Below are 271,088 nucleotides of genomic sequence, written 5' to 3' on the forward strand. Positions count from 1 at the left end.
TGCTCCTTTTGGTAATTATGGATTCAATATGATGTAGAAAAATGATCAAAATGGGTGCATTGACATTATGAAATATTTATGAAATGTAGAGTGTGTGGCCTCCACTTCTGTATGACATACTGATATTTTTCAAACCTACACTCTAGGTTCCCATTGTTTCGCATTTCTTTCTTCCTCCTCTAATACACAAGCCATTTTTGGACAAATGTGGGTCTTAGCCTTTCTCTATGTGGTCTTTGCATATAAAAACAGTTGAGAGTCATCTTGTGAAATCTGTTGTTTCCACCAAAGAGCATTTAAGTATAGGCATGGTAGTTGAGATCATGTGACTTCAATTGACTTGACCTGATGTGATCGCCAATGTGAATTGGCCTTAACATCAGAAGTTAGCCTATTTAAAAAAAAAGAATTTGTGTTATTTAAGAAGTCTTTTATTAAAATGACATGTTTCACATCCTTATGAAATGCCATATTCATGATCTATGTATAAGTATTAATCTGATCTAATCATGTTATAGTAGTGGTTTTTGTACTCTTTGTTTTCTTAGTCTTGATTGATTTATTTTTTTGCTTTCTTTTTCGTTTGAAATTGCAGATGTTTCCTGACAACTTGGATGTTTTTCCATTGATTGTTTTTGCATAAGCGAGGTAACATATCTGAAACCGAAAAATTATTGAGTATTTACAGTAACAGAACAGAGCTGACACCTGCACTGTGTATTAATAAAAACATAAGTTCATGAAACAATTTTCGTTAAATAATATTTTAAGTGAAAAACTCAGCTCCAATGAAGCAGAAAAATACAGTTGTTCATGAGTTTGTTAATTATATATTGGAAGGTTTGGGATGTATTGCTCCTGGTCAGATATAGGAGCGGTCATTAAGGCCCAAATCTCATCAGTCACAATAAGAAACAAATAAATTAACAATGAATAAACTAAACATTCTCTATTTATTGCTTATAAATCTTGTTTGATTTGTTTCTATGTATATATTTTCGCTAGCAAATAAATGACAATGTTTTGAAATGCTGTTTCTTTCTCAGCACTCTGCCACACAAAAACGATCTAGAACACACCTTATGAAATTTGCCTTGCCGACTAATAAATTTTGTTTTTGTTACTTCTGTTGATACTGAAATGTTATTTCTGATTTCGAAACCTCCATGCAAATTCGGGCTTTGTCCTATACTTATACCATTCGATACCTAGTGGTTGGCCAGAGACCGAAATCCGAGGATTTAACGACGTCTGCTGGAAAAATGTGAGTAAAAGACGGTTCTCGAGCTATGTGTTGTATTTCGACCATGATTTTTTGACAACGTGCGCAAATGCTCGTGAAATTTCAAAGAAATTGTGCATGATTCATGAACTAATATCTGAAGTGAACAAATTCTCTTTCTTGAAAAACTTCCACGAGTACCGAATGAACGCAAGTATCGCTAGGTGTCACGGAAATCGTGGATATTACGAGTCAATTCAAGAACATGGATGAAACCGTGTCGGACGTAGCGATCATTTCCAAGATCCTCGGAAGCCTGCCGACGACGTCCCACGCCCTAATCACGGCCTGGCAAAGTGTCTCCAGCGATTAGCAAACGATTCTGAAACTCCAAGAGCGCCTCATTTCCGAAGAAAAAAACTGAACGGCATGGAGGAGGCGTCCAACGTCCTGGCACAAAGAAAGAGCACACGAGGGCGAAGAAGAAGAATCCTAATCAGGCGAATTCATGAGGAAAATCTGCTTGGTGGACCTGCAGGAAGGAAGGTCATCTGTTGAGAAGCTGTCGTTCTAAGAAGAAGAAAAACAGCGAACAAAAGTAAGGTAATTTAGTGAATGCATTTACTATTACCAATATAGAGTCGCCTGAAGGAGTTAATTACGAGAGTATGTTGATTGCTGATATACGCGATGTCTGGACTACTGACAGCGGGGCGTCACGGCACATTACTTTACGGCGAGAATGGTTCAGCGAAATTCACGAATGTCAGAACGTTGAAATTTCACTTGGAGATACGCTAAATGCGAAACGAAGGGCGTCAGATCACTTAAAAGAAATATCTAAAGGGGTTTGGGAAGACGAACGTATTGCTGACATGCACTATGGCCTGAAAATAAGGAAAAATTTGTTTTCTGTCGGTGTTTTTATGACAAAAGGTTTTGATATAAGCTCCATATATACGTTTTTAAACACTTTTCATTATGGGTGTATCGTTGCTGAAGCAATAAAGCAAGAAGTCGAGATTCGCCGTTTATCGTATCAGATTCCTGATGTGACGTGAATGTTTTGACCATGAATTACCTCAAAATCTGTCACGAAAAATGTGTTCATGTAATTGTCAAATTGATAGCCAATTTGATCAAAACAGATCTTGTCAGGGAAATATGTATGTTCGATGCGATGTTATTCTTCTGTAAAGCAAGTCTATATGGGAAGTCTCATTGTTTACCATTCAACAAGAAAAACGTTGTGACAAATTCGAAAATCAGCGACTTACAGTGACTTATGCTGAGCAATGCAGGTCGTATCACTCGGTGGTACGAAGTATTTTGTAATATTCATGGACGACGCATCTGGTTTTCGTCATGTTTATTCCTCGTTTCAAGGAATTCGAGAAGATGATGTCGAACAGGTTGTGTAAAACTATGGAGACCCTGTGGATTGATTGAAGGGCGGAATGTTTGGACAAGAACGTAAAGTGCTATCTCTGGGATAGCACTCGAGGCAACGGCACCGTATAGGCCTACACCTCAACAAAACGGGAATGCAGAACGCGACAACAGGTCCACTGCTGAGTCTGCTAAGTCCATGCTTACTGTGGCGCATGTTCCGAAAATTCTATAAGTGGAGGCAGTTAACGTCGCTGTTTACATACTGAATCGGACTACAATCAAAAAGAGAAGAAACAGGACAACCATGCGAATTAAGAACAGGCAGAAAACCCGAAACCTCACACATGACGACTTTCGGAGCAGAAGTGTTTGTCCACGTTCTTAAATTTTTCCGGAAAATATTGGATCTGAAGGCCAAGAAAATGATTATGGTCGGATATCAGAGAGAATCTTGCAGTTACAGTCTTTTTGGTACAGAAAACAAGAAAATCTTCGAATATCACGACATGAATTTCAATGAGACAAGCCAGACCATCCGACAATTTGCGCCATTTTTTCCTCTTTTTGAAGGCGAAGATGGAGGACATGATGTCGAGCCACCAACTGAAGATGAAAGAAAAGTACAATTAGAGGTGGATCGAAATTACACAGCCACATGAAGATCGGCAGCAGTCTTACAGATTATGTGGCAAGAACTAGATTCAACCCCCAACCAGATATGATGAGAATTATGTAGACTGTCTTGAACCAAACACTTTTGAAGAGGCCATCTTGGGTCCAGGTAGAGAAAAATGGAAATGAGTAATTGATGAAGAACTCTAACGGCATCAAGCGAATGAAACTTAGGTCATAGTGCCGAAAAAGGCCCAGCTAACAACAGATTGAAAGCGGGTTTTCAAAATCAAAACATCGTAAACAAAAAATTGCCCCCTGTACAAAGCTCGACTTTTCGCTCGAGGCTTTACTCAATGCTTTAGACTGGACTACAACGAAACTTTCTCGTCAGTAGTGAGACACGATTACCTGCGCACTTAATTTGCCTTTTCGGCCGAAGAAGATCTTGAAACGTTGCAGTGCGATGTAAAAATAGCGTTTTATATGGAAAACTAAATGATGAAATTCACATACCGGTGTTGCAACGTGTGATGCTGGATGAGAATAAACAGGCAGAATACGGCGCTGCGGTCGGCGAAGCCTACATAAGCCCACAAGTGTATGGCACAGTTGTTAGATCAGTCACTGCTGCTACAATGGCAGGTTATCAAGATTTAAGATGTTATAGACGGTGCACGGGCGATGGGACACAGCATCTCCGAAGTAGCGATGAAGTGGGATTTTCCCGTACGACCATTCCACGAGCGTACTGTGACTATCAGGAACCCGGTAAAACATCGATTTTCCGACATCGTTGTGGCCGGAAAAGGATCCTGCAAGAATAGGACAAATGACGACTGAAGAGAATTGTTCAACGTGACCGAAGTGCAGCCCTTCCGCAGATTTAATTTCAAAGCTGGGCCATCAACAAGTGTCAGCCTGCGAATCATTCAACGAAACGTCATCGATATGGGCTTTCAGATCTGAAGGCCCGTTCGTGTACCCTTTATGACTGCACAACACAAAGCTTTACGCCTCACCTGGGCCTGTCAACACCGGCAATGGACTGTTGATGACTGGAAACATGTTGCCTGGTCGGACAAGTCTCGTTTAAAATTGTATCTAGTGGATGGACCTGCACGGGTATGGAGACAAACTCATGAATCCATGGACCCTGCATGTCAGCAAGCTGGTGGAGGCTCTGTAATGGTGTTGGGCGTGTGCAGCTGGAGCGATATGGGACCCCGGATATGTCTACATACGACTCTGACAGCTAACACAAACAAAACCAACCTGTCTGATCGTCTGGATCCATTCATGTTCATTGCGCACTCCGACATACTTGGGCAATTTTAGCAGGACAGGCGACACTTCACACGCCAGAATTGCCACGGAGTGGCTCCAGGAACACTCTTCAGAGTTTCAACACTTTCACTGCTACCAAACTCCCAAGAACAAACATTATTGACCATATCTGAGATGCTGTGCTACACGCTGTTCAGAAGAGATCTGAACCACCTCCTACTCTTACGGATTTATGGACAGCCCTGCAAGATTAATGGTGTCAATTCCCTCCAGTACTGCTTCCGACATCAGTGGAGTCCATGCCACGTCGTGTCGCGGCAGTCCTGCGTGCTCGCGGGGGACCTACACGATATTACGCAGGTGTGCCAGTTTCTTTGGCTCTTCAGTGTATTTTACCTGGGGAAGTTGGAAATACGATTTAGTCTTCTTTGCTTCGTCTCTAAACGGTGGGCTGTTGACTGGAAAAAACAAAGAATACCACAATGTCAGTGTAGAAGAAATGGTTAAAACGTTTATAATAACAGCTTCTGAATTTAAAGTATTTTGCGCAATGGAAATTGAGAGAAATAGAGATGAAAAAACGTTGTTTGTGCACCAAACAATGTATGCAGAGTGAATCCTGAAACTTTTTGACTTGGAAAATTCGAATCCTGTACCTGTCCGAGCGGATCCAAATATGAAATTGAACTCAGCAGATGAAATTGCGTCAGTTGTAGCGAAATTTGCATTCGGAGAAGCAGTTGGTTCATTTTTATTTCTCGCGACTGTTAATCGACCATATCTGGCTTTCCCAGTAAATGCAGTCAACACATACACCGTCAAAAAAAAGTTTGTACATCCTATTAGGTTTTTCGAGTTCATTCAAGATTTCTCGTTGCAACAGTGCATGTGGAATGCATCAAACAATTACGTTTACAGATCAGCAGCACAATTGGCTCTAAAGTATCAGGTATCGACCTGTGCTGCAACACCCATATAAGTATATGGCATAGCCTCCCCAGGCAGCAATGCAGGTGCTGACTCTGGCATCCAATCGATCATACAGGTGGCGAATATCGTCCTGGAATACGTTATGCCACACCTGCTCTACCTGTCCATGTAGTTTTTTAAGGGTTGTTGTTTTACGAGTTGAATGAGTCACTTCTCGTCCCATCATACCCCATATGTGCTTGATTCAAGACAGGTCTGGAGATTGTGCTGGCCAGGGAAGTTGCTGCACGTCTTGCAGAACACTTTGGGTTTCACATGTCGTGTGTGAGCGAGCGTTATCCTGTTGGAACAACATATCACCTTCCTGTTGCAAGAATGGCAAAAGAATTGGTCTTACAACATTCTGCACATACTGACCACTGCTTACCGTCCCCTCCAGAAATACCGCAGGCTACAAGAGTCCTAGATTATTGCACCCCGGACAACAAGGTCTGTGATGGGGTTAGTGTGTCTTGGACGAATCCACTCTACAAGACAGTGATCACCAGGTCTATGTCATATATGCAAACGATCATGACTTGCATGCAAGCGATCGTCTGACGGCACCAGTCGAAATATGCAGGTCGATGCTTTGGCGTGAGTGGAAGAGGGGCTAGAAGTGTGTGTGCCCGTAGTCCCATTGCTAATAACCGGCTTTGCAGCAGTTGGTTTTGACATGTCTGGGCTTATTAGCATTCTTACCTGTGCTGTGGTAGCTTACGATCCGCCACTGCTGCCCATACAATACGACGACCCTGTCGGGTGCCTGTGCTGCGTGGACGTCCAGAACCTTGTCTGTGGGTCTGAGAATGTCCATGGGACCGCTGATACCAGCATCCTTGCACAACTGACGCAATTCTTCCAAAGAACCATTCTGCAAGTCGGAACGTCACAATTTGACCTCTTTCAAACTCGCTCAGTTGACTGAAGGAAGCCACAAGTGCATCTCTGTGACATGCTTTCCTGGCTCCTTCACACGTTTGCACCTCACTGAGTCTTCTGCCTGTGAGCATTCCCTATCAAGGTGCACGCAAAGATGGCGCTCTGGTAGCTATAACACTACACTATCTGAGTGCAGATAATGTTGAAACCATTATCAGTACATCTACTATCCCCAAGGTGCCATGAGTAATAGGGCAAGTGGGAAGGGGGGGGGGGCATCAATCCACACCGCAGGTTGCTTACATCTTGGGACAGCATACATTCAGGGGTAAACCTATTGCCCTCATTTGATTGACAGGTGATTAACCTATTCCAGAATGAGATTTTCACTCTGCAGTGGAATCTGCGCTGATATGAAGCTTCCTAGCAATTAAAACTGTGTGCTGGACTGAGACTCGAACTCAGGGCCTTTGCCTTTCGTGGGCAAGTGCTCTATCAACTGAGCTACCCAAGCATGACTTGCGACCTGTCCTCGAAGTTTCATTCCCGCCAGTACCTTGTCTCCTACCTTCCAAACTTCACAGAAGCTCTTCTGCGAACATCTCATTCTGGAAACATCCCCCAGGCTGTGAATAAGCCATGTCTCTGCAATATCCTTCCTTCCAGGAGTGCTAGTTATGCAAGGTCCGCAAAAGAGATTCTATGAAGTTTGGAAGGTAGGAAACTAGGTACTGGCAGAACTGAAGCTGTGAGGATGAGTCTCGAGTAATGCTTGGATAGCTCAGTCGGTAGAGCAATTGCCTGCAAAAGGCAAGATCCTGAGTTCGAGTCTCTGTCCGGTCCACAGTTTTAATTGTTTTGCCAAGACGATTAAGCCCCCCGGGATAACCCGTCCTTTTAATTGACAAGTCCTTAACCTATTGTTCCCTCACCCCTCCCCTTCCTCCTTCTCCACCATCCCTCAGGGAGCTCCAATCACCAATATGAGCACACTTCCAATATCAATCTCATTGACTAATTAATTAAATCGATCAATTAATTAAATCCTTCCTCTGAGAAACCCCACAGCTCTCCTCTCCCCTCCCCTCCCCTCGCAGAAATTGGTAGGAAAAAGACTCAGTTGATTAGTCATTTGGGGGTGGAACCGATTGCAGTGTTTGTTTAAACAATTTAGACAGTGTGCAGAGTATTGTTTATTTAAACAATTATACAATTCGAGGCAGCTTATGGAATATAGTTTATTTATTTAGTTAAAGAATTTGTCAGGAAATCGACTGCAATGTATGGAATATTGTTTAAGGAATTTAGAAAATTCAGAAAATGTGTGGAATATTGTTTATGTAAACAATTTACGCGAAACAATTACGTATCTAAAAGTTCGTGACATGCTTCGAAACCCACCGTCACTTTCTGCAGACTCACCAATTCCTAGAATCTCAGTGGCAAACTATTTTGTACGGGTCGAGAAACATACAGCAGTTAAACCCTGCAAAAGTGGTCTACAGATCATGAACGGAATGAAGCGCCGTATAGTAGCCGCCGTTTGGGGTCTCTCAGGTGTGTCTCTATCGGTAGAGCACTGCAACGAAGGACAAAACCGACCAATCTCCTAATTACAGATCATGTTACAAAATACCATGGACCACATACAGGCCTCCTTTGATCTCGCGGCCCCCAAACAAAGCATCAATTGGCGGCACTCTGTTGAATTCAAGACTCTCTTCTTATCTCTGTCGTTCTCAAGAGGCAACTCCCTGATTGTCTGTGTGAATCAGCACCCCTAAACATGCAGACAGAGGTTTACGTCTATTCTGAGAATATAGTGTTCCTATTGGCTAATGTTGGCGACAAAAGGAGAGCTGATACGATTCCGATATCAACAATAGAGTGAAATAAGGCATTCAGTACCCTTTCAAATTAATTGTTTAATAATATACAGCAGCTAAATAGATCGCTTAAAACACTCACCACCACCTAACGATAATCCTTCTTCATAATAAACGTTTGAGTATCACAAAAAATCATCGCGCTAATCAAGAAATGAAATTTACGTCACAAATCGATCGTAGTGCCAAATATATCTGAGACCACAAACGACCTCCTCCACCACAACATTCGACGAAACATATGTGATGAAAGAAAAAGCCTATTGACCACACAAACTACTGTCTACAGCATAGCCCATGACTGGGAGAGAGATCCACACCTGAACGACTGCATGCACACAATACAACTATCGGAAATTGATCAATCGGGAATTTGATGTCGGTAGTAGGTTTTTAAAAGTACTTTAGGATTCCTAAATTGTTGCTCTGCACTACATTGGGAAGGAGGGAAGAAGGTGAGTGATACAATATCGCTGCAAGACAGAGCCCAGTGCGATGTATTGAGAAGTACTATACACGACCCACTTAAACCACGATCCAGTCCAGGGCAGTAAGCTATCATGGCAAGCGTCAGATATCTTCATCACTCGGAAATCTGATGTCGCGACTGGGTTTTTTCAAGCACAATAGAATTCCTAAACTGGTTCTCTCTGCTGCATTTGGAAGGAGGGAGGAATGTTTTATTGCATGATACGAGGCGTGTTTTTTAAGGAAGTACCGTTTTGCCACACTACGGCCACAGCGCTGTGGTCGGCGTTCTGCACATGCGCACTGGGTACCTACATCTGTTGTCTATGCACTGACGCCATTACAGTCTGATTCTTCTTCGTTTACGCTCTGTACTGAGTGTTTAAGATGCCTCCGATAATCGTGAGTCCCGCCGACTGTGAAGTACGGGTTGTCATATGATTTCTTAGCGCTAAAGGCCTAAAAGCCATCGATATTCATCGTGAGATCTGTGCAGTTTACGGAGAAAACATTATGAGTGATGGAATGCTAAGAAAGTGGGTGGTCGCACAAATGTGCATGATTAACAATTGTGTGGGCGTCCTTTGGTTGTTAATGAAAGTTTGGTGCAGGAAGTCGACAATAAGGTGAGAGAAAACTGACGCTTTACGATTTCCTCCTTGCGGGATGACTTTCCTAACGTTTCCCGTAGAGTTTTGTATAGCATTGTGACCGAGCACTTGAATTATCGAAAATTGTGGGCACATTGTGTACCGGAAATGTTGAGGGATGTGCACAAAACCAAATGTTTAGACAGTGCATTGACTTTCCTTGAGTGGTACCACAATGACTGTGATGATTTCTTAAGCCAAATTGTTACGGGCGATGAAACATAGGTGGCCTACGTCACACCAGAGTCAAAGCAACAGTCCATGGAATGGCGGCATTCAGATTCACCCAGAACAGTTGTAAGAGGTCCGAGCAGATGTAATTTCGATGTATTGCTCATGCGCTGCCTGCTATATGCAAGGTCTCTGACCAGAGAGCAGTGTTGACTGCAGTAGGAACTGTGTAGCTGTAGCAGTAAGTTGTTGCTAGTCTGGAGTCTGCTCTGATCTGGTATGGTGTATCGTGTTGGCTGGCCCGGTGGCGGTGCAGCGATGCCGGAGCCTGAGTATTATTGTATAAGGTAAAAAGCAGCCTCGAGCATATGTAGTAATGTTATCTCAAGTCGCATGTAAATGTTTTAAAACTCTCGTAATAATAATCTTCCTCATAAAAAGTAACTTTTAACAACCATTCATTTCAATTTAAAGAATTTACTAATTTCTCCCATCCATTATCATCCCGATTATTGCAATAGAAAAATCAGTTGCTCCCTTTCATAAATGACAGATCGGTCAGCCAGCACTGCACAGAGCTGTGCCGGAAAAATTTATTGTAAGAGCAGATATATCCGGCGACGTCATTGAGGTAAGAATTTTTCCTTTTTTTTATTCAGAATGATCTTTCAGGGCCATGATGCAGCGCTGCTGTCGTCCAAAATTTACCATGTTAAATTCACAGTGAATTATTGAAAAGTCGTAAGTGAGCGACAATTTAATTGAGAGATCAGTTACATAGTTTTATTACCAGGTTACTGAATTTATTTTTTTATTGGGCTGTTCCACTGAATGTGAACGACATAATTATAATTTTTTACTGTTGAGAGATTTAGGAATTTTTCTGTTTTGAGGTTACGCTAAATGTGAATGAATTTTGAGCTTAGATTAAATCAGAAAGAATTTTGTGGGTATATTAAATGTAAACGAATTTTGTGTGGAGGTTAATGTGAAAAGAATTTTGTAGGGAGGTTATAAAGGTAAATGAATTTTGTGGGGAGGTTACACTGTGAAAGAATTTTGTTTTGAGGTTACACTAAACCAGAATCATTATCCATAATATTTATTTTATTTTGTGAGGAGGTTACACTTGGCGGCAACCGGCCAGGATCGTATTTCTTTGTGAATCTCTGAGAAGTAGTCATATATCTGCTCTTATTTACTTAAATGTAGTTTGCATCTGGCACAACGCATTTACTAATTTGTCACTTTTTCTTTCACAGATCATCGGCAATTTATCTTTGTTGTAATTGTGTTTGTTCCATTTCGCTTTGTCTTTGTTTGATTTTGTGCTTAATTTTGATTTGTGAAAAATGCCGTGAAAAACTGTTAACAGTACATCGCAATGTGCAATGAGTGAAATAGCCGACTCAAATAATTTGACCGATAATAATTGCGACACACAATGTAATAGTGATAATCGTCTAATTACAGATAATCAGTGCCTACCGATCACTAGTAATGATTTTGATCCTAATGATGAACAAACAAATTCAATTATCTCCATAGTAAATGTAACAATTGATGACGTGGCACATTTCCGATACAATGAACGCAGCCCAAATTGACACACCCGGTTAGCAAAATTTGAATTGTGCACAGATAAATTTTTCTCACGAAGATGAACAATGCATTCAAAATACGTTAGATTTATTTGATTCCGAGGTAGTTACTAATAGTGCACATCCGATTGGTAAACCTTTTCAAGAATCACAGAATGGCCAAATGGTTATACAAAACGTGACACATACAGACACACCACCACACAGCTCAGAGAAAAGAGTCGCTAATTTTGGCTTGGATCAAGTTATGGCATTATTGCTACAAATTAATGAAAATAACGAAAATCTCAAACAACAGCTTAATGAAAAACTAGACAGCAATCCCAAACAACAGAATGAAAGACAAGACAACAACTTCAAACAACTTAATGAAAATCTTAAACAATTGAATGAAAAATACGACAACCTTAATGAATCGAACAAACAACTTAGTGAATGGATTACAGCCGTTGCCGTGAAATATCATGATACTAAAGAACAATTACATGAGGAAATTAAGGCTTGTGCTAGGAGCAGTAGTGAAGAAATTAGATCTGTGGCTCAAGAATTAAGTAATACACATGCAGCCTCAGCTAAATTACTTAGAGATGAAATTAGTGCAGTCGCTAAACAATGCTCTGAAAACGCAACACAGTTAGGCGACGAGTTTAAATTAATGTCAGCAGAACATTCACGCACGCTGGATGCAAAAGTAGACGCAAAATTTGACCAACAGAACAGCCAAATTGACGAACGTTTTAATCACCACCTACACAACAGTGAAACGCGTTACAGTAAATTTATACAGGAACAGAATAAAGTAAAGTAACAAGTCATGGAAACAATTACTGCACAGAGACAGGAAGATAAGCGTAAATTATTTACGAAAGCAAAAACATACATAGACAACAATATTGCTACAGTATCGGACGAAATCAAACAGTTGAACACCGAATTGCATGATGAAATCTCCGATCTTAAAACAAAAACACACACACACACACACATTAGAGTTTCAGACAATGACCAACAGACTTGAAAAGTTGGAACTAATACGGGATCCGGATGCCATCAAAGCAGACGTTAAAAAATTGAACAAAAACACACGTAAATTACAAAAACAAATTAATGCCTGTGATACTAAAAACGATGATCAGGTAAAAGTACTGACTGAAAAATATGATGAATTGGCCAGTCGTATTGACGTTGTCGAAAGTAATAATGACACCAAATCAGTCGATACTTCACCAGTTTCGTTTAATTAAACACCCGAATTTAAAAATTTACAGCAGACAGTCAGTGAGATAGGTTCGTCCAATAATACATTACGTAGAAAATTGTCATCTTTACAGCACGAAGTGACGGAGATGAAAAATATTTCAGCCTTTAACACATCACAGCATACGCCACTCTCCGAACATTTCTCAGACTCACACAGCCAGTATAATTTAGGTAATTTACAGAGAGTACGTGACTTAGATTCCGAACAGTCACAGACAAACAGACTAGGATACAATCATGAACCTGTTCAGACATTGAGAGACGAAAATTTTGATTACAAGCACTTTCTATCCGTGAGAAAATTTAAGATATTTAAAAATGACAGAACACAGATTCACCCTTTGGATTGGATACCACAATTTAGCTTTGCTTTTCCACCAACTTGGCCCGTAACACACAAACTTGAATTTATTTGCAGTTTTTTGGAAGGCGAACCGGCAACTCGTATGAGACCGATCGCGAGACAATGCTATTCGGTAGAAGAATTTCAGAATGCTTTTCTGTCAGCGTATTGGTCGAAGACGTCACAGCATGGAATCAGGGATCAATTAATTAGTTTACCGAATTATGAGAACTCAAATTTTTCCACTGTCACGCAATTTTTTGAACACATGGTCCAACAAAACCAGTACTTAACTGAGCCATACAGTGAATCTGCACTTATCCAATTATGTATTTCTAAATTACCAGGCCGGCCGCGGTGGTCTCGCGGTTCTGGCGCTGCAGTCCGGAACCGCGGGGCTGCTACGGTCGCAGGTTCCAATCCTGCCTCGGGCATGGGTGTGTGTGATGTCCTTAGTTTAGTTAGGTTTAAGTAGTTCTAAGTTCTAGGGGACTTATGACCTAAGATGTTGGGTCCCATAGTGCTCAGAGCCATTTGAACCATTTTTTAAATTACCACGATCGTTAAGAGTATCACTTTTAACAGGTCAGCAGAAAGAAAATATTTCGGAATTTAGAGATCTGTTACAGCTTTTGGAAGTTCAGCAATCAGACTATTCTTTCATAAACAAAAATTTTTCACATCATAACCAAGGCCAACAAACATATAGTAATTACGACCAGCCACGCTATTTCAATAGCAAAGGTAATAGACGCTCCAGGAATGACGACCACCAGAACTTCAACAACAGACAAAATTTTAATTATCAGTATCGTCAAAATTACCAGCAACAGGAACCACATTTTGGTAACAATAGAGGTTTTTCCCAACAACAGCAACAAAACCAATTGGTTAGCATACCTAACCAACAATGTGATGTGCAAGGTCAACCACGCTTTAATTTTTCGCCGCCGACACGGATAGCGTCGGCTCCGCTAAATAGTAACGCACAGCAACAAGGAAATCAGTACGTACAGAAAACACACCATTTTAACTCATATCGCAATGCACCGTATAGAAATGACTATCATGACAGATGTAAATGTAATGAGCACAATTTTCAGCGTACGTTTAATAACAGTCGGTCTTACCAGCAGCAAAATCATCCGCAACAACAGATTATCATGAATGAATCAGACAGTCGGTATCATCCCGAACCTAATGCGTCAGGACGAAATAACAGAACAGTACAAATAGTCGAAATGCCACAGCATCCTCCGGCAAATGATAGTACGTCAGATAGAATTTGACTAGATACAGTACAGGTTGCATCTTGTTCACGAAAATGTTATTACTTTTGACGACATTCGAACACTCTTTTGCAGGAAAAACCAGTTATTCAAAAAACCATTTCACACCCTGTCATTGAAGTAAAGATTGGATCATCCAAATTTTCAGCAGTAATCGATTCTGGATCACCTATGTCAGTTATAAATGAGGAAACTTTCAACGAATGTAACAAGGAGAATACCTATCCTACGTTACCATTAGGCAAAACTAAAGTAAAAGGAGCAGTATCTGGTAAAGGAGTAGATGTAAAGTTACAGACACATTTATCGTTTTGTATTGCAGGTCATACGTTTCACTCAAATCTTTGGATTGTTCCCTTATTGACAACAGACGTTATTTTAGGTACGAATATTTTGGTACAATACGACGCAGTTATTGACTTTCAAAATTCCTATTTAATGTTAAAGGATGAAAATGTACAACTGGCATTAGAATTTCAGCACTCTTTATCTGCAGAAGAACAAACAATTAATCGGACAGAGGTCATTTCTGCATCACATAACATAGAGTGTCATTCCACATTGTTCACAGATACGTATGTACACAACTATAATACTCCAGACGAAGCCGACTATGACGTTATACAGATGATTTCTGATAAAGTTAAACAGAGCAATGCAAATACAGACGACGAGCGTACTCAACTACACAAAATTCTTTCACAGCAAGCTCCAGTTTTTGACAACGTCCCTGGTACTATGTGCAATTTTATGTATGAATTTCAAGTTAAACAGCACGATACATTCAAAGCCAAACATTATCCCATTCCGTATATTCACAGAGAACAAGTTAAGAATGAATTGCAAGCTATGCTTGACCAAGGAATTATTGAACCGGCAGTTAGTCCGTACATAAGCCCGCTCCATATTGTTAAGAAAAAGGATGGTTCACTTCACCTCGTACTTGATTCGCGTCACATCAATGACATTATTATTAATGAAACAGATCGGCCACAGACACCAGAAGAACTTCTACAGAAATTTCATGGTACTGCTATTTATTCCACATTAGATTTGAAATCGGGATTTTGGCAAATTCAGCTCCATCCGAACTGCAGAAAGTACACGGCTTTTCTCTGTTTTGGTGACTGTTATCAATTTTGTAAATTACCATTCGGTTTAACTATTTCTTCAGCAGCATTTATTCGCGGTTTGAATACTATACTTCCGACAGAATTAAAAGACAGAATCACAACGTATGTAGACGACACTCTTATTGCAGAAGCTAACTGGTCTGAACACAATTTGATTCTTGAACAACTGTTACGAACTTTTCGTGCACAAGGACTCACAGTTAATCTCAGTAAATCGCACTTTGGCAAAACTTCTATAAAATTTCTTGGTTCAAAATGGCTCTGAGCACTATGGGACTCAACTGCTGAGGTCATTAGTCCCCTAGAACTTAGAACTAGTTAAACCTAACTAACCTAAGGACATCACAAACATCTATGCCCGAGGCAGGATTCGAACCTGCGACCGTAGCGGTCTTGCGGTTCCAGACTGCAGCGCCTTTAACCGCACGGCCACTTCGGCCGGCTAAAATTTCTTGGACATGTAATTTCAGCAGAAGGCGGAAAAACTTCAAGCTTTACGTGACATTACTGTTCCTACGACGAAGAAACAACTACGCAGCTTTTTGGGTTTAATTAACTTTTTTCGTAAATTTATTCATTACTCTGCTTTAGACACCCCTAGATTATGTCAATTGACGGGTAAAAACACCATTTGGTCCTGGGATAGCCAAGCGCAGTCTGAATTTGTCAATCTGAAACAAGCTTTGTTGAATGCACCACTTTTATCACATCCAGATCTTACTAGAAATTTTTCCATTGCCACCGACAGTTTTAACACCGCTTTAGGCGTACACATTTTTCAGGAAATTGAAGAAGACGGTATTACAGTAATTAAAAACATCGCCTTTGCGAGTCGCATTCTGTCACCTGCTGAACGCAATTATTCTGTTACAGAACTTGAAACACTATGTGTTGTATGGGCCTTTACGAGATTTAGGCATTTTCTTAAAGGAAGACACACTACCGTTTACACAGATCATAGAGCTATACAGTTTTTACTTTCCGTAAAATTTACACATGACAGGTTAAGCAGATGGAAACTTTATTTACAGGAATTTAATTTTACAATTGTTCACATTCCCGGTACACAAAATATTGTAGCAGACGCACTATCCCGTTCTCTCAGCAACAATCAGCAAGACATCGCAACCAACTTCCGCAAAGCAAATTTCAGCGTCATGTATATTCAACAAGTTGCATTTGAAAATTTCATTTCGTCGTCATTACGAGACACACAGCACAATAGCAGAGTAAAGACACGTATGGAAAGAAATTAAACACCTTTGGCAAGATAGGAATAATGTTACCATTAGAAACCATTACACTGTATGCAATAATATTCTGTTTCGCCGCTCTCACCCTGCCAGCAACAATTGGTTACTATGTATTCCTGACGAGCTTGTTAACAAATTAATTTGGTATACTCATATAAGTTACGCACATTATGGAGCCAGAAAATGTTTTCTTGTACTGAGACAGAACTGTTATTTTGCCAACGTGGAGAAACGTATTCGACGAGTTTTAGCGTCATGTAAAATCTGCCAGAAAGCTAAGTCAGACACGACTTCACATATTCCTCCGTTACATCCCATTGTACCTGTTAAATTGAGACACATGGCCGCTGTAGACATTTTTGGTCCGATTCCCAGATCTAATAGAGGTTTTTGCTACATCTTTGTCGCTGTGGAACTCACTTCAAAATTTGTTACCTTCACTCCGTTACGCAAAGCTACTGCTAAATCTGTTTCGAAAGCATTTGTAAAACATTTTCTATTTCATGTAGGGCATGTATTGAAAGTAATTTCCGACAATGGACCACAGTTTCGATCTGCTATATGGACACATATGTTACGAGCAAGAAACATTTCTCCGATCTATGTATCCAAGTATCACGCTTCTTCGAACCCTTGTGAACGACTAATGAAAGAAATTGGTAAACTGTGTAGAATATACTGCTATAAAAAACATATTGGTTGGGATACACACATACTGTCATTCCAGAATGTAATTAACTCCATATCAAATGAATCTACTAAGTTATCTCCGACTGTTATACTGAAAAATGTTGAACCACCTAACAAAATTAAAGAATTAGTATCCTTTCCTGCATCTCGTCGACTACGACACCATGAAATAATTGACATTGCGCTGAACAACGTTAAACGTGCCGCAGAGCGCCGGAGAAGACAGCAAAAACAGGTTTGTACACGCCGTGACTTTCACATTGGACAGAAGATATTAGTACGCACACATTATTTATCCAACAGAGGAAAGAGTTGATGCAGTAAATTTGAGCTTCTATATGCAGGTCCATACAGAATTCGCAACATTCCTCAACCCAATGTAGTACATGTCGAAACTTTGAGAACCAGAAAAAGCAAGGGCAATCACCATGTCTCCAATATTAAACCCTTTATTGAATGAACATGCTTTATGATTTGTCACATTGTAATGCCATTTACAGATATTTATATGAACACTTACTTATGATTATCATATTTTTTCTTGGCAAGTGCCCGGCAAGGTAAGGTTAGCAGGTAGCTTTTCTTGTCGTTATATCTCAGACCGTGCACATTTCCCATTTTTCGTGTATGTATGATTGTTTTCCTGTTTTGTTTGTATGCGCTACGAAATCTTTAAGATATAACAAAGACCAGTTGATTTTAACATTTTTCCTTATGATATCTCAATATCTTGACTATTCTACACTCTTGGCTACTGCATTATGAGACTGTGTGTACATTTTTGCACCTGAACACTCTCTATGTTTTTGACATAATACGTTTTCTGTCAAGCTATGCTGTATGCTTAATTATATCACTAGAAACAAGTTTTTATTTAATGGGTATATGATTTAAATGCAAGATATTAATCCTTATTCATCATTTTCAGAAAGCAATAATGTGTAAAAGAAATAAATTAAACAAACCACAGTGGATTACTATGAAATGGGAATTTCACCTTCGGAATGAACGAAAGAAAATGGAATACCTTGTGATGAAGAGTAAATGGATCAGAATTAACAAGCATTAACAAGAATATACTATACACATCGTATGATAGCAGTCTTAACTAATTATTTTTCTTTCAGAATACGAGGCAATTGATGCAGGCTGTCAGACAGAACTACACATCTTAGTTTTAGTGATGAAATATGCTAGAAATAAGAAACTCTATACTATGAATAGTTGTATGAAGTAAATGATAATATGAATAATGAATAATGAAGTGTCTTTTTGCAGATGATAATGAATGATGATGAACAGTTATATGAAGAATATGCTAATATGAATAATGAGGTTTTTCTGTGCAGCTGATGATAATGATAAAGTTATGGTAATATGAATAATGAAGTTTTTCTTTGAAGATGAGGATAATGATGAAATTTTTATATTTACTGTTAGTAGTTATTTAAGTATTTGTTGCAGTTCGTTTTGACAGTATGTCTTATATCGCATGGTATAATGACTGAATGTTTTGGAAAGGACAGCTAGAGTACATACATTATGAGTACACGATTCATTACCTGTTAATTCGAAGTTCACTACTTTTCAGCATAATATGCATTTCTTCTTTCAGCTTAATAATCCATTTTGTATTTTTTCCAGGCGAAGCTATTCATGAAATTAATGTGCTATAAGCAGTTAGTTATTAAACCTGTTCTAGTACTTGCATTTTTATTACCCATTTGTGTGTGTCATTCATGAATGTGATCACATATACTCTACTTGTTTCATAACCTTGCTACATACTGTCAAAACGAACTGCAACAAATACTTAAATAACTACTAATGACGTTACTAATCCTTATTTGCAGCAATAAGTCAAAAACAAATATTTTCATGCTCCAGCAATTATTTATCGATCCCAATGCAATGCATTACTGGCACAAAAAAATGTATCACCAGTCCCAAATAATGCTACTAGTTTAAGAGATATTTATAGTACTAAATATAATGCAGATTTGTCAGATGTATTGAATCCATTATATCTATGCATTATTGGAACACAGATCTTGAGTAATAGTTATAGTGTGTTACATTTTAAATACGTCCTATGTCACTTGAATGATGAGTTCCGAGTGATACTGAATGATGTTTTGTAATAATGCATAAATGCTATGCCAATAATTTCTGTAAATAATATTTTTGTTATACTTTATAAATGCTATGCCAATAATTAACTCTCATTTTGAAAGATGACTTCTGAATAATACTGAATAATGTTTTATAAAACTATATGAATACTTTGTAACTGGCCAATGAATGCCACTGTTTCTTATATTTTAAATTTGTCTTATGTCACTTACATGCTATTATATATGAATAACAGTAGCTTGATGCTACACTCATTAACTCTTGTCTTCAATGAAGACTTCTGAACAATGCATAAAAATGGTTTGTAACTGGCCAATGAGTGCCAATGATTACTATAACTAGATGAATTATGTTAATGCTATGCCATTAATTAACTCCTGTTTTGAATGATGACTTCTGAACAATGCATAAAAATGGTTTGTAACTGGCCAATGAGTGCCAATGATTACTATAATTACACTCCTGGAAATGGAAAAAATAACACATTGACACCGGTGTCTCAGACCCACCATACTTGCTCCGGACACTGCGAGAGGGCTGTACAAGCAATGATCACACGCACGGCACAGCGGACACACCAGGAACCGCGGTGTTGGCCGTCGAATGGCGCTAGCTGCGCAGCATTTGTGCACCGCCGCCGTCAGTGTCAGCCAGTTTGCCGTGGCATACGGAGCTCCATCGCAGTCTTTAACACTGGTAGCATGCCGCGACAGCGTCGACGTGAACCGTATGTGCAGTTGACGGACTTTGAGCGAGGGCGTATAGTGGGCATGCGGGAGGCCGGGTGGACGTACCGCCGAATTGCTCAACACGTGGGGCGTGAGGTCTCCACAGTACATCGATGTTGTCGCCAGTGGTCGGCGGAAGGTGCACGTGCCCGTCGACCTGGGACCGGACCGCAGCGACGCATGGATGCACGCCAAGACCGTAGGATCCTACGCAGTGCCGTAGGGGACCGCACCGCCACTTCCCAGCAAATTAGGGACACTGTTGCTCCTGGGGTATCGGCGAGGACCATTCGCAACCGTCTCCATGAAGCTGGGCTACGGTCCCGCACACCGTTAGGCCGTCTTCCGCTCACGCCCCAACATCGTGCAGCCCGCCTCCAGTGGTGTCGCGACAGGCGTGAATGGAGGGACGAATGGAGACGTGTCGTCTTCAGCGATGAGAGTCGCTTCTGCCTTGGTGCCAATGATGGTCGTATGCGTGTTTGGCGCCGTGCAGGTGAGCGCCACAATCACGACTGCATACGACCGAGGCACACAGGGCCAACACCCGGCATCATGATGTGGGGAGCGATCTCCTACACTGGCCGTACACCACTGGTGATCGTCGAGGGGACACTGAATAGTGCACGGTACATCCAAACCGTCATCGAACCCATCGTTCTACCATTCCTAGACCGGCAAGGGAACTTGCTGTTCCAACAGGACAATGCACGTCCGCATGTATCCCGTGCCACCCAACGTGCTCTAGAAGGTGTAAGTCAACTACCCTGGCCAGCAAGATCTCCGGATCTGTCCCCCATTGAGCATGTTTGGGACTGGATGAAGCGTCGTCTCACGCGGTCTGCACGTCCAGCACGAACGCTGGTCCAACTGAGGCGCCAGGTGGAAATGGCATGGCAAGCCGTTCCACAGGACTACATCCAGCATCTCTACGATCGTCTCCATGGGAGAATAGCAGCCTGCATTGCTGTGAAAGGTGGATATACACTGTACTAGTGCCGACATTGTGCATGCTCTGTTGCCTGTGTCTATGTGCCTGTGGTTCTGTCAGTGTGATCATGTGATGTATCTGACCCCAGGAATGTGTCAATAAAGTTTCCCCTTCCTGGGACAATGAATTCACGGTGTTCTTATTTCAATTTCCAGGAGTGTAGATGAATTATGTAAATGGTATGCCATTAATTAATTCTTGCTTTGAATGATCACTTCTGAATAATGCATAAAAATGGTTTGTAACTGGCCAGTGAGTGCCAATATTTAGTGTAATCAGATGACTTATGAATAATATTCTATAATACTCAATACATAGTACAGAAATGTTTAGTAACTAGGCAATGTGTGCCAACAATTACTCAAATCGGTTGATAGACTAGTGTAATTCTCAATGATGATTAGCATAAGACTTAATGTCCTTCGCCTTCTGCCCTAATTACCAGAAATTACTGCAATATCCGTTTGTCCTGTCTATCCTCATGATCATTGAGCATTATATTTGGTTTTTGCACTAATTCTACGTTGGTGTACCTTAAAAGAGTGTGGTGTTGACACATCATGCTGTCCACCACATTGAACGATGGAGATGTTATTATGGTCCCAATGTTTGGTGTACCTATTGTACTACCAAAATGATAACATTGAATATTAATACGACATTTCAGTGTCTTGGCTACACTGATTCGTACTTCAGGGAAGAAAACTTCAGATTGTCTCACTTGCTGTTGTGCTTCTGTAGAAACATATGGACTTTCAGTGCAGCTACATGCAATCTACTGTTCTACAACCATGATGCAATCCTTCCCTTTCCTTTCCTAGTTCTTGTAAAATGGTAGAGACATACAGTGCGTGTGCACTTTATGTCATTTATTAATATGTTTTGTACTCATTGCGTATCCTAGTTCTTGTAAAATGGTAGACATATACAGTGCGTGCGCACTTTATGTCATTTGTTAATATGTTTTGTACTCATTGCGTATCCTAGTTCCTGTAAAATGGTAAAAAATATATACAGTGCGTGTGCACTTTATGTCATTTGTTACTATGTTTTGTACTCATTGCGTATACATTTTGTCGTTTCTTGATATGTTCTGTACTCAGTGCATGTGCACTCTATTTCATTTCATGTTCTGCACTTATATATATGTATATACTCTGCGTCTGTAAACGTAGTTAATTAAGTAGATTTTAGAAAAATTTGTTGCTCATGGCAAGTCCAATTGACTCACCATTGTTGCCAAATTTTTGCCCCTCCAGTGGAGGTTCGAGCAGATGTAATTTCGATGTATTGCTCATGCACTGCCTGCTATATGCAAGGTCTCTGACCAGAGAGCAGTGTTGACTGCAGTAGGAACTGTGTAGTTGCTAGTCTGGAGTCTGCTCTGATCTGGTATGGTGTATCGTGCTGGCTGGCCCGGTCGCGGTGCAGCGATGCTGGAGCCTGAGTATTATTGTATAAGGTAAAAAGCAGCCTCGCGCATATGTAGTAATGTTATCTCAAGTCGCATGTAAATGTTTTAAAACTCTCGTAATAATAATCTTCCTCATAAAAAGTAACTTTTAACAACCATTCATTTCAGTTTAAAGAATGTGCTAATTTCTCCCATCCATGATCATCCCGATTATTGCAATAGAAAAATCAGTTGCTCCCTTTCATAAATGACAGATAGGTCGGCCAGCACTGCACAGAGCTGTGCCGGAAAAATTTATTGTAAGAGCAGATATATCCGGCGACTTCATTGAGGTAAGAATTTTTCCTTTTTTTTATTCAGAATGATCTTTCAGGGCCATGATGCAGCACTGCTGTCGTCCAAAATTTACCAGGTTAAATTCACAGTGAATTATTGAAAAGTCGTAAGTGAGCGACAATTTAATTGAGAGGTTAGTTACATAGTTTTATTACCAGGTTACTGAATTTATTTTTTTATTGGGCTGTTACACTGGATGTGAACGACATAATTATAATTTTTTACTGTTGAGAGATTTAGGAATTTTTCTGTTTGGGGTTACGCTAAATGTGAATGAATTTTGAGCTTGGATTAAATCGGAAAGAATTTTGTGGGTATATTAAATGTAAACGAATTTTGTGTGGAGGTTAATGTGAAAAGAATTTTGTAGGGAGGTTATAAAGGTAAATGAATTTTGTGGGGAGGTTACACTGTGAAATAATTTTGTTTTGAGGTTACACTAAACCAGAATCATTATCCACAATATTTATTTTATTTTGTGGGGAGGTTACACAGTGAAGTTTAAGCAAACAATTTCAGCCTGGAAAATCATGTGCACAGTGTTTTGGGACAGAAAATGAATATTACTTGTGGAGTTTTTATCTCGTAATGAGACAATCAATACAGCAGCTTACTGTAAGACATCGCACAATCTGCGCTGTTCACTTTAGAACAAAAGATATGTCAAGTTGAGCAAGGTCATCGTTTTGCTGCAAGACAATACCAATCCGCATGTGGCGAATCAGACCAAAGATCTCATCACATCTTTTCGATGGGAAACTCTAGATCATCCTCTGTACAGCCCCGATCATGCTTCCAGTGGCTACCATCTGTTCCTGCAATTGAAGAAACACCTGGGCGGTCATCGTCTTCAAGACGATTGCGAAGTGAAGACAGTGGTGGTCAGACGGCAGACTTCTATGAGGAGGGTATTCAAAAACTTGTACAACGTTATGACAAGTGCCTCAATATTGACGGAAATTATGTAGAAAAGTAGATTAAGGTACAGGGTTTCATGTAAAAATAAAATTATTGAGATATCTTAGCATGTCTTTTTTTAATTTCAAAACGACACTTACTTAAAAAAACACGCCTCATAGAATAGAGACAACTGCAAATACCACTGCAATACAGAGTCCACTGCAGTGTATTGAGAAGCATTATACATACCATAACACACTTAAACCACGATCCACTCCATAGTAATAATATGTCTTGGCTAGATGTCGGAGACAGGTGAAAACACTCGTACATCTCGCACACTCACTTCCCAGAAGGCCACGTGCAATGCGCCCTTCCCTGTAGTACACCACAAGCACCGACGTAAAGAAGTCAACGAAAATTTCCGCCACAGCCGCAGCTGCAGTTCTGGACGCGCGTGCAGAGAGCGCCACTCCCGGCCATGGAGGGCAACAGGGGACGATTGGAGTGGTAGGGGATTCCGATGTTATCAATACATCCAGCGCAAACTTCCATCGTTTTGAATCTTCTCTCACGCGTGACACATACACATCTGTTTCTGTCCCATTCTCATTAGTCACTTCGCGAGCCCTGGCTTCTGCGGGCCAGATCAGACAGGCAGGCGCATTCTTTGTACACGTAAAAGGCAGAGATAATCCGTTACTTCCTGTTGCCGACTTCCAGTAACGGCCCTTGCAGGCAGCCGTGGTGCAAAATAAAACAAGCAGCTGCTTCGACGCATACAGTAGCTCTAAACAATTCCGCCCCGTCATAGACCCACCACTTTAAAAAAATCTTCTTTGCTCAATACTAGGCAACGATGCTGTTGGACCATACACCTCGAATTACTCATGCGAAATGTAGATTCCTCCCGTTTAAACGAGTTATTTTCGAAGACAGAAGAAATCGGACAATACACGCGTCTTTACGTCGCTAAGTATCGTTACTCGTTGTGAAAATCCTGTACAGAACTATGGCATAGGGCGTATTTCCTCTAAGTATTCCTTCATCAAGTAGAGAAATATCTTTCCTTAGCTATCACATCCTGCAACACAGGACTAGAATATGAAACACATTTTTGGCTCTTGATGGAGTGCTAAGATCTACCACTGTCACAAGACGCCTCCTCACTTCCGACCTCTCTCTTAAATGGTTCAAAAGGCTCTGAGCACTATGGGACTTAACTGCTGTGCCCATCAGTCCCCTAGAACTTAGAACTACTTAAGCCTAACTAACCTAAGGACATCACACACATCCATGCGCGGGACTGGATTCGAACCTGCGACCGTAGCGGTCGCGTGGTTCCAGACTATAGCGCCTAGAGCCGCTCGGCCACTCTGGCCAGCTCTCTCTTAAGGTAACAAAATGTCTCACCACATACGAGATCTCTTAAGGCAGCAGCACAGAGAAGCCGTAAATGTAAGTTTACTACGAATCACTCTATAGGTGGTAGATTGAAATATCGCTAAAAGATATCGCTGCGACGAAAAAAACACCAGTGAAGAATCATATCCATGGTGCCTTAGCCATCGCCTACACCCGCCAAGCGGCATGTCACTGATATCAAATTGATCATAAGAGTCAATTTGCCTGACGAGTAAGCTTGCTTTTTCAGTAGTTAAAGTACACTCACCAGGTAGTTCAAATTTGAATCCCAGGAGAGAAGACGCTGTTCTTTCTGAGGCAGACCATGGTGAACTGACATTTGAAGCTGACCACAGAAGGATTCTACTGCCGGCAATATACACTCCTGGAAATTGAAATAAGAACGCAGTGAATTCATTGTCCCAGGAAGGGGAAACTTTATTGACACATTCCTGGGGTCAGATACATCACATGATCACACTGACAGAACCACAGGCACATAGACACAGGCAACAGAGCATGCACAATGTCGGCACTAGTACAGTGTATATCCACCTTTCACAGCAATGCAGGCTGCTGTTCTCCCATGGAGACGATCGTAGAGATGCTGGATGTAGTCCTGTGGAACGGCTTGCCATGCCATTTCCACCTGGCGCCTCAGTTGGACCAGCGTTCGTGCTGGACGTGCAGACCGCGTGAGACGACGCTTCATCCAGTCCCAAACATGCTCAATGGGGGACAGATCCGGAGATCTTGCTGGCCAGGGTAGTTGACTTACACCTTCTAGAGCACGTTGGGTGGCACGGGATACATGCGGACGTGCATTGTCCTGTTGGAACAGCAAGTTCCCTTGCCGGTCTAGGAATGGTAGAACGATGGGTTCGATGACGGTTTGGATGTACCGTGCACTATTCAGTGTCCCCTCGACGATCACCAGTGGTGTACGGCCAGTGTAGGAGATCGCTCCCCACATCATGATGCCAGGTGTTGGCCCTGTGTGCCTCGGTCGTATGCAGTCCTGATTGTGGCGCTCACCTGCACGGCGCCAAACACGCATACGACCATCATTGGCACCAAGGCAGAAGCGACTCTCACCGCTGAAGACGACACGTCTCCATTCGTCCCTCCATTCACGCCTGTCGCGACACCACTGGAGGCGGGCTGCACGATGTTGGGGCGTGAGCGTAAGACGGCCTAACGGTGTGCGGGACCGTAGCCCAGCTTCATGGAGACGGTTGCGAATGGTCCTCGCCGATACCCCAGGAGCAACAGTGTCCCTAATTTGCTGGGAAGTGGCGGTGCGGTCCCCTACGGCACTGCATAGGATCCTACGGTCTTGGCGTGCATCCGTGCGTCGCTGCGGTTCGGTCCCAGGTAGACGGGCACGTGCACCTTCCGCCGACCACTGGCGACAACATCGATGTACTGTGGAGACCTCACGCCCCACGTGTTGAGCAATTCGGCGGTACGTCCACCCGGCCTCCCGCATGCCCACTATACGCCCTCGCTCAAAGTCTGTCAACTGCACATACGGTTCATGTCGACGCTGTCGCGGCATGCTACCAGTGTTAAAGACTGGGATGGAGCTCCATATGCCACGGCAAACTGGCTGACACTGATGGCGGCGGTGCACAAATGTTGCGCAGCTAGCGCCATTCGACGGCCAACACCGCGGTTCCTGGTGTGTCCGCTGTGCCGTGCGTGTGATCATTGCTTGTACAGCCCTCTCGCAGTGTCCGGAGCAAGTATGGTGGGTCTGACACACCGGTGTCAATGTGTTCTTTTTTCCATTTCCAGGAGTGTATATTATGCGTAAGGACCACACTGTTTAAAATAGGATCACAACAACTATGTAACGGTCACCCACTTCAAAACCAGGCTTGGTTCCACAGGCACACACAAGAGTCGCTGACAGTGTAACGCTTGCTGGTAGAAATGTTGTCACCTATTTGAAATAAAGTCTCTCCATTGACACCTTAATGTAAAGCTCCTGTCTCTATAGCATTCGAAAAAAAATTCTGGATGAAATAGTTCATGTTGACAAAGTTATTTCTAATAATGGCCCAAAATTTCATTTTAATATGTGGCTAAAACCTTTGAGATGTAGAAGCCTTAGACCAATATTTACATCACGTTTTATGACGGTCTTGTAACCCACAGAACGCATTATGAAAGAATTAGGTAAATTTTGCAGATTGTATTGCTATCGTCAACACAGAAACTGAGATTCACACCTTTCTGATATTCAAAATATCAAACGATTCTACAACTTTACCTCCACTCCTCATATTAAAGAATAAACCATCGCCAGATTGTATAAGTTAACAGTGTTAAATGAAAGGAGAAATACCATCGGTGCTCACTCCCCTGTTCTAAAGATTATGACTCTAAATGTGCAGTGCCTCAAGAACAAGTATTGTGAACTTGAAATAGGAATAAATAACACCCAACCTGATGTCTTGTGTATTACTGAACATTGGTGCAAGGACCATGAAATTAGTAGTATTCATATTAATCCATTTAAACTGGCAAATCACTATAGTAGGAAAATTGCAAAAGGTGGTGGAGTCGGTATTTACCTTAGACAAGAGTTAGAATTTAAAAAGAGATATGAAGCAGAGAACTTAAGTATTGAAAAGTTTTTTGAAGCAGGTGCTGTCCAGCTATATGGCCTAATGAAAAAAGTCATAGTCATAACAGTGTATAGGTCACCATGTGGAAACATAGAAGTCTTTTTTGATAAATTAGAATTGTTGCTAAATACTTTTCACAAAAAAGAAACTGTGATTATTCTTTGCGGTGATTTCAATATTAATCTTCTAGTTGAAAGTCAACAAAAAGGCAATTTTTGGACATATGAAAAAGTTTCAACATGTCACCACACATAAACAATTCAACTAGAATAACAAACACCTCCAATAGCCTCATAGATAACATTTCCTCAAATATGTCAGCAACTGACATAGAGGTACCAAACATAGATTTAGGATTGTCTGAGCACAATGCTCTCACCACTGAAATTCCTTAAAGGTGCAAATAATATTTTACAAAAGAAACTTCTTTGTGGACAGCTGTCATCAATTCATAAGTATCTTAGAAAATGAAAATTGGTTAGATGTTATGAAACAAACAAGTACAGATGAGGCATATAGTGTATTTGCATCGATTTATATGATGAACTTTGAGATGTGTTTTCCAAAGAAACTGACCAGAATCAAGTCTACTATACACATAAAGTCAAGTTCTTGGATGACTCTTGGCATTGGTTGGTTGTTTCGAGGAAGGAGACCAGACAGCGAGGTCATCGATCTCATCGGATTAGGGAAGGACGGGGATGGAAGTCGGCCGTGCCCTTTGTAAGGAACCATCCCGGCATTTGCCTGGAGCGATTTAGGGAAATCACGGAAAACCTAAATCAGGATGGCCGGACGCGGGATTGAACCGTCGTCCTCCCGAATGCGAGTCCAGTGTCTAACCACTGCGCCACCTCGCTCGGTGCCTCTTGGCATTAAGAAATTATGTGAAAACATGAAAAAAAAACTGAATTCAGAGTTGAGGGAGTGTACAGATACTTATTTTATAGAATATGTAAAGAGGTACAGGAAAATATACTGCAGAGTAATTGCAAATGCAAAGTTACTAAGGAACGGTATGGAAATAAAACAGTCCAGAAATAAAACTAAAATATCATGGAAAATTGTGAGGAAAGAAACTGGGGTACCTATCAAAGACAAGGAAATTAGTCTAAAAGATGAGGAGAATAAAATTATAGATAAATACGCCATACTAATTATATAAATAATTACTTTTTAAATGTACCCAAAGCATTAAGCAGGAATTTTGAGGAGCAGATTAAGATGGAAGCACCCAAGGCAGCCAGCAGTATGATGGCAGTTCCAACAAACGAAAAGGAAGTTTTAAAAGTGATTAAAAGTCTCAAGTCCAAGATGTCAGCTGGAGTAGATGAGGTGCCAATAATACTAGTAAAGAAAACAGCTAATCAAATAGCGAAACCATTGTTGCACTTAGCAAACTTGTCAATGGCTGAGGGCATGTTTCCACAGAAACTGAAAATTTCTTAAGTCTTTCCCCTGTTGAAAAAGGATGATAACTTAAAATAGAAAACTACAGACCTGTCTCACTTCTCCTAACTTTCTCTAAGGTTTTAGAGAAACTAATGAAATATAGAGTCACACATTATCTTAATATCCACAATCTGATAAACAGTAATCACCATGGATTTCAAGCTGGGAGAAGTACCAAAACAGCTGTACTGGAATACACAAAAGAAATAATCACTAAATTGGAAGAGGGAAAGAGTGTAGTTGGGATAAATCTAGATTTATCAAAAGCCTTTGACACTGTTGACCACAGCATACTTCTGGAAAAGCTTGAAGCTATAGGTATCAGAGGACCGGTAAAAAAAGTGGTTTGAGTCTTATCTGGAAAAGAGGATGCAGGTGGCTGAAATTACAGCACCAAATATTAATCAAAAAATTAAACTAAGATCAGATCCAAGGGACATCACAAGAGGAGTACCCCAAGGAAGTGTATTAGGCCCCTTGCTGTTCCTCCTTTACGTTAATGATATTCAGGTGTCAGAGAGAAAAGCTAGACTCATGTTATTTGCTGATGATACTAGTTTCATAGTTAGTGATATGAAGCAGTCATTGCACAGTACTGTGGACCATGTCCTACAAGATATACAAAAATGGTTTAGTGCTAACAAGCTAGGACTGAATGCAAAATAAATAATTATGTGCAATATGGAAAAATAAGTGAACATGACGACCTAAATCCCACCATGGAGGGCAAACAACTTGAAAGAGTACAGTGTGCAAAATTGCTGGGTATGCACATTGATGAGGAGATTAACTGGAAGGACCATGTGGCGAGCTTAGTGCTAAAACTAAATTCAGCATATTTTGTACTTAGAATAATTTCAAGAGTTTGTAGTAATGACTGCACCAGATTAGTATATTTTGGCTGTTTTCAGTCCACTGCATCCTATGGGATAATATTCTGAGGAAAAACAAATTGTCATCTAAAGGAGATTTTCAAATTACAAAAAAACGTACTATTCAGATAATGACCCAGAGTTCACCTCAGACACATTGTAGGCCCCTTTTTAACGCAGTGAAAATTTTTACAATTCCATCATTATAGATTCTGAAATGTCTGTTGGTTATCAAAAGAAATCAGGACAAAATGAAAACCAATACAGACCACCATAATTATGATACATGGCAATGTAAAAATCTCCACATACAAGCTGTAACAAGGACCTGAAGTCAGAAACATGTATGTAATCAAGGCATCAAACTTTTTAATGCATTACCAAAACATATCAAAGAGCTGGAAAATGAGGATAAATTTAAAACTGTTATAAAGAATCACATGCTTGACAAATGTTATTACAGTGTCCGTGAATTTCTATGCTCAGCTGTTTTAGAATATAAAGAACCAGATGCTTGACAAATGTTATTACAGCACAAGTGAATATCTCTGCACAACTGTGTAAGGATATATGTTTAAGTTAATGTGACAAATGAAATTACATTAGTGACTATGTCTGTCAAGCACATAAGAAATTATGTTATAAAAACACTTATTGTATTAAACGTAAGACAGATTCATATGAATTCAGCACAGATACAAATTTTGTAAAGATATTATATAGTTGTTAAAATGTAACCTGACAAATCCTATATGACAAATGTGATCATTGGGATGATAATAAATAAATAAATAAATAACGCAGTTAGTAGCCTTCCTAACACAACGGGGTTTAAGACACTGTGAAATAATTAATTTAGCATTGGAAAACATCAAGAAAGCCGCAGAGAAAAGGAAGAAGCAACAGAATCCACGAACGAACATCAAGGGTTTACAGGTAAGTCAGAAACTGTTACTTAAATCACATCGCTTATCTCATAAAAGAAAGTCTTTAAGGGCGAGTTTTCCTTGGTGTAAGAAGGGCCTTTTCACATACGGCGATTCACACATGTAAGTTCTGTGGAACTTGAAACTATACGAACACATAAATCACAAGGTCTTCATCAATGTATCAGACATCAAAGTGTTCAAAGAATAGTACCCTAGGGGGTTTACTGTACTTTTGTAAACATTTGCAGTGGCGAGCATAGGTGCTCCAGCTGTTTCAGTGCATTTTCTACTTTAGCTTTCAGCACTGTTTCATACTTGTGGCGTCTCTAATGCGAAGAAATACTTCTTTGACTATGCTCTTTGGTTTTCCCTTCTTGTCTTTGTGTTCTAGCGCTATGTTCGACAGCCATCTTTCTGTATTCGCTCTATTGATGAAATAAATGTCGTTTTGATACTAGAAGTGTGTTATCACGGATCAACGCCACATAAAACACACATTGGCGATCTCGACTTCAACGATGTGCGTTCGGGAATTATTTTGTGATTATTTTCATCAGTAACGGACTCCATGTGCCGGCCCACATTGTCGTGAGAACAATGGATCTACCAGTGTCCTTTTACTGCAAGAGCATCACACCCTAGCAATTGTGCTTGCGTTTTTAATAGTGTTCCTAATGTACAGTTGGTTAAAAGTGAATAATTTACTGGCCCCTTTGCCGGCCCAAAATAGCCACTGTCAAATGCTACTAGCCAGCAAGGCCTGCTCCCCAGACCGTGCACGTTGCTCACCGACATTGTGGTTGATAATCGTGTCAAGGATGTTGTGTTTCACCTTCCAATTAAACAGTTGCCTTCTGGTGGGTTTGATCTGCAGACGCAGTTCGAGAACTGTACTCCGAATGCTCATATGCGTGGGATCGCACATTCTTAGTAGCCTGATGTTGTGGCATCCCCCCCCTCCCCCCCCTCTGCAGGCCGCCTCGGCGACACGGTTTGCATGGGTTGTATCAGCTGCACCAGTTGCTGTGACCATTGCTCTGTCGTCGCATCAAAATCGCTTTCCGCCCGCTCTCATAACGGCATTGGCCGTTTCTTCTGGGCTGGTCCACTCCTCTTCATGTTTTGCTTGCAGCCACCCCTACACAGACCTCAGACGACACATCGCCCATCGCTACTGCACTCCTGGAGTTGGGGGCTCCCTCAACCACCAACACGGATCTTCGCCTGCCTGTGCTATATCAACATGACTTACCTGGCAGATTTCTTCAGCTGCCTGCATTGGTTCGCCCTGGTGGACCATCTACTGCATATCCATGGGATCTCAGACAACAACGCACATTTCATCTGCTTGGTGAGCCACCTTCACGACCATCCTGACCTTATCAGTGATCTACTGTTCTCGCTGCCCACTTCAACCAACTATGTTGTGGCAAAAAATTTGCTTATCGAACACCTTTCTCGCCCGCCACCACCCCCCACATCGCTTGTGATGAGCACCTCGATGACAGCACACCTTCGTAGATCTGGCGGCGCCTTTGTACTTTGATTGATGACCAAGCACTACCCGATGCTATGCTGTTGACTTTGTGGATGGTCAAACTACCGACAGACCTACAGCTTCACCTGCTATCGCACATCGTCAACCCTCTCGAGGTCCGCCTACACATAGCCTACACACCGCTTGTCACGGACAACATCGCCTTCACCTTCAGTTGGCACCTCTGTTTCGCTGGTTCCACGCACTGTCGGTAGAGGCCAACATGTGCTCCTCAGCAGCTCAGTAACCTGCCAGGAGTTGCCTCCTGGTGGTCTACAGGAAGTACTACGTGCACCCTCCTGACAGCAGCTGACCTCGCAGTAGCAGCAGCCTGAGCGTTATCGAACTACGAAGCTGCCAGCTGCACCCCCTGAATGCCCCGCAACACCTCATCTCCAAACTTACCCACTTTGCTGGTACCATCTAACCTATGGTTTTACCGTTCTGTGCTCGAATGAGTGCAGCACGTCTCCACTCCCCGCGTCCTTGGCCATGCTTTCCACATCTTCTCTGCTCGAAGGTAGTACGGCTCACCTCTCTGATTTATCGAACGTCCACAAGCAGATCAATGGACCATGCACTCATAACACAGACTTATGCTTCCGCATTGCTACCGCCTCTGCTGAATTGGCTCATGCATGGATTACCTCATGCTGCCTCTCTGCAGAGCCGCTCCTGTCAACGCAGTCTCCCTCTCCTACTGTGTCTTCGCTCTGCGTCGCTCCTGCTGCCAGTTCCATGTGGATGCAGTTGGACCTGCAGGACACTCCCACCCCTTCGCATTGTGTGGCTGTTACACCACGCCCACCGTCGCCATCTCCCGCTGAGGCTGGATGCTCATGTTCCCACATCGTGGTATTGCTCACTTTCTGTGGCTAATGTGCTGCATGTACAGCCATCACCTACTGCCGACACTTCATACACACCATCCTGGCACATCAAGGTCAGTCGACTGCCACCACTCATAGCCACCCCTTCGCCCCACCATGCATGCTCCCTTCGTGGGTCTCGGCAATCAGCAATGGCACCTGCCACTGAATCCACGCCATGGACGGCCTGTCCATACATCACAAAGCTCGACATCTTAATGCTTTGAAATTTTTACGAGCGATATAATTCAGGATTTACTGGCTTTGAATATCGGACAGCAACTGGTCCTCTCCCATCCATGTGGTGCCCAAGAAAGATGTGCAGTGACTAAAGGTCCCTTAATGCTAGGACTATTATAGACAACTATCTGATTCCTCATATCCAGAGTTTCATGCAGTTACTGCATGGCTCGAAGTTCTTTTCTGTCTTGGACTGTTCGAAAGCATATCACCAAATTACAATGAACCCACTGGCCATTCCGAAAACGGCTTGCTGCACGATTGCCAATCGTGGTCGCTCACATGCGTTCCTTGTCAATGGAGCAAGGTGAGCAGACATGGGCTACTGCCTTTAGGACAGTTCGCCATCCCCAGAGGACACCTGTGCCACATGAACATCGACGTGGTCAGTCCTCTTCCCCCATCCGAGGGATACAAATACATCCTTTCCATGATCAATCACGTCACCTGCTGGGTTGAGGTGGTACCCCTGGTGAACATTACGCTGAGACAATCGCTCACGCGTTCATTTCGGCTTGGGTGGCTAGCTTTGGTTGCCTCTGTCATTCACCATGGACCAGGGCCAACAATTCGAGTAGTCGCTTTTCACTCGCCTGTGTGAATTGTGCAGCGTGGCGAAATTTCGCACGACTACATCCACAGGCCAATGGACCAGTGGAACAATGGCACAGAACGCTAAAAGCTGCACTCATTATGCCACTGTAGGCTTTGGTCTGAGGCTCTGCCATGGGTATTGCTGGGAATCTGTTCCGTGCACTAGGAGGATCTCAATGCTCCATTGGTGGAGGTCCTGTGTGATGAACTGCTCGTCCTGACTGCTGAATTCGTCGAGGACACTTCTCCGATGGATGCTACCGACCTGCCGGCCCTCGTCAAACGAGTGCGTGCTCACGTGGCCCACCTTCGCCCACCTCTACCTCGCGCTCACACCACGCTACAGGTGTTTGTTCATAAGGAATTGAACTCATGCGATTTTGTCATGTTAAGAGATGACTCTGTTCACACGCCTCTGCAACCTCTGTACTCCAGCCAGCACCTCGTGTTACCCCGTGGGGTCAATACATTCTGTGCAACGGCCGCCTGAGTACAGTTTCGGTACAACATTTAAAGCCTGTGTGCTCCCTCCCGGAGCCACTTCTCGCCACTCCCTGCCGACCTGCCTCCGACAACTCCTCCCCACGCGCCGCCGCGGCTCCCTTCCACTCGCCACTGCATGCGCAGCTGTCTTACGTGTTGGACCCTCACGACGGCGCGCCCAAGCCACACACTTTACGTGCCAGACTCAGCCTCCGACTGCCATCCTGGCACGAAGAATTTTTTGTGGACGTCTTCTAGCTCCGCCCCACCGTGATCCGCACTGCCTGCCGAGGGGGAGGGGTTCTGTGGCGTCTCTGACGTGAAGCGACAATTCTTTGACTATGCTCTTTGGTCTTGTCTTCTTGACTTTGTGTTCTAGCACTATGTTCGACAGCCGTCTTTCTGCATTCGCTCTGTTGACGAGATAAATGTCGTTTCGATCCTAAAAGTGTGTTATTACGGTTCAACGCCACGTAAAACCCACATGCTCTTCAACTAAATTGTGTATCTGTTAATGTATCTCTTACTGTCAATCTTCTTAATACGGAATTTTAAAGAATATGATGATCTATGGTTTGTGTTGTGTGATTAAAAAGTGTAGCATGACAAGCTGATAAGGCAGTGGAAACAGACAATTGTTTTTTACACCTATATTTGCCCTATGACAGTATGGAGTGATAAGCCATCTGTGAACAGTTTGTATTCACCTGGTATTATTCATAATTTACTGCTGACGTATCTGATTAAAATGAAATACTCTTATCTTGTTTCATGAGTTTTGAATTTTTCTTTTGAGATTTTGGTATAGCAGAGTAGACTTGGTTTTGAGGTTCTAAGATACTCATTTTTTTCTTCAGGAAGATAGTTTGGACATGTAATGAAGTTTCTTGTGTCTTATGATAACTTGCGATGTACATTTTGCTTTATCTTTACCAAACAGAAACTGTGCAATTTTTGAGGAAAGTGCATAAGATGACTGTGTAGGTACATATTTTGTGAAGTAGGACATGAATTGCAGAGGTATAACTGCTGAAATTATTTTGTGTAAGGGACTATGTATAAGTGGTTCTGAATCGAGAAAGGTATTTCTGACAGGCAGTAGTTTAACTAGGGACATTTCTGAGTGATGCTTGTTCTGGTATATATGAAGGATTTTTTTAAGAGGCTAATTTCAGAGCTGTATGCATACACATAATGAATCTAACATGAGGGTTATGATGTTATTATGGAGCAACTGTTGTATATCATTCTGCCATTATGGTATATTATATGAAATGGATTATGATTTGTAGAATATTTTGCTGAAAGTTAATGAAATATGTTATTCTCAGGAAGACAGTTATGCATTTTGACAACCTTTTCTTTTCAGTGTGTAGCATTTTTATGCCTTGATACAAGTTGATCTTCTACGTTTTGATGTATGTTGTAAATAATTGTGTAAAATAAATTCCTTCAGTATTTCAGCGTCTTTCTATTTAAACAATTTTGTTTCAGACTTTCTCTTATGGTTCTGCAACAGCAGTGAGGCTGTGCTATTCAATTGCATTAAGTTAACGATAGTAAGATGAAGATTTTTTCTTGTCATTAAGCAATACTAAAGCTCAAGAGAAGCTATTTACTTCATTTTCGGTTAATAAACCGTTTCTTTCAGCTACTACTGACAGTTTGATGATAAATCTTTTTCGTGTTGCGTCTTAGAGTAAGCTATGTAATTATTAGTTGCTTATATTACTTTTTAATATCATATTTATTTTGCTGTTGTGACTAACTACATATGGCCATACAATTCCGACTCCACACACAGACAAGTTGACATTTGATATCTGACAGTACTGACCTTGTGTTGCTACCTGCTATTTTCTATTCAGTGATCATCATATAAAGCTTTGTACGATTTTTTAAGAAAGAAAATAACTTGTTGTAATAAAAAGGAAGTACTTGTAATAGTCCAGACCCATTAAATGATTGAATGTGTAATAAATTATAAGAACTAAACTGAATATGCAGCTACAAGAAATGAAATTCTTTACTAACTTACATTGACTAGAGCTCAAGTGTATATGCTGTTTAAGAAGAAATTGTACGTATACTCACATATACAGGGTGATTCAAAAAGAATACCACAACTTAAAAAATGTGTATTTAATGAAAGAAACGTAATATAACCTTCTGTTATACATCATTACAAAGAGTATTCAAAAAGGTTTTTTTTCACTCAAAAACAAGTTCAGAGATGTTCAATATGGCCCCCTCCAGACACACGAGCAATATGAACCCGATACTCCAACTCGTTCCACACTCTCTGTAGCATATCAGGCATAACAGTTTGGATAGCTGCTGTTATTTCTCGTTTCAAATGATCAATGGTGGCTGGGAGAGGTGGCTGAAACACCATATCCTTAACATACCCCCATAAGAAAAAATCGCAGGGGGTAAGATCAGGGCTTCTTGGAGGTCAGTGATGAAGTGCTCTGTCACGGGCTGCCTGGCGGCCGATCCATCGCCTCGGGTAGTTGACGTTCAGGTAGTTACGGACAGATAAGTGCCAATGTGGTGGCGCTCCATCCTGCTTTAATATGAATTGTTGTGCTTCTTGTTCGAGCTGAGGGAACAGCCAATTCTCTAACATCTCCAGATACTGTAGTCCAGTTACAGTAGCACCTTCGAAGAAAAAGGGACCAAAAACTTTATTGGCTGAAATGGCGAACAAATGTACAACTAAATGAAACTTTATAGCTCCCTTAATTCGCCGACAGATAGTGCTTAGCTCTGCCTTTTGTCGTTGCAGAGTTTTAAATTCCTAAAGTTGTGGTATTCTTTTTGAATCACCCTGCATTTTTTTTCTTAAATACCTTCCACAGAAATTGGATTCTATGAACTTCATATTTTGATTGTGTACCTGTAATTTTACTGTGTATGTAAATGAATCTCCGAGCAATGCTAATTTTCTATTGTATGATAATTAAATGACTTGTAACTACTATGTACGTATGAACTCTGGGATCTACAATTAACTGTAACCTTTTTTAGAAATGTCAAAATTAATGTCTTTGGACAAATCTGTAAGTCATTCAGTAATGTTACATATCACATATTTTGTATGTTCTGTATCAAGACATGTACTTTGTTGTATGCTCTGTACTGTGTCGTCATAGAACAAGTTTGTCACTATGTGATTGGCCTAAACTTCATATTTACAACTGTACTTCAACGAACTTGCCACAGTTACATCTACATCTACATACATACTCCGCAATCCGCCATATGGTGCGTGGCGGAGGGTACCTTGTACCACAACTAGCATCTTCTCTCCCTGTTCCACCCCCAAATAGAACGAGGGAAAAATGACTGCCTATATGCCTCTGTACGAGCCCTAATCTCTCTTATCTTATCTTTGTGGTCTTTCCGTGAAAGACAGTTTTCGGATAATGTGTTCAAAAATAATTCACATGATGGCTAGTCTGTACCACCTGTAATGAATCCATAGACATCCCAGTCTATACTAGGAAGGTTGAAGTCGTCTCCAACTAATATAGCATGATATAGGTACTTCTGTGATACGGAATGCAGACTCCCTTTGAATGATTCTAGAACTGTCATGGTGGAACCTGGTGGCCGGTTATAACACCCCACAGTTAACTTTATTTCCCCTAGCCCTGTTAAACGTGTCCAGATAACTTCACAATCACACTCTACTTCGACCTCAGTAGACACAATATTTTTGTCCACTGCAATGAAAACACCACCTCCTACGGTGTCTAATCTGTCTTTCCGATACACGTTCCAACCTTCACTAAATATTTGAGAACTTCCTGTCTCAGGGTTCAGCCAGGTCTCAGTCCCGAGAATAATTTGCGCGCCACACGCTTCCTGGAGGGCAGTAAATTCAGGAACTTTATTCCGAACACTCTGAAAATTTACTGCTAATATCATGATGGCTGCAGTGTCTTTACACTGAGCGCGTCATGATTTCCCTGTCTGCACGTCGACTGATAAGTGTTCATCAGGACACCTCGCACTACTGTCTAGCCTAAAAAAACCCCATGTGCACGCCACAAGTACTCTGCTACCCGAGTAGCCACTTAGTTTATGTAGTGCACCCCTGACCTATCTAGGAGCGTCCTACAATTCCCCACCCAATAGTGCAAGACTAGAAATCTGCAGCCAAGACCATCACAGAGTCGACAAAGCATCTGGTTGAGACCCTCCACTTGTCTTCAAACCGAAGGACCCTGATCGACTCTGGGAACGATGCTGCAAATAAGAGATCTCGGCTTGCACCCTGTGTGCGAGACCAGCGGTCTTCACCAAATCCGCCAGCTGCCTGTATGAACTGAGGATTGCCTCAGAACCCAAGCGACAGGCATCATTGGTGCCAACATGAGCAACTACTTGCAGACCATTGCACCCCGTACGCTCGATAGCCACATGCAAAGCCTCCTCCACATCTTGGATGAGGCCCCCCCCCCCCCCCCCGGCAGACAAACCGAGTGCACGTTGGAATTTTTGCCAGCCCTGTACGCTATTTCCCTAAGGGGCTCCATCACCTGCCTGACGTTGGAGCTCCCAGTAACCAGCAAGCCTTTGCCCCCGTCTGCCTGCTCGGGCCTTGCTGAAGGAGTGGCCACCTGCCCACTGACAAGACGAGCGGGCAAGGCCAGCCGTCCAGCCTCCACATTGACCCTCCGCCTCAAGCGACGCGAACGAGTTGCAGTCCGCCACTCACCCTGAGGTGAGGGCAGCCCCAACGTGCCGGGCTCACTAGAAGGTGCCTCGGCAGCTGAGTCAGCAGATGCATCAAGCAACACCTAGGATGTCTCAGCGACGCGCCAGATCCTCCGCTGTCGCTGCACCCCGAGGCAGCAGCCTGAAGGCGGCTGATCGTGGCCAACAGCATGCTCAGCTGCTCACGAACTGCGGCTAGTTCCTCCTGCCCGTGCACACAGCATGCACACACCCTATCCATCCTACTGCTAATATCTGGATGTATAGAGTTGCGACAAATAAAACAGCAATATGTGACTGCACAGTTGCGTCACCAGCGCCAGATTGAGCTGCGGTATATGAACAATTACTTAGGAACCAAGCAATCAAATGAGCATGATTACGCCACTATATAGATATTACAATGCGATTCTACCCCTGTCTTAGTACAAATGACAACCGCCTACGGGATGTTACATTCTACCATTATTAAAATTTGATACTACCCCTTTCTAATTCGAAAATACGCAAAGATCCGAAAAATTTCACCACGCAAGCACACAAACACACAAAGTAATTTGAATTAAACCTGCGGAACTAATACGAAAAACTGAATATACGACTAGATTCTGCTACTGCTGCTTGCACATGTGTCTCTGCAAGTACAGATGAAACTGCATTGGCCTCTGTCTGCTGCTAACTGAATCTACGAAATAAACAGAAAGCACTGGGTGTCCAAAACAAACAACTGATAACGACTCCGCGAATTTATACTTTACAGCTATCAATAAGCAATATTACACCTCTCAAATACGAGAATAAGCAAGGATTTTATGTAATTAAATATGCAAGCGCACAAACACTCGAAAAGAAATTAAGAATCAAACTACATAACAAATATGAAAGCTAAATATGCGACTCACTACTGCACTGCTGCTGCACCAAAGCTGCACTGATACTTCACCAGAGGCTGTTCAAGACTCACGGGTAATTATCTGTGGCCTTACACATTTGAGTCATTTACTGAGCACTGAACTCATGTGCCTATTCACATAACGTTGCCTTTTACATTCAAGTGCATATAACTTGCTATTATTCATTTAATCACTTTTATTTGTTTCTCTTACTGTGTCATATATGAGACTTTTGATCTACTAGCGCAATTATGAGAACCTGTTTTCTGAAATGGATAAAACATGAATGCTTTTCTGATCATTATGAATTCTTTGGCACTCAGCAAGGTATACTTGTGCCTTTACTATTACTACTGATTCTGTGCTGTGTCTTTATCTGGATGCGAAAAGGAGTAACACACTCAAACATTTTTAGTTTGGTTGTCAGGGGACATATGGTATTTAGTAAGTCCCTGAGTATGCTTACACCTCAAACTTGTGTGTTGTCAAAAGAAAATATTACCATTTTTGTCATGGTTGTCTGAGTACATAATGGAGGTAATGAGTCTCTGAGTCTGCTTGCACTTCAAACTTGTGTGTTGACACATTAATATATTTATATTTGGTGTGATTCTTGGTGGACATAGTGTGAGTTGTCCCTGAGTCAACTGCGCCTAAAACATTTGTTCCTTTACATCGTTTTCGGCTTCCAGATGATTTTTACTCCGTTAAAGAACTGTAAATAACATTTTGTTATCTTGTCAAATGGACTACCGCCAATGTCAGGCAGATTTGAGTGCTCACCAGCACAATGATATTTGTATATATATTTTCTCTCTTTTTTTCACTATTAGACATTTTTTACAGACATGGTGATCTATAAATAACATTTTCCAGAATGAGATTTTCACTCTGCAGCGGAGTGTGCGCTGATATGAGACTTCCTGGCAGATTAAAACTGTGTGCCCGACCGAGACTCGAACTCGGGACCTTTGCCTTAATAAATAACATTTTGTTTTCTTGTCAAACCAATACTATCAGTGTCAGCTAGAGGTGAGTGCTTACATAAACAAGATGATACATGCACATTAGTTTTTCTTGATTTCATTGTACAGCTTATCAGTTTCCTATTACGTATGTAACTTACATTATTTTATACTTATGTGTATGATTTCTACCACTTTTGTGAAACATCTGATGCTTTTTTCTCAATTTTGTTACGTAAGAATTTTGCACTTGCTCCTTGCCAACACATTAGGGAGGAATCACCCCACAAAATTCTCTGAATCTGAGATATTATTATTGTGAGTAAAATGAGTGAGCAGTTGTCAAATGGAGTTGCAAGTGGTCTGACACAGCGTGTGGGAGAGGGAAGCATCGCAACATGATAGGTCACAGCCTGCCGTGATCATGCTAGTAGCGCCTGAGGAGACTTCGGTATTAATTGAGGATTTTCGGTGATTTGCCTTTTCACTGCATATGCTTGTTGGTTGCTTGCACACTTGAGGAATTTTATCAGATTTGTGTATGCAAGCATTGAGAGTAATATTCGTATCTTTCTTGTGGTCAGCAATGTGTTTATCAAGTATAGACACTTTGGAATAATTAAAAGTCTATGTAAAGTTTGTCAGTGCTTAAATCATCAATTTCCTGAATATAGTAAATTAAAGGTTTTTATTGGTTTCTCCTGTTGCATACAGGAGCACTGCAGAATACTTGTTAGGAGACATTAGGGAATATTTTAAAACTCACAGGAAAATAGTTGAGAACTGATTTCTTTGTAATTCAGAGGATTTACAAAATCGTTTCCTCTTTCTAAAATGTTTTAAAAGTGTAGATAATCCTAACTAACTATTTTTGTATTATTCAATGTATCTGAGTTAAATAAAAACGGTCTATTCCTTTATGTCTACTTCTTTAACTACATCCTGTTTGCCAACAATGAAATTGTCAAATATAACTTCAGAATTATCTTCACTTTCATCCAGTGGTATAATTTCATCCTTATTTTCAGTAAAAGTTGATATTTTTATTATTTTTATTTTCAGTTATTTGCATTTTTTTTATAAATGCTGGGTATTTCGGTAGCTCTAAGATTTTTGAACAACATAGATGTGACTGATTTTATTCCAGTTCAATTACCCTGGAGCTAGAAAATCAATGTCAATCATTAATGCAGTTTTTTAACAACCACTTGGTACTACGATTGCACATTGAATAGAATTCTATTCTCTGGAGATCATATTTTTTGTTCCCTGTCAGTTTACTATTAATTAAATAAATTTTTGTTAATATTAAATGAGTCCCTACTTCAGTTGAGTGGTAATTCATGTGATCTCAAAAAAAACTAGCTATACCTGTAAAAGAAAGTTATAACAGTGTTGCAGTAGTTGGTTTTCATATTTTTTTTTAACTCCAAATGTTAGAACAAAAAATAATAAATTATATTGTGGTGGAGAAAAGATAGTAATTCTTGTTGGACAATACAGTTTGAAAAGCTTGGAAAATTTTATTCATTCAGAAAGCCAATTATTCACATTAAAGCAGATGGAATTTTAAATAGAATTATTATTGATAGTTATATTGAATTATATGTGAATATGAAAGATAGCATTGGAAGTGTCTTTAGGTTTAGTAAGCAAATTATTGAAACTGATAAAAAAACAGTTGCTAACAATTTTACAAAAATTATTCTATAAAAATTAATTAGTATAAATTTTAATCGAACTGATGGAATGTTTATGAAACATAAAGATCATTTTCACAGAGAAACTAATATCATTGCTTCATTCAAGCCTAATGATGAATTTATTGGACCACTAATTTATGAATCATATTATTCCATGTATATTCCAATCTTCGATACCGTACAGGAATTAGAAATAACTGTAACTGATGACAATGATAATTTGATTGACTTCAATGGGACTACTGCAACTGTTATTTTAGAAATGGCTAAATAAATTTTTATCTTTAATAAATAATGAACCAAATAGACAATTATCAGTTTCACTCTTTCCATGTGAATGAGAAGACTAAAAAGGAAACTTCCTGGCAGATTAAAACTGTGTGCCCGACCGAGACTCAAACTCGGGACCTTTGCCTTTCGCGGGCAAGTGCTCTACCATCTGAGCTACCGAAGCACGACTCACGCCCGGTCCTCACAGCTTTACTTGTGCCAGCATCTCATCTCCTACCTTCCAAACTTTACAGAAGCTCTCCTGCCAACCTTGCAGAATGGAAGTTTCATATCAGCTCACACTCCGCTGCAGTGTGAAAATCTCATTCTGGAGACTAAAAATTATCAAAATCTTCCCAACAAGACCACAGAGATTAATGTATGGACTGGAGATGGTTGGGGTCATCCTAATCATGCTCAACTGTACATGAGCTTTAGTATTATTGGAGCCAATAGTACTGATTACCCAACATACGATGGAAAAATACAATAAAAAATTAATTGAAATCTATATGGCAAAACTGTTTGAGGCTATCACCATAAAGAAAGGATACAATATTTTGTCTAGAATGGGACATCCTTTTATTTCTTCATCTATTCTTATGTGATTCACTTCATCACTAGGCAATGAATTAACCATGGGTGGTTGTATCCTCAGTAATGGGAAAATAAAAAGTAAGACAGATGAACTTTATCCTTCAGAAATATTTGGTGCAGTTTCCAAAGATTAAAAATAAATAATATGAACAATGTGAATATTTGGCTTTTCTGAATGGATAAAATTTTTCAAGCTTACCAAGCTATATTGTCCAAAAGGAATTTGTATCATTTCTCCATCACAAGATAATTTATCATGTTTTGTTGTAACAATTGGAGTCAATTTTTTTCATTAAAACCAACGTGTGCAACACTGCTGTAACTTACTCATATAGGAATAGCCAATATTTTTTTTAGATCACACGAATTACCACTCAGCTAAAGTAGGCTACTCACTTCTACATGGTCTTAGAGTTCTGAAGATGCGATTTTTCGATGGGGTGACCATAATCATGCATGTGTTGAAGATGTGACCACGCTTCCTAAGGAAGGCAAAATTGTTGTAGAATCGATATAAATTCGAGTTCCTGTGGCTAGGTGTGAACCACAATACTCACCCAAGCTAGAGCAAGACATACTAAAAAATTCAGACTCCCATATATGTCTTCAAGTCACAAACTATAGAGATAGCTGGATTGAATGGAAAGAGAAATTTTGAACTAGATATCACCAATTGTTATAATTCTGCAGAATTTTATATGTCTTACTTCTTTTTTGTTGTTTTCCAGACAAAAAGGAAGAATAATCAGATGAATGAATCTTTCTTATTCGATCACATAAAATTACAGAATATCTGTTTAAAGAATGGGAGAAGCGAATTGTTTTCCTCAAGAAATGTGGAATCTAGATCCACAAAATAATTATCTGGAAGTATATGATACTTTTCTAAATTTTAAGAGAGTCAAACAATTTAATTTTAATGTCAATGTAAGTCCCTTCAATTTTATTGAAAATTATCCTATCTTTCTCATTAATATGTCTAGGAGAATGAATTTGTTAACTACTCAGAAAACACCAGAGAAACTGTGTGCCACATTCTATGACGAAATTGAGAGTGGTGCTCTTAGCTATACACTCATGAATGGCAAGAAACATTTAACATAAGATACTCAGTATAGAATTACAAGTGAGCATTTTAAACTTAATAAGATTTTACTCCATAAAAATGGAGGTTCTACTGAAAGAGTACAATAGCGTAAGCAATTCTAATTTTTTTGAAAAGATTAGTGAGTTAGAAGTGAATAATTTATATTACTTTACAAGATTAGATAATTAAATATGGTGAAAAGATATGTATGGGTCTTGATAATAAATTTAAATTTATTTTGTCAAACAGATGTAATAAATTAATTAGTAGTTGGGATTATCAATTTTTTGAAGATGGAAATATTAAAAAATGAGATATGAGGGAATGAAGAAACTTAAAAGAAATAATAATGACTTTTATGATCTATGATTTTTTGTTTAATTAAACTCGGCGACAAGCACCACCTGGTCCCTTATTAGATATTTAAGCTATCCATTTTTAATATTTTTGTTCAATAATTAATCTTTGTTATACCAACACATGTAATAAGTAGACAAATTTATCCTAGTGCATTGACCAGGCCCACTTACTACTCCACCACCCTTTCTCTCTGGACCAATCAAAAACATACTCCCCCTACTTCCCTCTCCCCCCCCCCCCCCAACTGTTATGCCTTTAAAACTAGCGTCAGCGACTCCTTTAGCAGCCAGGTAGCTCACCCAGGTGGAATGAAGACACTGGAAAAAATAAAGCCTGCATGTATAAGCAACATTTCTATACATCTCATACACTAACCATGGCAAATTCCAGGCATGGTATGTAATTTCTAAAGGTCTATTACGAAGATACACGCTCGACAACTAGCACACTGTAGTATTTGCTATGAAAACTTATCTGTGCATTAACAATGAGTATCCGTAAATCATGATCAGGACTAGGGCAACAGACTTATCCTCCAAATACATGTGAACCATGCCTGGTACATTTGGGAATAAAATTAATGACAAAATACAATCCTTAGGACCCTGTCGGCGGTGGACTAGATATGCCAGACATGTAACTATCGCAATATTACAGCGTGATGTCACTCTACGACTCATAAATAGTTGCGAAAATAATCAGAAGTATATAGGACATCGCCACATGCAAATAAGACTGAGCAATGGCCACAATGCAGCAAACAATAAACTCTTCCTACATACAAAGTGTATACTTACAGAGATCACAACAGTATAAAAGAGACTTTAGGGACTGAGTGCAGTATACTAGCAAACCAAATCTCCAAAACATCTAATATATTAACACCTTGTGGAATCAAAAAATGAGAACTATGTACACATAATGATAGCTGCATGTACCTGATAACACTGCAATAAACGTCATATTTGTGATGAGACTAGTCTGTGAATGTTTCACATACAACGTGAAATGCTATATCTACGTGTAGTAATCGCTCCTGGACATCTGATGATGGATAAATTCCGATATGCATCATGTGAGACATAGTCATTCCTTGGCTGATGTTTGACTTTAACATTGTGACCTGGTCAGCCTGAATGCAGAACTACAGATTATTATAAAAAATGTTAACCTGCTTCCTGCATGACTTTGCATCACATTTATGTTATTGAAATTAAAACATTCTCAAAAATCGTGGAATTCGTGGGACTGATATTTTTCCAGTATTAATAACAAGCAAAAAGGGTCGAGATTCTGGATTCCCAGAATAGATAAACTGTCTATGCACAACACTAAAATTGTACAAAGCCCTCAGAGCGCTAGTCCTACACACACCTGGCAAATTTTTTACAATTTACAACATTCAGAATAAATAACACTACTCACACATGCAGAACTAATGGGAGTATGAAAAATTTGTCTTATCTCTCTAGAATGCACCATCATTCCATTAGTAAGGGAAATGTGTTGTCACTAGTTCTCTTATACTGCTAATTACATCTCCTACCGACCTATTATCCCCATCTGTGTAATGATTTGACTTTTTTTGCTGATGCCATGTCTCTCCCTCCCTTTGTGTAAATAACAAAATCCATACAATTACTCCCAAAGAGTCTGCAATGATCTCTCTCTCTCTCTCTCCCTCTCTCTCTCTTTCTCAACCTTTAGCACATATCTCATTTAGTTTGGAGACATGATGTAGTGATTCTAATCGATCATTCACCCCCATATTTTTCTAGGAAAGCACCCAAGACATTTCTCCAGAAACTCTGATGTAATGATTAAGTCACATTCGGACTACACTCTAAGAATAAAAGCATGTATCTTGGGTGACCATATTTTATCCAGACATTTTACCGAATTTTTGACATTTACCAAATTTTTCGATTTTTTTCATTTTTTCCATATGTAAGTGATAAGCATAAATATGCTCCTATTGCTTACATGACCGGATGGGTTGCTATTTTTTTCATCCCATTCAACTTTGTATACAGAGTCCTAACCCAGTCACAGTATATGCTTATGCCTCCAAATGGCAACACCAAGTGTCAAAACCAAAGCTAAAATACACACACACACAGGGATTGCTGTTGAAGTTAGTGTGTTGACATAGTTGTGCTGTAAACAAACATAGTTCAGTTACACTATTTCACAGATTGGCTTCTAGTGGGGACCCCCAACTCCCTCCATCTTCTGATGTCACATGTGTGGTTGGAGGTGGAAAGCTGGATCTAGCCCAGACAATATTCCCTGCTATACCACATGCTGGAGCCAGTTTTAGCAGTATCCAACACCTAACGCAGCTCCACCACTGATGGTGCCTCCAAATATGCCTCTGGCGTCACTGGAGGGAGGGCCCAGGGGCCCTTGCTGGAAGCCAATCCGAGAAACAATGTAACTGTGCTATTCACGTTTACAGCAGAATAATTTACAGCAGAATAACATTCCGCCTCCACCAGCAATCCAGGAAAATGTGTGTGTGTGTTTTTAGCGTTGGTTTTGGCACGTAGTGTTTGCAACCAGCTACCCTGGCTGGTTGTGACTCTGCATCAGAACTGTATTATATCAAAAAATAGCAAGCCACATCTGGTTATACAATCAATAAGAGCATGTTTATACTTGTACATTTACTTATGGAATATGGAAAAACGGATAAACATCGAGAAAAGTTGAAAATGTCAAAAATTCCGTAAAAAATACAATATGGTCACACAGGATATCTGCATTTATCTTAGAGTGTGGTCAGAATGTGACATATACACTAGATCAAAGTGTCTGGGGAGATGTCTTAGATGCTTTCCTAGGAAGGTATGAGGTTAAGTGATCAATTAGAATCACTCCGCAATCTGCCTCTATCGCATAACTTTTTGAAAAGTGAATGAAATAAATTATTATCTTAAGGCCCGTCCACACGCAACGATCTGTCTGTGCAAATGTCTGCGCACATCACATCTGCACAGACAGATCGTTGCGTGTGGACAGAAGATTTGCACGAACCTGACGTGTGTGCAAACCTGGAAGTTGGAGTTGGAGCTTTGAGCGAAACCTCTCAAATCTGTGGGTTCAAACCACATCTGCGCAGACAAGTTGGAGCGTGTGGACAGGAGATCGCCGCAAATCTGGCGCGAAACAGCTGTTTGCTCAGTCTTGTGTTTGTATTTGTGCGCACAGGGCATTAAAATGGCTGATACTCGTCAGTGTTCTCGAGAGTTTGTCAGTGAATTCATTGAAATATATAGAAACCACCCATGTTTGTGGAAGATTAAAAGTAAAGAATATAGTGACCGAGACAAAAAGACAGCAGCATACAATGCTCTAATTGAAAAATTGCGGGCAGTTGATGCCTCGACAAACAGAGAAACGGTAATTTAAAAAAAAATTCGTCTCGAATTGGCGAAATTATTTGCGGATGGCTGTCGAAACTTATAATTATCTCTTAAAGCTTGTAACCCCTCATATTATGAGAAAAAATACTTGTATGAGAAGGGCAATTTCTCCTTCCACTGTCTACACCATTTTGACCACTTTCTCTGTTTCCTGTGGTTGGTCTGAATATTTTTTGCAACACAAGTTGCGAACACAGACCACAACAGAACTTCCTCCATTTCTATATTTCAAAATAACTGAATTAAATTTTTGACGTTTACAGGGAGCGTAGTTGCTTGCCACTGATATTTCTTTTCTACACTGACAGATGGCAGGCGAGTAGTAGATTGGGGTTTGTGTCGTGTGAACACACCACATTTGCAGCGATCTTTTGCATGTACAGACATCTGCGCCAATGTCTGCGCAGACAGATCGTTGCATGTGGACCGGGCTTTAAATTTGGAATGAAACATGACATTAAAAATTTTCCTTCATGTTTGTTAAAAGCTACAACTAATTTTTCTCAGGGCACTATCGCCAGAAATATCATATGTATTTCAAGGTGAAGTCATCTGTCTTACTCATGATGGGCTAAAAAATCTTTCTTTAATGTTACGCGATAAGCGAATTAAACACAGTGCTAATTAATTCCATTTTTGTGAGGCTTGATGCTCCAGTATAGATGCCTGTATGCAATGCCAATGTATACATTTATAGAAAATATTTTTTAATAAAACTATACCTCTGGCCTAAAAACTGAATTGGAAAATATTACAAGACGCCATTTTGTATTTATTGAGATTAATCACTTCAATAATTTCAGAATTAAATGACTATTAAAGATGTTTTTATGATTTTATCATTAATGGTGTCGCACTTACACAAAATTGCCAGGGCAACATGTAATTATTACTTAACTAAATCATGCATAGGGAAGGTACTTTCTTGCTAATAAAAAAACACACTTTGCAGTAATTATTTGGATGTATATTTAACAGAAATTATAATAACACTACAGATTATTGTCTTAATTACAGACTGTGATTTACGTGCATTCATCCGCTAGGACATCAGAACCAAGAAGACACAGAAGACAATGAAACAAAAAATGCGCTTTCCTTTTATACCACGAGACAAAGATTACAATTGATACGGTTCTAAGAGCACATATAGCGCTTCTTTATTGTTGAATATCAATAAGTTAATTTTGTGTTCCTTCTTTTTATGGAGGCTATGCTATACCTCCTAATTGATTTAGATCTGGGCTAAAAGTTGAAAGAGAGCGCTCATCATAGACCCCTTGGAAAAATATATGTATTTTGTTGTTATTTATACAGAGGAAGTGATAAGCAAGGCATCAAAGATATACTCAGAAAAAACTAAGTAATTGTACAGATCGAGTAATCAGTTGAGAGATACAGGATGAATAGTGATGCCACATATACCAATTACATAAAATAAAATGACTTCTGCATGGTAGGAGACTGCCAGGGAAACAGCAGTGTAATTGTATACAACTATAAAATAGTTGGAATAAACTGTTTAACGTGGATGACCTTTTGTAGAGTAATGGTATATTTATACAATAAATGTAAAAGTCAAATTAAAAGCACAGGCATGAACAAAGTTATTATTAATCATCATAAAGATTTTAGAAAGTGTCCAGACACGTGACTGTGAGGACCTTTTATGTCCTCCTTGGCTACAGAACGTGGTATTACCAGTCTGGAAGTTACAATATACAACTACAGAATGGGTCGTGCATTTGACCCAGAGCAATTCTGTGTTAAGTGTTTTTGAACTTTAGTTCCCTTGTTCAAACTCAGTGCCAAACGAGTTAACCTCAATATTATTCAAGTATATGCACCAGCTGCAGATGCAGATGAACAAGAAGTGAACTCTTTCTATCGCCAAGTCAAAGAAGTGTTTGCCCTTACAAAACATCATAAAATTAATATAATAATGGGAGATTTTAACGCCAAGCTGGGAAATGGCCGATATGAGGACCTCATAGGTCCTTTTGATTTAGGAAAACGAAACGAGAGCGGTGACTGTCTGCTACAATTGTGCCAAGAAGAAAATATGAAAGTCACTAATACATGGTTCAAATTACGACCATGACACCTTTATACATGGAAATCTCCAACTGACAACAAATACAACGTAGTCCATAACCAGATGGACTATATTTTAATTAATAAGCGTTTTGGAACTTCAGTTACAAGAGAATCCACTTCTCCTGAAGCAGATGTTCCAGCTTCTCTAAAAACAAAACTTGTAAAACACAAAAAAACCAACTCAACAAAGAAATTAGCTTATGAAAAACTCAAACACCTTGAATTAAGCAGTGAAGTTGCAAGGACATCAACAATAAAATAGTGACAATGGAACCTCTGTTTGACCAAGAAAATAGTTGCAGAGTATGGGAAGAGATGAAAAAATTATACTAGCCACTGCTCGAGAAAAAATACGATATAAAACAAGAGATCGAAAACAAAATGGATGAATGCTGAAATTCTTTCATTGATGGGTGAATGGCGAAGGTATAAAGCCCAGTTAGATCAGCCTAAGTACAATAATAACCAGAAACTCATCAGATCAAAGATCAGAGCAGCAAAAAATGAATGGCTACAACATTAAAGTGAAGAAATTGAAAGCTTGCAAGCTTCACATGACGATTTTAACTTATACAAAATGTTAAAAGAAACTGCTGGGAAATATATAAGAAAAAACATCTCCTTATTAACCAACAAAAAAAAAAATAGTTCTAGATACCATTGAGAGGAACGAGATATGGGAAGACTACATAAAGAACCTCTTTTCAGATGATAGACCAAATGTTGAGATTTCTACAAACAACCATTTAACAGGACCTCCAATCATGAAATAAGAAATCGAGAAAGCCATCAAAAACTCAAAAACCAATAAAGCCACACAGCCTGATGAAATTCCATTCGAACTTGTTAAACTCCTTAATGAAGAAGGTATCAAAGTCTTACACAAACTATTTAACAAAATTTACGACACTGGTCATTACCCAGCCAAATGGCTATTATCATCTTTCATTCCTTTACCAAAAAAAGTGAAATGCGAGAAGATGTGAAGATCACAGACTCATTAGTCTTATGAGCCATTCTCTGAAAATATTTCTGAGAACCATCCATCAAAGGCTATACGAAAAATGTGAGAATTTCATTAGTGAGACACAGTTTGGATTCAGGAAAAGTTTAGGTACAAGAGGAGCAATAGTTGCACTACAAGGTATAGTACAAAACTGCTATGATCGGGGTAAAAATGTAGGACTCTGTTTTATTGACTACAAAAAGGGATTCGATAGTGTACAACGTCATAAACTCATGGAAATTCTCAAAAGAATTGATATAGATGAGAAAGATATCCGCTGTATAGAGAATTTATATTGGAATCAGACACCACAAGATAAATTTGAAAACGAGGTCACAGATTTGGTCAATATATGCAGAGGAGTCCGACCAGGATGCATACTGTCACCCCTGTTATTTAACTTATACTCTGAGAATATTTTTCAGGAGGCACTTGATGATGTAGAAAAACGCATTAACGTTAACAGAGTGTATATCAACAATGTTTGTTATGCTGATGACATGATATTGATAGCTGATAAGTTAGATGACCTTCAACAACTCGTCAACATAGTAGGAGATTACAGCAGTACTCTGATTATTAACATCAAAAAGACTAATTTTATGATTCTCACATGAGAGTGTGACTCATTTAAAGATGCAAATCTATGATTTCAAGGGTCTGTAATACAAAAAGTCAACAAGTTTAAATACCTCAGAACCTCACTTTGTGAAGACTGGCGAAGAGACTTGGAAATAAAATATCACATAGAGAACACCCGAAACACCTTCATAAAATTTAAGAATATTCTTACAAGGATGGACCTAGACCTAGACCTTAGAGTCCGATTTGTAAAATGCTACATCTGGTCCGTGCTTCTATATGATTCTGAAGGATGGACACTAAATATGACAACAATGAAGTTAGAGGCCGTTGAAATGTGGATTTACCGCAGAATGCTTAAATTACTGTGGACTGCAAGAGTAACCAACGCCAAAGTACTGGAACGAATGAACAAGCAGCCAGAAACGTTGACAGCGTTTAAAAGAAGAAAAACAGCATATCTAGGAATATAGTATGGAACACCAAATATATGCTTCTGCAGTTAATTTTAGAAGGGAGGATTGAAGGAGAAAGAAGATAAGGGCAAAGAGGAACATCCTGGTTGGACAATAGAAAGCAGTGGACAGGACTGCAAAGTGTAGACCAGCTATTACGTACTGTGGTTCACAGAAGAAAGATGCAACATGTGCTCGCCAACATCCATTAATGGAGAAGAACAGGAGAAGAAGAAGAAATCTAACAAACAGTATCTACAATGGGTTCCACAATACTCTGTGCCAATCACATCCATGTGGTGTCAGCTAATGGATAACTTGCCAAACAGCAGCTGTGTGATGTTTAAGAATGTTCTGTAGTTTATCTACTGCAAGTAATAAGAATACTCGAAAATTGACTGGTGTTCATATAAACTGGCCTGAGATTCAGGACCCAGAAAAGCTTATTAATTACATTCAGTTTGCACACAGTTTTACTTATCTATTTGTATACTAAGTGGCGATTCTTAACACTGACTCCAAGAATGAACAACGTTAGTATTACACAGAAGTGTTGTATCAGAGCAGGAGAAACATATTTCTCTCAGTCCAGGACATTGTTTGCTACAGTACCATCAAATAAGAATTATCACCGAATTAGGACTGGTACCCACAAACAGTGTTATCCCACAAGTCCTAAGCAAAAGAGTAAACTATCATACAGATTTATGCCATTCCCCATTACAGAAATTATGCCTATTAGTGCAGTATTTTGCAGGAAGGACATTAGGCATCTACTAGAATTCGAGAGCGCTGGTGGTTTCATCACACTGACCTTAACTGCAGATCTTTGTGATAGGTCACAGCTGCTGTCACAGCTGACTCACCAGGGTACTAGCAATCCAGTGCCACCCACTGAGTGTGGTAGGCCATGTACATTACTGCTGAATCGCCTGGGGATGACAGCTCTATCTGCCATCCTGTGAGCTCCTCCTCCCATAGACCACATATTGAAAAAATATTTGTAAAAATGGTTGCTTATAAACCAGACATCTTTTTTCCAAGCACGAGGGATGACTGATTGTCAGACACGTTACAGTTGGGGGATCTGGTACACACTGTAGAGTCAAGACACATTGTTATTTATGGTTACTTAACCCATCAATAGGGTCTCCTTTCCCAGAGGTTTATTGATAGTGTGTAAAGAATATGAAAAAAAATCTAGTGAGAGTAATTGTGATAATGCAAAAGAGTGGCCTGAGTGCCTTGCTGGTGGTGATATAAATGTCTAAAGGAGTCAATGTGTCGAGCAGGCGTGTACCAGATGGTTGAAAGTGTAGCAGACTCCTTTTCCAGCCTATATGACCGAAAGTGCATTGATCTTTACTAAGATGTTTTTTCTGCTACCGGTACGAATATCGTCATCCTGTGTTTATTACACACATACAAAGAAGATAGACTAGAGAGAGAAGTTACAGATATTGAGACGGGCTGATGTGAGATCTGAAACACTACATTCCAGGAAATTAAAGTAGATATGAACGGCGCGTGAAGCGTCACACATGTCCTGGCAATCAAGCCCAATAATCGGTTTTAAAATTTCTATATAAGGGCGATGTTCTTGAGGACAATATCATGGAAATGGAAGAGGATGTAGATGAAGATGAAATAGGAGATATGATACTGCGTGAAGAGTTTGACAGAGCACTGAGAGACCTAAGTCGAAACAAGGCCCCGGGAGTAGACAACATTCCATTAGAACTATTGACATCCTTGGGAGAGCCAGGCCTAACAAAACTATCTAGTGAGCAGGATGTATGAGACAGGAGAAATACCCTCAGACTTCAAGAAGAATATAATAATTCCAATCCCAAAGAAAGCAGGTGTTGACAGATGTGAAAATTACCGAACTATCAGTTTAATAAGTCACAGCCGCAAAATACTAACACGAATTCCTTACAGATGAATGGAAAAACTGGTAGAAGCCGACCTCGGCGAAGATCAGTTTGGATTCCATAGAAATGTTGGAACACGTGAGGCAATACTGACCCTACGACTTATCTTAGAAAATAGATTAAGGAAAGTCAAATCTACGTTTCTAGCATTTGTAGACTTAGAGAAAGCTTTTGACAATGTTGACTGGAATACTCTCTTTTAATTTCTGAAGGTGGTAGGGGTAAAATACAAGGAGCAAAATGCTATTTACAATTTTTACAGAAACCAGATGGCAGTTATAAGAGTCGAGGGACATGAAAGGGAAACAGTGGTTGGGAAGGGAGTGAGACAGGGTTGTACCTATCCCCAATGTTATTCAATCTGTATATCGAGCAAGCAGTAAAGGAAACAAAAGAAAAATTCGGAGTAGGAATTAAAATCCATGGAGAAGAAATAAAAACTTTGAAGTTCGCCGATGACATTGTAATTCTGTCAGAGACAGCAAAGGACTTGGAAGAGCAGTTGAACGGAATGGACAGTGTCTTGAAAGGAGGATATAAGATGAACATCGACAGAAGCAAAACAGGGATAATGGAATGTAGTCGAATTAAATCGGGCGATGCTGAGGGAATTATATTAGGAAATGAGACGCCTAAAGTAGTAATTGAGTTTTGCTATTTGGGGAGCAAATTAAATGATGATTGTCAAAGTAGAGAGGATATAATATGTAGACTCTCAATCGCAAGGAAAGCGTTCTGAAGAAGAGAAATTTGTTAACATCTGGTATAGATTTAAGTGTCATGAAGTCGTTTCTGAAAGTATTTGTATGGAGTGTAGCCATGTATGGAAGTGAAACGTGGGTGATAAATAGTGTAGACAAGAAGAGAATAGAAGCTTTCGAAATGTGGTGCTACAGAAGAATGCTGAAGATTAGATGGGTAGATCACATAATTAATGAGAAGGTACTGAATAGAATTGGAGAGAACAGAAATTTGTGGTACAATTTGAGTAGATGAAGGGTTGGTAGGGCATATTCTGAGGCATCAAGGGATCACCAATTTAGTATTTGAGGGCAGCGTGGAGGGTAAAAATCGTAGAGGGAGACCAAGAGATCAATACACTAAGCAGATTCAGAAGGATGTAGGTTGCAGTAGGTACTGGGAGATGAAGAAGCTTGCACAGGATAGAGTAGCATGGAGAGCTGCATCAAACCAGTCTCTGGACTGAGGACCACAACATCAACATGGCACTATTAACAGGAGCATGCAATCATGATGTATCCTCCTAACATTTTTTAGAACTCACACACAGGCATACACAAACAACCACACATATTCCTTATGGTACCATGTGTCGCTCACAAAACCTGAGCTAGAAAGAGAAATGCACATATCTGTACAAGTTGTAATTTCTCATATGTTATGTGAAATGTATGCTGGCTCCAAGTATCACTCCTAAGTAGTGCTTTTGCGAAAAGGTAGTAGTGAGATTCGAGTTCACGTAATATAAGTATGTTGATTGAAGCTGTTGGTGCCATGTCCACAAATTCATCATTGGTCTTTTTGGAGGAAAAAGGTCTTCTAGTAAGTTGTGTGTGACAGCGATAACTAAGGGTGGCTGGCATGAAATGATCATAGCTCGTTTTCCCTTCTTTGTAGAAAACAGAGTGTGTGTCTGTCTTGCGATACATTAATCGTAATTTAACACTATGTATGTTATCATTTTTCTTGGTGAGCCCCATCATGACGGCGAACATGACTCAAGTTACTGCATATTTGTCTCAGAACATTTTTTCCCACTACAACCGATTTAATAAAATCTCGCTGTGCAGGTAGACTCTGCTTTCTTTTCTCTCTAATTTATGCTTCGTGTCATCAACGACACTATCGTAGATGGGGTGTTGTCGGAGCTCTGACGATACGTGAGAGATGGATTTGTGGTAGGACCTTAATGTCCAACACCTGGTGGTATTATTGCAACCTGTACAAGTATGGATTTTTTTTTGCAAGGAAATATTTTCTTAAATAACATTATATGGCTAAATCCTTATTACAGAAGTGTAATAAAAACGTTATCAGAATGATTTTACTGCGACAGTCTCCGCTGCCTGCTTCGAATTCGACAGGTGACTTGCTGGTAGCTTTATCAAGCCGGCCTTTGGATATAATCGGCGCCATCTCTAGTCTGTGAGCGATTCTCGACTACTGCTTCTTTTCAATGGTCGCTGGAGCATCTGTCTTACGAGGCTGCACGAGTTATCTGACGTAAGCTGTTGGAAACAAATTCTGGACCATAACTGCTAGCCACACACCCTCAGAGATCCCTTCCATTTATAAAATTTGTGTAGACCATAACATGTGGCTAGTTGGAGCCAAGGAGATGGCTCTTTCCTGTGACTGGTCAGTATTACACGTCTGACTTTTACAGGAGTCGTGGTCCTGTGGGAGTAGCGACACATATCGTCTCACCACAAATATGATAATGACTATATTGTTATAAGATATGTGAAACTCGCTTTTACATCTGTCAATATGTGTGTGTTGTTCACATTTTTGAATCCACAGGATCTTAGGACTGTGACATTGTAAGTAGGAAGAGTTTATTTTTTCTGCACTGTAGCCATTGCTTAATCTCGTTTTTGTGTGGTGAGGTCGTGTGTACTTCAGATTATTTCTGCATCTATTTATGTGTCTTATAGTGAAGTCGTATAGTAATATTGTGGGAGTTACATGTGTGGCTGAGCTATCCCATCGCCGGCGTGGTCTTAGGATTGTATTTGATCGTTAATTTTTTCTAGATATTCCTGGTGTGGTTCATTTGTAGGGTATACGTCTGATCCAACAGTCCTGCTCACATTTGAAAGATACTCATTACTAATACACAGACTAGTTTTCATGGCAATTACAGCAGTGTGCTAGCTGTTCAGAGTGTGTCTTTGGAGTACTATGGGTCAGTTGAAATTACGTACCACACTCCCATTTTCATGTAATTAATATATGAGACTTACAGCAATGTCGCTTACTCTTGCAGGGTTTATTTTGTTACGAGTCTTCAATCTATTTGGGTATGCTAACTGGCTGAAGAAGGAGCCACCCAAACTAGTTTTAAAAGCATAACGTTTTGGGGGGGGGGGGGAGGAGGGGTGTATGTTCATGATTGGTCCAGAAAGAAGAGGTGTGAGGACAGATGCACTTGGCACTTAAACTAGCAGCAGTTATCTGCAAAGGCCTCATTGAGCTACGAAATGTTTTGCTGTGGTGGATTGTTCTCTTCCTGAATGATTAAGCCTCATTTTCGGCAGCTACTAGGTCGGAAGTGATTACACAAACATTGTGAAAATGACTCTACCACTCCAGTGGAGGTGGTCTGGCGTATTTCTAGGGAGACATGTGAATCTTTTCCCTTGGCAACCGGGTGCCTGCGATCACATGAGAAGTTCCGTACTTTACTAGCACAATCCACTGAATAAAGGGGGGGGGGGGGGGAGAGAGCGGTGTTTTTTTGTACCAGTCTTTGATACTTCCATCTACGTATTGAGATCTGTTTGGCGTTATTAATGAGAGTTGGAGATCCCTCAGTCAGAACAGATATAACAGCAATGTCACCCAACATGCCGGAGAGCATGATACCACTATTTGATCGAACTTTACTGGGTAGTGTGTTTGCAAGCATTGTCGTTCTCAGCTACACTCCATCACATAAGAGTCTGAGGGTGGGGCTGACTGCAGGTAACTTGATTTGCGCCAGTGTTGTTTCAGATATTGTACGTGTCTCTAGAGGTGTATTTTTCAGTGCTGTGCGACACACACAGTATCTTGAGTTGGAGACACTAGAATTTTACAACAATGTCACACAATCTAGTAAGGCTGTATGATGTTTCTCACATAACATCTTTGGTTGGAAATCGGTAGTGCTTATAGAATTTTCTATTGCATCACTATTTCTACCAATGTGTTCGTTTCCGACACAAACTGTGATGTCACGCACTAGTAATGGAGTGGTGGCTTAGCAATGATACATAAATTGGGACAATGCTGAGAGCATTGTGATGCGACGTTCTGATAAGACGTGTAAATACATATCTGCCTGTGTGTCATATCTGCTAGTTCCTGGAAACATCAATATAACAAACAGACCTCATGTGACATAATTTGTTAGTGACAAACAGTTTCAGCCTATCCCTAAAGCACTCAGCTCTAGAGTGTCACAATTACAATATATGAAGTTGAGGATGTGTGCCTCAGTATCAGTACTACCTAATCCGGGCACATACTGCATTGTGACTGCCTGAAAGCATCAATAAGTCATGTGAAATCGGGAACAGCCTTACATTATTGGACAAAATACGTAAAATTGTGTAAAATCGAGAAAATATGTAAAACTGGAGGAAATAAGGAATAATAAGAGTAATTACTTAGGTGCAGTCTCTGCTGATGCCACATAACACTAAAGTCATCAACAACTTCATGGGACTTAACGTAATTTGTTGTAAACAAATAGCTTACAACCTCTCTCTATGCTCTAGAATGCCATCAGTAATAAAAATACGTAAAACTGAGAATATTTACATATCTGCTTGGGTGTGGTCTCTGCTCATGTTACATAATATTGATATTAACAAATAGATCTAGAGTGATGTGACTTCACGTAATTTGTTATTAACATGTAGACACAACCTCTCCATATGCTACACAGCTTCAGAGTAACCTCAGTTATAAAATAGGAAAAAAGGCGAAAATGTGTGAAAAGTACATTAAATTTGGAATAATGAGTGTACTTACATATCTCCCTGCTTATGGTCAGATCTTAAGATGTGTAGGCACAGCCTCTCCGCATGCTGCCCACCTCCATAATAACCCCTCAAACTCATGTGTCCCAGTTATAACAGTGGTTTCCTGGGGCAGAGGGAGTGGGGCACCAAGGTCCCCAAGTGGGTGATCGGACACTGGATACCCTTCTTATCTTATAAGAGATCTCCTCAGGAATGTTCCCAAACTCTCTTTACTATCCTACTGTCATGTGGTTAGCGTTCAACCTTCGTAATCGATAGATCGCTGAAACGAATCCCATTCATTTTTTCTTTAATTTATATTTTTTTCAACACTAGTCATTATTTCGTACATATTGCATTTAAAAAGTAATGTGAGGTGAAGACACTTGTATGTGTATGAACTTTTACTGAATTTTCAGTGTTATTTGGTTGTTTGAAATTTTTATTATCACAACAAATATTAAATATATGACTATCGACAAGTAACCACCAAGCACATACAGTTTTCCAGAAAATGTATGCCTGTCATGATTTCCAAAATCCCTTGTACTTGCAGTTAGGTAGGTACCAAGAACAACTTTTCACCTGGATGATTCGATCTGCAGACACAGCTTTCAAGTATGAGGGCAGGCTTGGAAAGCCTAAGTCAAACATTGATCACTAAAGGTATAAATAACTTTATTCATTAATACTATGAGCTACAATATGCCAGCTTATGTTGGTAATGTACGTTTAATCGTTGGATGTGTTTTCTACATTAAAAATTGCAGAATGATATTTTCATACACACATGGGAAACGTAAATTAAAGTGGCATCTACTACACTGAATAACTGCAATTTTCCTGCATGCACAAGGAATCTTCAGATTCTCTAAGGAAAAACAAAGCTTGTTGACATTTTGAAAAATTTCTCTTTCTTCTGACAATTTATATGCAAACTATGCATAATGCAACATTTTCGAGAATATCAGTAACGAAAATTGGCGATGTAGAACTGAATGAATATTTGTAGCATCTTCAGAGTACCAACTTTTTGTTCGTTATCAATCAAATATGAACAAGTTTGGAGGTGCTTGATAAAGGCTTTTATTTGCCTATAGAAACAAAAGTCCTGTAATATGTGTTGTAATAATAAAAATTAGTAAAAAGCTAAATGACATTGGAAATTCAATAGAAGTTGATGCAAATACACGTGTCTTTTCATGACATTACCTTTCAAATGTAAAACATATAAAACAATATGGCTAGTGTTGAAAAAACATATATTAAGAAAAAGATGAATGGCACTCAATTCAACAGTTGCACAGCTTGAACACTAACCATATGACTGCCACCAGCTTGTGCCAAGGGTCACAATGCACCATTACATTATTCACATGTAAAACTTCTTTTAAGTTTTTCTTGAAATCACCTAAGTACCACGCCTAACTACTTGCACACTATGTCGCCCTAATGGACTATTGAAAGTGTACCATATTTGAAGTAAATCTGTGATCCTAACATCACAGCTCCCCATTGTAAGATTTATTCAGTCTTAAGGAGAAATCTAGGTTACTATCACATGTAGAGTCATCTCTGTGTACATCACATATTTGTGACAATGACTCAGCAGCTTTGGTTTGTTTTTGGAATAAGGCATTCTCTTAGCATGCAGTGGCAATACAATTGATGTTGTAAATCACTCAAAAATTTGGCCTATATGATCCATTCTCATATTCAATATTCCTTTGATAATTCTGGTTGCATTCTTTTGCAACAGGGATACTGTTTGTGTGCATTATAGTTTACACAGAGATTAATACAAAGAAGAATATGTTAACAAAAGAAAGTACGACATGTAAGCCACTGCTTTTCCCTTACAGTGATTCCTAATTCATGACGGATGAAACAACTTTTGATAGCTTCTTATATGCTTGTTGAGTGTGTGCCTACCATATCAATTTGAGATGTAGGTGTATGACTAGCCATCTGACTGAGCATACTCATTAAATCTTTTCTATGTTTGTGAGGAAAATTTAAAAAGCATCAGCTTCAATGTTACTTAAAATATGTATGTCATGTGAAAAAAACAATTGAGAATACTTATTATGCTTACTTTCTTTTCCACCTTAAATATAGGGTCATATTTTAGGGTAATTTGGCAGTAGCAAAGCGAATTTTCGGAGTACATAAAAAGGCCATTAGACTCATAAAGGATGTAAACCTACAAACTCCTGTAACACCTGTTTAAGGGTAATTCACACAGTCCATCACGTCATATCACGTCACGTCCTCTCAAAACATTCTACAGTGGATTTGAAATAGCATACACACTGGCCATCCCGCACAGTCACGTCATGTCATGGCACTGTCAAGGTTTTTCAAGAAGAAAATGTTATCGGTTGACATCATCCATCCATTGTTAATCGCGTGACCCCCAAGCACATTTCCACTAAACACATGGCTATGTACGAATCTCCATATTCGTTTTGTCGTGGTGTTTGTGACTGATATCACTTTGTTGTTTGTTATTTTTGTTATTTGTCACACAGTTTTTCGTTTCATTTTATTTCGTTATTTATTTTGTTAAAATTTAAAATTTTTAATAAATGACGAAAGATTAGTTGTAGCTGTGAGGCAGTAGCTTGAATTGTGTGACATGAGTGTACAAAATCACTTGCCATCTACTATATTCATAAATTGGATTTTTATACATAGTTTTTAATATTTTACAATTAAATGGAGTGCAATACAGCTGCAGCTTGAAGTGAAAAAAGTGCTGTGGGTAGAATCAGATTGATTTTTAAGTGGAATTTATTTGTATGTTGTCAGTTTTACAAGGATATTGAATGAAACCTTCAGACACCGCAAAATGCTTTTTTGTGGCTTATGCAATCAAGTAATGTATTAGAGTTGTTTGTTTAAATATGCATTTGTGACAGTCTTATTTATTGTTAAGTAGCTCTGGTTTGTGTGTGAAACAGTTTTGTAAGCATCAGTCAACAATATTTATGTGGTTTCACTAGGTAACCCCAGCACAAAAAAACACTTGAACTAGAGTCAAAGATAAGATGTAAAGAAAACCTATAAATATTGAAGGGAAAGGTATTGAGGGCGATTTGACTACTGCACGTAAATTTTCAGTGGACTGGCAACTAAAACAAACCAGTTTTGCACAGGCTGCTCATAACACTGCGTTCCTTTTAGTAATTCCTGCTGCAATTTGATGTAACATATCAAAATTTCCTTTCTGTACCACGTAATGACATTTTTGAGACCCACAATCTTTTTTATGTTGTTTTGTACTTCTGTCTTCCATCTCTAATATGCAAGGTATCCCCACAAGCTGCAAACCATTTGAGTCCAATAAAGGTCATTTTCGTACAAATGTGGACTCCAGCATCCACGTATATAATCTACTGCGTTATATATGTGCACCTCACACATTAAAACAGTTGAAAATCATCTTGCAAAGATCACAATTCCTATGCGAGTTACGATCATGTGACTTGAATCGACTTGACGTTCCATGACGCAACGGACAGTGTGAATACACCTTGAGGTGACGGTGCCATCACGTGACGATGCCGTGAGGGCAAGTGTGAATTTTTGCAAATTTAGGTAGTCTACCTTTACTGCGTATTAACATTATGGAGGCTGTCATATTTTAAAACTAATGTAATGGGCAAGGAGCAGCAGACTATTTAAACAGTGTCAATCATCGGCATAACAATGATGTTGTTGTTGTTGTTATCTTCAACACTACTCTATCCTGTGCAAGTCTCTTCATCTCCGAATAACTACTGAAAACTACATCATCTTGAACCTGCTTACTGTATTCATCTCTTTAAAAAGCTTAAACTACATAAAAAAGAAGAAAATTCCAACACCAAATATAAAATAACAGAAACAAAAGGGAAAAAAATAACAAAGAAAGCAAGTGCAATGAGAATAAGCAAGTGATATGGGAGTAGCCAAGCATAGCACACATCTTAACATCTACTTTCAGAATGGTAGAATCATGGAGATAAAAAAAGAAGGGAGTTGTCTTTATGTCACAAACTTGGAGTCAATTCCGCCATCCTGACTAACTCAAAACATAAGGTCCATCACATTCATACCTTCATAGTTCACTGTGGCGACACTTCTCTGTGACGTCACTCTGTGGCCATGCCTAGTTTCGACCATGTTGGGTGCATTGATTGTGTGGAGAGGTAGTTGTTTCATCAAATATGCCAGCTTACGTTGTTTACATGTGTGTTAATCTATCTGACAATAATCTAAAGTTTAAAGGAATCACATTTCATCCATAAGTGGAGAATTTCAAACAATATTTACTTTTGTATACATGAATTATTGTTTCGCTGTTTACTTTTATTGTAGTGGTTTTATTTCTGTCATTTTACTTAACATTTGCCTTACTTTGCTCAGTGTTCATACTTTCTCTTCTTTCCTGTGGTTTTCATTGCCAAATTGCAAAAGCTCCAATATCAGAGCCACACTGTATCAATGGTTTCAATACATGGCTATGTAACCACGCTGATTGTTTGGGCAGCTTCTCAACCCCTAAATTCCGTTCGTCAATAATTATTATTCATTGTTCACCTTTCATCCTCCTTTAAAAAAGACTCTGGCTAGAACAGCGGGAGACAAAGATCATGTGTGCATGAGTTTTGTGAGTATGGTTCAAATGGCTCTGAGCACTATGGGACTTAAAATCTGTGGTCATCAGTCCCCTAGAACTTAGAACTACTTAAAACTAACTAACCTAAGGACATCACACACATCCATAGCCGAGGCAGGATTCGAACCTGCGACCGTAGCGGCCGCGCGGTTCCAGTCTGAAGCGCCTAGAACTGCTCGGCCACACTGGCTGGCTTTTGTGAGTATGATTGTATAAATATGTTTGTGTGCTGTGCTTCCTCTCTCAAGAAGGCTTCGGCTGAAAATTTATGTGAACCTCTTTTCGTTGTGCCTATCTTGTGCTCAGTGTGTGAGAGCAATCGAGCCATTTCACAGTACAGTTATTACCTCATGAAGTTTGTTGTAAATAGTCCACTGCACTTTGTAATGGATGCCCTTTTCTAACATTGTCATTTTTTATAGAAATAACTCATACCATTTACACCATCGATTCTTTTATAGGTGAACATTATCTCAGCTGTTTAACTAAAAGAATTACATATGATTTTGTATACATTGTATTTTATTTCAGGCTAAAATATATAAAAAGAAATTAATTTGGTAGTACTACTATGTACTCTAATTTTAAAAATATTTGAAATAACAAAAATATATGGAATACTTAAAATTCCTATTATTAATTGCACAAGAATAGTTAAAAAATTTGTTTCTAGACTCATTTACAAAATAATGATATATTTTAGCGAAGATTCTTCTTTTGTCAAGAAAATGTGAAAACTCCTTTGCTTTGTAAACTCTTTGGAATATTGTGAGCTCCGCAGACTGTAGGGAATAGTGGGCATGCCTCTGCTGGAGACAGACATAATTATATGATCGTCAATAATAATGTAATTTGGAATATTAAGTGGAAAATGTAAAAACAGTTTGATATTTAATAATGCAACAAAGAATAAAATTCAAAAAATACACAGGCAAATCTTCATCAGTTATTTAGTCATCAGGAACCCACAACGGTAAATCAAAAATTCAATCGCAAGAATGTACACCTTGCAAGACTTTGAGACAACAAAAAGAGAAAATGAAGATAAGTAAAAAGTTTTCCTTTTATGTATCTTACACCTCTCGAACCTTTCGAAAATAATGAAGAGATTTAATGGTTATGTGTGGGAGGGTAAGATTACAACTTCTCAACTGGAAAAATGATGTATATAATTACAATACCAGAAGAAAAAAAATGATAATCATTATGTCACATTAAAGTTGTCTGTAGCACAAACAAGGGTTCACAAAGCTACAGCCAGAGGATTCGATCAGTTTTTCTTTTATATGAAATGCCTGACACACTGCAAAGTAAAATTTGAACCTACCTGAAAACGTTTCTGTTTGATAACTATCTATTAGTATTATATATTACTGTTATGTGCAAGTAGTGATGGGCAGGAATTACTGACGAACATCTGTCTGTTTTTAATTAAAAAACATAAAAACAATAAGTGATCGGCAAGGAGGCATATTTACAAAAAAATTGATGCCAATATATAATGACTTGTTTCATATCATATCATTATGATTTACATGCAAAGGATACATGCAATATGACACTAAATAACTAACTATTCGTATATCTCAAAGCATAATGCAGACTTACATACTTTGGAAACCTCAAACTTAAATTCAAAAGTAAAATGAAGCAGATGATAAAAGTAGATGTACATTCCAATTGTGCTATATTTGGTTATTCCTGAAAAATTGGCAGAGTTACTGGCGAGAAATATTCTGAGAAAAGAAGGAAATAAACTATTCTTGGAAAGGTAGGACTACATCTTACTGAAACGTTGCTCACATTTTAAGGAGTCTTAAGAGTTTGCGACCATTCGTTTAATCACATATATAACATTCCACACTGCTGGAGGATAAAAAGTTATATCTTTCTTCACCTAGTAAGTTGCTATTGTTGGCCACACACTGAATGACGCCTCATAGGAAAGATTTCAATGTGAGAAATTGGTAAAAACAGTGAGATGAATACACTGACAGTCTAATAAAACAAGAACTCTATTCTGGAAGAAGGTATACCGCTGTGCAGTTCTGTTTCTTTGACATTTCAATAACCACTTTGTTGACATGCGCAAGATACAATAGCAAACCTTGCTTCTTTCCCCAGTGCACACGTTTATGGGCTAGCAAAGAACACGAAGTTAAGTTTTTTTTTTGCAAATGTGAACACTAAAAATGTTGTGTATACGAGCTAAAAACTGAAAATGTACGAAGAAGAACCAGGATTGATACCAGTAAGAAAACAAGCATTGGTTTTGGAGTTCCACTTTCATTTGCTATCGATACAAATACAGTAAAGGTGGAATTAAATGGATTATGAAAGAATGCCTTTCACACTTCCTTCCGTTTCTGGTTATTCGAAATATAGAAGCAAAAATCAAGTTACGGTAATGAGGCCAAATGTGTCGTATTACTAGAGCAAAGACGCAATCGAGGACAGAAAAACTTTCGAAATTGCCTTCCTTGCACTATGTTGTTTATGTAAGCATTGTAATGTTAGTATGTAAAACAGCTGTTGCGACCACATGATAGAAATAATGAACAAGGAGCAATGGTAAATAGTAGTCTGCTAATGTTGTGGGCTATTTAATATGGCGGCAGGCCCCGTCCACTCTGACTTCAAAACAACTTACAGCGTAAGTCTCTAGTGCCACCTCCCTTCTTTTTTTATCTCCATAAGTAGAACACGGGCAATAAGGTGTCTTTGACGATGGGTGGATCTGATCACTTCACGTCAATTTCTGGTCCGAAACGTCAGCTCAGCCAGGGGCTTTACTGGCGCCGCGAGACTATCTTGCGCCGTCTCCTCTTACTTTTATCGCCATGCTCTACAGTCGGAGATCACTGTCTACAGTTGATTGTAAGACATCGCCGACTCGACCTAATTACAGAAATGAACGCTGTTCAGGAATCAGTTATATGTAGTGCACAACTGATCGAGGTTCAATATTGATGTAAATTAGCACTAAACACGCTTGGCGGCACTGCCAAAATCAGCAGGCAACACAATCATTGCCCTTCGACCCCAGATATGAACTATACATATACGGATACACAAATATTTATAAGAACTATCCAGGGTGCAGGTTGCGGAGATGGAGGAAAATAACCATACGAGAGCGTGCTCTTCAAACTTCTCCGCAGCTGAAAAAGATTTATTGCTGGAAATTGTTTCGGGTCAGTATCAGAATACAACAGAGAGCAAGAAACTTGATAGGGTTACTACAATCAATAAAGTAAAGGCGCGGAATGACGTTGCTGTTGACTTTAATGCGCGGAGCATAGGACCAAATCGGAACTGGAAAAGCTTGAAAATGTGTTACGAGAATATAAAGAAAAGGACCAAGAAAACGTTCGCACTTTACAATGTAGAGTATTTTACGGTAACTACACCTAGTCTTTACTTAATTAAGTGCGCTATGTAAATGTCAAAACTTTTCAAGGCTTCTGAACACTATGGGACTTAATTACCGAGGTCATCAGTCCCCTAGAACTTAGAACTACTTAAACCTAACAAACCTAAGGACAGCACACACATCCATGCCCGAGGGAGAATTCGAACCTGCAACCGTAGCGGTCGCGCGGTTCCAGACTGTAGCGCCTAGAACCGCCCGGTCACTTCGGCCGGCCAAAACTTTCCAAGGTCGAAATGCCTTAAACTGGAAGCGAACGGAAACTGGTTGCATTCCTGAAGCCACAATTTATTTCAACCACACTGACGATGCGGATATTAATTCCGAAGTTACATGCGGTGGTACGTATGTATGTATGTAAGTACATGCTCTGCTTAATTTTTTCAGACGAATTTTCTTTGTTAAATGTCATTTATAATCGATGAGTGCTTGTTCATTTCTTGTTCTGATACAGATTTAAATAACAGTGCAGATTGCAGTGCATTTGCATCGTCAGCAAATGTCAAGACGGCTGTAACTTCAGATGAAAATGTTGTTCACCTCGTTGATGACAGTGAGAATGAAGATGGAGAGAATGTTTACGTGGATGCGGTAAGAACAATAGTGAAAGTTGAATGTGTTAGTAGTACATATCCTGATCTGAACTAAAATTACTTTATAATTACAGACAGGGGGACAACACTCCGTCCAGGATTCTAGTGTGAAACATGCAGTGTCAGATTCGTTTTACAAAGTTAAAACAACAGAAAATGTGTTCGACAAAAAAGACCAGTTTTACAAAAGAAGATTGGAGTGCCTTGAGAAAGAACATAAAATAAAAGTACACTGTATTCTCGCGGAACATGAAATAAAAATGGTAACACTGAAATTGGATAGAGAAATTAGAGAACTAGAACTAAAAGAAATGAAAAGAAAAGTCAACCTTTGAGACTGACACTTTGTAATTTTATTGAGACTTTTTAATCTGTTTTTGTATAAATACATTTTAGATAAATGCTGCCCTTATTATAATAATAATACTTGTCAAACAATGCTGTACAATCGCAATAAAGTCATGAGATGTTCAATTGACTCTTTTATTAGAACATGTTAAGCGTTTCAGGATTACACTCATCTTCAGACATCCGTTACAAAAAAGTACAAAACATAAGTGAACAGCACACTCAACACGTCTCAGGGTTACAGAAAATGAGATCTGGTCATATGAGTTACATACAACAAACTTCAACTCCTTCCTAACCAACCAGGCATACAGCCTTGCCAATTCAAAGAAAGTGTAGAATAACATATGACTGCGGCACAAGCAGTCTTGAAGCAGAGCATATACTGATGCTAAACAAGTCAACTAGCAGCGAAGCGCCCTTGGTATGGGGCGCTGCATGGTCATGTTACAGCCAAGTGATACTCATGGGCCATGATTGCCCAAATAGAAGCCTTCAAACAACAACTTACACCCCTCTACCACATGGAAAAAGTTTAAAGGTGAGAGGAAAAGCATTTCCTGTATATCTGCCCTCTTTATATTGTGATTCGTGTTATCTTCATTTTTTGTAGATGCTTGAATTCCTTCATAGATTTTCCCCTAACAAACAAGGTGTAATATGTTTTGGACTACTTTTCTTCGATGCACTGACGGAATAACCGAAGCGTCCAATACCGTCTGTCAGCTTTGACCTATGACGGCATCAGCATGGCGGACACTGCTATTTCGGCCATAAGCAGAATGGCAACCACAACATCACCAGTATGGTTGCCATAAAATCACACACTTAAGACGCAAGGAGACGAAAAAAAATTCATCATACGAAATATAACACAACTAATTCAATGGAGCACATAGAATTAACTGGACAACAGCTTGCTTTAGGGTATTTTGGTTTGGGATGAACTAAATAAACGACATCTGTGATGGATGATATATGAAGAATAAGTGACAGTCGTAATAGGAAATTGGCATCCAAACAAACATTACTCAAGAATGCTGTAAGTTGCAAAATTACATGTAATCCATAAAATTGGTATCGTAAATTTAATGTGATCAATATACCTAAAAGAACCCCCCCACGAACTAAGGACCTTGCCGTTGGTGGGGAGGCTTGGGGGCCTCAGCGATACAGATGGCCGTACCGTAGGTGCAACCACAACGGAGGGGTATCTGTTGAGAGGCCAGACAAACGTGTGGTTCCTGAAGAGGGGCAGCAGCCTTTTCAGTAGTTGCAGGGGCAACAGTCTGGATGATTGGGGGGAAGAAATGAAAGAGGAAGGTGTCTGGTATAATTTTGCACAGAGCATAACTTAATCATAGTGGACACTTGGTTCAAGAATCATAAAAGAAGGTTATACACATGGAAGAATCAGGGAAATACTAGAAGGTATCAGATAGATTATATAATGGTAAGACAGAGATTTAGGAACCAGGTATTAAATTGTAAGACATTTCCAGGGGCAGATGTGGACTCTGACCACAATCTATTGGTTATGAGCTGTAGATTAAAACTGAAGAAACTGCAAAAAGGTGGGAATTTAGGGAGATGAGACCTGGACAAACTGAATAAACCAGAGGTTGTACAGAGTTTCAGGGAGGGCATAAGGGAACAATTGACAGAAATGGGGGGAAAAATACAGTAGAAGAAGAATGGGTAGCTCTGAGGGATGAAGTAGTGAAGGCAGCAGAGGATCAAGTAGGTAAAAAGATGAGGGCTAGTAGAAATCCTTGGGTAGCAGAAGAAATATCGAATTTAATTGATGAAAGGAGAAAATATAAAAATGCAGTAAATGAAGCAGGCAAAAAGGAATACAAATGTCTCAAAAATGAGATCAGCAGGAAGTGCAAAATGGCTAAGCAGGGATGGCTAGAGGACAAACGTAAGGATGTTGAGGCTTATCTCACTAGGGGTAAGATAGATACTGCCTACAGGAAAATTAAAGAGACCTTTGAAAAAAAGAGAACCACTTGTGTGAATATCAAGAGCTCAGATGGAAACCCAGTTCTAAGCAAAGAAGGGAAAGCAGAAAGGTGGAAGGAGTATATAGAGGGTCTATACGAGAGCGATGTACTTGAGGATAATATTCTGGAAATGGAAGAGAATGTAGATGAAGATGAAATAGGAGATACAATACTGTGTGAAGAGTTTGACAGAGCACTGAAAGACCTGAGTCGAAACAAGGCCCCGGGAGTAGACAACATTTCATTAGAACTACTGACGGCCTTGGGAGAACCAGTCATGACAAAACTCTACCATCTGAGGAGCAAGATGTATGAGACAGGTGAAATACCCTCAGACTTCAAGATGAATATAATAATTCCAATCCCAAAGAAAGCAGGTGTTGACAGATGTAAAAATTACCGAACAATCAGTTTAAACAAGCCACAGCTGCAAAATACTAACGCGAATTCTTTACAGACAAATGGAAAAACTAGTAGAAGCCAACCTTGGGGAAGATCAGTTTGGATTCCGTAGAAATATTGGAACACGTGAGGCAATACTGACCCTACGACTTATCTTAGAAGAAAGATTAAGGAAAGGCAAACCTACGTTCCTAGCATTTGTAGACTTAGAGAAAGCTTTTGACAATGTTGACTGGAATACTCTCTTTCAAATTCTAAAGGTGGCAGGAGTAAAATACAGGGAGCGAAAGGCTATTTACAATTTGTACAGAAACCAGATGGGAGTTATAAGAGACGAAGGACATGAAAAGGAAGCAGTGGCTGGGAAGGTAGTGAGACAGGGTTGTAGCTTCTCCCCGATGTTATTCAATCTGTATATTGAGCAAGCAGTAAAGGAAACAAAAGAAAAATTTGGAGTAGGTATTAAAATCCATGGAGAAGAAATAAAAACCTTGAGGTTTGCCGATGACATTGTAATTCTGTCAGAGACAGCAAAGGACTTGGAAGAGCAGTTGAACGGAATGGACAGTGTCTTGAAAGGTGGATATAAGATTAACATCAACCTAAGCAAAATGAGGATAATGGAATGTAGTCGAATTAAGTTGGGTGATGATGAGGGAATTAGATTAGGAAATGAGACACTTAAAGTAATAAAGGAGTTTTGCTATTTGGGGAGCAAAATAACTGATGATGGTCGAAGTAGAGAGGATATAAAATGTACACTGGCAATGGCAAGGAAAGCGTTTCTGAAGAAGAGAAATTTGTTAACATCGAGTATAGATTTAAGTGTCATGAAGTCGTTTCTGAAAGTATTTGTATGGAGTGTAGCCATGTATGGAAGTGGATAAGAAGAGAATAGAAGCTTTCGAAATGTGCTGCTACAGAAGAATGCTTAAGATTAGGTGGGTAGATCACATAACTAATGAGGAGGTGTTGAATAGGATTGGGGAGAAGAGAAGTTTGTGGCACAACTTGACTAGAAGAAGGTATCGGTTGATAGGACGTGTTCTGAGGCATAAAGAGATCACCAAATTAGTATTGGAGGGCAGCGTGGAGGGTAAAAATTGTAGAGGGAGACCAAGAGATGAATACACTAAGCAGATTCAGAAGGATGTAGGTTGCAGTAAGTACTGGGAGATGAAAGAAGCTTGCACAGGATAGAGTAGCATGGAGAGCTGCATCAAACCAGTCTCAGGACTGAAGACCACAACAACAACAACAAGCTAAAAGAAATGCTACAAAATCACAACTTGGTATCGAAAATGTCACTTGATCTCAGTGGCTAGAATGAAATGCACAACACAAAAAACCCTTAGTGCACTACTATCAAAAACCCTTACTTTACCAAAACAGCCAGAACAAAATCCATAATACCCATAAAGCAAACCTCACTGATCCAACAATTATTAAAATTTAACTTGACTGATGTAGTTAGAACACTCTTCAGCAAGCTTAATTATTATTAACAGCAACTAACAACAACATAAATACTCACAAAAAACCATTATCAATTTGCATATGCAAATAAAACCGTCAAAGCTTACTGCAACCAAAATCAGCTGACACAGAAACCGACATGCACACACACACCCACAAAACATCATAAGTAAATAAAACATAATCACTGAATGGCTGGTCCTAGACGTGTTAAACCATAAATCCAGGTGAATAGCTTACCCAACATTTTCATGGAGGCAACACACACAAACCTCGTAAGTGAATAAAACAGTATTACAAATGGCCTGTCTAGACTTCTGAAACCAGGAATTCAGGCAAACCATTTACCCAACATTGTTGAGGGGGCAACAACTCCCCTTCCCCCCTCCCCCCTCCCCCCCCCCCCCACACACACACAAACATCATATGTGAATAAAACTGTATCACAAATCCCTTGTCTAGACATCTCAAACCAAGAATCCAAGTGAATGGATTATCAAATATTAGCGAGGAGTCAACAACACATATATTCATCCACGAATCTTCACGTCTTTAGCCAACAACTAGTGTCACAACAATAACTCACAAACAATGTTCTAAATGCACAATCCCAACATGAAGAATACAAATATCCTGATATACAATGCCTAGCCCCAATTGTGCACTAACAACACTTGAAAGGTAATCTGAAAAATCAACATTTAGCACTAGTGTGTGCCACAATATGCTACAAAATGTACACTTCAAACATGATCCATTTCAAATACGCCAACAACTGTGACATAAAATGCAACAAAGTTATGTCATGGGTCAAAGCTGGTGACTGGTACAGCATGTTTCAGTTGACCTGCACTTACAATTCTGTTGCTGTACAGTATTTTTGTCCTAGTGAAACCTCATATTAAATAGTTTATTATTAAATTCAAAGAAGTACCTGCCCTTTTGCATAACATCCAAGGAAATAATTTGAACTTATTGTCATCCTCAGTAGACACATCGAAATAATCAAGTATCAATGAGGTCAATAGTATACATCGCAGCACGTAAGGCTCTTGCACACACAATACTGTCCACCATAGTGGCTCAGTCACTAGGAAAACAAGTGGCATATTCAGGCTTTATGATGTAAAGATGCAGTATTGTCTTGGCAAGTAATGTAGAGAATACATTGTTCTGCGGCTGATAATTAATAGCTGTCCAGCATCACCCATCAAATGATGTGACCGACATGACTAACCATTACTCACTCTGATGTCACATCTGGCTTTCAGCTAGTTGCCGAGCACAGTGCAGACATATATATTATAGAACGTTGAGTCTGGATTGAAGCTCCTTTGGTGTGGATGAAAGTTTCAGTAGTTCACATATTTTCAAGGTATTTTTATTCAACACCAAAGAAACTATCAGTGCAGAGACCAGCAGAAGTATACATTTGAGCTCGATCAACACAGTTGGTTTGAACATCACAGTTATTTGTCTTATGGTCTTATTGGAAGTGGTGCACCCTTGCTGTCATCTGAACTTTGACTTGACTTAAACTCGGGTGGTAAAGGATAGCAGCTCACTGATAGATAACTTCTTTATAGACCAAGATAAGTTTAACCAGATAAATGCCCAGCCTGTTGAGAATGGTCTTTCCGATCATGGTGCACAGCTAGTTACAATATATGACATAGCTCCATTCAGCAATACTAAACAGTCCTCCAAAGTAGTACGTTCACTCAACAATTTAACAATTGCAAATTTCAGTTAAAGCCTACAGCAGTTAGACTGGGATGAGGTGTACCGTGAACCTGATGCCAATTTAAAATATACTCGTAAGAAACCTTGTAACAAACCATGGCTTACTAAGGGTATAAAAATATCTTGTAACCGGAAAAGGGAAATGTATCTGACAGCAAGAAAGAGTAGTGACCCAGAAACTATCAAAAATTATAAAAACTACTGTGTTATATTAAGAAAAGTTATTAAAAAATCCAGGAGTATGTGTATCATGTCTGAAATCAGCAACTCTGATAATAAAATTAAAACAATTTGGAATATTATTAAAAGAGAAACAGGTCAACCAAGAGCAGAGGAAGACAGTATTACCATCAAATTGAATGAAAACTTTACGAACAAAAAGTCAGAAGTTGAAAATATTTTTAGTAATCATTTTCTAAATGTTGTGGATATAGTAGGATCCAGGTGTTCATTAGAAGATGCTAGGCTGTTAATGGAAGAGGCCACACCTATGCAATTTGATACAATTGAAATCTCACCCACTTCTCCCTCTGAAATTAGGAAAAATAATAAACTTGCTTAAATACAAAAACTCACATGGAATTAATGGCATTTCCAGCAAAATACTAAAAGCTTGTTCTCAACAGATAAGTAAGATTCTCAGCCACCTGTGTAATAGCTCTCTGGAACAGGGCATTTTCCCTGATAGACTGAAATATGCTATTGTTATACCTTTGCATAAAAAGGGGGATAGATCTGATGTCAACAATTACCGTCCAATCTCCCTTCTAACAGCTTTATCCAAAATTTTTGAGAAAGTAATGTATTCAAGAGTAGCTTCACATATCTGTAAAAATGAAGTACTAACAAAATGTCAGTTTGGTTTCCAGAAAGGTTTTTCAACAGAAAATGCCATATATGCTTTCACCAGTCAGATTTTGAATGATCTGAATAACCGAACACCACCCATTGGGATTTTTTGTGATCTCTCAAAGGCTTTTGATTGTGTAAATCATGAAATTCTGCTAGAAAAGCTCAAGTATTGTGGCATGAGTGGGACAGTGCACAAATGGTTTAATTCGTACCTAACTGGAAGAGTGCAGAAAGTTGAAATAAGTAGTTCTCGTAACATGCAAAGATCAGCACATTCCTCAAACTGGGGGACTATCAAGAATGGGGTTCCACAAGGGTCAGTCTTGGGTCCTTTGTTGTTCTTATTATATATTAATGACTTGCCATTCTATATTCATGAAGAGGCAAAGTTAGTTCTCTTCGCCGATGATACAAGTATAGTAATCACACCTGAGAAACAAGAATTAACTGATGAAATTGTCAATACTGTCTTTCAGAAAATTACTAAGTGGTTCCTTGTAAACGGACTCTCTCTGAATTTTGATAAGACACAGTACATACAGTTCCATACAGTGAATGGTATGACGCCATTAATAAATATAGACCTTAATCAGAAGCATATAGCTAAGGTAGAATATTCCAAATTTTTAGGTATGTCCATTGATGAGAGATTAAATTGGAAGAAACACATTGATGATCTGCTGAAACGTTTGAGTTCAGCTACTTATGCAATAAGGGTCATTGCAAATTTTGGTGATAAACATCTTAGTAAATTAGCTTACTACGCCTATTTTCACTCATTGCTTTCATATGGCATAATATTTTGGGGTAATTCATCACTGAGGAATAACGTATTTATTGCACAAAAGCGTGTAATCAGAATAATAGCTGGAGTCCACCCAAGATCTTCCTGCAGACATTTATTTAAGGATCTAGGGATATTCACAGTAGCTTCTCAGTATATATACTCTCTTATGAAATTTGTTATTAACAACCAAACCCAATTCAAAAGTAATAGCAGTGTGCATAACTACAATACTAGGAGAAAGGACGATCTTCACTATTCAAGATTAAATCTAACTTTGGCACAGAAAGGGGTGAATTATACTGGCACTAAAGTTTTTGGTCACTTACCAAATAGTATCAAAAGTCTGACAGATAACCAACAAGTATTTAAGAAGAAATTAAAAGAATTTCTGAATGACAACTCCTTCTACTCCATAGAGGAATTTTTAGATATAAACTAAGAAAAAAAAAGAAAAAAAAACAAAAATATTAAAAAAATAAAAAAAATAAAAATAAAATAAAAAAATAAAAATAAAAAATAAAGAAAAACAAAAAACACAAAAAAATAAAGTTGTTATATTAACTTAAGTATGTTGTTAAATTAACCTAATTATGTCATGCATTGGAAAATTCGACTCGTTCCACATCATTACGAAATATCGTATTCATGATCCATGGAACTAGTATTAATCTAATCTAATCTAATCTAATCTAATCAGCCAGTTTTAGGAGGATATACATTTTATCATGATCTCCAAATTATGGTGCAACTGGTGTTTATCAGATTAACAATCATTGTCAGAGGTGAAAAGTGTGCCAAAATAAAATCCTTTGGATGCTCTGGATTCTTTCTGTGGCAGCCCAGTAACCAGATGCAATGTGAGTTACTTTTGTAGAGTTTGGAAATATATGAAGGATGAGTGGACAGGAGGTCACCACCTGAGGAGGAGATGGGTTTGAGAGAGATGTTTTGGGGTGGGGCTAGTGATTTTAGTATATGTTGGAAGTTATGCTGGACATCTTTGGTGGGATTATTATGAAAGAGCTTATGGGCAGAAAAGTCAGACAGCTGATGGAGACATTTTCAGTTAAACACAGAGTGGTCATTCCATTACCAAATGGCTCACACTCCCAGCAGTTTTGCACAAGAGAATGGTGTCCCATACAGTAGCATTTCAGATGCCATTATCTTTGCCGTTGCTGTAAACAGCATTACTAACATAGTGAAGAATCCAGTGAGGAATAAGTTTGTTAATGAGTATATTATTTACTGATCCTCCTCCTGTCTTGTGTCTACAACTCATCAATTACAGTTGACTTTTAGAGCTGAAGAAACTGACACAATAGATAGTTTTCATTTTTCAACTAATAGAACAGTACATATTCATTTGCTGAAACTTTTTATGAATCAGAATTACATTTTAATAACATGATTACCCACTTTCATCAGTCAGTCAGGTTCATCTTTTGCTCAAATGCCCACATGGCTACCACACTTGTGAAACTTTAGAGTAAGAGCATCTAAAGCTTCAGACATTTTAAGTGTTTCAGTGGAAAGGTATGGAGTGCACACAGATCCTGTCCATAAATAATTTTATTAAGCATTTGTCGCATCCCATCTAGACTCTGGATGTACTTCTACTATTTATGGTTCAGCCCAACCTACATAATTAAAGATATTGGATGCATTACACTTTGCAGGCATACAGATGGCAACTGGGTCTACAGAATAACCTATAACCTACATCTATACCACCTTCCACACCCCCCCCCCCCCCCCCAAAAAAAAAAAAAAATAATAATTGACATTAGTTGCAAACAGCAACTTGACTATGACAAAAGTTATGTGAGAGCACTGTAATCACACAGTGGTTTATACAGACAGCCCAAAGTAAGGGAATTTAGTTGGCTGTTGCAACATTTTCCCAGATAATGTCTTAAGGATGCTCCTACCAAGGGAATTCAGTGTCTTCATCACAGAGCTAGACTTCTCTCATCTGCTCCAGATCCCAGAGCAAGAGCATCCAGGATACCACCTTTTTTTCCCCACCTCCAGAATCAGGGTAAAGAGGTGTCATTCCATTGTGTACTGGGCATGTAAGAATTCATGGCAATGAATGCCGCACAGGCTGTGATGCAAATTAATCCCCAAGTTGTTATGAAAGAGACTAGCGTTAATTCTGTTTAACTAAGAGGACATGTGCTTGGTCATATGTGATGACACGCACAAATCATATTTTCTTTCTTTTGCTTTACATTAGTCATATTCCATGGATCCAATGGCGAGTGGTCCCTCGAGTGTGGTAAGATGTCAGCGATGTAAATTTTATTTTATTTAAGAGCATGACTAGTGTATTACAATGCTAATGTTAACTATAAAATGATGAAAAGTGTCAAATTTTAGAGTTTCTCTGAATGTTGCCTTAAATGGAATAGAAAAGTTGTTCAACAGGATGTTCTGTAATTCAGTTTCAAACTCCAGCACATTATCTACATGATGTTACTTGAGCTCTGGCAGGCTGTTGAATACATATGCACCCATGTATCTGACTCCCTTGTGTGTATTGCCAAGTCCTTCAAGTCAAGTTTTAGTTCTAGTGTTATATTCAGGCCTTTTATTTTCTTTTTCTCAAGAAAAGAGAAATATAAGTAATGACAAAGGACACACTATCTGTAACGCTAAGGGCTGATTGTATAAATCAGTCAATCTTAGATTAGCACAAAAAATGATCAAGCTGAACTTGGAAATCTGTTTTGTATAAACATTAATCTTGGATCATTTCACCATAAACAAGGATCAGCTTTGAGTGGCAAAATTTTGTAGATCAAGTCAAGTTCAACTGCAGTCATCAGTTCACACCCTAATTATACTACAAAACAGCAATTTTGTTTTGTGGAGATAGCATATACAAGATGGAACTAATTTAATAATTAAGAAGAGCATGACACTAAAAATGGTAAGTACATATGTGAGTACACACCACTCCCACCCTGCTGAAGTTTGAAATAAGCTTTTAGTTTATAAGGTTAGATTAAGGAAATTATTGTCTAAGTAAGTAGTGAGTTTAGATAATAATTGCCCTCATAAGAACTCTTGGAAGAGATCCTTAATTAATATGAAAAATGTTTAAAAACTTTCATAATTACTGTGTAGTACAGTACGAAAGGGAAATCTGGACTATTTGCAGTGAACAGTTAAATACATGGAACTCCACAGAAGTCAGTAATGACTGTATATCTCTTATAAATATGCTCCTTAGGCTTGAATACTAGAAACTGCACAATTTATATTAAATTCTGTGTAAGTCACTGTTTACAGGAGGGTGATAATATTACCAAACACCTATAGTGAGAGTAAACTGCTATGACAACTGTAGTGTGTTGATGAACCAATACAGCTTGCAAATACAAAATCAGTTGGCCAAGTAACATTTAAAAGTATTTGACTGTGAAGCCAAGGATCTGAGTTTCCGTTCACAGAGCATCCAAAGGATTTTATTTTGGCACACTTTTCACCTCTGACAATGATCTCCAACTCATAGCCCATAATCTAACATATCATGTAATGAATTTAAAATATGTCTTTTATTGCCTTTACACCATCTCTACTCCGAATCCTTGACTGTCACTGTTGATTGTCACCTTCCCATACTTCAATATCCCTCATGGCCACAGCCTTGTTGCTGTCCTAACATCCTGCCAGTTCCATGCTTATCACCTGTCTCCTGACACTCATGAATGACCGTACCTTTACCCATAACTGCTTCTCCTTCAACAAGAAGACATACAAATAAATTTTTAGTATGGCCATGGACCCATGCTTGGCTCCTTCACATGCCTAGCTGCTTATGGGCCATTTAGAGGAAACCTGCTACCACTTACCAAAAACCTTTTTTTGTTCAGGTTCATTGATGATAACTTCATGATTTGAATCCTTCTCCCCTGTTGTTTTCACTTGAGCCTCTTCAGCTCAACATGCATTTTTTTTTTTCATTTCTATTTTATTGTTTTGGTTGATCTCCACCTTTTGTGGCTGAGTAAACACATCTTTAATGTAAACTCCACCAACTTGTAACCGAAACCCCAGCCCTTTCATCTTAAAAATTTTCTTCCATACAGTCTGGCCAACCATGAATTTCACTTCTGCAGTTATGAGCAGTTGCTTGTTCCACATGCTGATGATCTTGATCTTACTGAGACCTTTTCAGTCAGTCACTATGCTCCAAAACCAGTCCCCAAAACAGATTTTCTATACTACATCCACACATACCTCTAATTCTTCAACCATCCCCCATCTTCCACAAATCAGCTACAAAGGTGTATCCAGCTTGTTACCCTATGTTATGCCAGATTAATACAGTTTATCCACGTCATCTGTCAGAATATTGGTTTCATTTCATAAAGGTCTGATACAATGAACATTCTTCACACCTCTCCCAAAGTGATATTCCACTATCTACACATTCCAAGAAATATCCTGGTGCATTTTTATGTCATACTTACCCCAGCTTCTTGCCTAAGTGTCAGATCTTTGTGAAAGGCCTGGATGCAGGACCTATCATATGCACCCATCCATTCCCATCACAGGCATGCTTTATGCTATCAGAGGCAGTCTTCTAAGCAGCCGTGCCTTATGTCAACTCTGCCATAACTTTTGAATAGCCTTTTACTTAATAACAAAACAACCATTACATATTAAAAAATAGCTTGAGACAATCATGTAACTGGTCAGCCTTATTTTTTTAATGAGGAAGTGTATTGTAATTGTAAAACTGACTCATCCAATACCATAGCAAGAGGTCACAATTTTGAATCATGGAACAACCAAATTACTAAACTAAACCAGAAGGCTCAAAAATGTATACAAGATGGTATATTAGTGCATAACATAGACAATTTTATTTCTAGCTCTCCCTGTAGAGGCACATTTGATGAAACAGTAAAGCTGTCATTAAACAGGAGGTTCATTTCAATGCCACAGTGCTGGCCTGGTCATATTGGAGGAGGCAAGCTCTTGTCTTCCTCTAAACTTTGAATTGACTTAGTCAGCCAGTTACAGAACAGTTTAATGTCGACTCTGCATTACAGTCCAGCTTGACATTTTTCACATTGACAAACTGTGGTATCATCCAAAGATCACTAAACCACACCAAGTTAATAATGCATGTTGGTACCACAGACATTAGATAGGGCTTGCTGCAATTTGCAACAACGAATGGGAGAGGCTAAAGAAGACACACACTCTCTGTTAGACAGCAGTGCCCTGTCAGTATGGAAGTGCTCCATCTCAGTTTGTAACCTCTGCTGAAACAGTTGATATCCTCGAGTAGGACTAAAGAGATATTCAAGTCTCAGGGGGAAATGTATTTTTTGTAAATGTTGAACATTATACTGCAAGAAAAAAGTTTGTTAATTAATGCATCAAGTGATGCTTCAATAGTAAAAGACAATTGTAAATTATCAAGCAATCCTGTGGCAAAGGATTGTATCAAGTTAAGCAAACATTTTACTCATTTGTGTAATAAAGTGAACTAGTATTTCATATGTTGTAATTCCAATAAGCCATCTTCCCGAGCAATCAAAGACCCCACAATTATGGGCATATGATTGTAGTTTTGTCTGAACATAACACAAACATTTCAAGAAGTGAAAGGAATGATAAATGACAGAAAAGAAATCCTATGACTGACCAGGACTGAACTGAAGACCTTTGCATCTGCTTCCTGGCATTTAACCACAGCCACAAATTATTAAGGAAGGTTGGAGATGAAAAATGGAGACTAAGAATATGAAAAACTAACAGATAACTGCCAGCCAAGTCATGACAGATTACGAGATATGATTTGGACATTTTGTGACATTTCCTGTTAAATTGTGATATACTAATTTACTGAAAAGGATATTGTGATTTATATGGTCAAATACCTTCGATAGATCATAGTATATGCCAATAGCCTTTTATATGTTGTTTAATGAATTAAGTACATTTTCACAGTACATGTAAATCAACATCAGAACACTTGAGAAATCCAAATTGTGAATTTGACAATATACTCTTTGAGGTCAGAAAGTTAAGAACTTGCTTTTATATTACCTTTTCTAAAATTTTCAAGATTGGTGGCGAAAGTGAAATTAGTTTGATGGTATTTTATTGTAACCTTTATTTTAAAGGCATCATACGTTCATAGAAGGAGTCATACCTTAGAAACAGAAAACACCAAGTCTCATTAAAAAGTGATACCAATGGAACAAAACTAATTTTGGAATGGGGGAAATAATAAGTACCTTGTCCAGCAGCCTCTATACTGGTCAGTTACTGTTCTTGACCTACATAAATGACTTATCAAGGACACTGTAAGACTCTTCAAAAACTGTGATGTTTGCTAATAACACAAATATACTGCTGAAGGGGCCAAACATGTCCATACTAAACATGGCCAGGAGGATAATGGAACAGATTTTCAACTGGTTCACAACAAAAAGCTTGCCTTACAAAAATTCATATCATGCAATTCCAGATAAATAAAAATGACCTAAAGGTCCAGAAATATAGATAAATGGGTACACATTAAATGAAACTTGATGTGTGAAATTCTACATGTATATACATAGCTTCCCAACTGCTGTACAGTGCATGGTGGGTGGGTGCTTTGTACAAGTGGTGGTCATTCCAATTCTTGTATTACTCACAAGAAGAGCAAGGGAAATATGATTGCCTGTCTGTATGAGTCCTAATCTCCCTTATTTTGTCATTATGTTCATTACACAAAATGTGGGCTGGATGCAGTATAATCATTTTGCAGTATGTCACAATTGATGGTCTTCTAAACTTTTCCAATAGCATTTCCCAAAGAGCTCATCTTTGGCCCTCCAAAAATTCTGACCTAAGCTCTCACAGCATTTCTCTAATACTTCCACACTGATCAAAGAAACTGGTAATGAAGATAGCGAAACTGAGTCAGTGTCTTCCTTTAATCTGAATTAGGGGAGGGGGGGATTCCATACATTTAGACAGTACTCAAGAATGAACATACAAGTGATTTTCATACACATTGCTTGATAGAGAGCACTATATTTTCCAAAACTCTCAGTAGGGCACTATTGGGCATTCGCCTTCAGAATAGCTGACCTTATGTGCTCATTCTGTTTCATGTCATTATTCGTAGCTATTTAATCAATACAACTAAGTCAAGAAGGAGACTATTAATACTCTATTTGAACATTAATGTTTTTTCCTAACAATCCACATTACCTCACATTTACTCAATTTAAAGCAAGCTGCTATTTACTGCACCAAATAGAAATCTTATCCAAGTTATCCTGAATCACCCTACATACACTCAATAATGTTACTTTCACATACACAACATCATTACCAGCAAACAGTCTCACACTGCTGGCCACTCTATCCAACAGATCATTGATATACATGGAGAATAGTAGTGCCTGTGACCTTCCTCAAGTTAGCTCTGTTTCCAATGAACACACGCCATCCAATACAGTGTGACATAACAAGGTGGGATAGCTCTGCTTGTTACAATTCTACTTCTTAAATAAATACTTTCTTTTTTGCATTATACACATAATACATACACCTATTTTTAAAGAATAAAGAGACGACTTACTGAAAGGCAGAAGTGCTGCATTGTTGACAGATACACAAACAAAAGCTACAGAGCTTTGCTTTGCTAGTGTTTGGAATGAAATTCCTTTCTCAAGCTGTAGGACAAACACATACACATACACATACACGTACACTCACTCACATGCACACGCCTGGCTCGCTACATTGAGCTCATTCGACTGCCAGCTCTTTCCTGGCCCACAGTGAGTGTACTGGGATGAGGTGGGGATGCATTGTGGGGTTGGGTGAGGGATGGAGAGAGGTGAGAGTCAGGGAGGGGGTTGGGGGGAAGCAGCTTGTGGGAGAGTGGATGGGGAGCTGTCCGTGAGCTAGCTAGGGATGCAAGTAGAAAGGGCAAAGGGCAGGTGGCAGATGGCTGAACATGCAATTTCACAGGTTAGGGCATGAGATGGCAACACACAACTAGCTAACACTTGTTAGGTGGGAGTTATGGGAAAGAGATAGTGTATACATCCACACACACACACACACACACACACACACACACACACACACACACACACACACACACACACACACTAATGGGTGAGTCATGGGTGGACAATGAGTTATCTTAGGTTTAAGTTTAGGCCAGGGAAGTTATGGGAGCAAAGGATGTGCTGTAAGGATAGTTTCCATCTATGCATCTCAGAAAAGCTGGTGATGCTAGGGGGAGGGAATCCAGATGACATGGGTTGTGAAGCAGTCATTGAAATCTTACAAGTTGTGCTATGCTGCATATTGTTCCACTGGGAGGTCCACCTTGTTTTCGCCAACAGTTTGACGGTGGCCATTGGTGGTTGCAGCAGAGCTGGTATATTACAGGACTGCTTTCACAAGTGGCCTGGCCTCTAATTGGGTAGGAAAAGCCTGTGATGAGACTGGAGTAGGTGGTTCTGAGTGAGTGGATTGCTCAGGTCCTGCATCTGGGTCTTCCACAGGGGTATGATCCTTGTGGCAGGAGATTGGGGGTAGGAGTGGCACAGAGATGGACTAGGATGTCATGGAGGTTGGGTGGGCAGCAGAACACCAATTTGGAAGGGGATGGAAGTATCTTGGGTAGGATGTCCCTCATTTCAGAGCATGATGATAGACAATCAAAGCCATGACAAAGGACATGATTCAGTTGTTCCAGTCCCAGGCGGTATTGGGTGACAAGGGGGGTGCTTCTTTGTGGTTGGTTCTTGGGATGGATGTGAGGGTCAGATGTGTGTTTGAATATGGCACGGGAGATCTGTTAGTGTATTAGGTCTGGGGGCTATTGCCTCAGTACAGTGGAAACTCTTCTTTGCCACCAACTCCTCCAATCAAGGCCAGTCCAATCCTAACATTGAAACCTGCCTACCCCAATTAATACCACCATCCAACTGTGACCCACCCACACTTCCACCTAGTCATCCCCTGGTGACCTTCCAGGTATTCCTATTTTTCAACCTGGCCGCACTATCCTTCTCCAGGTCCTCCCTAAGAACAACAAACTTTCAGCAGAAGAAAGGACTGCCCTGCACAACCTAAAAAAGGATCCCGACTTGATCATCCTCCTAGCAGACAAAAGTTGCACCACTGTCATGAACTGTAGTGACAACCTGGCAGAGAGCCTCTGCCAGCTGGCCGACACCTCAACCTACAAGCTCTGCCAAAGTGATCCCATCCCAGGTGTCCAACATAACCTCCAATCCCTGCTAAAATCCTTAGGCCCTTCCCAGAACCTCTCCCCTGAGTTTATCTCCCTGCTCACCCCTCCAACAGCCCGCACACCCACCTTCTACAAGCTCCCCAAAATCCACAAACTTAACACTCCTGGGCACCCCATTGTGGATGGTTACAGTGCCCCCACTGAAAGAATCTTAGCTCTGGTTGACCAACATCTGCAACCAATTGTCCAAGACCTAGCCTCCCCCATTAAAGATACCAACCACTTCCTGCACTGACTCTCCACCATCCAAACACCCTTACCTCCTGTGTCCATACTCATCACTGTAGATGCAAATGCCTTATACACCAATGTACTTCATGTCCATGGCCTTGCTGTGATTGAACACTACTGCTCCCAATGCCCTACAGATTCCAAAATGACCACTTCATTCCTTCTACACCTAGCCAATTACATCCTAACCCATAACGACTTCATCTTTGAAGGGAAGGTATACAAATTCATGGCACAGGACTCTCCTATGCAAACCTCTTTATGGGCCAACTAGAGGAAACATTCTTAGCTTCCCAAAACCCCAATCCGCTGGTCTGATTTAGGTTCATTGATGACATCTTTGTAATCTGGATCCAAGGCCAGGACACCTTATCATCATTCCTTCACAATCAACACCCTCTCTCCCATCCACTTCACCTAGTCCACCTCCACCCATTGTGCTACCTCCCTAGATGTCAATCTCCTCCTCTCAGATGGCTCCATGCACACCTCCGTCTACATGAAACCCACCAATCACCAACATTACATGCATTTTGACAGCTGCCACCCCTTCCACACCAAAAAGTCTCTCCCACACAGCCTGGCCACAATGGCAGATGAATCTACACTGATGAGAACTCCCTCAACCAGTATACTGAAGACCTCACACAGGCCTTTGCAGACAGGCAATACCCCTCAGACCTAATACACAGACAGATCTCCAATGCCATATCCCCCCCCCCCCCCCCCCCACACACACACTCACTTGATCCTCACATCCATCCCAAGAACCAGCAACAAAGTAGCGCCCCCCCCCCCCCCCCCCCCTTGTCACCCAATACCAACCAGGACTGGAATGACTAAACCATGTTCTTCGTCAGGGCTTTGATTATCTATTATCATGTTCTGAAATGAGGGACATCCTACCCAAGATACTTCCATCCCCTCCCAAAGTGAAGTTCTGCCACCCAACCAATCACAGCAACTTCGTAGTCCATCCCTATGTCATTCCCACCCCCAACCCCCGTTCCCTGCCACACGAGAAGACCCAGGTGCAAGACCTGCCCTATTCACCCACCCATCACCTCCTACTCCATATTCCAGTACCGTCACAGGCTTATCCTAACCCCCTCCCCTCCCCACCTCCCCCCCCCAAAAATCAGAATCTGGGCCACCTGTGAAAGCAGCCACATTATATACCAGCTCTGCTGCAATCACTGCACAGCATTTTACATTGGTATGATGACTGACCAGTTTCAACTAGATTGAATAGCCACTGTCAAACTGTTGCCAAAAACAAGGTGGACCACTCAGTGGCACAACATGCAAAATTTCAGTGGTATAACCCTGGCCTAAACCTAAGATAACTTACTGTCCCTCAAGCCCCCAGCCAATAATGTGTTGATGTGTGTATGTGTACACCATCCTTTTCCCATTTCCCCCACCCCCAGCCCTAATCCGAGAAACTGTGTGCTCAGCTGTCTGCCACCTGCCCCCTCTATGTGCATCCCTAGCTAGCCCACAGATGGATCCCCACTCTCCCATGAGCTGCTAGATCCATCCCCCACCCTGCGCTCCCAACTCATTCCAATACACTCATTGTGGGCAAGGAAAGAGCTGGCAGTTGAATGTAGGGAGACAGGAGAGGGTGTGTGTTTGTTTGTGTGTGTGTGTGTGTGTGTGTGTGTGTGTGTGTGTGTGCGTGTGTGTGTGCTTGTGTGTTTGTGTGCATGTTTCTCCTACAGCTTGGGAAAGGTATTTCATTCCAAAAGCTAGCAAAGCAAAGCTCTGTACCTTTTGTTCGTGTATCTGTCAACGATGCAGTGTTTCTACCGTTCAGTGAATCATCTCTTTACTCCTAAATAATTTATTATGCTCAACCAGAACTTTCTGTGTATTGTAATACATGTACCACATTTACATAAAATGACTAGATTCTTATCCATGCAATATTTCATCAAAATTTGTTATTCACAGTGTAATTTACTATGGGCTGATGACAATAGTGTATTTAATTCACACAGAAATATTATATTTAAAGAAATGTTCATAATTTGTGTCACAATTCAGTTATGCTAAAAATGGATTCTGTCAGATTAAAACTATATGCTGGAGCAGGATTTGAACCTGGGACCTTTGCCTTTCCTCTACCACTGAGCACCTGAAATGACTCGAGACTCATCTCCCCAGCTTTACTTCCACCAATACCTTATCTCCTGGAAGGTACAAGATAGGGTACTGGTGGAAGTAAAACTCTGAGTACAGATCGTGAGTCTGTGTTCATCTCCTGGAAAGTAGGTGGAATTAAGCTGAAAGAATGGGTCATGAGTTGTGCTCATGTGTCCGAGTCTGGAACACAGTTTTAATTTGCCATTAGTTTTGCATCAGCGAACAGTCCACTGCAGAGTGAAAATTCATTCTGGAAACAATCTCACAGGCTGTGGCTAAGCTATGTCTCCACACTATCCTTTCTTCTAGAAGTGCTAGCCCTGGAAATACCATAGTACAACTTCTGAAGCATATGAGATGAGGTACTGGTGGAAGTAAATTTGTGAGGACAGGTTATGAGTTCTACTCAGGTAGCTCAGTTGGTACAGCACTTGCCCATGAAAGGTGAAGGTCCCAGATTTGAGTGACAGACTGGCACACGGTTTTAATTTGCCAGTAAGTATCAGGCTACACCCTGCTGCAGAGAGACTATTAATTGTGGATGCTAAAAACTGTTTGTTTGACATTTGACCTAGATTATTTTAAAGCCTTCATTCTCCACTTTTCAACAAATGTTTTACTTTTTCCAAAAACTTTATAAAAAAAGTTATTTGTATTTAAAGATTTCATGTTGTAGAATGTTCCAATTTCAAAATGTAATTCTTTCTAAAATCCAGTGTTACAGTTCAGTAGACCTGATTTTTCTGTTTATGAAAATGTATACTTTCAACAAAATAACATGTTAATTTGTTTGTTATTCAAATTAGAAAATTTCACTATCTGGAAAAGTCTTTGAAAATTTTGGAATCCCCACCCTCATTAAAACTTCTATCTCCTCAAGTACTGACTATTATTTTATTATTTTTTAGTTATGGAGCCTTTATAAAAAAAAATCAAGATAACTCCACTGCTCAATTTGTTTCTGTGTATTTTTTACTTTTGCTGTCTTTTTATGTTAGTAACCAAAATGTATTTACCTTAATATTTTATTATTTCATATTTTATGTAATACCTTCTGTCAGTGAGAGCTCAGTTTGTATACAATCAGTAAGTACTAAGTCAGTTAGTTGGAGTTGTGTAAAGTAATAAGTTAGTCTGCCACAAGTGGACTTCGTGAAATTTAGTTAATTGGTGTAGCTTACTGATCTATGTCAAATATTAAGGCTCCTGTATGACAAAAGCTGATCACGAATATTGAACTTTCTGTCAGTAAATATGAAGAGGTCAAAAATCAATTTCTACAGTATCTACATCTACATCTACACTCTACAAACCACTGTGAGGTGCATGGCAGAGGCTATGTCCCATTGAACCAGTTATTAGGGTTTCTTCTTGTTCCATTCACATATGAAGCATGGGAAGAATGTTAGTCTGAATGCCTCTGTGCATGCAGCAATTATTCTAATCTTATCTTCAAGAAATATGTTGTACTGTGTACATTATCAACAAATGCGCACTCAGTTCAGTTATCACAAGAGGACAATTCAAGAAGGAATTCTCATGTTAATAACACTTCAAATGTACTGGATTCTATTACTCAAAATTTCTTTAGCTCATTCACATCTTTGGGAACACATTTCATATGCTGGACCTTCATTAACAATGTACAAAGTCAAGTGCTTTCTGGAAATCTAGTAATATAAAATCTATCTGTTGGCCTTCAACCATGCTGATTTATAGAAAGACAAGCTTGTCTCTCTGTAAGAAACTCATTACATTCATATTTATAGTACACTCAAGGATCCTGCAGCAGACTGATATGAAGGACACCCTTTTATAATTTTGTTTTTGTTATAGATGGGAGTAACCTGAACTTTTTTCCAGTCAGTTTTGACAGTTCACTGTGTGAGAGGTTCATAAGAGCTTTGAGCTAAGAAAAGGGACAGTGTAACAGAGTCCTCTCAGTAAAACCAGATTGGAATTCCATCAGGACCTGATGGATTATTTGCTTTCAACTGGTCCAGTTGTTTTTCAACAGGGATGCTTATTTCTCTGTCATTCATTTGAGAGTTTGTGCAGCAGTCAAACAATGACACCTTTGTATGATCTTCTTATGTGAATCTAACCATATTATGAAAAAGATAGTTGTTACTCACCATATAGTGGAAATGCTGAGTCGCAGATAGGCACAATAAGAAGACTGTCAGAAAGTGAGCTTTTGGCCAACAAGGCCTTTGTCAAAAATAGACAACATACACATACACACTCATGTAAACACAACTCACACACACACACACACACACACACACACACACACACACACATCTGACCACAGATGGAGGGGGGACAGTAAAATGCTACTAATGGGAGCTTGCAGGGATGAGGTGTGGAGACGGTAGGGCAGCTATGTATAGTCAGGAGATTAGATGGAGGTCTGGTAAGAGGGGGGGGGGGGGGGGGGGTAGTGGAGAAAGACTGGGTGTGTGCATTGGTGGAATAGAGGGCTGAGTAGTACTGGAATGGGAACAGGGAAGGGACTAGATGGGGAAGGACAATGAGCAACAAAGGTTGAGGCCAGGAGGGTTGCAAGAACATAAGATATATTGCAGGGAGAGTTCCCACCTGTGCAGTTCAGAAAAGCTGACATTGGTGGGAAGGATCCAGACACACAGGCTGTGAAGCAGTCATTGAAATGAAGAATATCATGTTTGTCAGTGTGCTCAGCAACAGGATAGTCCAGTCATTTCTTGGCCACAGTTTGTCGATGGCCATTAATGAAGATAGACAGCTTGTTACTTGTCATGCCTATGTAGAATGCAGCACAGTAGTTGCAGCTTAGCTTGTAGATCACATGATTGGTTTCACAGGTAACCCTGGCTGTTGGAATACCATAGAGGGAGGAGTGGGAAGGATAGTGGGGTAGGACATTTCTCACTTCAAGGCACAGTAAGAGGTAGTTGAAACCCTGGTGGAGACAGTAATTCAGTTGTTCCAGACCTGGGCTGTACTGAGTCACAAGGGAAATGCTCCTCTGTGGCCAGTCAGTAGGACTTTGGGAGGTGGTGGTTGACTGGAAAGGAAAGGCACAGGAGAACTGTTTTGTACAGGATTGGGAGGGTAATTACAGTCTGTAAGGCCTCAATGAGACCCTCAGTATATTTTGAGAGGTACCTCTTGTCACAACAGATGTGACAGCCATGGGTGACTAGGCTGTATGGAAGGGACTTCTTGGTATGGGATAGGTGGCAGCTGTCGAAGTGGAGGTATTGCTGATAGTTGGTAAGTCTGATATGGACACAGATACTGATGAAGCCATCTTTTATGTAGAGGTCAACATCAAGGATGGTGGCTCATTGAGTTGAGCAGAACCAGATGAAGTGAATGGGGGAGAAGGTATTGAGGTTCTGGAGGAAAGTGGATAGGATGTCCTCACCCTCATTCCAGATAACAAAGATGTCATCAGTGAATCTTAACCATGTGAGGGGTATGAGATTCTGGATTTTAGGAAGGATTCCTCTACATGGCACTGGATGGTGCCATGTGGGTGCCCATAACCCACATTTGTTTGTAGGTAATCCGTTCAAAAGATAAGTAATTGTGGGTGAGGATATAGTTGGTCATGGCGACTAGGAAGGTGGCTGTTGGTTTGGAATCCATCTGGTGTTGGGAAAGGTGGTTTTCAATAGAAGTAAGGCCATGGGCATTAGGGATGTTAGTGTCAATAGTGACAAGCAGGGCACCAAAGGAACAGGAACTGTGGACAGTCGGTGGAGGAAAGTGTTGGTATCTTTTATAAAGGAAGGTAGGTTGAGCCTAATAGGCTGAAGAGCTGGCCTATGACACCAGAGATTCTATCTGTCGGGGCACAGTAACTGACCACAATAGGATGTCTGGGTGGTTGGGTTTATGGACTTCAGGAAGCATGTAGAAGGTAGGAGTGTGGGGAGTGGTAGGGGTGAGGAGAGAAATGGGCTCTGGGGAGAGGTTCTGAGATGGGCCTAATGGTTTAAGGAGAGACTGGAGGTCCTGCTGGATTTATGTAATGGGGTCACTGTAGTAGGGTTTGTAGATGGAAGAATCTGAGAGCTAGCAGAGTCCCTTCTTCCAGGTAATCCTTGTGGTTCAAAACAACAGTGGTGGAGCCTTTGCCAGAAGGTAAGATTATAAGGTGAGAATCAGGTTTTAGGTGGTGGGCTACAGTTATTTCTGTGGATGTAAGGTTAGTTTACACAATGAGGTTTTTGGGGAGTGATGGTTACACAAGGTTCAAGGTTAAGAAATTATGGAAAGTTAACAGGGGGTGATTTGAGGGCAGCAAGGGTGGATTACGGTTGGATGAAGGAGTGAACTGAGTCAGGCAGGATTCGACATTGGTCTTTGGTTGAGTGTGATTGGTACGATTGGTGGTGAAAAAGTGTTTCCACTGTACCGACTGGGAGAAGCAGAGAAAATTTTTAATAAGTCCTGCATGATTGAGATTCAATCATGTAAGACTTTTTAAAAGACCACCTCTCCTTCTCCCAGTTCCTAAATCTAAGAATTTAAAATAATCTTTGTCATTTAATGATTTATCATCAATCATTGTTTCTTATTTTGTGGTTGGCTGGCTAGTGACACCATGGCAGTAAACAGTAATGTTGCGTCACTACTCATTTTCCATAGTGACACCAAGTGGCACCGCTACATAACATCCTACCCCCCCCCCCCCCCCCCCCCCCCACCACCCCAGCTGCAATCTACGGGAGCAGGGGGGGGGGGGGGGGGTGGATGAAGGTTGTTCTTTGTGCAGTGGAGCTGCCACTAGGAAGGGTGGTGGATCGATGCCCTTGAACACTGCTGCCAAAGGCCAGGTCACGCTAAGGCTTGATGGCAGTTACATGAGCCGCCACTGGACAAGAAGGTCTATTGGGAGTGTAAAAGGAAGTGCCTGCTAACCAAGTTGGTGGAGACAAAGTTGACTTTGATATCACTGTAGGAGGACATGGTTGGCACAGCTTGTCCAAGACTGTAGTGAGTGCGGCCTTGCAATCGCGCCACCAGCCAAGTGGCCCTGTAAGTTGCCAGGAAACTACAGAATGCCAGGTACAGCATACCAGGTTCAGGTTTGGACATTATTTCCTTGTGGAGCTGTGTCTTGAAAGTGCAGGCATTGTGTCAACTTCACTGTTGGAGGCCAAGTGAAAGGCCACAGTGCGAAGCTGTTGATCCCAATGTATGGGCACAAAACTGCTCAGACCTGGGACATGTGGAAAATACAAGGGAAGTGAGGAAAGGATTCAGTCACACAGGGTCATAAACAGGCCAGTGAAGTCTAGGTGGAAATTCCCCCACAGCTTTGCAGTGGTGATTCAGGAAGAGAAACCCCTGGGGAGTTGCAACTTGGTGGACAGAACAGGCAGAATATAAGAGGAAAAGGTTTGCAGTATTGGGCTAGAATAGGTTTTTCTCACCAAATGTTTCACCTGGGACATGCACCAATAGGTGGTGTGCAGGAGAGACAGTATTCATGACTGAAGAGAGGGAGGAATCAGGCTGCAGCAATGGTCTTCATCCGAGTCCCACAATAGAACCCTTTGGTTTAGGTTCTAAAGTTCCTGCTTTTCTTAACATTTAAAATTTAGTGAAAAATTCTAATTATATGATGCATTTTTCTCAACAAGTAAAGGAGAAGTTTTGCTAATCAGAGAAGTTTTAGTGCAGGAAACATTACTTTTATAATTGATGCATATCTTGAAGAAGTCAAGGGTGATGTTCATTGTTTTTCATGTTTGTTCACTGGAGATTTCCTGGTTTCATTGCTTTTTTGATAACACTAAATTATTAAGCAAGTCTTGTATGATAACTTTTTAAAATAAACAATAGAGATATATTGATAATGTTGTTCATTTATTCATTCCAACTAAAACTACTTCACACTTGAACTCGCATTAACAACTAACTGTGTTAGCCTAATACTAGCCCTTACATAAAAATGTAACAGTTTGTGCAATTTATAGTGTTTTTATAATTTATATTTTGTGTAGTTTACAATGCAAAATTTATATTTGTGGGTGACTGGATCAGCACAAGCTGACAAACATCACCAATAAAATTTTATTATCTTTGGGTGTTGAATTAATGTTGTGACAAACTTCTGGGGGAGGTGGTGCACATCATAAGGACTGAGAATTGCATAGCAAACCATGGCAAGAAACAACATGAGTAATAGTAGCAGAGGTCAAAGACTGGAAAGGAAACAACAGAGTGATTCATTTGAAACATTTATTGGATATAAAGAGTACACATGGTGAATGATATGAATACAGCTCTAATTTTACAAAATATGCTCAAAGCTTGCACCTTCAGATACCTTGCATGCCTGACACCAACAGCAACACATGCTTAACACACTGGGCATTTCTTTGATTGTAGCACTGTGCAGGTGATTCTTTCCATGAGGTCCGTTCCAGACACCTCAATGTTATGATAGACGAGGGATTTCATGGCACCCCACAGAAATATAAGGGAGAACAGGGGTCAGAGAATTGCTCCATTACACCAAATCCCTTGATGCAGGAATGACCTGTTCACATGCCAACTAACAGACAGTCCAAAATGAGCAGGCACCCATCACGTTGGAACCACAAGCTGCACCTCACATTTGCTGGAACATCTTCAAGTAAGCTGGGAACAACCTTTTCCAGAAAGCTCTGATAAGTGTACGGCACCACTTAGTGGCATATGACAAGTTTTGTGGCCATGGAAAGCTTGCTATAGCATAATATGTTATAAAAAGAAAGAAAGCTTTTGATAGAATTACAATGTTGGTTAGGTAAACCAAAGTCTGCTAACTGCTTTACCCATGACAGAAACTATGAGGTCATTCCATTTCATGCCATATCACATCATAATCCCTAATAAGAATCATTATACAACATAGTCTGCAAATCATCCTGTGTTTCAGCTCATACTTTCAGTGTAAAACATAGGTTAAGCAACGAATTAGCCAGTAAATTATAGAATATTTACGTTCATAGTTTTTGGCTGATGAAGAATGGATAGAATGAGAGAAAGAGATAATTTTAACAGGTTGGCAGAAGAGAAGGAGATGCATCATTTGAAAAATGAAAGTAGCGAAGAATGATACATAGCAATAGATCCTTAACCTCTAATCACTAAAAGTATACTCTCTGTACAGTGTAGTTATGAAATAGTTAAATTCATTTACCAGCACAGTTATTAGATCATAGAATTGTCATCTACAATGACACTAACACAGTCCATTTGAAACTAGCATTGCCAGGAGATGGATAAAGTCTTAGAAGTAACTGCAATGGTGCACTCTGGCCCACTGGGGTATTTATGAGAGAAAACACACCAATACTATGGGGGATGCATTGGTCGCTACTACCAGTGGTAGACTAGTGATGTATTTCATCAAGCATGGTGCCTGCTGAACTTGTTGACAGCAGGTAACCATTTGAAACATATTCTGTGATTATATGGTTCAGTGGATAAGAGAGTTCAGCTAGGTTTGCCATGAAGCAGCTGCAGTTGTTGACGTTACACAGAAACAACTGCAGGTCTTTTACATTTGTGGGTAGTTGGATAGTATCATTTACTACAATATTATCTTCAGTTAGTTCAAGTCCATGGGTTAAGAGTTTGAACCCATATTGTGAAGGATGTTTGCATGAAAGAACAATTGCACAGGTTGCATCTGAGTCTTTTTGCTGTTGAGTCTCTGGAACAAGAATTCTATGTTGTGGAAGTGGTCCTGTGGGTCAAAAGTGTAACCAAAGTATGATCATGGTATGCAGCGCAGTTTGGGAGTACCACATAGTAATTGATGCACAAAATCCTGGAATGTGGCAGTGGCTGATGAGATTCCACAATATAACAGATTATAATTCTAAAAGCCATATGGTATATTGGGCACCAAGTAAGCTGATGATGCTGTGTTCAAGAGAATTCGCCTTGTGTATTTCTCGTATTTTAAAATCACCACAAAGTCTCTAAATGTTGTTGGACTTGAGTACTGTTACCAGTGGAGTGGCCAGTTGACTTTGGAGAATAGGAATTAACACATCTTCATGAGTAAGACTGTCCAGTTCTGTGCTGAAGGTGTCCGTTAAAGCCTGGAACACTGGACAAGCTTTGAAGAAGCATGGGGTAGCCGTCACCCTAAGAGCAACATTAGCTTTAAAACCAGTTGCCTTCTGTAACCCAGGTAGAAAATACGAGGGCGGTTCAGAAAGTAACCTCCGATTGGTCACAGTGTGGGTTGTGGGGGGAGTAGCGACGCCATCTGTGCGTTCACGCACTCAACAGGTCAGTCGGCATCAAGCCGTGGTCGAGTGAACGTTGTACCTGCGCTAGTTTAGTTTTTGTGGCAGTTTGAAATGTGTGCTGCAATAGAAAACCCCGCCAAATGTGAAGTGCGTGCTGTCATAAGGTTTTTTACAGCCAAAGGATATTCTGCAGCAGCTATTCATCATGAGCTTTGTGCCGTGTACAGACCAAGAGTTATGAGTGAAGGAGTTGTCCATGAATGGGTACGTTTATTTAAAAGTGGACGAGAAAACGTTCATTGGTGACTGACGAACTCGTTCAGACAGTTGATGCAAAAGTTCATGAAAATCGACGTTTCTCAATGTCGGAGTTGTCTACTGGTTTTCCACAGATTTCTAAGACTCTCTTGTACGAGATAGTGACAGCAAGATTGGGTTACCATAAGTTCTGTGCACGATGGGTGCCCAAAATTCTTACCGACCACCACAAAACTCAAAGAATGGCCTCTGCATTAGACTTTCTGTCACGTTATGAGGACGAAGGAGAACCATTGTTAAACAGAATCGTGACCGGTGACGAAACCTGGATTAAGTACGTGAACCCTGAGACAAAAGAACAATCAAAGATGTGGGCACATTCAAATTCGTCTACCAAACCAAGAAAAGCCTTGCAAGATTTTTCTGCCAGAAAACTGATGGCAACGGTGTTTTGGGATGCCAAAGGGGTGTTGTTGGTTGAATTCATGGAACATGGTACGACCATTAATCAAGACGTGTACTGTGAAACAATAAAAAAGTTACGACGGGCTATACAGAACAAACGCCGTGGTATGCTGACTTCCGGTATCGTTTTTTTTGCACGATAACGCCCGTCCTCACTCTGCTCGCAGAACAACGGCCCTTCTTGAGTCCTTCAAGTGGGACGTTATCAACCATCCACCTTACAGCCCAGACCTGGCGCCTAGTGATTATCACCTCTTCATGCATTTGAAGAAATGGCTCGGGTCACAGCGGTTTGATGACGACGAAGAGCTCAAAGATGCGGTCACAGGCTGGCTCCAGGCACAAGCGGGTGATTTTTATGCAGAAGAAATTTCAAAGCTTGTGAAGAGATATGATAAGTGCCTCAAACGCTATGGAGACTATGTAGAAAATTAGTGCAAAGATGTAGTTGTAAGATGTATATATTAAAATATTTTTATTTAACTTGGTGTATTTTTTTAAATCAACCGGAGGTTACTTTCTGAACGGCCCTCGTATATCTATCACAAAGAGGCTTTATGATGGTACAAGGTTCTTCAGATTGCGTGGTGTGTACTGTTTCTTGAACCATAAGCCCAAAACCATGGAAAGAGCCTACCCCAAACACTTTGTCCGCCTTGATGTGAGATAACATAACAAAATGCATTGGATGAAAGACTTCATTTTGAGTGAGTAAAATGAAGATTTTTTTGTTGCAGGGAATCATGATGGCATCCATAGGCTCAAAGGTGGCAACCCATAACCTAAGTAAATGGTTTTGTTTATAAAAGACACAGTGTCATTGAGTAGCTTCACTGTATGTTTACCAATTAATGTATCTTAGTACATTTTCTGGGGTGCAGTCTGAGAAGTCTGCACTTTTGTACATTTATTACTGACTTGGTTCACTTCTACAGATTGGGGCATGTTTGCGAAACATGCGTCTTGTAAATGTACATTTTTGCACACCTGTGGCATGTTGCTTGCTGATGGAGGCAGACACTACATGCTTAGTGGAGGAAGCAGCCTCTACAGCTGGGCAATGGTGCTGCCACTGACATGGCCCATCGCCACCTATGTGGTTGTTTATGGACTCATTTGGGCTGTGGAGAATGTTGGTGCACCACCAGAGGTGGTTGAAATTCCACATGAGCACGTGTCAATACATTTACTTCCTAATGATATTTGTGACAAATATCAGAATATTTGGACTACAGAATGTAAATTCTGATTTTTAACTTTTCAGGTATATAAACAGCTGATATATTTCTCTGAAATCACAATTTCTTAGCCTGGTAATCTGGCTTCAGCTGCCAGAGACTATGGTCATGTGTGTGAGCTGCATTTGTGTGTGTGTGTGTTTAATGCCCACAGTCATTAATGTGATTAGATTGGTAGAAGTCATAATTTTATGTTATTATGCTTTACCGTAGTAGTCAGCAGTGGTTGCTTGTGCAGTTAACATATAATTTGACTTATTCCATATTCCTGAAGGCTCTCTTTCATTTTGTGATTTATGGAACAATGTGATAATGCATGAATGAGTTTGGAATTCAGAATGTGATTTTGCATTGTGATGTGAATAATTTTAAGAAACTGCTAGAAGACATGAAGCAAGAAATGGGGAAATTCTGCAAATTCTGATGAAAATTTAAAACATTTTTTTATTAGCTGCTAACTCCAAAGGTTATATGACAATCTGAATCCTGGACATGAATATTCTAGCTAATAGCATAAAAAAAGGCATTGTTAGCAGGTCTGCGTTCTTACAGCATTCTGACAAATGCTATTCTTTACTCATTAACGGTCAGAGCAGTTTGTTGGTGTATCACATATGCTGACTAGGGATGGTGTACATTTGCTCTGTTAGTATTCTTTTGTTTTCTGCATGACAGCAGTAAGCATTGTCATTGTCTTTTACAGAATGACTCTGTAAGTTTTGGTAGCTAAATACACAGTTGCATTGAAAGAGTCAGTCAGTGATCAATTTCATAGTGTACAGTCAGAGAACTTGGGACATCTACTTAATGAGAGCAGTGACAGTTTTGTAGTAGTTTGAATTTAATCAAGATTTACTGGTTCAATGGTGTGAATGGTATTGAGGAGCACAAAGAACTGTGATTTATCATGCAGAGACACAGTTACTGAGATGACTTGAGATTTCATTGAGGCATTTGTATGTAACAGAAATAGACTTTTTACATTTTTTAGTAATTTTTATATTTCTAGTAATTTAACATGGTATTTTCCTCTGAATTTAAGGAAGATGAGGCATTATTAAGTACAAAATAATAAGCAAGCAACTGTAGATAAAAAGCAGCAGTAACAAATAAATGAGAGCTATTTAGTGTAACTGAGAACAGTGCAGATCTTCCCAAAGTATCAGTTTTCCTACTATTTTGCTATTTTAATTTTAAATATAACATAATTATTGGTTTATGAATATTTCTTCCATTCAGTAGTGAAATTCATGAGTAGCTGTATACAGCAACTAAATACTTGTGTTCTTCACATATAAGTATTTTTCTTCTTCTGACTATCTTCGTTTGCTTCAGTTATTGTATTAGATTCATTAAATAGCATGTTTTGTATGACTTACTTATAATTATGACCACATAGTGAAGTTATTGTACAGGAATTCATAATTCCTTATTTGACATACCTAATACATATTGTAAGGTCAGTACTCGCTGTTAACAACACATCTGATTTTTACTTTATACTTTAAAACTGAATGTATGTAATTTGAATTTTCCTGTGAAATACCAATATCTATGTTAAAGCCCCTCTGCATAATTGCTAATAACAATAAAAATTATATCAGATCAAACAAAGTATACATAACCACAAATATTACTCATCAATTTTGTGATAGTTGACTATGATAGGGTCTATGACACATAAAGGATATATGGATACTTAAATGACAAATAATGAAGTTTGATAAAAAATGTTTTACAACCAAATGGCCAATACTTGTGATAGATAATATTAAATACTTTCACTGTCTGTGCTAAAAACTTCATTCATTATGGATAGCAGGGTCGCTTCAGTGAAATGGAAGTTAAATAGGGTATGAATGACAATGCTCAAGTCTCCATTATCATAGCATTAAATATAATTTCCAAAATTCAGGTACATACAAGTGCTGTAAGAATGTAAATCAGGCATTTTCTCATAAATACTAAAAAGAACTAACTACTTTCGATAATATTTTTTTTATCCTAATATCTGTACTATGTGTTGACAGACTTGTTAGGTAGATATTATGTACTTGTTTAAATACTATCTTGCATGTATATTGTAAATACTTCAAACTACTGAATTATATAGGTTTTTCATTTAAAGCAACACTTATTCATATCTGTATTACAAGTTAATTGATGTAGTACAATGTACTGTAGGAAAAATGTACTACAATAGGGAAAGCATTTTATTGTAAATAGAAAATATATGTCATCTAATGTCTCTAGCATTACTTGGTTAATTCATATTGTGTACAATATGAAAGAAATACTTTATTCCAAATACTTAACTCTCTCATAAAAGTGTACTTCTGTATGTGTTTTCCATCTTTTCTACTTTCTTTCTACAAAGCATGATACATGTTGACATTTTTATATCTTGCTAATACTCAGTTTCAGGCGAACACACCCATATTTGTTAACCTAAGTGTATCTCACAGCTTATCACTCTGCTGATATGATTTACTTTGACAAGCAACTTACCAGGAATTACAAAAAACCAAGATTACAGCATTCCTGTGTATGCCTGTGGTCACTAGTTTTCTGTGTGTACTTGCATGGGCAGCTGTTGTGAACACGTGTTTTTTGTTATTTTGAGTAACATTGACTTGTGCTGTAATATTGGATATCACTTATAGAAGGTGAGTTTCATTATTGTCTGGAACATTATAGGAGAAGAGGTTATTTTGCTTATAGTAATTTAAATTTTATAAAGCAATTATTAATCATTTGGGAACATACCACAATCTGTATCTATCTACAATGAGGTAGGCCTGTATCTGCATACAGAAAGTCATTTATTTTAAGAGATTATTTGAACTGACTATATCATATGCCTGTAAAAATGTTTATAAATTGTATAGATGCATCCATAAATTGGAATAAGAAACATTTCATAAAATTGTGCGTGTTTACTATTACAGATACCACCAATATACAAATTCGCTTCCACAAATGAGAATTATATGGTAATTGATTAACTTATTTTTATTTGGCACCATCTGATTGTGTTATGTAGGCTACAGACTGTCTACATAGGACAAGCTAATTCAGTCAAGTGTCTTTAAATATTTAGCTTACATATTACACAATATAAAACTGGGAAATATGACAGGAGTATTGCACAAATTCTTCTCTTGATTTATATTTATGTCTAAACATGCATACATTACATATGGTTCATTATAAAATTCTTTTTCCTTTAAATAATCCTTAAGAAGTTTCTGGAATTTGTTTTCATTCATACTGTCCTGTACACTTTTAAGAAGATGCTTCACCAGTCGTATACCTACTATCATGGGTGTTTTTGAAATCCCTGTCTGCGTGGTTCACTTCTCAGCTGACCTGTTTTTCTTCTACCATATGTATGAGCATCTTCATTTTTTATAGTTATCTATTGTCTTTGAATATTGAAATTATTGTTCTGTATGTATACATGGATGGCAATGCCAGTATTTTTATATTATGGAAGGCACTTCAGCATGATACTTTTTTTTATCCAGGGTGGTCCTGATGGCCTTTTTTAAAGTGTAAAAGTAATTTTTGTATAATTGCTTTTGGAGTTTCCCAAAACTGTAATTCTGTACTATGGTTTACAAAGGGCTCAGTACACTGCACATAAAAGTTGTTTGTTGGCATCATAAAAACCATGGTTTCCTTTATGAAATGTTTATTTTATAATAACAAATGGTGGTGCTAGCACTGGCACTATTTGGAAAAGATTATCAACTCATAAAGCTCTATTCATTTTAAATAACATGCTAATCAATGCATCTCACATGTAAACTGGTTTTTACGTAACTGTGTGCACTTGCTGACATAACTTAATAAATTGGTTTGGTCTGCATTTTATAAATCATGTTAAAATACATATTATGAAGTGGAACGCTTCATTTGAAGAACAAGTATGACATGTTTACAATGTGTATCTGATTATTTGCTGACCATATACAGGTATGTAACTGATTAGATATTGAATTCTGTTCTGCTTAATAGCCTATCAGTGGCCTGTAAGAAATTATGCTTCAAAATATGACTGCTGTTGTCATACACTTTTTTCCCTAATGAAGCTGTATCGTTGAGCACTTCCTGACTTCACAGCAAATGTTAAGTATAACAGATGACACTGAAGACATTTTTACTTGTAGTTCAGTATAGCTGAATATTAGTGTTAGGTAAAAACTATCATGTATCACAGATAACAATTTCATCATAGTACAAATGTATTGTTGTTAATGTTCCTAACTATATTTGCCTACCTTGTGTTCATTTGTTCATTCTTTCATGCATTAATTATGTCCCTCACATCACATCATGAAAATGAATATTCAGGGATGTGGCAAAAGTCAGAGTATACAGGGTGTCCATAAAATACCTTTACAACTTCAAAATTTTATTACAATGGCACTTGTTGAAATATTTTAACAACATTTCTTTTATTGTAATCAGTGGTTATATAAGTTTTTTGACAGTGTTTAATAGACCTCTATATGGGCACCTTTAGTTCCACGAAGCACATCAAGACGGCACTCTATTTCTTGCCATGTTCGCTGTAGCACAGCATCATCAATGGTAGCAATGGCATGACAAACCCTTTGCTTCAAGTCAACAATGTCCCATATCTGCATTTGATACATGATATCTTTTACATACCCCCATAAAAAATGTCAAAGGGAGTGATATCTGGTGAACATGATGGCCAAGAAATTGGCCCATCCCTCTCAATCCATCCGCCTGAAAATGTTTCATTGAGGAACTGATGAACATGCAGTCCCCAATGTGATGGTGCACCATCTTGCTGGAAAATGACATTTGGTTGTAAGTCAATCAATTGTGGTGTTACATTTTCTGTCAGAAGGTCAAGGTAAACATCTGCAGTAATAATTAACTCGTTGAAGAAATATGGTCCAATTATTTGGTTGTACATCATTCCACACCACACATTCACTTTTGGACTATCCTGGTGAAGCTCCTTAGTTACATGGAGGTGTTATGATCCACAGATTCTCACATTGTGTCTGTTTAATGTCCCAGAAACATGAAAAGTTGCCTCATCACTGAAACAAACTCACCTGAGGAATGCTTCATTCCCCGAAAGGCATACCAGCATGCTGAGTGCAAACTCTGTTCATTTTGGCTTGTCATTTGGCTCAAGTGTCTGTAACAGTTGCACTTTGTAAGTTTCCAACCATAAGTTCTTGTGGAGGACCTTATGCACAGTTGAACGTGGTAGTTGCAACTGTCTGGCAGCAGTGCAGATGGACTTCATAGGTGAACAAGTGAAGATGTTTAAAACACAATCGATGTTTTCCTTAAATGGTCTTGGTCACCTGCTCCTCCCTTTATCCAAAACTGTCCCTGTTTCCACAATTTTTTTATGTCATGCATAGATTGAAGGGTGTGATGGTGGATCTCTTCCATACTTCGTTCTGGAGGTTGAGTCTGAACATCCGATTTTGTCTCAGTAAATCAGGACACACATTGTGCCTTCTCTTGAGGAGTTTCCATTTTATACATATTCAGCTCATTCCATCTACAGATATTTGAAACACAAAATTTTAGTATATATACAAACTTTAATAAACAGTGATTACAATTAAAGAAATTTTGTTAAAATATTTCAACAAATACTGTTGTAATAAAATTTTGAAGTTGTAAAGGGACTTTATGGACACCCTGTATATTAACAAAGAAATGTAAGAATACCACTATCCCATTAAGGTAGCAGAATATTATAGTTACAGATAGCAGAAAATTGATAGACATATACAAATCTGCCTAGAAAACCCACAACTTCTATACCCTTTTTGGGCAATGAGTTCCTTCATATAATGAAAAGCTCCTCCAAAATACGTCACTAAAGAAGTAAACAAAAAATAAATGAAAGTGAGGAAAAGCAACCACTTCCCTGTAACTGATTATTTGTAGAACATTTAACACCCCAGTGATGTTACTAGCTTTTGAGCTACTACACTTCTTCTACTTTAACTATACACTCCCTTGCACACAATCACACAAACATACAAAACTGCCAACCCGTGGCAACATTTTTGGGTGTTGTACTGTATATCACTGACTGCAAGCAATTACTCTGCATGCTGTGCAACCCAATATGTTCATTCCTCTTGCAGCAAACATAATACATGGTTCAACAGCTGTGTCAGGCCCACAATGAACTGTGGCAAAACACATGTTCAAATGATTGGCCACCAGATGTAATGAGTATTCCTTAAAAAGACAGCAAGCATTGTCATGCCAGTCAGGAGCTGCAACAGAAATAATGATGCAATGTAATTGATTATTAAATTGACACAGTGGCTGCAAATGCTGTACCAACTAATACAACATCTGAATAAAAATGCAGCAGAATTACTTTGGAAAACACTAAATGCACCATCAACAGACATTAATTTCCAACATGCATCCCCCAAGAAGATTACAAAATTCATTAGGCCACTAAAAAGTGGATACCATGGTGTTTCTAGCAGAGTAACTGTTCTAACCTGAAAGCAGCTGCTGCCACCTCAGTTCTATGAGGGCTAGTCATAATTTTAATTATCATCTCTGAAAAATAAAGCTGTAATCAAGGAATCTGGTGATGACATTAGTCCTTCTCTCCTTATTCAGCCTTTGGTGTGACGCACTTTCCCAATAATGGATAACTTGGCAGATCACTTGGTTGCAGAAGTCTGCATTTTGATTGTTCAGAAAATGTTCCATCTTGAAAATCGTCTAACTTTATCCCGAAAGTGTCACCCATGCAATGGTTTCTTTGTCCAAGTAATGATAAAGAAGTCATTTGGTGGCATACCAGAGAATACAGGTTGTGAGCCAAAATTTGATAGCTGAAAGAAGCAGCATGTGTGATTGTTCTGTGAAGATTGAGGTGGGTCAATGTCTGAAGGAAGAATATCACCTTGGACGGCTTTCTGTAATGCTGTGTCTTGACAACCTTCAGCAACCTCTTCAGAACATTTTGCTAGTAAGCATTTATTACTGTTTGCCCCTTATAAGCATAAACTGTTTGCAGCACACCATGAGAGTCCCAAAAAACACTCAGCATCACATTATCTGATGATCATTGGTTCTTCGCCTTTCCTCATAGAACATTATCCTTTCGTTGATTATTCAATCTTTTTCTCATGGTCACCTCCCCTTAGGCAGTCCCCTCCCAGAGATCCGAGTTGGAGACTATTCTGGAATCTTTTGCCAATGGAGACATCATCATGCCACTTTCTCATTTACAGGCCACATGTCCTGTGGATACACATTATGTGTCTTTAATGCTGTGGTTTCCATTGCCTTCTGCATCGTTATGCTGTTGATCATTGACCATTCTTCCACTTTTTGGGACAATTTCCCACCCCAAGGGCAAGAGATTGCCCTGAGCCTATGCCTGCTACTCCGCCCTCTTTGACAAGGCCACTGACAGACTGAGAATGACTTATTATGCTGGAAGTCTTCGGCCACCAAATGCTGATTATTAATCAAAATTTAAGTAGTGGCAGGCTTCAAACCTGGGACTGCCTACATTTTGATTATGGATCAAAGATGCTACCCCTAGACTATGGGCGCTTAAGTTTGAAAACTTATCCATGACCAATTTTCACTTTTTGTTGTTGTTGCTTGGCTTGTGATACTCTGGTCCTTGAGTGTCATCTAGCCACTGCGTCATAGAAAGTTGTATAGAAAATGAGTTACAACATGATACGGTACTTCATCAATGGGCTGCACCACTTTGTTTTGGATCCTCTAACAGCATTCTATGATAGTTTGTGGATTTCAGTGTGTACCAGGACTGCAGACATGTATCTACAAATAAACAAAAAACATAATTATTTAATTGTATTTTTCTGAGTTGATAATTAAAACAACATAACAACTCCTTGTACTAGATAGTTGCTGTTTATCTGCTATTGGTAGCTCAATATTTATTTACTTATAATTATACAGGGTGATTCAAAAAGAATACCACAACTTTAAAAATGTGTATTTAATGAAAGAAACATAATATAACCTTCTGTTTTACAACATTACAAAGAGTATTTAAAAAGGTTTTTTTTCACTCAAAAACAAGTTCAGAGATGTTCAATATGGCCCCCTCCAGACACTCGAGCAATATCAACCCGATACTCCAACTCGTTCTACACTCTCTGTAGCATATCAGGCATAACAGTTTGGATAGCTGCTGTTATTTCTCGTTTCAAATCATCAATGGTGGCTGGGAGAGGTGGCCGAAACACCATATCCTTAACATACCCCATAAGAAAAAATTGCAGGGGGTAAGATCAGGGCTTCTTGGAGGCCAGTGATGAAGTGCTCTGTCACGGGCTGCCTGGTGGCTGATCCATCGCCTCGTGTAGTTGACGTTCAGGTTTCATAACTAACCTTCTTCGTAGGACTCTCCATACAGTTGATTGTGGAATTTGCAGCTCTCTGCTAGCTCTGCGAGTCGATTTTCCTGGGCTGCGAACAAATGCTTGCTGGATGCGTGCTACATTTTCATCACTCATTCTCGGCCATCCAGAACTTTTCCCTTTGCACAAACACCCATTCTCTGTAAACTGTTTATACCAACGTTTAATACACCACCTATCAGGAGGTTTAACACCATACTTCGTTCGAAATGCACGCTGAACAACTGTCGTCGATACACTTCTGCCGTACTCAATAACACAAAAAGCTTTCTGTTGAGCGGTCGCCATCTTAGCATCAACTGACGCTGACGCCTAGTCAACAGCGCTTCAAGCGAACAAATGTACAACTAAATGAAACTTTATAGTTCCTTTAATTCGACGACAGATAGTGCTTAGCTCTGCCTTTTGTCGTTGCAGAGTTTTAAATTCCAAAAGTTACGGTATTCTTTTTGAATCACCCTGTATATTTTAAATAAAATATTTATATCTAAAAACAAAGATGATGTGACTTACCAAACGAAAGCACTGGCAGGTCGATAGACACACAAACAAACACAAACATACACACAAAATTCAAGCTTTCGCAACAAACTGTTGCCTCATCAGGAAAGAGGGAAGGGGAGGGAAAGACGAAAGGATGTGGGTTTTAAGGGAGAGCGTAAGGAGTCATTCCAATCCCTGGAGCGGAAAGACTTACCTTAGGGGGAAAAAAGGACGGGTATACACTCGCACACACACACATATCCATCCACACATATACAGACACAAGCAGACATATTTAAAGACAAAGAGTTTGGGCAGAGATGTCAGTCGAGGTGGAAGTGCAGAGGCAAAGATGTTGTTGAAAGACAGGTGAGGTATGAGTGGCGGCAATTTGAAATTAGCGGAGATTGAGGCCTGGTGGGTAACGGGAAGAGAGTATATATTGAAGAGCAAGTTCCCATCTCCAGAGTTTGGATAGGTTGGTGTTGGTGGGAAGTATCCAGATAACCCAGACGGTGTAACACTGTGCCAAGACGTGCTGGCCGTGCATCAAGGCATGTTTAGCCACAGGGTGATCCTCATTACCAACAAACACTGTCTGCCTGTGTCCATACATGCGAATGGACAGTTTGTTGCTGGTCATTCCCACATAGAATGTGTCACAGTGTAGGCAGGTCAGTTGGTAAATCACGTGGGTGCTTTCACACGTGGCTCTGCCTTTGATCGTGTACACCTTCCGGCTTACAGGTCTGGAGTAGGTGGTGGTGGGAGGGTGCATGGGACAGGTTTTACACCGGGGGCAGTTACAAGGATAGGAGCCAGAGGGTAGGGAAGGTGGTTTGGGGATTTCATAGGGATGAACTAACAGGTTATGAAGGTTAGGTGGATGGCGGAAAGACACTCTTGGTGGAGTGGGGAGGATTTCATGAAGGATGGATCTCATTTCAGGGCAGGATTTGAGGAAGTCATATCTCTGCTGGAGAGCCACATTCAGAGTCTGGTCCAGTCCCGGAAAGTATCCTGTCACAAGTGGGGCACTTTTGTGGTTCTTCTGTGGGAGGTTCTGGGTTTGAGGGGATGAGGAAGTGGCTCTGGTTATTTGCTTCTGTACCAGGTCGGGAGGGTAGTTATGGGATGCGAAAGCTGTTGTCAGGTTGTTGGTGTAATGGTTCAGGGATTCCAGACTGTAGCAGATTCATTTGCCACGAAGACCTAGGCTGCAGGGAAGGGACCGTTTGATGTGGAATGGGTGGCAGCTGTCATAATGGAGGTACTGTTGCTTGTTGGTGGGTTTGATGTGGACGGACGTGTGAAGCTGGCCATTGGACAGATGGAGGTCAACGTCAAGGAAAGTGGCGTGGGATCTGGAGTAGGACCAGGTGAATCTGATGGAACCAAAGGAGTTGAGGTTGGAGAGGAAATTCTGGAGTTCTTCTTCACTGTGAGTCCAGATCATGAAGATGGCATCAATAAATCTGTACCAAACTTTGGGTTGGCAGGCCTGGGTAACTAAGAAGGCTTCCTCTAGGCGACCCATGAATAGGTTGGCGTACAAGGGGGCCATCCTGGTACCCATGGTTGTTCCCTTTAATTGTTGGTATGCCTGGCCTTCAAAAGTAAAGAAGTTGTGGGTCCGGATGAAGCTGGCTAAGGTAACGAGGAAAGAGGTTTTAGGTAGGGTGGCAGGTGATCGGCGTGAAAGGAAATGCTCCATCGCAGTGAGGCCCTGGACGTGCGGAATATTTGTGGTATAAGGAAGTGGCATTAATGGTTACAAGAATGGTTTCCAGGGGTAACAGATTGGGTAAGGATTCCAGGCGTTCGAGAAAGTGGTTGGTGTCTTTGATGAAGGATGGGAGACTGCATGTAATGGGTTGAAGGTGTTGATCTATCTCAACCCATTACATGCAGTCTCCCATGCCTCATCAAAGACACCAACCACTTTCTCGAATGCCTGGAATCCTTACCCAATCTGTTACCCCCAGAAACCATTCTTGTAACCATTAATGCCACTTCCTTATACACAAATATTCTGCACGTCCAGGGCCTCGCTGCGATGGAGCATTTCCTTTCACGCCAATCACCTGCCACCCTACCTAAAACATCTTTCCTCATTACCTTAGCCAGCTTCATCCGGACCCACAACTTCTTCACTTTTGAAGGCCAGGCATACCAACAATTAAAGGGAACAGCCATGGGTACCAGGATGGCCCCCTTGTACGCCAACCTATTCATGGGTCGCCTAGAGGAAGCCTTCTTAGTTACCCAGGCCTGCCAACCCAAAGTTTGGTACAGATTTATTGATGCCATCTTCATGATCTGGACTCACAGTGAAGAAGAACTCCAGAATTTCCTCTCCAACCTCAACTCCTTTGGTTCCATCAGATTCACCTGGTCCTACTCCAAATCCCACGCCACTTTCCTTGACGTTGACCTCCATCTGTCCAATGGCCAGCTTCACACGTCCGTCCACATCAAACCCACCAACAAGCAACAGTACCTCCATTATGACAGCTGCCACCCATTCCACATCAAACGGTCCCTTTCCTACAGCCTAGGTCTTCGTGGCAAACGAATCTGCTACAGTCTGGAATCCCTGAACCATTACACCAACAACCTGACAACAGCTTTCGCATCCCGTAACTACCCTCCCGACCTGGTACAGAAGCAAATAACCAGAGCCACTTCCTCATCCCCTCAAACCCAGAACCTCCCACAGAAGAACCACAAAAGTGCCCCACTTGTGACAGGATACTTTCCAGGACTGGACCAGACTCTGAATGTTACTCTCCAGCAGGGATATGACTTCCTCAAATCCTGCCCTGAAATGAGATCCATCCTTCATGAAATCCTCCCCACTCCACCAAGAGTGTCTTTCCGCCATCCACCTAACCTTCGTAACCTGTTAGTTCATCCCTATGAAATCCCCAAACCACCTTCCCTACCCTCTGGCTCCTATCCTTGTAACCGCCCCCGGTGTAAAACCTGTCCCATGCACCCTCCCACCACCACCTACTCCAGTCCTGTAAGCCGGAAGGTGTACACGATCAAAGGCAGAGCCACGTGTGAAAGCACCCACGTGATTTACCAACTGACCTGCCTACACTGTGATGCATTCTATGTGGGAATGACTAGCAACAAACTGTCCATTAGCATGAATGGACACAGGCAGACAGTGTTTGTTGGTAATGAGGATCACCCTGTGGCTAAACATGCCTTGATGCACGGCCAGCACGTCTTGGCACAGTGTTACACCGTCTGGGTTATCTGGATACTTCCCACCAACACCAACCTATCCGAACTCTGGAGATGGGAACTTGCTCTTCAATATATACTCTCTTCCCGTTACCCACCAGGCCTCAATCTCCGCTAATTTCAAATTGCCGCCACTCATACCTCACCTGTCTTTCAACAACGTCTTTGCCTCTGCACTTCCGCCTCGACTGACATCTCTGCCCAAACTCTTTGTCTTTAAATATGTCTGCTTGTGTCTGTATATGTGTGGATGGATATGTGTGTGTGTGCGAGTGTATACCCGTCCTTTTTTCCCCCTAAGGTAAGTCTTTCCGCTCCCGGGATTGGAATGACTCCTTACCCTCTCCCTTAAAACCCACATCCTTTCGTCTTTCCCTCTCCTTCCCTTTTTCCTGATGAGGCAACAGTTTGTTGCGAAAGCTTGAATTTTGTGTGTATGTTTGTGTTTGTTTGTGTGTCTATCGACCTGCCAGCGCTTTTGTTTGGTAAGTCACATCATCTTTGTTTTTAGATATATTTTTCCCACGTGGAATGTTTCCCTCTATTATATTAATATCATTAAATAAAATATTTATCTACATATGTAAATACTAAGTCCTATTTACAGTACATAACTACTTGTCGTGCAGCTGTACAATGAACTACATTCCATGTACCTAATAGAGCATTTCAGTTCTTGGATACAGATGTACAGACAATTTGTAGAAAATGTGAATCATCAGATCATCATCATCATCACATCATCATCGTCATCATCATCATCGTCATCTGGTACAGCCACAGGCAGGGTCTGCTTGGAACACAAGCCTCTCCTTACACCACCTCTCTGTTGATACTGCAGCCAAGTCCTCTCCCTCACCTTTTAGCCACCTGCCCCTTGGCTTTCCTCTTGGTCTTTTGCCCTCTGTCCTCACCACAGGTGTCTTACTATGCATCTGCTTATCATCCATTCTTTTCATACATCTATGCCATTGTTATCTTTTATCACCCATCTTCCTTTGTAGGGGTTCTTCATGTAATATCTCCCTAACCATTTTATTTCTCTTCTTTTCCAGTTTTGTTACACCTATCCAAAGTTTTCAGGGACTTCATTTCATTTGCTCCCATTTTCCTTTTTCTGTGAAATGAAGCTGTTTTGGCCCCTGTGAAGAGACTGGTGACCTTTGTATGGGACTATATTATAGAAGTCTGTGTCTTGGTCACATGTTAATTTGTTAAAATTGATAACTGGTTTTGGCTTTGCAACCATTGTTAAATTTAAAAATGAGTAAATATAAACGAAAAAGGTGATCAATAGATTTAAGAAACAAGAAAATGGGCATTAAATGTGAAAATAAAGAAAAAAACAAGTTACATGAAAATTACAGGACCAATATACAGAAGTGTAGTCAGTATGTAAAGGAACAAGAGCAGGGATCACATATTTATAGATTAAATCAGTTTTGCAATAATCGCCTCCCACTCCACCAAACTGCAGCCCCAGCATAGCATGAACTGTGGTCACTTGCCAGTCATACAGCTGTAGAGCAATACAGCACACTCCCTCTGGCTGTTAAGTGTTCAGCACAAGCTATAGCTGCTTACCAGCTGTCCAACTCCAGCACCATTCTGGCATGAGCTACATTGTCTGTATGACCTGTTTTACATTTTGCAATGTAAGAACACTAAAAAAAAACCCTCTCCCACACAACATTCGTGCAAAGCACCCTCTGCAACGTAATATTGCTATGAAGCACACACTGTTGCACAACACTGGTACAAAGCACCATCTGCCACACAACACTGGAGGATGTACACTCTGCCACACAACTCCAATATGAAGAAGCCTCAACCACACAACCCTCTGCCATGCGACATCAATACAAAACAACTTCTGGCATGTAACATTCATACAAAACACCCTTTGCCATTCACTCTCTGATGCCAACAGCATATGTTTCACAGTGGCAGGGGACTTCCTTTTTTCTTGCTGTGAAAACCAGCTCACACTTCTTTGCATTAAATTTTAGGCCATACACTTTCACAACTTCTTCTCAAACATTTAATTGTTTCTGTATTTCCTCCTGGCATTCCCCGCACGATCAGATCATCAGCAGACAACATTGCTGTCATCCTGTCTCTCTTGACACCTGTGTCATAGTATAAGCCGTCGCAACTGCAAAAGTAACAGAGCTACTGCACTTCCTCATTTCAAACTGTTTCTCTAGATACAGTGTCATAAGCTTTCTTTAAATCCAAAGACCATCACAGATTTCTGCCACACTATAATGGTGTTCCTGCAGCTATATCACTGGTATGCCTAGTGATGTACATTTTTAATTTTCTTTTAAACTGGCAGGATTTCCCAATTTCTTGCTTTATGTTAGATGTAAGCTGTTGAGTAGCTTCCCATCAAAGTACAAAACTGTATCCTGCATCTCAAACTTTGCCTCCTTATCTGGCATTCAGAATGAAGTTATATACTCTGGTATGAAGATATTCAACAAGTTACTGCCTAACTTAAAGCAAGAAATTGGGAATGGAAATTCCTATCAGTTTGCAAGAAAATTAAAAACATCCTTATTAGCTATTTTTCCTACAAATCATCTGAACATATAAATTCAAGGATTTAAAAGTTATGTTAATTACATGGAAAGTGGCAATGTTCATTGCAAAGGTGCACATAAATATTAAATGTAAATATAACTCAGTATTTACTGATGTAAGCAAATATTTTCTTTGAAAAATAGCATTGTAATCAATGAGTATTAAGCTACTAATAGCAGATAAACTATATAGCATAACTGAGGAAGCAGCAGGTGTGTGTTTTTTTTCTTTTTTCTTTTTTCCCCGTTCAAAGAAGCAACTTATTTCTAAATTACATGATTAAATTTAACTGGAATAGGCATGAATAGCATTAAGTAGTGTGGTGATAGTTCATTAGTAATACTAATAACATAGTCTACTCATTAAGTATCCATGATATCCTTGTCTTCTATTAACATATACCTTTAATTATTGTGCATCCTTGAAGATTCTTCTTTTTGATGGGATCTATGGAATATGGTGAATGAAAGAATATAAAACTATTGTACTGACTTGACAGGACTATCCTTAAGCTATCTTTACAATTGATCAATGACTTGGGACATAACTCATGACAGACTTAAATGTGCTCTTGTAGCATCCATCTACAAACTGGAGGTAGACAAACCACCTCTAATTACAGGCTCAATTCATTCCTCCTAATTATGACAAATGAAACTGGTCACCACCTATAGAAATAAAAGAAACTGTGATTTAAATTGCTACTTATTGTGTAAATTGAAGGTGGATGGGGAGAAAGGGAAGGAAAGGGAAGGAACTAATGGTACCACCTGCGTTGGGACTCTATGCAGAATCAACAGCAATGACTGCAAATATGTGCCAGACTAGGACTTGAATCTAGGATCTTCTGCTCGCTAGACAGTTGCATTAACCACTGCACCAGCCACACACAGTATTTATCGCAAATGAGTGGACTCTCTCGGCATGCTACCTGAACGACTCACATTTCCATCTAGTGCCACCTATCTGCAGTCGCGATCCATGTTCTTTTTGCTCACTAATTTTAGATTCCCACTGGAGGTCTAACATAAATGTGGATCGTACTGAAGGTTTTGGATTCATTGCCTATTAAGGTGAATCAATTACGTGAATGAGTGGTGTCTATTCTTTCAAAAGAACGGACACCATGCATTCATATAACTGATTCATCTTGATGAAAAATATCTGAAACAACAGACACCACACATTCATATAATTGATTCTTTTCTATGTGACATGACTTAAAGAATGATACCATGCATTCATATCTGATTCACCTTAATGGCCAACGAATCCACAACCTTCAGTGCTGTTGCACATTTATAACCGACCTCCAACGAGAATCTAAAACTAGCAAGCATGGATGACATGGACAGGGACTGTGGATATGGGCTCTAGAATGGAATGTGCATGCCTGAAAGAACATGCACCATGCATTTGTATGAACTGTTACTGTTTATTCTCGCAATACAAAGTAATTTTCATATAAACTTTGCCTCCTAGTCTAAGGTATGGTGTAATTTTATGTGCACTGGTGAAAAGGCATTCAGCAAGATTCCATAAAGCAAGGACTTGAAAATCCCCATCAATTCAAAAGAAAAATAAAAAATTCTGTATAGTAAATAAATAAGGAAGATTAGGATTTAACAACTCATTAATGTCATTAGGATGGATGAGGGTGGGAGGAGAGGGTCATGTTGTTTTCAAAGGAATCATTGCAGCATTTGCCATAAGTAAATTAAATAAAGCAAAGAAAACATGATACCTGGATGGCCAAAAGGGGATTTGAACTGCCATGCTTCTGAATGCCAGTCCAGTGTTATATTTGTGCATCACTTCAGTCCATAACTCATTAACCAATCCTATAAAATATCTGGTTATCTAGATTCAAGCACTCAAGTAGCTGTTAGCTACATGGGGAGTAGCAGTCTTAATTGTAAACCTGTTGTACAAGTACTAATATAAACAAGCCTATTTTGTCACCTAATGTAGGTAATTGTCTTCTCTGAAAGGTGCCAATATAATCAAATAAATACCAACAAAAATAGTCAATTTCTGAAAACCTAATGTAATTGGATAGACAAAAAAATCTACTCACTAAGCAGCAGCTGGAAAACATACATATACTAGGTATTATGTATGCAAGCTTTCAGAGCCAGTGGCTCCTTCTTCTGGCTGAAGGGTTGAAGAGGAAGGAGGAGTGGTGAAGAAAAAGGACTGGTGAGGTTTAAGAAAATGGGCAGAGTTTGGAAAAGTCACCCAGAACCCCGGGTCAGGGGAGACTTACCAGACAGCATGAGAAGGAAAGACTGGTTTTTCCTTCTCACCCCATCTGTTAAGTCTCTTCTGACCTGAAGTTCTGAGTGAATTTTCTGAACTCTACCCCCTTTTCCTAAAACTCACCAGTCCATTTCCTTCACCCCTTTTTCTTTCTCTTCAACCCTCTTGCCAGAAGAAGGAGCCATGGGCTCCGAAAGCTTGCATGTGTAATACCTTTTATATGTCTGTTTTCCTGCTGGTGCTTGGTGAGTATATTTTTTTATATACCCATTACGTTACATTTGCAAATAAATACTAGGCTGCCAATAGGTGACGAACAGGAACTATTGATATAACTACAGAAGTAGCAGCTTCTTTTCAAGCAGTGGCTTTCATTAGAATACATCTGGTTAAATGTAGATGGTACAAACAGTATTAAGCAGTACAGTGATAGTTCATTGTTAATATAGTGTACATATTACATTTCCAAGAGTTACTTATCTTTTGTTAATTTATATTTTGACATGTTCCTTAAAGGTTCTTATTCTTGATGAGATCTACAGAAAATGATGAACAAATGGTTGAATATCTTTTTGGTATTTTTGAGATTTCCATAATTCATGCAAACCATTACATAATATTAAATTTCAGAACCCCATATACTCACACAAATATTTTGTATGAAATAGCTGTGATACTAATTTTTTCTAACATCCTATCACTTATGCTGTCCTTCATTCATAACAACAAGCAGATGTATTAAGTTTAGAGAAGAGCTTGTGGCTATGTTAATGAGGAAAACCATAATTGTCTGCTTAAATCTTTCATACTTTAGTAGTTGTTTTCAAATACATTACAGTAGTCATGCACTAAATGTTTCTTTGCAGAGATTTGACATGGAATCATATCAAAGGAAAACTGCATGACACAGGAAGTCAAACTGCTTTATGTTTATATGTTTAAGCTTCCAAAATTTTAAATATAAAATTTAGAGCAGAAGCAAAAAAAGAATGTCAGAATCTGTTCAGTACTCTGCAGTAGGAAGTGGAGAGGGAAGAATACGAATTTACAGACAACAATCTTCAGTTGATGTGGTATGTAAACTTTCAAATAAAGTAACACTGTATAATGCTTGTTCGCAAATTTTTCTCTAGCTTTCTTCCACGCTGCCATAAAAATCATGTAAAGCCAAAGAGGCCCATTTTTCCTCTTTTTCTGTTACCATTACCTATTTTTCTCCCATTTATGTCCTTTTCATTACATATCCTTGTCCTGTTCTTGATTTAGAAATTAGCATATATCTTTCTTTATACATAAGTGTTATGTATCTTGTTTTATGATGTGTTCTACATCCATGAGAATCTCCTCAGTACAAATCTATGGAGCAAAAAATAAATCTAATCTAACCTAATGAGAAAATAGTGAAGCTTAAATATTTAAATATGATAAATGTTAAAACTGTTGCCAAAAAAAAAAAAAAAAAAAAAAAAAAAAAAAAAAAAAAAAAAAAAAAAAAAAAACTACGCACTCATATTAATGACAGTTTAATTCAAATGTTTACATATAGCAAGCTTGTAAGTAAAAAGCTTACAGGTTTAATGTTACCATGTTCTCTCTGTATTTTTAATCACATGGAGTTCTTGAATTCTCATTCTAGAATTTTCATAAATGTGTGCTTGGAACTGAAATAATGATGTTTGGGAACCTTATAAACAGCAATGGAGTTTTAAAATTAAATAAATCATGGGATCTGGCACTCAGTTTACTAACATCTCACCAACACAATAACAACCCAGGTGCAGAAGAATTAATGCATATCAAAGGGCATAATGGGCATTAGGAGCCAGATTGAGTTAAAATTGTGGCTCTCATACCACTAATACTTCATGGTGGCTGAATTCCAGGCAGTGAGCACATACATATGACCATCAATTACACCAGCTGAAGAATATGACTATGCCATTCACCAAGACAGAAAATTGGAATCTCTGCAAAAACTATGTGACATTCTATAGCTCCAAACACTCTGGAATACTGCCTGCAATAGCAGTGTGAAGCAAATATTACAGGAATGTCTGTTGCTTAAAGCCAACTCCTTATGGTGATATGTCAGACTGTTAGATCTTCTGCTACAACAAGTAATAGGGAAAATGGAGGAGCAATATTTCTTGGTAATTTTAATACAGCTTAACTCCTCTTATTGTGATGCTGATATTGGATACCTCACATGCATTTTAATGTAATTCTTGTTGTGAACTTTCCTGTCAAAGCCAATGCCAGTTTCAGAGCATTAATTGACAATATTTTTATAGGTAGTTTTAAAATGAACAACATTACTGTTGTTAATAAGCACAGAATCATATTTGTTTGCAAAGAACTTAAATTCATCAGTAATGTCATAGTGTTTGAGAGCAGTAAAATTATGGGCATTTTCGTCGTATTTCTCAGTGGCTCCCATTTTTCCGTATTCAAAACGAACACCATCTGATTGTGTATATTCTGTACGCCACTTGCACATTCGTCCAAAATACGGCCTAGTCAGAATGTTCCGACGGCGTATCCAACGCCTCGGTCGTGATCATTACACATTATATTTTTACTGTTATTACTCACAGCGTATTTCAGGTCACAATAGAATCCCTGGCAAACTAAGTTTTATGAAACTATTCTAAAGTTTTGGCAAAAGCAAAAAACCAAATTTTGTAGGCAATGTAGATGCAGATAATTTGGATATCAGAATCAAAATTATAATAATTTATTGTATTGGACTTTATGGTCCTCTTTCATGATCTTTTGCACAAAACACAATGAGATAAGAACTAGTAAGTTGAGAAATGATATTTTGTATACATATTTAAATATGTGAAATTACTGGCAAAAGCAAAAAACCAAATTTTGTAGGCAATGTAGATGCAGATAATTTGGATATCAGAATCAAAATTATAACAATTTATTGTATTGAACTTTATGGTCCTCTTTCATGATCTTTTGCACAAAACACAATGAGATAAGAATTAGTAAGTTGAGAAATGATATTTTGTATTCATATTTAAATATGTGAAATTACTTACAGGTATATAACTTTATATTATGTAAACCTATTTTCTCAATGTTCATTACACACACACAAATACTGTAAAGATTTGTAATTTCTTCTTCAATGAAAAGTAAATTTCACTTAGTGAGTCTCTGAATTCCACAGCAATTATGCAGTTTATGCTAGGAAAATCCTGTAAATCACTGTCAATATAATGTAAGTGGATAGATAAAAAAGCTACTCACCAAGTGGTGGCAGAACACAGAAGGTTATAATTAGGTAAGCTTTTGAAGTTAGTGGCTCCTTCCTCAGGCAGAAGGGTTGAAGGGAAAGGAAGAGGGGTGAAGGAAAAGGACTGGAGATGTCTAGGAAAAGGGACAGAGTTTGGAAAAGTCACCCAGAACTATGTGTCAGGGGAGACTTACCAGACAGGATGAGAAGGAAAGACTGAATGTTGAGGACTGAAATGGATGAGATTTGAAAACCTGAGAGCTTAAAGGTGGAAGATAAGGTAATATGCAAGACAGAGATTACTGCTAAAACATCATGTACAAGTTAATAAGAGTGAAAAGCTAAGTGCATTGTACATAACAGAGGTGGGAGAGTGACAGTGAAAATTAGACAGGGAAGAAAATTGAAAGATGTAAAATGGAGTGAAGAGAGGAATAGTTATGTGAAGAAATGTTGAGACAGAAGAAATTAATGTAAATTAAGGTCAGGTGAGAGGCGAAACCAAGGACATGTTTTAGTGTTAGTTCTCACCTGTGGAGTTGAGAGAAACTGCTGTTTGAGGGAAGAATCCAGATAGCGTGTGTGGTGAAACAGACACCAAGGTCATGGCTGTCATGTTGTAGAGCATGCTCTGCAGCAGGATATTGTGTGTTGACAGTATACACCCTCTGCCTGTGCCCAGTCATCGTAACTGATAATTTGGTGGTAGTCATGCCAATGTAAAAAACTGAACAATGTTTACATAACATCTGGTATATGACACGTTGTTTCACCGGACTGAATTACATTCTCCGCCAGGGTTTTGACTGCGTCTTTCATGCCATGAAATGAGAAATGTCCTACCCACTATCCTTCTCACCCCTCCCACAGTGGTATTCCGCCATCCACCAAACCTACTCATCCATCCCTACACAACCCCTGCTCCCAACCCATTACTTCATGGCTCATACCCCTGTAATAAACCTAGATGCAAGACCCATACATCCTCCCACCACCACCTACTCCAGTCCAGTCACAAACATCACCTATCCCATCAAAGGCAGGACTACCTGTGAAACCAGTCATGTGATCTACAAGCTAAGCTCCAACCACTGTGCTGCATTTTATGTGAGCATGACAACCAATAAGCTGTCTGTCTGTGTGAATGGCCATCGACAAACTGTGCTCAAGAAACAAGTGGACCACCCTGTTGCTGAGCATGCAGTCAAACATGACATCCTTCATTTCAATGATTGCTTCACAGCCTGTGTCATATGGATTCTTCCCACCAACACCAGCTTTTCTGAATTGTGCAGGTGGGAACTTTCCCTATAATACATCCTACATTCCTGTAACCCTCCTGGCCTCAACCTTCATTAGTCATTGTTCTCACCCATCCAGCCCCTTCCCTGTTCCCATTATAGCACTACACAGCCATCATATCACTATCGCACCCAATCTTCTTACTTCTCTCCTTTTCCCCTACCCCCCCCCCCCCCCTTTCCACCTCTAGCTTGCTGTCCGTTTAACCTGCAGTGCTTCACTGTTTGCCACCCCTACCTTACTGTCCCTTCGCCCTCCCCACCCCAGCCTCTTCCTTAATCCCACTCCCATCATGCACTGGTGCTGCTGCTCACAGTGTGGCCTCAGTTGCCTGAGACTTCAGTCATGTGTGTGTGTGTGTGTGTGTGTGTGTGTGTGTGTGTGTGTGTGTGTGTGCTGAAGGCCTTACTGGCCAAAAGCTTTATTTGTGACAGTTTTTTGTTGTGCCTATCTGCAACTCAGCATCTCCGCTATATGATGATTAGCAACTTTCCTTTTCATAATGTTGCAACTATTAATACATTTATGCCACTGTCAGCCAAGATGGTCAATAGCTTCATGGAAGCATGTTTGCAATTGGATATGGAATTGTGATTGTATACGGGCATGCACATCTTTGTCTGAAGCAAATCTATGGCCATTAATGTCTTTCTTCATGGCTCCAAAAATATGGAAATTGCATGGGAAGAGATCAGGACTGTATGGAACACATATAAGGGCTCCCCAGTGAAATTTCTGCAGCATCCTTGAAACAACCTTGCCAAATGTGCACCCCTGACCCTCCCCTCCCTCATGCCTTATGGAGCCTCTTAGGGATATGGTGTTCAGGGTCAGAAAGAAAGGCAGCTATTGAGCATGCAGGGTGCAGTTGACTCTCAAGTTTTGGCTAACATCAGCACCAGTGATGCATGTTGTTTGGGTTCTGAGGCCATCCTCAATTCATATGGGCAGGTGGCAGAAGTGGGGAAGACTGCTGGCCTCACAGATGAGTTGCAAGCAGAGCTCACAATTTGTAGCATTGTCCCCAGAGTTGATCAGGAACCTTTGATTTGGAGCCAAGTGGAGGGTTTCAACCAAAGGGTTTTTCCACTCAGTGATGGTCTTGGCTGCAGATTCTGCACCTGCATTGTCATGTGGAGGGTTGTAGAGCTCCCCTTGATAGGTCAGGGGTGCACTACACAAAGGAAGCAGCTACTTGGGTAGCAAAGTATTTGTGGAGTGCACATGGAGATTTTTAAGGCTAGGCTGTAGTTTGAGTTACTCAGAGGATCACTTGTCAGTCAAGACACAGATAGTGAAATCAGACCATGTTCCTAGTAAAAAACACTTAAAATGTCAAAATTTTATCAGTAAACTGTCAAAGTAATCATACAAGGTTCTCAAATTTAGACCCCTCCAGAAAATTTCTAATGCTTGAATTATTAGCCCAAAAGCTGGATGCAACCCAAAGTAGAAAGGTCTGAAGTATTTAGTAAGACTTGGAACATATATCAGAATGACAGATTACAAGCCGTAAAAGGGGGGTCTGTTCATTGCAGTTGACAAAAATATTGTCTCTAATGATGTTGATTTGGAGTGTGTCTTTGAAATTATCTGGACTTATATAACAGGTTTGAGTGAAACCAAGATAATGGCAGCATGTTTTAACCAGCCACTCAATTCTGCTGTGATAGTTTTAGAGTCATTCAAAGAAAGTCTACACACAGTAGTGCAGAAATATCCAGATCATGTAATATTTGCTGGAGTCAACTTTAACCTACTGTGTCCATGGATTCATTGCAGGGGCAGAAACAAGAAGTCTTACAAAGTATTTTTGAACATGTTTTCCGAAATATGTTTGAGCAGCGAGTTCAAGAGCCCACACACTATAGAAATATTTTAGATCTTGTGCTACAAACAAGCCTGACCGCATGAGTGGTGTCAGCATAAAGACAGAGGTTAGTGATCATGATGTCATCACAGTGATTGTGGTAACCAAAATTAACAAAGTAATCAAGAAGGCTAAGCAAGTATTTTCTGCAAGAAAGAACAGATAAGCAGTTGCTCACCCCCCCCCCCCCCTCCTCCCCCCTTAGACAATGAATGAATGGGCAACATTTAGTTCTAGTATGATAAAAGTAGAAGAATTATGGGCAATCATCAAATGGATTATAAATCACACTCTGGAGAAGCACATGCCAAGTAAATGGATTAAGGGCAGAAGAGATCCATTGCAGTTTAATAACAAAATTTGTAAAATCCTGAAGATGCAAAAACTGTTGCCCTCTCAGTTCAAAAGAGAATGAGAAAATACTGACAGGCAAAAGTTAATAGAGATTTGTGCATTTGTAAAAAGATTAATGTGTGAGGCATACAACAACTACCACTGTCATACCATAGCAAATGATCTAGTTGAGAACCCAAGAAAATTCTGGCCCTACATAGAAACTCCAAATGGATTGAAGACTTCTGTTCAGTCACTTGTTGACCAATCTTATGTGGCTGTAGAAGACAGCAAAAGGAAAGCTGAAGTTTTAAATTTTGTATTTAAGAAATCATTCACACAGGTGGATTGTACAAACATACTGCTGCCTTAGCATCATGCAGAATCTCATACTGAGGACATAGCAATAGACATCCCTAATGTAGGGAAGCAACTGAAAGAGTTGAAAACAATGAGTCATCAGATCTGGATGGAATCCCAATTCAGTTTTGCAAAGAGTACTCCACAGATTGGCCTCTTACTTAGCTTGCATTTATTGCAAATATTTCACCTATTGAAAATTCTCATGTTACCTACTTGAAAAAGTGCAGGTGACTCATGTATATAATAGGGGTAAAAGAACTGATCTGCAGAATTACAGACCAATATCTTTAACATCAGTTTGCTGCAGAATTCTTGGACATATGATGATTTCAAAGATAATAAAGTTCCTTGAGACAGAGAAGCTTCTGTCCACAAATCAGCACAGTTTTAGAAAACATCACTCTTGCAAAACTCAGCTTGCCCTTCTCTCACATGATATCCTGAGAATGATGGGTGAAAGGCAGAGACCATATCCCAAAGATATGCGAAAAATGTTTGAAATGGTGCCACACTGTAGACAGTTAAAAAACGTATGGGCATATGTAATAGGTTCCCAGATATGTGAAAGGCTTGAAAACTTCGTAAGTAATAGGATCCAGTACATTCTTCTCGAAGGTGATTGTTCATCAGAGACAAGGTTATCATCAGCAGTGTCCAAGGGATGTGTAAGAGAGCTACTATTATTCTCTATATCTGTTGGATAGGATGAGCAACAATGTGCAGCTGTTAGTAGATGATGTTGTGGTGTACTGGAATCCGTCTTCATTGAGTGACTGTAGGAGGATACAAGATGACATAGACAAAATTTCTATTTGGTGTGATGAATGGTAGCTAGCTCTAAATGTTGAAAATGTAAGTTAATCCAGATGAGTAGGAAAAACAATCCCATGAAGTTCAGTAGCATTAGTAATGCACTAATTGACACAATCAGGTCAATTAAGTATCTAAGCCTAATGTTGCAAAGTGATACTAAATGGAATGAGCAAGTAAGGATTATAGTGGGGAAGGCAAATTGTCAGCTTTGGTTTAGTGGGGCATTTTAGGAAAGTATGATCCATTTATAAAGGAAACAACATATAGAACACTTGTCTGACCCATTATTGTGTATTGCTTGAACAATTGAGATCCCCACCAGGTCAGATTAAAGGAAGACATCAAAGCAATTCAAAGGTGGCCTGTTAGATTTGTTACTGGAATGGTCAATCAACAAACAAGTATTATGGAGATGCTCTGGGAACTCAAATGGAAATCCAGGGAGGGAAGGGGACATACTTTTGATGAATGCTATTGAGAAAATTTAGAGACTCAGCATTTGAAGCCAACTGCAGAGTGTTCCTACTACAATTGATGTACATTTTGTGTAAGGACAACAAACATAAGATAAGAGAAATTACGGCTCGTACGGAGGCATATAGACAATCATTTTTCCCTTGCTCTATGTGTGAGTGGGACAGGAAGGGAAATGACTAGTAGTGGTCCAGAATACCCTCGGCCACACATTGTACTGTGGAATGTGGAGTATATATGTAGAGGTAGATGTAGATGCAATTTCCATATTTTTGGAGGCCAGAAGAAAGGTTTTTGTGGCCATTGATTTGCTTCAGACGAAGAGGTGCACACATAGGTACAGTCATGGTTCCACAGGTAACCACAGGGCATTGACCATTCTGCCTCTAATGGTATAAATGTATTAACAGTTATGCTGATTACTTTTGAAATAATAAACAGTTTTAATTGAATCAACTATGGGTTCTTAATGAAACATTGTAAATTAACTAAAAAAACACTGTTTTTTGCCTTGTTTCACAAATTTTATTATTGTTACTGCACAGCCTAGGTTTCAGGTTATAAGCCCATTTTCAAGTATGTACTTAAAATGGGCCTATAACCCTAAACCTAGGTTGTGCAGTAACAATAATAAAATTTGTGAAACAAAGCATAGAACAGTGTTTGTTTAGTTAATAATCAGCTTACTTACTTTTTTCCATCTGTTTCATTTTCATTTGACTGACCCTTATATATTCAATCTGAAACCTTCCTGTGTCCCCACATCTCTTCCAAATATACAAACTTCTTACATTATTCTTAAACCAAGTGCTTAATGATGTTAAAATTACGCTCTGTGCAAAATTCTACCAGATACCTATCTCTTTCATTCCTCTTCCCCTGTCCATGTTCTTCTAATGTTTTTCTTCCCCACTTTTTCATACTGTCAAACTCCAGTCACCTGTCTCAATCAAGTTTTCATATCCTTTAATTATCTGAATAATTTCATTTATATCATCATATTTTCTTTTAATCTCTTCTTCATCTTCTGAGCTAGTTTGCATATAAACATGTACCATTGTGGTAGCTGTTGGCCTAGCATCTTCTCAGCAAAAATAATGCATTAATTATGTTTTTCATAGTAGCTTACCGACATTACTATTTGCTTATTCATTATTAGGCCCTCTCTTGTATTACCTGTGTGGTGTCAATAGGTCACATCGGCCACACAAATTACAATCTTTGGAACTTTAACTGCTTTGACGAGCCACCATGTTTAATTCAGTCTGCCTTTGTACTTCATGCAGAGTTCATGTCTATCAGTCTTTATGGTAAAATATATGTGTATATAGGAAACTTGGGAACTGTTTATTACATATATTACGATACATATCCAGAATCCCATATTGGTGACCCTGGACAAAAAGTTCTACGTCTTCTGCACCGGTCATACAGAATCAACAGGTTTCACGTACGATGCCATGGCTACATCACTGAACATTCTTTACAAAGATTTGGAGGCCCAGTTCTTACAATCAGGCCAACACAACCCTCCGCCGTCGGTTATTTCGCAGCTAATGGCCAATGATCTACGATCTTCAATGGGAATAACCCCTACTTTAGCAACTCCACAATGACCGAGTGCTATGCAGTTACCTCAAACAATGGACTCAGGTTTTGTTTAGCTGGGTTACACACAACAACAAGTGGAAAGTGAAGTGGATGATCTACTGAACAGTGTAACGATCGATAGCTCATACGAAGTTCAAAGGGACCAAAGTTTACACACGTGGTTTGATCCTCTACACACCATGACATTGGTTACAGTAGTGCCATGTGCAATGCCACCATTTGTGCAAAACACACACGCAGTAAACTATTACCAAGATACGCCAGCCTTGCCTTCCTCACAAATCAGTAACAGACATTTTTGTGCATCCAGTTCGCCAGAACAAACCACTGTATCGGCAACCCAGTTTCATGACCTTGTGGGAATGAGTGCACTCAGCATAGCCTCTTCACCCATAATGTTGTACTATGACAGTGCGACCACCAACAGGTTTCACCATTGTTTTATGGTCCTATCATGAAGGGTGCATGGCCAGTGTGCATTGAAAACTCTTGTTGTTGCCACTTTAAGCTCCAGGCAATCCCCCCCCCCCCCTTCTACCGACCCCCCTGACCCACAGGGGGCATCAATTTACCGTCTGCATCTGCTGCGCTGGCCTTCCACGTCATTTCTGAGCTGGACAATGTCAGTGCTATTTCTGCAGCTTCTGGTCCAGTTTACGGGCCCTCATTAAGCACCGCTCACCTGTTCACTTCCATGGTACTGACTGTGCCTGCTGTGTTGTGTTTTTGGGCACCTTCAGAGACATTACAATCAGTGTTGTTCTGAACGTATGTGCTAGTAACATTTCTGCTCCGGTGATGCTGGATCCCAGCATGAACAATTGTGCAGCGGGATCACAGGCCTTCCAAGACACGCTGAAGACACCATTGTCTCCACCTCCAGGCTGCCTACCCAAGCTACCTCCCCTACATGAGGACACTCCAGTTTCATGGATCACACTGGTGGAGCACCTCTTCGAGCTGCATCAAGTAACTGATGACAACTCCAAGTTCCTATGTTTGGTTACTCACCTTTATGACTACTCGGATTTAATTTCTGATCTCCTACTTTCGCCTACACTGCCACTAAAGTATGAGTTCGCCAAGAAAATGACATTGGACTGACTCACCTGCTCACCACAGGAATTGATAATCAAGATTCTGGATGAGGAGCACTTGGGGGACCGCACTCTGTCGCAACTTTGGTGCCGCCTCAGGTTACTTGTGAGTAAACACACAATGCCAGACATCACCCTGTGGGCGGTATGGTCTACCAAGTTACCTACCGACCTACAGATACACCTACTCCTGCACTCTTTCAAGTCTATCGGTCCTCACCTACACATCGCAGACCAGCTGTATGTGCTCCTACGCCAGAAACACCCAGCTCATCCACCATCACTGTGTGACACTACACCTCCTGTTTACCAGCTGTCTGAAGGCAGGGGCAGGGCCCATTCCTCTTCCATGCCTTCGATGCCACCAGGCAGTACTCATTCACTCTCTCCTCTTTCCAAACACTCAAGAATTGCCCATGCTCCATATGTCCCGGTTTGTCTCAGAACAGATCAACGAGGAAAAGCCCCTCCCGCTATCACAGTCACCACCACCACCACATCCGGCTCATCCATACTGTTGGTACCACAAGATATATTTGGAGCTGAGGGCAATAAGTGCAGGCTACCTTGCCAACACCAAAACACTGACCACAGGAACTAAGTGACACTGAGTCCTGCGGGGAACTTCATAGGCATCCCCTAACATTGCACTCTGTCCACTGGTCCCCTCGGCCGAGCGGTCATTTATACATGACAGACATTTCATCACAGTTTGTCTACCTAATTGATACTGGCACTGAGGTGTCTATCATACCTCGACCATTGGCTCCTACTGACTTTTCACTGATGAAGTCTCTCCTACGAGCTGTCAACTCATCAATGTTACAAACTGTCGGTTCTGTGAAAGTGATGGTGCACCTGTCCCCTTCTCTGCATTTCCCGTGGACCTTCTACATCGCCAACATTGACGAACCAATTCTTAGTATGGATTTTTTGTCCCATTACAAGCTCTCCCCAAACATAGTCCAGTGTTCAGTGTGACACCACCCATCTAGTGCTCAGATACCGTGCTCCGACACCCATTCTCCTCATTCTGTTTCTGCCGCAACATGGGATTTAGTTCACGAGTGTTCCACCCTTGCGGGCAAGATTGTGACCTGCGTCACTGACATACTTTCAGAATACGACTCAGCAGTGCACCTCCACCAGGAGAACAATGAGCTGAAACAATGCATTGCTCACACTTATGACAAGCTCACTGCGGCCTGCACCTCGCTGTTGAAACTGCAATCTGCAGTTCCTTCACTCGATCGAACTTCATTGCCAAGCACCAGTTCAAACACTTATCAGGTTAGTTCAAAAACATTCACTGCATGTGATGATTCACGTTCAGTGACCTCCGCACCACCCAAGCACAGTGCCTCATGTTTCAAACAGTGTCTCTAATAACAGTCGCTCATGCAGCATGACCACACCCACTATGCAGGCTGCCGCCTCACTTGTTGATAAACATTCCCCCTCTCCCGTGCACCAGCCAAGTAACTCGGCGGCCATCGCTGTCCCTCTCACGATGCCAGTGCCTTTCTCACCCGTGCTGGTTGCCCAAGGCAAAGTTAACAACAGGCAGTCACTGCGCGCCCCACTCCGCTCTGTGCTGTGTGTGCAGCCAACCTCTACAAACAAGCACACACTCTGCTCGCGTAATAGGCATGTGACTTTCGTGCTACCTTTTCCCACTCGCGCCAACAGCTACACCTCATCGCACCTCACTCATCCCAAAACTCCATGCCAGAACGTTACTCAGCCCCTTGTGCAGTTCTCAGTCTCTTCCGTCACTGACAGAATGACACACAAGATAATTATCATTGCCGGCCCTCCTATTAGACACAAGGTGAGGCGCCTCAACCCCATTAAGTTTCACATGACCCGGCAGCAAGGTAATGAACTTCTGGAGGCAGGCATCCTACAGCCATCAGATAGCAATTGGTCTTCACCAATTCACCTCATCGCCAAACACAACAGTTCTTTTCAAACGTGTGGTGATTATATAGACATTTAAATGCTTGCACTGTCATGGACAATTACCCCACGCCAAACACTAATGATTTCACTCATATGTTATCAGGTGCCACAATCTTCAGTGTGATTGACTGCAAACGTACTTATCACCAGATTCCTGTAGTGCCAGAAGACATTCCAAAGACTGCAATCACCACGCCACTTGGTTTGTTCCAGTACAACTTCATGCCATTTGGCACAAACATGGCAACATTTCATTGACTCAATCTTACAACAATTTGAGTTCTGCTTTACATACCTGGATGACATACTCATTTTTCAGCAAATCGGCTGAAGACCATGAAGATCATTTATCTCAGGTCCTCTAGACTTTGGCATGCAATGGTGTCAGGGCCAACAAAGAAAAATACCAGTTGTGTCAGACTTCTGTGACATTTCTGGGATACACTATCTCCGCAGATGGAATACAACCTCCTAAATCCCGCGTGCAGGTTGTTACGTCATTGCCACCCCCAGCTATGTACAAAGAACTCAGACATTTCCTAGGTACTGTAAATACTACCACCATCATCTACCTTCTGCTGCTGCTGTGAAGGCCCCGCTGACAGACTCACTCTCCAGCAAACAAGCTTTGGGTGTTAAACCAGTCCAGGGCTCTTAAAACAGCTTCAGCTTATGCAGTCGTACCCACCCACCCTGATATGTCTGCCAATTTATTCATCATTATGGACGCCAGTGACACCGCAGTTGGGGCAGTACTACAACAGAGCAAAGGCGACACAGTTTCACCACTTCATTTCTTATCCAGGAAACTGTCTACAGCATGGAAGAAATATTCCGCTTTTGATAGAGAGCTTCTGGCAGTGTACAAGGCCGTCAAACATTTCTGCACTGACATCAAGAGCTTTCTTCATTCTTAGGAAGCTTCTGTCTCTTCGACCTGGTCTCTCAATTTACTACAGATGTACGCTACATCAAAGGCACACAGAACAACCCCACTGATTTCCTCTTGCAAATCAATGCTGTTTCAAGTATCATTGATTTATTCAACCTCGTCACTCTACAGGCTTCAGACAAGGACACTCAGGGTCTGCTCAAGGACCCGCAGTCTTTGCTCATGTTTACCAAGGCTAAGTTCCCTGGCATTTCGAACTAAATGTGGTGTGGCTCTTCTGCGGACATTCTGCAGCCTTTGCTCCCGTCCACATTACGCCAACAGGTTTTTGACACCTTGCATAATCTCACCCACCCCAGCATTCGAGCCACCACCCACCTCATCACCTAGTGTTTTGTGTGAAAAGATGTGAAATGGGACTGTCAAACATGGGCACGCAGTTGCATTTCCTGTGAACGAAACAAAATAGGACATCACACCTCTCCACCACTCGGCAAGTTTGACATCCCTAAGGGAAGTTTCTGTCATTTACGTATTGACCTTATCAATCCCCTGCCTCCCTTGGAGGGCCACAGGTATATATTGTCCACAATAGACTGAATGTCTCATTGGGTGGAAGCCGTCCCCTTACCCAACATCACAGCAGAAACTGTGGCCAAAGGATTCATTTCTTCTTGGATCACTAGGTTCGGTTGCCTGACCACCATCACAACCGACCAGGGTTGACAGTTTGAATCTACACTTTTTACGGTTCTCTGTAATCTTTGCGGTATTAAAAAGATCAATACGACAGCCTACCACCTGCAAAGCAACAGGTTGGTGGAACGATGGCACCACACCCTTAAAACAGCACTCAGGTGCCACAACTGTCTCTGGTCCAAGGCATTCCCTTAGGTGTTGCTGGGCCTACATTCTACATTTAAACCAGATTTACACAGGACAATTTCTGAATTTGTTTTCAGTGAAAACCCAGTTTTTCCAGGGGAACTAATTGTCCTCCAAGATCCTGGGGATTCCCGCTCCTTCCCAGACTTTATCAGAAGGGCACGTGCACACTTTAGAAACACCCGGCTACACCCACCTGTCAGCCATTCCCCATCTGACACATGCTGACTGCACTCAGCACTTGCTCACACATCCTGCTGAGGGATGGCTCTGTCAGACAACCCTTACAACCCCCTTATCTTGGCCCCTGTTAAATACTCCAGAGGGACGAGACGATGTTCAACATTATGATAAAAGATTGCCGCAAACCGTTTCTCTACACGGGCTCAAGCCTGCCTTTGTTGACTCTGACATCCCTCTGCCATCCCAGTCAGACTGCCCAAGCACATGTACTTTTGACAAACCCGCTAACGAGTCCATTCAACCTATGGTTGGGTTTTCTCCATCCAACGAGTCACCACCGCAGTTTCCATGTTCCTCACACAAGTCATCATCATCCCCTTTCACAGGTTTTGAAGACATTTCAGATACTAGAGACGCAGACACCCCGTCCTTCATTTTGTGCTGCAACGTACCACCAGACCGTGTTGATGATGTGTCGATTATTGTGTTAGATAATCATGTGCTTGTACTGCTCAGCGACAGCACAGACCCTACTCTACCACAAGAGTGTGATCCGTCATGTGTTCAAGCTTTCATTTCTTCGGACAGCTCAGTATGCATTTGGGGAAGGCACGTTCACATGCCGCCTCCTCTCCCATACTGCTACTCCCGAGTTGGCTGACACATCATTCCCACCCGCTGGTTTTCAGATTACGAGTGGGACCAGCAGCTGGCCACCGCACCTTCACATGCCGACTCAATGGAGATAGAGCTTCTGGTTGTGCGCCTGCCGCCGCGCACTACTCACATCAATGCTGACACACACATGACCCCCACTCAGGGCTCATAGGCCACACTCCGTACTGCGAGGCGGAGGGGGTTGGGGGGGGGGGGGGGACTGTGTGGTGTCGATAGATCACATCGACCACACAAATTACAATCTTTGGAACTTTAATTGCTCTGATGAGCCGCCATGTTTAATCCAGTCTGCCTTTGTACTTCATGCAGTGTTCATATGTATCAGTCTTTATGGTAAAATATATGTGTATATAGGAAACTTGGGAACTGTTTATTACATATAGTGTGATCTGTATCCAGAGTCCCGTACCTGTTTAATTTTTGTTGACAACCCTGCTTTCACCTGACCATCAGACCTGATCTTCTGGCCACCATACATACTAATTCTGATTACATCTAGATTCAGCTTAGCCAATTCCTTTGTTAAATTCTCTAACCTACCTACCTGATTTAGTGACCTAACATTCCATGCTCCAACTTGCAGACTGCCAGTTTTGTTTTTTCTGGTGATGACATGCTCTTGAGTAGTCCCCACCTGGAGAACCAAACTGGGAATTATTTTATTTTACCTTGGGAATATTTCACCCAAGAGGATGCCATCATCATTAAGCCACATGGTAGAGCTGCTTAGACTTGTAATGTGTAGTAATGGCTGTAGTTTCCCTTGCTTTCAGCTGTTCACACTACCAACATAGCGAGGTCGTTATGGCTAATGTTACAAGGCCAAATCAGTCAGTCATCCATACTGTTGCTGCTGCAACTACACTCCTGGAAATTGAAATAAGAACACCGTGAATTCATTGTCCCAGGAAGGGGAAACTTTATTGACACATTCCTGGGGTCAGATACATCACATGATCACACTGACAGAACCACAGGCACATAGACACAGGCAACAGAGCATGCACAATGTCGGCACTAGTACAGTGTATATCCACCTTTCGCAGCAATGCAGGCTGCTATTCTCCCATGGAGACGATCGTAGAGATGCTGGATGTAGTCCTGTGGAACGGCTTGCCATGCCATTTCCACCTGGCGCCTCAGTTGGACCAGCGTTCGTGCTGGACGTGCAGACCGCGTGAGACGACGCTTCATCCAGTCCCAAACATGCTCAATGGGGGACAGATCCGGAGATCTTGCTGGCCAGGGTAGTTGACTTACACCTTCTAGAGCACGTTGGGTGGCACGGGATACATGCGGACGTGCATTGTCCTGTTGGAACAGTAAGTTCCCTTGCCGGTCTAGGAATGGTAGAACGATGGGTTCGATGACGGTTTGGATGTACCGTGCACTATTCAGTGTCCCCTCGACGATCACCAGTGGTGTACGGCCAGTGTAGGAGATCGCTCCCCACACCATGATGCCGGGTGTTGGCCCTGTGTGCCTCGGTCGTATGCAGTCCTGATTGTGGCGCTCACCTGCACGGCGCCAATCACGCATACGACCATCATTGGCACCAAGGCAGAAGCAACTCTCATCGCTGAAGACGACACGTCTCCATTCGTCCCTCCATTCACGCCTGTCGTGACACCACTGGAGGCGGGCTGCACGATGTTGGGGCGTGAGCGGAAGACGGCCTAACGGTGTGCGGGACCGTAGCCCAGCTTCATGGAGACGGTTGCGAATGGTCCTCGCCGATACCCCAGGAGCAACAGTGTCCCTAATTTGCTGGGAAGTGGCGGTGTGGTCCCCTACGGCACTGCGTAGGATCCTACGGTCTTGGCGTGCATCCGTGCGTCGCTGCGGTCCGGTCCCAGGTCGACGGGCACGTGCACCTTCCGCCGACCACTGGCGACAACATCGATGTACTGTGGAGACGTCACGCCCCACGTGTTGAGCAATTCGGCGGTACGTCCACCCGGCCTCCCGCATGCCCACTATACGCCCTCGCTCAAAGTCCGTCAACTGCACATACGGTTCACGTCCACGCTGTCGCGGCATGCTACCAGTGTTAAAGACTGCGATGGAGCTCCGTATGCCACGGCAAACTGGCTGACACTGACGGCGGCGGTGCACAAATGCTGCGCAGCTAGCGCCATTCGACGGCCAACACCGCGGTTCCTGGTGTGTCTGCTGTGCCGTGCGTGTGATCATTGCTTGTACAGCCCTCTCGCAGTGTCCGGAGCAAGTATGGTGGGTCTGACACACCGGTGTCAATGTGTTCTTTTTTCCATTTCCAGGAGTGTATTTAAAAGGTTACTGCCCCTCTTCATAAATCAAGGGTTAGTTTGGCCTCTCCACAGACATCCATCCATTGTGCATGCAGCTACAGTATGGCAATGTATATCATGGAGGCACACAAGCAAGGTTCATAGTCACTGGGAGGTGGCATACAATATTTCTCTTAATTATATTGACTTTATTGATAAGTATATGATTGCTAAGTTTCTTAACAAACACCCCAAAAGTGTCACAGAGCAGATAGGCTGTAGGTGAGCTTTATGTGAGGCAACAGATATCCTCAAGCAACACATTCCAGTTATGCATGACGAAACAAATGAATCTTACTTAATCAGTAAAGAGCTAAAGAGCGTCAGTGTCTATTGAAAAATAATAATAAATAGTTTTTAATGTCTATTTTAAACCTACACTGATGGGGTAAGTAGAATTTGTATCATATCTTTAATGCAGCTATTAACGAGAATGCATTTCCTGAAAGAATAAAATATGTTAGGTGAAAGACACAAATGTGAACAATTATAAACTGATTTTACACCTGACTGTATTTTTCAAAAGTATCTGAAAACTACTACTTACCACAGCCATCAAATGTTTTTATCATTCAGTATTAATAATAAAATGCAGTATGATTTTCTAAACAATATATTGAGCTAACATGTAAATTTCACACTTAAGGATTATATCTAACTATTTCCTTAACACATATAGAGTACAATATTACGTATCTTCCATGATCCAAGTGATGCCTGTGATTGTGTTGATTGCAAACTTTCAACAGAGAAAGCTCAGTACTATGCCATTAAGATTGCATTACACTGCTGAAATCCTATTTCACCAACAACAAACAAAAAATAATTTTGGAATCTATGGGCTTCAAAACTGGAGTGACAGTCCAACAGATTCCAGAGACAATCATCATAGATTCACTTAGGTTTCTACCCCAAGCTGCATATTATTACTGATTTGCTCTAATAATCTGCCACCTACCAGGGTCCATGAGGACAGCTTTATTACAAAACCATGAGACCAACTTGCGCTCTGATGGTTCTGCACAAACTTTTTTTTTTTTTACTTGATTGGCCACATTGGACCAATTGAGTCATTCCATGTTCACTTTCTCTTTGAAGATTGGAACAAACTTAATTGTGTGTATGGATAATAATAATAATAATAATAATAATAATAATAATAATAATAATAATAATTTCATGTGGCTCAGTGCCCTGGTTCAAGTCTTTCCATTGGATGCCACTTTATCAATTTGCACATCCATAACCAACGTCATTTGTCCAATTGGAGAAAGAGGACCTATAACTTAATGTGAAGTCTGAACCATGTGTTGTTTCTGGTGACTCCTCACATCATTGAGAGGTGAAGGCTAGGTTAAAAAAAAAGACAGAAAAATTTATGGTCTGACCTTGATTCAACCCCATGACCTCTTGGTTTCTCAGCATGCACTTTACTGCTGGGCCACCAGATCCAGCATGCATATAGATAGTTCATCTATTGGTTTGAATTTGTAGCACATCCAGAGCAGGGATGGGTGGCAAGGGGGGAGACTAGGAGGCTGCAGAGAAAGGCAGCTGCAGAGGTAACAAGTTCTTTATTGAAGCATCTGCACTATGTAATACACCATGTCAGTGGCTGGCTGCTGAATTCTGCTGGGTCAGCTGCTCACTTACCTCACAATGCAATGTGGCTGTGGTATGCCAGTGGCCTTGTTACATAAGCCAGCCATGTGGCTTGAGTACCAGCAGCATGTACTTGACAATGCTGTATTTACTACAGCCACAGGGAGTGCCCCAGCTGCATCATGGCAGAGAATGTCCACCTCATTGAGATGCCTGTCCTGTGATGGTGATAATTTGCTGGTGTGCACAGGGAGCAATCTGCTCCCATCTGGGCAGGAGTCAGCTGTGCTGCTGAAGTAGACCTAGGGTGGCCAGCTGTGCCACTGCACTACATCTCGGAGAGACTTAGCATATAGAACTGTTGCCCTGCCATTATCTTGAACCAGTGACTTCAGATGGCAAGTCTATGTGGCTACCTTATTTTATGCAGCCCCAGTGTCCTGGTAGAACTGCGAGGCTGAGAGTAATTTCATTACAAAATGTCAAGTACTTATTGCTGGAAGTGGCATTCTTGTTGTATATTTGTGCCACTGCAAGTCACATATCTTAAAACAGCACTGCCACTGCCAATGTGATAAACCGCCTTGGCCCTTGGTGCAATGAGTCCATGTGGTATCACTTAGCCTACTGTGTCAGCAAGCTAAGCTGCCTCACAATATTGTGTTGGCCTTACTGAATAATTGCAGTTATAACATCCTATGCTTGCCTGCTGTCAGCAGTGCTACAATACAGCCCTGAGGTTCACACTATTATTCCCATATATGGTTGGTGCACTACAGATGAGTGAGTTCGTATCAAAACATGTGACATATATGACTACATCTTTTGATTGCATTGACTCATAAGCTTAAATTACTCACATTTTTTGGATTTTTTTCTTTTATTTGTACTGTGAAACCTTGCTTCTTGTCAAATTTCATGATTCAAGATCAATGGGAAGTATCCTGTAGATTTTGATGAGAGAGTTTTTGAATATTGAAATATGTGACATAAATGGCTGTACCTTTTGATTGCACTGACTTAGAAGCTCACATTTATCCATTGGTGAGGGACCATAGATCTTAGGATGTGACATAAACTTCAAGTTGATACCTGTACTGCTTATGACAAAAAGAGGTTTTAACAATTGGACAGACAGACAGATGGAAACAAAGTGATACCGTAAGGGTTCCATTTTTACCAACTGAGGTACAGAACCCTGAGAGTGCAAAAGCAGTTCACATTTCTTAAACTTTTAAGCTTTGTACAAAGCAAGTTGAACAAATGTGAACAACACATCATTGATGCAGGGGGAAACATCACAGAACAAAATAAAATTTAATGAAAATTTTGCTAATAGAAGTCACTGTAAGTGTCTTACATAAAACAGGTCGGTACATTTGTCAGATGAATCACAATATGATGGCTGTGGTTTGTGTTGCACCTTACACCATTTGTACTGTTCAGTGTGCATGACTGTACAATTTCAGCAGTCAACAACTGTGACACTGCTAGTTAGGTAAGCCCATCTACCATGGCAATGTTGTACCACATCAGATAGGAAATAAGTCCCGAGGTAAAAAACTGGATGAAAAGCAAAATGACATTGGTTTTTAATTGTCCTGGTGCCAAAAACCACATAAAAAGCAAAATTACATTGAGTTTTAATTGTCCTGGAGCCAAAACTGCATAAAGAGCAAAATGACATTGCTTTCTAATTATCGTGAAACTGGCGCAAGACATGTTCAATACACCACTTACCATTTTCTGCCACAAATTGAAATTGAGAAACAGCACATTTCATAACAGATTGGATTGTCTTGAGAATGACATTCAGAGAGAGTTGCGCAATACATGCCTGCAATTCAGCTACATTTGTAATTGGAGCACTGAACACAACATCTTTCAGATAACCTCAAAGCCAGAAGTCACATGGACTAAGATCATGTAATACTGACAAGCAGGCTGTAAGAAAATGATGACTGATAATTCTAGCATTTCCAAAATGCCTCTGCAGCAGCTGCTTCACAGGCTGTACAATGTGCAGAATAGCGCCTCTTGCCTAAAAATGATCCTACCCTGCATCCACACTGTTGAAGGGTTGGAACAACATTGGTGTGTAAAAGAACCTCATAGCATTTATCAGTAATGTTACAGGCATGACCCGCAGGACTCATATCCTCAAAAAAATATGGCCCTACAATAAATGATGCTATCAACCTGCACCACACAGTCACCTCTGAAGAATGAAGTGGTGCCTATTTTGTGCATGCAGATTTTCTGTTGCTCACATTCTGCATTTCTTTGTATTGACATGTCCATGGAGAAGAAAATGGGCCTTGTCTCTTACAGCACAATCTGTTGGTCAAATTTTTGTTAATTTCTTTTTACTCATTACATTTCCCACTGCATCAATAATAGCCCATTCAAAATTGACATCGTTCTGAGCAGCGATTATCTTTCTACAGTATTTTGAAATAGCAATTTAAATTATGGACACCCTGTACATGTGTGTGTGTGTGTGTGTGTGTGTGTGTGTGTGTGTGTGTGAAATCAACAGAATAATCATAATTAACTTAAAAACAGCCTATTATAAACATGATTATTCATAGAATTAATTTGAAGGAAATTGTTTTTGCATGTTGTTGTTACTGATGGTGTTTGTGACAAATAGCTAAAGATTAATTTACCTACCCATATCCCTCACTGATGAAGCAAAAGGCACTTTTTAAAAAATACCTCATCAAATGGAGTAATATTTATGTGAATATATAATACTTTCATTTTACAGAATTAAAATATCTCAGTGGATGCAGTTGATTTGAGTTAAATTTTGTATTTTACTTTATTAATTAATTAATTCTCTTATTTATTTTTACAGCAATGGCGAGATGTTTTCTTTAGATATGATGAAAACAGTGATGGTAGAATATCTCTAAGTGAACTTCGAGAGCTATTGAATGATGAGTTATTTATTACGGGCATTCCAGACCATGCTGTTCGGAGGCTGATGAAATCTGCTGATCATGATGAAAGTGGTTACATTGAATACAAGGAATTTATGAAAATGGTATGGGAAGGTAGAATACATTTATATTTACCAACTGTATCAGACAAATTTCTCAAGTTTTTGTGGTAAGTTTTATGGGACCAAACTGCTGAAGTCATCAGTCCCTAGGGTTACACACTGCTTAATCTAACTTAAACTAACTTACACTAAGGACAATACACACACCCATGCCCAAGGGAGGACTCGAACCTCTGACGAGGGCAGCCGCGCAAACTGTGGCAAGATCGTACGGCTAATCCGCACGGCTGTATCAAGCAAAAATTGATGTTATTAATGTTTATGAATTGTGTTAGACAACAACTGGCATGCTAAAATTACTTTCTTTTCTACATTTTTTTGAAATCTCTCTTTTCTGTTGCCTGATATTTTTAAATGTTAACAAGTTACTTCACTCTCTACATTACCGTACCATATAATTGAATATTTATAGTCAGCATAAAGTATGAAATAGCAATGATATCTGATTCTTTTGATCATACATCTAGATTTTACACTGTACCAAATATTACTTTCTGTCCTTCCCTACGCTGCCTTTAAGTCTCTCTCTCTCTCTCTCTCTCTCTCTCTCTCTCTCTCTCTCTCTGTACAAAATATGTACAGCAAATTTTGATGAATTTGAGTTTCCTGGCACTGTTTCATATCAATGTTCCAGGTGAAATCTTCTCAGTTCCAAAGCCTGTTGAAATTTTATGTGGCCCGCTATGTTGATACCGTTGTTCCTAAGGGAGCAATGGCGGGTGCTTATGAAGAGGAATATACCTGTAAAACTTTCATAAATAGTATAGCAATCATAAGTGTAATTGAGGTAAAAAGAAGTTTTATTTGTATTTAGTATATATGTGTAGCTTATTGGGAAGATGTAGCACTTATTTAAATGAAACATATTATTGGTGAAGTAATGGAAGTAAATCAGACTTTCTAGCCTTAAACTGAAAGGTGGTCAATTTCACACCAACACAACATTAATAATTCCAGTCTCTGATTCCTTCTGTGACGACCTCAGTGTAGACAACTGAATTATGTCTTGCCAAGAGTTATTACTCTAGATTGATTTATTTATTTTTATTTGGATCCATTTGACTACATTATGTACAGAGTGTGTACTTAGAACCCAGGACAAGTCATCCTAATCTAATACCTTAAAATATTTAACCTACATGCTACACTTTAAAATATGACTTGGTAAATACAATATTAATTTGGTACATACAATAACTTCTGTGTTTACATTTAGGTCTTCAAGTTTTTTAAATAATCTGCAATCAGAAAACTACAGCACAGACACACAAAACATGATGCTTCCTATAATATACCTCTAGCTGTAGTTTTATATTCAGGTATGTTTGTTTGATGCAGATCTACATGATAGTGTATCTTGCACAAACCTCTGCATAACTATTGCAACCTACATTCATTATTGAGCCTGCTTATTGCATTTAATCCTTGGTGTCTGCCTAGAATTTTTATCTCCTACCACTCTTCCCCCCCCCCCCTCCCCCCTTCCCCCATTGCAAATGGAGAAGCCCTTGATGCCTCAGGATATGTCCTATCAACTGATTCCATATTTTAGTGAAGTTGTACATAACTTTCTTGTATACGAAATTTGATTTAGTAACTCATTATTAGTTATGTGTTTTAACCATTTAATCTTCAGCATTCTTCTGCAGCACCACATTCCAAAAGTTTGTATTCTCTTCTTGCGTGAACTGCCTATCATCAACGTTGTAACTCAAAAATGTGAGTACATGTAATCAAACTTCATGCATTACTAGTGCCTCCACAGCCGGCCTAGAGAGGTCACCTCACATCCTGCACAGATGGCACAGCAAGTGCCTAATAGAAGCCCAGCGGACTGGGTCCTTGGTTTCACTTACGTTTACTTGTTTATTGTACACTCGCCTACAAGACTGTATATTGATGTGTTCTATAGTTATGAGACTCTGTATTGCTCTGTACTTAATTCATTGATATTGTGGGTCTCCTCATGTGGAAGCAGAATAAAACTTGGTTGGTGCTACTTCTGATATTGTGCTGTACAATGTTACAACATAATTGGCAACACGTACTGTATTGTACTCCCCACGTTTCCTTTCTTTGGTTTGATATACATCCAACATATCAGTGGAAGAAGTACTTCAAGTTTTTGTTGAACAACAGCAAATTCTCACCAACCAACAGCAGGCTCTCACAGTCATGCTAAACAATTTGGCAGCCTTGTTGATGCTACCAGTTCCACCGCCATTGATGCAACCCCCACCCTTTTCCTCCGTATTGTAACGATCTATAAAACGTTACTTCTTAACTTGCATTAGACTGTGGTTCATCAGTGTTGAGGATGCTGCAAATAATGAGAACATCATGAAAATTTCAAGCTTGACAAACTATTTATTGAGATCAGCTGATCGACAGAACTGATGTAAGTGCAGAAAAACTGAAGAAACTGACTTCCCCTGACGCAGCCTCACTGCATCACTTTAAATACAATTTTAACAATCCCTACCATTGTTAATTTATTACAAAATGTAACTTACAATTAAAACCAATTTTATCTAAACTAACTGCTGTTACATTTGTACAGGTTATAAAATATAATGTCAAATAACATAATGTTTTTACCATCATCTCGGTTTTATGTGAGAACATTAATTCACAATCTGATTCCAACTATTATTTTGATTTTACTTTAATTTCATAATTAGTGACTGTATGGATTTTATTGCTAACATTTGTTCGAAGTATACACATCGTGCTTTGCCAGACTGCATAAATTAAATATGCACATTTTCTCAAATACCAGAATTTCGTAAATTTGGGTGGTGTAACTAACAGGAGGTAAATATCTGCTTAATTTACAGGAATCATTCATTACAATGAATCACATAAAAATGAATAGTGAATGAAATTACATCACTGGATAATGATTGTTATTTTCATTTGAATTGTAATGAGGTTTTTGTGTTAGCAAATTTACAAATTGCAATTATGGTAATTAGAAGCGTTAGTTATTTATGCTAATGTTTCCACAGCCTCTTAATATTTGTTGCTAAACAGTTATTACTTCAATTTCACAATCTGACATTTAATTTGGCATATGCACATATTTTTGTTAATGACAACAATCTATTAACAATCATGAAAATGTACATCATTCCAGAATATTCTATATGTATTTACAAAGAAGAATGGGTTTTTTGGCAAACTGAATTGAATGATACCTATAAAAATACACATAAAAGGCCCTAGGAAGCACTGAATTGTACAATAAATACACTGATGCATATAAAAAAATTGGTACAGGACAGTTCATAATGATTTTGGCTGTTGCATTATAGTATGATGATTCTGCAGAAGATTGGGATGCACATGAAAAGCTTCTTTGGCAACATTTTCAGGCTTTTGAAATTGCCAACCCCAACTTGTGTAAGGCTTTATTTTTGTCATGGATTTCTCCTGATGTTTAACATCTTTTGTGTCAGCTAGCTCCTCTTCAGGAACTGTCCAGTTTCTCTTTTGATGAAATTTGACATTTGCTCTCTAGATTAGATTAGATTAGATTAGATTAATACTAGTTCCATGGATCATGAATACGATATTTCGTAATGATGTGGAACGAGTCGAATGTTCCAATACATGACATAATTAGGTTAATTTAACAACATACTTAAGTTAATATAACAACTTTATTTTTTGTGTTTTTTGTTTTTCTTTATTTTTTATTTTTATTTTTAAAATTTTTTTTTTCCTTAATTTATATCTAAAAATTCCTCTATGGAGTAGAAGGAGTTGTCATTCAGAAATTCTTTTAATTTCTTCTTAAATACTTGTTGGTTATCTGTCAGACTTTTGATACTATTTGGTAAGTGACCAAAGACTTTAGTGCCAGTATAATTCACCCCTTTCTGTGCTAAAGTTAGATTTAATCTTGAATAGTGAAGATCATCCTTTCTCCTAGTATTGTAGTTATGCACACTGCTATTACTTTTGAATTGGGTTTGGTTGTTAATAACAAATTTCATAAGAGAGTATGTATACTGAGAAGCTACTGTGAATATCCCTAGATCCTTAAATAAATGTCTGCAGGATGATCTTGGGTGGACTCCAGCTATTATTCTGATTGCACGCTTTTGTGCAATAAATACTTTATTCCTCAGTGATGAATTCCCCCAAAATATGATGCCATATGAAAGCAATGAGTGAAAATAGGCGTAGTAAGCTAATTTACTAAGATGTTTATCACCAAAATTTGCAATGAGCCTTATTGCATAAGTAGCTGAACTCAAACGTTTCAGCAGATCATCAATGTGTTTCTTTCAATTTAATCTCTCATCAATGGACACACCTAAAAATTTGGAATATTCTACCTTAGCTATATGATTCTGACTAAGGTCTATATTTATTAATGGCGTCATACCATTCACTGTACGGAACTGTATGTACTGTGTCTTATCAAAATTCAGTGAGAGTCTGTTTACAAGGAACCACTTAGTAATTTTCTGAAAGACAGTATTGACAATTTCATCAATTAATTCTTGTTTGTCAGGTGTGATTACTATACTTGTATCATCAGCAAAGAGAACTAACTTTGCCTCTTCATGAATATAGAATGGCAAGTCATTAATATATAATAAGAACAACAAAGGATCCAAGACTGACCCTTGTGGAACCCCATTCTTGATAGTTCCCCAGTTTGAGGAATGTGCTGATCTTTGCATGTTACAAGAACTACTTATTTCAACTTTCTGCACTCTTCCAGTTAGGTACGAATTAAACCATTTGTGCACTGTCCCACTCATGCCACAATACTTGAGCTTGTCTAGCAGAATTTCATGATTTACACAATCAAAAGCCTTTGAGAGATCACAAAAAATCCCAATGGGTGGTGTTCGGTTATTCAGATCATTCAAAATTTGACTGGCGAAAGCATATATGGCATTTTCTGTTGAAAAACCTTTCTGGAAACCAAACTGACATTTTGTTAGTACTTCATTTTTACAGATATGTGAAGCTACTCTTGAATACATTACTTTCTCAAAAATTTTGGATAAAGCTGTTAGAAGGGAGATTGGACGGTAATTGTTGACATCAGATCTATCCCCCTTTTTATGCAAAGGTATAACAATAGCATGTTTCAGTCTATCAGGGAAAATGCCCTGTTCCAGAGAGCTATTACACAGGTGACTGAGAATCTTACTTATCTGTTGAGAACAAGCTTTTAGTATTTTGATGGAAATGCCATCAATTCCATGTGAGTTTTTGCTTTTAAGCAAGTTTATTATTTTCCTAATTTCAGAGGGAGAAGTGGGTGAGATTTCAATTGTATCAAATTGCATAGGTATGGCCTCTTCCATTAACACCCCAGCATCTTCTAATGAACACCTGGATCCTACTATATCCACAACATTTAGAAAATGATTATTAAAAATATTTTCAACTTCTGACTTTTTGTTCATAAAGTTTTCATTCAATTTGATGGTAATACTGTCTTCCTCTGCTCTTGGTTGACCTGTTTCTCTTTTAATAATATTCCAAATTGTTTTAATTTTATTATCAGAGTTGCTGATTTCAGACATGATACACATACTCCTGGATTTTTTAATAACTTTTCTTAAGTTATTGCAAATGTACTAATGTTATTGCTGCTTGTAATGAGTTCTGCCATTGTCAGAAATGGTCATAACAGTCATACAGAGCTGCAAAATACTAACGCGAATTCTTTACAGACAAATGGAAAAACTGGTAGAAGCCGACCTCGGGGAAGATCAGTTTGGATTCTGTAGAAATGTTGGAACACGTGAGGCAATACTGACCCTATGACTTATCTTAGAAGAAAGATTAAGGAAAGGCAAACCTACATTGCTAGCATTTCTAGACTTAGAGAAAGCTTTTGACAATGTTGATTGAAATGCCCTCTTTCAAATTCTGAAGGTGGCAGGAGTAAAATACAGGGAGTGAAAGGCTATTTACAATTTGTACAGAAACCAGATGGCAGTTATAAGAGTCGAGGGGTACGAAAGGGAAGCAGTGGTTGGGTAGGGAGTGAGACAGGGTTGTAGCCTATCCCCAATGTTATTCAATCTGTATATTGAGCAAGCAGTAAAGGAAACAAAAGAAAAGTTCGGAGTAGGTATTAAAATCCATGGAGAAGAAATAAAAATTTGAGGTTCACCAATGACATTGTAATTCTGTCAGAGATGGCAAAGGACTTGGAAGAGCATTTGAACGGAATGGACAGTGTCTTGAAACAAGGGTTTAAGATGAACATCAACAAAAGCAAAACGAGGAAATGGAATGTAGTCAAATTAAGTCAGGTGATGCTGAGGGAATTAGATTAGGAAATTAGATACTTAAAGTAGAAAAGGAGTTTTGCTATTTGGGGAGCAAAACAACTGATGATGGTTGAAGAAGAGAGGATATAAAATGTAGACTGGCAATGGCAAGGAAAGCGTTTCTGAAGAAGAAAAATTTGTTAATATCGAGTATTGATTTAAGTGTCAGGAAGTCGTTTATGAAAGTATTTGTATGGAGTGTAGCCATGTATGGAAGTGAAACGTGGACAATAAATAGTTTAGACAAGAAGAGAATAGAAGCTTTCGAAATGTGGTGCTACAGAAGAATGCTGAAGATTAGATGGGTAGATCACATAACTAATGAGGAGGTATTGAATGGAATTGGGGAGAAGAGGAGCTAGTGGCACAACTTGACTAGAAGAAGGGATCGGTTGGTAGGACATGTTCTGAGACATCGAGGGATCACCAATTTAGTTCTGCATCTCAACAGTCAGTTTTCTAAAGTTGCCTTCTGTCAACTAGGAGAAAGGTGAAAATGCCACAGAAAGTCTGCTCCAAGCAATGTTTCATTGACCTTGACAATGGTGAAAGTCCAAGTGAAATTTACAATGACATCCAAATCCACTGTACAATCAGTTATGCTGTACAGTGGGATGGGTGTGTCATTTGCAGCTCATAGCTGTACTGGAGATTCGAAAATTTGAGACAGAGTACCTGTCTGTGGAATGGTGCTCCCCTACAAGCCTGGATCTGTGAGGAAATATTGATTTACATTTTTGGCAAGAACATATAATCTGCAACTGTTCTGGGAGATACAAGCAAAACTAGTTTGGCTCAGTTATCTTGGATGTAGATACTCTTGAACTTTGTCACATATGGAGTTTTGGTGGGAACAAGGTACAAAGCATTTGCGAGTATGACTTCTGAAACATGTGTGAAACCAGCGGCAATGTGCTCTCACTCAGCTGTAGTTAGAACTCTGATCATTTTAGGCTGTGAGCTACCCTGCTACAATCAGCTGATGACTGGAATTCCTGTGAGGAGCATGTCGTTGACCTGCAGTGAAGCTGTGGCAAATGGAATGAGGAGCAGAACAAATATGTGGTACAAAGGGAAGTAGGTTCTGCTGTAGAGCATGAATGCAGCTGTAGAATGGAATGGATAATGTCTTGCAAAGATGTTTTAAGGTGATCAAGGCTAACGGAGTATAGTCAAAGTGAGTCAAATGATGATGAGGAACTTTTATTAGAAACAGGAATGCTGAAAAAAATAGACAAATTTTGCTATTTCATCAGCAAAATAATATACAATTGTCAAAGCAAAGCAGATATAAAATGCAGACTGGCAAGAAAAAAATTCAACAATGGAAAATCCAGGATGGAATGTAATACTATTATGGAAAGAATAGTTGCTATTCACCATGTAACAGAGATGCTGAATTGCAGATAGGCATTAAAAAAAAGGCTGTCAGAAAATGAATTTTCAGCCAACAAGGCCTTTGTCGGAGATAGAAAACACACACACACACACACACACACACACACACACACACACACACACACACACACACACACTACCATAATCTCTGGCTACTGAGGCCACACTGCAAACAGCAGCACGTGATGGGAGAGGCAACCAGGTGGGACGGTAAGGAGAAGGCTGTGGCGGGGAGGGGGAGGGATAGCAGGATAGGAGTGGATGACAGTAAAGTGCTGCTTGTGGGAGCAAACAGGGATGAGGTGGAGATACAGTAGGGCAGATAGGTGCAGTCAGGAAGTTAGACAGGGGGCAGGGGAGGGTTAGTGGAAAAGGAGAACGGTAAAAAGAACGTGGGTTTGTTGGTGAAACAGAGGGCTGTGTATTGATCAGTTGGGAACAGGGAAGCAGCTAGAGGGTAAGTACAAAGACTAACAAAGGTTGAGAACAGGTGGGTTACAGGAACATAGCATATATTGCAGGGAGAGTTCCCACCTGTGCAATTCAGAAAAGTTGGTGTTTGTGCGAAGGATCCAGATGGCATAGGCTATGAAGCAGTCATTGAAATGCAGCCTAGCCACCATTGGGCATTGTATATGTGGTGATGAGTGGCCCCTCTCTAAATACAGCAAGGGTCTCTCTGAGGCCTTCACAGGCCATAATTACCCTCCCAATCTTGTACAAAAACAGATCTCCCAAGCCTTGTCTCTCCAGTCACCCACCAACTCCCAAAGTCCTACCATCTGGCCACAGAGGAGCATTCCCCTCATGACTCAGTACCAGCCAGGATTGGAGCAACTGAATCACATTCACCACCAAGGTTTCAACTACCTCTTGTCATGCCTTGAAATGAATAACGTCCTACCCACTATCCTTCCCACTCCTGCCACAGTGGTATTCCACCGTCCATTGAAATCAAAGGCAGGGCTACCTGTGAAACCAGTTATGTGATCTACAAGGTAAGCTGCAACCACTGTGCTGTATTCTACGTTGGTACAGCAACTAACAAGCTGTCTGTCTGCATGAAAGGCCAATGAAAAACTGTGGCCAAGAAACAGTTGGATCACCCCATTTATGGGCTCACTACCCAACACAATGTTCTAACCTTTGTTAGTCTTTGTCCTTACCCATTTAGCCCATTTCCTGTTTCTATTCTAGCACTACACAGTCCTCTATTTCATCAATGCACCCACTGTCTTTCTACTTTTCTCCTTTTCCACTAACCCTACTTCACCCTCCGTCTTAACCTCCTGACTGCACCCAGCTGCCCTACCCTCTCTCCACCTCGTCCCTGTACGCTCCCACAAGCAGCACTTTACTGTCCCCCACTGCTATCCTGATATCCCTCCCCCTCCCCACCCGAGTCTCCTCCCTGCCCCCGCCACCGGGTTGTGTCTCCCATCATGCATTGCTGCTTGCATTGTGGCCTCAGCAGCCAGAGACTGCAGTCATGAATGTGTGTGTGTGTGTGTGTGTGTGTGTGTGTGTGTGGTGTGTGTGTGTGTGTGTGTGTGTTCTATCTCTGATGAAAGTCTTGTTGGCCGAAAGTTCATTTTCTGACAGTCTTTTTGTTATACCTATCTGCAACTCAGCATCTCCACTATGTGGTGAGTAACAGCTGTCATTTCCACAATACTGTTACATTCCAGACTGGCAAGAAAGGAATACGTTAAAACCAAATATAAATTGTAAGATTAAGGAAGTCTCTTCTGAAAGTATTAGCTGCAGTGTAGTCTTAGACTGAAGTGAATCATGGATGATACAGAGTACAGAAAAGAAGGGCGTAGAAAGTTTTGAAATATGGTGTTACGAAAATCCTGATCAGATAGAGATTAGATGAATTATATTAGATTGAATAACTAATGATGCAGAGGAACTGCATCAAACCAGAGAGAAAAGAGGTTTATGTCACAACTTAAACAAAATAGAGACCAACTAGGTTTGGGACAGTGATAATACACTGGACTTGTGTTCAGGAGGATGGCAGTTTAAATCCTGATCCAGCCATCCACTATTAGGCTTTCTGTGGTTCCCTTATATCAGTTCAGTTAAAATTAATGCTCGGTGGGTTCCTTTGAATAGCACATTGGCAGTTTCCCTGTGCATCATTTCTCTGTCTCAGCTTATGCCCCATCTCTAATCACCTCATCAATGATGACACATTGCAACCATGTATTCCTTCTTTCTCTGAGTAAAAGAAGGCATGAAGGAATAGTTAGTTTGGTAATGGAGAAAAATGTGGCATGTAAAAATTATAGGACACAAAGGTGTGAATACAGAAAGCAGGTTCAAATGGATGGAAGTTGCAGTAGTTATGGAGAGATGAAGAGACTTGCACAGAATATACCAGCACGGAGAGCTGCATCAAATCAATGTACAGACAGAAGACAATAACAACAACAACAACACAGGTTACACACAGGAGTATACCCAGTACCAGACCATTTGTGATTCCTATTTTCTGTTTTCTTAATTTAAGTTTACTTTTATTTCTATCATTTAGTCTGTTATTGTCACCCTTTGCTTCCTGTTATAAAGAGAAGACTCCAACCAAACAAGAATAATGTCTTTATTGCCATAAAAATTTAGTTTCCTAAGTAGAATTCTATAGTATACAGAATCAAAACCCTTGACAAGGTCATAGAATACATAAACATTATAGTTTTTATAGTTTAGCTCCACCACAATATCATTTGTGTGATCATATTTGTCTTTTCTCTCAAGAATCATTGACATAAAGATCTCATTATCTCTCACATGTGATGAAATTATATCTAGCTCTGTTGTGGACTTTTGACCTCTGTTGTCCAATTAAAAATAATAAATAATGATTCTCAGTTCCAAATCAGTAGGAAAGTATGTCAGATATAAGCTACCAGTCAACATAGTCAAGCTCAGAGCAAAAATATAAGATTTCTACAAACTGTGAAATCTTACCTGCTGCAGATCTTCCAAAAACAAGTTAATAAGTTGTAATGACAAGTAATATTTTGAAACAGAACTTCTTTATCTTTTCAGAAACAAGACTACAGTGATTTAATACAAAAGTTAGCAAATAGAAGCCACACTTCCTCAAAACTCATTAAGAAATAGCATAAAGCATCCACAGGAATAAAATTGGAAACAATGAAAATGAGGCTTAAAAGTCAGTTAACACAAGTGCCAAAATATTTTCCAGTGCTTGCTATAAACATGTCACCTTTCCAGCTGACACCATAGTTTCAGACAGAGATCAGCATAATAAGACAGCACACTCATATAGGACAGATATATGGATTTTGAATTTACAGAAGCATTAGCACAAGATATTTGTAAAGATAATCAAATAGCTGGAAAGAAACATGTCAAGTGTGAGGATGGTCTGTCAAGCACAGTAATTAAAAATTCTCAAAAATTCAATTGTGAAGAGAGTCTTCAGAGATGTGGAATCACTCATGTTATACATTAACAGGCAGAAGCCTAGCTACTTCTGTAAAGTATACTGCTAACAAATTATGACTAGTTCTAATCTGCTAAAACTGATAATTACATTATACATTATGTATATATGTTAGAAGAAAATCACCCACTATGAAAAAAGGCACTTCTCTTCACATACATCTGTCCTAAAATTTCCATGACTGATTTTATTTTTGGTGTACAAGCAACATCAGTGCAACTTGAACTGCAAATAACAAATGTGCATTGGACCAGTCAGTGTGAGCAGACAGTTAAGATATGGATGTGCGGAAGCAGAATGTCAGTGTTGTTGTGTCACAAATCACAATGGAAAACATCTGTAAATCAGTTCAACACATTCTCTGGAATCTTTTGAAGGAAAGAAAAGTGTGTGTCAAGCTTGTTGCGCACAACTCGACTCAAAAATGACCATTTTTTTCCCACAAAAATCATCTTGGATGACAAGACTTTGTGCTATAAATATGAACCTACGACAAAACAATAAAATGCAAATTTCCATGAAGGGCCAATACTTTGATGATAGAACAGACATTCCAAGACAATGTGACATCCAAGTTGAACAATGTCAACAGTTTCACACTGTTGAATGAACATTCTATGTGTTGTACTCAAGTGGGGGGAGACTGTGTGGAATATATGAAGCATTAAAACCACCATCTTAACTTTTCTCTGGTTTTTATTAATCCAGTCTTGAAACATCTTGGGTGTGGGATACTACTTGGCTGCTGTTTTAATCTAACACTTGAAACAAAGCATTTATGTAATTTTACACAGACCACAATAAGCTGTCTGTATACTGCAAAAGTAAGTATCTATCTACACAAGTACTGGGGTAATGTGGAATATGCATCCTTGATTCCCAATATTTTTACACTTTCTGTTTTAAAGTATATGGACACTCCATTTTAACATGGAATTGACCACTACATGTTATGAGGGGTAGACATAACAGTATAAAACGAGGTCTGGAGTATTTTTCTGTCAATAGAAAAGCAATAACAACAGAATGGATTGGTTGGGAAAGCTCATAACTCACAATGTAGACCAGTCATTGGATGTCATCTGAATAACAAATCCACCAGGGACATTTCAACCCTTCTAAAGCTGGCCAAGTTGGCAGTTGGTGATGTGACCATGAAGCAGAAACATGAACAATCACATCTAAACCAAGACCAGGGAGACCTCATGTATGAAAGGACAGGGCCATTGAACTTGTAGAGAGTGGATGTGAAAAATCACATTAAATCAAGTGGAAATAATCACTTGTGATTCTAAAGTGCTAGAAAATGTCCAGCTAGCACAAGGACTGTGCATCAGGAGTTTAAAAATGAGATAAAATGGTCAAGCAGATCCTTATAAGCTACATATTTCTGTAGACAATGCTAAGCGACACTTGAGGTGGTACAAAGAGTGATACCACTGGATGGTAGATGACTGGCAAAGAGTGATCTGGAGTGATAAATCAGGCTATACCCTGCAGAAATCTGATGGAAGAATTTGCTTTTGGCAAATGCTTGGAGAATGTTATCTCTCATCATATGTACTGCCAACAGTGAAGCGTAGAGGAGGTGGTGTTATGGTATGGGGTTCTTTTCATGATTAGGGTGTGGTACTTTTACTGTGTGTGGGAAAACACCAAATGAGGAAGGATATTCTAACACTTTCCTGATGACCAGAGACTGTGTGGTACTGGATGCAAGACTCACATGTCTCTTGCAGGTAATTTACATATTGTGTGCAGCCAATCTTCTTCTCAGGACAGACGACTGTGTCGATCTTCACAATGCTTCTTCTCTGAAGATTTCATACTGGTTAGAGAAATGATACTGAACTACTTCTCTACTTTTGAAATGATTTCTTACTCTCAGAATACTTTCATATCAACTTCATTATATTTTCTTCTTCACAATAAAACAACTACACAAGTTTCATATGTGCTTTCAAGTCTTGCAAATCAACCCTGTCTGGAAAACTTTTGTACTTATCATATATTACTACAGTCTCTTTTGGTTTTAATAACCCTTGTCAAAACAGTTATTGCTCCTAGCAAGTCAAACAACAGAGCATATAATCTCTAGATAAAACATGTTTCATCCATCTCTGTAACAATCCTCATGACACCATACACCATGGAACATTATCCAGATACACTTTGACTTTTTGATATAACTTCTAGGACGCTGCTTGTAACCAGTTGTCGGGGCCGCTCATCTGACACAGCTCCTGGCTCCTCGTGACAGCTGTCCTTCCTGCACACACAGATATGTGTGGCACAGTAAAACGGGTCTCTCACCCTAGTCATTAAAATATCAGGTGCTCGAGATAATGGAGAGACAAGTGTTTCTAGAATTTACCCCAAAATTCTCAAAGTGCTGCAATATGAACACATTTTGTGGTGTTGTGTACTGTGCACAATAAAGAAACAGTTCAGAGATGATGACTATATGAGTATGACAATGCACACTGTTATAAATCAGCATCTGTGAGGCAATGCTTTGTGGACAATATCATTCCTGAAATGGACTAGCCTGATCAGAGTCCTGACCCAAACCCCATAATACACCTTATGGATAAGTTAGAACACTGACTTCATGCCAGGCCCCAGCGTCCAACATCACTACCTTCAAAACTTTCTGGCAGATTAAAACTGTATGCTGGACAGGAATTTGAACCTGGGACCTCTGCCCTTTTTGGGCAAGTGTTGTGTCAGTCTTTCTTCCAGGAGTGCTAGTCCCACAAGGTATTCAGAAATGGTGGAAGTGGAGCTGTGATGATGGATCATGTAATCATGCATGGATAGCTCATTCAGTAGAACACCTGTTCACAAAAGGCAAAGGTCCCAGGTTTGAGTCCTGGTCCAGCACGCAGCTTTAATTTGTCAGGAAGTTTCAAATCTGTGCACACTCTGCTGCTGAGTGAAAATTCTTTCTGGATTATTACCTCCTCTGCTTGTGCCTCTTGAGGAAGAATGGCTTGCCATTCCACCATTAACATTGAAACACCTCATTGAAAGTGTCCCCAGCAGATTTCAAGCTCTTGTAAAGGTGAAGGGTGGACATACCCCTTGCTAATGTCAACTAATACATTTGCAGACATGTTTCATCAGATAATCCATAAATTGTAGAAGGAATGACTAACAATGTATGCTTTTACGTTCATTTTAAAGATTTGGGAATTTTCCGTTTCATGCCTTATGTCCACTGGCAACCTGTTACAGATTTTTGCACCAAAATATAAAACACTGTTTTGAACAGTAGAGAAGGATGTGTAATATGTATGGAAATTATTTCTACTTCTAATATTGTACCTGTGAACTGCTGAGTTCATCCTAAATTCACCCTTGAATTTAACTGCAAATACAGTTAGGGGGTATATCTATTGTAAAGTGAGTATAAGTATTCCAACACCCTGAAGCAGCCTCTGTAAGATGTTTGGTTACCAAATTTAAACAACATCTTTATTGCACACTTATGTAAAATGAATATGTGTTCCACCTTACCTGCAATTTCCCGGAAGAGAAGAGAAAGATGGAGATTAGTTTATAATTAGAGGTCAGTTGCTTATCTCCACTTCTGTATATTAGTATTACTATTGCATACTTCAGTTTTTCAGGAAATACACCTTCATTCATTGACTGGTTACATTGTAACTCAGTGGTGGTACAACTGACTCATCAAAAGAGTTTAGTATTTGAGTTGAGATAGCATCATAGAAGAGTTACTACTTTTTAGTGATGCAGTGATTTTTGTGTTCTCTCTAACAGATGACTGTGTAAGCTAACATCCCAAAGATGTTTGGGGTTCACATGTGGTTTGACTTCATTGAAATGTCTTGGCTCAAACTCATCTAGGGGTTGAATCACATGTGTCGCATTACACGCCCTAATTAGACACTTGTGACCCTTTGGTTAAATTGTCTGGCTGATGGCAAGTTTATGAAATTGTATGAAACACAGATAATGCAACATTTAATAACAGTAATAATAATATCAGGAACTAAATTAATGACCCATAAATGATGTATGCCACACTGTTGCAATTTGTTTAGAATAATGTTTATTCAGAAAGAAACCTAATAGCAACAGTGGATGTATTTAGAATTACTATTACATTCAAGCACATATCCATTTGACACAGCTTGATCATTCACAATCTCATCGCGAAACACGTGTCCAATACTCCACCTTGATACTGACACGAAAAGTAAGAGTTCACACAAGGTGTGCGGCTGCTCACCACTGAGAGACTAAGTGCCGCGATATCACACGACACGAAATTTTGTAAGTTGTTTCACTTCCTAGCTTTGTAAATACCAACTGTCCACTTTCAAATCTCAATCCAAACAGTACCCTTTGGTGTCTCCAGCCAAACTGTCCCTTTGTCCTTCCCTGGCTGCGTTTCCTGCACACTGAATATCCTCGCCCAACTAACTAGGGCATTTGCCTTTCCTGAAGACATCCATCTGATTGGCTACAGCTTATTCTAAATTATTTTACATTTTAACATATTTAAAAAATCGAAGCTTCATCACTTTCACTTTCTAAATAACGTAACAATAATATCCATTACATAACACAAGTTAAATTCTTTTGCATGAAACCAGTATGATTTCCTTCTTAACTTTGAATGTCATGACCAGTAGCCTTGCACCAATATTCTTTCTGATAAATAAATAAAGAACAAAAGCAAGAATGACGCACTAAAATTTACAACTAATATTCTATTACCTAATGATTCAATAAGGTGTCATGCTGTCATTGTTCAAACTGTTCTGTGTGGAGGAAATGATGATCTGATGGTTAACTGAAAATACTGATAATTTAAATTTACTATATCTGTTAAACAAATAAAGTTACAGAGTTATGTTGACAATGTCTGTAATTTTAATGATGCGCTTCTATATGAAATGTCAGTCGTTAAGATCGACTAAAGTGTTCAGATTTTAGCATTTAGGTCTTTGTTACAAAACTTGCGAATTTCACTTTAACAGTAAATCCTAAACTATTATATACATGATCAATATTCAAGTTTTATTGGGATCACCATGAAAATTTATAGTGTAATTAATTTTTGTGGTGTTGATGCAGCATGCTTTAAATTTAAAGAAACTTATATCTAACATAAATTATGAATTGTGGCACGTTAATTAAATGCCACATAAAACTATACATTTATCAAAATTGACTGTCTATTGAAATGTCGCAGAAATATCAGTGCCACTGCACTCACTTTCACAGAATCTTTTTGTCACTACGAAGTCTCCAGTGGAACTACACAGATTCGGAGCCAAGTACCCCACCAAAAATCTGTATGGCTCTGCATTCCATTGCCAACGTTTTTTGGGAACAAATCTGTTGAAATTCTAATTGGGTGTAGATACCAGAAAATAAACACTTTCAGAAACCACCCAAGATCTGCACTGAATGCTTCTCCCAGTGGAATTGATACTAACAGATCTAAACTACACAGTAAACAATTGATTTACAGCATTTTCAAGGTGCTCATAAATTCTTCAATGATTCTGACACATTATTCCATTCCCACTAGAGACATACATCTCATGACAGATTCCCAGTCAACTTCATTGGCAAATAAATGTTTTCTTTTAATTTAAATAACTCCCTTACACTCAAAACTAACAACAAATGTGAACAAATCTTACCCCTAGTTTATTTCCATGCACTGAAGCTGCGTACACAAAATGATACTCCATACAACAATAAATTATTCCCCCAAAATATTCTCAGACAAGCAGATAAACATGCTTCTGTCTTCCTAGGTATGCATTATTAATTTTCATTTTCCAAATTTCTCTGATCTCCATGTAGCCAAATTGGCATGACCACAACTTATAATTTGGATTTGACAACAAACATAAAACCATCCAAAAATGTAAGCCTAATATGTACATACACATAAATAAATCCCTTATATAACCCCAAAAACCTAATTTATACGCATACCGTGCACCGATTTTTGGCATGATACCGTTCACCAAATAATTGAGTTCTCCAACCTCCTCGCACCAAAATGTGTGTCTAAACTATCTCTTTATTAATTGCACAGACCATAACTTCAGCACATAAAACATCATTACTACCTTCCTTCAAAAATAATTCACCAGTATCCACTAGACAAATTCATTAACAGCTGATGAGACTATTGCTACACCACCCTTATTACCTTCCTTAACAACCTTCACCATCACAATATAACCTGAAACATTATCTCCTTCATCACTATAATCATTACCGCTGGTTAGTACCTATTTAGAATTTTCTATACCATATAACCCCCCAAATTCAGCTCTATCTCGGCCAAAAAAAAGTCCTTATGCAAAGGACAACAAACAAGTTACAATAAATCCTGAAATAAAATATTGCAAATTACCCCTCCAAACTTGCACATATTGTTCTCTTCATACCATCCATGTGAAATTATGGTGTGCCCAATGTGGTTGTCCCCCATCAAAAGATTCTTAAATTTTACTTTCCTTTTTTCACCCTCAGTTTCAAGATCCAAGCACCTTCACATGCAGTGAAGTGAAGTTTTATATTTACATGAGAAATCTGTTCCCAGGACCACACCATTTACAAGTCCATTCACTATAAAGCATCCTATACTAAAATGATTCTCCACGTACTTGAATTCCAAGAGCACTTCTTGCCTTATCGGCTTACTTAAGCCACCTACTGCCATTTTAATTTTTCAACTATGTACAGGTAGTAATACTGATTTCTTATTCTCTACCCTATGTACAAAACCTTCCGACACTGCTGACACACTACTTCCAGAATCGAGTGCTGCTTGTACTTTCTCGTCGTTTACTTTAATTTCAATGACTGGCTATACATTTATCATTTATTGTCTTTCTAAACAATATTCCCTCAATAAATGTTTCTCTATGCCTCGTCCCTTCTTTTCCATCTCTAGAGTACACATATCCAGTCCCATCCACCCCTCAGTTTCATATTCGTACCAAAATAATTCATTAAATGCTTCTTTCACCCCAATTTCATTTTTTCTCCTTTCTAGATCTCTCGCTAACTTAAACTTTTCTTGAGTCCACAAATGAGGAAATAACAATCCTAATGTTCTACCATAACATCACCAATCAGTTACAGTAAAATCACATTCCTCCTTAAGATAGCATTCTGTCCAAATATCACTTTCTATATTAGAACCAAACTCACTTTATTCTCCCTTTTTTATCTATATTAGTAGCTACATTATTATCATGAAATAAAGCATTGCTTTTTACTTCCACATCATTACAAACACCTTCACAAAAAGCACTTTCAACTGCCGCAGATACATCATACAACTCGCTACATAAAACTTCATTTTACCTCCTTTGACAAATCACCAATATAAGAACCATTCATAGTTTCACCATCCACTGCCATTAAATTACATAAATTATAGTGACAGCGTCATGCAATTTCAAAATCAATAGTACCATTAAATTCCACTGCGTTTTGATTCAAACCTGAGCATAATACCTTTTCCTCACCTATCGCTCCTGTGCCACATTAATTTCAGATCGCACGTCAAATTCAGATCCATATTCATTCTCAAACATCATTCAAGATCTACACATCCATCCAGACTTTCAGGTTCACCTCCATTAGCAGAAAGATATGTACAGATTTCTTCCTCTGAAGTATCAATATGAGCTGCTTCAACTTTCATAACTTCAGCACATAAAACATCATTACTACCTTTCTTCAAAAATAATTCACCAATATCCACTAGACAAATTCATTAACAGCTGATGAGACTATTGCTACACCACCCTTATTACCTTCCTTAACAACCTTCACCATCACAATATAACCTGAAACATTATCTCCTTCATCACTACAATCATTACCGCTGGTTGGTACCTATTTAGAATTTTCTATACCATATAACCCCACCAAATTCAGCTCTATCTCGGCCTCCTTTTGGCACATAGAATCTTTCATTGTATTAACATTCACACACTCTTTTGTCTCACATTCATAAAACAAACCATTTAACCTAAATCGTCATCATCACCTTTATCATTATCTTTCATTATCTTAGAATTACATCTTTTACGTATGATCTAATTTGAAAATTTACCAATTAGATTCTCATCTATTACTAATTTCATTTCAGTACTCTGATACTTTTCTGCCAATTTATTAACACCTATCACATTTCCATTTTTCTCGTGTCCTATTGATCACCTGTTTATTTTGTCATCTCCAGACCTGAGATGCTGCGCAACTTAGTTTCCCCATCTCCCATTATGCTGGTTCATTTCGCCAGGTGCTGGTCCCTCAAATCTACGTTCTTAGTGTCAGTCCCTGTCATGAAAGTCTCCGTTCCCATTACCCCTTTGAAATTTATCATTGGATGTGTTCCTGTTACCGTTTCCCTCATCAGAACTGCTGTTTGTGTTCCGTTGATAAATTCCCGGATGTCTTTCATAGTATTCACTCAGACTGTGGTTATGATTTACACTCTGGAAACTATTTAGTGCTTACTTGGCAGTTTAAATTTCAATACCAGTTCTGATTTTGGGACAAAGTCCAAAAATTCGTCCGTTGAGTTGCTAGGACTGTGCACTAACTCCCACTGCAAATTTTCTGGTAACCACCTTTTCAACATTGTAATTTCAGTAATCACTCCCAATGGATGTTTCAAATGCATTAATCACACAAGTCCATGTTTACAAAATTTTCTATTCGACCCATTCCCGTATTTAAATTTTGGCCCATTCAGAAACTCATTTTGGAGTCAAGTTTGCTTTGCTTCACTCCAGAACTTGTTCAGTCCTAAAACTCGGTGCACACAACTTTTGCAAAATTCATAGTTCAGAGCCCCCAAGCAAATTGCCAAAACTGCAACAGACTTGGGACCTAGGTCACAGAATGTCATTAACTGTGAGAATTGCAATTGTAATTTCACAACTATTAAAGAAACCTAATATTCAGTCCTGAAACAATCTCACATTTAACTTTTGTGAGAGGTCCTGCCTATCAAATTTCAGATAATACTTTTGGAAATACTTTGCAGAATTCAAGTCCAATTATAAATTTTCCAGAGTTCATATTTCACAACTAACACTTTCCATAATCCAATCCTGTTCCAACACTTTGCAGGATTCTTATCCCTCAACTAACACTTTCCAATATTCTATCCTGGATGAACCCACAATTGTAAACTAACATCCCAAAGATGTTGGGGCTCACATGCAATTCCTCTTCATCGAAATTGTCTGCCTGGTGGCAAGTGAGCAAAATTGTATGAAACAAGGTTAATGTAATATATAATAACAGTAATAATAATATCAGGAACTAAATTAATGACCCATAAATGATGTAGGCCGCACAGTTGTTATTTGGTTAGAATAACGTTTATTCAGAGAAGGAAATTTGCTACTCACCATATAGCAGAGATGCTGAGTCACGATAGGCACAACAAAAAGATTCACACACTTATAGCTTTTGGTCATTAAGTCTTTTGTCAGCAGTAGACACACATACACACACTCACACACATACTCACGCAAAGGCAACTTGCACACATGTCTGCTGTCTCAGAGAACTGAAACCACACTGCGGGCAGCAGCATCAGTGCGTGATGGGAATGGCAACTGGGTGGGGGTAAAGAGGAGGCTGGGGTGTGGATGGATAGTATGTTGGGAGTGGCGGACAGTAAAGTGTTGCAGTTTAGACAGACAGAGGGCAGGAGAGCAGCTTGGAGGGGGGGGGGGGGGGGGGGGGGTAAGTAGCGGAAAGGAGAGAAATGAAAATAAATTATAAGACTGGGTGTGGCAGTGAAATGACGGCTGTGTAGTGCTGTAATGGGAACAGGGATGGGGCTGGATGGGTGAAGACAGTGACTAACGAAGGTTGAGGCCAGGACGGTTACGGGAATGTAGGATGTATTGCAGGGAAAGTTCCCACCTGCACAATTCAGAAAAGCTGGTGTTGGTGGGAAGGTTCCATACGGCACAGGCTGTGAAGCAGTTACTGAGATGAGGAATACCATGTTTGGCAGCGTGTTCAGCAACAGGGTGGTCCACTTGTATTTTGGCCACAGTTTGCTGGTGGCCATTCATGCAGACAGACAGCTTGTTGGTTGTCATGCCTACATAGAATGCAGCACAGTGGTTGCAGCTTAGCTTGTAAATCACATGACTGATTTCACAGGTATCCCTGCCTTTGATGGGATAGGTGATGTTAGTGACTGGACTGGAGTAGATGGTGGTAGGAGGATGTATGGAACAGGTCTTGCATCTAGGTCTATTACAGGGGTATGAGCCATGAGGTAAGGGATTGGGAGCAGGGGTTTTGTAAGGATGGACGAGTATATTGTGTAGGTTCGATGGATGGCAGAATACCATGGTAGGAGGGGTGGAAAGGTTAGTGGGCAGGACATTTCTCATTTCAGGGCAAGACAAGAGGTAATCGAAACCCTGGCAGAAAATGTAATTCAGTTGCTCCACTCCTGGACAGTACTGAGTTGTGAGGGGAATGCTCCCTTGTGGTCGGACTGTGGGACTTCAGGAGGTGATCGGAGACTGGAAAGATAAGGCATGGGAGATCTGTTTTTGTATAAGGATGAGAGGATAATTACGGTCAGTGAAGGCTTCAGTGAGACCATTGGTATATTTTGAGAGGGACTGCTCATCACTGCACATGTGATGACCACAGGTGGTTAGGCTGTATGGAAGGGACTTCTTGGTACAGAATTGGTGGCAGTTGTCGAAGTGGAGGTATTGCTGGTGGTTAGTAGGTTTGATATGGACAGAGGTACTGATGTAGCCATCTATGAGTTGGAGGTCAACATCTAGGGAGGTGGCTTGTTGGGTTGAGTAGGACCAGGTGAAGCAAATGGGGGAGAAGTTGTTGAGGTTCTGGGGGAAAGTGAATCAGGTGTCCTCACCTTCAATCCAGATAGCAAAGATGTCATCAACGAATCTGAACCAGGTGAGGGGTTTAGGATTCTGTGTTTTTAGGAAGGATCCCACTAGATGGCCCATGAATAGATTAGCATAGGATGGTGCCATGTGGGTGCCCATAGCCATACTGTGGATTTGTTTGTAGGTAATGCCTTCAAAGGAGAGGTAATTGTGGATGAGGATATAGTTGGTCATGGAGACTAGGAAGGAGGTTGTTGGTTTGGAATCCCTAGAACACCTGGAAAGGTAGTGCTTGATAGCAGTAAGGCCAGGGGCATTAGGAATGTTAGTGTATAGGGGGTGGCATCAGTAGTGATGAGCAGGACACCGTGTGGTAAAGGGACAGGAACTGTGGAGAGTTGGTCGAGGAAATGGTTGGTACCTTTTATATGGGAAGATAAGTTCCGGGTAATAGGTTGAAGGTGTCAGTCTATGAGATCAGAGATTCTCTCAGTGAGGGCACAGTAACCAGCCACAATGGGATGTCCTGGGGGGTTGGGTTTATGGGCTTTATGAAGCACGTAAAAGGTGGGAGTGTGGGGATTGGTAGTGGTAAGTAGAGAGATGGACTCTGGGGAGAGGTTCTGGGATGGGCCTAAGGATTTGAGTAGGGATTGGAGATCCTGCTGGATTACTGGAATGGGATCACTGTGGCATGGTTTGTAGGTGGAAGTATCTGACAGCTGACGGAGTCCTTGAGGTTCAAAACAACGGTGGTGGAGCCTTTGTCTGCAGGTAGGATTATAAGGTTGGGAGCAGTTTTTAGATGGTAGACTGCGGTTCTTTCTGTGGATGTAAGGTTAGTTTGCATGTTGAGGGATTTGGGGAATGATGGTGGGGCAAGGTTCGAGGTTAAGAAATTCTGGGAAGTTAACAGAGGGTGGTTTGGAGGCAGTGGGGGTGGATCACGGTTGGATGGAGGAGTGAACTGAGTTAGGCAAGGTTCAATATTGATCTTTGGTTAAGTCTGATTGGTTGGGTTGGTGGCGAAAAAGTGATTCCACTGGAGGGACCAGGAGAAAGAGAGATGGTCTTTAACGAGTCCTGCATGTTTGAATTTGGGAGTGGGGCAAAAGGTGAAGCCTTTGGAAAGGACTGATATTTCTGTGGGACTAAGGCTTCTGGAGAAAAGGTTCATAACTGTGTTGTGGGTCTGTTTAGGTTCTGGGTTGCCACCCCTCCTTCCACAGCTTCCACATCATCGGCTGTGAAAGATGCTATGCCAAAGTGTGTCGGTTTTACAGAGTGGAAAGAAACAGCGAGCAGTGAACCTTTAACCCAGATGTCCATGTTCTTAACGGTGCAGTTTATGACCTCATATGGGCCTGAATACGGTGGCAAAGTGGGCAAGTGGGGCCCGGATGGTGTCATCACGGAGAAAAATGGACTTGCATGAAAGGAGATCAGAGGGCATATAGGAGTGGGGGTAGTATGGCTAGAGGGGGCGGGGGTCAGGGAAACATTTGCAAAATGCATTCGGATCTGGCTTATGGCTTAAGAAGTCAGGAAGGAGGGTGGGATTGTTGGGGGCGGCAAGTTGTAACAGCTCCCCAGGGAGGACAGCGTTTTCACCATAGATGAATTCACTCATGATGCCCTCGATATCTGGTTTGTACAATGACCATAGGCTGAGGAGTACCCGTTGGAGGGTCTTGGTCCAAAGATTGTCGTGACACCTTAGTGCTCTCTTAAAAGTGCGATGCCACTGTTCTACCAGTCCGTTTGCTTGGAGGTGGTAGGCAGTCGTGCGACATTTGTTGATACCACACAGCTGGCAGAGTTGAGCAAAGAATGCAGATTCAAACAGCTGGCCCTGGTCAGTGCTGATGGTAGCAGGGCATCCAAAGTGGAAAATCCAGGACAACACGAAAGCCTTAGCTATGGTTTCAGCAGTTATGTTGATGAGAGGTATGGCTTCTACCCACCAAGATAAATGATGAATGGAAGAAAGAACATAATAGAAGCCCTCTGAGGGGGGAAAGGGGCTGATGAGGTCTAGGTGTATGTGGCAAAAGTGTCCAGAAGGAATGTCTAATTTGCGAAGAGGTGGAACAGTGTGCCTGGTGACTTTGTTCCACTGGCAGGTGATGCAATTCTGGGCCCAGGTATGACCATCGTGCTTCATGTTTCGCCACATGAATCATTTGGACACGAGGCATGTCGATGAATTAATTCAGGGTGTGCTAGAGAATTCAGTGGGTCAAACATTGAATGGCGGAGGGGGGTGGGGATGAAGGGTGAGAGGGTGCTGCTGGAGAAGTCACACCAGACTTCCTCTTGGACACTGGCGAATTTTTCTTTGGTGAGAGACAACGAAGTGGAGGTGATGTTGAGAAGTTGCTGTGTATCCTTGTCCTGGTTCTGTAGGGACGTGAGGTCAGAAAGGTCAACAAACATTGAGATGGTGCTAATGTGGAAAAGGAAATCTGCAACAATGTTGTCAGCGCCTTTGATATGGTGGACATCAGTAGAGAACTGAGAGATGAAATGACTCGGGGGGGGGGGGGGGGGGGGGGCTCAAGAGGAGGGCTGCATATGACATCTGCTACTGGTTTATGGTTGGTCAGGATGTGGAAAGGTTGGCCCTTGACTTAGGGGCGGAGGTGTTTTACTGCCTCATAAACTGCAAGAAGTTTTAGGTCTGAGTATTTTTGTTGGATGCATGAAGTTTTCTTCAAAAATAACTGAAGTGGCATGACCACATCAGTGTGGCATTGTTGTAGGACCATGCCTACCATGGAGTCACTGGAACCCATGGTGATGAAGAGTTCAGCATCTGAGATTGGATGATCAAAGGTGACGGCTTGTACGAGAGAGTCTTTCAGGGCCTGGAAGGCTGCAAGCATTGGTTCTGTCCATGGAACGGGGCGCGTCCCTGAAGTTTATTCGCCGGTGAGGGCGTTAGTGAGGGCAGCTTGGGTGTCCACTGCTGCAGGCAAATGATGATGGTAGTAGTTTATCATTCCCAGGAACCAACGGAACTCTTCGTATGTTGTAGGGAGTGGTTAAGATTGATTGCACCTTCAATTCAGGGGGGTGTATACCAGTGGCCGAAACTGTGTACCCCAAGAATTGGACAGATTGTTGGCACAGTTGCAGTTTGTCGGTGTTGATTTTGACTCTGATGAGAGTGTGTCCTTTACTATGGTGCTGTGGCATTCATGATCTTGCACAAAATTGCTGAAGATCAGGATATCATCGAGATATACGAAACAGAAGTTGAACTGGAGCAAGTGAGAGTCAATAAAGCATTGCCATCTCTGGGCAGCGTTTTTTAACCCGAGTGGCATGAAATGATAATCATACAACCAAACAGGGGTTATAATCACCATTTTTGGAATGTCTTCAGGTGTGTCTGGGATTTGGTGGTAAGCATGTTTGCAATCTAGTACACTGAAAATTGCAGCACCCGCGAGAAGGTGAGTGAAGTCAGAAATGTTTGGTATAGGATAAATGCCCATCACAGTCTCAGCATTCAAGGATCTGTAATCACTACACATACTAGAGGAGCCATGCTGTTTAGAGGTGAAGTGTATGGGTGACAACCAGTTACTATATGAGGGCTGTAAATTCCTGCCTCAAGAAGTTCCTGTATTTGCTGGTGAGCCGAGGGTAGCTAGTGTGGTTTAAGGCAGTGAGCCTTGTGACAAATAGGTGGGCCCTCAGACATGACGATGCGGTCAACAATTCTGTTCATGATGGTGGAAACTGAATGTTTGATGGCTGCGCATGAACGGAGCATGGTGTCAGTTGATTTATTAGGGGTGCATGGCTTGGAAGCAGCATAGTTGTCGCATGCATGGTGACTGGTGGATGATAGGAGCCTGGCTGGCTGGATTGTCAGGAGGTGTGCCAGTGACAGTTTGCGAAACAGGTGAGAGAAACATTGAGTGGAACACACTTGATGAGGGTGGGGGTAACACTGTGTGGTTGAGACTGGAGTCACACGAGATAGGTGTGGTGTTGCTAAACTGTGTGCCGGTGTTGGCAGAGCTGTCAGGTGCACCAGATGAAGGCTCAGGTGTGACATGTGCTGCCGAGCATTGTGAACTGATGTGGGCAGTGATCACAGCAAGCTCATCCTCAGTGCATGCAATGCGATCTTTCAAAATGACGTTCTCGCAGCGAAGGCTGCATGTCTTGGCACTTTCCGCCAGGATGCAATTCACAGCTGCACAAGTCCTGCTTGTGAGAGCTACCCACTGATGCACTAAAAAGCTAATGGCGTTTGCACTCACAGCAGGTGGCGGAGCATGGCCACATGGGATGTGAGAATTAGAGGTGTGGTGAAACAGAGAATCTCGAAAATGTTTGGAGACAGGTGGTGTTGTGATAAGAAGTCGACTCCCAGGATCGGTTCTGTGATGTTCACCATGTGGCAGATCTAGGGAAGGGAGAGGCCATTAGAGAGGCGGATCTGAAGCTCAATGGAGCCACAGGTCTGGAGCGTAGAAGAGTTTATGCCTCACAGGAGAGAGCATGTATGTGTGAGGGTGTGTGTGACCACCAATTTAGGTATGATTGAGATGTCAGTGCCGGTGTCCACAAGGAAGTTGTGACTCAAAGAATAGTCTTTGATGTAAAGGCAGCCATTTGATGGGATGGAGGCATGGATGGAATGTAGTGTGGGTTGCCATTTATCGGATGATTGGCTTTTCAGATGCTTGCATGGGGGGCGGCACTTCTTTGCATTGTCACTGAATGTGGTGTGGTACCAACAGTGAGGGTATGTTGGGAGAGGAGGTGGCTGATCGTCCTCTATGTGTTCAGGTTTGTATACCAGAGTGGTCGGTGCAGGCACGATATGCAGCAGCTTGGTGGGCAGAGAGTGCATGTGCTCGGTGCCAGGTGGCTCAGCAGTCTGGGGGCTGGAGCATGGCCTGCACCTGCCCATGGCGGGGCAAGCTACCGGAGCAGAAGTGCCAACCTGTTGTGTGAGCTCCTGCTGGTGATGCTGATGTGTGAGTGAATAGACCTGGTCAGCCATCCGCACATGTGAACCAATGGATTCCAGGGCATGGGGGAGGAGATGGACATGGAGATCTGTAGGCAGTTTTGATAACCACACTGACCACAGGGTTTCATCCAGTATCATCTGTCCTCTGACCAGGATGCATAGCTGGCACCAAAGCTGGGACAGGGTGCAGTCGCTGAGATGTTCCTTGTACAGTATTCGCAGAATAACCTCTTGTGGGGAATGCAGGAGGCACTTGACGATAGTCTGTTTTGCAAAATTGTATTTTGGAATTAGTGGCGGCATCAGGAGTAGGTTGCAGATTAAGTTGAGTCATGAGGCACAGGAATTTTGAATTGTCATCAGTGATGCAGTACAGTTCGAACAAGTTCCCCACCAGTGCAAAGTGCATTGATGTGTTTTCCACGGATAGCAAATGCAGGTTGATAGGTGGTCTGGTGATGGTTATGAAGGCACAGCTAGTTCTGTATCTGAGTCCCTCTCATCACTCGTATGATGTGGTGGCTAGACCGGCATGGTCGATGCAGACAGCACTGCGTAGGGTGTGAGCGAGCAGTCTGTTGCAGCGAATGAGAGTGGCACCAAAGCACTTGGAAATGAAACTGTAGAACTGTCCGATTGCAAGATTTGCGGCATGGAAGTCTGACACGGAAGGCATGGCCAGAGCCATGTGAAAAGCAAGCCTGTGAATGGCTGAAGCTGAAACCCCCTGCAAATTTACTTGCAGTGGCAGGGGGGGCCTTGGAAGAGCGGACATGTGCTGAGCAGCACAGTAAAATGTTCCCACTGGGCTGTTGACATGATGAGCTGGGGCATTTTTGGGGGGGGGGGGGGGGGGAACCACCACTAGTATCACTACACAGCACATTGTTCACATCGTTCACATCATGTGGAAGCCCATAAAGTGCACTGAGGGGCTGAACGTTCACTGGGAGCAAAAACTGGCCTGGAAATGTTCATGATATACACTGGGTGTTGTCCACTTTGTAAACCAGTGAAGCGGTAAAGCATTCAGGTATTGCAGGAGCTACAGAGTAACTTGTCCGTACAGATCACTCAAAAAAATAAATAAATAAATAAAATAAAATATGGCGTTTCATTCTTCGATCGCTATTCTTTATTTTCAGTTCCCGGTTTCGGGCTAGCTGCCCATCTTCAGATGATATATTGTAGTTACAGAGTAACTTGTCTGTACAGAACACTCGTATATTTTCTTACAGATATCAACATTACAACATGTCACACAGCCAACTGCACAAGCAAGATGGTGAGGACCACTAGGTTAACAGAGTCTAAGAACTTGCAATGGTAGACATATGTCATTTGTACTTGTCAAGGCCACAGTGTTAACTGAATCAGTTTCTTTCCCTTTTTCATTATACCTGATTGGTGTGGAGGATTTATTGCTGCTATTTGACTGTCATAGTCAGATAAACCATCAATTATGGGACTCACATCTATTTCATTAAAGATATTGGATTTGGAAATAAATTATGAATTACTTTTGTAGTATATCTTTCTGTTCTTGTTGGAAATTTACTCTGGTGTCAAATGACATCTGGACATCTGAGCTTTGGGTGCCACTGATCAGCACTATCAAAGGAGAAAGTTTTGCTTTACCAAAATATAGTAACTGACTCCTACATTTAGTAATACCTTGTAGTCATAGTCAGAGATGCTGGTTTCTTCACAACAAACATTCTGCTAGACTTGTTGCAGATTAGATAACAGCAGCACTATGGCTGTTATGGAATGTTTGGGTAAAATGTATGGTACCTTGACCACAAAAATTCATTGAGAACATTTTTAGATGTCACAAAACTATCTGACCATGTACTGACTGCTCTTGACAAAACTAAGGGTATGCAATACCAGTCATGCATCACCTAATCACCTAGCTACATATCTAAATAATAATTATTTGAATGAATATAAATTCTCAACTCAATTAAATGAAAACAAGAATTCAATGTGCTATTGAACCAACACCACAGATTGTACTATAGGGCTCAATGTTTGGATCGTTTCTGTTTCTTGTGTATGTAAACCTGATATAATTAGTTATGCAGATGACATTTCTGTGATGATTTACAGTGATGATTAAAAAGAAGTGAAAATCAAACAATGGGATCCAGGATGGAATGTAACAGTACGAGAGAAGGAGAGTTGCTACTCACCATATAGCGGAGATACTGAGCTGCGATAGGCACAATAAAAAGATTCACACAATCATGCATGCATGCATGCACGTGTGTATGTGTGTCTACTGCTGACAAAGGCCTTAATGGTCGAAAGCTATGATTATGTGAATCTTTTTATTGTGCCTGTCACAGCTCAGCATCTCCACTATATGGCGAGTAGTAACTTTTCTTCTCTCGTATTGTTAAGAAGAAGTGATATATCCTTTGACTCTTGGCTTGTCAGCACTAACTAAGTATTTTTAAATCTGTATCATACAAGTTAAGATTAGAAAACTGCAGTTACTGGGTTTCTGAGCAAGCACCACGCATAGCAGATACTCATATAATATGTGTGGTTTTTTTTCTACAGACAGTAAAATGCTGCGAATTCTTTGGGTAATATTCAGATGTTAATCTTATGATGAAAACCAACACAAATTTTTTGTATGTAAAACTAGTAATTTGCTCAGTAAGTGTCTTAAAGTTGTCTTCATTGAAAAACTAAAAGTCGTGTCAATTCCTCAGTTACAAACTATGAAAAGGTGTTATTCAGTTTTGGTACTGTTTTATATCTGATACAAAAGACAGCTGTTACAGTAATAGTGTTTCCTTGCATGTATGACACATAGCAACCACACCATGAATAAGCACAACCATTTCAGGTAAAGAACAAAATTTAAAGTAAGTGGCTCCATTTGGTACAATAAATAGTCAAACTCGATGGGAGAACATAATGGGCATTTCTACAAACCTAAATTAAAATAATTTCTCCGAAGTAAATGCCTGTGTATCCTGAAAGAATTCCTGACTCCCAACAGTTCCAGCAACAGACAATGAACAAGATATTGGTGAGGTTTTAAGTTATTAGCAGTATAGATCTTTGTATTTATGACTTAAAATAATTACTGCTTCTAAAAGTAGAATACATTAATATAAATGTTATTATGTAGAACTCTACCACTATGTAATTTTAACAGCATTACCATAGGTGTCAGTATTTTGAAAAGGAAAGGTCGCTACTCACCATACAACAGAGATGTTGAGTTGCAGACAGGCACAACAAAAAGACTGCTAAACACAAGCTTTTGTCCAGAAGGCCTTCTTCCACAGTAGACAACATACATACCACACTCATGCACTCGCACCTCACAGACATGTGACCACAGTCTCTGGTACCAGCAGCTTATGTGTTTAGTAGTCTTTTTGTTGTGCTTGTCTGCAACTCAACATCTTCACTATATTGTGAGCAACAATCTTTCCTTTTCATAATATTGTTACTATCCCATCCTGGACGTTCCATTTTTTAACATAAGTGTCATTACATACGAAACTTCTGGTTCTTAAAAATGACTCCCATGGCCAACAAGATCCTCAGATATGTCCCCAATAGAATATGTAAGGGACTAGCTTGGACGTCAACTGCATTTGTGTGAGTATCCAAGATACCAAGAACCGGTTACATGACTTGGGTGTCAGCTTGCCTCAGGAGGTAATACAGTAGTTTCATGACATCCTTTCAATCTGAATCACTGTATGCATCCAGGCGAGAGAGGCTGCAACATTATACTGATAAATTGTCTCTTACTGCTAAATTATTTGTAAATGTGGCTTGATATTGCAATCACTGAAATGATATCACATATTTTTGAAATCCATGAAGTTTCACTTTGCTTTTTTCTCACTTTCTGGGTTCATCACTTTTTCTGTCAGGCATTGTTTACTAATATGTGTTTAATCTAAAATTTAACTGTGTTAAGTTGCAGTTTTGTGTCATGTATCACTACATAACATGTATATTTCTACGTACAAGCATGTTAATATGACCTTAGCTACAAAAGAAGTAAAATTATTTTTTTTAACTATGAATTTGATAACAGCAGCATTTAGACAGATTACTTGAATGATGAAAATCCTTGCACCATCACAATCAGTGACCATACCATTCATGCAACTTCAATGTTTCAGGAATATCAGCAGTTACCAGAAAATTTTGTGGGAGTCAGTTACTTCAGGCAGTCAAGATTGATGTTTTATGAGTTTTGCCTATGTAAATAATATTTTATCTAAAAATAAAGATGCTGTTACGTACCAAACGAAAGCGTTGGTATGTTGATAGGAGACAATAAAAAAACACACAAACACACACACAAATTTCAAGCTTTCGCAACCCAAGGTTGCTTCATCGGATGTGCGGATGGATGTGCGTGTGTGTGTGTGTGTGTGTGTGTGTGTTTGTGTGTGTGTGTGTGTGTGTGTGTGTGTGTGTGTATACCTGTCCCTTTTTCCCCCTAAGGTAAGTCTTTCTGCTCCTGGGATTGGAATGACTCCTTACCCTCTCCCTTAAAACCCACATCCTTTCATCTTTCCCTCTCCTTCCCTCTTTCCTGACGAAGCAACGTTGGGTTGCGAAAGCTTGAAATTTGTGTGTGTGTTTGTGTATTTTTTATTGTCTCCTATCAACATACCAACGCTTTCGTTTGGTAAGTAACAGCATCTTTATTTTTAGATATATTTTTCCCACATGGAATGTTTCCCTCTATTATATTCATATCATTAAATAATATGGTTATAATAGAGGGAAACATTCCACGTAGGACATATATCATTAAATAATATTTTAGATACAAATATAAAAAATTTTTGGGTAGTTATTTATTACATCTCTAATTATTTCAAGTGCTAAAAGCTGTTATCTTTTCTGTCAGATTTTCTTCTTCATCATTGATGGGTCTTTGAGTGAAAATTATGTATTTGGGCCAGTTGCTAGACTTTTCATCTACAATCCTTATCGTCGATCAGAAATTTGGAGGTGGCTGACGTACATGTTTGTGCATGTAGGGTAAGTTCGTTACTTCCATTGTTTTCCTTCTATAGAACATGTTTTAAAACACTAAGAGAGTTTTAGTTCATGTCAGAAACATTTGATAAAGCTCCATAATTCTTGCCAAATTAAAACTTCAAAACTTGACCTTTCTGTCCCTACAAACTTGTGTATTAATTCATTCGAATCACCCACGATTGAAGGTAATGGTAATTACTTGAAAGAGGGTAAATGAGCTTAAAGTGGTCTTTCTTAGCCATCAACAAACTTATATATAAGGCTCAGGGAATCTTATATACCCTGTGAGAAAATACTCCCATGCAAGCACATAACCATCAACATCTGTACAGAACCTTGTGCATAACCAAGATGTGTGTCCTTGTGTTGTCTGACTAAACCTGACCATCAACTGAAATCCATAAGTATTACTTTAACTAAATGGATGAGTTAATGAAAAAAATGAGGCTCTCCAAACCAAGCTATATTTTCCAATCTGATCATACTCTTAGAACATGAGAAGTTTCTGCATCCTGTGGTGTAACCACCTTGCTGGAGATAAATGCTATCAACAGCAAATAATTCAAAGTAAATGTTGTTATGACTTATTAATTTTGTCACTGACAGCTGAAATAAATCTTCTTAAAATTTGGTGGGTGTAATGAATTACTATTATCAAAAAAGAAAGTTTTCTATTTTTTGTGTGGCACTCTTTAGTAGTAATTGAAAAATAAATTTTGATAAGAAGAAATTTACTTGAGTGCAGTTAATTAAAAGAAGCAGCCAAATAAAAAAATGATAAGATTAAAGTATTGCACAGCACAAATTTACCACTAAGAAAGAGAAAATTAATAATTCAGGACTTTGTCTAACTTGCTTTGATACCGAGGAGTGGATTGACTGTGCACATCATTTGTTGACTATATGCCGATCGTTAATATGATGCATTATGCACATAAGTGCTGCCCAGAAACTATGTTTTCAGATTGGCTTAACAGTTACCAGGAATGCACGAGTGGCTGCTACAAATTCAAAAATCAATTATGTTTGGCAGCGGCCAGCAAACGATATGTCAGCAGTCTTGCAGTTCTCCCAGCTGAAACACAGAAAAGTTGGCATGCAAGGTTAATGTTGCTGAAGTGAAACAATAACAATTATTCATATATTGTTGAAACTTTTACATAGATAAATACTTTACACACCTTGAAAATATCTTTCAAGTAAAAAATCATTCAAGAGGGAGATATCAAGAGAGTGTGAGCCAGATGCTGCTTATGTTTATATACATGTGGACAACTGAAGGGAACTTTACTGTCATTTTTCCCCAGTCTCCTCCTGTTTTGGAGGCATCTTGCATGGAAAAATGTTCGAGAGACTACGCTGCACTCCTTTACGGTGCGACTGATTGCATAAAATTTGATTGCTGACAACGCTTGTGCTGCATTTGATGCAGTATTTGCCAATTAAAAAATACAATTACTCTCTCACATTTAAGAATTAATTACAATTTCATATTGTAAGACAATTTAAAGACAGTACATGGAATTAATACAAAAATATAGCATTTCTTACATAGGTTTATATAAATTATTTTAGTTTTGGAGCTTAAATTTATTTACACATAAAAAGAAATGTGTCATTGTTCCCTTGAATGATGTTTTAGTTTTATAACATTGTTAGAAAATAAAAAGTAAAATTCAATTGAATGTAGAAGTCAGGTAGCAGGTAAAATTTTACATAGAAACTTCACTTTTTAATTACAGTTTAGTTATAAAAATTTCAATCATCTCATTAAAAGTCTCACAAATTATCGTACAAGTCATAAAAGTTCGCCGACTGGAGTGGCCAAGCGGTTCTAGGCGGTTCAATCTGGAACCGCGTGACCGCTACGGTCGCAGGTTCGAATCCTGCCTCAGGCTTGGATGTGTGTGATATTGTTTGGGAGGAGGAGACCAGACTGCGAGGTCATTGGTCACATCGGATTAGGGAAGGACGGGGAAGGAATTCGGCTGTGCCCTTTCAAAGGAACCATCCCGGCATCTGCCTGGAGCAATTTAGGGAAATCACGGAAAACCTAAATCAGGATGGCCGGACATGGGATTGAACCGTCGTCCTCCCGAATGCGAGTCCAGTGTGCTAGCCACTACACCACCTCGCTCAGTTTATGTGTGTAATGTCCTTAGGTTAGTTAGGTTCTAAGTTCTGGGGGACTGATGACCTCAGAAGTTAAGTCCCACAGTGCTCAGAGCCATTTGAACCAACCATAAAAGTTCCATGAATGTCATTTCATCTGTAAACATCTTTTACAAATGAGAAAACATACAAATTGTATTCTTTAATGTGCTCTTGGCACATATTTGTCCACATTTCATCAAACAATCCAGTATGCTTTGCACATTTAATTAGTTAAAAATCAGCCGATCAAACGTAATGCTCAGCACACAGTGGTGGCGCGGTGAGGAAGGCCGTTGTTCCCAGCACTCAGTCAACTGTGCAGACAAGCGGAGAGCATTGATCATCAGTGGTGGCACCAGGTCACCACTAATGCCATCTCATAAGAATGACATCACTCAATAACATGCCACATGTTGCGTGCCCTGCTGCCAGCCAGTGGGATGATGAAGGCAGGCAGGCTCCATGCACCCAGTTTGAGCTGGGCTGCTGCACAGACACATGTTGTGCCAATCCACACGATGTTTCTTGCGTACATGAAATACATAAAATATGGCAGAATCAGTCCTTTGTATATCATTATGCACTGTAGTGTCCTAGGAAAAAGGTTCTGGTTAGCACGTGTTGTGTTGTGTGATAAGTGTCCCTCTAGCATGAATGTAAATTGTCATTGTCTGTTCACTAGAGTGTTAACAATTCACACACAACTAAGTTTGTCACACTGTTTTAAAATGGTTCCTGGTTTGAATAACCACAACAAATGTGTCTCAGCACTGTCTGTTAGAATTATTTAGTGCAGTTACAGGCATGTTTTTAAGCAAGCATTAATTAAATGTATCTGCTAACACAATTTATTTGTCACATTGTAGCGTCACATCATGTGTAATTGCAATGTTTGGATGTTGTCGATAATACTTCGTCCCAACACTGTCTTTAGCTAAATTAGTCACAGTTTGTGCCTTCATGCCACTATGCTGCACTTCACTCTATTGCTTTGTGTGTGTGTAAAACTGTATCACTCAATGAATTAGGCTGCAAGAAGAGGCTGAAGAGATAGGTTCACCTCTCGTCGCCTGCTACACACAGTCAACAGACGATAAGTTTGAACCTAGCCATTGTTCATCACCTCTTTCACGTGAATATGAGTTTTATAAACGCTTCAAACTCTACATTTGAACTCACTTGAGTGTCCCATGTTCCCTTAATAGTGCAATTTATTGCCACCTGTCCTTGTGGCACTATTTGCGTCATATGTAGTCACTTCTGCAAGTTCACATCTTATTTACAAGTGAGTCCCTGCTACTGGAATACCAGAAATCAATATAAACATACCTAACTATTTACAAAATATATGCATATTAAACTTATTTACATTGAAACCACGCTTGCATAGAAATATTGTGCTGCTATACAATTTACTCCAGCAGTCTGGTTTAACATTCATACTGAGTGGCTCATATGCACAAGATCATTGTCAACATATGTATATGGCCACAATTGTTCCATGTTGCCCAGTACAGGTGAAATTCCTATTCACAACAAACAAAAAATGACCACAGAGAACAAAGCATGAGAGATTCCCAAACAAAGGGAAGCTAAACCCAACACTTGCATTTGCGAAATTAAACATGCCTTAAAAACCGCATGTGTAAAGCCTGCGTCTCTCCTAGCACAATTGGTTCATCTCAAGGTATTACAAAATTATGCTTACAGCAAGGTGCATAAATGGCTCTTAATGCCACTTTACTGCAGTGTTACCTGTATCATGAATTACGTTCACAGAAAAAACGTATAGATATATACGATAAACAAAAATCAGTAAAAATGAAAATGCATAGAAGTTAACTAAATGCTTACTAACTATTAGTTAAAAACTTAAAGCTATTATTTACAAAGATCTCTGCATGTTATTATTTCTGTAGCACATCCCTGGTGCCTAATATGAGAATACGCTTTTCATGGAGCAACTATGTCATCTCCCAATAAAATGTTCTTTAAATGGCTCAATCAAAGGTTCTTTAAATCCTAGCAAAATGAAACATTAATAGGAGTCATAACATGACTGCATAGTCATAGAGCTGTTTGCATAAAAGATAGAAATAGCAATACATCTTACAGTAACTATTTACAGATTTATGTACACTATTTATGCCAGATACTGACAGTTTACTTTACTGGCAACATTTCTAAGTTCATTTCAGTTCACATTTATTTTCTGTAAGTGCTGAAGGTGCTGTCTTTGTTCAGTTCGTTAGTGACAGTGTCTGAATGACACTTATTAATCTTGGAATAAACATAAAATATAAAAAAAGAAAACATAAGAAATTCTTTACAGCTAAACACAGGAAATGAATATCAAAATAATAATCTCTGCATTAGACTAGTATGTACATTGTATGCACTACTATGCTTTCTCATTAGTCAAATCTGGTTCATTTGTTTATGTACAACTTTACAGTCTTGTTTGTTCCTTTTATAGTCCATATTCTGTCTATCTTAACAAATACATGAATACAAAATCCATAAGATAACACAGATAATAATAATAAGGAAAATAATACAAAATGCTGCTTGCCCTTGTTTACATAGATCAATATGAATTCTGTTCATCATTGTACATCTTCCTTGAGATCATTTTGATGGTATAAGCCTTTGATCTACCACGAATCTGGGTAGGCAAGCAAACAACTGCCTTCATAAGGAATGTGTAGTAACACGATTCACGTTTCCGTCGCACTTCACCTAGTGTAGACCGGGAACTGTCTGCTAGACCTGCCCGATGTAAACTGACTCGGCCTGGCCCGTGCTGCCGGAGTTGTCATTGTTGTTGTTGCTGTTGTTGTTGTTGTTATGCCGGCAGAGGTCACGTCCGAATTCTCGTGTGCCCTCTGGTGGACGGGACTCTACTTGCAGCAACTACCGTCCGTGATGCGCCGTGCCAATGTGCGCCTCCCGCGATCTTTCTGGTGGCTACAGCAGAATGCATACAATGTTGTATGCACTAGTGTACAACGTTTGCAACTTCTTGTCCTGCCTTAGAAGAAAGAAGATTTTAGAAGTGATATCAGGAGGCTATGACCTCCAACTTTATACTCTTGCACTTTGCCAAGCTTCTTATCACAAGCAAGCTTCCTAGTCTGTGCAGCAGCATTAATGGCAATAAGTGCTCATCTGATTCGTTCCTCTCTGGGTAATTCATCATCAGAAAATTTTGTCAGAGGATTGACCTGTTCATTCCTCTCTTTAGTATCAGACATAATAGATGCTGGAATAAGTTACATTGTTGTGTGGGGAAGACTGTTTACCATCTACTTGAATGGTGAAACAAATTCCACTCATTTGGTTTGTTTATTCAGTATATATGTTTGAATGAACCTATTGAATTCCCAGAAAATCCTTACCATGGGATTTTATTCTGGTTGGAAACTGCTTATTAATATCTCACAGATAGCATTTTCCTTTAAGAAGTTTTTCCATCTCTTGAAGGTAAAATCTGCTGTGTTATCAGATAGAATAGTATCCGGCTTCCTGATCCTGGGAAGAAAACTTCATGGATTCGTTTAATGATGGGCAGCTGCTGTAGCTGACTTAGTGACATACAAATGTACAAATTTTGAAATGAGGTTGTACAAGGTGACAATGTATTTGATGCCTCCCCTCACCTGGGGAAGGGGGGGGGGGGAGGCTGGAGACATCAATGGTCACCACCTCTCCTGGTTTATTACTGATAATCACATGCAGTGCTATTTTATTGGAAAGATTAGAAGGATTACTTCACTGACAAACTTTACAGGTGCAAAGTAATTTATGCACATACCAGTGCAGGTTCGGTATGTAACAGTACTGCTTAATTTTTCTCTTACACTTCTCGACCCCAAAGTGCCCCCATGCAATGTGGGTGTACCATACCACATGTTCCTTATACCTGCCCAGTACACAGACACACCATGACTCTGGTTGACTGCATTGGTGGTGGAAAAGCACATCATTATGTACCATAAAGTATTGTGACAGTTTGTGGTGGGGCCAATCAGCAAGCGTATGTGCTTGACTTGGGCCCACCTGTCATCTGCATCCTGTAAATTAGCCATATTCCTACACATTTCTAAATAGTATTGGTGGTGTAAAGGGTCTTTCAATAACACAATTTTTAAGTTGGACATTTGTTCCACTAAGTTTAATACGCAGGTAAACCTTGTGATAAATGACAGAGTGCATCTGTTACAACATTCTCCCTACCACTTATATGCACACTCTCATAATCATATTCCTGGAGTAGCAGCATCCACTGCACTAGGTGCTGATGCAACAATTTGCATGTTCAGAGTAAACTAAGTGCCTGGTGGTCACACTAAACTTTGATATGTTTACCACAGATGTAATAAATAAATTTCTTAAAAGACCACACAACGGCTAATGCCTCTATAATTCTGTAATGGTGTAGTGGAGTCAGGACTTGACTTGCAAAACTGATGACTTTGTACACTATCTTACTTTCTGTGTAGTCTTCCTGAAAGAGGCATGCACCTAAACTGGAGCAGGAAGCATCAGCTATCATGCAGAAATCTTTGGTCATGTTAGGGTGATGCACGATGTTCACTGATATTAGACTTGTTTGATATTATCAAATGCCTGCTGGACTTTGCTTGACAAGTGCCAAACCACATTCCTTTTCAGTAAATTTAAGAGATCAGGATCGTTCATTGACTGATCAGCTATAAAAAGGCGAAAAAATGGTGCAAGCCCAAGGAAAGATTTAAGTTGCTTTTTAGTGGCAGGTGCTGGGAATTTGCAAATTGCATTGATCTTTTCTGTATCAGGTAATATACATGTGGGAGAAATGATATGTCGAAGAAATTTTAATTCATGTCTAGGAAACTTCGATTTCTCTAAGTTGGCTGTTACACTGAACTTATTACTCAGAGAACTTCTTGAACACCCTATCTAGCACATCCAGTTGCTCATCCCACATGGGAATTGTGACTAGCAAATAATCCACATACAATGTTACTTGATCCAGCAATTCTGGTCCCAGGACCATGTCCAGGGTGGAGATAAACACTCCAGCACTTACGTTGAGGCCAAAGGGCAAAACCCTAAATTGGTAGGACCTGCCAGCAAAGATGAAAGCAGTATACTTTCTAGATTCTTCTCCTAACTGCACTTGCCAGTACGAGCAGCACATGTTGAGTGATGACAAGTACTATACCCCAAGAAATTTCTGTGATTGTTCCTCTAAACTCACTGGGACTTGTTGATTGGCCTCACATCTAGGACGAGGCGCACCCGTCCACCTACTTTGCCCACTGCTAAGAGATGGCTGCTATAGGGGAAGAAAGATGATTTGGTGATGCGCCACTAAATCATGTTATTAAGCTCCTGTCTGACTGCCTCACACTTAGATCACAGGACAGAGTAGGCTGCATGTGTAAAGGTCTTATGGGGGTATACGTCCATCCAATATTCGTAATCTTTTAAGACACCAGGCCTTTTGGAAAAGACCTGAATGTATGTCTTCAGAAGTAAACATAAATCTTGTCTTTGTTCATCTGACAAAGACATTGATTTCTCAGACTTACTCCAAATGGCGATAGAGTTTACATCATACAACTGGCTATCCTGTTCATCTGGTGAAAGGCTATGGTACCTATGATGGTCTTGCACCCATAGCATCCTTCTGTTTATGATTTTCACTTGAATACCATCCCAAAGCCTGGTATACCAACCTTTTGTTTTAATCAAGTTCAGAATTTTTAGTTCTCCTCCAATCCTCAAATGACATTGACCATGGGGAAGGTCGATAGCTACGTCCCTATCCTGCATACACTCAGTGCCTACAAGACAGGATACCATGAGACCTCTCACATGAGGAATGTGCATCTATCATCTCTGCTCTCATATTTAATATCTGTGCATGTCTGTATCATAACTTGGCCTCCAGAGCCAATTGTAGTGGGTACCACACAATTCTGACCCAGTAACATTGGTACTTTTCAATGCTGATTTATCATGTGGAAAAAATTTCCTTCAATAACATTCGCACTTGCACCAGCATCAAAAATGAGCATTGTAGGAATACCTCCTACTATGGCTTGCAGAGCAGCCTGTAAAAATTCACGATTCTGTTCAGAAATTGTTCCATTATCTGTAAACAATTCATGCCTCATGTCCTGGTTGTCATTGTACTGGAGCACGTGCACATGCTCTAGCACAGTTCTGCCCCTGTTCTGTCGCGTGGCTGCCATCAGAGAGCGTGACTCAGCTGCACTTAGTTTGTTGATGGCATCATAGTTGAGGTTGGCACCTCAACTATGTGCACTTCTTGCCTGTCAGCTCAGTCATTATTTCGATTCTGGGCATGCACATTAGAAGCAGTTAACACAGAACAGGGAATCAGTGATCATAAAGCGGTTACTGCATTGATGATTTCAGCCATAAATAGAAATATTAAAAAATGTAGGAAGATTTTTATGTTTAGCAAAAGTGACAAAAAGCAGATTACAGAGTACCTGATGGCTCAACACAAAAGTTTTGTCTCAAGTACGGATAGTGTTGAGGATCAGTGGACAAAGTTCAAAACCATCGTACAATATGCGTTAGATGAGTATGTGCCAAGCAAGATCTTAAGAGATGGAAAGGAGCCACCGTGATACAACAACCAAGCTAGAAAACTGCTGCAGAAGCAAAGGGAACTTCACAGCAAACATAAACATAGCCAAAGCCTTGCAGACAAACAAAAATTACGCGAAGCGAAATGTAGTGTGAGGAGGGCTATGCAAGAGGCGTTCAATGAATTCGAAGGTAAAGTTCTATGTACTGACTTGGCAGAAAATCCTAAGAAATTTTGGTCTTATGTCAAAGCGGTAAGTGGATCAAAACAAAATGTCCAGACACTCTGTGACCAAAATGGTACTGAAACAGAGGATGACAGACTAAAGGCCGAAATACTAAATGTCTTTTTCCAAAGCTGTTTCACAAAGGAAGACTGCACTGTAGTTCCTTCTCTAGATTGTTGCACAGATGACAAAATGGTAGATATCAAAATAGATGACAGAGGGATAGAGAAACAATTAAAATCGCTCAAAAGAGGAAAGGCTGCTGGACCTGATGGGATACCAATTCGATTTTACACAGAGTACGCGAAGGAACTTGCCCCCCCTTCTTGCAGCAGTGTACCGTAGGTCTCTAGAAGAGCATATTGTTCCAAAGGATTGGAAAAGGGCACAGGTCATCCCCGTTTTCAAGAAGGGACGTCGAACAGATGTGCAGAACTATAGACCTATATCTCTAACGTCGATCAGTTGTAGAATTTTGGAACACGTATTATGTTCGAGTATAATGACTTTTCTGGAGACTAGAAATCTACTCTGTAGGAATCAGCATGGGTTTCAAAAAAGGCAGTCATGTGAAACCCAGTTCACGCTATTTGTCCACGAGACTCAGAGGGCCAAAGACACGGGTTCACAGGTAGATGCCGTGTTTCTTGACTTCCGCAAGGCGTTCGATACAGTTCCCCACAGTCGTTTAATCAACAAAGTAAGAGCATATGGACTATCAGACCAATTGTGTGATTGGATTGAAGAGTTCCTAGATAACAGAACGCAGCATGTCATTCTCAATGGAGAGAAGTCTTCCAAAGTAAGAGTGATTTCAGGTGTGCCGCAGGGGAGTGTTGTAGGACCGTTGCTATTCACAATATACATATATGTCCTTATGGATGACATTGGAAGTTCACTGAGGCTTTTTGCGGATGATGCTGTGGTATATCGAGAGGTTGTAACAATGGAAAATTGTACTGAAATGCAGGAGGATCTGCAGCGAATTGACGCATGGTGCAGGGAATGGCAATTGAATCTCAATGTAGACAAGTGTAATGTGCTGCAAATACATAGAAAGATAGATCCCTTATCTGGGAGTACGCATTAGGAGTGATTTAAAATGGAATGATCATATAAAGTTGATTGTTGGTAAAGCAGATGCCAGACTGAGATTCACTGGAAGAATCCTAAGGAAATGCAATCCGAAAACAAAGGAAGTAGGTTACAGTACGTTTGTTCGCCCACTGCTTGAATACTGCTCAGCAGTGTGAGATCCGTACCAGATAGGGTTGATAGAAGAGATAGAGAAGGTCCAACAGAGAGCAGCGTGTTTCGTTACAGGATCATTTAGTAATCACGAAATCGTTACAGAGATGATAGATAAACTCCAGTGGATGACTCTGCAGGAGAGACACTGAGTAGCTTGGTATGGGCTTTTGTTACAGTTCCGAGAACATACCTTCACCGAAGAGTCAAGCAGTATATTGCTCCCTCCTATGTATATCTCGCGAAGAGACCATGAGAATAAAATCAGAGAGATTAGAGCCCACACAGAAGCATACCAACAATCCTTCTTTCCATGAGCAATATGAGACTGGAATAGAAGGGAGAACTGATAGAGGTACTCAAGGTACCCTCCACCACACACCGTCAGGTGGCTTGCGGGGTATGAATGTAGATGTAGATGTAGATGTAGATGTATTACCTTGCCCCTGGTAATTATGGTTCTGGTTGTTGTTATTGTTTATATAGCCACTGCAGTCATTCGTTATCATACCTAGGGTGGTATCTGTTGTCATTCTTGTGCAGTCTTTGTGCATATGATTGTTTTTGTTGAACATGTCCATTACTGTCACCACCTGTTGATGTGCCAGCATGTGATGCACTGCCATCATGGTGTGAGCCAGCATTGTTACGGTGATAGCTGCCATGTCCGTTATGCCTATCATTCTGAGTTTCTTGGTACTGGCTGCTATTTATTACACCCTCTTGTATCAAATCAATACTGTATAGCACCAAAAGAAAATTTTCTATGTCCTTGTCTGGATAAATAATTAATTTTTCTCAGATGTTGGGTGGTAATTTTGCCTTTAACAGCCAGAGCACATCTTTCTGTGCCACCGGCTTGCCCCAATACCAAAATACCAGTGTAACCCTCCTAGTTTTGGATTATACTGTTCCAGCAAAAAGACCTCTTTTCCTAATCTCTCTTGTACTCCTGACAACCAATATTTTGACAGGAATGCCTTTTCAAATTGGCTATATGTATCATAATTCTTGATAGCTTCTGCTGCCCATAAGGCTCCATTGCCTTAGGCCCTCATCCATTAAAATACCCTTGAAAGCATTATCTGCCCCATCACTCTCGGTGATTGTTGTATCTGGGGGTCCTCTCTCTGATACTGTTCGTAAATTGATCCTGCAACTCCCGGATCAGATTCATACCCATCACGCATGTGTATGTCAAGCTGCGGTGCGCTATGTCATTGTAGTGGTAATGTTTCCATAACGCAATGAATGTTCTGGATTTGTGTTGTGATTTCTTTGTGCCACTTTGGTATTTCGTCTGTGACAACTGCTTAAGCTGCTCTATCTTCGTGGCTATTATTTTCTTAGTTTTATTTAATTCTGTGGCTTCTTTTCTGTTAGCTCTGGCTGCCACGCTCTTTATTTCAGATTTAATACGGTCACCTGTCATTTTGTCCTTTTCTCTCAACCAGTGATGGAATTATTTATTTATAGTCTCACTTTATTCAGCTATTTTAGCCGCAGCAGGTGGATCTGGTTCTAAAGATAAATTATTTACTACCTGTGCTAATTGCGCAATGGACTCTTCCATTTTCTTTTGTGCCCTTTGCACTGATTCTATCGCCTCTTCAATGGTTTTCTGTGCAGTTTGCACAGCACTGACATCACCCATTAATTTAGTTACTGTTTTGGCCAGGTCTTTAGAGACCTTTTGCATTGCTGAGACTTCTTTTGTAATAGTTTTGAAGCCAGCAATCAATTTCGCTGCTAGTGCTTCATCGCGATCTCTTTTTTTTCCACTTGCAATTCATCACATTACCTGTTTTGTTCCATGATTTGCTTTATGAGCGCTTTATCACATTCTCTTTCCCTAGCAGCTTGTGCTTTTTCATTTTCTCTTTCTTTTGCAGCTTGCACTTCATCGCGTTTGTTCATCATGTGCGCCATTCTATCTAATAAAGCTGCTAAAGTGTCCGCAGTGAGTGCGGAGCATTGTTGGGCACCCCCTGCAGATGAGGCTGCTCAGTTATACCAACTACTGTATTATCTGGCTCAGTTTCAATTGCTATTGAGCCAGTGACAACATTGGTAATATCTTCACCGGTAGTTTCTTGTACAGGGTCCATGTTTGTGAATTTACCAATTTTGCTCATTTTACAAACAATTATGCCTAGAGAGGGTACCCTCCTTCCATCTAACCTGAATAACTATACAAAACTTTATAGACACAACAATGAAATTACCTAACTGGCAGAATAACAAGATAACTTTAAAATAACACATGAAAATTTACTAATAGCTGGTGTGCAGCTTAGCGATAGCTCAAATTCTACACTGCAGTGCAGCAATAGCTATACTATTCTACACTGAGAGTGCAATAAGATGATTCTACTGACGATGAAATGATGTGACTATGCATGGCAAAAGTATTGCAATATACTGCAACAGCAACATGCAAGCGACTGTACCTTTTATGCAGAACTGCACACGGATTGGAGGTGAAGCTCATCATCTACGACAGGAATCTATTTTACACTTCAACATCTATTTCCTCAGTACTCCACCAGTGCAGTTGGTTCGCGAAAAATAAAACAAACAAAAGATTAGTACATTCATGAATTTTAGTTCTGGCCCCACAGTGGGTGCTAGTTGAATTATTATTTACAAAAAAGAAAGTTTTCTCTATTTGTGTGGCAGTCTTTAGTGGTAACTGAAATATAAATTTTGATAAGAGGAAATTAACTGCAGTGCTGTTAATTAAAAGAAGAAGCCAACTAAAAAAATGATAAGATAAAATTATCACAAGGCACAGATAAATTTACCACTATGAGAGAAAAAAATAATAATTCAAGATTTTGTCTAACTTGCTTTGATACCGAGTAGTGGACTGACTATGCACATCATTTGTTGGACATACGCTGACCATTAATATTACGTGTTATGCACATAAGTGTTGCCTGGAAACTGCATTTACAGATCGACTTAACAGATTTCAGGGACGCACAAGTGGCTACTAAAAATTCAAACATCAATGTTGTTCGGCAGCGGCCAGCAAATGATATGTCGGCAGTCTTGCAGTTCTCCTAGCTGAAACATAGATAAGTTGGCATGCAAGGTTAATGTTGTTGAAGTGAAAAATTGGTAAATCACAACAATTACTGATATATTGATGATACTTTTACATAGATAAATACCTTATACACCTTGAAAATATTTTTCAAGTACAAAATTATTTGAGAGAGCAATCATTAAGAGAGAGAGAGAGATATCAAGAGAGAGTGAGCCAGATGCTGCTTATGTTAATAAACAAATAGACAACTGAAGGCAACTTTACTGTCATTTTTCCTCAGTCTCTTCCTGTTCTGGAAGCTTCTTGCATGGAAAAATGTTTGAGAGACTTTGCTGTGCTCCTTTGCAGTGCAGCTTATTGCATAAAATTTGATTGTCGATGCCTGTTGCGCTGCATCTGATGCATCATTTGCCAACTGAAAAATAAAATTGCTCTTTCATGTTTAACAATTAATTACAATTTTACAGTATAAGGCAATTTAAAGACAATACATGGAATTACTACAAAAATACAGTGTTTCTTACGTAGGTCTACATAAATTAGTTTAGTTTTGGGGCTTAAATTTATTTACACATTAAAAGAAATGTTTCAGTAACTTAGTTTGTCAAGAATAATAAATGTTGACCAGAACTTATCTTCATTTTGTTGCTTTGCTGCAGTTGATGTTTCCTGTAAGTTTCTTAAGTGACAATGGCCAGAAGACACCATGGTTCTCAAATGATATCAAAAGTCAGTTATTGTCAACAGGTGTACAATTTATTAAGTCATGGAATGCTGCTCAAGGTGTTACATTGTACTGGGCCTCCCAAATGATTTCTTCTGGTCTTATATACTCTTGCTAACAATTGATGTAATATTGCGTATAGTAAATTCTGTAATTAAAATCACAGAAGTTGTTGATAGTCACAAGAAATGTCATCATCCAGTGGGTAAAACTGAAATTCATGAAATGTGATACAAAGACAAAGACATCTTTTGTTTTCATGGAAAAAATAAGTGAAATGATATGAATAAACAATGCTGATTGCATTTTTTTAAATTACACTGAAACAAAATTATCCCAAGCATTCCTAATATGTTTTCTGTTTCAAATATGAGTACATTATTTTTTTATTGTTAACGTAATTCAATATATAATAAAGCAGCCCAAATGAACACTTTGTTTACATTGTTAATCTGGTTTCATTTTGTGAATTACATTAATTACAAGTTAGTTAGCTGTTGTTACCTTATCCAGTAGCATAGCAAGCTGACAGTATGATACACAGAGTTGTTACAGGTTTCAAACATTATAATTACAGTATATTTGGTATCTCTTTTGTTACTCAATTTTTTGTAAATGAAAACTCCTAATTGCAATTAAATGATCTAACAATACATGTTACTGCCATTGGATGAAAGTAATATTAATGAGTACATTAGTATGAAGTTGTTGAAAATTATGTTACAAAGCTCAAAAGGCAAAATCACTTAAATGAGACCTACTTAGTGGTATAATAGTTAATCATTCAATCCAAGTTAGCTTAGAAATTTTATGAAAAATGAGCTGTTACATTTCAGTCCTCTACTGTGACTTCAACAGAGGCACACTGCTGTCACATATAGGTCTTATAACTTGCACATTAATATTTTATGTGGCTCTGGGAAGTGTGCCTTGTTCTGAACTTTGGACATTTTTTCCTTTTTTATCACTGACCATAAATACATAGTGGCAGTGATAGGCATTGCAGTGTCTACAGAGGATGAAAATACCTGGAATGCAGTCGTGTATAAAACATGTGACACTGTAATTTATGCAGTGCTGTAAACCCACATGGATTCAGAAATGAATTAGGAAATCTAACCGGCTATAATAATTTTTCATTCAAGTTACAAATTCTATTACATCTTTCAGAATGGATCTTTCACTGTGTAGTGGAGTGTGCACTGTTTTAAAATTAATTCACAGATTAAAAATGCGTGTCAGACTGGGGTTTGAACTCAGAACATTACCTTGCAATGTTCCATCGAGACATAACTTGGAACATCCCCTAATAACTTCCCTTTCTCTTTTCAAATTTCACAGAAGCTCTCCTGTATAACTTGCTAAACCAGCATTCCTGGGAAAAAAAGAAGAGTGCAGAACCCCAGCCTAGAGTTTGTGTGTAGAATGAATCTGTCATTCTCCAGTGGAGTGTGTATTGTTTTGAACCTTTCTAACAGAGTAAAACTGCATGCCAAATTGGGATAAAAACCTGGAACCTCACCTTTCTCAGGCAATGTTCATAACAACTGAGATATCCAGACAAGACACAACCTGCCCTCAACTTTTTTTAAGTTATCAATCTATTGACAGGTTTGGTGATGTCCTTGACATCTCTCTGTATTGTGCTAGGCCTTTCAAATTCTATACATCTATTACACCTTCATCTATGCTACACTGTTCTGCATATTCCCATAATTGTCTGATCATACAATTTTACATGTCTGATCTCCATCCAGCATGAAATTAACTGTTCCTGGATTGTGTTTTTTGAATAGCATGATATAGCACCACATCTTGCATACTTCCAGTTTCTCTTTCTCTGTTTTTTCTTCCATATGGTGCTATCTTCTAGACACAGAGTTTCATGTATTTCTTCTTTAATATTTCTTGAGTTTCTTCTTTAATGCTCTGAAATAGTTTTTCAGAAATCATCTACATCTACATGTAAATTTACATCCGTACTCTGAAAAACATTTTGAACCTCCTGTTGTATCAGATATTAGGGCTTCTTCCTGTTCCATTCATATATGGAGCACAGAAAGATTGTTTAAATGCATCTGTGCATACTGTACTTAGTCTAATTGTCTAATATTTTTACCATGATCCAGTTAGTCTAATCTATTTAATACTGTTCTTGCAGTCCATATGAGAGTGTTATGTAGGGGTCTATAATATATTCCTTGATGCATCACTTAACCTTGGTTCTATAAACTTTCTAAGTAGGTTTTCATGGGATAGTTTGCATCTGTCTTCAACAGCCTGCAAATTCAGGTATTTCAGCATCTTCATGACACTCTCCGATGAATCGAAGAAACCTTAAGCCATTTGTGCTGCCCTTCTTTATATCCATTCAGTATACCCTGTTACGCCTATTTGGTATGGGTCCCACACACTTCAGCAATATTCTAGGGCAAGTCACACAAATGTCTTGTAAGTAATCTCTTTTGTAACTGACTGCATCCCTAGTATTCTAGCTATAAATGAGCTTATGTGATTATTTCATTTCATATCCTTCCAAATTGTTGCACATAGGTATTTCTCTGTGTTGACTGATACCATTTGTGACCCACTGATATTATAATGATGGGATACTATGAGTGCATAATTGTATGTTTCACAACATTTAAAGTGAGTTACCAATCTTTGCACTTCTTTGAAATCTTATCAAGGTCTGAATATTTTTGTAGCTTTTCTCAGGTAATATGTCATCATATGTAACCACATCATTTGCAAAAGGAAATTATAATGAAATCCAGACCTTTAGCTGCTACAGGCATTGATAAAGATCAATGGGGACAGCTGAAAAATGTGTGCCCCCATTGATATTTATCAACACCTGTAAGCAGCTAAAGGTGTGGATTTCATTATAATTTTATTCTTTGAGAGCTCCAAAATCACCGATGGTATCTGTACGGATACCAGCTTCATATTCATTTGCAAAAGTCTGAGGTTGCAATTAATTACATTATACTGGATAGTAAAATATTATTCAGTGTAGAGAGAAACTTTTGACACTGTAATTACAACATAAACCAAAGAAAAGGGCTACAATTTAAAGTAGGTAAAAATGAAAAAATATAATTAAAAACGTATGTTTTCATGCACACAGAAATTGCACAATTTACTTAGTGGCCATCTTTCTCAAATATGTGATTACTTAACAGTAGTTATACTAATAGCTGCACTATAGAGTCTTGAAAATGCCACCCACAAAACATGTGGGATGATACTTACATATTTGTACATACCACAACAGAACCTTTGGTATATTCAAATAGGAACTGTGTGTCAATGCACATGCAGCATCCACTGTCAACTTGTGTGTAGACGAGGAACTTTTCAGCATGGAAGGGATGATAGCTGTTAAAATTGATGGGTTTGGTGGAGAAATCTTTAATATACCATAAAACTGCAATTATTCCACAAATGATATTAATCACAGAAAACCCTTATATTCTACAGTAGAATACTATTCAAATGTGTGGGGTCCACATCAGGTATGGCTAAAAGGAGACATCAACTCTACAGAAGTCTGCCTTGGTAGCTGCCCAGTCAGCATGGCAGATTGCTAACCACAGGGACCCAGGTTTGATTCCAGCTGGATCGGAGATCTTCTCTGCTCAGAAATTGGTTGTTGTGTTGTCCTTACGTTTGTATCATCATAACTGACATTCAACTATTGATGTGGCTGTATAGGCATATCCCAGAAGCCAACGAAAAAAAAAAAAAAAAAAAAAAAAAAAAAAAAACATGAATTTGCCTTGATAGAGAATGTAGTGAAATTGCTGAGAAATCTCATTCATTGGACACTTGAATAAAGACATGTTATGTCTCTAAAAATATTATATACATATTACCAACAACATATTTTCAGTATCCTATGTATTGCTCTGTAAATGCTATTACACTTCCTTCAACAAGCGTTCAACAAGCAGTTCTTATTACTGCATTACAGTTTCTTATAATTTTAATTTGTATTTCATGATACATTAAGCTATATGTTTCCCCTTTGTCTCAGATGAGTTTTTGTTTTCCACAGGACAACACACCTAATTGTTAATGTTGTAGTGCAGCTTCTGCTGGGTGTGCCCCTTGAAATGGTCCACGGAAGGCGGCGGATGCTGGCAGTATACTCATCTGGAATCATATTTGGTGCCCTCCTCACATCTGTTTTTGATCCAGTAGTCTTCCTTGCAGGTGCATCTGGAGGTGTCTATGCTCTTCTGTTTGCTCATATAGCTGCTATTTTCTTGGTAAGCAGCTCTTTAAGGATTTTAGCAGATTATTGTATATGTGAGTCTTTTTCTTGAAATGGTGAGAATGTGATAAAGTGCATATAGTTTTCTCTGTGACATATAATGAATTATTCTGTTTGTGAGAATTATGTGATATGTTTGTGCAGTGACTCATATTTATTGTGCCACACTGATTTTTCAGAAGTACTTAAATTGATCTACATGTTTAGATTATTTGCCTCTTACTGCTACACAGAGGATCCAGAGTTTTTTTCTGGATTCCGTTCCTTTGTGGAAGAACTGGAACAGCATATACTCAGACTTCTGTTGACAACTGAGGACCTACTCACAGGAGAAGTAGTGGCTCCACTTGGACAACTGATTTTGACAGCCATGAGAGTGATGTATGGATCACATGACCCTTGAATACCATCACTTAATGGTGGCCTAAGCAAAAGATAAGCCAGTTTCCTAAAATTTCATGATTAAAGAGTTCAGTTTAATGTGTTTCACAATTCCAAATTGTTAATTTGTCAGGGACAGATAATAAATTTAAAATTGCCCATGGCTGAAAAATGAGGAATTTTTACAAGGGATTGCTGGATACTTGTCCTGACATGACTTAATGGATTTTGTCAGGGTGACCATAGCAATAACCAAACTAACAATTATCAAGCGAAAGGCGTTATATCAAGCTATGTTAGTGTGCAGAAGTACGTATTCATCAATAGTGCGGCTTCCATTAAACTTTTCCGTGAGAAAAATGAAATAGATGTCAGAAAAAGGAAATATCATATTGTTAAAACATTTATCAGTAGTCCTATAGAATCGTAACGGATATTAAACTGGGAAAAGGAAGAAAGAATTTGTGTTATTGGAGCATATACCAAGCATCTTAATTTTGATTATTACATTGTACCAATTGCATCTAGTGCAGATAAATACATAAGCAACGAATGGGACAGCTCAATAGAGTAAGTCTAAAAGTAGGACTGAAAATCATTTATAATAATCATCACATCAAAAAATATTACAATTTTAACAAAATCTTTTTTAGGAATGGGGCTGCATCAGTTTGAAACGAAAACAACTATTAAAAGCAATATTTCAGCTGTCTTTGTAGCTGTCCTCCTCAATTTACTCACCCTGAAGAGGTCTGCTGCTAAGATAGCTGAACAGTTGGTGTTAATAGTGGAACTTTCTGGCTGATTAGATTGTGATCCAGATCAGAAATCGAACCTGGAACCTTTGTCTTGTCTCAACTATGTGAGTACCATACTTCACTAACACATACTGAATAACATACAAGACAGCAGTTCTAATAATTCATAAGACCACAAAGGAAATGTTTTAAATTTCATTGCACAGCTGGGGGTGGAGAGTACTAAAAAGTTAGTAGAAATAACTCGTGAATGATGGTGTGTTGAAATTTCAGTGCAGATTTGTCCATGGCTTGGAGGTAGAGGTTAGTGTTGCTGTCTCTTGATCTTGGAGCTCCAGGTTTGCTTCTCAGCCAAGTTGCAGATTTTATTCACTTGGGGATGGGGTGGTTGTATTGTAAAATGTAAACTTTCATGGCCCAAAATGTCACAATTAATAACATATTCTGGGCTACTGTGCCGTGGTTGAATGGATTTCACTTTGAAGCCTGACGTTTTGTCACCATTTGTAGAGGACATTTTTCAAGGGGGAATGTGGCTTTGTGGAATGTCTGATTCACACCCTGGCTCACTACTGACTACAGCAAAATTCCTCTTTTGCGAGCTCCCGTGCAGTGGAATGACGTCACATGTTTTGAATAAATGAGCACAATTGGCCATTGTCGCTGTTGCTATCATCACATGGTGGAAGACTGGTACAGCTGAATTGGATTTTTCCTCCTAGTGTTGCAGAACTGTTAAATATTGTCTCACACTATGTATTTCAAAAGGAATGAAGAGTTCTATGAACAGCCAGATGGTGTCGCTATGAGGTGCCCCTTAAGCCTGGTTACAGTGAACTTCTTTATGGAAAAATTTGAGGAGCAGGCACTGGAAACTGTGAACAATAAACCAAATACCTGGTTCCATTACATGGACTATATGTTTGTTCTGTGGCAGTATGGTGAGGAGGAACTGGATTGTTTTCACAAACATCTGAGCAGGATCAATCCAAAGATTCAGTTTACCAAGGAGGAGAAGGAGGCAGATGGAAGAGTAAATTTTCTTGATGTACTAGTTTTCAAGAAAGAAGATGGTAGCTTGGGCCACATGGTTTACCAGAAACCCATGCTCACAGACCATTACCTACACCACCCACAACAAAAGTGAGGCATCATGGAAATGTTGGCAGATAGAGCAAGGGAAATCTGCAAACCAGAGCTGCTAGATGTAGAATTAAAACATCTCACCAATGCATTGCTCAAGAATGGTTATTCGTTCACTGAGGTGAAAAGAGCATTGAGGGGTCACGTCCCTGAATGGACTGCATTTTTAGCATTATCTTCACCCTCATAGTGCACCTGATCTATAAATGAGAGATAGTTCAAAATTCTTATACACAGTTAGGGTCATTAGTCAAAGCATTTCCCAAAAAAATCATTGAGATATTTATTATATTTTGGTACTGACAACAATATTTATAATAGTATAAAAAATAGAACACTATTTCATTGCAGTACCGTTTCCTTTGGAACCACTGACTGCGCAGATTGGAAAAAGAATGTGTTTTATGTCTCCAATTTCCTTCCTTGATGCTGATCTCTGAAAAAGTCAAGTGATTTATTTTATTACAATGAAAGTATTTAAAAATGTAGCTCAAATATCACCAACATCATCATCACGTTATAGATTTTTCAGGAAATATTAGGCAAGGGAGGTAGAGGAGGTCATTCTAAATATCTGTACCAATTTTTGTGAGTTAAGCTTCAGCCATTTAGGAGAAAAATGTACCTGAATGATGAAAAGACAAGTTTTTGGTAAATCACAAAAGGAGATTTACAGATTTATTAACTTACCGCTATACTCATCTAGAACATTCCAGCTGCATACTCCAGTTGTCCTCCTGTTTCCTTATCCTCCATACTCCTTCTCTTCATTCTTTTCTTTATCCTTGACTCCTTGGTAGCAGCTTCTGCAGCTGTCTCTGCTTTGGTTTCTGCTGGTTTATCAATAGCAGTTATACCTGAAGTCATATTCCATCCCATCCAGATGTTCAATTTCTTCATAATATTGATCCTTGAAATTCTACCATTGAATGTTATTATTGCATCCATTACACCAATCTTGAGCACTGTCAGCTCAACAACTACAGTTTTGGGTATTGTCTCCCACATACAGCTGTTGAAGCTTTCATTTGCATTCTGAGAGAGACTATGCATACATTTCCTAAGTAGATTTTTATTGGTTAGATGTAAGAGAGGGCCTGATAAATCAATAAATATATATAGGCCTAATTTCCTCCATTACAGCAAGTGGTAAGGAATGCTTGTTGGTATATTGTATACCTGTAGCATTGTTCAACCAGTAGTTGCACCACGAATCTTTCCCTTTTGAACACAAACCATACTGTGGGTTTCATCTGTAGACACTGTGTGAAACCATGTTGCCCAAACAGCTCATCTTGTGTTCTCCAAATCTCCCACATTTCTCCTTATTGCTAATCCATAATATTGAGTCAAAGAATCAATTTCACTTTTCGTAAGACAACCTGGACCACCTACGCATTTTCCATCTGACAGTTTTTTTCCTCTGAAGTCTTTACATAATTTTCTGTCAAACTCTCATTCTTTTTTGTACATGCCCAACACGTTCAAGCTTTTCTATCAGTGTGTCCCCATATGGTCTGTCATTAACAACAGCAGTGTGTCCTTTACAGTCTCCATACCCAAGGTAGCCTACATACCTCACACCATGACTGACCTCTGATCTTCTAAAAATGTTTAGAACTTCTTTTGTTTCCATGTTTCCACTTGAGCCATCAAAGTTCTTACACAAACATGGGTGCCAATAAATTTACTTGAACAACCCTGGCAGTGCTTTGTTAGACATTCATGTCCAGTATCTTACCAGTTTCAATAAATGTGGCAGTTACAGCCCCATTCCGAGAAGTATGACCTCTCTTATCCCAAAATCCATCAAATACTGCTACAATGTCTGTATTCTCAGACAAGGCTACTGCTTCTTCCACTGCTCTTTTCATTGAATGTTCACTTACACAACATAAAGCATTATGTAGTAATTTATTGTATCTGTCAAACATCAGTGGAGGTGGGGGCAAATCCATCTCTGCACAAAAAGTCTGGTCACCTGTCCTTCCCCTTCCAATACATCACATTGCATAAGCAAGCTGAATATTTACACTGTAATGTCAACTCTCAGTTACTGGTGATGTCATAGTATCACTGTACATCCTACATGAGTTACAGGCAATCACTAACTGACTTGAAAGACCCTTCCTTGCTGAAATGTCCTCAGAAACATCAATACTATCTTCACAATCGCAGTACTTACATTTCACAGCACTCTTCAAAAGTCTTGATTGCATATTTAGATTCACAATAACATTTCTGTCATTGCTGCTCATGATAATATTAAACTTGTTCTTATTACATTCAGAAAGTGAAAGTTTATGTCTAGAAGCACTGGCTGTAGACACAATTACTGCAGGTGACTTTTGAAGCAACTGATGTGTATTATTCAGTTGTGTTTGGAACTGGTTGTGTGCAACTTTTGTTTGGGGCTAAAAACATATGAAATTCCGAAATAAGATCTTTGTTTACATTCGAACCATAGCCTTCTAGACATTCTTGTACTTTGGTTCCAGGTGTCAGTGCCTTCTAGAATACACCCATGTTAATGATCTGCAACTAATGATGGAAAAAACAGAAGAACAAAATAATGCATCATGTATTCTGATGCACTTCAGACTGACAGATGGGTGTGGCCCCTGCGCAACATTATGTTCAACCACAATTTTAGAATGAACAGAAAATGCTAATGCCCATAAATTATACATTTTTGAAATCAGCATGAAATGCTCTTTGCTATGGACCAAGAAATTTTTTTTCAGATTTTTGGTCATTTTTACAACCATGTCCCCTGACCACTATGTAGAAATTATAGCAATGGACAGTGCTGGTGAAATCAAAAGTTTTCCTGTCATTCATCAAAGATGTGACTGACCACATAGAAAAAATTCTAAGAAAGTGGAACATCACAGTAACCTGCACACCTACATGGAAGATCACCTAAAGATCACCTAAAATCAGTCAAGGTGGCTCACCATCTGCTGGAAAAAGCTAGAATTTATAGGATTCCATGTATTTGTGGGGAGGTGTACATGGGTACTACAAAAAGAATGGTCAAAAAACAACTTGAAGAGCACAAGGGCAATTTGCAGAAGAGGGGAGACTGACAAATGAGCTGTTGTGGAAAATGCCTTACAGCTAGGAGACCACCACAGTCCATTTGATAAGACTCAAGTATTGGCAGCTGCACGCGGATACCATGAAAGGCTATACAGAGAGGCTATAGAGATTGCAAAACACCCCAGGAATTTCGATAGGTATGAGGATGGCATGAAATTGAATGAAATTTGGATTCTGGTGCTGAAGAAGATGTGTACCAGTCTTCCACCATGGGATGATGGCAACAGCGAAAGAATACAGTCGCTAATGGCCAATAGCGCTCACATATTCAAAACGTGATGTTAAGCCATTGCGCAGATCACGGAAGCATAATTTTGCTGTAGTCAATAGTGAGCAAGGGTGTGAATCAAACATTCAACAAAGCTACAATCTCCCTTGATAATGTCCTCTGCAGATGGAGACGAAGCATTGGGTTTTAAAGTGAAATCCGTTTGACCACAGCATAATAGCATGGAACATTTTATTAATTGTGAGGGTGGTTGCACTGACCTCCTCATTTCATCTTACCTTCTTGCACATGCAAGATGCCAAAGTGGCATCAAATAGAAAGAAATGCAGCAGGCAGTCGAACAACTGCAGAGGGCTGTTCCTGTCCAGATGTATCATGTGATGATTTAATTTTAATTTAGATACAAAATCAAATTGGAGCAATGCAGGAGTAGGTTTAGTAATGAATTAAAAAATAGGAGTGCAGGTAAGCTACTACCAACAGCATAGTTAACACATTATTGTCGAGGATCAGTTTGGATTCCGTTGAAATGTTGGAACATGTGAGGTAATACTGACCCTACGACTTACCTTAGAAGATAGATTAAGGAAAGGCAAACCTATGTTTCTAGCATTTGTAGACTTAGAGAATGCTTTTGACAATGTTGAGTGGAATACTCTCTTTCAAATTCTGAAGGTGGCAGGGTTCAAATACAGGGAGTGAAATGCTATTTACAATTTGCACTGAAACCAGATGGGAGTTATAAGAGTCAATGGGCATGAAAGGGAAGCAGTGGTTGGTGAGGGAGTGAGACAGGGCTTTAGCCTAGCCCCAATGTTATTCAATTTGTATAGTGAGTAAGCAGTAAAGGAAACAAAAGAAAAATTTGGTGTAGGAATTAAAATCCGTGGAGAAGTAATAAGAACTTTGATGCTGATGACACTGTAATTCTGTCATAGACAGCAAAGGAGCTGGAAGAGCAGTTGAGTGGGATGGACAGTGTCTTGAAAGAAAGATATAAGATGACAATCAACAAAAGCCAAACGAGAATAATGGAATGTAGTCAAATTATATCTGGCGATTCTGAGGGAATTAGATTAGGAAATGAGACACTTAAAGTAGTAAAGGAGATTTGCTATTTGGGGAGCAAAATAACTGATAATGGTTGAAGTAGAGAGGATATAAAATGGATACTGGCAATGGCAAGGAAAGCGTTTATGAAGAAGAGAAATTTGTTAACATCAAGTATAGATTTAAGTGTCAGGAAGTCATTTCTGAAAGTATTTGTATGGAGTATAGCCATGTATGGAAGTGAAACATGGACGATAAATGGTTTAGACAAGAAGAGAATAGGAGCTTTCGAAATGTGGTGCTACAGATGAATGCTGAAGATTAGATGGGTAGATCACATAACTAATTAGGAGGAATTGAACAGAATTGTGGAGGAAAGGAGTTTGTGGCACAACTTGACTAGAAGAAGGGATTGGTTGGTAGGACATGTTCTGAGGCATTGAGGGATCACCAATTGAGTACTGGAGGGCAGCGTGGAGGGTAAAAATCATAGAGGGAGACCAAGAGATGAATACACTAAGCAGATTCAGAAGGATGTACATTGCAGTAGTTACCTGGAGATAAAGAAGCTTGCACAGGATAGATTACTGTGGAGGGCTACACCAAACCAGCCTCTGGACTGAAGACCACAACAACAATTTAGATTTCATCTTTGGTTGGTCTGATTGAGGGCACCCAGAGTTATTGATTTACAGTTCTGTTTTATCCACAAATTAACCTTACCAGCAGGAGTATACAGACTTAGTGTAGCAGCAATTGATAATTTGTCAAAAAACTCAACTGATTTTCAGGAAATACATTTTGGACCCCATAATATATAGTTTATCTGACCATTATGGTCAAACAGCAGCAATAAAGCATCCCTATCACTCAGGTTTAATAAAGAAAGGAAAAGGTCAAATTTCACAGAATTGTAAAAGCTGACACACTTACACAATTCAGAAAGAATTTACAGGATGAAAAAAAGGGAAGCAGTTTACCAAGAACATGGAGATGATTCATTCTTTCCTAAAATATTCTTATAGCATTTTCCTTTACAACAGGTGAGGGACATTTAAAGTGGAGGCTGAAAAAAGGGCGGTTAACTTTTGGCATAACAATATCTTGAACTGAAACTTCCTGGCAGATTAAAACTGTGTGCCGGACCGAGACTCGAACTCGGGACCTTTGCCTTTCGCGGGCAAGTGCTCTACCAACTGAGCTACCCAAGCACGACTCATGACCCACCCTCACAGCTTTACTTCTGCCAGTACCTCGTCTCCTACCTTCCAAACTTTACAGAAGCTTTCCTGCGAACCTTGCAGAACTAGCACTTCTGAAAGAGAGGATATTGCAGAGACATGGCTTAGCCACAGCCTGGGGGATGTTTCCAGAATGAGATTTTCACTCTGCAGCGGAGTGTGCACTGATACGAAACTTCCTGGCAGATTAAAACTGTGTGCCAGACCGAGACTCGAACTCGGGACCTTTGCCTTTCGCGGACAAGTGCTCTATTAACTGAGCTACCCAAGCGTGACTCATGACCCACCCTCACAGCTTTACTTCTGCCAGTACCTCGTCTCCTACCTTCCAAACTTTACAGAAGCTCTCCTGTGAACCTTGCAGAACTAGCACTTCTGAAAGAGAGGATATTGTGGAGACATGGCTTAGCCACAGCCTGGGGGATGTTTCCAGAATGAGATTTTCACTCTGCAGCGGAGTGTGCACTGATATGAAACTTCCTGGCAGATTAAAACTGTGTGCCAGACCGAGACTCGAACTCGGGACCTTTGCCTTTCGCGGGCAAGTGCTCTACCAACTGAGCTACCCAAGCACGACTCATGATTTTCACTCTGCAGCGGAATGTGCACTGATATGAAACTTCCTGGCACATTAAAACTGTGTGCCGGACTGAGACTCAAACTTGGGACCTTTGCCTTTCGCGGGCAAGTGCACTGGAAAAACAGAAACTGAATTGCAGTTGGTGAGACATGCATTGTTAAAGAGACAAATGGTTAAACATATATAAAAGAAGCATTCAAGATAAAATTTTCTGACAATGCCCTCTTTCCTCAATAGAAATGGTGGTTTGAAACTAAGAACAGCTTGGGACCCTTTCATCAGAAAGCTGAAGCAGACATGGTGGGCATGCAACAAACCCATTGCCTTGTATTACGCTGGACTGGGTACTAATGACATCACAGGTAGTTGCTTGGCTATGTAAGGACAGCAGTGGCAATCATAGAACAGTCACTACTTGACAGTGGCTGGGGAGCGCTTGACTGTTGTGAGTAGGAGCTTAAGGAAAAATTATTAGAATGTATTGCCATGAAACCATGCAATCTTACACTCCATAATGGTATCTATGGTTAAGAAGAGCGTTTTAGGGATGAACTCCTTATTTCACAACCACAATACTAGAAGTAGAAATAATGTTCATATAGACTATGCGCACCTCTCATGGTTCTGAATGGAATTTTATATTCTGATGTAAAAGTTTGTAAAAGGTTGCCAGTGGATTCAGGAAGCAAATTCTTTCTATAATGTTTCAGAACATTTGAACTTCAGAATGTAAATTATGCATAATGCTAATATTTCAGTTAGCTAGATCCTTACTTTGCCAATATATGACAGCTGATAGTTGTCTGTGAAAAGTTAAATAAATACTTTGTTAAAAGAATTAGATAAAAACAGGAGATGAGTAGTGGAAATGGAGGAGCAGTGGCTCTTTCAAAGTAACTGTTTTCCTCCTAACATACGTGCATGAAGTAATCTAGAAGTAATTAGCTTAACTATCAGTTTGAGTAGAATTACACTAGTCATAATTGTTGTTGGTGTACTTTGCCAAAGTATATAGCAGTGGTTGATTCTACCTGGTAATGTATAACTTGGCTTGTTACACATTGCTGAAGACTTTTTCATGAGACTTACAGAACATGACGTGTGAATGACTGAATGAATAGTACTAACTAAAAATGTTGTTGTACTTGATTAATTAGGTCATCTATAACAAGTTTTTTTGGAAAGTTAGGTGCAAGATTCTGAGTACTTTTAATGGGGTGCATCTGGCCCAAAAAGTTCTAGCAAACTGCACATTATATGATACACATTTGGCAATATTACCATACTCACCTCTTGTGAGGTCGGTTCTGCCAACAATGTATCTATAAACAGCCTAGGCGAGATGGAAGTGTTTGACAAACAAGTTAACCAGACCCATGCTCAGAAGACTTGTAGAGATGTTAAATATGCCATGGGACAGCCTGGCAAAATTAGAAGTTAAACTGAAGAAATTTAGAAGTCGCAACTGCAAGGAATTGGGGGTTTACAATGTTGTAAAAAAATACTGAGGGACTAGTGCTTTGCTTAGCCCAACAGCAGCTGGGCACTGAGCATAAAACTGCTGAGATGGATTCAGGATAGCAACTTGCATTCGTCCTTGCAGATTGTTTTCTGCAACCAATGATATATTACATTTCTAGAATATGACTAATTCTTTTTCCAAGCTAGGACCTGGTAATATTAGGTCTGCTAAGTGAATTTCACTGTCAGAGGCAAGATAATCATAAAACCATGGATTAAGGTATCTTGTCACTAAGGACTTAAGCACTCAAATTGGTTGTGGTGGCTCGGCATTTTTAAATCTGCTAACCAAGCTTAACAGACCTCGAATGAAGTTTGTGAGCCATATAAATTCCAACTCCAAGATTATAATATTTAGCTGAAGAATACAGATTGCAGAAAATGATAAACCACTAACAGGTGACAAAAGTTTTAGCTTACAGTGAGGTTTTCTTAAATTCTGATAAATGATGCTGATGTCTTTCTAAGTTTATCTTGCCCATCTCTCACTTTTCTGTGTTCTCATCAAATGCAGGAACACCATTTGGAACTGCTTTTGTTGCTAAACCAGGTGCTGTTGCTATGCTTGCAAATGCTTCTGAAGAAGTTTTAGTAGCTCAGCATCTGTAGGCTCTCCATTGTCTAAACTCCTCACAATTACTGCTGTAAGTTGGAACTTACACTGTATTGGTGTTGCACAAAAATAATCACATATAATGTTAAAGAACAAATATTGTAACACTGTATGGTGGACAACTTAAAAGCCTGAGGAGGGCTGTCAATAGTAAATGATAAGATGGCCCAATAGAGAATTCTGTGAGTTGTCAGGCATTGTTAGTTGCAATGTGTAACTGATAGTATGACATGTAGGGCTACTTGCTCCATACTTCAGATCTCATATGTAATATCTACTCTGAACTTTTTGAGCTCCGATACATCACAGTGAGTTCTTTATCAACTAAGTCATGTTATTCAAAACTTAATAGAATTAGTTTTTCCTGCTTTCATCTTTGTATATTGTAACATCACTGCTGTGAATGTGAGTAAATGTGATTATTTAAAACTACTAAACAGTAATGTTCACTTTGAAATCTCATTGATTAGTCGCACCAAACATGAATAATAAAAAAATTTCCTCCACTGTTTGTACTAAAAATTTAAGCTGAAATTAATAACAATGAAAATGTCAGTTAAGTTCTTGGGTGATGTAAACTTGGTAGTAGAATTTGATACTCAACTTTTAGATCTTCCTATCTGCTTTGCTGTTGATTTCCTGTGGTCCATAAAATGTTTCTGTAAGGAACTGCAGTAATCTTGCCACATCATGAAAATCATCAATGAAAGTTCAGGAGTTGCAATGAATTCTTTTATTACTCTGTTGGTGGTGTCCGGTAATGAACAATTGGCATTACAAACTGGCTACATTTTGACTCTCTGAAAACTGACAACAATCTGCATAATGACAGTGCTGTTGCACATCTATTTATACTTTCAGTAACAATCAGTAGTATTGTTTAAGATGCAAATTTACAAAATTACAATATAAAATTAATACACAGACATAAACTGTGGACAGAGTAATTTAGGTAAATTATTTCCTGATGAGTATGTATAGGTAGTTTGTGAAATAAACAATTTAAAAATGTGAAACAAGATAATATACAGAAATTAACAATGCAAATTACATTTGATTAATTTATTAACAAAATATTTGTGTGTCATTTTCCTAACATACATTGGAGTTACAAATTTAATTTGTTTTCATTTAATGGTAGCCATATAGTTCAAAATGATTGCTAGGGCTGAAAATCAGTATGTTTACATTTATAACAAAGGATGGCATAATGTCTCTTTAATTACAAACAATGTTGCAAGTATTTTACATTGCTGGCCTAATGTACTGCAAACTTTCATCAAATAATGTGTACAATGCAAACAGAATGTGAGGAAAACACAAGTACTAGTGGTAGTCATTAAAGAATTCAGCTAATTAGTGGCTTCAATGTTAACAAAAATATTCCTACTAATTACAGAGTGTGGATATTAAGAATACTTTAATTTTATGTGGTCATGAGCTTTCTATTTGATTTCTAGCCAGAACATCCTTGTTAATCCACATAGTAATTATAACAACATAATTTGTATCAAACTGCAATATTTGACAATATTTTATACTCATATCTGAGGCTTAAATGGCTCTTCAGAGGATGTTCTGGAACAGTATTTTAATATATTAATTCTCATACTTACATCCTTGAAAAAATATTATTTTATTTTGTTTCAATTTCAGTTTTATTTATTCTTCTGTTTAAATTTTTTATGGTTTAACAGACATTTCTTCTGCTTAAGTTTCCATACATTGTTTCTTAGTTTTAAGTTTCATTTTGACTAATAAATCATTTTTTATTTTTTTCTTCCAGAACTGGAGTGAGATGAAGTACAATACTTACCAAGTAATGATACTAACAATAATAATTTTATATGATTTCACTGTGGCAGTGTACTATAGGTATTACAATGCTGGAGATGACAAGGTATGTACACTGAATGAACCTGCTTCTTTCCACATTACCCAATATTAGTTTTTGCTAATTTTCTGTATTACAAATTTATTACCCTGGAACAAAAAAGCCTGTCAATGTAAAGGAATTTTGCATGTGTATCACTGCATGAACAGTGGAAAGCAGCAATTTCACACAGCACAGATGCAGTGCATATTGTGTTTGCATATCAACATTTCACAAATTTCTAAATGACAGAAGAATGGAAAAGAAAATTGAGGATGTGTTAGAAGACAATCAGTTGGCTTTAGAAAAGGTAAAGGTACCAGAGAGGCAATTCTAACATTGCCTTTTATAATGGAGGCACAAGTAAAGAAAAATCAATACACATTCGTAGGATTTGTTGACCTGGACAAAGTGTTCAACAATGTAAAATGGTGCAAGATGGTCGACATTCTGAGAAAAATAGGGTCAAGTTATAGGGAGAGATGGATAATATATGATATGTACAAGAACCTAGAGGGAATAATAAGAGTGGATGACAAAGAATGAAGTGCTCATATTAAAAAGGGTGTAAGACAGGTATGTAGGTTTTTGCTCTTACTGTTCAATCTGTATATCAAAGAAGCAATGATGAAAATAATAGAAAGGTTCAGGAGTTGAATTAAAATTCAAGGTGAAAGGGTATCAGTGATACGATTCACTGATGACATCGCTATCCTGTATGAAAGTGAAGAAGAATTGCATGATCTGCTAAATGGAATGAACAATCTAATGAGTACAGAATATGGACTGCGAGTAAATCAATGAAAGATGAAAGTAATGAGAAGTAGCAAAAATGAGAACAGTGAGAAACTTAACATCAGGACTGATTGTCACAAAGCAGACAAAGCAGATGACACTAAGGAATTCTACTACCTAGGCAGCAAAATAACCAATGACAGATGGAGGAAGGAGGACATAAAAAGAAGACTAGTACTGGCAAAAGGGGCATTCCTGTCCAAGAGAAGTCTACTAGTATTGAACATAGGCCTTAATTTGAGGAAGAAATTTCTGAGAATGTATATTTGGGCACAGCATTGTATGTAGTGAAACGTGGATTGTGAGAAAACTGAAACAGAAGATAACTGAAGCATTTGAGATGTGGTGCTACAGACAAATATTGAGAATTAGGTGGAATGATAAAGTAAGGAATTAGGAGGTTCTGCACAGAATCAGAGAGGAAAGGAATATATGGAAAACACCGATGAGGAGAAGGGACAGGATGTTAGGATATCTGTTAAGACTTCCATGGTACTAGAGGTAGCTGTAGAGGGCAAAAACAATAAATGAAGACAGAGATTGGATTACATCCAACAAATAATTGGGAATCAAACAATGAAAAAGCCAGGATCTAATGTAACAATATTATGAGAAGGAAAGTTGCTGCCCACCATATAGAGGAGATGCTCAGTTGCAGGTAGGCACAACAAAAAGACTTTCACAATTAAAGCTTAGGGCCATTGGCCTTCGAAAAAAAAAAAGAGAGAGAGAGAGAGAGAGAGAGAGAGAGAGAGAGAGAGAGAGAGAGATATACACATACGCGAATGCACACACACACACACACACACACACACACACACACACACACACACACACACATGACCGCACTCTCAGGCAACTTCCTAAGGCCCATAAACATAACCACCCAGGTTGCCCATTGTGGCTGGGTACTGTGCCCCCACTGAAAGCATCTCTGATCTTGTAGACCAACACCTTCAACCTATTACCCGGAACCTATCCTCCTACACCAACCATATCCTCCACCGACTCTCCACCGTTCCTGACCCTTTACCACATGGTGCCTTTGTCATCACTACTCATGCCACCTCTCTGTACACTAACATTCCTAATGCCCATGGCCTTACTGCTATTGAACACTACCTTTCCCAAAGCCCGACGGATTTCTAACCAACAACCTCCTTCCTAGTCACCATGATCAACTATAGCCTCATCCACAATTACTTCTCCTTTGAAGGCATTACCTACAAACAAATCTGGGGTATGGCTATGGGCATCCACATGGCACCATCCTATGCCAACCTATTCATGTGCCATCGAGAGGAATCCTTCCTAAAAACCCAGAACCCTAAACCTCTCACCTGGTTCAGATTCCTTGATGACATCTTTGCTGTCTGGATCACAGGTGAGGACACCCTATCCAAATTCCTCCAGAAGCTTCTCCTCCCCATTTGCTTCACTTGGTCCTACTCAACCCAACAAGCCACCTTCCTAGATGTTGACCTCCACCTTGAAGATGGCTACATCAGTACCTCCGTCCACATCAAACCTACTAACCACCAACAATACCTCCACTTTGACAGCTGCCACCCATTCCATACCAAGAAGTCCCTTCCAAACAGCCCAGCCCCCCATGATCATCACATCTGCAGTGATGAGCAGTCCCCTCTCAAAATATACTGAGGGTCTCACTGAAGCCTTCACTTACTGTAATTATCCTCCCATCCTTGTACAAAAATGAATCTCCTGTGCCTTATCTTTCCTGTCTCACACCACCTCCCAATGTCCCACCGTCCGACGACAAGACGAGCATTCCCCTCATAGCTCAGTACCACCAAGGACTGGAGCGACTGAATTCCATTCTCCACAAGGGTTTCGATTACCTCTCATTCTGCCCTAAAATGAGAAATGTCCTGCCCCTATACTTCCCACCCCTCCCACAGTGGTATTCTGCCATCCACCAAACCTATACAATATGCTCGTCCCCCCATCGTTACACAACGCCTGCTCCCAATCCCTTACCTCATGGCTCATACCCCTGTAATAGACCAAGATGCAACACCTGCCCCATACATCCTCCCACCACCACCTACTACAGTCCAGCCACTAACATCAACTATCCCATCAAAGGCAGGACTACCTGTGAAACTGGTCATGTGGTCTACAAGCAAAGCTGCAACCACTGTGCTGCATTCTACGTAGGCATGACAACCAACAAGCTGTCTGTCCACATGAATCGCCACCAACAAACTGTGGCCAAGAAATAAGTTGACCACCCTGTTACTGAACAAGCTGCCAAACATGATATCCTTCATTTTAATAACTGCTTCACAGCCTGTGCCATGTGGATCCTTCCCACTAACAGAGCTTTTCTGAACTGCGCAGGTGGGAACTTTCCCTGGAATACGTCCTATGTTCCCATAACCCTCCTGGGCTCAACCTTCATTAGTCACTGTATTCATCCATCCAGCCCCTTCCCTGTTCCCATTCCAGCACTACAAAGCCATAATTCCACCACCACACCCAGTCTTTTTTCCACCACCACACCCAGTTTTTTTATTTCTCTCGTTTTCCGCTACTCCCCCCCCCCCCCCCCCCTCTCCCCATCTCTCCCATAACCTCTGTCTAACCTGCAGCACTTCACTGTCCACCACCCCACCATACATCCCTCCTCCTCCTCCCCAGCCCAGCCTCCTCCTTACCCCTACCCAGTCACCACTCCCAACATGCACTGGTGTTGCTCGCAGTGTGGTTTCAGTTGCCTGAGGCTGCAATCATGTGTGTGAGTTGCATTTACGTGAGTGTGTGTGCGTGTGCATGTGTGTGTCTATTGTTGATGAAGGCAAATGGCCAAAAGCTTTAATTATGTAAGTCTTTTTGTTGTGCCTATCTGTAACGCAGCAGCTCTGATATATGGTGAGCAGAAACTTTCCTTCTCATAAAATAACTGAGGATGTAAGTTGCAAGTGCTACTCTGAGAGGAAGAATTTGGCACAGGAGAGGAATTTGTAGCAGGCCACATCAAACCAGTCAGAAGAATATTGGAAAAAACAACACTATCTGGTTTTGGTTTTGGATATATGATGCAAAAAAGTCACAAGAATCAGGTAACATGTTTAAAAAAAAAAAAAAAAAAAAAAAAAAAAAAAAGAGCAATAATGCAAACATCTTCCTATAAACATCTGGTGACAGTGATGTTTACATTGCACTTTTTTTCATAATGGTGAAAATCCAAATGCTGTATATCTTTGTTGGAGACATTAAACAAATTAGATGTTTAGCAGCTAACACATTGATACTAGGCATGTTAGGAGAATGTGGACTGGGGCATAGGAATGAAAGGGGATGTTATCTCATAGAATTTTACACATAGCACAATATAACCTTTTGCAAAGACACTGTTTATGGTTGTATATAAGGAAGAAACCTGAAGATGACAGAAAGCTTAACATAGATTGTAGTGTGGTAAGACAGAGATCCACGAATCAGGTTTTAAAATGTAAGAGATATCCAGAAGCTGATGTCAACTTTGATAATAATTTATTTGTTATGAAATACAGACTGAAGTTGAAGAAACTGCAAAAAGATCAGAAATTAAGGAGACAGAACCTGGATAAGCTGAAACAAGCAGAGATTGTTCAGAGCTTCAAAGAAACAATTAGAGATTGTTCAGAGCTTCAAATATAGAGTGAGTAAGTGACTAATTGAAATATGGGAAATAATGCAGTAGAAGAGGAATGAGTTGCTTTGAGAGATAAAGTGGTGAAGAAACAGAGGAATAATTAGACAGAAAGGCAAAGCCCAGCAGAAACTGTTGGATGAGATAATAGAAATCTAGGTTTTATGGTTTTATGAGATAGAATTGGTAACCAGTATTCAGCTTCAAAAGGCTTCCTCATGGAACAGAGAGGGATAGGTTGGGAAAGGTTAAGAATGAAGGCCAGGCCACTCAGACCAGGATGAGAAGGAATCCACTAGCAGGCCAAATACCCTCATACTTCATGAATAATATCTCAGTCCCACTACCGAAGAAGGCAGATTCTACCAGATTTATTACCAAATAGTTAGATTAATAAAACATGATTGTGAAGTACTTTTCTGAGAGGATATGTAGCCTTATAAGGAAGAGAAACATGGATAATAAATAGTACAGAAGCTTTTGAAACAAACAGCTACAGAAGAATGCTGATGATTGGAGTGGTAGATGAAGTAACTAATCAAGAGGTACTGAATGCAATTGGAGAGAAAACAACTTTATGGCACCACTTGACTAAAAGAAGGGAAAGGTTAGCATGGCACACATCATGGGGATTCAAGGAATTTTTAATTTTGTAATGGAGGGAACTGAGGAAGATAAAAATTGTCAAGGGATACCAAGGACTGAATATAGTAAGCAGACTGTAATAGACATGGGATGCAGTAGTTAAGCAAACATGAAAAGACTTGCTTAAGTCAGACTGCTGTGGAGAGTTGTATCAAAGCACTCATTACACTGATGACAAGAATGTAGATCTCCTTTCTGATTCCTACACAAGGAAGCGAAGTGTACATAAAATTTATGTTTATTTCTCATATTTTGGTCATGTAAATCACAAAATGTGATTCAAAGCGGTCTCTGCATGCTGTGTAATTATATACTTTATGTTTCCCCGTTTCCTGAATGGATATATTATTTCCTTTAGCTTCACTGTCCCAGAAGGATATTTTCATATGAAATTTGAGTTGTAAAGCCCATAAAATAAGTTGACTCATATTAAACTTGACTTCACAATTGATTTGCCTGTGTGTCAACTCAAATTTAATTTGTTATCCTTCTAAACATTAAGTAGTTTTACCCATAGTCTCATTTAGTGTATGACTATTAACATGATTTCTGGTACCAGCTGGTCATTATCCGTGTTACTAAAACGCTAACATAGTCCATAGTGCAAGCTATCAGTTGCAGGTGCTTGTCTAATGGCTCCCAGGGACAACAAAATTTTGATTTTCAATATTTCATATAGTTACTGAGCAAACTTAAAAATTTAAGATTCTGTCATAACCTACTCATTAAGAGGTATGATCTCATGTTAAAAGTTTAACACAGTAGGACATTTATTAAAATTATGTATATATCTTGACACACTCACACACACACAACCACATAAAAACCAAATGTATGTGCTCAAGTACCAGTAGACTGCTACTGGTAGCATGTATGTTTGAATATTTGTGAGTGAATGTATGCACTTTTACTAGAAATAGAGCAAGAGCTCGAAAGCTAGTGGTGACTGTTTTTTATAAAATGAAATTTTGTGAGTTGAGAGGGTATACGATTTTATTTCAGTGATCACTAAGTAAAGCCATATTTGTAAATAACTTGACAGTATGTGCCCACTTATTGGTATGATGTTGAACTCCCCTCTGACTGGGACAAAAGCTCTGACTCAGTTGGAAATGGTGACAGAAAGCCACTGTATCATCTCCTGAGGCAATCTGGCCCACAACTGTTGTTACTGGTCCTTAATATCCTGGATACTGACACTGGTATGAAGTTGATGTTTGAACTGGTCCCACACATGTTCTATCAGAGACAGATATGAGGATCAAGTTGACCATGAGAGTGCCTCAACATCTCATATACAACTCATAGAGACACATGCCATATATGGACAAGCACTTTCCATTGAAACATGGCACCACGATACTGTCACATGGGAGGTAACACATGAGGACATCGAATGTCTATGACATACAATCGTACTACAGAGTTCCCTTGATCACTGCCAACTGTGATCTGAAATCTGATGGCTCACCACACCATGACATCATGAGTAACACTGCTGTGTCCCTCCAAAACAATAGAAGAATGGGGCCTCTCTCCAGGTCACCACCATATTCATTGATGATCATCCAGGGTTGCACACAATTGCAGTTAATTGCTGAAAACAATGTGACATAATCCATCAGCAGTCCCTGCTTCCCAGTCACAGCATCACTTTGAATGCAATCATTTTTGTTGTTATGTTAATGGCAGCTTACACATGAGACAGTAATTCCCTAATCTACCTGCTGCTAGTCTCCAACCAATAGAGCAGGATGACACAGAATGTTGCATGGAGTCCATTACTTGTTCTCAGAAGGCAGGCATAACTGTGAAGAGGCTACAATGTGTTTCATGCACAATACAGTGATCTTCCCTTGTGGCGGTCAAATGTGGTTGACCATAATCTTGGTGATGAGTACCTACTCTCATGTTTCCACACAGTCCAACATCAGGCCGCTGTTACATCCAAATGCCCGACAAATCTGAATATTGCACAGTTCAACCATTCATCCAAACAGAGACCTACAGTGAGGCTCCTTTCAGACTGTCAGGTTCTGACAGTGCTGGTATTTCCATGTCCTTTGCAGCGATTACTTGACATCTGACACTGTTCATGCCCAATATATACCAAACAACACTAATCCTCTGTGGTGGCTGTTCTACCTGTCCCAGAGAATTGCAACTCTAACTCATTTACATACTCACTCACGGTTTGTACATGTGTGAAGTTACATTGACATCTGACCATATCTTCTGCATACTTCATGTTCTTTGTTAGGCAGTATGTATCTTCTAAGGGCTTCTATGATGAATACTGCAGAGTAATCCAAGTTGTCATTAAAGTAACAGGTGACATTTTGTTTTCATGCTGTTACCTGAATGAACAAATGAAGTTACATTGACATCTGACCATGTCTCCTGGATGCTTCACATTCTTTGTCAGGCAGTATGTATATCCTGAGGACTTCTATGATGAATATTGCAGAGTAATCCAAGTCGTCAGTAAAGTAACAGGTAATTTACTGTTTTAATTCTCTCAGCTGAATGAACAAGAATACCTATGAACATTTGATTATATATCCAGTCATCATTACTGGAAAGGTCAAACAAAGGTACAACAGGCCACATTTGCAACCAAGATGCCAGTAAAGAAAGGTCTTTTTTGCTAAACATGGTGGAGTAGTATGAAGATAAATGAGAGAGTGAATAATTTCACCTGTAACTTGGCATCGTAAAACCTCACAAGGTAAACATTGGGAATATAGAGGGACTTTTCTCTTTTTTCTCTACAGTTCACCTGCCTCTTCAAACAAACTTCTCCTGGAAACTAGTCTTGCATTTGCTCATCAGCATACATTTATTCCTCAACAGCATACATTCATTCATTCACACATTGTTGTCCCTAAATACCATCATGAAGAACAGGTTCAAGGATATGGAATGAATCAAGTTAAACATTAACATACAGAAACAACCATTGCTGCCTACTTCTGTAAAGTATACAACAACAAAGTATGACTAGTGCTAATCTACTCACACTGATCACTATGATAATTACTCATAGATTACTTTGTATATGTACCACATATTAAGAAAAAGAAACTGTATCTTAAGAAAAACCATTGCTTCTTCTGCAGTACTACTAAGCTGGTGTAAAAACATCAGCTGAGTAGTACAGTAGAAAAAGCAATGGTTTTTCTTAATATATAGTTTCTTTTAATACTTCATATTATAATTATACAGAATTTACATGTAAGACTCCAAATATTGTGATAAATTGTAGGAGTTGCTATTCTTTTAGTTTGTTTTTCAATATATGGGGATTTTCAATTTCCTTCCTGATGTCTACATGCAACTTGTTGCAAATTTTTGCACCAGAATGTAAAAATCCATTATGAGCTCTAGAGAGTGATGCATCTTGCATTGTCTATATGAAAATATGCCTACTTTTAATACAGACAGTGTGCTCATGGATTGCTGACTTCACCCTACATTCATTCTAGTTATCAACCACCACAACATGTTAGGAAGTATATGTATTAATACATAAGTATAAGCATCACTAGATCCCTGAGAAGGCTTTTGCAATATGTTCAGTTACCAATTTTACATAATATTCTTACTGCCTGCTATTGTAGAATAATTACTTTTTTGACATTAGCTGCAGAGCTCTGAATATTATGTCATAGGAAAATACAGAGTGAAAATATGGTAGAAGTCCTATTTGTAAGAAATAAGAGCTTTTTGGTACCCTAACCTCATGTTGGTGCCACCTCCATTTCTTATTCATCTGGATGCCAAGTTGCTTCAGCATGGAGAGTCATCCAGTGCACACCCACTGATCTCTGCTGTCACCTCTCAGTCACTTTTATTTATTTGGAACTGCATAACATGAGTCTTTGGAAAATTAAGGGTTAAACTGTTCACTGAAAGACAGACTCAAGTGTCTTCCATTATTCTCCTAGCTGTATCTGATAGGTATGTGGGGAAAGGAGGAGGCTAGGGCAGGGAGGGGGACTGATAGTATGGAGGGGATGGCGGACAGTAAAATGCTACAGGTTGGGTGGCGGGCAGGGGAGAGATGGTGGCGGGGGGTTTAGATTCCATCCTGGATTTTCCATTGTTTGATTTGCTTTACTCCATTTTTTGTTTCATACCTAATAATGTTTCAAATTGCCCTTGGCTTGTCGTTGAAATTTGGAACTTTTTGCAACAGTCCATAGTTTTTCACCTTTTTTGTGATACACTGAAGAACCGGCAATACTGTATGTAGTGTTTTCTTTTTTTTTAAGTCTTGATTTTTTTATTGTTGACACCACCCTTAATGAGACAGGCCACATTATAACTGGTTGCCTATGACCAACTCCACTTGACAAAATCTACCATCATATAGGCATAGCACTCCAGGATATTAGGCGAAGAACAGTGCAGAGATGGGGAGGGGGATAGGAAAATCATCCAGTCACCCCATGATTGGAAGTGAAGCATCATGTCCTAGGCTGAAGTCAAGAAAAACCTTTCTTTGAACAGATGAAGCAAAATAATCACTTTCTGGTTGCCAAATACAACTGTGGTGGAACAAGGTAACTAAATGCAGTAACCAAAATCTAAAGGAAGATCCCATAGCTGTTTTACAACTACCCTACCAGATACAGAAGACTTTGAACAGACCACAAACTGGTGTGAGGTTGCATTATTAGAGATGGACCTTGCGAATGTACAGAAATTCAAGATGCTGAACTCATCTTGGTCTGCCTAAACTGGCTTGAAGCCTGAATTCTGGAGGACCTGGTTTCAGCAAATGATCCAGCAATCAAGACTGCCAAATTCTGGGCCTCAAAGTCAATTTCTACATCTACATCTACATCAACATGGATACTCTGCAAATTACATTTAAGTGCCTGGCAGAGGGTTCATTGAACCACCTTCACAATTCTCTTTTATTCCAACCTCGTACGGCACGCGAAAAGAATGAACACCTATATCTTTCCATACGAGCTCTACTTTCCCTTATTTTGTTGTGGTGATCATTCCACCCTATGTAGGTCAGTGTCAACAAAATATTTTTGCATTTGGAGGAGAAAGTTGGTGATTGGAACTTCATGAGAAGATTCCGTCACAATGAAAAATGTCTTTCTTTTAATGATTTCTAGCCCATATCCTGTATCATTCCTGTGACACTCTCTCCCATCTTTTGTGATAATATGAAATGTGCTGCCTTTCTTTGAACTTTTTCGATGTACTCAGTCAGTCCTACCTGGTAAGGATCCCACACTGTGCAGCAGTATTCTAAAAGAAGATGGACAAGCGTAGTGTAGGCAGTCTCCTTAGTAGGTCTGTTACATTTTTTATGTGTCCTGTCAATAAAACACAGCCTTTGGTTACCCCTCCCACAACATTTCCTGTGTTCTTTCCAACTTAAGTTGTTTGTAGTTGTAACACCTAGGTATTTAGTTGAATTTACGGCTTTTAGATTAGACTGATTTATTGTGTAACTGAAGTTTAACGAGTTCCTTTTAGAACTCATGTGGATGACTTCACACTTTTCATTATTTAGGGTCAACTGCCACTTTTTCCACCATTCAGATATTTTTTCTAAATTGTTTTGAAGTTTGTTTTGATCTTCTGATGACTTTCCAGCAATTACTACAAACTGTGACCTCTCTGACAGGAAATCACAAATCCAGTCACATAACTGAGACAATATTCCATAAGCACACAATATTACTACAAGCTGCTTGTTTGTTACAGTGTCAAAAGCCTTCCGGAAATCCAGGAATATGGAATTGATCTGAAATCCTTTGTCGATAGCACTCAGCACTTCATGTGAATAAAGAGCTAGTTGTGTTTCACAGGAACGATGTTTTCTAAACCCATGTTGACTGTGCGTCAATAGATCATTTCCTTTGAGGTAATTCATAATGTTCGAACACAATATGTGTTCTAAAATCCTGCTGCATATTGACATTAATGATATGGGCCTGTAATTTAGTGGATTAATCCTACTACCTTTCTTGAATATTGATGTGACCTGTGCAACTTTCCAGTCTTTGGGTACAGATATTTTGTCGAGTGAATGGTTGTATATGATTGTTAAGTATGGAGCTAATGCATCAGCATACTCCGGAAGGAACCTAATTGGTATACAGTCTGGCCCAGAAGACTTGCTTTTATTAAGTGATTTGAGTTGCTTCACTATTCCGAGGATATTTACTTCTATGTTACTCATGTTGGTTGTTGTTCTCAACTTGAATTCTGGAATATTTACTTCATCTTCTTTTGTGAAGGCATTTTGGAAGGCTGTGTTTAGTAAATCTGCTTTGGCAGCACTGTCTTCGATAGTATTTCCATTGTTATTGCGCAGAGAAAGTATTGATTGTTTCTTGCCACTAACATATTTCACATACAACCAGAATCTCTTTGGATTTTCTGCCAGGTTTAGGGACAAAGTTTCTTTGTGGAAACTGTTATAGGCATCTCGCATTGAGCTCCGTGCTTAGTTTTGAGCTTCTGTAAAGGATCGCCAATCTTGGGGATTTTGCGTCTGTTTCAATTTGGTATGTTTGTTTTGTTGATTCTGCAACAGTATTCTAACCCATTTTGTGTATCAAGGAGGATGAACTCCATTGTTTGTTAGTTTATTTGGTATAAACTTCTCAATTGCTGCCGATACTATTTCTTTGAATTTAAGCCATATCTGATCTACACTTATATTATTAATTTGGAATGAGTGGAGATTGTCTCTCAGGAAGGCGTCCAGTGAATTTTTATCTGCTTATTTGAATAGGTATATCTTTCTCTTAGTTTTCAAGGATTTGGGGATTACAATATTCAATCTCGCTATGACAACCCTGTGTTCACTAATCCCTATATCAGTTTTGATGCTGGTTATTAACTCAGGATTATTTGCTGCTAAGAGGTCAAGTGTGTTTTCACAACCATTTACTATTCGCTTGGGCTCATGAACTAACTGCTCAAAATAATTTTCAGAAAATGCATTTAGCACAGTTTCAGATGATATTTTATGTGTACCACCGAAATTAAACATGTATTTTCACCAACATATCAAGGGTAAATTAAAGTCACCACTAACTATTATCGTATGAGTTGGGTACATGTTTGAAATCAAACTCAAGTTTTCTTCGAACCTTTCAGCAACTGTATCATCTGAACTGGGAGGTCAGTAAAAGGATCCAATTATTATTTTATTCCAGTTGCCAACAATGACTTCTGCCCATACAAGCTCACAGGAAGTATCTACTTCAATTTCGTGACAAGTTAAACTACTTCTGACAGCAACAAACACGCCACCGCCAATTGTGTTTAGCCTATCTATTCAGAACACCTTTAGGTTCTTCACAAAAATTTTGGCTAAGCTTATATCTGGCTTTAGCAGCTTTCAGTGCCTATAACGATTTCAGCATCAGTGCTTTCTATTAGCGCTTGGAGCTCTGGTACTTTCCCAACACAGCTGCGACAATTTACAACTTTTATACCAATGGTTCCTGTATCTATGTTCTTCCCGTGTTCAGCCTGCACCCTTTGTGACTGAAGCCCATCTTGTGTTTTCCTGAGACCCTATAACCTAAAACACTGTGCAGTCCACACCACACAGCCCCTGCTACCCATGTAGCTGCCTCCTGCATATAGTGGACACCTGACCTATTCATTGGAATCCGAAAACCAGCCGCCCTTTGGTGCAAGTCGAGGAATCTGCAGCCTACATGGTCGCAGAACTGTCTGAGCCTCTGATTCAGACCCACCACTCGGCTCTGTACCAGAGTTCCACAATCAGTCCTGTCGACTATGCTGCAAATGGTCTGCTCTGCTGTCATCTTGCAAGCAAGACTGGCAGCCTTTACTACTTCTGTTAGCTGATCGAAACCAGAGAGAATCTCTTCTGATCCAAAGCAACACACATCATTGGTACCGATGTGAGCAACCACCTGCAGTGGCTGCACCTTGTGCTCTTCATGGCTTCTGGGAGGACCCTTTCCACATCTGGAATGACTCCACCCGGTATGCACACAGAGTACACATTGGTTTTCTTACCCTCCTTGTCAGCAAAGTCCCTAAAGGCCCCCATAACGTGCCTAATGTTGGAGCTCCCAACAATCAATAGCCCCACCCTCTGCGATTGCCCGGATCTTGCAGGCTGAGTGGTTTCCTTTGAAACAGGACAGGTGACAGCATCTGGCTCAGCGACAGTGTCAGCCACAGACAGCACCTGGAACCTGTTTGTCAGTCAAACCAGAGAGGCCTTACGTGCGGCTGCCTGGGAAGTCTTTCTCCGCCCGCTTCACCTCAGGGTGACCTCCCACTCAACCACAGGTGAGGGGTCAGCCTCAGTGCGAGCAGTAACTGGGTTGGCCACCGGTGAGGTCCGATTGGAGGACTCTGACATGCTGGACGTCCATTGGATCCCCACGGCCGTCCCACAACAGTGGTGCCCGTCCGCTGCAGCCTCAAGCCATGTAACTGAACCCATCACAGCCTGAAGCTGAGAACAAAGTCTCACCAACTTGGCTCACATCCGCACACAACAATCACAGTTCCTGTCCATACGAAAGGCCGTGGAAAACTAAACTATGCAGATAAACGGACTATCGGCATATGCTGCACAACTCTAATGTAGACCCTGACAAAAATGCACAAACTGTGTCTAGTAATACACAGATATTCAAGAACCTAACTACCGAAGCATTCAGGTGAAACTAAATAATTTGCTCCTGTTAAGGAACTTGTAATATATAACAAAATCAGTTTACTTTCTGATGCAAATGAAAACACTAGAACTGTGACTGTTAGATTTTAAATTGACATGCAGAAACTCAAGAAACTAAGCTATTAAAGCACACAGATGATATAATAAAATTCACTCGTGGTTAGGAACTCATAAATGTCACAAAAGCGGTTTACTTATGTTACTGCATCTGTCGCAGTCAGTTACTACTGCCTGACTGATATATAAAAAGATTTATGTACATGTTGTATATATGTTTTGAATTTGTAAATAACTGTACTGTACAGTCCTGGATACAAAAATAATAAGTCTTTATTTGAAAAACCAGAATGAAATAATGACAATATGAGAAGTATAAATTGCTTCTAACCAAATATAGGGGATGTTGAATCACAAACAGGCACAACAAAAAGACTGATAAACATGTCAGCTTTCAACAAATAGCCTCTCTTCTAAAGTGGACAAAACACACACACACATACACACAAATGCACACACACACACACAAACATGACCACAATCTCTGGTCACTGAGGCTATACTGTGAGCAACTGCGCACGAAAGGAGAAGCAATCTGGGTGGTGATGGTAAGGATGATGCTAGGGTGGGGAGAGGAGGGATAGCAAGGATAGAGGTGCCTTATCTCTCCACCACGTTCCAGAGTCGCATCTGGCCACAAAGGAGTATTCTTCTCATGATTAAGCACCATCCAGGACTGAGGTAACTGCATCACAGTCTCAGTCAGGGTTTCGACTACCTCTTGTTGTGATCTGAAGTGGGGAATATCCTATTCATTATCCATCCCACCTCTCCCACAGTGGTGTTCTGCCACCCACCAAACCTACACAATATCCTTGTCCACCCTACTCCTGCCCTGATCCCAATCCCTTGCCTCATGGCTCATATCCCTGTAATACACCTAGAAGCAAGGTATGTCCCATACATCCTCCCACCATAACCTACTCCAGTCTGGCCACAAGCATCACCTATCTATCAAAGGCAGAGCTACCAGCAGAAGCAGTCATATGATCTACAGGCTAAGTGGTAACCACTGTGTGGCTTTCTACATGGGCAAGACAACCAATAAGCTGTCTGTCCGCATGAATGGCCACCAACAAACTGGGCCAAGACACAGCTGGACTACCCAGTTGCTGAGCATGCTGCCCACTGCTTCACAGCCTGCACCTTCTGAATCCTTCCTGCAAATAACAGCTTTTCTGCAATGTACATGTAGTGATTCTCCCTGCAATATGTTCTACATTCCCATAACACCATGGTCTTCATTAGTCCCTGTCCTTCATCCACCCACCCCTTCCCTGCTCCCATTTCAGCACTACATAGCCTTCTACCATCCCTCACCGCTACCCTGCTATCCTCCACTTCCCCACCCTAGCCTCCTCCTCACCCCCACCACACAGCGTGCTTCTCCTGTCATGTGCTTTTGCTTGCAATAAACCCTTAATGGCCAGAGATAGTGGTCATGAGTAGGTGAGTTGTGCCTGTGTGTGTGTGTGTGTGTGTGTGTGTGTGTGTGTGTGTGTGTGTGTGTTTGTGTGTGTGTGGGCTACCTTTGAAGAAGGCCAATTGGCTGAAAGCTCACATGTTTTGTAGTATTTTTGTTGTGCCTGTCTGCAACTCAATATCATCTCTTTATGGTGAGTAGCAATCTATCCTTTTCAAAATATTGCCTCAAGTCTTGATTTGAGAAAGTCCTTTGCATTAAATAAAGCTGCTTCTGTCAAGCATAAGACACACTGATCTCAGACATCAGCCACACTTTTCTTTGGCTCCCTCTGTAAATGTCCCAGACTCGTCACAAAAAGAATACTAGACTAATAATGAAGTAATACCTCTTTTATGAAAGAATTAAATTTCTCACCTATTATGTGTTCTTAGGACACTTCTTCCCATTTCTCCCATAAATTCTGTCACGATTGCTGATAGCCTTGTGTGCAAGATGTATGAGACAGGCAAAATACCTTCAGACTTCAAGAAGAATATAGCAGTTCCAATTCCAAAGAAAGGTATGAAAGTTATTAAACTATCAGCTTAATAAGTCATTGTTGCAATGAATTATTTACAGAAGAATGGAAAAACTGATGGAAGATAACTAGAAGAAGATAAGTTTGTATTCTGGGAAAATGTAGGAACATACAAGGCAATACTGACACTATGACTTATCTTAGAAGTTGGGTTAAGGAAAGACAAATCTACGTTTATAGCATTTGTAAACTTAGAGAAAGATTTTGACAATGTTGACTAGAATACTGTCTTTGAAATTCTGAAGGTGTCATGGGTAAAATACAGGGAATGAAAGATTATTTACAACTTGTACAGAAACAAGCCTCCCCCCATGAACCATGGACCTTGCCGTTAGTGGGGAGGCTTGCGTGCCTCAATGATACAGATAGCCGTACCGTAGGTGCAACCACAATGTAGGGGTATCTGTTGAGAGTCCAGACAAATGTGTGGTTCCTCAAGAGGGCCAGCAGCCTTTTCAGTAGTTACAGGGGCAACAGTCTGGATGATCGACCAATCTGGCCTTGTAACGCTAACCGAAATGGCCTTGCTGTTGTGGTATTCCGAAGGCTGAAAGCAAGGGGAAACTACAGCCGTAATTTTTCCCGAGGGCATGTAGCTTTACTGTATGATTAAATGATGATGGCATCCTCTTAGGTAAAATATTCCGGAGGTAAAATAGTCCCCCATTCAGATCTCCAGGCGGGGACTACTCAAGAGGACGTCATTATCAGGAGAGAGAAAACTGGCGTTCTATAGATCGGAGCGTGGAATGTAAGATCCCTTAATCGGGCAGGTAGGTTAGAAAATTTAAAAAGGGAAATGGATAGGTTAAAGTTAGATATAGTGGGAATTGGTGAAGTTCGGTGGCAGAAGGAACAAGACTTTTGGTCAGGTGAATATAGGGTTAAAAATAGAAAATCAAATAGGAGTAACGCACGAGCAGATTTAATAATGAATAAAAAAATAGGAGTGTGGATAAGCTACTACAAACAGCATAGAGAATGCATTATTGTGGCCAAGATAGACATGAAGCCCATGCCTACTACAGTAGTACAAGTTTATATGCCAACTAGCTCTGCAGGTGACGAAGAAATTGATGAAATGTGTGATGAGATAAAAGAAATTATTCAGGTAGTGAAGGGAGACAAAAATTTAATAGTCATGGGGGACTGGAATTCGACAGTAGGAAAAGGAAGAGAAGGAAACGTAGTAGGCGAATATGGATTAGGGCTAAGAAATGAAAGAGGAAGCTGCCTGGTAGAATTTTGCACAGAACATAACTTAATCATGGCTAACACTTAGTTCAAGAATCATGAAAGAAGATTGTATACATGGAAGAGGAATGAGTTGCTTTGAGAGATAAAGTGGTGAAGATACAGAGGAATAATTAGACAAAAAGGCAAAGCCCAGCAGAAACTGTTGGATGAGATAATAGAAATCTAGGTTTTATGGTTTTATGAGATAGAATTGGTAACCAGTATTTAGCTTCAAAAGGCTTCCTCATGGAACAGAGAGGGATAGGTTGGGAAAGGTTAAGAATGAAGGCCAGGCCACTCAGACCAGGATGAGAAGGAATCCACTAGCAGGCCAAATACCCTCATACTTCATGAATAATATCTCAGTCCCACTACCGAAGAAGGCAGATTCTACCAGATTTATTACCAAATAGTTAGATTAATAAAGCATGATTGTGAAGTACTTTTCTGAGAGTATATGTAGCCTTATAAGGAAGAGAAACATGGATAATAAATAGTACAGAAGCTTTTGAAACAAACAGCTACAGAAGAATGCTGATGATTGGAGTGGTAAATGAAGTAACTAATCAAGAGGTACCGAATGCAATTGGAGAGAAAACAACTTTATGGCACCACTTGACTAAAAGAAGGGAAAGGTTGGCATGGCACACATCATGGGGATTCAAGGAATTTTTAATTTTGTAATGGAGGGAACTGAGGAAGATAAAAATTGTCAAGGGATACCAAGGACTGAATATAGTAAGCAGACTGTAATAGACATGGGATGCAGTAGTTAAGCAAACATGAAAAGACTTGCATAAGTCAGACTGCTGTGGAGAGCTGTATCAAAGCACTCATTAGACTGATGACAAGAATGTAGATCTCCTTTCTGATTCCTACACAAGAAAGCGAAGTGTACATAAAATTTATGTTTATTTCTCATATTTTGGTCATGTAAATCACACAACGTGATTCAAAGCGGTCTCTGCATGCTGTGTAATTATATACTTTATGTTTCCCCGTTTCCTGAATGGATATATTATTTCCTTTAGCTTCACTGTCCCAGAAGGATATTTTCATGCGGAATTTGAGTTGTAAAGCCCATAAAATAGGTTGACTCATATTAAACTTGGCTTCACAATTGATTTGCCTGTGTGTCAACTCAAATTTAATTTTTCCCGAGGGCATGGAGCTTTACTGTATGATTAAATGATGATGGCATCCTCTTGGGTAAAATATTCTGGAGGTAAAATAGTCCCCCATTTGGATCTCCAGGCGGGGACTACTCAAGAGGACGTCGTTTTCAGGAGAAAGAAAACTGGTGTTCTATGGATCGTAGCGTGGAATGTCAGATCCCTTAATCGGGCAGGTAGGTTAGAAAATTTAAAAAGGGAAATGGATAGGTTAAAGTTAGATATAGTGGGAATTGGTGAAGTTCGGTGGCAGGAGGAAAAAGACTTTTGGTCAGGTGGATATAGGGTTAAAAATAGAAAATCAAATAGGAGTAACGCACGAGTAGGTTTAATAATGAATAAAAAAATAGGAGTGTGGGTAAGCTACTACAAACAGCATAGTGAATGCATTATTGTGGCCAAGATAGACATGAAGCCCATGCCTACTGCAGTAGTACAAGTTTATATGCCAACTGGCTCTGCAGATGGTGAAGAAATTGATGAAATGTATGATGAGATAAAATAAATTATTCAGGTAGTGAAGGGAGACAAAAATTTAATAGTCATGGGTGACTGGAATTCAACAGTAGGAAAAGGAAGAGAAGGAAACGTAGTAGGTGAATACGGATTAGGGCTAAGAAATGAAAGAGGAAGCTGCCTGGTAGAATTTTGCACAGAACATAACTTAATCATAGCTAACACTTAGTTCAAGAATCATGAAAGAAGGTTGTATACATGGAAGAACCCTGGAGATACTAGAAGGTTTCAGATAGATTATGTAATGGTAAGACAGAGATTTAGGAACCAGGTTTTAAATTGTAAGACATTTCCAGGGGCAGATGTGTCCTCTGACCACAATCTATTGGTTATGAACTGTAGATTAAAACTGAAGAAACTGAGAAAAAGTGGGAATTTAAGGAGATGGGACCTGGATAAACTGAAAGAACCAGAGGTTGTACAGAGTTTCAGGGAGAGCATAAGGGAACAATTGACAGGAATGGGGAAAAGAAATACAGTAGAAGAAGAATGGGTAGCTTTGAGGGATGAAGTAGTGAAGGCAGCAGAGGATCAAGTAGGTAAAAAGATGAGAGCTAGTAGAAATCCTTGGGTAACAGAAGAGATACTGAATATAATTGATGAAAGCAGAACATACAAAAATGCAGTAAATGAAGCAGGCAAAAAGGAATTCAAATGTCTCAAAAATGAGATCGACATGAAGTGCAAAATGGCTAAGCAGGGATGGCTAGAGGACAAATGTAAGGATGTAGAGGTTTATCTCACGAGGGGTAAGATAGATACTGCCAACAGGAAAATTAAAGAGACCTTTGGAGAAAAGAGAACCACTTGCATGAATATCAAGAGCTCAGATGGAAACCCAGTTCTAAGCAAAGAAGGGAAAGCAGAAGGTTGGAAGGTGTATATAGAGGGTCTATATAGGGGCAATGTTCTTGAGGACAATATTATGGAAGTGGAAGAGGATGTAGATGAAGATGAAATGGGAGATATGATACTGTGTGAAGAGTCTGACAGAGCACTGAAAGACCTAAGTTGAAACAAGGGCTCGGGAGTAGACAAAATTCCATTAGAACTACTGACAGCCTTGGAAGAACCAGTCCTGGCCAAACTCTGCAATCTGGTGAGCAAGATGAATGAGACAGGCAAAATTCTCTCAGACTTCAAGAAGAATATAATAATTCCAATACCAAAGAAAGCAGATGTTGACAGACGTGAAAATTACCGAACAATCAGTTTAATAAGTCACAGCTGCAAAATACTAACATGAATTCTTTACAGACGAATGGAAAAACTGGTAGAAGCCGACCTCGGGGAAGATCAGTTTGGATTCCGTAGAAATGTTGGAACAAATGAGGCAATACTGACCCTATGACTTATCTTAGAAGAAAGATTAAGGAAAGGCAAACCTACGTATCTAGCATTTGTATACTTAGAGAAAGCTTTTGACAATGTTGACTGGAATACTCTCTTTCAAATTCTGAAGGTGGCAGGGGTAAAACATAGGGAGCGAAAGGCTATTTACAATTTGTACAGATACTAGTTGGCAGTTATAAGAGTCGAGGGACATGAAAGGGAAGCAGTGGTTGGGAAGGGAGTGAGACAGGGTTGTAGCCTTTCCCCAATGCTATTAAATCTGTGTATTGAGCAAACAGTAAAGGTAACAAAAGAAAAGTTTGGAGTAGGCATTAAAATCCATGGAGAAGAAATAAAAACTTTGAGGTTCACCGGTGACATTGTAATTCTGTCAGAGACAGCAAAAGACTTGGAAAAGCAGTTGAATTTAATGGACAGTGTCTTGAAAGGAGGGTATAACATGAACATCAACAAAAGCAAAACGAGGATAATGGAATGTAGTGAAATTAAACCGGGTGATGCTGAGGGAATTAGATTAGGAAATGAGACACTTAAAGTAGTAAAGGAGATTTGCTATTTGGGGAGCAAAATAACTGATAATGGTTGAAGTAGAGAGGATATAAAATGGATACTGGCAATGGCAAGGAAAGCGTTTATGAAGAAGAGAAATTTGTTAACATCAAGTATAGATTTAAGTGTCAGGAAGTCATTTCTGAAAGTATTTGTATGGAGTATAGCCATGTATGGAAGTGAAACATGGACGATAAATGGTTTAGACAAGAAGAGAATAGGAGCTTTCGAAATGTGGTGCTACAGATGAATGCTGAAGATTAGATGGGTAGATCACATAACTAATTAGGAGGAATTGAACAGAATTGTGGAGGAAAGGAGTTTGTGGCACAACTTGACTAGAAGAAGGGATTGGTTGGTAGGACATGTTCTGAGGCATTGAGGGATCACCAATTGAGTACTGGAGGGCAGCGTGGAGGGTAAAAATCATAGAGGGAGACCAAGAGATGAATACACTAAGCAGATTCAGAAGAATGTAGGCTGCAGTAGGTACTGGGAGATGAAGAAGCTTGCACAGGATAGAGTAGCATGGAGAGCTGCATCAAACCAGTCTCAGGACTGAAGACCAGAACAACAACAACAACAACAACAACAACAGAAACAAGATGGCAGTTGTGATAGTCAGGAGGTATGAAAGGGAAGCAGTGGTCGAGAAGGGAGTGAGACAGGGTTGTAGCTTAGTGCCAATGTTATTCAATCTGTACACTGAACAAGTGGTAAAAGAAACCAAAGAAAAATTTGGATTTGCAATTAAAGTTCAGGGACAAGAAATAAAAACTTTGAGGTTCATGGATGACATTGTAATTCTGTCAGAGACAGAAAAGGACTTGGAAGAGCAGTTGAATGGAATGGACAGTGTCTTAAACAAAAATATAAGGTGAACATCAAGCAAAGCTAAACAAGAATAATGGAATGTAGTCAAATTAATTCAATGGATGCTAAGGAAGTTATATTAGGAAACAAGACACTTAAAGGACTAGGTGAGTTTTGCTATTTTGGCAGCAAAATAACTGATGATGGCCAAAGTAGAGAGGATATAAAATGTAGATTGGCAATGGCAAGAAAAGCATTTCTGAAGAGGAGAAACTTGTTAACACTGAATATATATTTGAGTGTCAGGAAATCTTTTCTGAAGGTTTTTGTATGGAGTGTTGCCATGTAAGGAAGTGAAACATGGATGATAAACAGTTTAGGCAAAAATAGAATAGAAGCTTTTGAAATGTGGTGCTACAGAATGATTAGATGGACTGATCATGTAACTAATGATGAGGTACTGAAGATAATTAAGGAGACAAGAAATTTGTGGTAAACTTCACCAAAAGAAAGGATCAGTTGATAGGACACATTTTGAGACATGAAGGAATCACTAATATAGTATTGGAGGGAAGTATGCAGGGTAAAAATCATAAAGGGAGACCAAGAGATGAATACAGCAAGCAGATTCAGAAAGATGTGGGTTACAGAAGTTTACTCAGAGATGAACAGGCTCACACAGGATAGAATTGCATGGAAAGCTGCATCAAACCAGTCTCCAAACTGAAAACCACAACAACAACAAATTCCTTCTGAACAGTGTAACTGAGTCAGTGTTTTACTAAACTGTAAAATTTAACATTTCCTTTCTTTTTTAAACCTGGTTTATTGAAATGCTTCATTGCTGCCATTTGATCATTATGGCCAGATAAACTAATTAATAAGGGAGTCTCACATCTGTTTCATGAAAGACAGTTGGGGATATAGTAGTAAGTTTTCAATCACTGTTGCCCTCTGTACTTTAGTTCTTGTTGGGAATGTTATTATGAGGGTCACACTGAAGTTGGATATCAATAACTCTAAGAGCGATTGATCAGAACTACCGAAGATGCAATCTGTATTGAAACGGTCACTTACAATCACTTTCCAGTTATTTCTACAATGTGTTGTTACTACACCTTCTAATCGTTTAATGAAATAAAAACATTTCCTGATGAGATATATAGAATGTCAAAACCGCTGTCTCATATGTTACTCAGTGTATTACTGAAGTACAACACCTGTTCAGTGCAATATTCACTTATTTGTAAGGCTTGAGACTTTTTCCCACTTTTTGTTTTCTCATATTACATCAATGTGATATTAATTTGTGTCCATCTATGTGCATCTGTTCAATTTCTGTGACTTCCAGACAATATTCTGTTATTTTTCTTTTTGAAAAAGTCTTTTATGGAAAAGTACAAATGTATCAAGATTGTTGCCATACCTCCCCTTTTGTTGTGTAAGATGATTTTTTTGTTTCTTCTCTGATGGTTGCAAGTGGTCTATAGCTATTCAACAGCTCTGTTTTTTGGGAATATTTATCGTAAGACAAGCTTAGTGAAAATATTGGAAGTCACCTGGGATTGGACTGAAAGTGTTTTAATTAAACAGAATGCTTTGGGAAAAAATATGTTTGCCCATAACTTCTTAGCAGAAACAGTCTGATGAAGACCATAACATAAGTGTTGCAGTCATGTAAGAGCAATACATCTGTCACACCCACATGCTATTGATCACCTTACTATGTTGTGTGTCTCATGCAGCTCCACATTTACGCTTTCAATGGAATGCATCATTTAGGTTTCCTTGTATCACTTAAATTGTGAAACAGTCTTCACATTTGTATGAACATCATTCTCAGTGGTGTGTCCACTGATGTCCTCAATTGAATGATTAAGGTTACAGTCCAAAATTTTCCCAGCACCCCCAAGATCTTTCCCTAGATGGTATAAGTCACAGGTGACATTTCTGAGCCCAACAGTTGTTATAAAAATATTTATTACCTGATATTCACAACCCAGGGAGTTCTGTACTAGTTCAGACATTCCCCTTCCCAGATTACCCCCTAGCAGAAAGATCTTCTGAGTCCATTTTACCATCTGACCACTACTAACTATCGCTTGCACAGTTTTCCCTATCTTGTCAGTGTGTTCCTGAACCCTGACAGATAGCCTGCAGATTTTTGACCACCGTCTCCAGAGCAGTGTAGCTGTTGGAGAAGCCTAAAGTTTTGCAGATTTGCAGCATATCTCAAATCTCTTGCCTGAAGTGGCAGTTTTGATCACAGTCCTGTCATCTATGCTAGCCCCAATTTGACTGCAGCCAATTGCATCTCTCAACTATTCTAATTCTGCTGTTGTTGCTGCCAGGTCAGCATGGGTTTTAAGGTAAGCTGCTCTTTCTCCATAATTCTGGGGTGGTAGGCATAAAAAATTCTCATATGTCATTAGTAACAGTATGCAAAGAACCTTCAGGGAACTTTAGTCTCTTTTTGAAACACTTAGATGCTCTCCTATATACATATTCAGACACAGAAGAGATATGATAGTGCTTGGGGGCTTCAATGTAAGCTTTCTAACAAATTCCAGAGATGGATCTGACCTCGGAAATTAGATGTCCACATATAATCTTGCTCCTGTAGTTATTTTCCATACAACTACAAGGCAAGTCCTGAATGGTCTCTCTGGCCATGATGGACAAAGATTCACTACTAACAGTGCAAGTATTTATGAGAATGAAAGTGCCCCACTGAAAAATAGCTAGGGTAATTAATGAAGAAACTATCCAGACTTTTAAATTACATCTCCAAGACATAGATTGGAGATCTGTGTGTAATGTAGATATTGCCAATTCCAACTACAATCTTTTCAGTAATGAAATGGTGCTAATATTCAAAAGCATCTTCCCAAAAAGAATATACAAGGCCCACACCAAGAAACTCACCAAGAGACCTGGATAGCCACTGATATTAAGATTCCATGCAAAAGGAAACAAATTTAGAGAACTCTACCCAGTTAAATCACTACAAAAATATTGTAAAACACTAAGTAAAGTCACCCAGAAGTCAGGGAGTTTGTGTATACGGTTCAAAATTAATGAACCTAGTAACAAAATCAAAACTGTATGGGAAGTGATAAGGAGTGAGACTGGAGCAAATTGCCCCAGTACAATCCAAAACACTGTTCACAGCAATGAAGATAGGTACAAAAGCAAGAGAATGTGACAAAAATTTTCAATAAGCTTTTGTTAAGTGTTGCTGAGAAAACAGGACACAATGGCTCCTTAGAAAAGGCCAAAAACACTGAAAGATCATTTTCCAAATTCTTTAGAGCAGATATGTATACCCCCTATAACAGTACAGGAGGTAAGAAAACCCACAATTTCTTTAAGAAGTAAAAAATCCAACTGGCTTCAACAATATTTTCTGAAAACTGCTAAAAGCCTGCTGCAATCAGTTCAGTAAAGTCCTAGCTCATATGTTTGGTACCCCTCTCAAACAAGGTATCTTCTCTGACAAAATAAAGTATGCTATTGTAAAGTCCCTCAACAAAAAAGACAATGCTTCAGATGTTACAAACTATCATCATATCTCTTTTTAGACTGTATTTTTTACTAAAGTCCTCAAAAAACTAATACATGATAGGACAGTCAATCATCTAAGAACTTTGCAGTAATTAGTAAAAACCCATTTGGATTCAGAGGAAAGGTCTCTCCACAACCAAAGCTATATTTTCATTTACCATTAATGTTTTCAGATGCCTTAACAGGAAGACATTGCCTGTTAACATATTTTGCAGCCTATCTGAGGCCTCTTTGACTGTGTTGATCACAGAATACTTATTGAGAAAACATGGAACTATGGGATCCAAGGACAAATGGGCAACTGTCTAAAATCCTATATACAGGACAGACAATAGAAAATAGTGTTTGATGGTAACAACATGCGGCTAGAAGGCGTAGAGTCCGAATGGGGTTCAGTACTTTATGGAGATCCACAAGGTTTTGTCATTGGTCCCCTGCCACTTCTCATATGTATTAATGACATACCTCTATCTTCAAACAAAGTGAGAAACTTTACAATGTTTGCAGATGACACAAGTATTTTGATAGACAGTAAAACATCCACTGACCTAGGGTTGAATGCCAACCAATTACTTGCAGATGTTCTGAATTGGTTCACAGCAAATTCTCTATTGATGAACCTTGGCAAAAACAATTACATTCATTTCCATTCTGGGCACAAAAGCCCACAGGAGATAAATATTGCACATGAGAGCCAGCAATTACATAAGGTACATTTTTCAAAATTCTTAGGCATCCATATAGACAGCAGTCTTAACTGGGAACAACATATCCACCAAACCCTGTAAAGGCTCAGCAACATTTGCCATGTAGATAATCACCAAAATTGAAGACATCAGTATCCCAAAATCTGCCTACTTCCATTGCTTAAGTGTTATGGAATAATCCTTTCAGGTAATTCACTGTTATCAGAAAAGTCTTTGCAACTAAGAAAAAGAATTTTGTGTGGAATGCCTCCAAGAACCTTATGTCATAATCTTTTTAAGCTAGTAGGGACACTAACCACTACCCTACAATATCTCTTTTCAGTTATGACAGTCATGCTTTACAATCCTTCTCAATGTGAAATGAATGAGTCATACCATCATAATAACACAAGAAGGAAATGTGACATACACTGTGACCAGAAAAATTGGTCTCTGGTGCAAAAAGGTGTAAAATAATCAAGCACAAAAGTCTTCAACACACCTCCAAGTAATAATAAGAATCCACAAGGTAAAAAAATACCATTTAAAAGTGAGCTAAAGGAGCTTGTATTTGAAAAAAGTTTCTATTCTCTAGATGAATTCTTTAGCAGAGACAGCTAAGATTATGTCCCATGTAATTCTGTGTATTCCTGCTTCAATGCCTCATGCTGCTTTCATTATATTAATTAGTGTTCCATAAGTCAAGATGATGGTATTTTTACTTTATAAATAACTATATAGATAATATCTGATTATTGTCCTTAACCTATGTTTGCCGGCCGGAGTGGCCGTGCGGTCCTAGGCGCTACAGTCTGGAGCCGAGCGACCGCTCCGGTCGCAGGTTCGAATCCTGCCACGGGCATGGATGTGTGTGATGTCCTTAGGTTAGTTAGGTTTAATTAGTTCTAAGTTCTAGGCGACTGATGACCTCAGAAGTTAAGTCGTATAGTGCTCAGAGCCATTTGAACCATTTTTAACCTATGTTTGTAAGTGTAATTAAACCTTACTTATTTTGTTTTTATAATTATTTTCTATTGTATTCCTAACATTTGTTTGTGGTCTTTAATGATATTAACATAACAATGAATTAAATGTTTTGACTTGTTTCACTTCCATGCGTTATCACACAAAAATGGATCTATGGAATAAGTATTATAATAAATAAAAGGAATAAACAACTACTGCAGTGCCAGCGACCAGACATGTATCTATCCAATCTGGTTGCTTCAGAGCACCCAACATGAAAATGGTGTAGGCAGTCCTCGCACTGTTGACCATTTCTCACTGTTCTATGGCAATATCTTCACTTTTCCTCTGTAATGGTATTTTTCTAGTCTACACAGATTATTTAGCGATAGCTGCTCAGCATAAAACTGCAATTTCATGATTTTTTGCAATTTCATTTAATAAGAAGCTTGTCATTTCATGTAATTTACAATAGAAACACATATATGTGATATATATTAAATATTACTGAATTAGCTAAACGTTTAGTACTGTTTATTTTTCCACAAAAGATGACATTGTCTGTAAATAATTTAACTGCCACTATAGCAGTTACTATGACCAGGATCCAGACACAAATATAAAATGTACAGACTTTTTGGCAGCCTCAAATACAGTCACAAAATTTAGCAATGGAAAGTAAATAATTTGAGTAAAGGTAACATCTCGTCAAAGAGCAAAGGCAATGACTCATTGAACACTCTACTGTTGTAGAAACTTTTGCCCACAGCACTGTCATTAAAAATCAACTGATCTCTAATTTCATTATATATTTATGTGGAAAAAAGGTGTATTTTTGAGAATTTTTGGACACTTGTAAATGTACAGTTTCAAGAATTTTGATAAGTTGTGAGTGTTGTGCACAACCTATTTTGTAATAAATTGGCTTTTGGGATTTACAATTACTGTAAATAACTACCATGTCATGTCACATTAGTTTTCTTTTTCAACAGGATTGTATATTGTCTGCAACTTTCATAAATTAATGATACTCTCAAATTTGTTGATGACCATAACCTGAAAAAAACATTTCAGAGGAACAGTATATTTTGTACCAAGTTTTTCTGTTGTTGTAATAGATACATCATTGTGGTTGTTCTTCACTTCGGTTCTAAAACAGTGTATATGCTGGGGCTGCATTATGCCTGGTGCAGTATTTTATAGAACAGTAAGCAAATAACTTTAAATTAAGCTTGCTAATTATCTTTTAATTTCTGGGTGTGCTATGGTACAATTATTCAGATTGTGAAGGGAAACAAAAATTTAATAGTCATGGGGTCTGGAATTCGATAGTAGGAAAAGAAAGAGAAGGAAAAGTAAAAGGAGAATGTGGAATGGGGATAAGAAATGAAAGAGGAAGCTGCTTGGTAGTATTTTGTGCAGAGCATAACTTAATCATAGCCAACCCTTGGTTTAAGAATCATGAAAGAAGGTGGAATACATGGAAGAGGCCTGAAGACACTGGAAGGTTTCAAATAGATTGTATAATGGTAAGACAGAGATTTAGGAACCAGGTTTTCAATTTACGGCATTTCCAGGGGCAGATGTACACTCTGACCACAATTTATTGGTTATGAACTGTAGGTTAAAACTAAAGAAACTGCAAAAAGGTGGGAATTTAAGGAGATGGGACCTGGATAAACTGAAAGAATCAAAGGTTGTAGAGAGCAACAGAGAGAGCATTAGGGAATGATTGACAAGAATGGGGGAAAGAAATATAGTAGAAGGAGAATGGGTAGCTTTGAGAGATGAAATAGTGAAGGCAGCAAAGGATCAAGTTAGTAAAAAGATGAGGGATGGTAGAAATCCTTGGGTAACAGAAGAGTTACTGAATTTAATTGGTGACAGGAGAAAATATAAAAATGCTGTAAATGAAGTAGGCGAAAGGAATACAAGCGTCTCAAACATGAGATAAACAGGAAGTGTAAAATGGCTAAGCAGGGATGGCTAGAGGAGAAATGTAAGAATGTAGAGGCATATATCACTAGGGGTAAGATAGATTCTGCCTACAGGAAAGTTAAAAAGACTTTTGGAGACAAGAGAGCTACCTGTATGAATATCAAGAGCCCATTAGAACTACTGATAGCCTTGGGAAAGCCAGCCATGACAAAACTCTTCCGTCTGGTGAGCAAGATGTATGAGCCAGGTGAAATACCCTCAGACTTAAAGGAAAAGATAACAATTCCAATCCCAAAGAAAGGAGGCATTGACAGGTGTGAAAATCACCAAACTATAAGTTTAATAAGTCATGACTGCAAAATATTAACATGAATTCTTTACATATTAATGGAAAACCTGGTGGTAGAAGCCAACCTTGGAGTAGATCAGTTTGGATTCTGTAGAAATGTTGGAACGCGTGTGGCGATGATGAACCTGAGACTGCGGTAGATTAAGGAAAGGCAAACCTACATTTCTAACATTTGTAGACTTAAAGAAAACTTTTGACATTGTTGACTGAAATACTCTCTTTCAAATTCTGAAGGTGGCAGGAGTAAAATGCAGGGAGCGAAAGGCTATTTACAATTTGTACAGAAACCAGACAGCAGTGATAAGAGTCTATGGGCATGCAAAGGAAGTAGTGGTTGGGAAGGGAGTGAGACAGTGTTGTAGCCTATCCCCAAAGTTATTCAATCTGTATATTGAGCAAGCAGTGAAGGAAACAAAAATTTGGAGTAGGAATTAAAATCCGTAGAGGTGGATTAAAAAGTCTGAGATTTGCCAATATATTGTAATTCTGTCAGAGACACCAAAGGACCTGGAAAGGCAGTTGAATGGAATGGATGGTGTCCTGAAAGGAGGATATAAGATGAACATCAGCAAAAGCAAAACGAGGATAATGGCATGTAGTCAAATTAAATCAGGTGATCCTGAGTGAATTAGATTAGGAAATGACACACATATAGTAGTAGATGGGGTTTGCTATTTGGGGAGCAAAATAACTGATGATGGTTGAAGGACAGGATATAAAATGTAGACTGGTAATGGCAAGGACAGTATTTCCGAAGAAGAGAAATCTGTTAACATCGAGTATAGATTTAAGTGACAGGAAGTCTTCTCTGAAAGTATTTGTATGGCATGTAGCCATGTATGGAAGTGAAACACAGACAATAAATAGTTTAGACAAGAAGAGAATAGAAACTTTCAAAATGTGGTGCTACAGAAGAATGTTGAAGATTAGATGGGTAGATCACGTAGCTAATAAGGAAGTACTGAATAGAACTGAGGAGAAAAGGAATTTGTGGCACAACTTGACTAGAAGAAGGGATCAATTGGTAGAACATGTTCTGAGGCATCAAGGGATCACCAATTTAATATTGGAGTGAAGCGTGGTGGGTAAAAATCATAGAGGGAGACCACAGGATGAATATACTAAGCAGATTCAGAAGGATTTATGTTGCAATAGTTACTGAGAGAAAAAGGAGCTTGCACAGGATATAGTAGCATGGAGAGCTGTATCAAACCAGTCTCTGGACTGAAGACTACAATAATGAGAATTTCATATTTTTATTATTATTTTTAGTTATTTTAGTTTTTATTTGTTCCCTACACCATGGATCCAACTGTAACAGTCTCACATGGATGTAAAGAGTGTCAAATTTTTACATTGTTGATAACAATTACTTATACACTATTTTTACAAGTAAATATTAGAATAAAATATGTATAACATATAAAATTATATGAGAAATGGTCATATAGCCCAGAGAATCAAATACAAACAGAACAACACTGAGAAAGTTACATAACTACTAAACTGTTCCATAATACACGATCATGAAAGTGAGAACTTGACAGATCACAATGCATAGAAAGTAGAAAATTAAATATAAAAAGACATATACCTGAGAAAATCAAATCTAACAATATTATGAAAAGGACAGCTGCTACTACAGAGACTGTGGTCATGTGTGTGTGAGTTGTAGGTGTGTGTGTGATTTGTCTATTTATGACAAAGAAAGCTCACTTTCCGACAGTCTTTTTGTTGTGCCTATCTACCACTCAGTCTCCACTACACGATGAGTAGCAACTATACTTTTCATAACATCGTTATATTCTATCCTGGATTTTCCATTGTTTAAAATCAGATATAAATTGCATATGTGACATGAATGTACAACTTAACGCTTAATTTAATGATATGGTTATAATAGAGGGAAACATTCCACGTAGGAAAAATATATCCAAAAACAAAGATGTAGTGACTTAACAAATGAAAGTGCTGGCAGGTCAACAGACACACAAACAAACACAAACATACACACAAAATTCAAGCTTTCGCAACAAACTGTTGCCTCATCAGGAAAGAGGGAAGGAGAGGGAAAGACGAAAGGATTGTGTGTGTGTGCAAGTGTATACCCGTCCTTTTTTCCACCTAAGGTAAGTCTTTCCGCTCCCGGGATTGGAATGACTCCTTTCCCTCTCCCTTAAAACCCACATCCTTTCGTCTTTCCCTCTCCTTCCCTCTTTCCTGATGAGGCAACAGTTTGTTGCGAAAGCTTGAATTTTGTGTGTATGTTTATGTTTGTTTGTGTGTCTGTCGACCTGCCAGCACTTTCATTTGGTAAGTCACTACATCTTTGTTTTTAGATATATTAACGCTTAATTTATATGATAACACATCTTACATGTTCTTTCAGATTTTAAGGTGATTTTTTACTGTGTTTCATAAATCCTTCCAAACGTAATTGTGAATTGTGAATGACATAGTTAAAAGAAATTGCCTCAGAAGCCCTTTACATGTAAATTTGTTGCCTATTTCACACTTAATTCCTGAAGGGAGAGCATTAAATAGCTTTATAGCCAAGTATTGTACACCCTTTGGCACTACTTTCAAATTTTTACATTCAAGGTGGAAATCATGCTTCCTCCTTGTGTTGTACTGGTGGTATTCACAGTTACATTTGTATAAATAAATGTTTTTATTAATGAAACATATAAGTGAATGTATGTATTGAGAAGTAGTTGTAAGAACTTCCAGTCTTTGAAATAGGCTTCTGCAACTGCATCTAGGGTATACACCATATATCACTTGAACAACATGCTTCTGAGCAGTGAATATTTTCTTTTCTCGAGGTTGATATCCCCTGAAAATGATTCCATATGACATCAAAGAATGGAAGTTACCACAGCATGCTGCTTTTTTAGTGCTTAAGTTTTCACTGTCAGAGATAATTCGCAGTGCAAAAACTGATGAGCTGAGCCTCTTGTAAGGATCTAAAATATGATGGGATCAATTTACTTTACAGTCAATCTTAACACCCAGACACGTTGTTACTTCAACTCATTCTACTACCTGTGTTGCGTATTTAACAGTTATTTCTTCTTCAGTTTTGGTAGTTGGGGTGAAATGAATGCAATTAGTTTTACTAAAGTTTAGTGAAAGGCCATTGGCAGTAAACAATTTAATTAAATCTATAAGAATATTATTAATAGACTCTTGAGAATTTTTGCATTTGCAACCATTAATCATTATGCTAATCTCATCTGCAAAGATGGTAAAAGTACACCGTATCATTGTAGAATGAGGTAAACCATTTATAAATCTTAGTAACAGTAGAGGACCAAGAATAGATCCCTGTGGCACTCCACAATTACTGGCTCTCCATTCTTATGAAGCCATGCCACCACATGATCTATAGAAGACTACTTTGTTTCCTATCTTTCAGCTATGACTGTAACCAGTTATTTGCTACACCACTTATTCCTAAATGGTCTGCCTTCAGTAATAGTATTTGATGGTTCACAGTGTCTATAAAAGCATTAATTGCTTTTTCAGTTGACAGACCTTTTTGTAAACCAAACTTATTTTTACTAAGAATATTAAATTTATGTAGGTGTTCTAAAACTCTAGAATACATAAGCTTTTTAAGAATCTTTGAAGAAAAAAAAAAAAGAAAGAAACAGTCAATAGAGATACTGGCCTGAAATTTGTAACATCAGTTTTCTCTCCTTTCTTGAAGAGAGGCTTCACCAAAGCGTATTTAAGTCTTTTAGGAATGGTTCCTTGTTGTAAAGAGGCACTGAGGATGTGACACAGTATATCACTTACAGAAGCATAACACTGTTTTTACAATTTTCTAGAATTATTGTCTACTCCACAGGAGCTTTTATTTTCCATAAAAGCACTTGTTCCTTCCATTTCAGATACTGTAACAGGTCTAACATGCATTTGACTAATTCTACTGGGTACAGAACCCGTGCAGGCCATTTGTTCAGGCACTGACAGAAAGTGTTTATTGAAGGTACCAGCAATGATTTCATGATTTTGTACAATATTCACTTCTTGTTTGATTTTGAACATTTCTGCAAGTCTTTTTTATTCCTCCCTGTCTCCCTGCTAACAATATGCCAAATAGTCTTATTTTACGTGGTTGGTTTGAAAAGTTATTGGAACGGAAGACAAAAAAAGTACTTACATCATTTAAACTTTTTTTATTTTTCAATGTAGCCCCCTTGTAGATTAATGCACTTTGTCCATCGATTTTCCAGTGCCTTGATCCTATCTCAAAAATGAGTTTCCTCCAGGTATGCAAAATAGTTGCCAACTCTGGCTATCAATTTTTCATTTGAAGCCTTCGTCTACAAAGAAAAATTTTCAGTTTTGAGAAGAGATGGAAGTCTGGCAGAACCATATCAGGTGAATAAGGTTGATGTGGCAACAATGCATACCTTAGTTCGTGTAATTTTGCCATGGCAACAGCACATGTGTGCAGGCGTGCATCAAGAGTCGCAGGACCCATCTTGCAGATATTTTTTTCACTTCTAATTCTTCAGATAAAATGTGATATACCCTTTCAGATGACATCTGACAAGCGTGAGCAATTTCATGCACTTTCAATCAGCAATCCTCCACGACCATTTTGTGCACTTAGGCAACGATCTCTGGAGTAGTGACACATCTTGGCCGACCACTGCATGGATCATCATCTAAGCTCTCCCGACCAAATTTAAATTCATTTGTCCACTTGGCAACAGTTGAATATGAAGGAGCAGAGTCCCCCAGTGTATTCTGGAAATTGTCATGGATGTCCTTTGTTTCTATCTTCGCAAATCACTTTGTGGGAATAACAGAGCTGCATCATCAAATGGTTCAAATGGCTCTGAGCACTATGGGACTTAACATCTGAGTCATCAGTCCCCTAGAAGTTAAAACTAATTAAACCTAACTAACCTAAGGACATCACATACATCCATGCCCGAGGCAGGATTCGAACCTGCGGCCGTACCAGTCGCGTGGTCCCGAACTGAAGTGCCTAGAACTGTGGCCGGCGCCACATCATCACCACAGCTCTTTTCCAATAGCACTGACATGACATATTTTGACAGACATCAATCAAATGAATATCTCATGAACAGCTTGTTGTGCTAGCACTGACCTCTCATGGTGATTCTGAGAACTTTTCAAACCACCCTCATATTATTAGAATTATTAATTTCTTTTTCATAATACAGTGCTTTTGATGTTCAAATCCCTTTCTTAGGATCATAGAATAAATTTTATAGTGGCTAATTAATTCAGTGCCCTTGGACACTCCAGCTGTGATATAAAGTTCCCTCTTTATTTAATTGGATAGATAAAAAATCTGCTCACCAAGTGGCAGCAGAATGTACACATAAAAGACTGTTGTTATTGGCAAGCTTTCGGAGCCAGTGGCTTCTTCTTCAGGCAGAAAGGTTGAAGGGGAAGGAAGAAGAGTAAAGGAAAAGGACTGGAGAGGTCTAGGAAAAGGGGTATATTTTGGGAAAGACACCCAGAACTGTGGGTCAGGAGAGACTTACCGTACAGGGTGACCTGCTGTTCTGGGTGACTTTCCCGAAATCTACCCCTTTTCCTAGACCTTTCCAGTTCTTTTCCTTCACCCTTCTTCCTTCCCATTTAATCCTTCTGCCTGAAGAAGGAGCCACTGCCTCTGAAAGCTTGCCAATTACAGCAGTCTTTTATATGTATGTTCTGCCACTACTTGTTGGGTAGATTTTTTATCTATCCAATTAAATAATTTTGTCAATTATTGATATTCCCTCTTTGATCCCCATGACTCTCTAATCCCCTTTGTGATCCGTGGCTGCTTTAAGGATGAGGAAATATTGTTCCCAACAAATGTTTAGGAAAAATTTCTTCAAAGACTGATACAAATTCATTTATGAATATGTTAAACTGGGTATCAACATTATCTATTCTGTGTACTAAATGTCAATCTTCATGCTGCAGCTTATAGTTAAAAATTTCCAAGGACTCTTCATTCATAAGTCTGATTGTTTTCCAGGAGGAGATTGTTTTCTTGAGAGTTCTATTGTCATGCTGAGTGAGGAGGTGTCCATGACAATCTGACAGACCATTAAAGACTGGAGTGACAGTGAAATTCGGGTACAAATTGAAATCTATGAATATATTGTCTATCAGTGTTAGACAGTCAGATGTGATCCTAGTAGGAAAGTCAACCACTGGTGTACGATTGTGGGAACTCTTCAAATTCTGAAATTCTACTTTGTTGTTGCATTTGATTGAGAAGATGACATTAAAGTACCAAAATAAGATAATTTCATTATTTTTTTGAAAATAAGGCTGATAATAACAATTCTAAATTAACCACAAACGCTGTAAAGTAGTCCCTGGTATAAAAACAGAGCTTTGAAAATATCAGTTACTGTTTACAACAATACTGCAGTGCTCAGCTTGGATGTCCTGCAATCATTATTTGACACTTAATTACTATCAGATTTAGAAGTACTTACAAGTTGTAGCCATGTTTACCGTGTTAGTGTACCCTACTAGCATTTTGAGTGTTTTATTTCACTACAGGCAAATCCTTGATTCTTAAAAGAATTGAACTTATATGTATAAAACAATTTAAAACTTCTGATTACTTTACAAATGAGTTAATGCATTGATTATTTGATGTTAAGCATGTTTAGAAAGGTTTGAAATTATGTTTAAAGTTTGTTGGAAGATGCTAAGTGCTCTCTTTCTCAAATACTGGATAAATATAGTCTTGCTAATTTGTGCATCATGAGCTATGCTACCTCAATGCTTATACATATTTTCCAGCTGTAATAGTTGTCTCACTGTGTTAAACCTTCGACATAACATGATATCCTTTAATGGATAGATTAAGACAGCAACTGAAATTTTTAAATTCGGTCAATAATTACACAAAATACTGAAAATAAAATTTTTGTTGGTCCTGGAACATGTTAGATAGGCAACCTGCAACTGGGAGCAGGTAATCATTGCCCAGAATAGCAATTTAGTAATGTAGATTAGCCTTGTCAAGTTTCTGTTATTAGTATGTGCATGGTTCATATGTAAATGAGAAAGCGTGTGGTTTTCTAGTTTTTATGTTTAACTCTTGCACTCACTTTTTACACTTTATGTTACATATTTTCAGACTGGGTATTTCGCTCATATTGGTGGTGGTATAGCTGGTCTGCTGGTGGGATTCTGTGTGCTCCGCAATCTCAATGTCCTACGATGGGAGAAAACTGTTCAACGCGCATGCCTGACAATCTTCATTGCTTCAGTTATTATTGCAGTAATCATAAATTTCACATGTAAGAGTTGTTTTCTGGAATGAATCTAGATAATCACGAAATGTGAATCAGGAAAACAATTCTCAGCCATGGCCATTGATGATATGAGAAGAAGAACATCAACTCTTCATATGAGACTCATCACAGCATAGCGTATCTGCAACAGACTGCAGTGTCTTTTCATGATGCAGTATTCTGCAACTGATATTCCACAGACTGTGTGAGGGGAACATAACTAAATTATACATTATTTTGTAGTAATTGAAAGTGTAAATTTCTGTACCCTGAATGAGAGATATGTAGGAGATAGAAGAACAGCCTTTGTAATAATTTTTCTTGTATATTCTTGTATTCCTCTGTCTTCTCAGTGATCGTCCATTACCATTAGTTTATAATGATTCTTGTGTGGGTCACTGGTTATCTAGACCATTTTACATCTTTAAAACCTCTGTAGCACTATACCTAATCACAGAAGAATAATGTTTATGCATAATATGTAATGACAAGTAGATGGAAGATCTGAAATAAAAGATAAATGAATGTAGCTCACAGTTCTTTTTTTTTCTTTTCTTTTCCAACCAAAAACTTGATACATTGTGTGTAAAGGTGTGCATTAATCATTTGTTATAGTAAGCATGTGACCACAGAAACAGAAATACTTAAAACATCCTCATTCTCCAGGATTTCAGTACTTTTCCTGTGAAAAAAGTGTTAATCTGCAAGACAGAAATGCATAACTTTTTTTGGGTATACTGTTAATCTATTTACATCACTATCACAACTCTGTGAGCCTTCATATTTACTGTGGTGGACGGTTCATAGTATAAGAGTATCATTTTCTACTGCACAGAGGGTGCATGGGAACAATTGCTGGTACACTTAATTTCAGCACCATTATAATCATGCAAGATGTACATTGGTGGAAATAATATCTCTTTGAACTCATCTTGTAATATATAACACCCCTGCTTCTTCCTCCTTCCAGATGACAAATACAATCTTTGCAAACGAAATTTGCATACTGTTGTGCTACAAAGACAGACGCTGCAATTCAGTGCCAGTTTGAAGAAAGCCAGAACATAATATAATGGATACTGATAAGTAGAAACTGTAGCCATTTGATAAAAATCCTCATAACTATTTCTCCTTTGGTTATTACTCCCCTCCCAACTAAAAATTTGAAATAGTTATGGACTCTGAAAGCTTCCAGTAGTATTGTAACTTCAATTACTGGTATTTTTCTTTCTCATTTTACCAACCAATGACAAACTGTATTAAAAATGGAGTATAGAAAGTACTTACATGTAACTGAGTGTTACTTGCCTGACCACAAAATAAGATTTACAAACCACCAAACTACTCTGTTTCAGTTACATACATGCACGCAGTAGGTACCTATTATAAAGTAGTGTATTAAATGTTTGGTGGTTAATTATTAGTTTCACAATATATTTGAGTTTCATTATGTAAGGAACTATATTTTGTTTGCTCCACCCCTCCCACTTACATGAAACTAATATGAGTAATAATCTCTGTTCTCCTTCCCCAGCTCAGATCGCGAATACACTCTTGCTCTCATATCTTAACAGAAACCATTGTGGGGAATCTGAACAATAATATCACTGACAGACAACATATATGTTCTCTTCGGGAGCATCATGCTTTCGTATAAAATGGTCACTATGTATTATACTAACTGAAAAAAAAAATGGTTTATATGAACCATGATAAAATGTTACAGTTGGTTCTCTGCATTTCCTCCTTGTCAGTAGCGTGTTCTTTTTGACATTCCTGCTTCACACTCTGCTGTTTTACTTACCCTAGCCAGAGGGCACTGTGGTGTTGCTGCGGCCATCTCCCTGCTGTATTTGGGGGAGAGCGTCAGTCGGAAGGAGGACCTCTGATTGTGGATTTCTGGGAACGTACAGGAGGCCACCCCGTTTGTTGATGGTTTGGCGTGACTTGTGTCAGGTGTGATGCATCGTTAAAGCCATGATGGCAACCAATGTTACTGTCTAGGTTGCAGGTGGATCCAAGGGGATGAGGCCTGGTTAGCCATTGAAACTCCTATCCTACGGATGTTATCGGACTTAAAGTAAGACGTTTTGACCATTATTTGCATCATTTGCAAGCAACTGGGGATTCCAGCACCTGCAGTAATTCGGCGAAGATTATTTGTTTCGTCGGTGTGTAAATGATTGAACAAGAAGCAGTTTATTTAATGTTCACCTTATGCTCATGTTCTGTGTGTACTGCTTGCGAGTGTAAACTTGACTCTCACCTTTGTCTGTTGATTTTGAGCACATCGTCAAATACTGAATCCAAGTAGTGACCTGCAATTAATTAGCTGGATTCTTTCTATCCTCGTCACGATGGGTATTAAATGGCAACATACAATTGTAGACCTTAACTTGCTACCTTATTTGAGTGGCATCAATAACAGAGCCTCACCTGTTAAGTAATTAAGGCTCATGGTAAACAAAGGTATTTAAGTATGTTGTTTTAAAATATTATCTGAAATGTGTCAATGATTATGCTGCGTTAGTTGACTCTGGGGTGTGGACGGAAGTGTTAGCACATCTGCCATGTAAAGGAATGCTGCTAGTTTTGATTGGTTTGGAAACTTAAGTTGAGAGAGAAAATAGTGTGCTTTAGTCCTGCGTTGGGTTAAGACTATATGAGGGGGGACCCAAAAGAAACTGGATTGTTGTCATAAAAAATTTATTGATGAACCTTTTTACAAAATTACTTCAGTCACCTTCAAAATACTGTCCATTACATGCGATGCAATTATCAAGTCTCTTTTCCCACTGTTGGAAGCATGTTTGGAACTCTTAAAGTTTGATATTGTCCAGTGCCCTTTGTGAAGCTGTTTTTACCGCCTCCACTTCATCATAACACTCTCCTTTTAGCGTTTGTTTCATTTGTGGAAATAGGAAAAAGTTGCACGGGGCTAGGTCCGTCGAATACGGAGCGTGGGGAACGACAGACCGCTTCTGAGATGCCAAATAGTGGGTCACTTGTAAGGCCATGTGTGCTGGAGCATTGTCGTGATGCAGAAACCAGTCACCTGATCACCAAAGTTCTGGGTGTTTCCTCCTCACATCCTCTCACAGACGCCTTAAAACATCTAAGTAAAAGTGCTGGTTAACAGTCTGGCCAGGGGGTACAAATTCCTGATGCACAATTCCACGAACATAAAAAAAGACAATGATCATCGTCTTCACATTTGACCTCACTTGCCTTGCTGTTTTTGGTCTGGGAGAGTTGGGAGTCTTGACACTTGCTTGGTTTCTGGGTCATACCCATAACATCAACTCTTATCCCCTGTAATGACTTTGTTCAAGAAGTTTGGATCACATGCAATCTCTGTTTTCAAGTCCTGACACACATTCATGTGGATGGTTTTTTGCTCCTGTGTGAGAAGGCGCGGAACAAATTTAGCAGCAACATGTCTCATGTGCAAATCCTCACTCAAAATCCGCTGGCACAAGCTCCAACTGATTCCTGTCTCTGCTGAAATTTGGTAGATCATTTGGCGATGATCCTCGTTGATCTTTTGGCCCCTGAGCAGCTGATGGAAGACAGACTTACATTGGTTGACAGAATATATGCCCTAGCATGTAGAGATAACTGCCACCCAGATGGACCACCCCACAACAACACACCACAGTACACTATTGGTTCACCACAATCCACCACAGCATGACGTCTGACCCACACAAGCACTACTGACCAGCCACCATGATGAACTACCATGGCCGAATTGGATAACACCGAAACTGCATGCTGGTACCATCGAACATTCAGTGATATGGCACAAAAATGCTGATCTCTGTGCTGGCAGCCAAATGCCACTGACAGGCAGGAATAGATGCACTCAGCTGCCACACCACAAAAGTTGCCTTTCATCCAGGATCAGCCTGAAAGTGGGTGTACGCATTTTTGTCACAGCTGTCATGGACAACACCCACTTCCTGATTGACACAGAGTCTGACATCAGTATACTATCGCAGCAACTTGCCTTGGTGTGATCTACCTCGGAACTCTGCATCACCTGGCTGCTAGTGAGATGTCCATACTGGTATGCAGCAGCATGACCAGAACATGATGGAATACAATGCATGTGGACCTTCTATGTAGCTGTTGTCATGCAACCAGATCTGGGGTGGACTTCTTGCAACATTTCAAACTTTCTCATGACTTGCAATGGTCTGAACTGTACCACCAAAAAATGCACACCATCATCAGGATCACACCTATTGATATTACAACATCGGGATGTGCCGCCAATGGTCCACCAGTCCATCCCCCACATCAATGCCAGCTAATGTAGCAAACCTTTGCTGCATTTGACAAGCTGAATACAACCCACTTACAGCTCCTGGATGCAAATGAAGAAAACCAGTGCTGTACTATGACTTCAGACACTCATACAGGAGCTCACCATGGCCTGCACTAAAACTGATGCAGTGCACCTGCCAATCTATGAGACCCACAGCCTCCTCATCGGCCATGTTAGAACCATGCCCACAGCCAAATTGGGCGGACAAGTCGACATGGATATGAATTTGCTCTGCCTCACCTACCTCCTTGGCTGATGCCAGTGTACCATGAACGGTGTATTCGTGTGCCATATGGAACGGAACAGTCCGTGGGATTATCACTACCCTGGGATCAGTGGTGTGACACAAGGTGTGTAGACTAGATCCTCAGAAACTCAATGCTGCAAAAGAAGCAGTCAATCTTATGATGTCATGTGGTGTAATTCAAAATCTGACAGCCTGTGGGCCTCACAAATAAAAGTGGTTCTGAAGAAAGACGGATCAGTCCACGTACATTGAATGCTCAAACTGTGTGTGATTCCTACCCAGTACCAAACATCCAAGACTAGACCCACAAACTAGCAGGGGCTACTGTGTTTTCCATCACTGATTGTAATAATCCATACTACCAGATTCCCATGCACCCATACGATATTTGAAAAACTCCCATCATCAAGCCTTTCAGTTTGTTCAAGTTCTTGGTAATGCCATATTGACACAAAAATACCATCCAGACATGGCAGCATTTCATCGACAGTATGCTTTTTAATGTCCCCAATAGCTATGGCTACACACATGATATATTAGTGTTCTTCAAAGACAATGAAGCACTTAACAGACTCCCTAAGACAAGTTTTGATGCTGTAGACAGAGTTGGGGTTGAAATCAACAAGGACAAACTACAGCTTCACCAGAAACAGGTCACATTTCTAGGAGACACTGTTGTTGCTTCAGGAATACTTCTGACAGACAACCAGTTGGCACTCGTACAAAATCTTCCATGACCACAAATGTTCCACAAATTCCGGCAGTATCTCGGCATCTTAAATTTTTGCTGAAGAAGCATCTCACATGTAGCAAAACATCAAGGCTCCCCTCACTGACACAGTAAAGGACAAGACACCCACAGACATTGCCAGCTTGCACAGACTGAAGACACACAATTAGCTTTCACACATTCAGTCAACAGTTTGGTTTCAGCAGTTGCTTTAGCCCACCTGGTGATAGGTGTGCCTCTTACAATCATGACCAAAGCCAGTGAGACAGCGATAGGGGAAGTACTCCAACAAATAGTCAAAGAGCAAGTGCAACTGCTCTTGTTTTTCTCAAAAAAAACTCTTGAAAGCCCAAACGCAGTATTCTGCATTTGACCAAGAACTTTTAGCAATCTACGAAGCAGTCCACTATTTCAATGATGATATTGATGGGCAAGTGGTTGTGATTTATGTAGACCATAAACCAGTCACAGATGTGATTTGACATCTGCCAACACAAATTACTCTAAGACAATTTAGATACTTGGACTATATTCCTCAATTTACTATGGATGTCTGCTACTTGTGGGGACTGGATAACATTGTGGTAGACTACCTTTCATGGGTCAGTACTATATCACTTAAAGTGGACTATCTCAAAATGGCACGGGAACAGACATTGGATCCATCGATTATGGCACTCACTTCTGACCTAGTCACCAGTTAAAATACTGAACAATGTCAGCTACCAGAGACAGACGCAGTTCTCCTCTGTGATGCTTTGCTTGGAAAATGACAGCCATTGGTTCCAGCACCCTTTCGCAAAACCTTTTTTTGGTCATTACACAATCTCTCCCATCCAGGAATACAGCCCACAACAAAGCTTGTCACTGACCACTTTGTGCAGCCAAATGTTAAAAGAGACTGCAAAGTATGGACATGTGCATGCACTGCCTGTCAACAAAGCAGAGCCAGCCATCACTAAGCTACTGCACAGTTCTGCGGGGATGCTTTTGTGACATTCACTTGGACCTCACTGGCCCTTTACTGGAATTTTCAGGACAAAAATATGTCCTCTCCATGGTTGACCATGTGACACAATGGGTTGAGGTGACAACAATGACCAAAATGATGATGGAAGCCACAGCTACAGCGTTTGTGCACAAATGGACCACCTCATCATGATAACGATGGACCAAAGATAACAGTTTGAGGCCTCGCTGTTTGAAGCATTACGCAGTATGAGCGACATCAACCACTGGCATATGACAGCATACCACCCACAGAGTAATGGTCTTGTCGAGAGGTGGCACAGAACAATGAAAGCAGCACTCATGTATCATGGTGGTGAATGAGCAGATGCATACCCTTATGTCTTGAGTGGATCTACAGGAATGCTTGCCAAATTGCTATACAGAGAGATACTGCATATACCGGCAGACCTTTTCACGCCACCCATGGATAGCCAAAGGTCCTGAGTTTAAACCTCAGTTCGGCACACAGTTTTAATCTGCCAGGAAGTTTCATATCAGCACACACTCTGCTGCAGAGTGAAAATTTCATTCTACCCACAACCATTACCGGAACTACTACAAGTGGTACAGAATTAATTCAGTGCATTGCCATCCAATTGCCACAGCCCCACACAGTACCATCTACTTTCATACACAAGGCACTCACCATAAAACAATTTGTCATGCTGCATGAGGACACAGCCTGACTTGCACTCACAAGCCCCCCTTACACGGACCCATACCAAATCATCGCTCCATAATGACAACACCTTCTGAATTGTGGTCAATGGCAAACTGACAACAGCGGCTGTCAACTATTTGAAGACAGCTTAGATCCCGCAAGATCTCTCCACCAGCTCCACATCACTTTGTTGTTGGCACCCAAACTGATGAAATGTGAATGACTGGTGTCACCCATGCAACAGCTGACAACAGTGGATGACAAAATGCCACTTCCCAGCTTGGTGTTCTGCCAATCATGATGCCTCCTGTGACACCTCAGGGATTACGAACTCACAAAAGTGGTGGCACTCATTCATCACAGTGATAGCACCTCCACTGGTGCTCTGCACTCCACATGGGGTGCCCTATGGGGACTCTGAACAATAATATCATTGATGGACAATGTATATGCTCTTTTGTGGAACCATAGTTAGTACACTTTGTGCTTTCATATCAAATGGGCACTATGTATTGTACTAAGTGGAAATAAAATTGTGTACAGAATGCAGTATGGTTGGTAATAGTTTGCTACCATATGGCCTAGACTGTGAAAACTCACTACACTCTCATATGATGTACATTGTCTTTGCTGTAGAGCATCCAGCAGAAGATTGTTGATCATTATTGTCACTCTTACACTCATTCACAAAACACTGCACAGCTTTTCTATTTATTCTGGTAATGTAACTGAGTAATAGTTCTCAGTGATGGACTACACTCAGGAACCAATTTTAAAGTGACCTGTTTAGTGAGTGAATTTCAACTGCTTCATATTCTTCCAATGAATCTCAGTCTGACACCTCCTTTCCTCACATTTAGACTCCTCGATATTTGACATCTATGGCTAATTAAAGATATTGTTCAGTGTTGATATAGTCAATGGTTAGCCTTCCAGTGAGCCAGGTTGGACTTTTGTGGACCATATGCCTCCATCTGGCCTTATCATTACAAACTTCTCTTTTTACCTCTTGTAATGTTACTCCTTTCAAAGATCTTCATTTATTTGGTTTAGACATCTTCTTCTAGGATGTTTAACAGATATCATTCCATGTACTGTTATTTCCAAATAATGTCTAGGAGTTCTAGTCTCTACATCCATTGCACATACCAAAACCATTTCAACTGTGCAGTGCATAATCTTTCCTCTATTGTGCAGGTGACTTGCATGACATCTATAATGCACTCATTTCTAACTTGATCACATCTTTTCTTTTGCATAGCTATCCATAAAAATTTTGTTTTGCGTGCTTGTAGTTTCTTTCTGTCTCTTTTCAATAATGTCCAAGTCTTGAAGCCATATATCATAATTGATACAAGGTATGTTTTGAACATTGTCTGTCCAGATTTTACAGGAACTGCTTGATCCCACACTAGGTTGCACACTTGGTAGTAGAATATGGGATCTTTCAACACGGTTTTGACTCCTAAATTAGCAATCCTCTTGTTTGATACACTACTTTCAAGATAACTGAAGCTTTATGCATATTCAATTCTTTCTCTATAAAGTCTGAGGTTACATTGGTTAGATGTTCTACTCAATTTCATTGTTTCTGTTTCCTTCTTACTCACAGTTAACTTGTACTCATTAAAGTTGTTTAGCCAGCAATCTAATTGGTTCTGAATCTCATTCTCTGTCTCGGCCAGGTGGCAACATTGCCTGCAAAAACTAATAGGTTCAAATCACAAAATTCTACAAGCTATAATTTTGTTAATAATTACATCCATGAGCACAATGAAAAGTAGAGGGGAAGTGCAGTACCTTCTTGTATGCCTCTCTTTGTTCAGAACCATTCTGATATATCATATTCTACTTGTACACTTTTTCACCGTTTTTGTACAGCAACTGGATCTTTCAAATCAGAGAACTTGGAATTCCCATTTTTGCTTCTTGGGACTTTGTCAAAGGCTTTTTCTGTATTTAAAAATACTGTCATCACATCTTCCCCTTTTCGCAGTACTTTTCCACTATCTGTCTAATGGAAAAACCTTGGTCAGTTGTTCCTCTGTTGCCTCTAAAAAACCATGTTGTTCATCTTCAAACTGATGTTTTATCATTATGCTTAGTCTTTTCATTATGATCTTTCCTAATATCTTGAGGCAGTGATAGCAGAGTAATCTCTCTATAGTTTGTACACTCTCCCCTGCTCCATTTTTTGAACACTGGCATGATCAATTCTTTCTTCCTGATCAATTATTTCTTCCTGTCATTTCATACTTATTTTCTTTCCTCATTACTCCTAGTGTGTGGTGTAGCCACTGAAGACACTGTATGCCTCTTCCTTTGATCATATCTTCATAAAAATCCATCTATTTATGGTGACTCTCTCCCCTTCATAGCTTTCAAAGCATTTTCTGTTTCTGACTGTGAAACTGGTCTTCCCCCTTCTCTTGGTTTGTTCGGTTAATTGATTTCATTTAGCAATATGACAAAATAGTTTCTCATTTTCTCTGTTTTTGCACAATCTCCCACTCTTCCTTATTCCATAAATCATTTTTTTTAATTTCTTTAAAGCCATCTTCTAGTTGTTGTGTGAATGTTTCCCAACTATTATCTTTCTCACCCTTTATAATTCTCTTTACAAATTATTTGTTATCTCTATATTTTTGTTCACATTGGTTAGTTTTTAGGCATCTCATGGTGTAATCCCTTTGATTGGTTTTTCTTTCTCAACATTCTTATCTTTCTTTACTATATTCCAGTCTTTAACAGCTGCTTTTACTTTTTCATTCCATCAGCTGGTTTCTTTCTTGTTTAGTGTTCCTCTCATTTTGCCACACACTCCCACTTCACTTTCCATTAATGTTGTTTCAAACAAAAGTTGCATTCCTCTTCTGCACTTTTTGTTTTATTCCTTGGTAACTTTTGCATTACCAGATCTTCAAAATCTTTCCTATTTGAATCATCTTTTAGTTTCAGCTCTTTTATTCTCAGCACTTGGTATGTGCTTGGTGCTCAGGCAAGCTTATAGTTCAAGTCAGCTACTAGTAGCCTGTGGTCACTATGTAAACATTCTCTCTCACACTTTCTCTATTTATTATCACATAGTCAATAATTGTTCTGATCTTCCATTTATGGCTGTCTTGTTTCTTGAAGAAGATCTTGTTCACTATCAAGTTATTTCTGGCACAGAAATCTGGGATATCCTCACCTTCAGTATTCTTTTCCCTGTATCCAAAAGGTACTATCACCTCTTCATAGCCAGATCTATCAGCTCCAGCCTGGGTCCTTAGATCCCGTATTATCATAATACTTGCTTATGTACTTGGTCTTCCAAATTTCCTAGGAAATCTTATTTTTCACTGTCACTGTACATTCTCTTTGTGGAGCATACACTTGAATTGGTCAGTTGGTTGATTTAGGGGAGGGTACCAAACAACAAGGTCATCAGTCCCATTGGATCAGGAAAGGATGGGGAAGGAAGTCAGCCATCCCTTTCAAAGGAAACATCCTGGCATTTGCCTGAAGCATTTTAGGGAAATCATGGAAAACCTAAGGATGCGGGCTTCAACCATCTTTTATTGAGACTGTTATTGCCTAATTTCACTCTGGCTCTGATGATTCATTTACCTGCACAATATCTGTTATGACCTCAATACATACAGACTATGTGGTTACTTGCTCCATGCCAGACAGTTATCCAGTTTCAAATATTCAGAGCTCCTATCAGGAGTATCTGTGTTCAGTGTGCTAGACTGTAAAAGGAGTTATTTGCAGATTCTTCTAAAAAAAGAGGGCATACAAAAGATGGCTACTGTCACCACCTTTTTGACTTTATGGATTCCTTTAATGATACATGTGCTCAAAATGCAGTAAAGAGTTGGCAAAGCTTCATAGACAACACTATTTTCAAATTCTCCTTTTCTTATGCCTACTTATATAATATTCTAGTCTTCTATACTTCTCAACACAAACACAAAGAGCATCTCAAAATAGTTTTTGATGCCTTAAACAAGCTCAGCATCATAGTAATGATGAATGTCAACTGTGACAGTCAAAGGTTACCTTCCTTAGTCATTCAATTGGCAGCGAAGGCATCCTGCCTCCTACATAAGGGACTGAGTTCATTAATCTACCACTGCAGGCATGGAACTTCCAACAACTATCCCAATTTTTTGGCAAGGTAAATTTTAATTGCAAACACCTACCTCTTGCAGCTGCCATCCAGGCACAACTGATGAATGTAATAGGAGGCAAACACACAACAGATAATTCACTGCACATCCCACATCTTCATGGTGCAGTCAATGCCATCACAGATTATCTCTCTAGGATTAATGCACTCTTAATGGATCCAAACTATGACAAAGTAGCAGAAGCACAACTAAAGAATACACAATTATGCCAACTCCCACCTGACACCACAAGTGGTTTGCACATAGAACACTGCATTGTTCCAGCCTCTTCAAACCAAGTACTGTGTGATGTTTCACTGAATTGTCTTCAACCAATAGTAGCTTTCAGCATGTGTCAATAATTGTTCTGGTCTTCCATTTATGGCTGTCTTGTTTCTTGAAGAAGATCTTGTTCACTATCAAGTTATTTCTGGCACAGAAATCTGGGATATCCTCACCTTCAGTATTCTTTTCCCTGTATCCAAAAGGTACTATCACCTCTTCATAGCCAGATCTATCAGCTCCAGCCTGGGTCCTTAGATCCCGTATTATCATAATACTTGCTTATGTACTTGGTCTTCCAAATTTCCTAGGAAATCTTATTTTTCACTGTCACTGTACATTCTCTTTGTGGAGCATACACTTGAATTGGTCAGTTGGTTGATTTAGGGGAGGGTACCAAACAACAAGGTCATCAGTCCCATTGGATCAGGAAAGGATGGGGAAGGAAGTCAGCCATCCCTTTCAAAGGAAACATCCTGGCATTTGCCTGAAGCATTTTATGGAAATCATGGAAAACCTAAGGATGCGGGCTTCAACCATCTTTTATTGAGACTGTTATTGCCTAATTTCACTCTGGCTCTGATGATTCATTTACCTGCACAATATCTGTTATGACCTCAATACATTCATGCAGGACAAACACAAGTCCACTCTTTGCTTCCTTCTTGTTACCATTGCAAATACAGCTTGCAACCATTCCTCAATTTGATTTCATCCATTTCCATTTTGTCTCACTTGCTCCTAATACATGCCTTTTCCTTCTTTCTGTCAGGTTGACTATCTCACATGTGCCCATCAAAGTAATTCTGTTCAGTGTTCTTACTCTCAGTTCACTTTCATGCTAAGGTCCAGTCTTCTTGTTGGGTCTTCAGTTGGTATATCTTCCTACATTCTCAGGATGAGCATTAGGCTCTTAGGGTCATCATTAATTCCTTAGGTGCTGGAAGTGAAATCTTAAGTTGGTGTGTTTGATCTGAGGCTTATGCTTGTAGTGAAGCAGCATAACAGCTTTTTCTCTACTGGCTTGCTAGGTTTACTCCATCAGCCTTTTAGGGTCAGTCCTCATTGCACAAGGCAGTGGGTTCCATCTGCACTACCACCAGAGCAATAGATCATCTCCTCTGCCAGTTCCATCATACCAAATCATTTTCTCTGCCTTTGCTGCCATTATGGTCTGCACCCATAAACCTGGGCAGGGATTTTGTGATATACTACACCCTGTCCTCCAGCGTACTGGAATGTAGGATGCCCATCCCCACAGTGTGGCTGCACCAAATGGAAATTACACAAGTAGAGGAACAGGGAAGGTGGCCTTGACCACCTCTAGCTGTGGTAATGGTATGATGACACAACCAATGGTCAGTCAAATAGTAATGAATCTTTGTTCTTTCTCGTGTGCTTAACTTTACTCTTGTTAATCTTCAGGAGTATCTACCACTCTTTACAATAAATGTTGATCATCTTGCAGGTCTTTTCATATTTTCTATTCTCTAATGATGGAGTCTTGTTACATACAATCATCGCAGGCCAGTGATGAAATGCTCACTGTTAGAATAGAATCAAACAATGGAAACTCCAGGGTGGAATATCAACAGTGTTACAAAAATGATAGATTGCCACTCACCATAAAGGTGACATAAGAAGGAATGACCACTGCCAAGCTGTTGCAAAGAGCAAAGTGGACCAACCTGTGGCACAACATCCAGGTGAACATTACATGCTTGACTTTAATGGCTGTTCACAAACAACGCCATCTGGATCCTCCCCTCCACCATTAGCTTTTCTCAAATGTGCAGATGGGAAGTATCCTAACAACATATTCTCTGCTCCCAAAATTATCTGGGCTCACCCTATGGTAATATACTGTCCCCACACCCTCCACCCAACTGCTTCCACCATTGCTGTTCTATCACCTCTTCCCAATTCACGCCGCCTCACCCTCATTGTGTGCTGCTCTCTGCCAACATACTCAATGATCTTTTCCCCTTCTCTGCTTCTTTTCTCTCCTGCTCTTCATCCTCTCCTCCTCCTGCCTCCACAGAGTGGCTCCAGGAACTCTCTCCTGATGCTGAGCCTGGCAGACTTATCCTTATGCCATCTAGTCCTTCCACTTTTCTCTTCTCCCATTAATAGCCTGCTATTTCTCCGCCTTCCCCACCCCAATCCGTATTGCTGGTTTTGTTCAATGTGACAGTTGCACTTTGGCTGGAGATACCAGTGTGCTTACATGTGTGAATGTGTGTGTTTTCTTTTCTGAAGGTGGCTATGGCCAAATGCTCAATGCATAACAGCCTTTTTGTGGTGTGTCTATGCAATTCAACATTGTTAGAACAATAATATAAATATACAAGTATTTACTTAACTTTGATGCAGGACAAACCGGTCCAAGGTTGTTATCACATGTTAGTAACCAGACGTACTTTTCTGACTACACTTCTTATACTTTATTCAGGCACAAGACTTACTTACAAATATTTTCATAGACACATATCATAGTTTATTTCATAGTCACATATCACATATATCTTGCCAATCAAATACTGCACAACAAAAATGTTGATGACTGAAAACATGTTGACTGGTCAGACGAGTCTCATTTCAAATGGTATCGAGTGGGTGGATGTGTGTGGATAGGAAATAACCTCATGAATCCCTGGACCCTGCATGTCAGTAGGGGACTCTTAAAGCTGGTGGACGCTCTATAATGGTGTGGGGCATGTGCAGTTGGAGTGATATGGAACCCCTGATGCACATAGATACAACTCTGACAGGTGACACTTATGTAAGCATCCTCTCTGATCACTTGCATCCATTCATGTCCATTGTGCATTCTGATGGACTTGGGCAATTCCAGCATGACAAAGTGACACCACACACATCCAGAATTCCTACAGAATGGCTCTAGGAACAATTTTCTGAGTTTAAACACTTTCACTGGCCACCAAACTCTCCAAACATGAACATTATTGAGCACATCTGGGATGCCTTGCAACGTGCTGTTCAGAAGAGATCTCCATCCCCTCATACTATTACAGATTTATGGACAGCCCTGCAGGTTTCATGGTGTTTGTTCCCTCCAGCACTACTTCAGACATTAGTCAAGTCCACGCCACATTGTGTTGTGGCACTTCTGCATGCTCGCAGAGGCCCTAAACGATATTACGTGGGTGTAACAGTTTCCTTGACTCTTCAGTGTAGAAAACTCTCTGGGTCAGCATCTTACTCTGTGGCAGGACAGTCTTTAGAGTAAGTTCTTTTTGAGCTCTTGTAGGATGTGTACATGTTTTGATGTATTGTTGCCAAGGGATAATGCATATTTATTGTACACTAGTGGCTTCAACCATTTTACCTCGTGCATCATCAACTGCGTCCTCCACAATTAGTGACCTTGCAATGAATGGAAGCACGTCTACTATCCTGCATACTTTGTATCATCTTCTATGTGACAACAATGGAACTATCTCGAAACTCAAATGCCGGAGAAGTACGATTATGAGGCAATGACTTATATAGTGTTTGTTCAAATGTATGTGAAATCTTATGGGACTTAACTGCTAAGGTCATCAGTCCCTAAGCTTACACACTACTTAACCTAAATTATCCTAAAGACAATCACACAGGACTCGAACCTCCACCGGGACCAGCCGCACAGCGCCTTAGACCGCTCGGCTAATCCCGCGTGGCCATATAGTGTTTATTTTAGTGCTTCACGTCAACAGGAACAACCTTTACCTTCTGTGAAACGTGAAACTGATACTTTATTGTGCAGTGCCAGTGGTATCAACATTGGCCCTCATGTATACAGACAATGTGCACTGACCACCGGCTTTTTGTTGGCTTTGGTATTGAATACAACTCATTTATATATCAACAAGATGTTGTTCAACAAACTGTCCCAGACAGACACAGTAGAATTTTGCTTGATTCTGTCACACCTTCTGTGCTGTGTACAATTATGCTGAACCCATTTGCACTGCCATTTGCATGCTTTCCGGTTGGGCCATGCATGAACACTTTCATGGATTTCCTTCCACATTGCAGACTTCTCATGAGAGCTCATCCATCATTGATATGTGACCAGCTACGATACCACATGCATACTGATTTCAACAACTCGTAACCTCCCCCCCTTACTAATCGGCCTATCCTGTTTGCAATATAAAATATGACCGGGGATCGCGTGTATGCCTAACGGATTTTTTCTAATTGTATAAGGCTATCTTTCCTGAAGAAGTGATACTGATAAGTAGGAGGAAAGTGTACAACCAACCCTTCTGATGGAAAGTCTACTAAAAATAAAAGTAATTAAACCGAACAGGGCTATAATTTGGAAAATGAAAGTTTTTTTGTGCAGTCGCTGACAAACAACACTGGACAGAAAGGCGTACCACTGATCATGAATCCAAATGTTACACTAATGAATGAAAAGGAAGTAATTAATGGTCGCCAGCCCACTAGGGCAATTTACATCCAAAATCCTGTACAAGATGATGGGAAAGGAAAACATGTATTATTAAACACTGATGTGGCAACTAAAGGTTGCCATGTTTTTCTTTTTGTTTCTTTTTTTAATTTTTTTTATTTTTACACTAATTTTAAGTGAGTGTGTAATGATAAAGAAAACTGAGAAGTCCCTCTTACATTATGTTTGGTATTAAATTTTGAAAAAAGGCAATTGAGTAATGATTTGAAAATATGCAATTAAACTGTATGTTAGTACTGAACTTCGTTACGTGAAAATGACTTTCAGTGACCTCAGCATTACGTCACCAAAGAAATTTAGAAAAAAAAATAAACAAGCACTTTTTACTTTGCCGTTACTTATTTTGCAAATTGGATTTCATGTTATTGTCTGAACAACTGAGCCTTTTTTACTGACTTGAACAGAATTAAATACTAGAATACATACCAAACCAAACAGCCATGTGCTCCAAGCTATATGTAAAATAAATAAAACTTCTGCATTCTTAATTTGTGCATTTCTTTAGATTTTAATTTTTTCCAGTGATTGATTCTCAAACTTGAAAATTGAAATTGCTTTACTTTAGTCATATACTGAAGCCTCTGTTGTAAAACAGTTAATTGACAGTAGACTGAGGCTAACATTCTTAAAAGAGAAATTATTCATTAACATACTGGTTGTAACTATTCAATTTGTTTCTTATGACACTCAGTTAGCATATAAGGAAAAAAAGGAACAAGAATCCTGCTTGGTAACAATGTCTGGGGGCAATGAGGACACAATCACCCTGAGTTTAACTTATTATTATTTAAATAAATCTTATCAATCAAATCACATTCAGTTGTGCTGCTGGGTTAGCCGTTAATACTTTCTACCAATGAACAGTCTTACTACAGTGCTGTGCATATGACAAACTCGGAGCCGAAGACGAAACTGTGTTGTGGAACTGCTGCTGTTGTTGAAGACAGTAGCATATTGTGGAGCCATGGCTAATTATAGGAATGGGCGATCGTAATTAATACAGCCTCTTCTGCCTGTCCACTGCCCATACTCCTGCTGTAGCCATCTGGCCAGGGCATGTACTTGATGCTGCCGAACATGGTACTCTCTACTGTGAGAACACTACGAGTGCTGGAACCCACCTCTCCTCTCTCCACGTGCTCTGCACAACAACTCCCTACCCAAAGATTTTACAACCCACAAGCACTATTATCATTGCTCGTCGATTCAAATAACAATTCCTTTGGCTTTTTCCCAGAGCTTATAAGTTTCACATTAAAACACAGATAAATACAATGAAACGTCAAGAGACTTATACCTAAATGTACACATACAGTGAAGCAATGTCCGTACTTATTAAAAGAAAGCATTTAAATTACAAATTTTACATACAATTCAGAAAAAAAATGTTATATATCGGTAGCAGGTGTGATGCATCCTGCATTTTCAGTGTTACAAACTACATAAAAAATTAGTAGTGTCATACCTCAATGAGAAACTTGGAACTTTCAGTACAGGTCAGGAGCATGTAGAGGAGCTCTTGCTCAAGTTTAAAAGAATAGTTGACCATGCACTGGATAGATACGTACCCAGTAGAACTGTTGATAATGGGAGGGAACATCTATGGTATACAGTCATTGTAAAGAAACTTCTAAATAAACAGAGATTCATGCATAATAGGTATAAAGCAAAGCATGGGGCTATAGATAAAGAGACGCTGAATGAAATGCATTTAGTTGTCACGAGAGCAATGCATGATGCCTTCAATGGCTACCGTAGCAGAATATTGTCAAATGATATTTCACAAATCCAAAGAAATTTTGGTTGTATGTAAAGGCTATCAGTGGCACCAAAGTTAGTGTACAGTCCTTGGCAAATGAGACAAGAATTGAAATGGAGGGTAGCAAAGCGAAAGCTGAAATGCTTCACTCCAATTTCAAGTGTTCATTTAAGAAGGAAAACCCAGGAGAATTGCCCCAATTTAATCCTCGTACCACAGAAAAGGTATTAGTGTCAGTGGTGTTGGGAAACAGCTGAAATCCTTAAAATTAAACAGAGATCCAGTCCCTGATTGAATCCCTGTTAGATTCTATACTGAATTTGCAGTTGAGTTAGCCTCTTTTCCAACAATAATCTATTGTAGATCCCTCAAACCAAAAACTGTACACAGTTCTTTGAAAAAGACACAGGTCACACATGTCTACAAGAAGGGTAGTAGAAGTGATCCATAAAACTACTGTCCAATATTGTCGACATTGAATTGTTGTAGAATCTTAGAACATATTCTGTGCTCAAACGTAATGAAGTATTTTGAAGAGCATGACCTCCTCAATGCCAACCAGGTGGTTTTCAAGAACATCAATCATGTGAAATCCAACTCACACATTTGTTACGTGACATACTGAAAGCTTTGAATCAAGGCAACCAGATAGATGCCCGAGTGTTTCTTGATTGCCGAAAAGCATTTGACTCAGTACTGCACCTATGCTTATTGTCAACAGTACAATCATATGGTGTATCAAGTGATATTTGTGACTGGATTGAAGAATTTTTGACGGGGAGGACACAGTATGTTATCTTGGATGGAGAGTCAGCATCAGTTGTGGAAGTAACTTCGGGTGTGCCCCAAGGGAGTGTTCAGGACCCTTGTTGTTCATGTTGTATGTTAATGATCTCGCAGACAATACTGATAGTAAAATCAGACTTTTTTCAGATGATGCAGTTATCTATAATGAAGTACTATCTGAAACAAGCTGCATAAGTATTCAGTCAGATCTTGATAACATTTCAATGTGGTGCAGAGATTGTTCAGAAATGTAAAATTTTGCACTTCACAAAACTAAAAAATGTAATATCCTATGACTATAATTCAGTGAGTCACTGTTGGAATGCCAACTTATACAAATATCTGGGTGAAACACTTTGTAGGGATATGAAAAGGAATGATCACATAGGTTCAGTTGTGAATAAAGCAGGTGGTAGACTTCGGTTCATTGGTAGAATAGTGGGGAAGTGCAATCAGTCTACAAAAGAGATTGGTTACAAATCACTTGTGTAACCCATCCTACAATATTGCTCAAGTACCAGATAGGACTAGATTGGCATATTGATCAGGTACAAGGAACAGCAGCACGAATGGTCACAGGTTTGTTTAATCCATGGGAGAGTGTCACAGAGATACTGAAGGAACTGAACTAGCAGACAAAAACCATACAGAGAAAGTCTAAATTTCAGAACTGGCTGTAAATGATTGCTCTAGAGATATACTACAACCCCCTAGTGCAGTTCATACAGAGATTGTGAGGATAAGACAGGCATTTAAACAATCATTCTTTTCGCACTCCATACTTGAATGGAACAAGAAGAAATACTAATAACTGGTACAATGAGACGTACCCTCTGCCATGCACCTGGCAGTGGTTTGTAGATTTAGATCAGTATTGTTAGTCTCATTCCACAATCCAAGCTGCCACCCTTCTGCCCTGGGCAACCGGCCGAGTGCACTGTATTGGATAATAAAAAAAAATGGGAGAAGAGAGACCATGAAAAAGGGAAAGAATGAAAGAAATGCAGATCGGACTTTGTATTACGGAAAAGCTATCGGACTTCGTTATTCGGAAAAGCTATTGTTGGGGTGGTCCTTGTGGCGTTTTTGAGCAAAAGTTAAACCAATTTTCACTACAAAAGTTATTGAAAAGAAACAGAGAATAACAGAATGTAACTGACAGGGGGAAATGGCGTAGCTTAGAGTTCATTCTTTACCAGGTTAACATGTCTTCTTTCGGGCGGCGTCCACGTCTTCAAAAATCTCCTTCATTTCAGCGTGAAAAAATCTGCTCCGAAATCTTGTAATAGTCCAGGGATCACTAATTTATACCAATTAAAATCATCTTGATACAGTATGCAATTTAATTCACTTTGCTACTTCCATCCACCGAATTTCTTAATAACTTCCACAATGTCTACACATTACAATCAGATCAAGATTAGCCATTAAGTTTTTACGTCAGCATCCGATCACGCCTGCCTTAAGCTACAGCTATCAAGAGACGAACAAAAAACGGATAGAAAACAAAAAAAGTGTTACCATTTTAGTATTTTCTCTGCCGTCGAGCGCTCATACCGCTGCGACGGGATATTTTTTATCTGAGGGAACGAGTGTAGCGCGGCGAAATTCAAAGTCCCGCTACAGCACTCTCAACAACCATGGTATTTCTGATGACAGCTCGAAGTTTGATGCATTACTAAACCAATGAGGTGAGCATGTCAACATTATTAGTGACATTATTTTGAATCCCCAGCTACCAGCAAATACAACAGGGGAAAGACAACGCACCTCTAGTGCCTCCGCAGAATTTTGAAACAGCAGTTACACTCACTTATTTATGATGAATGTTTATGCACCAAAATGCCCTTCCAACTCTGGAGACACCTTCAAACATAAATTAACATCACACTCATGCCACATCACACCCTGTGGACTGAAATTACCTCCTCAGTGACAACTAGCAATGATCTGATGTGAGCATAAGTCATTAGAAAGGAAACCAATTTTGGGTGGGGGGGAGGAGGGAGGGAGGGAGGGAGGGAGGGAGGAGGGGGGGGGGCAGACTTCTAATTGTGTTACAATTTGACAGTGCATTAATTCAGCAGACAACAATGACCAGCTCTGCCTCAGTCAGGCACCGCTCCTTAACAGGTGATAGCACACATCCAAGGGGAACTGAGAGAACATGGGCACCACCGAGAATGATGGCACTCACATCTGCCCACTCAGCAATCTCCAGCCAGTAAAAACAGACAGGCAGCCAGATGACAGCAACACCTTGCATACTGACAAGAAGATGCAACCACACCTTTGTTGGTTTCAAGCACTTTTCTGCAATAAAGTATGCGACTGCATGACACCTTGTGTTCACCCAAATGAAAGAATGATCTGCAATAGGTGTTCCATATCTTTGCATTGCTACAAGACACCTGCTTCTCAACATGTGAGCCAGTCTAGTAGTACACAGTCTCCCTGTGAGGGCAGTAGACTCTACATCCTAGATTATATTCACAACCAATATTTTCTTGTCTATACTACATCTGAAGTGAGTGCCATGCCATGAGAGCTGCCGCTGCAGAAAAACCTTTATCTGTCTTCCAACATCATGCAGTGCATTATTCACATTTTGCAATGTACAAAATCACATCTTGAACCTTGGACTTAGGTTTAAAAAGACATGTTTTCCTGGCAGTTTTCCGTCCCCAACATCACAGAACCCATTCTGGGCAATGACATTTTAAGACATGAAGAGAACCACTCCATATGTGATAAAAGTTGCATGTCTATGGATGAGCTCACAGCTGTGCATGCATACTTGGAGCAGCTGATAGAGAATGACCTCATTTTCCGACATTATCACAATAAGTGAGTCAACGACCATGGGGCAGCTGGTAACATTCACACATACACATACACACACACACACACACACACACACACACACACACACACACACACACCATCGGAATAGCCTGCACCGTCTTCACCAGCACTAATACAGATCAGACCAGAATATCTTTCATCAGATGCCCGTGCAACTAATGTTTGGGTCCCCTCAGCCCCAATAGATTCATATTTGCAGTTTAAACAAAGTGCTATCTGCGACAGAACAGTTCATAAAATCAACACCACACTGGGCCCTCCAGTCAGACATGTTGCACAGAGATTAACTCCCGATAAATTTCGCATGGCCAAGTTGGCTATAGAGGAGTTATTACAAGCCAAATCATGAGGCAGTCCAATAGACCTTGGTCATTCATCTTGTACCTAAGAAGCATGGCACATACAGACTATGTGGTTACTTGCTCCATGCCAGACAGTTATCCAGTTTCAAATATTCAGAGCTTCTATCAGGAGTCTCTGTGTTCAGTGTGCTGGACTGTAAAAGGGGTTATTTGCAGATTCCTCTAAACAAAGAGGGCGTACAAAAGATGGCTACTGTCACCACCTTTTTGACTTTATGGATTCCTTTAATGATACATGTGCTCAAAATGCAATAAAGAGTTGGCAAAGCTTCATAGACAACACTATTTTCAAATTCTCCTTTTCTTACGCCTACTTATATAATAATCTAGTCTTCTATACTTCTCAACACAAACACAAAGAGCATCTCAAAATAGTTTTTGATGCCTTAAACAAGCTCAGCATCATAGTAATGATGAATGTCAACTGCGACAGTCAAAGGTTACCTTCCTTGGTCATTCAATTGGCAGTGAAGGCATCCTGCCTCCTACATAAGGGACTGAGTTCATTAATCTACTACTGCAGGCATGGAACTTCCAACAACTATCCCAATTTTTTGGCAAGGCAAATTTTAATTGCAAACACCTACCTCTTACAGCTGCCATCCAGGCACAACTGATGAATGTGTTAGGAGGCAAACACGCAACAGATAATTCACTGCACATCCCACATCTCCATGGTGCAGACAATGCCATCACAGATTATCTCTCTAGGATCAATGCACTCTAAATGGATCCAAACTATGATAAACTAGCAGAAGCACAACTAAAGAATACACAATTATGCCAACTCCTATCTGACACCACAACTGGTTTGCACATAGAACACTGCATTGTTCCAGTCTCTTCAAACCAAGTACTGTGTGATGTTTCACTGAATTGTCTTCAACCAATAGTAGCTTTCAGCATGTGAATAATCATATTTAATAAACTATGTGGGCTGTCCTATACGGATATCCATCCAACAGCGAAAATTGTCACTGATCACTTCACGTGGTCAATGTAAAAAAAGAGAGAGAGAGATTGTCAAACTAGGACACAGTCATGTGCTGCCTGCCAATGAACTCAAATAGAATGGCATGTGCAACTACAACATGACTGTTATTTCGTCTCTAAGGACCAATTTCAGCATATCCATCCAGACCTCATCAGGGCACTCCCTTACTCAAATGGTTTTTATTATACCCTCTCAGTAAACGACACTGTAACTCACTGGATTTATACTATATCAATATATGACATTACTGCAGAAGCCAAGGCGAAAGCATTTGGGTGGTACATGGAAAGAAAGGGCCCATTAACATTTTCCCTGAACTGCTGATCTGAATACTTCACATTCCTGTCAATGTGTCTCTCAATAGGGACTATTCTTATTGTGTTTTAGTTCCGTGTTGCCAGTAAACAGATCTTCATAAGAAGTAGTTCCTAAACTTTTGGTGCATCTTATTTGTACAAAGTTCTTGGGCCAGCTGAAAATGAAGATGGGATCGAATCTGTAAAATAATTTTAGGTATGTCACAAAGCTTTTATGGCTTTTCATGAATTAAAAAAGAAGAAAATTGAATATTCATGAACAGCCTACAAAGAACCAATGGACATGCATGGAAAACATGGCAACCACCACCACAAACTTAATGTTAAGGCTGTAAGTAATATACAGCAGCATATACATTTCTTTAAAAGGAATCAAAGCCACTCCAGCTTACATGATTCTTCAAACTGTATCTCTCATAACGACTGAATATTACAAAATTATTTTGGATGTTCTAAGCAAAATATCCTCATATAAAAGTGAGTTATGAGGCCTATAGGGGCACATTTTATCATTTTATGGAAGCCAACATCACATTCAGGCACCAAAGAATGGATGCATGCTGTGCATGTGATGAGAGAATTGCTAAAATGAAAAGTTTAGAGGCAGAGAAGAAACTAAAGTGTACCTATGATTAAATGAAACAACTGGATTATGAAATAAATAAATGGAAATTTCTCAACACCTGGCACAAAAAAAGCCAATGTATTTTACTCTTGGAAACAGCCTGATAAGAAGAAATCAGAGAAACTGAGAGAATTTGAAGCAATTTGATTGAATTATGGTAAAAATTTAATGGTGCCTAATATCTCTACTAATGACATTTACTATAAAAGGCAGCTATCTATAGGTACATTCAGTGTCCACGTACAGTGCAGTTTCCAGATTATATTTTATGTATATCCAGAGCATCAAGGAAAATCAGGAAGTGATGATGTTTGTTTCCTGTTGTATCACTTCATCTACAACCTTCTCAGTTCTGATGTAACACATATGAGTATTTTCTGTGGCTCATGTAATGGGCAACAGAAGAACTTAACTTTCTTCCAGTTCATTTATATCTGGTGAATGTTGAGAAAAAACTGGAGTCAGTCAAGATAATCTTCCCTATACTAGGACATTCATATCCTGCACAGCATGATGGAATGTCTTACCTAACGGTCCAGGTTCGTTTCCCGGCTGGGTCAGAGATTTTCTACGCTCAGGGACTGGGTGTTGTGTTGTCCTTATCATCATCATTTCATCCCCATCGATACACAAGTCACCAAAGTGGCATCAACTCGAAAGACTTGCATCAGGTGAATGGTTTGCCCGACAGGAGGCCCTAGCCACATGGCACAGCATATCCTGCGGATGACAAAAAATGGATAGTTCCTCAAGACTGGATCTCTGTTATCAAACTTTCAAACTTTGATGTACTGTTAGTTGACCACAGCATGTTTGAAGGCCGTACAACATTCCTGGCTAAGAACATTATTAGGAAAACAGTTAATTGACAATCACCGTAAAGTTGACATGTCGAGCTGCAGACAGGCACAATGAAAAGACTGTTCCACATTTAGCTTTAGGTTGAAGTCTTCTTCAGAAAATAAAACACACACACATTCACACCAGCAAGCACACCTCACACACACACACACACACACACACACACACACACACACACACACACACACACACACACATACACGACTACCACGGGCAGCTCAGACTGGAATGCAATGTCACGGTGAGCAGCAATGTGGAGTGGGGTAGAGGTAGCAGGGTACAGGTTGGGAGAGAGAAGAGAGTTGTCCATCTGAGCATGCAGGGATTAGATGGAGGCATGACAAAACTGCCAGGCACAGCATCAGAAGGCTGTAGGGCATGGAGGTGGGGAGCAGTGGAACAAGGGAGCACAAAAGGTGAGGAGCAGGGAAAGGTAAAAATGGGCAGTTACAGTGGCAGATAGTATCACACGATGAGTGTGAGGGGATGTGAATAGGGAGGAGGAGATAGGACAGAGGGGGTGGACGCTGTTGGGTGGTGTGTGTGGGGACAGTAGATTATCATGGGACGAGAGTGGGAAAATTTTGGGAGCAGGGAATGTGCAGCTCAGAAAATCTGGTGTCAAAAAGTAGAATCCAGATGGTATGGGTTGTGCAGCAGCCACTGAAATCAAGCATGTTATGTTCAGCTGCATGTTGTGCCACAGGGTGGTCAACAATGCTCTTGGCCACAGTTTGGCAGTGACCGTTCATCCTGGTGGACAGATAGTTGGTAATTATAATGGTATAAAAAGATGTGTAGTGATTGCAGCAGAACTGGTGGGTAAAGGGGTTGGATGAACCTGTGACATTACTAGAATAGGAAGTGCTGGGTGTGTGGACTAGCCATGTCTTGCAGCTGGGCTTCCGTAGGGGTATGATCCCTGTGCAAGGGATTGGGATTGAGAGTGGCGTGGGCATGGACTAGAATGTTGTGGAGGATGGGTGGGAAGGACCTTGGGTATGACGTCCTTCCTTTCAGGGCATGATGATAAGTATCCAATGCACTGGCAAAGGTTGTGATTCAGTTGTTCCAGTCCGGATGATGAAGGGGACACTCCTTTGTGGCTCATTCTTGGAGATGGTGGAAGGATTGGAGATGTGTGGGAAAATTACATGGGAGATCTATCTGCAGAATAGGTCTGGGGAAAAGTGCCTGTCTTTGAAAGCCTTGGTGAGACCTTCAGATTACGGGCAAGGGAGCTCTTGTCACTACAGATGTGCCGTACCCAGATGGATGGGCTGTATGGGAAGGATTTTTTGGATGTAGAAGTGATGGCTGATGTTGAAATGCAGGTACTGTTGGTGGTTGGTGTGTTTAATGTGGACAGAGGTGCAGATAGAGCCATCTACATCTACATCTACATTTATACTCCGCAAGCCACCCAACGGTGTGTGGCAGAGGGCACTTTACGTGCCACTGTCATTACCTCCCTTTCCTGTACCAGTCGCGTATGGTTCGCGGGAAGAACGACTGTCTGAAAGCCTCCGTGCGCGCTCTAATCTCTCTAATTTTACATTCGTGATCTCCTCGGGAGGTATAAGTAGGGGGAAGCAATATATTCGATACCTCATCCAGAAACGCACCCTCTCGAAACCTGGCGAGCAAGCTACACCGCGATGCAGTGCGCCTCTCTTGCAGAGTCTGCCACTTGAGTTTATTAAACATCTCCGTAACGCTATCACGGTTACCAAATAACCCTGTGACGAAACGCGCCGCTCTTCTTTGGATCTTCTCTATCTCCTCCGTCAAACCGATCTGGTATGGATCCCACACTGATGAGCAATACTCAAGTATAGGTCGAACGAGTGTTTTGTAAGCCACCTCCTTTGTTGATGGACTACATTTTCTAAGCACTCTCCCAATGAATCTCAACCTGGTACCCGACTTACCAACAATTAATTTTATATGATCATTCCACTTCAAATCATTCCGCACACATACTCCCAGATATTTTACAGAAGTAACTGCTACCAGTGTTTGTTCCGCTATCATATAATCATACAATAAAAGATCCTTCTTTCAATGTATTCGCAATACATTACATTTGTCTATGTTAAGGGTCAGTTGCCACTCCCTGCACCAAGTGCCTATCCGCTGCAGATCTTCCTGCATTTCGCTACAATTTTCTAACGCTGCAACTTCTCTGTATACTACAGCATCATCCGCGAAAAGCCGCATGGAACTTCCGACACTATCTACTAGGTCATTTATATATATTGTGAAAAGCAATGGTCCCATAACACTCCCCTGTGGCACGCCAGAGGTTACTTTAACGTCTGTAGACATCTCTCCATTGATAACAACATGCTGTGTTCTGTTTGCTAAAAACTCTTCAATCCAGCCACACAGCTGGTCTGATATTCCGTAGGCTCTTACTTTGTTTATCAGGCGACAGTGCGGAACTGTATCGAATGCCTTCCGTAAGTCAAGAAAAATAGCATCTACCTGGGAGCCTGTATTTAATATTTTCTGGGTCTCATGAACAAATAAAGCGAGTTGGGTCTCACACGATCACTGTTTCCGGAATCCATGTTGATTCCTACATAGTAGATTCTGGGTTTCCAAAAACGACATGATACTCGAGCAAAAAACATGTTCTAAAATTCTACAACAGATCGACGTCAGAGATATAGGTCTATAGTTTTGCGCATCTGCTCGATGACCCTTCTTGAAGACTGGGACTATCTGTGCTCTTTTCCAAACATTTGGAACCCTCCGTTCCTCTAGAGACTTGCGGTACATGGCTGTTAGAAGGGGGGCAAGTTCTTTCGCGTACTCTGTGTAGAATCGAATTGGTATCCCGTCAGGTCCAGTGGACTTTCCTCTATTGAGTGATTCCAGTTGCTTTTCTATTCCTTGGATACTTATTTCGATGTCAGCCATTTTTTCGTTTGTGCAAGGATTTAGAGAAGGAACTGCAGTGCGGTCTTCCTCTGTGAAACAGCTTTGGAAAAAGGTGTTTAGTATTTCAGCTTTACGCGTGTCATCCTCTGTTTCAATGCCATCATCATCCCGTAGTGTCTGGATATTCTGTTTTGAGCCACTTACTGATTTAACGTAAGACCAGAACTTCCTAGGATTTTCTGACAAGTCGGTACATAGAATTTTACTTTCGAATTCACTGAACGCTTCACGCATAGCCCTCCTTACGCTAACTTTGACATCGTTTAGCTTCTGTTTGTCTGAGAGGTTTTGGCTGCGTTTAAACTTGGAGTGAAGCTCTCTTTGCTTTCGCAGTAGTTTCCTAACTTTGTTGTTGTACCACAAGGGGTTTTTCCCGTCCCTCACAGTTTTACTCGGCACGTACCTGTCTAAAACGCATTTTACGATTGCCTTCAACTTTTTCCATAAAAACTCAACATTGTCAGTGTCGGAACAGAAATTTTCGCTTTGATCTGTTAGGTAGTCTGAAATCTGCCTCCTATTACTCTTGCTAAACAGATAAACCTTCCTCCCCTTTTTTATATTCCTATTAACTTCCATATTCAGGGACGCTGCAACGGCCTTATGATCACTGATTCCCTGTTCTGTACATACAGAGTCGAAAAGTTCGGGTCTGTTTGTTATCAGTAGGTCCAAGATGTTATCTCCACGAGTCGGTTCTCTGTTTAATTGCTCGAGGTAATTTTCGGATAGTGCACTCAGTATAATGTCACTCGATGCTCTCTCCCTACCACCCGTCCTAAACATCTGAGTGTCCCAGTCTATATCTGGTAAATTGAAATCTCCACCTAAGACTATAACATGCTGAGAAAATTTATGTGAAATGTATTCCAAATTTTCTCTCAGTTGTTCTGCCACTAATGCTGCTGAGTCGAGAGGTTGGTAAAAGGAGCCAATTATTAACCTAGTTCGGTTGTTGAGTGTAACCTCCACCCATAATAATTCACAGGAACTATCCACTTCTACTTCACTGCAGGATAAACTACTACTAACAGCGATGAACACTCCACCACCGGTTGCATGCAATCTATCCTTTCTAAACACCGTCTGTACCTTTGTAAAAATTTCGGCAGAATTTATCTCTAGCTTAAGCCAGCTTTCTGTACCTATAACGATTTCAGCTTCGGTGCTTTCTATCAGCGCTTGAAGTTCTGGCACTTTACCAATGCAGCTTCGACAGTTGACAATTACAATACCGATTGCTGCTTGGTCCCCGCATGTCCTGACTTTGCCCCGCACCCGTTGAGGCTCTTGCCCTTTCTGTACTTGCCCAAGGCCATCTAACCTAAAAAACCGCCCAGCCCACGCCACACAACCCCTGCTACCCGTGTAGCCGCTTGTTGCATGTAGTGGACTCCTGACCTATCCAGCGGAACCCGAAACCCCACCACCCTATGGCGCAAGTCAAGGAATCTGCAGCCCACACTGTCGCAGAACCGTCTCAGCCTCTGATTCAGACCCTCCACTCGGCTCTGTACCAAAGGTCCGCAGTCAGTCCTGTCGACGACGCTGCAGATGGTGAGCTCTGCTTTCATCCCGCTAGCGAGACTGGCAGTCTTCACCAAATCAGATAGCCGCCGGAAGCCAGAGAGGATTTCCTCCAATCCATAGTGACACACATCATTGGTGCCGACATGAGCGACCACCTGCAGATGGGTGCACCCTGTACCCTTCATGGCATCCGGAAGGACCCTTTCCACATCTGGAATGACTCCCCCCAGTATGTACACGGAGTGCACATTGGTTTTCTTCCCCTCTCTTGCTGCCATTTCCCTAAGGGGCCCCATTACGCGCCTGTAACAGTCTTCCTGTTGTGAGAGAGGAAGAAGTCAACGCCCAAGATGGTATCATGCTGGGTTAAGGAAGACCTGGTGAAGTTGGTGGGAGAGAAGGCGTTGAGGCTGTGAAGGAATGAGGATAGAGAATTTTGGCCCAGAGTCCAGACCATGAAGGTATCATCACTGAACCTGAACCAGACCAGTGGTTTGGTGTTTTTGGAGGCTAGGAAAGTTTCCTTTAGATGGCCTGTAAACAGTTTCGCACAGAAGGGTACCATGCGGGTGCCCATCAGATCTGTTTGTATACCTTTTCATCAACTCAGAAGAAGTTGTGTTCCCTGCAATCACTTTATGTCTTTGCATATTGGAATGATTACCAACAAACTGTCCACCCAAGTGAACAGCCAGTGCCAAACTGTGGTCAAGAGCATGGTTGATAACCCTGTAGCACAACATACAGCTGAACATAACATACTTGATTTCAATGGCTGCTTCATATCCCAGGCCATCTGCATCCTCCCCCCTAACACCAGCTTTCCTGAACTGCGGAGAGAGGAATTACCCTCACAACATATTCTCCGCCTCCAAAATTATCCCACCCTAAACCTATGGTAACCTATTGTCCCCACACCCTCCACCTAACATTTTGTGCTCTCTCTGTCCTATCACCTCCACCCCATTCACATCCCCTCACCCTCATTGTATGCTGCCCTCAGCCAACATACCTGCCCATCTTTTGTTATCCCTGCTTGTCTCCTTTTCCTCTCCCTGTTCTCTCCTCTCCCCTTCCTGCCACACTTCCTCCTGATGCTGTGGCTGGTGGCCTTGTCATGCCTCCTTCTAGTCCATGCATGCTCTATCAGAAAGTGGTCTTGTCTCCCTCTACTTGTACCCTGCTATCCCTCCCCCTTCCCTGCCCCACTCCAGATTGCCACTCAACATGACAGCTGCATTCTGGACCAAACTTCTGGTGACAGTGGTCATGTGTGCATGAGGGGTGCTTGCCTGTGGGAATTTCTATTCATTTCCTTGTCTGAAGAAGACTTTGGTCAAAAACAAAATATGGAACAGTCTTCCTGTTGTGCCTGTCTGCAACTCAGTGTGTCATCTTTGTGCTGAGTAGCAATCTACCCTTTTACTAATACTGTTGATATTCCAACCTGGAGTTTCCATAATTGGATTCTTGGATTAGAGGTATCCAAAGAAGTCATTTCCATCCTGGCCAGTATGAGAGATTAAAATTCAGAGAGAATCACTGTTGTGCTTCCAGTCCACTTACAATGGAACTTTGGAGTCTGTATCTACAGCAGCAACAGGAAACAGAGGAGGCAATCCACTCTTCCTGATGGCCAGTTTGATCTCGCACAATCTGCATATGAAGGTAATAATTTTTTCTAATTTACCGTCATCACAAATTCTTTCACATTAACACAGAACCAACTGTGAAGAGGAAACCTTTTACTCAAATAAAAAGAACTGGATGTTCTCCATGCCAAGCTTATGCACATATCTAGATTGTAGTTAAGATGAAAGAATTATGAGAAATGACATTGTGCAATAAGCCATTTTTTAAAATATAAAATTGCACAGTTATCAATACAAAGGTGATTATTATCTGTACTATCAGTGTTATGCTAAATTTAGAAGAATCTTCATGTTCATAATTAAATTGCTAAAACACGTGACATAAAGGAACATGAATATTTTGTAAAACACAGGCTCTACCAAAAATTAAATGTTTAAAATGTGTCTCCCGAAAAATCTGTAAAATGTTGATGAGCCCTGATTTCCATTTATCATTCATTTATGAATAAATGGATTTTCCATTTCAGTTGTCTCACCTCAATAACAACTGGTCAAGGCAGACAATTTGAATCAGCACTTTTTACCAAACTCTGTCATTTGTGTAGTGTTCAGCACTTCCAAACCACACTTACCACCCTCAATGCAATGGACTAGTGGAGAGCTGGAACCACACATCAACAGCTCTGATGTCTTATGAAAGAGAGTGGATGGAAGCCCTCCCATGGGTGTTTTTATAAGTGTTCAGCATATTAGGGAGTCATCTGTATGTCCCTAGTGGAAACCTACTATGGTGAACCACTAACTTCATTGGCAGACTTCACAGAGCCATCTAAACCACCAACTAAGAAAGAACTTCTTCTGTTGATGTCCAAAGTGAAGCAGTAACACATCACTTATCTAAAGATACAGCCCTCCAACCATATGGTGCACAAAAAATCTTCACCAAGCCAGCTCTCAAGGATTGCAACTATGTAATCCTTAGAGAGGACACTGTTCACTTGGCACTGTAACCGCCGTACTTGGGCCCAAATAGTGTGATTAGATGGGAGAATAATATTTTGATGTCTCACTGATGGTGAAACCAATGACTGTTACCATCAATAGACTCAAGCTTATGTGGATCCTACAGGAAACCTCTGACATGACTGTAAACGGCACTGACAACATGGATAAGAATGCTCAGATTGATACAGATGATGATGTAGTTGTACTGCGAGTAGGCATGCAACAATTTCAACCTGAAGTGAACTTGGTTAAACTCATAGCTGACATTCTGGTAGTGGAAGGACAGCATGGTGAAAGGTAGAGCAACAATGGCCACCACTGGTTGTATTTCCTCACCATTACAGACTTTCGCAGGATATCGACCCAGTCACCATCTCTTCTCGGTTGTTGGTTGCAGAACCCTCATGGTCATGGCCACGATGAAACAATCACAGCCTCAGCATTTGCAAATTAAACAGCACACACTGGTACCCACGATTTTGCTGCCTCCACCAGTTAAGGCTCCATCTCCTTCCAATGCTGATCAGGAATCCAGTTATGGACAAACACACTGAATTCCCCCTCCCCAGGCACAGTCTCATCTCTGCTGATCAGCAACAGTCATGCCTCACTCCATCCAGTCAATGTTCTGATGAATAGTCCAGCCTTGGCCTGCTTAGCCATCCTCTCGGTCAGCAGTTCAGTTCTACAGCAGGACAATATTAGGAGTCAGTTTGTTCTGAACTTTTGTAGTATGCGCACACATTTTGATATACAGCTGCCAAGGAATGAAGTGTAATTATTCTACATTTGTGGCCTCAATCATTTTTCATGGAGCATCCTCAGCTGGATCTTTTCCACAAATACAAAAGCATATTCCATCATCAATTACTTCAAATTCAACTAAACCTGTTAATTCACAAATGACTATTATCTCCTTGTAAGGTTTTTGTGTGATTAATACAGGGTGTTTATAAATGAATATCAGGATTTCAACGCTTTATAATATTTATTACACGAAACTTACAGTTATAAATGACATGTCAAATGAAAGAGCAACTCAAACACTTGTGTTTGGCACCAGTGCACATGCACAGCATGGAATGTTTCCGCCACAATCCACTAGACATTGGCTGAACTTCACTGTACCCAAGTGCTGGATAGGCCACAAGGGGCCTAATGTCAGGACTTGCTTTGCATGGCCTCCACGTTCACCCGACCTAACACCATGCGATTTTTTCCTTTGGGGCTTCATCAAGGACCGTGTGTACATGCCTCCACTACCAGCAGACCTCCCTGAATTAAGAAACTGGATTGAAGCAGCTGTTGTTACAATCACTGAAGACACAATTATCAACCTTTGGGAAGAACTTGGCTATAGACTTGATGTGTGACATGTGACAAATGGTGCTCACATTGAACATTTATAAGGTTCTTGGTAAAACTGAGTTGCTCTTTCATTTGGCATATCATTTATAACTGTAAGTTTAATATAATAAATATTATAAAGTGTTAAAACTCTGATATTCATTTGTAAACACTCTGTATTTAAAAGTACAACTATTTGTAAATATCAAAAAATTACTAATGACAATAAGGAAACAACACATTGCTACTCACCACAGGGAGGAGATGCCAACTCACAGACAGGCACTATGAAAAAGGCTGGAAAAATATTGAAAGCTTTTTGATAAAGTTTTCTTCTGCAGTAGAAAACATACACACATTCACAGAAGCACTACTCACACATACATGGTCACTGCTCCAGGCTGCCAGAGCCCAACTGCCCACCAGTCAGGCTCTAGTGCCCTTAGCCAATGGCCATGCATGTCAGATGTGGTGGTGTGTGGGTTTTCTGCTGCAGAAGAAGGGCTTTGTCTGAAAGTTTTTTGCAAACTTTTTCATAGTATCTGTCTGTGACTCAGTGTCTCCTGCCTGTGGTGAGTAGCAATGTGAATTTTTTTTTGCCACTTGGCCTGTCTGCAATTCAATGCCTCCATTATATGGCGAGTAGCAATCTATCTTTTCCATATTATTATTATTCCAGGGAGAACTTTCTGTTGTTTGAAAAATAACTAATGAAATATATAAATGTTTGTCAACTACAAAATCATTTTTTGTATTCATAATTTTTCATGTAAATTCATTTAAGACCTAGAATTGACTTTTTCACAAGAATTTTATATCTTTCTTTACAGTTCTGTATAAACAATTCCTTTAATAACTTGTGACAATATTTTGAAAAGGATAGATTGCTACTCACCATATAGAGGAGATGTTAGGGCACAGACAGAGCAGCAAAAAACTGCTAAACATGTGAGCTTTCCACCAAAGATCTTTTTCTAAAACACACACACATTCACACAAGTACAATTCATATAAACATATAACCACAAATACTGTCTCTGCCCACTGAGGCCAGACTTTACAATACATAACATTTTTACTATCCCCCCCATGAATCATGGACCTTGCCTTTGGTGGGGAGGCTTGCATGCCTCAGCGATACAGATAGCCGTACCGTAGGTGCAACCACAATGGAGGAGTATCTGTTGAGTGGCCAGGCAAACGTGTGGTTCCTGAAGAGGGGCAACAGCCTTTTCAGTAGTTGCAGGGGCAACAGTCTGGAAGATTGACTGATCTGGCCCTGTAACACTAACCAAAATGGCCTTGCTGTGCTGGTACTGCGAATGGCTGAAAGCAAGGGGAAACCACAGTCGTAATTTTTCCTAAGGGCATGCAGCTTTACTGTATGGTGAAATGGTGATGGCGTCCTCTTGGGTAAAATATTCCAGAAGTAAAATAGTCCCACATTCAGATCTCCGGGTGGGGAATACTCAAGAGGACGTCATTATCAGGAGAAAGAAAACTGGCATTCTACGGATCGGAGTGTCCAATGTCAGATCCCTTAATCAGGTTAGAAAATTTAAAAAGGGAAATGGGCAGGAGAAACAAGACTTTTGGTCAGGTGAATACAGGGT

At 39.7% G+C, this 271,088-nt stretch overlaps 2 protein-coding genes across 2 annotated transcripts; both read left to right on the top strand.

The window, feature by feature from the left end:
- The first annotated feature begins 67,579 nt into the window (after positions 1-67,579).
- Positions 67,580-68,560, top strand: LOC126419124 (uncharacterized). The gene is made up of 3 exons (XM_050086225.1): positions 67,580-67,923; positions 68,021-68,157; positions 68,234-68,560. The coding sequence occupies exons 1-3, from the start codon at positions 67,875-67,877 to the stop codon at positions 68,492-68,494; spliced, it is 447 nt and encodes a 148-aa protein (XP_049942182.1). The 5' UTR covers positions 67,580-67,874; the 3' UTR covers positions 68,495-68,560.
- Positions 68,561-115,637: 47,077 nt separating this feature from the next.
- Positions 115,638-237,022, top strand: LOC126418967 (protein rhomboid-like). The gene is made up of 7 exons (XM_050086014.1): positions 115,638-115,757; positions 137,166-137,354; positions 138,007-138,159; positions 169,372-169,505; positions 187,577-187,790; positions 200,200-200,313; positions 236,432-237,022. The coding sequence occupies exons 1-7, from the start codon at positions 115,674-115,676 to the stop codon at positions 236,615-236,617; spliced, it is 1,074 nt and encodes a 357-aa protein (XP_049941971.1). The 5' UTR covers positions 115,638-115,673; the 3' UTR covers positions 236,618-237,022.
- The last annotated feature ends 34,066 nt before the right edge of the window (positions 237,023-271,088 follow it).

Source organism: Schistocerca serialis, chromosome 9 (assembly GCF_023864345.2).
Source record: "Schistocerca serialis cubense isolate TAMUIC-IGC-003099 chromosome 9, iqSchSeri2.2, whole genome shotgun sequence".
Classification (NCBI taxonomy): domain Eukaryota; kingdom Metazoa; phylum Arthropoda; class Insecta; order Orthoptera; family Acrididae; genus Schistocerca; species Schistocerca serialis.

Excerpts from the sequence above, each read along its gene's own strand:
- LOC126418967 (XM_050086014.1), top strand. The coding sequence starts at position 115,674 with ATGTCAGAATCTGTTCAGTACTCTGCAGTAGGAAGTGGAGAGGGAAGA. Across the intron at positions 169,506-187,576 it reads TACATGTTTGTGCATGTAGG|GACAACACACCTAATTGTTA; the intron begins GTAAGTTCGTTA and ends TGTTTTCCACAG. Across the intron at positions 187,791-200,199 it reads ATATAGCTGCTATTTTCTTG|AACTGGAGTGAGATGAAGTA; the intron begins GTAAGCAGCTCT and ends TTTTTCTTCCAG.
- LOC126419124 (XM_050086225.1), top strand. The coding sequence starts at position 67,875 with ATGCGGATATTAATTCCGAAGTTACATGCGGTGGTACGTATGTATGTA. Across the intron at positions 67,924-68,020 it reads GGTGGTACGTATGTATGTAT|ATTTAAATAACAGTGCAGAT; the intron begins GTAAGTACATGC and ends GTTCTGATACAG. Across the intron at positions 68,158-68,233 it reads AGAATGTTTACGTGGATGCG|ACAGGGGGACAACACTCCGT; the intron begins GTAAGAACAATA and ends TTATAATTACAG.